This window comes from Lycorma delicatula, chromosome 2 (genome assembly GCF_047948215.1).
Source record: "Lycorma delicatula isolate Av1 chromosome 2, ASM4794821v1, whole genome shotgun sequence".
Classification (NCBI taxonomy): Eukaryota; Metazoa; Arthropoda; class Insecta; order Hemiptera; family Fulgoridae; genus Lycorma; species Lycorma delicatula.
Window position 1 is genome coordinate 3,632,805 of NC_134456.1, and position 274,696 is coordinate 3,907,500.

Genomic DNA, 274,696 nt, shown 5'->3' on the forward strand with positions numbered 1-274,696 from the left:
AAATTTGTTATAAAAAAAAAAAACACCAATTTATAAAAAAATGAATAATAAAAATTTATTATATACATCTTACCTGTAAGTTAATTATAGCTGTGAATTAAGCCAGGTAACAAACCATTTTTGAACTCCTAGTCATTTCAGACTGCTGCATCACTAACCATTTTTCATTTTCAGGAAAAGGTGATAATCACTGTGAGCAAAACCAGGGCTGTATGGAGGGAGGATGTTAAACAACTCCCACTTGAAGCAGTCGATTTAGCTTTCAGTGTATAATGCAGTATGCTGATGAACATTGTCATGAAGAAGAACTTAAGAACTTAACATGCTGTGTCGTTTGTTTTTTATGGCCCTTCTCAATTTCTGCATTGTTTTGCAGTAAGGTTCAGTGTTATTCAGAAATTAAGTTCCAATCCTCGGTATTGTGAGGAGTTTAAAAACGGTGTTAATACCTGGCTAATTCACAGATGGTAGTTTTATGATGAGGATATTCAAAAACTTGTTTCAAGATGTGACAAGTGCCTTGATTTGGATGGCAGTTACGTAAAAAAGTAGCTATAAGATGTGTATAATAAATTGCTTTATATCATTTGGTGTTTTTTTAATAACATATTGGAAGTTATTTTTTGACCAGCCCTCGTACTTCTGATTACTTTTAAGTAATTGTCATACTTAGACGCTAAGTGAGTTTTCTTGTTTAACCTTTTCAGTAGCGTACATTTGTGATCAATTGCGTCATCAAGGACAGAGAAACCATTGATAAGCAGATGCCGATTGAAATTTAAAAAAAGTAAATGTTATACTAAAAAGTAAAAGTAAAAGTAAATGTAATTTTTCTGCAAAAATCTCTAAAAGTTAATATATTTTTATAAAATCCCATTGCTTAAAAGGTTAAGTTTTGCATATTTACAGATTTATCTTCAACTTTGAGACACTTGTGCAGATGAGGGAGCATTGAAGGTTCTCATTTTATTTTGGCAGGTTATATTCTAAACTAATTAACATTGCATCGGTTGTTGTAACCTCTTCTACTCACTTTTTCCTTTATTTCCAGAAGAATCAGTTTCTTTTTATATTTATATCATTTTTTTTTTCTGCAATTTGAATTTATAAATGATATATTTTTGCTAGGTCCAGCTTTTGAAATAAAGAACTTAATGTAAATCGTTTGAAAGAATGTTTTTTTTTCCATATTTTTTTTTAAATTTAATTTATTTGTCAGTAACCTTGTACTATTTCATCTAATTTCTATGTAAATAATGATAAATGTAGGCTCAGTCAACAGGAAATATCTACAAGATTTGTTCTGTGTTCTCTCAAGGTTAGTAGAATATGCATGCACAGGAACCCGACTCGCAATGCAGTTGTAATCACTTTCATTTTCAATTACTGTATAGAGGATTTCAGTACCCCAAATTCAACAGTTGTGTTTGTTACTTTTCCCACACATATGAAAGGTTGCTTCATCACGTATCAAGATAATTGGATTGTTTTTGGCATGATGTATTACCTCTGCAGCAAACTGATATCGTAGGGGATTATAATTTGGTTTAACTGATGAAGGAGTTGTAACTTGTATGTCACAAATGAAGCCGCTTAAGAACAATGTCGTGAACAGCGGAAAGAAGAATTTGAAGTTCATAACTAGCCCGCCTAATTAACTTTCCAAGATTGGCAGTAAATGTATCGTGTATATGTTCCACCATCTAGTCACTAATGAAATTTTTAGATTATTTCCAGTTTGTGAAACCAAGCTCCAGTCTCTCTTAAAGTTGTATCCCACTGATGAATAGACTTAGATGTTGGAGGATTGATATCCCATTCAGTTCATACATGCTGTTGAATAAATGTAACCTACTAAACTCCACTAACCTCCTGTTTTGAAGTCCACATCTCCACTGACTACTGCTGACTATAACTGCATTGTGAGTTGGCATGCCTTCACATGCGTATTCTGCTGACCTTGGAGATATTTCCTGTCAATTGAGCCTACATTAATATATTACAATGACTGGTATTCTAAATATAGGCCATTACTTTTGGATGCCTTTAGCTCAGACACCCTGTATTATTAGAATCACAGTTGAAGGTTGATTTATTCTTAATGTCTTAATGTAAAAATCTGTTCATTTGCTTTTTTATTGAAACATTTTTGAACAGCAAATCAGATTTGTATGACATTTTCCATACTTGTCAAGGTGATGATGGGTTTAGCCACAAAAGTGTTGTTTTATCCTGACACATGCTGAATACAACACTAAACAGAGGATAAAAGCAAAGGAAAAACTTGTTAAAAGGTAGTTGAAGAGGTGTGAATGAATTTTTCAATATAAAAGTTTGGTAATTTTAAGTTGTATCATTTTAGATACAAAAACCTACAGATAAAAAATGAAGACAGCTGTGCTGATTATCAGCTGGTTGGAACAATACTGGCAAAGTTGAAAAACATTTACCAGCAATATTTATTGCATAATTAGAGTTCTTTAATACAGCTTACTTGTTTAATTTGGAAAATAAATAAAAATTCAGCGTAGTTTTAAATTATTTTCTTATAAATATTAGAAACTGATGAAATGTAATAATTTTCCGAGGGGAAATGTAACTTAGCAGGTATATTTCTTTTATCAGATTGTAAATGCCATCAACAGATAGTATTTTTATATGAATAAAAACCGACCCAACAGCATACACCAAAACTCCAATTAGCATCATCTAATTTTGATGATTTACTGGAACCGATTTAATGTGCTTTGACTAATTGCATTTCTTCCTTACTTCACACCCACCCTTCAGTTTCCTGAATGCTACTGCATAAGATGTTCAAGAGGATGTATTTATATACAGTCCTGCATAAAACACAGTTACTTTATTGACTTTCTGATAACAAAAGCAAAATTTACTTTTTTTATCTCCATTGTTAATACTCCTTTAATAATGAAAAAATAAATTAGTTGCTGATCAATGGAAAAAAAATTAGACATCTTTGCTGACTCGTCAAGTGCTTGGGAAGAAAACTGAATGGGTTGAAAAACATTCTGCAGCAGTAAAACTGCAAGATGAATTATATGAAATATTAAGTGATGAAACTTGATTTTTTTTGTGTTAAAAGTAGGATTACCTGTCATCTTGGTATTAACCATTTTTTGTTTTAATGCCAAAAGATGGGCTTTGTCACATTTCAATGTTTGTAAAGAAAGAAGTATCTGTTGAATTTTTTGAGGTACAGTCTTAAAATTTAATTATGCCATTTTTTTATTAAAATTTTAAATCCTGAAAATACATTTATTATATTGGGTGATTCAAAAAGGAGGACTTCACAACTTTAAAAGTATATAAAAATTTATTTAGATAACTTACAGATTCGGTTGAGCTCTCATTTCACAGCAAAATTCATCAAGTTTTGGCTCACGTAGTTCATTAGTACCGAATTCAGCCACCAGCGTTGTTAAAAATGGATACATTTACTGGAGCGGAATGTGGTCACTGTGTTTTGGTTTCACGAATTGCAGACAGCAACTGCAGTTTAGTGTAATTTTTGTAGAGAGTACAGTAGGGAGCGTCCTAGTAGGCATACAATTTACTCTTGGTACCATACCTTCATTGAAACAGTTTGATCTGTTAGAAACACAAAATCACCAGGACACCCCCACGCGTTTCTGAAGGTGTTGTGAAACAACTCGAGAAAGCTTTGCACGTTATCCAAAGAAATTAACTCAATGTGCGTCACAAGAGGCTGACATTTCACAAACAACTGTGTGGCATGTACTATGTAAAGATGCACTTGAAGCCTTATAAACTAACCGTGATTCAAGACATTACAAATAACGACAATGTTGTTGAGCTGCAGTTTTGTGTGAAATTATGGATAGAATTATTGCAGACAATGATACATTTTTAGACATTGTAATTTTTAGTGATTAGTCAATATTTCAAATCAGTGGCAAGGTTAACACCCGTAACTGCCAAGTACAGGGTAGAGAAAACCTTCATGAAACTTTGCAGGACATTCCTGATAGCCCTAAGGTCAATGTTTTTTGTGTCTTAAGCAAACAAAGACTACGCCCTGCTCTTCTTCCAGGAGACAAATGTAAATGGTATCGTTTATCTGGACATGCTTCAAAAGTTTTTATTTCCTCAGTTAGATGATGATGACCAAAGTGGTGGATGCCATTACATAGTAATGGCATCCACCACTTCAGTAGCGCCTAGAAGTTTGAGATTTTCTTGATACTGAGTTCCCAAGTTGGTGAACAGGTTGTGATCGCCACCTCACACCTCAGATTTGACCTCACTAGATTTTTTCTTGTGGAATTTCATTAAAGATGGGTTTATGTACCACTTGCTGGTCTTGTTTGAGCTAAGATTTTGAATTAAAACCGCAGCTGCAGAGGTAATGCTCAACTTGCTGGCTACACTCTGGAATGAAATTGACTTCAGTTAGGATGTATGTCACATTATAAATGGACCCTTATTGAACCAAAGTCAATGTTGGGTAACAAACTATGTATTTTGTATGAAATTAGACCTCAGCCGAATATAAATTATATCAATAAATTTTTATATATTTTTAAAGTTGTGAAGTCCTTTTTGAATCACACAGTATTATAATTACATACATTCATGATTAATTTATTCAGTCATTTCATTAACTACAAAAAAGAAATCCTTGGGTTTTTATATAGTTACTGAAAAAAATTATTAAATTGGATTATGTATCAATAAAAAAGTAAAACTATATGGTACAAAGTTTAAACTGCAGCAGATATTTTTAATAATATCTCCACTTCATCAATTAAGCTTCAATTGTAGCGATTACAAAGAAAAAAATGTGCAGATCAGTTACATAACAGCAAATTTATGTGGGGTACTGCTTTACACTTGCAGTACACATTTTATTCAAAATGGGATTATGGAAATTTTTGTAAAGGTGTTCCCAATGCCAAACTTTCAATACCTTTGGTTCCAAATGGCTAGACTTTTTTTAATTTTATAGCTCTATTAGGCTGAATATGTTTAAGTATACTTCATTAGCCAGGCACCAGGATCTGCTAACATTGGATTGAGGATAACTGCTCTTTTAAAGGGATGGAAGCCATAAATTGTCAACTTGAGAAGTTTTTCATCTGGAACCCTTCAACAGTCCCCAGTTTTACCTGGTTTTCTCAGTACCCAAAAGAGTTGAACTGAGTCTCCCTCCCACATTGTGAAAAGCCAAAAGAATCTTTAAAGGATTATCTGCTTAAATTAGTCAGGATGGATTAAAACAAGCTACTTTCTACAATAAAACCCAATTTGTTTACAGTTTTTTGCTAGTCCCAGCTACAAAAACCCTGCTGGGCTCCCCAAAAATCTGACCCACTGCTTTTCAGTTTTCCCACTCTGCTATTTTAATCACCACAATGTAAACTCTCATCAGCTACATTGTAATCCATACTCTGATGAGCATCCTGTTTTATGCCAGCACAGAAACTGAAAGCAAACATATTGCGATTTGTGTTTTTAGTTAAAATAAAGAACGCTACCAGTTCATCTCATTGTGACAGGTCTGTTATTGAAGAGAAGAGTCAATTGGAGAGTTGCCTGATGTATTCATGAGAAATAATACAAAATGAAAATTCAGTTGATTTTTACTTCGGTTTTATTGAAAATTTAGATCACAGTACTGAAACCTAGTTCAGGTTAGTATACATTGTTGTAAACATAGCAAAGGTGACAAAAATAATATCAATAAAGAGAAAAAAATCAAATACTGTTTAAAAAATAAAACAAAACTCATCACTGATTAAAAATAAATTTCATAGAAAATAATTTATAAATTACTTGTCAATAAATAAATAATTATGTAAATGTTGCAATGTAGCATGAGACCACATAGTTTTTAGTAGTTTAACAGTTAAATAATCAAAAGCTTACTATTGTAATTAATTAATTCATAAAAAAAATTACATTCGCATTCTCAAATCCTTGATCCTCTTAGTATGTTACCCTGAAACAAATTCACCAATTCCTTTGACCGAAAGAATTTAAATCATTGGTAGCTCTCATCCAATTACTAGTATACATAACAGTAGTGGAAGTTCATATTTCAAAGCTGGCGATCAGCGAACCGTATTTTGTTCACCAGGTATCATTTCTTCATCGAGAATATTTCTTTCGAAATTGGATCTTTACACCATATTATAATCATCCTACTTTAAACTTTTAAAAAATCCTGATGGTGATTCATTTTTATTAATACTATATGATTAAGAAGAAAATGAATAATCATAAAAACATATCATATATGATTTAAAAAACTAACTACGATAAATTAGTATTTTTTCAAGTTAATGTTGGCTGCCTTCTTTCACAATGTGTTCGGATGTTAAATTCCTGCCCATCATGGCTACTACGAGGAGTGTAGCTAAATATTTTGGGTTTAGGAACAGAAATTTTGTTTGTAGTAATTTATTTAGTAAAATTTCTTGTCAATTTTCGAGTAAATGTTCTGAATGTGGAAGAGCTTTCAGTACCGCCGTCTTACCAACTGGATTATTCGGTTTGGCACCCAGTCATAATTGTAAGTAAATCAGCTGTTCATTGTTAAGCATGATGCCGACAGTAGATTTATGGAAAATATTAACGTTAAGATGGATTTCTTCCTTATACTACGGTGTTATTCTTTTGTAATTATTTTAATTAATTTGTTATATGTTGCCAATCTATTGTGCCATTTATTTTTCGTGTGAAGGTTACTTATCTCAGGGTTTTGAACGGATTTCGGCACTTTTGCACTTACGTGGTATCACAGTTCGAAAAAGTTTTTCGTCTAAAAATGGTCGATTTTAGACCTCTTTTACAATTTGATTACGAAGATGTTATTCATTTGATTATTTTTATATTGGGTTATATTATTTAACAATAACCCAAAAGTTTGCTGCTTATAATTGTAGATATAAATTAACCAAACTTAACCTACGCTCGCTTACATCGACCAATTACATTAATGTTTTGATCATTTAAATGAATAAATAATTGCCATAATTATTGAATTTGTTATTTAAATATTCAAAACATTACTGTGTTAATTAGTCAAGGTTAGGAAGTGTAGGTTAAATGTTGTTAAATTATATTTATATAAAATCAATAAAATCAGATCATTTTTAGAGAAAAACAAAAATTTTTTCAAACTGCAGTACCACCTGAAGTGCATGTACAGGAGCCTGGATTGCACAACATTAACATGTACGTAATTTTTTTAAATTTTATTTATTTTAAAGCATTTGTTTATTGTAACTACCGCATGATCGATATTAAAAAGGTGGTTCAGGTATACAAAGCACTTCTTTTGATAAAGTATTCTGTTTTAATCTTGTGTTATACTTCCTATTACAATTCATTCAAAATTTAAGAAAGAATGTGCCACTGATATATTAATATAATTTTATAGCCAGTTGAATGTCAGATGTTGTAATCAATAATGTTTATGAACTTCCACAGTCCAGTGTTCTGCTGCTACTTACTACAGTAGTTTCATTCTTTTACAATCTGTAATATTTTATTGTAATTAGAAAAAATGAGAACATTTAGTGTTCTACATGTTAAAACTATTGTATTTATTTGCAATGTGATTTTCTGTTTTTATATGGTGTTGTAATTTTAGAAATAACTTTGAAAAACACTTCCAAGTTTTAGACAAATTATTTCCTTACAATCTACATTGATAGAATTATAGAAACAATTCAAGAAATCAATTATTTCTTAAAACAATTTTTTTAAGGAATAACTAACTGATAATGTGCAAGATGCCAAAAAAATTATGTTGCACTTATTTTTAAATTTATATTCCTATAACAAAAAAAAAAATTAATTCGTAATTTAATTAATTAAAAAAAAAAATTAAAGATAATTGTCTTTTTCCAGATATGTTAAAATTTTTAATATCTGTAAATGTTTATAATTAAAAATCACAAAAGCATAATATGTGATAACTTAAGCTGTAATTGACCTGTTTAATTTAGGTAGTTACATCACCATTTGTGTGTGTTTATATATAATATGTATGTAGGTAAAAACATTAGTATTTTTTTTTATTTATTAAAAACACAATTTTAAATGTCCTAACTTTTTTTCATATAAAGTAAATCATAAAAGCCAAAGGAGTTTTGTAAGCATTGAAGAAGAACAGTTTTTAATTAATTTTTTCTCAAGACAGTAATTTTTTATGTATTTGTAAATACCCATTTTACTTTCTTGTTTCTCCCACACCCTTTTCTCTATTCATTAGCACTCTCCATGAATGTTAAGTGCTTCAAGCTAAATTATGTGAAACAAAAATTCAGTGGATTTTAATTATTTTCGTTTTACTCCATAATTTGAATAATTAATTTTTTCTAATAATTTGTATCTATAAGTTATATAAAAGTAAATACACTTACAGTAATGTAGCTGAGATTTTAAAAAATAATTCTTCTAATTAAAAACATTTAAAACTTGTGGAAATAAATTGATGAACAGAATCATATTCTTTATTTTCATTGTGGAATGTAATTCTGCAGTGCAGATTGAATAAGCTTGTCACATTGTTTCAATGTATTAGCATAACAGTTATTTTATCAAAAGTAATTATACAAACAGAAAAATACCAAAAAATAATAAAATAATGTAAAAGTAAATAAATACAAAAGTAATAATATACATGTGCCTTTAATAATAATTAAAAAAAAACTAAGAAACAGTGCAGCATCTAGTTTATTTATAAACTGAATATTTTGTTTGCTGGGGACAAATGTCAGACTAAGTGCTATTCCTGATTTCTGAAGGGTAATAAGTTATGGGATGCAGCACTTGTAAATTATTTTAATCTTTAATCGTTTTATTAAATTATAAAGAACATTACATAAATTATTGCTGGTGTAACACAACATTCTGACTGATGGAACAGACCTTGAACAAAACGTTTTAAAAATTAACAGTTCACTTACTAATGTAAAATTGGTAGTCAGCTTAGTTTTTCTTTCATAAAAAATACCTGTTATCATGTATGATGCCTACTGTAATGAAGAGAAAGAGAAAACATCTTGATTTGTTGCATATCTTACATAGAGATTGCTTTCAATGAAGGAAGAAGAAAGTTTAGAGTGGTTTTAATCAGTAGAAGGAAATGAAGGAAAATACTCTCAGATTAAGAAAATGTAATGTTCATTTGAAATCTGTTAGACATAGTTTGTTCAAGCTTTTAATGTAAATCTTCTGCAACTTGATAAATAACTCCATCTAGAAATACATGCTCCCAGCCTATTGTCACAGTGATTTTGGAGGAGGGAAACTGCAGGGATGGCCTTTCCATATTTGTTGGGTGGAGTACTCGGGACCTAGACCCGGCTGCCTTTGTAGAGGAGTTTGACTTAAGTGAAGTCTGCGCCCCTGGCTTAGCGGAAGAAAAGGTCACCTGACTAGTGGCCTCATTAGAGATGGTCTGTGGTGGACTCCCTAGGAGACATATTAGAAAGGGGCGACCTCCTGTCTATTGGAGATTGCCAGCAAGAGATAGTTGTGTCTAGCGGCCAGAAAGAAAATGACTAGGGCTAGTTTCCCTGTCCTGAGGGATATATGTACAGCCCAATATAAGAATGTCAAGAAGGACCTTGCATCGCATTTGAGAGAGGAAACGGAAAGCATGGAATGAATTAATTACGGAGGTAATTAAGGTAAGGTACACTTGGATCTGCCTCTACCTATATTGGCGAAAAGGAGGATGAGACCCAGGATCCCTGCTATGCAGGACGCTCAAGAAGTACGGGGCATAATCAGTGGCCGTCTTCCGAATGGAAAGAGGTAATGACTGATGACAGGGACAATTCCACCCCCTTTTACCCAAGAGGAGTTATGGATGCAACGTTATGCATGTCTCCCTGAGGAAGGCGCTGGGCCCGAACTGATTGCCGAATTTGGTGATGAGGGTGGTGGTCCAGGCTGCTCTGGATGTATTTCTTGAGTATATAATGCTTGCCTCGCAGAGGGGGTATTCCCCCACAGGTGGAGATACCAGGGGCTGGTGTTAGTCCTCAAACCGGGAAGGGATCCAGCATTACCCTCCTTGTACTGGCTGCTGGCCATGATAGACACTTTAGTGAAAGTGTTGGAGTGTACGCTCCAACACAGAATATACAAGGTGGACAGACCCTCCACAAGTTGCAGAGAGAGCTGCAAGGAGGAGCCGAAGGGTGATGTACGTGTTCATCATCCTTGATGTGAGAAATGCATTCAATTGCAATAATGAGGTCGCTAGTGGAGTGCAGAATTCCACTGTACCTCCGACAGATCATCAAGTCATATCTAACTGGGCGTAGGCTTGTTTGCTGCCTGGAAGATGGAATAACAATTGAGCGTAATCTATACAGAGAAGTACCGCAGGGGTTGGTCCTTGGACTGATTCTCTGGGTGTTGTCTTATAATGGGGTCTTCCACATTCCTTTTCTACCAGGGGTGACCCTAGTGGGTTACGTGAATGACCTCGCTCAGGTGGTGGAGATTGACACAGTTTGCAAGGATACCATTAAGATATGCAATGCTCATCAAGCCTTCAAAGAGTGGATGGCGGGGATGGGCCTCACGCTTGCCACTGATAAAACAGAGAAGTTGGCATTCTCTTTTGCCAAGAGATGCCCGAAGCTGATACTCACCTTGATTTAGGACAACGTGAGGTATCACACAGGAGATGCTGTTTATGGAAACTCTGCGCTTATTGTACAGTTCTAAGGAGGTAGCCAAGGTCTTGGCTGGCCTTTTACCTATAGACTTGCTAATTGAGCAAAGGAAGAGACTCTGGGCATTGGGACCTCTGTCTTCTGCCTATAAAAGGAGAATTTCTGCTGATATTGAAGAGGAGTTGTTAGAAATCTGGCAAAGCAGGTGAGATGGTGGGGCAAAAGGGCAGTCGATGCACCACATTGTCAAAGATATTAAAAGCTGGTACCGAAGGACTCATGACTCACTGGGTTACTCTTTAATGTAGTTCCTGGCGAGCCATGGAGGCTATAGAGCTTACTTGTACATATTCTGTTTGGATCACTTGAACCTTTGTCCCATGTGTGCTGAGGAGGAAACCCTGTACATGATTTGAGAATAAATGCCAAGAGATGCTGGAAGCCTTGGGTGCAGAGGTTTCTTCTATTAATCATTGATAAATACAAGGGTTATTTTTTTTGAAGGTCCGATCGGTCGCGAAATATAAACCCGTGCAAAAAGTCGGATGGACCTTTTCGAATATGTGTTGCGCAGGGTCTCTAATATGGCCTTCAATCACGTTGCGTCACTTAGTTTAGTTCTGAACACGCAGCTAGCATGTAAACATGTCTACAACAATAGCATCTCCCGCCAAGTGTGAAGTGTGTGCAGTAATTAGATTTCTTCAGGCTGAGGGGTGTAATGCAGCTGAAATTCATCGACGAATAAGTAATGTGTACGGTGAAACTTCAGTGAGTGACAGCAAAGTGCGACAATGATGCAGGAATTTTAAAGCAGGACGTACAGATGTTCATGATGCAGGCGGTCAACCAAGTGGATGAGGCAATTTGAGAAAATCGTCGGTTTACAATTTCTGTATTGAGTGATTAGTTTCCTGAAATTTCAAGGTCAGCTCTCTACACCATTGTGAGTGAGAGACTTCAGTACCACAAACTGTGTGTGAGATGGGTTCTCAAGATGCTGTCCGACCATCACAAAACTATGAGAATAGACACCTCCCTAACATTTCTCCAGTGCTACCACAATGAAGGAGAAGATTTTTTGAACAAAATTGTCACAAGGGACGAGACATGGGTCCATTTTGAAACTGAAGAAACAAAAGAACAATCCAAACAGTGGATGCATTCTCATTCTCCCAGTAAACCAAAGGAGTTCAAGTGAACCTTCTCCAACAGAAAGTGTAAGGCTACTGTGTTCTGGGACCGGAATGGAGTTCTCTTGGGGTGGAATTCATGGAACGTGGCATGACCATCATTGCAGCCTCATACTGTGTGACTCTTCAACGTCTACGAAGGGCAATTCAGAATAAACTGAGAGGAATGTTGTCATCAGGCATTGTCTTTCTTCATGACAATGCTCAGCCGCACACTGCAGCTGTAACAAAGAACTCTTGCCGCATTTTCGTTGGGAAGTGTTTGATACCACCATACAGCCCAGACTTGGCTCCATCCGATTTTCACCTCTTTGCTCACATGAAATGCTAGCTTGGAGGACAACATTTTGGCACAGACATCGAGCTGCAGACCAGCGTAGAAACATGGCTGAAAACACAGGCGGCTCCGTTCTATGACGAGGGTATTGGAAAGTTGGTACCGTGCTACAACAAATGTCTAAATCGGAGTGGCAACTATATAGTAAAATTGCGTAACTACGTAAGTACTTGTTACAAATAAAAAATTTTTTATTTTCACTGGTTTTAATTTCATGACCGATCAGACCTTGAAAAAAAATAACCCTCGTAATATGAAATTATAAAATAAGCTTATTAGGGTTAATCAATGAGAATTTGTAAATGCAGCAGTCTGTATAGTTCATAATATCTGTGAAGTATTTTGATTGTTCCACATGCATTCTTGATGTTTGAATTATTTATTGTTATTACTGCAACTTAAATAATTCTAATTTTTTGCAAGGATTTATTATTTTAATAATGATTATGATTTATTTTTGTTTTACAGCTCTGTTCATTTTCTTGAGGCCTAGTAATATTAAAGTACAGTCTATAGGATTTAGAAAGTTCCACGCAAGTAGTGCTTTTTTTGCTAGGAAAGATTATTATGATATCTTAGGTGTGCCAAAGAATTGTTCTGCTAAAGACATAAAGAAAGCTTACTTTAATTTAGCGAAGAAATATCATCCGGACACAAATAGGAATGATCCAAATGCAGTGAAAAAGTTTCAAGAAGTTTCTGAAGCGTATGAGGTAATTGTAATAGTTTACTCGATCATAAAAAATTGTGTATTTTAAAATTATGTACCTATGGTGGGTGTGGTCTGTCGTGGCTGCTTTACTGTATATTTTGTTCATCATTGTTGGATATTTTACAAAGCTTTAATTTAACTTTTGTTATTGATTTTTTTTTCTATGGTTGTGTTGCATTATTCATTGTTTAGTATATTTCTTTCATTACTTATTTCCACTGCATGTATCTGTATATATTTATTTTTCTAAAATCAGTTCTTTTAAGAATTGATTTTAGAAAAATCAGTTGACTTCAAGCGCCTGTTATAACATGAACACTGAGTTGAATAGTTCAAACAAGTCTATTTCAACTATAGTAACAAGTATAAAAATATTGAAGACTAAAGAAGACAAGAAACCCCCCCTGGGAGCACTTATTTATTGAATATTTAGTATGGTATTGTTTTAACTGGATTTTCATGATTTTTGAAGGGTTTTGTATTAGTACAATACACAAGAAACGTTTTTATTTGACATAAACATCTAAAAAAACAGAGTTGTGCAAATTTGAGATTTTTATTATCAGGCCCATCAGAATTATCTGAAGCCAAAATTGGAATATGTAAAAAAAAATTAGTTTTTAAAAATTCATAAAATTTTAGGGGTAAGTATATCACCATTAATATTTATGGTAAAACTACTAACATATACCTGCATATGAAAAAATAATTCAAACAGTATATACTATCTCTGCTTGAAAAAAATTACCAAAATTGTCCCTAAATAGCATTATTAATTTTTTAAATTTATTGTTGTTAGAGTGTCAGTTGGATGTAGATTTAGAGTTGACTTTGTATATTTTTTAATCTATCTATTCCTGTGCAAGAATTGGAAAACCAAAATTATTTCTCAAGTTGTCTATTACTCTTTTAAGGACATACAATACACAACGAGTATAATTTTCCAAAGTCTGAATTTGGTGAAATTTAATTACAATTTTTTTTATCAAGAGTTACTTCATAATTATAAGTTACATATTTACATTATAACTCAGATGATTGGTAGTCAAAAGTATTAATAATTAAAAAATAATAACAAGATTGAAATTGGAGTTACATTATTCAGTACACTATTATATAAGTTAGAAAAACTTATTATAATGTGTATTATTCTATTTAAATTAAGAGGCTATGTTGAATAAATAACAATTAAAAAGTAATTTTCAAAATTGAAATTCTCATATAAACATTACTAAACTGTTTATGAAATAGTTATTTTTTTGAGTGAAATTTGTACCAGCATTGTAAATTTAAATTAGTCTTACAACTTTGATAATTATATATCAAGTTGTGGCATAATTCACGTTCCTTTGTGAGCATACTGTGTGCATGTACCATCACATTTCCTCACAGAGCTGAACTCTATTTGTGACACTTTTGTAGGTTGGTTTAGAAAGTGAATTTTTTACTTACAGTATAAGATTTTCCTAAATTTTTGTACAAAGGATACCGCCACTTTTTACTTTTATTAGGATTGTTCTTAAAAAACAACTCAAAAACATGACCAAACTTTATTACTTAACAGTTAAACCTGCATTTATTTACTAATTTTCTATATAGCTACTTTCAACTTAAACTCATTTTTCACAGCGTTTCATTAGCTTCTTCATTCCTTTCAGACATTCTGCTGCCAGTGACTTCGGTTTTTGCAGTATTCTGCAGTAATGCCTTCAGTTTTTTACCACTGTCAAAGCTTTGTGATTCTAGTCACTGTTTAAGGTGAAGAAAAAGAAAATAATCGCTTGAGCTAAGATAGGGCAAAGCCTTAGCCTTAAGCTTCTTTAACTGATGTTCTCTTTTTGAACTCCTTTGGTCTAGATGATGAATGCTGCCATATCATTGACTACTGCTTTGTCTCGCGATGTTCAGATAAATCCAGGTTTCATCTACAGTGACAATGGGGTCAAACAATTCATCACCTTAATTTTTATATCGCCACAAAAATTTTTATGATGCAGCAAGATGTTTTTGCTGATGTGTTTGTTAACATCTTCAGCACCTATCTGCCACACGATTTTTTATAGCTCAATTTTTCATTCAAAACTTCAGAAGAGATTGAAAACATCAGGAAACATCAACGATAATAGTGTCACAGTGAAGCACTGATTTGCTGGAGGTTTTTTCAATGTTTTCATTTAAATTGTTCATTTTCACAGATTTCAGCCACTATGTTCATCATCAATGTTCGCTTGCCCTTATTGACATAAACGGCACCACTGTCATGCTTTAGCATCACTTATAACATTTGGCCTGTAAATGTCATAAATGTCCCTTTTAATATCAGCAGAATTATTTTTTTGGCATCAAAAATCGTATTACTCCTTGAACTTCATACATGAATAGCATTCATTGTACATGGATGAATATAAACAATTATGAACAAAATGACTAAAATATTGTTGCTAACAGCCAAATTATTGATTGAAATAATTGAGCTGTAATAATGCATATATATTGTGTATATAGGCAGCAGATTGTAAACTGACCTTTCTTTAAAAACATACCTATATTATGCAAAGTCAAATGATTAGCTTTTCTCAAATAACTGTACTTTTTATAATAAATAAGCAGTCAACCTAAATTTTACCTTTGTATATCTTAAGCCAACTATGTCAACTATTACGAGAGTTATTTTATGGGAGTAGGAGGCCACATTAACATTATTATTATTATTGGCCACTTAACTACAAGTTGGTAACAAGTGGCTTAATGATGATATTGAGACATTTGCATGGTTTTTAAATAATTTATTCTGTACAGACATTTGCAGAGTTCACTTGTTAAATTAAGGAGTCATTGACCCCTTAATTTATAATGAAAATTGCGACAAAATAAGTCAAATTTCTATTAGTGCATTTTAAAATTTATTTTGTTAATTTTTAATGAGGTACGTGCCTTTGGAAATCACTCTCCCTCTTCACCCACACTTAATGATGAAATATGTAAAATACTACAATTTTATTCCATGTGTTGATGTTTCTTTGTAAGACTTATACTTTGTTTCGTGATTTTCCTTCTATGTTCTCTATAGGGTTCATGTCAGTGTAGCATCCAGTAATAGTCTGCCATCATAGTAGTAGTCCATTTTTCTTGATATATCTCCTTTCCGTTTTTTTCATGTCCTGATGAAATCGCTCACCTACCTCTTCTCTAACGGCGCCCAGATTTCCAGGAAAATAGTCCACGTGTGAATTTAGGTAGCAAATCTTCAAGCTATGAAACAGCCTAAATTTTTGTACTAATGCAGCATGTTCTCGACGATTGATTTGAAGTTCGGATCCTTATTGCCCATGGTTACTATGTCTTTAAAGGCTTCCAGGCTTCTTTTTCTGCAACTTCCCTTAGTTTCTCAAAATTACCATCTCTGAGAAGTTTTCTAATGTCAGGATTAGTAAAGAACACTCTCTTTTAGTTTGGCAGGTGTAAGACTGGAAATTTGTCACACTTAAAACATTTACCTTCTTTTGGTAAGGCTTTGACAAATTGGTTCATCAAGCCTAACTTGATGCAGAGGTGGAAGGAGAACTTTATTTGGATCTATGAGAGCTTTTCGGAGCACATTCTTGGTTCCAGGTTCTAATGAAGCTCTTTTTGGCCAATCTTTCATTATTCAATGATGTTCTCTGCCTCTTCTGACCCATTCACACATAAAGCCTAGGAAGCTATGTATTCTTTGCTCTAGGAGCATTGATGTTATTTTGAGATCGCAGCTCATAATCCACATACGATTGTCATATTTAATTTTTTTTAGAGTGAATTCCAAATTATTGTAATTATCTTTTAAATGAACAGAATGTTTGACGGCTATAGATGGATATGTTATTTCCATTGTTTGGGAAACTTTTATTGGACGAATCTACGAACAGTCTCCAATTGATACTTTCATATGGAATGTTAAATCAAGTCAAAAGTCCACATACATCAATGCAGAAGACTAATCCTCCTTTTTCTGAAAAATATGGAAAACATCCTTTTCTCTGTAGCTGAACCAGGAAAATGAGGTGCCAGCTGCTAGCAGGTTCTTCTCTTTAAGCCTTGAACCAAGCAATTCTGAATTTTCTTTGGTCAGTTGTAAGTCTCGAACCAAATTGTTTAGTTAAGACTGTGATTAAAGCTCTGGTGCACAGCTGTTTCCAGGTTCATACACCACGATATTATCTTCATTTAAACTAGTTGTGGAACCGTCTCAGGTAAATTTTCTGGTGGAATTGGCACCGGTTTGTCTGAACAATGCGGAACTGAGTGTAAAGTGGATGGGATGTTTGGATAATGATTTTTTTTTATTCATATTAAAACATGAACACCTGTGAACAAAAGTAACAATCATCGGTGTGATTTTGTGTGTCTTGCTTCACCATTGGAACTCCAAATCTGAATGCTTCTTGTTCATTCTTTGACCACTGTCCTAAGTCCAACAAATGTGTAGCAAATGTAGTGGGGTGCCCAAGTTTTGTCTTGTTCTATTTTCACTCCGAAATATATAAGGTACACTTGTTGTAAGTGGCGGCTTCTTATTGTTCATTCCGCCACATGTGCGTTAACTGCAATTATTACGTTCTACATTGTTGTAGCAGTCGGACCTTCATTCATGTTCTTTATATTCTAGTGGCACGTCGTTTGATACATAAGCAATGTAGATTCGTGTTTGTCTTGGTTTTTTTTTTATTTACTTATTATGGCAGATGATGAAATACCACGACCTTCACAACCAAAGAGCCAACAACTAAACGTAAAAAAGCAGTGTCTAAGTTTCAATCAAAACATTTTTTAAAAAAACAACAGTAGTGATGAAGATTTTGATGTGATAGTGACTCATACTATGGGTGGGGGGATGATATTGACTACGATTTTGAAACTGGAAAAGATGACTAAGAAATCACGACACTAATTATAGAACAAAATTCCAACGAAGATGGTTTTGAAAACTTAGTTTACGATTACAATGATGAACAGACTCCTGTTGCTAATAACCAAACGCCTACACATTTACTTTCTAATATTTTGTGGGCATCAGTACCACCAAATGTGTAGATAGGTCATAGTGTATCAAATGAAAATGTAAACAAGCTTTGACTACTCATAATTATATAATAAGCAGAAATAGAAATATGGTAATAGTAAAAAATAAGTTATATCGCTGACTGAGAACTACTAAACTATTGATGCCACATGTTGAACCACCAGTGCTGTATATACACTTTTCAATCATCGGCTCACAGATGCGTCATATGCATCATTTTGTTTTTTGTTTTAAACCAAGCGAATTTTTTTTTTTTACATAAATATACTTACTATGCATAAATAAATTAAATTATGATAAAAAACCTGTTTGAATTTTTTAATGATCTAATATTTAATGATTTAATATTCAAATAAGGACTGAAATTGTTAACTCACTACAAATGTAACAAAGAATCTGCAGAATTTTTGCAGCTTCTTGGAGTATTTTTGAAAATGAATGTTTGATTTATGGTCTGAAAATATATTTTCCACCAACAAAAACGCATTTGATCACGGAGGATGGAAAAACTATTTACGCATGCTAATTGTTGAAACAGCACTGTAGTAGTTGCACAGTGCATGAATGGCAGGGTGGGTTAGCTGCCAATAAACATGTTACATCTTGTTAAGTCTTGTCTCAAGCTATTGGCCAAGCTCTCCCATTGTCTTTTGTCATCTTCAACCCCCCCCCCCCCCACCCTCCTCTTGAGACCACTCAACTGTTTAGCTATAAGAATACATAGTATAAGCCAAAAAAGTGAATATATTCTATTAATTTATTATAAAAAAAAAGTTTTAAGTCTATTTTATAGTATCACACTTGTGCAATTTTTCAACTTTTTACTCATTTTAAAATTTGCAATTTGCGAAAAATCCTGATCCAAATTTTGTTGCAGGCTTGTGTTATGAGTACTATGTTCTATACAAGTATTAGGATCTGTTCAAAAATATGTATATTGGCAGATTTTCTGAGTCAGATCAAATTTTACTTTATTTTTTTTTTGTTTTCAAATAATAACTTATTAATTTTCTGAAAGCATTTTTTTTTGTGTCCAAGAAATATAAAATAATGGTTGAATTTTTTTTTTTACTTCATTGTGTAATGACAGTATTGCTATTTTTAATATCAATAATTTGTGGTAATTAAAAAAAAAAACTATTTGCTAGTTAAAAGTGATGGGGTTTAACCGGATGAAATAGAAAACTAAGCTAATTTTTCCCTTTTTGCTGACCTCTTAGTAGAAACATTCTGATAAATCAATTGATAGTGTGTAGTCCCAAACAAATTGGAGTATTTTTCATTGATTGTCTAGTTTTTGCAAAGGAGGAAATGTAGCAGTTGTTAAATGTAGTGCTCACCTGATAATATTACATGATGAGACAGTTTGAACTGAAATGAGTCGCCTTTATTTTCTCCTTAGTCATTTAAACTTTCCAACAGACTGGACATTCAGTTTCGGTTGTTCACAGGTCTAGAAAAAAAAAAAATGAATTTATGTCTGTATCAGATTCATGTTGGGCAAGTTCCTTGGAGTACCTGAATTAAATAACTTCAGTATTGAAGGTGGTTGAAAATTTCATTTGATGTAGTGTGTGTTTTGGATTTTTTTTTTTTATTAATAGGAAGCATGGTTTCATCTTCTTGGGTAAATTGTGAGCCAAAACATTAGAGTGGAGTTTTGAGAATTCTCACATTTATCATCAAAGTCCATTCCATTCTCAAAAATTTGGTGTTTGGTGCATATTTTACTATAGAGAGTGGTCAGGCTCACTTATTTCATTGATAGGTTAATTTTAGAATGTTATTCACCAATTATTACAAATTTCATAGCCCGGCTTGAAACTGAAAAGTGAAGCTGCTGGTTACAGTAAAGTTAATGGCAATTCATGCCAAACTGTTGATTGGAGTATGACGTGAATTCCTAAATAATTGTGTAATTTCTTATGAAATATGGTTTCTGTGATCCCTGGAGCTCAACCACTAGAATGGGTCATCTGAAAGGTACAGTTTTCAAGAATAGCCTACACACATTAAAAGGATTGAAAGAAAAATAAAAGACACAATCTCTAACATTGGTGCTAAAACTAAGGAAAGTTGCACTGAAAATGAAGAAACTAGTTAATGCATGCATCACTGCTCAAGGTGAGTATTTGAATACTTATTGTGACATGTAAGAGGGAAAAATTAAAAATAGTCTGCTAGTTTCCTGTATCATGTAAAAAATTATTCATCATTAAATAAATGTTTTTTTTTTTTAAATAAATGTTTCATCATTAAATAAATTGAGATCTGAATTTAAGAGAGCATTAAAAGATTTAAATAGCAGAAAGGCTCCTGGAATAGACGGAATACCTGTAGAATTACTGTGCAGTGCAGGTGAGGAAGCGATTCATAGATTATACAAACTGGTGTGTAATATTTATGAAAAAGGGGAATTTCCGTCAGACTTCAAAAAAAGTGTTATAGTCATGATACCAAAGAAAGCAGGGGCAGATAAATGTGAAGAATACAGAACAATTAGTTTAACTAGGCATGCATCAAAAATCTTAACTATAATTCTATACAGAAGAATTGAGAGGAGAATGGAAGAAGTGTTAGGAGAAGACCAATCTGGTTTCAGGAAAAGTATAGGGACAAGGGAAGCAATTTTAGGCCTCAGATTAATAGTAGAAGGAAGATTAAAGAAAAACAAACAGACATACTTGGCGTTTATAGACCTAGAAAAGGCATTCGATAACGTAGACTGGAATAAAATGTTCAGCATTTAAAAAAAATTAGGGTTCAAATACAGAGATAGAAGAACAATTGCTAACATGTAAAGGAACCAAACAGCAACAGTAACAATTTAAGAACATAAGAAAGAAACCGTAATAAGAAAGGGAGTCCGACAAGGATGTTCCCTATCTCCGTTACTTTTTAATCTTTACATAGAACTAGCAGTTAATGATGTTAAAGAACAATTTAGATTTGGATTAACACTACAAGGTGAAAAGATAAAGATGCTACGATTTGCTGATGATATAGTAATTCTAGCTGAGAGTAAAAAGGATTTAGAAGAAACAATGAACGGCATAGATGAAGTCCTACGCAAGAACTATCGCATGAAAATAAACAAGAACAAAACAAAAGTAATGAAATGTAGTAGAAATAACAAAGATGGACCGCTGAATGTGAAAATAGGAGGAGCAAAGATTATGGAGGTAGAAGAATTTTGTTATTTGGGAAGTAGAATTACTAAAGATGGACGAAGCAGGAGCGATATAAAATGCCGAATAGCACAAGCTAAACGAGCCTTCAGTAAGAAATATAATTTGTTTACATCAAAAATTAATTTAAATGTCAGGAAAAGATTTTTGAAAGTATATGTTTGGAGTGTCGCTTTATATGGAAGTGAAACTTGGACGATCGGAGTATCTGAGAAGAAAAGATTAGAAGCTTTTGAAATGCGGTGCTATAGGAGAATGTTAAAAATCAGATGGGTGGATAAAGTGACAAATGAAGAGGTATTGCGGCAAATGGATGAAGAAAGAAGCATTTGGAAAAATATAGTTAAAAGAAGAGACAGACTTATAGGCCACATACTAAGGCATCCTGGAATAGTCGCTTTAATATTGGAAGGACAGGTAGAAGGGAAAAATTGTGTAGGCAGGCCACGTTTGGAATATGTAAAACAAATTGTTAGGGATGTAGGATGTAGAGGGTATACTGAAATGAAACGACTAGCACTAGATAGGGAATCTTGGATAGCTGCATCAAACCAGTCAAATGACTGAAGACAAAAAAAAAATAAATGTGGATTTTATGATGTTATGAATACGCTGTATAAATTTAAAAAAAATTGTTATAACAGAAAATAAATTAGAATAGATGTCTGTCATTGTTCTCAATTAAGTCAAAACATTGATAAAAATATACAGAACAAAAATGAATAAGTTATACTAATGATTATTTATGGATGTGGCTCTTGTCACAGGTGTAAAATCATGACAATCCTATACATGGCAAGAGGAGGTTGTTGGGCAGTTATTACTGTCTGCAACAACAAAATGAAGAATTCGATATCAATGGTAGCTTAATTTTCCATGCTGATTACTCAGTTATTGCTATTCTAATCATAATGAATGTAACATATTATTCTCTTATTTCACAATAAAATGAGCAACAAATTTTCAACTCTCATTGAAAGCCACTTAGAACAGAGAAAAAGTGCTTTCAAAAAGTAACGAAGATAAATATTGAAATTTTGTCACACTGAAATAAAAAGATAGATTATGTTGCGTAAAAAAAAACTTTAGCAAATTCAGATTGATGTATTTTCAATACTAAGCAAATCAAATTAGTACCATGTGCTGAGATCTAAAAAAGTAATGGACATTTTTACTTTTTTCTTCTCGTCCAAGTTATACAGAATTAACATTTTCATTCTTTTAAAAATTTTACCTTTTTCTGATGTAAGGCTTGATATTCTACAAATGCTGTTGGACATTGTTCCAATTTCTGTTAGTTTTCTTCATATTCTTTTATACTTGTGAATGAAATATTAATGTAAGAAATGATCCATTTGAAAACAGGGTAATCTTATAGTGGCAGAACCATAACGTTCTAGATTCTTTATCTTGTTGCATTTTCTTGTTATTTTTGGGTCTTGTAAGCATTAATTACATTTTTAATGTTTAGGAGATCTTCTAGTTGTTTATGAATGTGTTGTTCATTTCTCACTGATTGTTGTCAGCCTCTCTTCACTCAAGATTTTTGAGCTGAAAATAAACAAAATGTGACTCTAATAAAGATATATATGGTGTTTATTTATTGTAGGTGTTGAGTGATGATGTCAAAAGGAAGGAGTATGATAGGTGGGGAGCAACATCAGAACAAATGGGTATGGGAGGTGGTGCTGGAGCTGGTCATCCAGGCGGTGCTGGTGGCATGGGTAGCCGATATGAACAGTGGAACTTTACTTCGACTATAGATCCTGAAGAATTGTTTAGAAAAATATTTGGCGAAGGAGGATTTAAAGCGAGTAACTTTAATGATGATTTTGCTGAATCAAAGTATGGTTTTGGACAAGCGCAAGAGGTATGTATTTTGTAATGATTTTGTAGTTAATTTTTATAGTTTATTATATGCATATATTATATTATGTGTAGTTTATTATAAACTACACATATAATATATATTATTTAATAATATAATGCATATATATTATATAATATAATATATATGCATATATTATATGTGTAGTTAATTATAAACTCGCTGGTCACCTTAAAAAAAATAACTCCAAAAATATGAACCCCCAAACCCTACCAATGAAGGATGAAAATCTGCACCATAAAGAATTACAAAGCGGTAGAAGATTAGATCTTTGTAGAGATCTGGAAACATACAGGAAGACCAGCAAAAATTGCCCTTTATCAACACCTCTTCAACATCCAGATCAAAGAATTACCTGGACGACTCCCCCTCATTCACGTACTACACAAATATGTGGACAGAACAGACCCTAATAACTACAGGGAAATCTCACTACTAGACACAACAAAAAATTATTTAAGACTCATGCTCAACAGAATCAGTCTACAACTTCCATTAGAGTCATGGTGATACCATATGTAGTCTTAAAGAAAGCACATGATTGCATCCACAGAGAATCCTTACTAAAAATTCTAAGACACTTCGGACTACATTCCGGATTAATAACTGATCCTGACAAACATTAGTCAAAAGTGAAATTCAGAGGCAACTCTCAGAACCATTTAAGATCAAAACAGGACTGTGTCAAGGTGATGGACTCTCACTGCTACTATTCAACTATGCTCTAGAAGTGGCAATGAGGGAATGGCTCTAAAAATGCTTCCCAAAAATAAAAATATTCCAAAAGATCAAAACAAACTGCCTTGGTTTGGCACTGCTAGCAAACAATATTGATGAAGCTAAAACACAAATATTAGAACTTCAAAACATTGCAAATAAAATTGGCCTCAAAATATTATTTGAAAAGACAGAAATTATGCCCCAAAAATCAACACAATTAAAAAATTTTAATACATCAGAGAAATAATAACAAACAACTTAAATGAAAAAACCTCAATCCAAACAAGAACAAACAAACTAGCTAAAGCACAAAAATTAATAACCTGGTACACTTACAGTAAAAACATCTGTTCACAAACACAAAAATAAAACGCTACAACCTAATTATAAAACTAGAAGTCACATATGCTGCAGAAACACTCTTGCTGAACAAACAGTCAAAGACCAACATACTTCAGAAAATTGAAAGAATAGGAAGAACCTGCATCAACAAAAAGTACCAGAAAGCTGGGCAATGGTGGATCATGCCCAATAAAGCCGCATTCAAAGAGTTAGAATCCATCAGTAATACAATGGATAAGAGGAGACTTGGATTCTTTGAATTCATCATGAGGATGCAAGATTTGAGACTAATGAAATGGGTGTTTCAGTACAATCTCAACTTGAAAAACAACAAGGTGGGATGCTGATGGATTAGAGAAAGAGGATCTGAAGGAAATAGGCCTTACACCAGTGACAAGACAAAATTAAACAACAAAAAAATAAGGTAAAAATACTCTCTTCACACTCGCAACAAAGAAACTCGTGAACATTTTCAACACCAGAAAGGGCATGAAGGTCGGAACAAAAAGTACTGGGAAGACTGCAATGCCCGACTTGGGACTGAAGGCTGAAGTCTTCAAACAGACTGATAATTTACTGACTACTGTGATCCTATGTGGTCATAAAAAATGAAAAATAAACTTGCTGGTGAGAACTTATTTCACTTGCTCTGACTCACTAGCCAAGGGTGCAGAGCACCCTGGTGGACCCCTGTTGTGTTCTTTATTCTCATGGTTGCACAAATAGTACTGATAAATAAAAGTTAAAGCCCGAAACCTCTCTTCTGACATTTCCCTCATTCTTGATGTAGAAGCTTTGATATGCTTCTGCTGTAGACAAATCTACAGCTTGAGTCTGGGCATATTGCTCTTCATCAACAGCTGACCGAGAATCATGTATCTCAGCTTTTTCAGAGGACTGAGGTACTTTCATTATTTTAGCAGACTGAATAATAAGAAAAGTTATTTCTCTTTCTTGAAGGCAATTTTTCTAACTTTTGACAATCCAATATCACTGTAAATAATTGGATACGAATCTATAAAGATATATATAAAGAATTATTTTCTATTAAAATCTGTCCATGAGTGATGTGTGCAGAGATATAACCCTAGTAATGATTTTATTATATCTATTGATTATTGCTTAATTAAAAGATATAATGTAATTATCAGTTTACCAGTTTAAATAATTTTTGTAAAAAAAATTATCATTTCCACTTGATGAAGAAGATTCAGTCTTGAATTCTCCGTGACAGTTACGATTTTTCAGATCGATTTAGATGACTCATAGGAAACTATCTCGCAGTGAATTTTTACACTTTCAAAAAAAGAGTTAAAAAATTATTAACCTATTGTTTTATTAATTTTCCCTATGAAAAAGATTTTTTTTTTTGTTAAAAATAAGTTCACTTTTTAAATTGATGAAAAGAGTAACAAGGTTCTGGTAATGAAAATGCATTTTATTTTGGGAAAATGGATGTTTCGAAAATACTTTCAGCTCAGTTTAAATGAAAACCAGAAAATTAACCTTTATTACAATCTTTTCCCCTCCTTATTACAAGTTAACAGAAAGTTTAGATACAGGCCTCATTTTGTAGAATCTGCTTTTGTTCCTAACTGCATTTCAGTCAATGTTTTTACATGATGTTATTAGGCATCAGATTATAGGTTTTCAGTAAAAATTTCACTGCTCTAGCCTTAATGCCTTTGGAAATAAAATTTTTTTCTCAAACGTCTAATTCTACAGCTTTGAAATATTTGCTGTAGCTTTTTTATGGCATAATGATCGTGAAATAATAATATACTACCTTGGGGAAAAAAATTTCTATGTATTTGGTCGCCCCAAAAACAAATTTTTTTTCCAAGAAATTCAGTGGGAAGCGCATTTTCTCTACTAACTCCTGATTGGCAACACTTAGATCTGTTCTGACCGCATAGCTATTTTCTCTGTGTCTTGTTTGTGACTGATTGGCTACGTACACATTCTCTCATGACCTTGTTATGTCAGACCATTCATTGTTTATAACCTCGCTAATATGTTTTACTGTTTTGTGAAAGTAAATTCTGTGGAAATGGGCAATCATCTGTGTCTCAAGGTACCAAGTGGATAATTATTGGTATGCAAAAGTGCAGTAGTAACTCATTCTGTCAATAGCATCTAAATTTAATATGTCTGAAATTTGTGTTGAGAACACAGCAAGACATTTTAAGGAAGCCGCCACCTTCATTGAAGCTCTGGAAAGTGGCAGACTGTGCCAAACCTTGCCTCATCAGGATTGAAAGCTTTTAATTTTGAGTTGCAAAAAGGAAAAAGTTTGTATTTTTTTAGGTCTGTCCCTGAAATTTCTGGCAACTATATATATGTATTGAAAATAGTAATATCATACATGTAGGAAAATTTTACTTGCGATGCAATGTTTAGCGTTTTACCTCTTGACAGAAAAACAGTTTGAACTTGGTCTTGCTTAATCAATTCTACCCGTCTGCGTAATTTCAGTTTCTCCAGATGATTGATTTTTCTTACAACACTAGTGTCTATCACATCAGACTTGAAATGAATGTTAATAAAACTGCCATGTTTCTAGTAAACTCAAGTATTATTATCTATATAGTAATCATACACTCCCTCTATAATTTTTTTAATTGCCATTATGTTGACCTTTGTTCCTATATTCCTGACAATATAAAGAACATCAAGAGTAATTCTGACTGAAAGTCTAAATTCATTAAAGACCAGGAGACAGATTCATTTATTTTTTTTTTTTGTGTTTTTTTTTCAATTAACTAGAATTTATGCATTATGTTTTCAAAAATATCTGATGTCAAAAATGAAAAATAAAAAAAGCATACATAGTGTGCAGTCTGCTTCATCTAGAAGCAGACCCTTGGAGAATTACATTAGCTGCAATCAAATGTTACGTGGAGTCCAAACATTGGTTGATCTATTTTCTTTTCATAGTTTTTAGTGAAATAACTTGTTAACCATTGTAAGGGTCTGAATATGCTGCCTCCAAAATATCAATTCTAAAAAAAAATCAAATATTTTTTATAAATAAATGATAAAAATTTATTTACCATTAGCTGTCATAGGAAACTTAAAAAAAATTTGCTTATTCTTCCATAGGGTACAATAAAAACTACATTGAACAGTCTTCATTTATTATGTTTAATTCAGTGTATTAGATTTCTTTTATATAACTTTATTAGGTATCCTTGGGAGAATAGATGGGTCTAATTGTGAAATTAAAACAATTTTATCATTATTTGATGTAAATTCAGGCTTGCTAACAAGTAAATGGTAAATTGATAGATGGTTCTTACAAACAATGTTAAAGCATAATTAGTTTTGACTATACACCATATATAGTAGTGCCTCATTAGTTGGTGGTTTTGTTTAAACTATAACTTTATTTTCAGATGCTGGTTTCCTATAATCATTGCTGTCAATGTTATTCTCAGATTTACTAAACTAACCTGGAATTATTGCTTTCACTTTCTAATTAGTTATTTTGGGTAACTTATTATTTTTATGGACATTTTATAAAATATATAAAGTACTAGTAAGCACATTTTATAAGCATATGAGGTATTCCAAATATTAACATTTGCTGTAATGAACAGGGTGGCTCAGCTTATTTATCCCTCCTAATAGCAGCAGACTGTAGAATGTGGACCTGCTGTCATTGTTGCTCCCCGTAACTGAACTATGTTGTGTGGTATATCTTTACAAAGATGGACTGTGTTCTAAAAAAAGTCTTTATAAAAGTCTTGTTCTTTTTAATTAGGTATTAATAATTAAAAAGTAATTCATTAGTTACAGAAGTTAATTGTGCATCATAATTTGCACTTTCTTAAATTAAAATTTTATTTAAATTGGCACGGTAATTAATGTTTTTTTCTTCCAATTCATCAATCAAAATTAACAAGAAAATTGATCATATCATTTGTATATTTTGATTGATGTCCAGCAACACTATCTGGAAATATCTTAGATCATGTTTATTGATATAAAAACCATTTCCAGTTTGATTTAGTTAAAAATAGTTATAAAACCTATAAATCTGACTTGGCGGCTCAACTAAGAACGGTTTGTATCATTTGATTTGTTCTGTTACCAGGTAATTAGTAAATTATTAATTATATATATATATATATATATGTAATTTGTTAAAATCTTTCAGATCATCATGAAGTTGAGCTTTACAGAAGCAGCTAGGGGGTGTAATAAGGAGATTTCTGTTAATATAATTGATACTTGCCCAAAGTGTAGAGGTAGTCGTGCAGAGTTAGGCACTAAAGCAGAAAGATGTCAATACTGTAATGGTACTGGTATGGAAACTGTACGTACAGGTATGTAACATTCATAATTTTTTGTTGTGTAATAGGTTTTATATTATCTAGATTCAGATTGTCTAGCTGTTTTAATTTCTCCATAATTGTTTTACAGCGTAAACTTAAACCACTAGTGTGAATCACAAAAGCAAACTTATTTACAGTGTCACAACATATAAGTCACTAGTGACTTAAAATGGAAACTAATTTTAATTGAATGATAATGGAATATTTTAATAAAAACATTAAAATGAAGTCTGAAAGAGAAACTGAAATCAGAAATCTGAAAGAGAAATTGGAAAGAGACTGAAGATGAAAGTACCTTTAAAAATTTTATTTTTACTTAGCCAAATGAAAGGTAGGATTTATCTAGTGGATTCATATATTCAGTTTTAAATATTGTAGCAATAAAATTATGATTATAAAAAAAAACCAAGTTTGTTAAATAATTTGTTTAAATGAAACATGTAATAGTAAATGTAGTCACAAACAATCTAAAAAGCTATACTGTAGAATTTATGAGCCTCAGGTTAGTTGCTTGGGATGGCATCAGAATATTTTTTTGTCAAAAATATGTATACTATTGAGCAACTGATTAAAATTTATCAAATAAGAGCACTGGTAGGTAATGAGATGCAAATGTGGGTCTAAAATGAATTAATAGCAATAAAAAAAAAATAATAGTATTGCAAATGTAAATTAATATTAATTCTATAAAATTTCGCTCATATCACTGATTACAAGGGATACAGATGATGATTAATGATTAGCCTCATTGAACAAAGAGGTAAATAAAGCTGTTTTAACATTTTTTTTAATGATTTACTTTTCTGTTTAATTTACTTTTTAAATGGTGTATGTTTATAAATTGTGATTTTTTAGAATAATGTTCATATGCTAATAGCAGACTTCTAGCTTTATCTCCTGATTATAAAGAATACCTTCCCTGTTTCAAGTAAAGAAGTAATTTTAATACTTATCACATGATCTATTTCCTGTAATCTTGATACTTCCTGCCATTATTATTACTATTGCCTGCCTTCAAGCATATGATCATGTATTTGCTTCTCAAAGATGAGAAGCAAAAGCATGATTGTATGCTTGAAGGCAGGCAGTATTAGTACTGATAGTATTAGTAGTCAGGCATTAGTAGTGGTAGTATACTACTATAGATCATGTGGTAAGTATTGAAATTACTTATCTACTTGAAACAGGGAAGGAATTCTTTACAATCAGGAGATAAAAACTGAAATTTTATTTGCTGCTATATTAGATGCCATAACTGAATGGTTGTGGACAACCTGACATAGACATTAATCATCTTTGAAAATTGCTTAGCCATTTTTCTAGTATTTCTCATGCTAGTAAATGAGGAGTGAAGTGGTTTTGCTATACCTTCTATACTCTTTTAATAACAAAATGCATTACGTACAGGCATTTTGAAATTAGTTATACAAAAGTAACCTTCAATAATGAAAAAAGTAAATGACTTTCAGAAATGTGGTGTTTGATTCAACACTGAATACAGTATATGTTCAAATTTCATTTATAAATGTTCAATAATGGTGTGTATTACCTTTTGTAACATGGCAGATGTCCCATCTGTAATCAATTTCCTTCCAAATCCTAAGCATGTTTTGATCTATGGTGGCAACTTCTTATGTTATCTGGTGCCGCAACTCGACATTTCCTGGAAGCAGAGGAAGTCCATCAGTGTTAAATCAGGTGATAGTGGTGGACAGGAACTTTACACATCCAGTCCAGTATAATTTTTCATATTCTTTTTCAATTTTTTTTTTACTTTCCACAATAGGGTTTCCAGCGGTGGGAGAACATGATGCCCATGTTTTTTCAAAAGTTCATCAAAGTGATATTTTTGTACTTTATTTTTATGTAACTTTATTAATTCATATAACTGTGTTCAGTATTTTTGAACTATATGGAATATAGGTTTTCTCCAGCCAGTAATATCTTTTCTTCTGGAGTTAGAATTTGGCGCTTTATCAATGCCTGAATTGTGATAAGGGGCGTTATCAACTACCACTGACATTTGTGAATATTTGGTATCAATTTTTCATGTGGTCATTTCATGAAATTATCAGTATTCATGTTTTTATGATAGTCGCCTCTTTTTGAACTGGCTTTCCAAGTTAATAATGCGTTTGGAATAAAACCAATTTCTCCTCCAGCATGAATTACTCTTAAACGGTCACCTTTATTAATCGGCACACAAAGTTCCTCAACAATACCATCAGACCATGACTTTGTCAAATAATGTAAAACGTACATTTCATCCAAATAAAGAATTGTACCATTGCTTTGTCTGTACTTAGCCTGCAAATATTGAATATTTGCCTGCAAATATTCAATTCTTTCCCACCTGATAGATTTTGAAAGTTTTCTGTTATTTTCAGTTTTATGCCGTTTGAAACCTAACTCTTTCAAAATAACAGCTAAAGTTGATTCATTGCCTTTAAAATCAATAGATGACTGAAGTTCTTACCTTATTTTTTTTAAAGTAGGTAATTCATTCTTCTTTGAATGAAATTCATTGATTGTTCTTTCAACTACACCTAAATCAAAACTGTCCAGTCCACTGACAGGTTTTGAACGTCATTTATACTTTTTTGGTATGCTGAAAGAACACGATTGGGATGTTGGTTGAAGAATTATGTCTTTTTTCTCTTCTGAATTTTTGAACCTATGTTCTTGATATCGCATAAGCAGTAGCAGTTCTTTCTTTGCATATTTGAATGCCAATTATATGTTTGTCGTTAGTTAATGTTACCTACTTTTAGAGCTTCTTTTTTCATAAAATCATAAATATTATTGATAATTTCATATGCATGAACTCCTAAGTTTTTTCTTAATTACGGATTTAAATTCTGCCATAGTAAATTGCAGTACACTAACACACTAACAAAAAATTTGCGAAAAATAATGAGTAATTAAAAAATAATATGTCCGCACAAAATCGCTATCCAAATACCTTTACTGAACACTATATAAACTGGAGTAAAGGTTCTTTATACACACCTCATGTATTACGAATGACAGTTCTAAATATAATCATGATGAAAGACATCATTTCTAATCGCATGTATAAATTTTTATAGGCCTGTACATAATACCAATCAGAGCATTGGTCATTGGTTAAGGAATTGTTATTGTTTACAAGATTGAGTGTTTAAGCATTTATATGTAATCAATTCAAGCGGAAAGAATTGAACGCAGAACATAAATGTATTGTTTGAGCCCCCGTATTGTGTGTAAATAAAAATAATAATTACGCGCAAAAATAATGTTTTGGAAAACAATAATATGAGGTGTCAGCACATGACGTCACAAGCTCGCAGATTCGCTGAGGCAACTATAACTGTGTTAGACAGGAATGAAACTTGAAGATATATACTGTATTCAGTGATGTATCAAAGAATTCTTTGAGTAGTTTACTTTTTCCATTATTAAAAATTACTTATAATTAATCTAGAAATACTCTGTATACTAATTAATATCAAAGGAAAAATTTAATAAACAACCACGTGGAAATTTAAATAAAATATTCAGTGAATGCCACACATTGCACACAGCAGTTCATTTTCTTCTCTTCTATTAAGAAGGGAAGATGAAGGAAAACAAGTACCATTTGGGCTGATGTCTGCTGGTAAAGAAACAGGATGAGTGGAGCGGTGCTGGAGAAAATCTATGAAAATAACAAATTTCTTATGAGGAATGTAGACTTTGGTTTAGAAGACTATGCTATAAAGGAAACAGAGCTACTTTGTGTCGAAGATTAGATGTAGTGGATTTGGACACCATCAAGGTTGGAATTATGAGTAAATGAAGAGAATAGTAGAAGAATGAAAGGTTGCTCGCTTTTGACAGAGCACCACATGATCTCTGTCTGTAGCTTCTTTAATATAAGTGATCATTAAATTTAAATCATTCCTCTTTGTTCTAAAAAAACTCATTGTACAATTTGTAGTGTTAAATAGCATTTTACACCAAATAACTAAGAAAAACATCTAACCCATCATTGAACATTTGTATTTTTATTATAGTATTATTGAATTGTGTTTTAATTAACAGGGCCATTTATGATGAGATCTACTTGCCGTTATTGTCAAGGTACACGCATGTTTATCAAGTACAAGTGTAGTGAATGTGAAGGAAAAGGAAGTACTGTTCAAAGAAAAAATGTTACAGTTCCAGTACCAGCTGGTGTGTTATTGTTATTAATTTCTTTCTTTAATAAGTTATTTTCATAATATGTATAAAAACAAAACAATTTTATTTTATATTTTAGACAGTTCTTAACTGTATTTATGTTTGCTGTGATCTTAAATCACTGAAAAACCGAGTTGATGGAGGAAAAAATTTAATTAGTAAAACATCTATAGTGTTAATTTCTAAGTTAATTTCTCGTACAATAATCTAATTGCCAACTAGTTGGCACTCCGTATGCTCGCTGCGACTGCCAACTAACAGTACCCCACTTCCTTATGGATTGTATCTGTTGTGCGGCATTCCTTATGGATTGTATCTGTTGTGCGGCATTACGTTGCAAGTTTAAAGTAGGGACCGACGTATGAAATATGTTTAGGAACTATGATGTTATCAATTGTCTTGTTGCGATTTATAAAGGCAAATCATTTGGTATATGCTGAATGGTAATTTTTATTCTTCTAAGTTCCTTTTTTAAAGTTGTATCCACTGTGATTTTTATTTGTTTTTCGTATGCTTTTAGCATACATTTAAGATTTTATTTCATTTTTAATGTCAATGTTTAACTTTTTCTGTCTACTATACTATTTTAACATGTTAATGATGTTAAAGAATAATTTAGATTCGGAGTAACAGTACAAGGTGAAAAGATGAAGATGCTACGATTTGCTGATGATATAGTAATTCTAGCCGAGAGTAAAAAGGATTTAGAAGAAACAATGAACGGCATGGATGAAGTCCTACGCAAGAACTATCGCATGAAAATAAACAAGAACAAAACAAAAGTAATGAAATGTAGTAGAAATAACAAAGATGGACCACTGAATGTGAAAATAGGAGGAGCAAAGATTATGGAGGTAGAAGAATTTTGTTATTTCTGAATAGCAGAATAGTAGAATTACTAAAGATGGACGAAGCAGGAGCGATATAAAATGCCGAATAGCACAAGCTAAACGAGCCTTCAGTAAGAAATATAATTTGTTTACATCAAAAATTAATTTAAATGTCAGGAAAAGATTTTTGAAAGTATATGTTTGGAGTGTCGCTTTATATGGAAGTGAAACTTGGACGATCGGAGTATCTGAGAAGAAAAGATTAGAAGCTTTTGAAATGCGGTGCTATAGGAGAATGTTAAAAATCAGATGGGTGGATAAAGTGACAAATGAAGAGGTATTGCGGCAAATGGATGAAGAAAGAAGCATTTGGAAAAATATAGTTAAAAGAAGAGACAGACTTATAGGCCACATACTAAGGCAACCTGGAATAGTCGCTTTAATATTGGAAGGACAGGTAGAAGGAAAAAATTGTGTAGGCAGGCCACGTTTGGAATATGTAAAACAAATTGTTAGGGATGTAGGATGTAGAGGGTATACGACTAGCACTAGATAGGGAATCTTGGATAGCTGCATCAAACCAGTCAAATGACTGACGACAAAAAAAAGATACTATTTTTAATATTTATACCTTTTTTTTTTTACTTTTCCTTTTTTTTCTGTCTATAAACACAAACAAGCATTTCTACTGTTTCTAATTAACATTTCTTTAAATGATAAAAACATATATATTTATTTACAGTTCTGATACAAGCTATCAAAAATTGACCTAGGATAAATAATTTATTTATAATTTACCAATATTGGGATCTTTTTATTTTAATTAAATAATTTAACCTTTAGAAAAAAATTGTGTGTGTTTGTGTTCATGTATACAAGTCAGGTATATATATATATATATATATATATGGAAAAAAAAGAATTACAAGAATAACTTGTAATTAGAAATAGTAAAACTGAACTCAATTGTTAGAGAAATATATAATATACTTAATTTTAAAAACTTTTGGAAATACATTATACCAGGTATAAATAACTCCATTATAATAATTTAGCAATTGTACAAAAGCATTCAGAAGTTGTTGATGCCTGTTAAGGTTGATGAAAGCATAAATACTACAGAGTAGACCAACATGGGCATAGCACACTGCAATCCAATTGCTGGTATGCAGGCTTATCAGCAAATATGTTAATGCTTTTGTTACGATTGTGGAATTATTTACTCATTTTCTATTATTTCAAGTAATCTTCTAAATCAAAATTGAAAGGATGTTTTAGTTAAATTAATGGAAGTGTTGCATATTTTTATTAGGTGTTGAAGATTCTCAAACAGTTAGGCTTGGTGTTGGAAATAATCAAGAGTTATTTATTACATTCCGAGTTGCTAAATCGGATTACTTCAGACGGGATGGTGCAGATATCCATACTGATGCAGATATATCATTGTCTCAAGCTATACTTGGTGGAACTATACGTGTACAAGGAATTTATGAAGATCAAACAATTCAGGTATGTACTTTTTTCTTAAATGTTATTCTCATTTTTTTAGTGTTAGGATAATTTTAAATACATGCTGTAAGACCACTCGGTTTGAATTCCATAATTTTTCTATTCCAGTAATTAATGAATGAGAGTTACTCCAAAAGTCATTTCTGGATTGTTGTTGAGAATGAGCAAATTGGTTTAGCAAACCCAATCGATGAATGCACAGTAATTTTTAATATAATTTGATGCTCTTCTATCTGTTCTGTTCAGTGCTGATAAAAAGCAGCTGCCTATAAAACATGGGACTGGTGCATTGTCACTCTCCTAAATGACTTTTGTTGGATATAGTTATCTTGCAAGGAAGGACTCTGTGTTCTAAAACTTAACTGTATTTTATTTATTATTCAATTAACAGTACTGTAAGATAGTGGTGTACAGATATGCACAAGAGGGTGGAATGGTGTTACTCATCATTAGTGATGAAAATTTTGAAATAGTTGAACAAATTGTACAAAATTAACAACATTTCTTGATTTCCAAACTTTGAAATGGATTTTCACAAATTTTGAGAGCAAAACTGTTGGATCGTGACAGACATTCTGGTTTTATAAGTTTTGTGCTAGGTGGGAACCAAAATACCTGACTGAAGATACAAAATTCATAGTAGCCATAACCTTAATATTTGAGTAGCACAGTAGAAACGTGGTATGTATCTCAACTGAATTTTGGTTGGAGATGAGACATTTATGTCAAGTTCATGATGATTGTACAGACCATGCAGTAGCTCTAAAGGTGGATGCACAATTCATTTAAGCCACAAAATTTATATAAGCCAGACAGAAACAAATATAAGTGGTGTAAACAATTTTGGAAATAGGAAGTGTTTTGAAAGGACACTCACCCGATAGACAGAACAATTGCTGAAAATACAGAAAGAATTTGTTGGACATTTGTAATGTTAGTCATAACTAAACAGTCCTAAAAGCAAGTTCATAATGTTTACAAATCGAAACTTTTATTCTTATAAACTTTAGCTACTCCATGAAATTAAACCTAACAAAGCCACAAAGAGTTTGGTTTGTAACGACTTCATTTCTGCTGATGAAAACTACTTACAGCGCATTTTATTTTCTGACGAAGCAAAATTTCCTGTTCATGTAGTTATGAGTCGCCATAATAGTCTATTATGAGGTTCAGAAGATCCACATGAATCTGTGGAATCATCCACAAGTGAATGTTTGGTGTAGTATCATGCATAATCATATTCTTTGGCCACTTTTTACCATGACCAGACTATTATATGTATAGTGTACTTGGACATGTTGGAGAACTTTGTGTTTTTGCAGGTTGAAAATATGGAGAGTCTAATTTGCCAACAGGATGGAACCCTTCCATATCATTCAGAAGTTGTGCACTCAACTATTTCCCAACTAGATAGGCAGAGAAGCTTCCATCATTTGGCCACTGCAAAGCCCAATTTGATACCAATGTTTCCTTTTTTTGGGGGGGGGCTATGTTAGAAACATCTATACCAAGAAAAACTCATCACTTTACCCCCTGTGCCAAAGAATATCAAGCATGATTGATTCCTTAATCATGTTTGCCAGAGTGTGGAATGAGGTGTATAACTGGTTTGACATTAACAGTGCTAATATTCAATTTTGTTGAAGAGGTAAAAACATTTTAGACTGTACTTTCATGTAATAAAATGCATTTGTAATTCTATATGTAAAAGTAAGTTTAATTTAAAACTGCAGAGTTTTTTCTGGCACCTTGTACATTATTTATATTATTATTATCTTTTATGGCTGCATTGGATCGCTTTAGTTAGTTCATTATCCAAGTCTCTTCGATGGGACTGTTTGGGCCTTGCGGTCCTCCCAGTACTTTTTCATACATTCCGATTGTTGTGCCCTTTCTAATGTTGAGAATGTCTTATGAGTATTTTTCTTGTGAGTATAAAACTTCTTGTTAATGCTTTTGTTCTTGATTTTCTTTTTTAATTTTTCTTATCTGCGGTGTCTTCTGGTGTAAGGCCAATTTGCTTCAGATCTTCTCTTATTTCTGTGATCCACTTGCATCCTGTCTTGGTATTTAGAGTTAAGATTGTACTGCACTAACTGTTTCAGAAGTCTTGAATCTTGCATCTCCTCTTACGCATGGTATCAGTGATGGGTTTTAACTCTGTGCATGACTTTTTTGGGCACAATCCACCACTGCCTGTCTTTCTGTTACTTTTTATTGATGCAGGTACTTCCAATTCTTTCCTGGAGTCTATCTGTCTTGATTGTTTGTTCAGGTAGAAGAGTGTTTCTGCTGTAGAAGTGGCTTCTAGTTTTTAACTGTGTTGTGTTTTATTTTTGTATTTATTGTTAGGCATTTTTTATTGTACTTGTACCAGGTTAATTTTTTAGCCTTTAGCTAGTTTGTTTTGTCTTATTTGGATTGAGATTTTTTTCGTTCAGGTTATTATTTCTCTAAGGTATTTAAATTGGGTTACTATTTTAATGTAATTACTGTTTATGTTTACTTCTTTTAAATGTGTTGGTATTTGGGGCATAATTTCTGTCTTTGCGAATGATATTTTTAAGTCAATTTTATTTGCAGTGTGTTAAAGTTCTAATATTTGTGATTTAGCTTTGTCAATGTAGTTTGCTAGTTGTGCTAAGTCATCTGAAATCAAGACAGATTTTTTTTATTCTTCGTTCTATTTTTACTTTAGGGGGCATTTTTTGAGCAATTACCATTTCTAGAGCGCAGTTGAATAATAGCGCTGAGAGCACATCACCTTGGCGCAGTTCTGTATTGTTCTCAAATGGCTCTAAGAGCTTTCATCTGAATTTTACCTTTGACTTAGTGTTTAGTAGGGTCAGTTTCATCATGCTTATAAATTTTGTATGTTGTCTGAGGTGTCATAGAATTTTTAATAAGGATTGTCTGTGAATGCAGTCAGAAGCTTTCTTGAAAGAAGTCTACAGTTGTTATCATCATGTCTGTTTTTTCCTGTTGTAATCCATTATTAGTTTCAGACTCATGATTTGGTCTGGACAGCTCTTCTAGGGTCTGAAACCTCCTTTGTGTTTTAGTTCTTGCTCAAGTTGTGAACCAATCCTGTTGAGGATGAATCTTGAAAGAATTATTTATGTTGTGTCCAGGTGTGAGATTCCCCTGTTATTGTTAGGTTCTGACCCCGAAGGGGAAGTCCTGTCATGTGACGATTCTGGTTGCCATGCCACCCTTTCGTACCTAACCCTGATGGGCTTTACCATAGGTCATCTTATTATAGACCCACAGACTGATTGATGTCTCTCGGTCATCATCTTGGTCTCCTGTCAGAATGCCACTGATGCAAATGCCATGAGTGATGTTTCCATCAGTGTAAACCCTAAAAACTAACATAACGAAAAACAAATAACCAAAACTACTCATACTAAATAGAGTAAGTGAACAAATTATAAATTTTGATATAATTACCCTACAACAAAGGAAATTAAATGAACTACATTAGCATTGTCCATTCTACCATAACTTGGACACAGACCTGAATCAGCTAGGACGAAATGAGCCAATTTATCCCTAAAAGCGCCATGGTCTGAAAGAAATCGTGTGCCATATTTATTAGGAGACACCCAAGAGGCACTCTGTAAACTCCTCACATCAGGGAAGAGACCTTGCGAATAATGCCCATTAGTTGTCTCATCCCATCTCTCCTGCAACAATTGAAATCCACTTTTCTCAGTCTCCCTAATTTTTGCAGAAGTCCCCATTCACTCAACCTTTTTGCGAAATAATGTTGTTGATGCTCAACGGCGAGAACATCAGTGGGCTTCACTCCAGCAAATTACTGTTAACAACAAGAGGCGTTGGGTCCTCAATAAAATATCTGTATAGGTTTTATATTTTAGCCTATCCGTCCATACAGGTGCGGCATATAACATAATTGCCTCACACACCTTTTTAAAGGATCCACATGGTCTTAAAATTTAGATACCAATCTGAATTCACCACACCTTAAATACCAAAGAAGACACTATTGGCCTTCTTCATGACGTATTGTAAATGCTCTTTGAATTGAGAATTTTTGTCAAACTGATACAAAGCAGAGAGCCACCACAGATTGTTAAATAAACCTGATATGTCCAGGAAAATCCCTGACTATTTCCCATAACTATTTCTCAATTCTCAAGATTTTTAGGATAGCATCCTCTGTCCCTTAACAGGATGAAAACCATACTTATCTTCATTAATAATCGTAGCAACATCAACCTCTTATTTATGCGCTAGTTTAGTATTTTCCCAAAGACCTTAGCAATAACTGGAAGCAATGCCAGAGGCCTATATGAGAAACTAACAGTAGGATCCTTGTCGCCATCTTTAAATAAAAACAACTACTATATCCTTCTTCCAACAAATTGGAAAATGACCAATAAAAAGGATTTTATTAAAAAACTCTAGTAAAAACACTAATACTGACATTTATCGAGGAATCAAGGAGCTCCACCGTTATTCCATCAATGCCAGCAGCTTTGCCTCTCTCTACCAAAGGTACATATTACCTCACGCACCTCAGCCTCAGTAACTTTTTAAGACAAAATATCCATGTGATGATAAGCAACATTTTTCCTTCTAGATATTGGAAGGATGCTTCTGATATTTGGGATTGTTGAAATAGTGGCTTGATGTCTTTTCTCCATTGTTACGTCACATTCACTGTGTTCTACCAATGATGTTTTTTATGGGATTTTATTGGGCTAATTCTTCGTCGATTTGTTTAAGGTTGTTGACTAGATCTTAAGAGTTAATCCATAATTATTTTTTTGGTTGCTGTTTGGTAATTTTCATTCTTGATTAGTTGGGTAGGGTCCATTTTTCTTTTAGTTAGTGGCTTAATTTTGTTGCTTTCATTGGGGAGTAAATTTAATTTTAATTTTGACTACATAGTGATCTGAGCCTGTCTATTCAGAGGAGGACATTTACCACATTGTTGATCTCCTTGTGGTGGTGTTTGTCCATGAAGACATAATGTAGTGGCCATTTTCCTTTAGTGTAGTCTGGTTGTTTCCAGGTTTTGTGTATTTTGAGGTTTCCTCTTGAAATATGTGGATTTCAAGATTAGGTTGTGGTTTCTTTTGGTGTCGAAGAGAGACTTTCTGTTTTTATTTGTTTTCTTTTGGACAGGCCATTTTCTGATAATGTAGCAGTATTTTCTCTCTCTGCATAGTTGAGCTGTTTCTTATTTCCTGCAGATTCATGAGAATTTTGTGTTGGTCTAATAGGCCAGTTATTATTTTTAGTTTACCAGTCTGCAAGAGTGAGTGTACATTGTGTGTGGAAATGTGGATTGCTTTGGTTTAATTTTGGATTTTGTATTTTTCTTGTTAGTTTGTGTAGTGTTGGGGCATTAGTACTTCTGATAGCATGGTGTAAGTGGCACCTCACCGTATTCAAATACTGCCTTCTCTGAATTCTAGTGTTGCTTGGTTCAGCTGGTTGAGTATTCCTTAAAAGACCTTTCATGATTGAATGTCAAGGGGTCACCTGTGTTGGGACTAGATCCTGAATTCAGATCGCTCAGGAAAGTGAGAGTCTAGAGTGATTAGATTGCTCTAGATGTGATGTAGTGAGATGTGATTTGATGGTAAATGAAGCTGTGAAGTTTGTTTAGATTCAGTTCACTGGACAAGTTTCTCCTATTTGTTGGATGTATTCAGGCGCACCTTGTGGAGGCTCAATCTGATTTTTGTTAAAAGTTATTTTGGAAAAAGTTACAAAATCTGATTCTAAACATTATGTCCACATTATATATATATATATACACACACACACACACACACATGCGTGCACGCACCCACAAACACGAGGCATATTCATAAAGTAAGGTACCCTGACTTATGTTTAAGTATTAGTTGGTCTGAACACAGTATCACACCTGCAGGACCATCTATTGGCTATTTATGAAGCTACTGCAGTTGTTTTGATTCAGTAGTCGTTTGCCTGCTGGTGAATGCAGATCGCAATGTCCACAATAATCGTTTCTCCCGCCAGTTGTGAAGCGATCACTGTGATTCAATTTTTGTGTGTAAAAGAAAATTCAGCTGCTGAAATTCATCAGGAGTTGTGCCTAGTGTATGGACCTACAGTAATGAGCAAAGGAAATGGTGTTGAGACTTAATTGTTGAACAAGTGAACTGAAAACTGCGATGTGATCACTGATTTGACAAGTGCTCTGGTTGATGAATATCTGCATGTTGGATGCACTTCTATCTGCACAATTTTCACAGAAAAGCTTGGATATTACAAATTTTCTTATAAAATTTGAGTTTTAAAATGTAGAACTTAAATTTGTGTTATGTTTATTATTAGTCTATCTCTATGGAGTATTTTTCATTTGAGAAGATATGGAGGAGGATGTCCTGTGTAGTGTAGGCCAAAATTTAGGGACTGATTCAGTACATCAAAATAAACAAAAAAATGTTTAAAACAATATTATTTCTTAGATATTGTGTAGGTACATGTACACAAATTTCATTAAAATATCTCAATCTGTTCTTAATCCTTCATGGACGGCAGTGCTTTATGGCTATAGGTGGAAGATATTTTCAAAAAAAAAAGTTCATGCAAAAACTATTTAAAGTAACTTAAAACATGCATTCATGCATAAACACAACATGACACTGTGCTTTTTGCAGAATTGTGCCACCAATCTGACTAAGGAACAATCTGATTGGAACCAATCTGAAAGAAAAAGCTTATGCGAAAATGGAACAAGTCTTACCGAGCGCATTAGATTTTCAAACTATAGGTGATGATTTTGGTTATGTTTTACATTCAGTTCTTTTCATGTAAAAGATACTGAAAAATAATAGTAATAGTATTGATGTTGATGGTAATACAAAAACAGCAATTTTGAAGAGTAGTGCACCTAGGTAAGGAGTAGTGTAATATGGTTTTATAATAATAATAATAATATAAATATTTTTGTTCATTTCCTTCTGAATTTTAGTCTCAAAAATTTTGTTTGAATTCAAATGAAGCAAATTGAAATTGAAGTTTTGGAAGGAACAGTTGGTAAACAAAAAAAATGAGCGAAAAACATGAAAAAAATAATGCACGTGTCTGGTTACATATGTACGGTCATTGAACTCATCTGATAATTGAAGTAAAATGGTTCCCAATCACGTTGTATCAGGAATTCCTGTCTCAAAATGATTGAAAGAACATCTCCTGCCATCTCTAGGAATTTATTTGTAACTACATGAAGGCAAATAGCTGGTCACATTCAGAGACTCATATATGGGTTTCCGTCCACGAAGGGTATATAGATATAATATTTTGTTTAAAAAAATCATAATGGCAAACAGAAAGGAAATGAAAAAAAGTTGTGTAGTAGCCCTTAATGAACATCTTTGTGTAATATCATCATGAATTAATTCCTTAATTTTGTCCAGCACCTCCTGACACTAAGTGTTCCCTGCTATGTTGTACTAATGTAAATACTGGATTGTTCCACACAAAAAGAGGTGCTTTAATCTGTTGCTTTACACTGTCTAACCCAGTCTTTCTAATGGCTGTGCATGAAAAGCAGATGAAGTATATGAGATAGCAGTCAGTGTTACTTCTCTGAGCGTAATGATGTTCACTATACAGATACTTGCAGTGGTGAACTGAACTCAAATATCACTTATAGAGCTGAGTATAACATGGATTTATTGGGTGGCATGCCATATGTCACCAAACATTTTTCTCTGTGAAGCCAATATTAAACCACTTCACTTGTCAGTTTTCTTAGTAACCCTGACAGGTTATTTGTTACTCATAAAGATGCCTACATCATTTTTAGCAGTGTCTTGTGACTCATGTTAAGTCTACTATTATCAGTAATATTTTGGCACTTAACATTTGTACAATTGTAGACTGCAATATGGCTTTCAATATTGAATACTTTGTATTAAAAATAGTAGTTGACTAAATATTGAGTAGAATATGAAAAGAATTAATAACACCTAACTATAGCTTTTTGAGAAATTCTTTCTTTGTTAGCGTAAGATTATTTGAAAATGCATAAAATTATAATGAAAACATATGAACTTAAAGATTTATATATTTTCTTTAACTTTACCATCGCATGTGGTTTAAACCTCAGGAATATGTAATCACAATAATCAACATTAACTATCCATTATTCTCAAAATCTTTCTATTTAGTAAATCACTGATAAATCATATTTATTTGAAAATTATTTTGTGTAATAATTTGTATATTGTATATTTATGTCTATCAGAAATGTTAATAATTTTATTAATTCTGCTATCAAAACTACATTGATTACAAAAGTAATATACACAAACGGTGTAGAAAATATGGTTATGATTATATTTCATTCATGTAGGTATCTTGATATGCAATGAAATTTTTAAAATAAAACATTAATTAATTAGATTATTTCGTCTTATCTTCATAAAGTTTTATTCTGTTTTTAAGAAAAATAATTATAGAATGTCTATTTTTCTTTGTTTTAACGTGATAATCTAAATTTTATGTTAACAGATTCCAAAAGGCACTTCTTCTCATACACGCATTAGATTGCGTGATAGAGGACTGAAGAAAGTAAATTCTTTGGATACTGGTGATCATTATGTACATTTAAAGATTAAAATACCTAAACAGTTAACAGAGAAACAGTTAGCACTAATACAAGCATATGCTGAATTAGAAGATGATACACCTGGAATAATACGTGGTATAACCTACAAGAAAGATGGTCAGCTATTACTTTTATTATAATTATTATATTTAAAAATATTTAATCCTTTTCTAACCTTTTGATGGCTGACATTGTTTTTATATATTTAATATTATATGAAATATAAACCACTAAAACACAGTAATTAGCTGTTAAACAGCTGAGTTCAGTGCTCTGGATATCTCAGACCTCCTCGCACAAATACCATCTCCATCATTAATAGTGGGAGACTTCAATGCCCACCATGTTTCTTCGGGCTCGACTTTCTGCTCCACTCGGGGAAATATAGTACACGATGTGAGACAGGACTTGGACCTTTGTTTGCTGAATGATGGGTCTCATACATTCATGTCTTTATCATCTTGTACTGTGTCTAATATCGATCTCTCCATGTGCTCACCGGCTTTACTCCCTTGTTTTGATTGGTCTGTTTGTGATGATTTTCATGGCAGCGACCATAAACCAATTATTCTTCATTTCGGTGTGGACCACAAGGTTCGGAGAAGGCCAAGGAGGTGGATTGTCAAAAAGGCGAATTGGGATGGATATTGTATGGCCTTCCAATCGCAGTGTGACGTCGGTGCGGACATCCTTGAGCAACTTTTACATCCTTGAGCAACCCTTTTACGTCCAAAATACTTGAAACAGCCAGCAGATATGTCCCACAAACATCGGGTAATCCTAAACATCCTTCCGTTCCGTGGTGGAATGATGATTGCAAGTGTGCTATTCGGAATCGACGGCGAGCACTACGCAAAGTTAATAATAGACCTACAACTGAACATCTAGATATGTACCGCAGGGCTAGTGCAGTGTGTCGTCGAGTCTTCTTGACCGCTAAGAGGAATTCATGGATGAAGTATGTTAACTCCATCTCACGTACTACTCCCACGTCTACTGTGAAAAATACATACGTCTTTTTGACTCCAAATACAAGGATTTTTCTCCATACGTCTATGGAGAAAAATCCATGCAGTTTTCAGGTCGCCAGGGCAATCTATTCTCGGTCTCGTCGATGAGGGGGAACTCCTTATGTCATCTTCGGCTGTAGCAAATACTTTAGCGAAATCTTTCCGTTCGGTGTGTCTCACCTCGTCATATAGTAACGACTTTCAGAGGTACAAAGCACGGATGGAAGTATTGGGGTTGAATATTGGTGTTTCGGATGGTGAATTGAACACTCCATTCTTACTTAAAGAATTATTGCACGCACTTAGGAACTCTCGTGACCCTTCCCCTGGACCGGACAATGTTCGCCGTTGTATGCTTTCGCACCTTCCTGACTCAGCACTACAACATCTTTTGAGTATTTACAATGGTTTATTCTCCGTACAGGTCTTTCCGCCCGACTGGTCAGAGGCATTTATTATACCAGTATTAAAGCCTGGCAAAGAGAAAACCGATCCCTTAAGCTACCGTCCTATTTCTTTAACAAGCGTGTTGTGTAACGTAATGAAGAGGATGGTGAATCGCAGGCTTGCGTGGTACTTAGAGAAACATGGCTTTCTTTCTTCGGAACAGTGTGGTTTCCGACATGGGAGATCTTCTACTGACCATTTGGTGTTGATGGAGACAGCCATACAAAACGCCTTCCTGAACCGCCAACACCTCGTTGCGATCTTTTACACCTCGTACGACACAGCCTGGCGATGTGGCATTCTTAACACCCTTAGGAGGTGGGTGATCACTGGCAACATGCTTGCTTTTATCCGGGGATTCTTGAATCACCGGACATTTCGTGTTCGTGTAGACGATTCACTTTCGGACAGTGTCGTCTCAGAAAATGGAGTACCGCAAGGTAGTGTATTAAGTGCCACCTCGCAAGGTAGTGTATTAAGTGCCACCTTGTTTTCTGTGGCTATAAACACAATTGCCAATTGTGTGCAGGCTCCTGTCTCTTGTTGTCTTTTCGTTGATGATTTTGTTATTTACGTTGCGAGCCGCTCTACACCCACTGCGGAGCGACTGATGCAGAACACTATATTTCGCCTTGAGGCTTGGTCAGGGACTACTGGTTTCACATTTTCACCCGACAAGACGAAATGTGTAGTCTTTTCTCGGCTACGGAACCCTTCTAATCCGTGGGTTTTTTTGAACAGGGAGCTTATTGCTGTCTCTTCTTACGTCAGGTTTCTGGGTTTGCTTTTTGATAGCCATCTTACTTGGGTCACACATAAGAGGGATTTGAGGACAAAGTGTTCCAAACTTTTGGATATGATGCGGGTCCTAAGTAACACCAACTGGGGGGCCGATCGGTCGTGTATGTTATGTTTTTACTACTCCCTTGTTCGTTCCTGTTTGGATTATGGTTGTGTCGCCTATTCTTCAGCTTGTCAAACCGTACTTAAGATGCTGGACGGTGTACATCATTCTTTTCTTCGGCTTGCCACGGGTGCGTTTAGATCGAGCCCTATCGCAAGCTTACTTATTGTTTACCAGCAGGTGTTCCAGTTTCTCCTCACCAAGTCGAACCCAGACGTGGTGGTATACACTGATGGGTCGAAGCATGACGGGTAATGTTGGTTGTGCTTTTGTTTTCAATGAACAGACTTATATGTTTGGCCTACCCGGTTTTACGAGTGTGTTCACCTCTGAACTACTCGCTGTGGATAGGGCTCTAAGTATCATTGGCCCTAAATTTAGGAACATTCTTATTTGCAGTGACTCGTACAGTGCTCTCCAGGCGTTGGAAAACCTTTATTCCGGACATCCTGTCGTCGTTGGCATTTATGATAAAATCGCTGAGTTAGAAAAATGAAGCAAGGGGGGGGTAGGTTTTTGCTGGATCCCTAGCCACGTTGGGATTCTTGGTAATGAGAAGGCAGATTCTGCTGCGAAAGATGCGTGTATCAGCTTCCTTTCACCACCTGAGTTACTACCTTTGATTTTATTAATCATATAAAACAATCACTGCGAGCAAGGTAGCAAAGTGGCTGGACGGCTGCCGTCGATAGTAAACTTCGACGGTTTAAAGACTGTGTTGCTGTGGGGCTCCTCTTGCAGGAACTCTTGTCGTGAGGAAGTGGTCTTCTGCCGGTTACGGTTGGGGCATACGAGGATCACACAGGAATATCTAATGTCAGGAGGAGACCCACCCCTGTGCACGCAATGCAACTGCCGCATGACTGTGCACCACATTCTCGTGGACTGCGTATGTTATGCGGCATTGCATCGTCAGTTTAATATATCCAGCAGCATTCGTGATGTCTTGGGCAATGATGGGAGGGTTTTGGAGCGAATGTTTCTCTTTTTGCATAGTACTGGGAAAGGATTTAATACTGCAAAGGATTTAATATACTTATATATATGTTTTTCTGTAAGGAGAGTTTTTTAATAATTTTAACCTTTATTTTCGATTTGATTTTTTAGTTTAATTTTACTATCCGTGGTGGGGATTTTTGCACAACCCATCAGAGTTAGGTGAGTTTTTATACTTTCTTTATTTTATTATTTTATCTTTATTGTTTTTATCAACTTTGTCTGTGATATTAGTTTTGGGTTTTATTTTGCCTTCTTGGCTTGTTTTAGTAAATTTTTATTATATGATCAATATTACATTTACACCTTGTATAGCTTATTATTTCAGAGTTATATTATCCTTTTAATAAATAACTACCGGGCGATGATAACCCCAAGCGTTTTTCGCCCACAAACAACCAAAAAAAAAAAAGCTGTTAAAATTACCATATTAATTTCCAAGAATCACTTTTTCTGGCATCCCGCATCTTCAGTTGGTATTGAATTCTATAATTATAATATAATTCTTCAAGAAAATTATTTTAATTTTATTTTAGGTTGTTCTTCGTTTTGAAATTTTTAAGTATTATGAATGAATTTGCAAATTTTGCTGTCCAGTACTAGAATGATGTAATCTTTAAAATTTAGTATTTTCCTTTGTTATTGCTAACTAGTAGATTGTAATTTTATTGTTTTTAATTATATCTTCATCTTCAAATGTGATATTTTTCAAGTATATCCATTTTTTTACCATTATTACATACTCCTAAAATCTAAAGAGAATTAAGGAATTAAGATGGATATATAAAAGTAAGTGCAACAAATGTAGTAATATTTATATTGATAAAACCAATAGATTGTCTAAAAAAAAAAGATGTATATTAAACTATTTGTTAGCTGACCATTTATTAGAATACAAACAGAGTATTACCGATTCTAATAATAATAATTTAAAAATTTTAGAAGAATGCAATGATGATAAATATCTCCCATCCATGCTTCAGTCCTTTTCACTGGTGGGTATTAATGCTTCTTATGAAGCACAGATCACTCACTAACTTTTTTATGTACTCATGTATGGATGACTTGGTAAATTAATCACTGTTGAATTTTGCACGGGATCTTTCTTTCAATCCTTTGATCAATCTGCCCTGTGTAATATTCTGTGATTATTTTAGCATCCTTTGTCAGCAGCATATTTGTATATGTGCACAAATATGCCGCTTTGGTTGGCTTTATCCCAACTGCATTATCGAATGCCGAATATGCCAATGCTATTCGGTTTCTTTTCTCCCATGTCCAGTTCGGTATATCTTAGGCTACACTGTATTAAAATAGAATTCAGTACAAACTGAAGATGTGGGATGCTGTGACAATTCGTGAAAATTAATATGGTAAGTGTAACTTATCTAATTACTGTGTTTTGGTGGTTTACATTTCATATACATTAAATGTTAACACAGTGGTCAATATGTTACTGAATTATTTAAATTAAAAAAGACATATATATATATATATATATATATATATATATATATATATATATATATGTGTGTGTGTGTGTGTGTGTGTGTGTATATATACACATACTATTAAGATTTTTTTAAATTTTAGTGGCCATTACCATCAGTTTGTATTATATACATCAGTTTTTAAACATGTTCTAGAAATAAAATTTTTATAAGTTATCATATGCACTTGCTTAGCCGAAGAATATATTTGTTGCAGGTAAGTCAATTCGTTCTAAATATAAATCCAGTAAAAGAACTTATAACAAATCCCGACAGCTGAAATTTGGGTTTTCATAATCATAGAAAGTAAATGGTGAAAAAATTCATTAGGAAGTGTTATAACCAGAAACACTTGAGAACCTTATGGAACGTAGTGATGAGAAGATGTTGACTGCTAACTCTCTGTTTAATGTTCATTAATTCTATTTATTACAGTTTCATAGTAATAAGTTAACATGATAGTGTTATGTAAAAATAAGTATTTCCTACCTGCTCGAAATAATTCTGTGCTTATTCAGTTGAGATTTTTATTTTTACTTTCATTTTATTTCATATACTGCCTTATCATTATAACTGATAAAATGGGAACATGACTTTAAACTGACCACTATACTTCTAAAAAAATTCTCTTCTCACCATAGTTTATGCTTATAATTACATTTATTATTGTTGTAAGGAAAGTAATAATTTAAAAAATTATATTTCTGTAGGATCTCAGCACCTAGGTATTAAAATTTTATTGTTGCGTGTCCGTGGCTCGATCAGGATATTGAGGGACAAACAATTTAAAATGTTTATGCAATTACCATTTATTAGTTAAAGAACATAAATAGAACAAGACAAATCAATTACAACAGTAATGGCAACAGCAAACAATAATAATAAACGGTGATTACAAAACAGAATTTTAAGTAATTATCAAGATTTATTTACAGGTAGATAAATATAATTCAATCAAAAACATTAGCATGATCATTAACACTTTTAACTATAGTACAATAAATAAGACAAGTATAAAGTTCTTTTACTGCAATATCTTTGCTGTTAAAGAAATTTATTACATTATCTCTTTCACTTACTAACAGTAACTCACTGAACCATTTCATGTTTTCATGTACCTTCCACACTGGAAGTACTTGTAACATCACCTTAATCATGTCGAACTTAATTCACACTAGAAATTCATTCCTTCAATCTCCTCACAGAATATTCTCGCTTCAAACTCACATAATCACTCCTCACTTAGAATTCCTGCAGGCTTCATCTCGCAGAACTGATTTCGCTTAGACTGATTGTCATCTGATCTTTCCCAGAGTATTTATACTCCTATCTTTACCTGCAGGACCAGACCCAACTTGAAGTGTGAGGGTGTTGTCTACCCTTACACTTTCCCATGAAATTCCAAACCTGGGTCAGGTAACTTCTCATTGAACAACATATGTTTAGGTGTGTCGTGGACAGTATTACAAAGGGCGTTTGTTAAACAAACCTTTTACCTTTACTAAAAAGGCTCATTCTAGCTTCTTATTGAATTCCTCCCATTATATTCTCTACTACTTATTAATTGGTAGGATTCCATTACTCAAGTCTGTTATACCGGTCTAGTTGCAATATAAAAGTCTTTATGTAATAAATGAATTGTCTTTAGTTGTAATTGTAATTTCTTAATATTAACTTTTTTAACGTGAACTGTTATTCTTTTGTTCAGATGCTAGGTAATAATAATAATAATAATAAAGTGGCTTTGATTACAGCAGTTGTAGTAATATGGATAATATTGCCTCTAATTAATAAAATACAAATTAATAAATAAAAGTAGAAGTAAGTTTAAGCCAGTGCAGTTCTTTAAAAGTAACTTCAACCTTTTTAATAAAATATAAAGAATGAAACTCATTCAGTAATCAATCAATTAACAGCAGGGTTGAATGTATCACTAGTTTTACGAAAGAGAAATTTTCATTTTCTACAAGTAACTGAAAATAAGCGGTTCTATAAAAAAAATAATTGAGTTTTTAAAGCTTTAAACCTCTATTAATTTGCTCTTTATTTTATTGTCATACAATAAAAATTGACTTGAGATACAATGTTTATCTTCATCTCAGTGAAGATAAACAGTATTTTTGGTAATACATCCTTTTCTGTTATCTCCTTCTGAAAAACCTGCTTTGATAATTCACTTGAAAAGAAGTCTCTTAAAATTTCTTATAATTTAGTTTATAGTATTTTTCTATTTAAGTAAGTTCATATTCCCATATTATGTGATAAAAATTAGCTACAGTAAGCCAATTCTGAATAAAATACCATGATCATGAAAACACTTTTAAAATAACTGCTTTTAAACAAAATAATTAATTAACATGCTGATTTGGCTGGCTGTTTATAAAATGACTTATGCTGAGTACTTACATTTCATATTACACATTTATAGTTGGTTTCTTTATTAAATATTCAGAAAAAAAAACACTTGACATGGCCATTCAGAGGGTATTGAGATTTCCCATAAATAAATGATATTTTATAGTTATTGAAAAAAAGTCATTCTGATGTAATGGTATTAAAAAATAACTAGTAATATTTAATAGTTTGAATTATGATGCCATAGATATGTATTCATCCCATAAATTTTGTAGCTGTACTTGTGTAAGTTTTAGTAGAGAAGTTTGTAAAATCACAGTGTAAAAAAAGTTAATATGTTTTTTAATTTGATATGAACGAATGTTTGGTAAAAAAAGGGTTTTAGAAAAATACCAATAAAAACTGTAAAGTTTTCTTTTAATTTGCTATATTTCTGATTTTTTTTAAAGATAATATGGTTAAAATTAAAAACTTTAATATTTTCTGTTAAATTTTAGGTTTTTATTTTTTTTTAATAAAATTGGTTGATTGATTCTGAGTTAATATGTAATGAGGACAAAACACATGAGACCATCATAAAGGTTAGAAAATACGTTGCAAAATTCTAAGTCAATTTAAAAATGCATTGTGTGCTGGATTTTATCTATACCCGCATTTCCTGCCCCCAAAGAAAACCAACACCTTTTGTGACATTCTAAATATGTGTTCATATTCAAAATTGAAGTGCTGTAGTCTGTTTGACTAGAGGGAAGCAATATTGACTAAATATTACTTTACACTTACTGTTTATGCAGATGTCATTTGTTCTTATGTCAGAACCAAAGATGAGCTTGAAAGAATCTGAATGGCATTGATTTATTGCTAAAGAGAAATTTAGTTAAAAATAAATAAGACTAAAGCAATGGTAATGAAACATGACAGCAAGGAAAATAATGATTTAATTATTAATATGGGAGAACACAATATACCAAACTGGAGGAATTTTGTTATTTGGCTAATAAAGAACAACGGATGGATTAAATTATGAATTAGTATATTTAAATAATTCTGCTAATATCAAATATAGATTTCAGAATATTTCGAATATATTTATGTGTTTTATGATAGTGAAACATGGACCATAGGAAAGACAGGAGGGAAAAGAATGGATATCTTTGAAGTTATATTGTTAAAGGAAGATGTTGAAAATTAGATGGCTTGATAAAATTTGAAATGGAAAATTTAAAATAAATAGGAGAAAAAATTTTTAATAGAATCCGTTGAAAAAGACAAACTAGGTTTGCAGGCTGTCTATTAAAAAAAAGACATACAGGTTTAGTTTGGTGAAGGAAGTGTAGAAGGTAAACAAATGAGACAGACAAAAATTGAATTTATAAAACGGATAATGAAATATTGAACAGATAATTAAGGTGTAATAAATAAATATGTAGTAGTTAAAAAATTGTTGTAGAAAAGAAGGAAGAAAGGATAGTATGAAACTAGTTAACCCAGGTGATCCTGATGGGGAATCTTGCTCTTTAAGATTTTGGGGGTTGGCATTCCCACAGCCCCAGTCTCTGCAGCTTCGTAGTGGGTCTCAAGTAATGTCCTTTGGGCATCAGGGTGAACCCAGTTATATGCAGTCCTAGCTCCAGAAAGAGACACTCTGCTGGAGTGGTCTGTTAAATCACCGGTACTCTTGGGAACAAAATTTCAGTCCCAAATAATAATTTTTTGGTGTTGTTGGTCCATTTGAAAAAAACAATGAACTGGGGAGTTTGAAAAAACTTCAACCAACATTGTCAGCCGAAGATGTGTCAGGAGACATGAAACAGAAATGAAAGAGGTAGTGCTAAATTTTCTAGTGTATGGTTTCTTAGAGTCAAATATAATAAAGAAGGTAAATCCTTCTCTAAGATTTCTCTATTCCTAATAAATAAATGTAGTGGAATGGCTTGCACCTTTCCTTAATCTATTAAAAAGCTTAGGACTGGCGCTCTGATGATTGAGGTAATTCATGATAAACAAGAGTCAGAAGCTCCTAGCCCTTAGGAATGTAAGGAATGGAAGGACAGGTAGTAGAGCCCCACAGTACACTAAATTCCAACAAGGGAATAAATGATCTTTTACTGTGATTTTGCTGGTATCAGAAGAGCTATCACAGCAGTCAGTCACTTCTGTGCAGAGGATAATAAGGAAGAGGAATGGTGTTGATGTACCAACATCACTTATTCTAACCTTTTCTACTCCAACTGTCCATGAGCGAATAAAAATTTACTACTTTTCTGTTCATGTGCAACCATATAAACCAAACCCAAGACGCTGCTTTCATTATCAGAGATTTGGTTACAACAAAATTGTTTGCACTGAGGTAGAAAAGTTTATTAATTGTAAAGGTCCACATTAGACAAGGCTTCAAGAATGCCTCTTTTATAAGGAAGAAAAGGCGACTATACTAAGTTATGTACTTAGCAGAAAGTGTCCTTTCCTGTGGCTCATAGGGAATACAGAAAATAACTCAACATGAGGAATTTTGTACTGCCCTGTGTTAGTTTTGTTTCTGCTCAAGCTGTTTCTAACAATATGGAAAAACAGAACGAATGCACATTGTGCAAAGAACTGATCATTGTTCCAGGCTTTGTCACACAAGGTGAGTTCCTCATTTCTTATATTGCAGCGTTGAGAACTGTCAAAAAGATGGATAGATTTAGTAGAAAGACTAACAGTTGTTTACAAAAAACCATTCCAGTCAGTACACCATCAAATAAAATTCCTGCTGCACTAACAACGCAGTAAACTATTAAGATCTGAATAAAGGGATCTACAGAAAAATCTTAGCCTGGTACAGTGTCTCTGGGCTCTCAGGCTTTCACGTCCCTATCATCATCTCAAGACCTCCTCGAGAATGTGGAGACCGATGAAGTGCATGATGAAGCAAAGCACTTATGTTGATAGCATTTCTTGAACAACTTCATCATCGGATGTTTGGAGCAAAGTTTGAGCCGTGTGTGGAACAAGACAGTCAGTGCAGTCGATTGGACTAAAAAGCAACGGCTTCCTCGTCACCGTGTCAATTGATGTTTGAACGCATTTGGAAACTTGCTTAGGTCAGATTCAGTTGTCATACTGTCCTGAGTTTAGGTGGTATAAGTTGCAGGTATGAAATACCCTGTTTGTAATTGGAGACTCGCAAAATAAATTAAACATACCTTTTTCTTTTGATGAATAAAGGTATGCTTTGAATACTTCCAATGACACTTCCCCAAAATGATAATATCAGGCTAAACATGTTATCACACCTTTCTGATTCAGTATTATGACATCTTTTGTATATCTATAATAGAATATTTTATTATCAGTTTTTCCAGATTCTTGGTCAGAAGCATTGGTGATTCCTTTTTTGAAACCTGATAAAAATAAATCAAGCCCCTCGTTACCGTCCTATCTCCTTGACCAATACCATGTGCAAGGTAATGGAACGAATGTTAAATCGTCGTCTAGTTTGGTACCTTGAGAAGAACATTCTAATTATCCCACTGAACAATGGAGTTTCTGCCAACGTAGATCGTCTATCAATGATGTAGTTTCTCTTGAATCTGTCATTCAAAATACCTTCCTACATTGTCAATGCCTTGTTGCTGTATTTTTTTATATGCAAAAGGTGTATGACATGCTTGGAGGAGAGGAATCCTAAATAAACTGATCAATGATCAATAGGATATATAAGGGAATCTTGTATTTGTCAGGATTTCCTCAGTTTTTGGTCCTTTTGAGTTCAAGTTGGAATGACAGTATCCAAACACTTTACACTAGAAAACAGAATGCTTAAAAGGAACATGTTGACTTTTAACTGTTTTTACATGGTGAACCAGTTGAAGCAAGCATGTGGGTTAATTTTTCAGTATTGTGGTTTGACCAACAACTAACGTAGATAACACATTTAAAGAAGTTGAAGGTAATAAAATGATTAAAAATGCTAGACATGCTGAGAGTTCTATCTAATACGCTTTGGGGAGCTGATTGAGTATGCATGTTGCACTTCTACCGAGCTCTGGTCCATTCCCACTTAGACTATGGCTGTGTGGCCGATTCGTCCACATGGGCTAGCACTCTAAAAATGCCCAATGATTCCATTCATTTATCTGTCTTGGCAGCAGGTGTGTTTCGCTCAAGCCCCATGGTAAGTCTAGTGGACAGTGGTTAGCTATCTATTCGGAATAGACAAAACCAAATAATATGCTACTATGTAGATTGCATAAAGTGCAACCAAATCATCCTACCTTTGATGCAATATTTTTCAACCAGCTAGTTAATTGATATGAGGAACAACCAAGATCTACTGCTTCACTAGCTGTTACAGCTCATCTGCTTTTCTTATCTGTAGATATACAGTTACCTCCTGTTACTTAGCGTACTCCCACTTGATGGCCTTCCCTCATGGATTATTGCTTTAGTTTCAGTCAATATCAAAAAAAGTAATACAAATCCAATTAAAGATAATTCTTTCTTGTAAGAACAAGAAAGATTTTTTACTATTGTAAATAACGTGAATCCTGATGCTATAGTTCATATAGATGGCTCTACACACAATAATTCTGTTTGTTGTGCTTTTGTGGTTGCCAATAGAACACACTGGCGATGCCTTCCCGGCATCGCCAGTGTTTTCATTGCATAGCTGTATGCAATTAACATAGCCTTAAATATATTTAGCCCAACATTCAGGCACATACTTGTCTGCTACAGATTTCATTAGTGCCTTGCAGGCGATTAGTGACATGTGTTCTAAATACCATGTTGTCTGTTATCTCTGAAATGATAACAACTATAACACAACTGTACGCTTCTGATGGATCCCTAGTCATATTGGAATTTCAGGCAACGAATGCATTGATCGTGCAGCAAAAGAGACCTGTTTTGAATAAAATAATGCCACCAATCTCATTGTTTTGAAAAATTTGTTTAATTTTTGTTTTATCTGTTTCCTGAAGAGGGTTCATGATGAGTAAGTAGCAAAGTGAATGGAATGCTACCATCAACAGTAAACTATCCAGTTTAGAACACTGTGTCACTCCTTATTGCAGGAGGAAGCTCCTTATGCAGGAATGATTGTCAACAGGTTATTATTTGCTGTTTATGAATAGGGTACACTAAAATTACTTATATGGGCACCTCTTGAATCAAACCAGTGCACCCATCTTGTGTTCGCTGCGACTGCCAAGATGTGTCCACCACATCTTTATGGACTGTGGCTAAATTAGAGGCTAATACCCAATTATCTTAGGCAACAACGTATTGATGTTGTCTAAGGTACTATGATTTTTTAAGGCTGAGCCTCGGGATTCAAACATTTGATTAAAACTATGTTTTTTTTTAATGTTCGTAATTTTATTGTTTTATGTTAATTTTTAATATTGCTTTTATTTTGGTGTTATTTCACACTTACCATATGCTTAGGCAGTTCACATCCTTTTAATTTTTAAGATAAATTAAAATTTTTAAATTTTAATCAATTACTGTAGTAACTTTGTGTCCAAGCACTGAACAACAATTCATTGTGCACTTAGGGAAAAAAAGGAAAATAAAAAACCAACAGATTGTTTAAAAATAAAAAAAATCTTTTTGTAGATTATAAATCTTTTGAATTACTGATATTTATATATAGAAAAATTTAGACTCAACCCAGTGGTAATTTTTTTTATAATGCATGTATTAAATGAATGTTTAGTCAAATTAAATATATCTGTAATATTTATACTTTTGATGAAGACACAGTCTGCTGAATTTTGATCAAAATTAGCTGGTAATATATATTGTGTAATTGTGCACTATAAAAAATGATGTTATTTACTATTTACTTGATAAATTTAATACACAGTATTGATCTAATTATTAAGGTAGTAAGCAGTATTGCTTTACATTTCTTATTTTAATTTAAATTTATTGAAAAAAGGTACTTATGTGAGGGTGCTTCATGAAGAAACAGAAATAATTTCAGGTTACGTTGTACTAGCGAAAATAAAGAAAAAAATCTAATATAGAATTATGTCCAGAAGTGCTTTGTTTTCAAGTCCTAACTGGCTAAAAGTTTGCCCTGATTTCCACTCAAACTGTAAGATGATTCTCTACTGAAATCCTTAGTATACAAAATATGGAACATTGTTTGTGGTTGTATATAGTTTTTTGCCTCAAAAATAAAAAAAGCTTTATTACTGTGTCTGTAACAGTTTCTGAGGAAATTATAATAAATGGGTCTAAAAACCAATATTTTGGTAAGGTATAAATTTATTTTGTTAAATAGCCAATGAACAAATATAATTTTAAAACAGAATATATAGAGAATTCAGTTATGAAATAATTGACATAAGTTAACTGAAAATAATTCTAAGTGAAATTTGTCATTTATTTAAAACAAAACACACCAAGTACAGTTTTGTGAATTCAAATTAATATGGACTGCAGGACCCTTGTATTAAACAAAACGTGGATTGTTGGAATCGTAAAATAAAATCATTAAGCTATCAATATATTGTAAAAGTGAGGTTTTATTAACATAGTAGTAAAATTTATTTTTAATAAGTTTTGAGATGTACTAAAGTATATAAAATTATTAAAGCACCTTTATTTTTTCTTTTCTTTTTTTAATAGTTTCTTTTGTGCAAGGTGGTTAAGAATTAAAATTAAGAACTAAAATTGGTTAAGAATTAAAATTTAACTTAAGGCTACTGCTCTACGTTCTGTGGTGTGTTTTCCAAAATATGAGGCCATTCAAATGGTTCATTTTTTGTTTTTCCTTCACCTCTTTCCTTCCTCCTCACTACTAGCATTTCTTGTTGCCTGGTTCCATCATGTGACCAATAATATCAAAAAATTATAGAAACATTAATCAAAAGAATGAAAATTAATATATATATATATTAATTTATTTTTTAAATTCTATTAATATATAAACCACAGTACAAAATATTGAAATAGACATATCTTACCTTTATTTGACACTGTCTGATGGTTTATCAAATTGAAATTTTGTTTGTATTTATATACGAGGCGCAGTTCAAAAGTAAGGGCCAATCGGTAGCAAAATGAGAACAGTTGAAAAAATTATTATTAATCATTTCAAATATTTAGATATTTATTTTTCTACGTAATCAAATTTAATCCCATATATGTTTGATATCGTGAAACAAGCTTTTTCAAACGCACTGCATAAAATTCCTCCTACTAAGATTGTACCCACTTTTGCACTGAAATTTTCAGCACTTCATTTTTGGATGCTGATTATAAAATGGTTAAGTGGACTGTACAATAAAATGACACAATTTGATTGTAACTAAAAATTATGACACCTTTATTGTATTAGATTGACAGTGATCGTAATTGAATACCAGTACACTAAAAGAAAAACTTGTGATAAAACATAACTGACCGATATCATGTCCACTTCATGAACCCAACTGAGTGAGCAACACCATATGACAAAAGAAAGTGGGAGAATTCCTCCCCACTACATAACACAGACATGCATCACATGCCTGCACATACAGAAAAATATCCAACATGCCCCTCCCACCTTGAAGGAACACCTTCAAAAAAAAAAATGAATTACATAAGTGTCAATAATACAGGAGACTGCATATACGTTTTAAATATATAAAATTAAAAAAAAAAACAAAGGAAGATATGACATAATACAAGAATATAATTATGTAACAATGAATGTATTATTTTGGTAATGGACATATTTTTGAAATTAATTTTTTAATGTTCTGGTCGAAGTTTTAAGTATCACCACATGCACTTTTCCATAGTTTCCAGGATGTATATTGATGACACAAGCCATTTTCCATTAGAGTGGAGGGACGGAGGTTGTCCTCTTTGATGATGACCAAATTGTCTTGCAGATCTGGAGTAGAGTTTTCCATGTTGATTGTTGCTGAAGATTGTTAGGTATTCATTGGACCAACGAGACCAGAAGTGCTGCATTTGTTGCTGAATTTTTTGCCGGTGATTAACCGGGAAAAGGAAAGGGTTGCAAATTTGGTTCTGGAAAACTGGTAAAGATATCATCTATTAGGAAATGTGCTGGTGTTAGAGGAAGAAGATCAGAAGGGTCGTCGATATTGGAATTAAGGATTAGGAATTTACACATGCCTCAATTTGAGTCAGTAGAGGTAAACTAACTATTGTCAGACTGTTAGTACTGATTACAGTTTTCATGTGACTCTTAAAAAGTTTGACTGATGATGATGAATGCACTGTCTAAAAGCTTTCTTAATGACAAAAAATTTTCTCTTATCATTTTTAGAGAGGTTGAATAGTGCAGTTAGATGTTTATTAATTAAGAACCTTTTATTGCCATATCTGGCCTGTAAAAGTTTTCAAACAACCCCATAATTTTTTATTGAACTTTCTAAAGATGATAAAATTTTAGCTTCTTCACCCTTTAAAGAACCATTGGAGGTAATGAAATTTATGAATTTCTGACATTTCTTTAGAATGAAAGAATGACACAAACATATCATGAAATGACACCCATTCATCATAATTTCTGCTGAATGTGGGTAGTTTTATGTGTGGAAGTTTAACTGACACAGATTGAGTTATTTTGGTTTGATTTCACTGCTAAGTGGGGTATCATATGATTAAAGATGGTCTTGTGCTGCTGACATTAATGAGAAAAAGTTTTTAACACATAAAAAGAGCCTTCCTTAAACTCATGACACCATTACCTTGCTTTTCCTTCATTCATTGCAGTAAGCCCATATGTTTCACACAATTTATGGTGAATTTCAACAGCATTATATTCTCTTGCATTTAAAAATCTACAAGGGCCATTCAATAATTAAACATACAAACATTTTAGTGTAGGAAATGCTTAAAGCAGGCAATTGAAACTTTTGTTAGTTGGCAGCCTTGCAAAGAGTGTTAGTCAGCTGTTTGATTAATATTTACATTAACAGAACCTTTAAAGTCTTAGTTATGATGGCCTGTCTGCTCGAAGAAAGTACTTTGAAGAACAGCCTTCTGTGATCCGATTTTTACTTTCGGAAAGTGTAAAACCGTCTGAAATATTCTCTCAGATGAACAAACAATACGGCAGCAGCTGCATGAACCGTGCGAGTTTTTATGGATGGGTGGAAAATTTTAAAAGTGGTGCAAAAGCGTGATTGATGAGCACTGCTGTGGTTGTCCAGTAACAGTGTCGACCTCGGCTTTAGATTCTTGCATTGATTCACGTATCCAAGACCGATAACTTACAGTTGAACAAATTGCTGAAAAATGTTGGTTAAGTGTTGGCACATCTTGATCCCCTAGGGGAAGATACCCTCCAACCACCCGCTCTGCACCTAGCCCTGATGGGTTTTACCAGATGGGTTTTCATCTTATAAACCTCGGCATGTAACATCTTAGGATGCCACCGATGCGAACATTCCCATTGGTTTAACAATTACTAAAAATAACAAAACACATCTCTAGTCTCAAGCAAGACTGAAAACTAATAGTCGTCAAAGGAACTGAATCACCTACCCACAGGTATTGGCCCAAGTCATTCCATTTTTCAAAACAAACTGAACTACCATAAAACTTGTGCGAGGTATGTTCCCAGAGAGCTTACCGTTCATCACAAAGCTGAGAGATGACACATTTTTGGACAGGATTTTAACCTGTGATGAATCTTGGATATATCATTTTGAGCCGGAGTCTAAGCATCAAAGCATCACCTGTCTGTAAGAAATTCCAAACATAACACGGCTGGTAAGGTCACATTAACCATATTTAGGAGTGCCTATGGTCTGATTTTCTGTGATTATTTGGAGGAGCAACGCGCTACCACAGCCTGTACTACTCAGCCATGATTGAAGAGGAAATGTCCAGGATGACAGAGGAAAGACGTGCTTCTTCTAGATAATGCTCTATCTCATATGACACAACTGATACTGAAAACTATTAGCAAAGTGGGTTGGAAGTTTCTACCTCATCCTCCTTATAGCCCTGACCTTGTCTTTTAGGATTTTTTTTGTTTGGTCTGATGAAAGAACCTTTGCGTGGTATCAGTTCAACAACAACGAAGAGATAAAGAAAAAATACAAAACTGGCTGCAAGATCAAGATAAGAATTCTTCATCGAAGGGATAAGACTCATAGAAGGATGGGACAAGTCCAGAGAAGTTGGTGGGGATTATGTGGAAAAGTAGACAAAAAAATTATATTTATGTAATAAATCATTTTTGCTATTTGCCTGCAAACCATTATTTTGTCATTTACAGATATTTGTCTGTTTAATTATTGAATGACCCTTGTAATGATTGATCCAACAGTTATATATCCAACAGACCATTTAAAGCTACTTTGTATGCGCAAACCAATCAGTGTTGTCAGTTGCTATTTATAACTCATTGGCCCTTACTTTTGAACGTAATATTTTCGTGATATACTTAATTTTATGTCATCTTTATTAATTTTTAATATCTAAATTTGTGTTGATATCAGAAATAGAATGTTTATTGTGTATATGATGGTCTACCGTATTAGATAAACATAATTTATTTTATTTTTTTCATTTCTATAATGTTCAAGAAATCTAGTTTTAAAGGATCTATTTGTTTTTCCTATATTCCATCACAGTCATTATACTTTAATTATAAATTTCCAATAATCATTTACTTAATTTTTTTTATAATATTTTAGGTTTGTACTCTGGTTTAAATTTATTTATTGTAAGTTTTAATAATGTTTGCGATGTTATTGGTGTCTAAATATTGCAGGATCTTGCAAAAGTACTTTCTTCATAAAATGAATGCAAGTTATATCTTATCTCAAAATTCTGTACTAGGTGGTTTTATATTAATAGAATTTAAAATATAATTTAACATAACAGAGAAATAATATGAATCTTAAATTAACTTTTATATCATTAGTTCTAGTGTGTGTGTGTGTTTTGGGGGGGGGGGTACTAAGTTGCAAAATTTAAAAACTGCACATGCAGTTTTAAAATTTTGCAACTTATTTAAAAACTAACTCTGATCTACAAATGAAGCTGCATTGGTAACATCTAATTTTATGATGGTTTACACTACAGTTTTTAATCTTATTTTCATCCTTAAATGTAGTAATTTTTTACTAATTATTTTTTATTATCAAATAATGGTTTAGCCATTTCAAAACACTGCTCTTCATCTGAAGATTATATCACTTTCATTGGTATCATTTTCCAATTTTGAGCTTAGTCATTTTAGTATTTTTGTTACACAAACTATTAGCAGAAAATGTAAATTAACCTTATTTCATGAGAAATTGATTTGTGCTGAGCAGTTAGTTTGCCTTATGCAGTTATAAGTTAACTGCTTGCTTCATGTACATAGCAAGCATTAATGTAAAAAAAAATTATATCAAATGTTGCTCATTCAATAGACTATAGTCTGTACAGTACATGCTAGACTGGGTATTTAAGCTGATAGTGTACATTTTAAAATATGACTCTCAGGAATTGCAAGATCCGGATATACAATATTGTATTATATCATCACCACGTTCGCTTGTATTAATGTTTTTGTTTGTTTTTGAAGTTTTGATATACCTCACAAGAAATCCTGGTGTAGGTCAGGTAACATTTAAGACCAGTTAATTGATCCACCATTTCTAATTAATTAATTCAGCTCTTTATTATTTATTTCTAACCTCTTAAAGATGTGTGGGTGTTCAATCATATTGAAAAATTATTTGGTATCTTGTAGGTAGACGAATATTTCAGAGAAAAAAATGGTTAAGTTATTTTGTAAGAAATTTATTTTCCATTTCTTTCTATAAGGGATTTATAAATATGAACACTTCAAATAATTTTTTTCGTCAGTAGTACTACACTGTGCATTAACATGAAACCTGGTTTCAAACTAAGTTCAGCTCTACCAGGTGGCTTTTCAGAACTCCATTGATGATTAGTTTGTGAATTTTTAACTTCATTTATTGAAGAAGCTGCCGATGGCTGAAATGCCATTGATATTCATCCTTCCAATTTTTCCTGACTTTCTGAAGGATTATCTGCACGTTGAACATCATTATTCTCAGAAAAACCAACTCATTCTAGTTTCATTTGCACTTCTGATGCTTTACGAAATGCATCATAGTCTAAGAAAGTGAGCAAATAGTATACAACTATAAATCAATTTTCTACTTTCTTTGGGAAACAGTGCAATATCTCTCTTACCTGTAGTAGAGGAAGATGAATGTTATTATATTTTATCTTTTCTAAAGTAATTTCCCACTATCTAATTTTTGTTTATTCACTATTTTATGGACATTATTCAAATTTTGGTTTCAATTAAATTATTTTATGATTTTCAAAAAAATGTTGCTCACAAGTGATTTTTGTATCATCTGAATTTGGAAAAATGTGCCATATATAAGTTAAATTACAATTATTTTCGTAAGAATAAATTTTGAAGTGGCCATAAATCATTGAACCCATTTGTCTACAAAATTTCAGATATTAGGCCAGTGTATACAAAGTTTTCTGGTATGGTAATTTGTTGTGTTGGCTATCAAGTTAATTCGATGCAAGGAATCATTGCATACCTATTAACTCCTTTTTTTTTAACTTTTAATCAGAAATTGATGATTTTATGAGGTAAGTTTTTTTTTTTTAAATACATTCCATTTTGATATATGTTTGCTGCAATGCAGCTGTTGCCTTTATATGCATTAGCACTGTAGTTATTCAACTACATCTATTGGCTTGCTACAGATGCCATAACTTGATTGTTGGTCTTTTTAGTTTCCTAAAATGCCTATGATTATAGACAATGCCACTGATTGTGAAATACATTTGTGATTTGTTTCTTAAATCAAAGAGGTATGAAAGCATCCAAAATTCATTGACAGATTAGTGAAGTATATGGGGATAATGCTGTGTTTGATGGAATGGGGAAAAATGGGTTAGGGCATTTAAAGAAGGCTGTACATACACAATATGGCACAGAGGGGGTGACAGTGCTTTGAATTTTCTCATAAAATACAAAAATGAAAACTATCTGTTTTTAAGCCAAATTGCTACTGGCAACGAGACATGGGTTCTAACATTACACAAGAATCAAAATTGAGTCCATGAAATGGAGACACTCAACATCTCCCTTTTTTTTTTCTCATCAGTCTTTTGACTGGTTTGATGCAGCTATCCAAGATTCCCTATCTAGTGCTAGTCGTTTCATTTCAGTATACCCTCTACATCCTACATCCCTAACAATTTGTTTTACATATTCCAAACATGGCCTGCCTACACAATTTTTTCCTTCTACCTGTCCTTCCAATATTAGGCGACTATTCCAGGATGCCTTAGTATGTGGCCTATAAGTCTGTCTCTTCTTTTAACTATATTTTTCCAAACGCTTCTTTCTTCATCTATTTGCCGCAATACCTCTTCATTTGTCACTTTATCCACCCGTCTGATTTTTAACATTCTCCTATAGCACCGCATTTCAAAAGCTTCTAATCTTTTCTTCTCAGATACTCCGATTGTCCAAGTTTCACTTCCATATAAAGCGACACTCCAAACATACACTTTCAAAAATCTTTTCCTGACATTTAAATTAACTTTTGATGTAAACAAATTATATTTCTTACTGAAGGCTCGTTTAGCTTGTGCTATTTGGCATTTTATATCGCTCCTGCTTCGTCCATCTTTAGTAATTCTACTTCCCAAATAACAAAATTCTTCTACCTCCATAATCTTTTCTCCTCCTATTTTCACATTCAGCGGTCCATCTTTGTTATTTCTACTACATTTCATTACTTTTGTTTTGTTCTTGTTTATTTTCACGCGATAGTTCTTGCATAGGACTTCATCTATGCCGTTCATTGTTTCTTCTAAATCCTTTTTACTCTCGGCTAGAATTACTATATCATCGGCAAATCGTAGCATCTTTATCTTTTCACCTTGTACTGTTGCTCCGAATTTAAATTGTTCTTTAACATCATTAACTGCTAGTTCCATGTAAAGATTAAAAAGTAACGGTGACAAAGAACGTCCTTGTCGGACTCCCTTTCTTATTACAGCTTCTTTCTTATGTTCTTCAATTGTTACTGTTGCTGTTTGGTTCCTGTACATGTTAGCAATTGTTCTTCTATCTCTGTATTTGAACCCTAATTTTTTTAAAATGCTGAACATTTTATTCCAGTGTAAGTTATCTATAAACACCAAGTATGTCGGTTTGTTTTTCTTTAATCTTCCTTCTACTATTAATCTGAGGCCTAAAATTGCTTCCCTTGTCCCTATACTTTTCCTGAAACCAAATCGGTCTTCTCCTAACACTTCTTCCACTCTCCTCTCAATTCTTCTGTATAGAATTCTAGTTTAAACTTCTTTAACTTAATTCTCTCAACATCTCCCAAGAAAGTGAAATTCAAGCAAACAATGTCAGCCCTGAAAATCATGTGCACTGTGTTTTGTGATAGACAAGGGCCATTGGTTGTTGATTTTTTGCCTTGGGATGAAGTGATAAATAATGAGTCATATTTTGAGACTGATTAAACTGAGTCATGCAATCCAAAACAGAAGGAACGAAATGGAAAGATGGCGGGAGATTTTATTAACTTGGCCATAAATCATTGAACCCATTTGTCTACAAAATTTCAGATATTAGGCCAGCGTATACAAAGTTTTCTGGTATGGTAATTTGTTGTGTTGGCTATCAAGTTAATTCGATGCAAGGAATCATTGCATACCTATTAACTCCTTTTTTTTAACTTTTAATCAGAAATTGATGATTTTATGATGTAAGTTTTTTTTTTTTAAGTACATACCATTTTGATATATGTTTGCTGCAATGCAGCTGTTGCCTTTACATGCATTAGCACTGTAGTTATTCAACTACATCTATTGGCTTGCTACAGATGCCATAACTTGATTGTTGGTCTTTTTAGTTTCCTAAAATGCCTATAATTATAGACAATGCCACTATTGTGAAATACATTTGTGATTTGTTTCTTAAATCAAAGAGGTATGAAAGCATCAAAAATTCATTGACAGATTAGTTAGTGAAGTATATGGGGATAATGCTGTGTTTGATGGAATGGGGAAAAATGGGTTAGGGCATTTAAAGAAGGCTGTACATACACAATATGGCACAGAGGGGGTGACAGTGCTTTGAATTTTCTCATAAAATACAAAAATGAAAACTAGGTGCATATAAGCTTTGTTCTCCCTGCGTGATTCCACTTCATTCCCTTGAAGTCCTTTCAGTGCTAGCATCTTCCGGCCTAACAGGAATATGCCTTTCGGGGCCCTAGTGTTTGGAGGAAGCAATCCGTTCCTCTCTCCAAAGGGAGTCACATGTACGGATCGGTACAAAATTGTAAGTTTTGGAAAGGATGTTGGGTGATTGGTGAGGTGAAGTTACAGGACTTTCTTCCCTCTGGCTGTCATGCTGCTACATCTCAGCTGAGCTCGGTCAGCCGAACTCCAGCCCGTGTCGGTGGGCCTCTTATCATTCTTTGTTCTTTTCTTCTTAAGCCTGCCTTTCCATAAACCAGCTGTAAATAAATTACAGACCATAAACCTTGTATTGTCCTGTGGCCCTGAAATGGGCATCATGGGCAGGCCACTTCTCTCTTCTGGCTGACGACTGCTGGGCTTTTCTACCTCATTCGTTGCTCTCATTTGTCTTCTTGAGGTGAAAAAAGAAGTTTGGATCTTAGAGTATTATTTACATCATGTTCACGAGTGTTGGGGAGTGGCAGTCGCCTTTTGTTAACACTTTCGTGAAATTAGAAGCTGAAATGAAGACTGTTCTTTGAAAAATCTTTAATTTTAAAATCATCCAGACATATGTTTATCCTGGAAGGGTTTGGGGGGGATTGCGAGGCTGCCATCAATGTTCTAATCACATGAAATAGACACAAATAGAAAAAGCACATCCTCAAGTTGGAGGAGGGATTTGTAATCCCCCCCTCTCGCACATAGCTTCAAATCAAATTGATTTCCCACCATACAGTACTAAGCCAGTGACTACCACTTGTTCCTGCATTTAAAGCAGCACCTTGGTGGTCTGTGCCTTGGTAACGGTGACAGCAACATCAAGAACAACAGCCATTCAGCGATGGTTAACTTTTCAGGCAGCAGATTTCTATGAAGCTGGATTGCAGAAGCTAATCACACTATATTATAAGTGCCTAAATCTAGGTCGGGATTATGTAGAATTGTAGGTTAAGATCCAGGCTTTCAGGTTAAATTGAAGGATAAATTCTTTCAATAAAATTTGCTTGTTTATTGTATCAAAGCGGTTCTTGTAAAAAAACATACTTCATTTCTATTACCTCAACAAATTAATAGTACATGCAAAAATGGAAAAATCTGATTAGTTCAAAATTATAGGTTAATTTATGTGTGGAAGATCATTCTGCCTACTGAAATTTTCATTGCTGTATGATTTAACCGACATAAATTTCTTCAAATGTCTACTATACCCTCACTTTTCATCAGAACTTTTTCTTATAAAAAAATTAGCTTGTTAAGGTTATGATAAAGAACATTTCAATGGAATATGTTGATTTTCAGGGGAAAAAATTATATCAGAGCCATGACCATTGTTTTATAATTTCCTTGCGTTTATAATTTTTTTTTTTTTGTAGAATTTATTTTACATTGATGTCTTCAGACAGCCATATTACAGAATGATTTGTTTTTTCTATTTTTAGTGTTAAAAGAATTCTAATTGGATCAAGATAGTTTGAAATACCATTTCATCTTATATTATTTTATCGAAATTTAATTTATAGGTAATTTTAAAAAAACATACTATAAACATGTAAAGACTTAGAGATTTATAAAAGACATAAATATATATATATATATAATAAATAAAATATACAACATATATGTATATATTATTATATTGTATGTTTATGTATTGTATTGTGTGTGTGTGTGTGTGTGTGTGTGTGTGTGTGTGTGTGTGTGCACGCGCACATACATATACTAATTAAGTATGTGTATGTGTATACACACACACATGCATGATAAAATATTGTTAAATTCTTGTATGACAATTGTTAAATTCTTGTATGACAATTGTTAAACACTGTATTGACACATTGTTGAAACCAATTTATACAAAACGTTTGTGCTTTTCTAAATAAAATTGATTTATACTTATTTAACGTATTTACCAGTGAAGACAAGCAGCAGCACATTTAAACATCATTGTACTTATACATATGACTGTATTGGCTTATCCAAGATACAACTTAAAACCCCTACATAATCTTCCCTAATAAGAGGGAAGGTTTATAGTTTTCCAGTATGTGAGCAGTGCCAAAGAGAGTGAAAAATTTGTCTCTACCAAACTTATAAAAAATACTGGAATTGACTTTTAGCTTTTATTTCTAGGTTTTCTGTGAAAAAAAATAGGTAGAAATTCCAGGAGATTTTTTTTACTTTAATTATTTTTAGATCTTTTTTTAAGATTTATATTTAGTTTTAATTAATTTTTTGTACTGCAAATTATTGTTTGGCAATTAAAATGTCCGTCTAATTAGTAGTAGATTTTCATTTTTTTTTTTTTGTAAAACTGTTCTTGAATGATTCTCTTTCTTTCTTTCTAATAAATATTAGTCCATCTGTAATGTAAATTTCAGATGACTAATTCCCAATTTCTATGAGTGCGATAAGATCCAGCTCGCTTATTAAATAAAATTTTTTAATCTGACATGTAATAGCTTTTCTTTGAAGATAGCTCTAATTTTGTTTACGGTTGATAAATTTTTCTATACAGCTGTATTTTGACAATATGTATCTAATTTATAAAATATATGACTATTTAATTCATCCTTGTAAATGTGGGTTTAATGGTGATAATATATTTTCTGATCGTTTCATTTTTGTAAGGAACTTGTTATTATGTAAAATTATTTTTCTGGTATATCTGTTTTGTTAGTAATGATTGGGTTACTGCTTTGCAGTGATGTAAAAAAAAAAATTAATTTAATAATAATATTACAGAAGTTTTGAGGTGTTACTGGAAATCTAATAATGATACAGAGCTAAGGTGGGATTTTTTCTTCTTTGTTCTAGGAAGTAAAATTCTAAATGAACAACCAATGGCAGGCTCGGAAGCTGACAATGAACAGGAAACAGGTTTTTTGACAAAGATAAAGAAAGCTATTTTCGGATGAATAGCTTCAATTTATTTCATTAAAAGAATTGTGAGTTTTTTTTAATTATAGATAATATGTTTATCTACATATTATGATGTAAGATACTGAAATAATTTTAAATTAAAATGAACAAAATTGTTTATTCAGAAATATTCTGACAACAGCCTGCTGTTGTTTGTTCATCTTTTCTTTGTGACCTCAGTTTATGTGTTGTAAATCTTGTTGTATAGAGTTTGGTCAAAAAATGTTATATACAGTTATGTCCTTCGTTATTAACCCTTTGGAAGCCATCGATTATAAACTGTTATCCTTTGTATAATTCTCTATTAACACTGTCAGTTGTATTTGAATATGGTAATCGCAGTAGACTGGTATCTATTTATCTCCCTCCATTTCTTCTAGTTTTGTCTTAAAATAATTAAAAAATTTAACTTCAATATAAAACAAAACTTTTCTAATATGTAAAATGTAAGAATAAATATAATAATAGAACTGGTAGAGTTTAGCGCATATGTCAACAATCTTCTTTTTCTTCACCTGATTGTCTCCTTTATTTGACTGAGAAAAGTTTTGAATGTTAATTGTTTTGCTCTCTCCAAGGAAAAAGAATTTGAAGGGTTCAGTATTCTGAAAAGTAATGAAGTTTCATCGGTTTAAATAATACTACATAGAACTCGGCTAAATTGTACTAGTTAATTTTTTATTTAAAGTCTGTTTTTCCATGAGAATCAGCAATGAACATTTTATAACTGTAAACTTTTAAAATTACAAACTAAACCAAATTTTTAATGAATACATTATTTTTAATATTTTACTTCAACATTTCAAAAACTTATAGTTTTAAATAAGATTGTATTAAATAATTACTGTTTTATTTATTATTAACTGTTTTTCTTGGAATTGTCAAGTGATTAGTATGTAACGCCTGTTTGAAACAGACTTCTTTGATTTCGTGCAGTAATTTTGTTGTGATTGTCTGTGTTATAGATTATAAGAATAGTTTAATCATTTTATACAAATTGTAACAATTTCCTTTGCATATTAGGAAATAGTTCTGTATTTAATGATTTTACAAACTTAATTTAGTGTAATTGTTTACCTACAGGATAAATATTGATATATTTGTGGAGTTTTATGTTTTTCTAAATTGTAGAAGCACAAGCTTCTAGTTTATGTGATGAATTTAATCATGTTAAAATTTTTCAAAATATTTAGCAAGATTGGTTTTTAATCAAATTATTTTATTGGTTTTAGATTAAAAAAAATAAAAATATGAGGATGATTAAACACTACATAATTTCTGATAACCTGAAAAATAAAACAATAAAATCACTGGTAATAAATCTTATTCGTTATGTTCTTCAGTACATCAAGAAGCATATGGCTGTCTTAAAAAAAAAGTATAATCTCGTTATGCCATCCATTCTGTTAAATGTTTGTAAAGCAGCAGTTGATGAACCTGGCTCATTTCTTAAATTAATTATGATACAATCGAGACTATTGATGATTACATTGTGTTTACAGCATTGATGTTATAAGTGACATTGCTGTTAGAAATTTGGATTGACCCTACCAAAACAAAAAAATAATAACTACAATATCTTTTAACCACAAAGGAATTTCACATATAGAATTTATGAAAACTGAAACTAGTTTAAAATGAGTAGATGAGAATATGTGTGTTTATGAAACATATTAAGTGCTGAAGAAATTTTGGAAACCAACCCAGAACCAATAACATGGGATAGTCATGAACGATGCGTTCAGTTTTACAACACATTATCTGCTCTGGATGCTGTGACTGTCAACTCTTTACTCTGGTGAATACTTGGAAGCCAGCATATAAGTGAAGTTAATTGGTGGTGTGAAAAGTACCTGAAAATGACAAAGATATGGAGAAATAAATGGTTCATGTAGGTAACTTGTGTGTATAGTTTACCGTGAAGTAGATCAATTCACTGATTAACCGTGCATTTGTTATATGCATTATAAAGAAAATTATTTTTTAACATGCTTCTGATATTTTTCATTCTATTTGTTTTCCAAAATAAAGATTTTTATTTTTAAATAACAGTTCATTTAAATTAAAATAAGTTTAAAATAAATAAACTTAACACATTAACATAAATTTGAACCATTAACTTTATTAATATTTAGAGTAGATAAATGAAATCTAAGTTAGTAGTGGTAGCCTCAAAGTTTTTGTGGTCCTTGAAGATCGGACTTTTGACAACCAAAATAACTTGCATATGAAAAGATTGAAAAAATGTTTGTTTACATGTTGATTTTTTTTTTAATACAAAAAACCTATTGTAAATAATTTCCCCTCCAATTTTTGTGCAATTTTTTATGCAAAAATAAATTACATTTTTCTTCTTAAGTGTTGTTGAATATTATACCTTTCAAAGGCCATCATCTCATTTAGTTTCCTATGTGTACCAGAAACATTAGCCGGTCAATTGGCTGTGGTACTTGTTATTTCATATTTTAATATTAATGTATGTATTTTATATGCAATTTTTATATTAAAAATGCAACATGTCAGTTTTGTTATGCATTTTTTCAGGCAGCAAGGTTTGTGTGGAGGAACCACAAGATTTACTAAACAGCGTAAGATCGGCACTGTGCACTGGCATTACTAACAGTGAAGTTATTGGGAAAAAAGTTGCAGACGATTTAGAAGAACAACCTTCTGATACTAAACGAGGACAAATGTCTTAAAATCATAATTTTATGATGTTTGCCTTTTTTGTCTTTACTTTTTGTTATCTTTTGTTGGCATCTTCCTCCTTGTAACCATATAGTAGAGATATCTTGTTAATATTTAAAATTAGGTATGCAAATCTGTATTCTGAAAATGTCTTGTAGTACAGTGTATATTTTTATTTATCCTTTTGTTTATTATTGTATTCAGCTAATAAAGTTATTTTTAAATTATCAAATGACTTGTTTAGTGAAATGGAAAAAAAGATTTATCTGAAAATATTGGATTATTAACTAATAAGTTTTTTAGTATCACTAGCATACTATCGCTAAGTATATAATTTCATTTAATATTATAAATGAAATGAATAGTTTAAGATGTTTTTATTACTCATGATTTTGGAAAAATTTGCCTATTATTGATGTAAAGTTATACTTTATATATTATTTTTTGTTGTAGATGATCTGTAAAATTTTACTGCTACATCGTAGCATTTAATGTTACTGTAAGATACGGTTATTTGTTTGGTTGCAGTTGATGTAATCTATTATAAGTAATTAAATATTGAATTTGTTACAGATAAGTCTCACATGTTTTGTTTATTCTTATCCTTTACTGCCATATGTATATCTTTTTTTAAATTACTCAGTCTGAAAGGAAATTCAAGTTGGGAAAATTGAGAAAGTTTTGATATCAAATATGCAGATTCTAATTGAGGAGCTTTTGTAGAAAACAATACCTTTTTTTATATTGGGTAGTTTTTTTTTTATTATTAATAGTCACAAAAATAAGGAATTTATTTTACAAGTCTTTGTAACGGTACAACTTTAAACTATTTTTTACTGAAATGTCCATTTTTACAGAAGTCCATTTTCTGCAGTGTAGGAAATCAAGAAAAACATTCAGATTACAATATTAAAAAAAAAAAATGATCATCATATCTATTATTAAAAGATCTCTAACCTGTCCTAAAGTTTATAATATACAAGAAAAAGAAGTAAAAAAACTTTAAAAAAAAATTACAGAAACTGTTAAAACCTAACAAAATGAAACACAGTAGTATTGTAAAAGAATCTTCAAAAGAAAGTTAGAAAATTTATTCTTAGAAATGAATACTTTATTTACATAAATCTTGATAAAAATCATGATTTTTTTCATCCGTGTAATCCAGCATTGATAGATATTTTCATTAATAATTTTATTTTATGTATTTAATGCCGGAAGTTTATCTTAACTGGCAATATGTCTATAACTTTTTTTTTTTTAATACAGATTGTATTGTCCAGTCTTCTAATTCATTGAATACCTTGTTAAACTTTTAGGAAGTTGCCCTTTAGAAACATGTATCCACAATATTTTGGTGATTTGAAATTTTAAATTTATATGAGAATCAGCAACAACTCCAAAAAAGTCTTCTTTTTTCTTTAAAAAGGTGAATTTATTTTAGTTGATCTCACAACTTCTTGTACTTCATTGGATATCACACTTAGTTTCCTTTTCTCTATGAGACCAAAGTCTCTATCACATGATAACTGATCAGACGTGAGAAAATTTATGTCGATGCTTTTAAAGTACCCTTTAGTTACTAAATAGATAACAGCCATCACTAGCATTCAATTCTTTATTTTGCCTGACACAGCTGTCACTCTGCCTCAAGCTTTTTCTTCACAGAAAATTGTGATTGAAAAAAGTATAAAAAAATATCATTGCCTTCACTACCAGAAATTCCCTCATTTCACATACACATATAAGTAATTCCCAGAGACGCCAACATAGATGCATAAGTTGTAGTAAGAAAGTTGGCGCATGTAAAACATGTTGCTGTCAGTCAATGTAGGGAAAAATAATACCTGCTGCAAGTCCGTTGAAATACAGCAAACATCACTTTGCAGTAACTGTGATTCATTCATACTTCTGTTCATCAGATCTAAGACTTTTGTAGCCTTTCTTTGATGTAAAGTTAGTCGAGATCTAAGGGTAAACTGTTCAGCAACTATTTACTCCCTTTATTTTTGTAGTGTATCTGTCACAGACTACATGCATCTGTTTTTGAGATTCCAAATGACAGCTTACAGTAGCGCTTCTTAAATGCATGTTGATCTTTAAATGCACAGTACATCCTATAATAATTTCAATCAGTACTAAGACACTGTTTTGTGCTTTTACTTTTTCCATAGTGGCTTTCCTGTCGAGGGAACCTATCAATATGCTCACAAACAAGTTTACAGTCTTCTTTAGTGAATTTAAGTATATGTTTGTGAGAGTTAAGATTTTTTCCTCTGTTATCATTGTATGAAGTATTCCCAATTTTCTTTTTATGATTAAGTGTTTGCAATTTACTCCTTTGTTGAGGCTGAAAATTTCTTTAAATGATTTTGTACAATGTCCAGAACCTGTAGGAACAGTATAAGTTATTGTCGATTGCCGCTTACTTTCGCTTGGATCATTGTATGTACCATGTCTCTGCTAGAAACTGGGGTATGATTTCAGTACGATTCATCAAATAAGTACCTTGGTGTTCATCTGATAATTTGTATAGTTCCAGAAATAGCATTTCCTTCACTTCCTTTGACAGTTCTTTACATTTGTATTTACACTTACAAGCGACCTGAAAATTAAAAAAAATTAACCTGTGATAATGTGGATTATTTTACATAAATATGTAAGTAAATGCAAAATTAAAGAATAAACTTTTTACATTTTATTTTTTAATTTAATTTAAGGTAACTGCAAAGATCAAACAATAAAATTAAATTATTTGCTAATAAGTAGCATATTAAGTAGTATGTAATAGTAAACAGGAATGTGTATAATACATTTTAGGTTAACAAAGAAATGTACTTACTTCAGCAGGAGGTGCTGCTTTTCTTGGTTTCTGTTTACTCTTTGCAGTTGAATAAGGCTTTCCCTGTAATTTACATTTTTATTAATAGATGATTTTTTTTTTCCATTCTATTTCAGTAACCAAAACAACTCACTTTAAGCTAACTAGTCAAAAGTACTCCACACAAAACCTCAATGGCTACTCGGCAGTTATACTATCTCCAGAAATTCAACTGGAGTTGTACACGCTGTTCTCTAGCACTTTCTGCTTAAAGTACAAGATATTTTGGCACACATTCAATTTTCTAATGAACTGCCATCATTACGTAGAATAATTTCAGTGAAAAAACAACAAATTTTTTTTGGCACATACTGTTTTTCACAATCCTCAATTTTTGCCATATAACTATCAGTTGTTGTATGGTTTTCCAGTTACCTCTTTTGGTTTGAAAACTACTTACTGTTGTATTGTAAAATACATTTGAGATGTTTTATCAATCCGACATTTGTTACTGACCTTAGCGCATCTGTATCAACATAAAATTTTGATTTTATAATTTTACTGCCATCGCTTTCATTAACAAACTCTATTTTCTGTTGCTGAATTTGTAAGCGCATCTTTAGAGTAATTTTTAGAATTATGCTTCACACAAACTATAATTGCCATGTTGAATTGCTAATTTTTTTTTACATTAGCTGCAATTAATCATGGAAAAATTACTGAAAACTTGGAGTAAAAATGTACCAGCAGAATGGTAGTAGAATACAGGAAGCATATCTCTTGTTGCGTTCTTGATTATATAAGTTCAGCTTCACTTTTTATATAATTTTATATAGGCTTTTCATAGATTAGTTCTTCATATTCCTTATGGTCTTATTCTTTCACTTATAAAGACAAAGCCGCCCCCCCCCCCCCCCATTATTCTTGTGATGAAAAAAAATACTGATTTCATGATTTATAATTTTTAATTTCTTATTGCAGTGAAATTTATTAATGAATTTAATCTTCACCAAATTAACGGTAACATAAACTGAGAGAGTAAATTCTACTATTACCTTTCACTTTAGTAACGTTTATAATGGAAGTGGCTTGGTATACAGTCAAGCATTTTATTTTAAGTTATTTCTCTGTAATCATATACCGGGTAGCAATCTCCTTTTAATTTCAAATAAACAGAGGTTTTTAGTTTTATCTGTACATTTATGTATTGCTACAAATACCTCATCGGCATAAACATGTTGATGTGCAACAAAAAATGTTTTTGCCATACCATGGATATCAGTTTACATGCCTTCTCTAATTCAAACAAAACTTTAAAATGTGATAGTTGTGGAAAACATTGGTAAATTTCCCCCTTGTTTTAAAATGAGTATGGTTGCTCTTTTAATACAGCAAACAATGAGGGCAACAAACCAATTATTATACCATTTTTATGATTATACTGAGAGTAGTAATGACTTTTTTTGTATATCAGCACTGTTGTGAATCTTAAAAGAAAATGATTTCTTTCATCGATGATACTTTAAGTAAAAGCTATTGTGAATTTGACAGTTACTACAACTGCGGTTATTTTTAAAATCCTTTATGATGAAATATGTTTTGGAAAAATAGCCACAGAAACTAGTAATTATTTTTTAATATTAAAAAAAACTGGTTTTATAGTAACTAAAGAATGATTGTTGAAAATTAAATTTCAACTTTTTTTTGATAGTACTATTAGAAATTAACTGCTGATAGCATAAAAATTATGTGGTCGGTATGATATTTTCTTTATAATTTTAATGTAAACAAAACTCTAACCGTGTTGAGATTCTCTGAAATTTGTACCGTTTTCCATTTGTACAATACTGGTTAATGATTAAAATATATGCATCATCACGAAAGGTAATAAATACATGATAGAATGGATTCCTAAAAAGTAATCATTACTTATAAATATTTTAAGTTGCAAGAAACATAATATTAATGATGTTACAAGTTACATAAGGATTATTTTTGTATTGATTCCTTTGATATAAATTAATTTTTATATAAAATCAGGGACTGACATAGAAGATGCTGTTTTTTTAAAATAGGAGTTTGTTTCCCAGGGAACATAAAAGATCTTTAAAAATGTTAGATTAGTCTCCTACATATTCTCATTCAATTTGATATATGTTTAGTAATCTCTAATACTCTGCTTCAAAGATGAATTATTCATCACACCGTTAAACAGATCCTTTTAGATTTATAACTGTGTGATGTTCAGAAGAACAGATTTAGAAATAGATTTATAAATGTGTGATTTATAACTGAGGATCAGTGAGAAGTATGTGTTAAGTAAAATTACAAGTAAACAACTAAACAAAATGAAATAATTAAAAACAATTAACAGTAATTTTTTATATGCTTATAATTTTTAAAAATTGTTTAGTCCAGACCCATTTTATGCTACACTGAGAAGATGTGTGGATTATTAGCATATGCAAAACATAAACCATGTTTTATTGAGTCATATTACCATTTTTTTCAAGCCAGAGAGCACCGCAGCTCGATTTTGAGTTTCTTAATAACATTGAACAGAATTATTAATAGGTCATAAGTACAAAAAGTCTAGATTAATTCAAATAATATATCAATCTAGCAAATTGATATGACATGAAAACCCAAGCCCTTTAAAAACCTTTGCTACTTCTAATTAATTTATGTTTTCCTTAGAAGAGAAGTTTTTAAAATATTAGTAAGAACTTAATATAATAAAATATAACCCAGCAGCTAAAATGTTAAAGGAGAACATATACATAATTTTTTCTTGCATAAAACTATTCTGTAATAAAAAAACAAATAAAAATTTACACATTCTTATTGATTTACGAAGAGAAATTATTTTATTTAAAAAAATTAAATTTTCAACAATTGACTCAAACAAAAGAATATTGAATAAATTAAAATAAACAAAATATGCAATTTTGACAGATTTTTATTTAGACAACTAAATTTTCAAAAAGTGTTTTTAATTAGTGTTCGTAATAGTTTGACATCAAACACACTTGTAAATTTTGTTCAGTAATTCTCCAAGTTAACACCAATTTTCATGCTCTATAAAATAATAAACAAATTTTTATACTGTTTATCATAAAATTAAAATATCTTAAAAGTTAATAATATATAATACATAAGGAAACACTGTATGGGCACCGAGTAACTCAACAGAGCAAGTGTGTGTGTATGCAATTGTTTTTATTAGTTTTCTTTCAACAAAGCTACCATAAGTTACACAAATGTTTTATATTAAAATTGAACTATGAAAAAATTTTCATTAACTATTAATTTCATTTTTCAACTATGAAAAAGTTCTGATCTTAGCATGAACACAATTGTAACAGTGTAGTATATAGGTGCATAAAAAGTAGGAGGAGGCAGCTTCCCTATTTCTTGTTTTTTAACTCGTTTATCAAGAATTCAGTTTGGAAATTTATAATATATTCTTGGGTGTAAATAATTGAGAGTGTGTGTTTAAGTATGGAGTATAACATGGCTTATTTAACAATGGCTTTAATTAGTTTTATTAAAATTGTGATAGTATTTGAACAGCACTTTGTTATATAAGTATAACAATAAAAGAGTCTACCAAAAAAAATCACCTGATTCAAAACCGTACACCTCTGCAGATTGTACAGTAGGAGGGATATTTACCAGAAGATAATATTTTTTACACATTCAGTCCTGATGACCCCACAGTGGCCTCATAGAGAGGGAATTGCTTCATGCACATGATCCCACCTATGCGTCAAGAGCTTTTTTTTATTATATAAGTCATTCTTTTATTCTCTACCACTCTTTTTCAGCAACCGGTAAGGGTTTTGTTATTGTGTATTAGCATGGAGAAAGGATTATTGAGTTTGGTTGTGTAGTTCGTTGTTTCTTTTTTGTTGTGTTATACTTGTACTTGTACAGTTTTGTTCATACAGATCATTTTTTACAACTTCTTGTAGATTTGTTTTACAGAAAATCATATTACTGTTTTTTTTAAAATTCTATTCATTGTATTTTTATTAATTTATTTTTAAAATGTATTTAGTAATTTTTATTTATTTTTTTTTTATTTTTTGAAAATAAAACTAAAGATTTACTTTTTTTAATACTGGAATTTTATTATAGTAAATTGTAATAAAGCCTTGTTTATTTATAAAATTACTCAATCAGATTTGTTATAATTTTATGAAAGTTTGACTGATTTTGATGTAAATTTGTTTGAGCCCTAATTCATAACTATAAAAATTTGGTAAATTCTGCAAAGTGTAGTACCATATAACTTCATCTTTACAAGCATTTTAAATGCAAGCTACTTGTGACAAAGTTTATTATTTAGTATAATTTTTATCAGTTAATTTTAATTTTAATTTTTGTGAATAGTAATTTCAAAAGAAGTGTGTTCAAATAGAAGTTATCTTCTCATAACTAATGTCACAAGCCTGTGATGATTCTGTTTTTTATTTTTTGATAATTGATTCTTATGTATTTTTTAGCATTTTTTCCATCACATAAGGATTTTTTGCAAATTAAAAATTTGTAAAAAGTTGAAAAATTGCGAAAATGTGATACAATAAAATAGATACAAAACATTTTTTTCATAATAAATAAATATAATATATTCACTTTTTTGGTTTATACTTTGCATTCTTGTAGCTAAACAGCTGGTGGTCTGAATCTGAAGAGATGGGCAGGGGGCTATTTTGTGGCAATGAAAATTGCCACAAAATAAGCCTAATTTCTATTGTAGTGCATTTTTTAATTAATTTCTATGAAGTACGTCATGCCTTTGGAAACCACCCACCCGTAATGGCAGGTCAATGTTTCTTTGGACGGCTTATCCTCTGGTTCGCGCTTTTACTTCTATGCTTCTATGCTGATAGAGTTCATCTTGGTGTAACGTCCAGCAATAGTCTGCCATCATAATAGTAGCCCATTTTCCTTGATACCTCCTTTCCATTTCTTTCATGTCCTGATGAAATCTCTCGCTCATCTCTTTGATAACGGCATCAAGATTTTCAGGAAAATAGTTCACATGTGAATTTAGGAAATGAACCTTAAAGCGCATGGAACAGCCTTAAATTTTGTACTTCTGCAGCGTAATGTGAACAATTGATTTGAAATTTGAATCTTCTTATTGTCCAGAAACTTGGTTACTACATCTTTAAAGACTTCCCAGGCTTCTTTTTCTGCAACTTCCATTTGTTTCTCAAAATTAAAATCCTTGAGAAGTTTTCTAATGTCAGGACCCTCTTTTAGTTTGGCAGTTAATAAGACTGAAAATTTGTCACAGATGTATTTAAAACATTTACCACCTTTTGGTAAGGCTTTGACAAATTGCTTCATCAAGCCTAATTTAATATGCAGAGGTGGAAGGAAAACTTTATTCAGGTATATGAGAGCTTTTTAGAGCATATGTTTGGTTCCAGGTTCTAATGAAGCTCTTTTGACCAATCTTTCCTTATCCAATGATTTTATCTGTCTCTGCTATACCATTCATACAAAAAACAAGAAAACTATGTATCCTTGCTGTCCTATGAGTGTAGATATTATTTTGAGATTGCCACACATATCCATGTATGATTTTTGTACTTAATCGAGAACGAATTCCAAATTATCATAACCATCTTTTAAAAGGACAGAATGTCCGACAGCTATTGATGGATATGTATTCCCACTGTGAAGAACAACTTTGAGGCTTCTTTTGGACGAATCTGTGAACAGTCTCCAATCAGTCCTTTCGTATGGAATGTTAAATCGAGTCAAAAGTCTACGTACATCAGTGCAAAAGACTAATTCTCCTTCTTTGGAAAAATATGGAAGAATACCCTTTTCTCCGTACCTGAAGCAGGAGAATGAGGTGCCAGCTGCTAGAAAGTTCTCTTTAAATCTCGAACCAAGCAATTCTGAATTTTCTTTGGTCAGATTTAAATGTCGAACCAAATTGTTTATTTCAAAATGTGACTAAAGCTCTGGTGTACAGCTATCTCTGGGTTCATACTCCTTGATGTAATCTTCATTTAAATCACTTGTGGAACTGTCTATTTCAGATAAATTTTCTGGTGAAATTGGTACTGGTACGTCTGGACTATGAGGAATCTAGTGTAAAGCAGATGGCATATTTGGATAGATGATTCTTTTTTTATTTTTCAAATTGAAACCGTGAACACTAATGGAACAAATGTAACAATCATTGGTGTGATTCCATTTCTGTCGCACCACTATTGGTACTCCAAATCTGAACTCTTCCTGCTCACTCTTTGACCTCCGTCTAAGGACTTCCACCATGTGTAGCAAACATAGTGGGGATGCCCAAGTTTTGTCTAGATCTCCTATTTTCACTCTGAAATACGTGAGCTACACTTGTCTAACAAAAATTGTTTTTTTGCCTTTCCACCATTAACTCACCACAAATGTAACAAAAAAAATGTGCAGAATTTTTGCATCCTCTTGAAGCAATTTTGAAAATGGAAAGTTTGCTTTATGGCCTGAAAATATATTTCCACCAACAAAAGTGCGTTTGATCACAGACTGAAAAAAACTCGATTTACGCACGCTGATGGTTGAAACAGCACTCGCTGATAGTAGCTGCACAGTCCATGAGTGGTGAGCAGCCTATAAACATGTTAAATTTTGTCACAGCCTGTCGGCCAAGCTCTCCCGCCACCTTATCACCTTTAACCCAAATCCCCCCACACCCTGTTCTTCAGACCATTCAACTGTTTAGCTGTAAGAATGCATAGTATAAGCCAAAAAAGTGAATATATTATATTAATTTACTATAAAAAAGAAGTTTTATGTCTATTTTATAGTATCACATTTTTTGTAAATTTTGATATTTGTGAAAAATCCTGACATTATGGAAAAAAGTGAAGGTTATTTTCGGATTCAGCACTAAAAAATACATAGGAATGAACTATCAAAAGTTAAAAAACATTCCACAACCCAAATTTTAATTTTGTAGGCTTGTAAGCTACATTCTAAAAGATGAAAATTAATTAAAATTTATGTTTTTTTTTTACTATTTTTATAATCTTTATTGCAAATCAAAAAACTATTATTTAGAAAAGAAAGAATTTCAATGTAAATATGTAGAATTTTTTTATTTTAGAAATTATTCCATAATTTCAGTAAATTATAACCTAAAAAGACTAACCTATGCAATATTGCTCTGTTAGAATATTAAACCATTGAATAATATCCAAGAACAAATAGAAAAATATTTGCCAAGAAGCAATGTAATGGGTGGGTTACACAACTGCAGGTGTCATTTGCATGCTGCTTGCTGATGACGCACAGTGAGGTCATTGCATGTTATCAAGGTTCTGATAATCTTGGACTAAAAAAAAAACTAGTTTATATACTAATATAATTTATTTTTTTTTTAAATCAGTGCAGCAGATAAGTAAAGAAAAAATTCAGCAGTGAATGTGTTAAGGAAACACAGTAACAAAGTATTCCTATCTTGAAATGCGGTAGGACTGATTTTTTTCCACAACTAAATGAAGACACTGATGAAATCATTTTTCAGCAAGATGGGGACCTTCCCTGTCAGCTTCTAAATGAAACAAAACATTCCCTTGATGTTGAATAGTGTGTATAAAAGCCCAAGATTTGGCATTACATTTTTAGCCTCCAAGGTACCCAGACATTACATCCTGTACTTTTTTTGTGGGGATGTGTGAAAAAAAGTGTTTGTGTTCTGTAATTACCTTCTGATTTGGATGAGCTGAAAACCAGGATCACAGCTGCAGTAACTTCTGTAACAGAAAACTGTCTGCAACGCATGTACAAGAATTCAGCTATTGTCTTGATGTCATATCAAGACAATATGCCGTATGTATTATCCATGCGGCAAATGGAGGGCATACAGAACACTTATAACTTGGTAAGTGAAATTTTAAATATTTTTGAGTAGTATGTAATTTGTCTTATAAATGTAACACATTTTTATTATGGAATATATATATATATATGTTTGAAATATATATAATTCTTTTTTTTTTATAAATAGTGTATTTTAATGAGGAAACAACCAGTAAAGATTATTGCTTTCCCCCAAAATAAAAATTGTTACTGTGCACATTAACTAACAGTTATTTAAATTTGAGAAACAAAAGAAAATAACTCCCATAAGTTAAAAAAAATCCAAGCAATGGGAGAGAGGAAGTAAAGAACATCATAAAGGGATTGTAGAGAGACTTCTACCAAATACCAAATAAGATGAGTGCAAAATAATGCTATAAGTTTATTATATCTTAATTTGAAGCTATATTCCTTAACTGACATCTTTGTCAGTGTTTGCAGTTACTTTTGTGATCATATTCCTCTGACAGCAGAAGAAATAGAAATAAATTGAACAAAGTTAAAAAGGCAAAGAAAATAACTAAACAGAATCTGGAAAAAAATAACAATTGGTTTCATTAAAACAACCATGATTCTATTCTCCAAACAACATATTGCGGTAAAGTACAGGGTGTCTGGGCTAAAGATATCCAAAAGCTTATATTAAGAAAACCAGTTAATATAATTTAATTTTTTTTAATAAACAATACACTCACCAAGTTTTAATGTAGGTTAGTCAAGTTCAGTGTGTGCACCTTTAGTAGCTCAGCATTCATCTAGATGATAATCTAACTTTTACCAGGTGTGTTTAGGAGCATCTGTGGTCCTAAAACAGCTTCAATAGTCCTCTTTTAAATTATCCAAATCTCTGATTTTCTTTGGCACACACAACTTTTATTAAATCCCCAAGTAAAAAAGTCCAAAGGAGTGATATCTGGATACTAAAATTGGCTCATAATTAAACAACAACATATCAAGATAATTAGGATTGTTCTCGCCATGGTGCATTACCTCTGCAACAAAGTAATATAATAGGTGACAATCATTTGTTTTTAATGTGATGAAGGATTTGTAACTTGTACGTTCACAAATGGAGCCGCTTATGAGCATTGGAACAAGGAATTTGCAGTTTATAAATAGTCCACCTAATTGACTTCCCAGAAGTGATAGTGAATGCATTGCACATGCAAACCACAGTTTTGTCACTAACTGAAACTTTTGGATGATTTCCAGTCTGTGAGACCAACTACCAGTTTCTTAAAATCATATCCCACTGTTGAATAGACTTGGATGTAGGAAGATTGATTTCCATTCAGTTTGTACATGCTGTTGAACAGGTGAAACTGATTGAAACTCTACTTACACACTGAACCTTCTGTTGTGGGGTCCACATCTCGACTGACTACAATTGCATTGTGAGTCGGCTTGCCTATGCATGTATATTCTGATGACCTTGATAGTATGTAGAACAAATCTTGGAGGTATTTTCTGTCGATTGAGCCTACGATTAAAGATTATGATGACTGGTTTTCTAAATATAGGCCATTACTTTTGGATACCTTTAGCCTGGACAGTTGTTTAAGATTCCAGCACAATTAGTTTAACTTCAGATTCAAAAAAGATTCTTCTGTGAATTCTGAACATGTTTGAGTAAAAAGTATAGGAAATTGTTACTGAAAACAATTTGGATTTAGTAAAGAAGGAATGCAATTAGCCTAGAATGAATTATTAGTTTGGTGAGAGGTAAAGGAATAAGTATATTCTGTATAACACAGATTCATCATTTGACCATGTTGAATGGAACATAAACTTATGAGAATTCTCCAAGAAGCCAAAGAGTAAATCGAGAAGGTAGGATAAGATTAGACTGAGGAATTGTACGTGAATTAGAAAACAGCTATGAACATATAGGATGCTCAAACCAAGTGGTTTGACCTAGAGGAGGAGTAAGGCAAGGTTACTGCCTACCAACAATTGTTGAAGATATGGTAAAAATTATCTAGATAGAAGCAGTGTTGGAAGTAGGAGAATACATTTTTTGTGGTTCACACATGACTCTTGATTCTTTAGGTAAAGCATTTGACATGATTTTTAGATAAAGCACTGGACATTCAACAGATGATTTCAAAATTAGCAGAACTTGACATAAAATGGGTATTAGGAAAACTAAAGTAACGAGGTAGGAGAAAATAAGCCAGCGAATGTCTGCACTAAAAAAAAGAATTGAACAAATAAAACAATATAGGTACTATGTTAACATAAGATTGCAAACATGGAAAAAAAATAAAAACAATAACAGCACGGTAAGGAAACATTTAAGAGGAAGAAACGTAAACTCCATCTTACTTTACATAGCAAGAGAGTGTTGTACTTCTGTATGGATGTGAATCATGTAGGATCTCAGTACCTAGGTATTAAAATTTTATTGTTGCGTGTTCGTGGCTCGATCAGGATATTGAGGGACAAATAATTTAAAATATTTATACAATTACCATTTATTAGTTAAAGAACATAAATAGAAGACAAATCAATTATAACAATAATGGCAACAGCAAACAATAATAATAAACGGTGATTACAAAACAGAATTTTAAGTAATTGTCAAGATTTATTTACAGGTAGATAAATATAATTCAGTCAAAAACATTAGCATGACCATTAACACTTTTAACTATAGTACAATAAATAAGACAAGTATAAAGTTCTTTTACTGCAAATATCTTTGCTGTTAAAGAAATTTATTACATTATCTCTTTCACTTACTAACAGTAACTCAGTGAACCATTTCATGTTTTCATGTACCTTCCACACTGGAAGTACTTGTAACATCACCTTAATCATGTCGAACTTAATTCACACTAGAAATTCATTCCTTCACTCTCCTCACAGAATATTCTCGCAGAACTGATTTCGCTTAGACTGATTGTCATCTGATCTTTCCCGGAGTATTTATACTACTATCTTTACCTGCAGGACCAGACCCAACTTGAAGTGTGAGGGTGTTGTCTACCCTTACACTTTCCCATGAAATTCCAAACCTGGGTCAGGTAACTTCTCATTGAACAACATATGTTTAGGTGTGTCGTGGACAGTATTACAAAGGTCGTTTGTTAAACAAACCTTTTACCTTTACTAAAAAGGCTCATTCTAGCTTCTTATTGAATTCCTCCCATTATATTCTCTACTACTTATTAATTGGTAGGATTCCATTACTCAAGTCTGTTATACCGGTCTAGTTGCAATATAAAAGTCTTTATGTAATAAATAAATTGTATTTAGTTGTAATTGTAATTTCTTAATATTAACTTTTTTAACGTGAACTGTTATTCTTTTGTTCAGATGCTAGGTAATAATAATAATAATAATAAAGTGGCTTTGATTACAGCAGTTGTAGTAATATGAATAATATTGCCTCTAATAAATAAAATAAAAATTAATAAATAAAAGTAGAAGTAAGTTTAAGCCAGTGCAGTTCTTTAAAAGTAACTTCAACCTTTTTAATAAAATATAAAGAATGAAACTCATTCAGTAATCAATCAATTAACAGCAGGGTTGAATGTATCACTAGTTTTACGAAAGAGAAATTTTCATTTTCTACAAGTAACTGAAAATAAGCAGTTCTATAAAATAAATAATCTGAGTTTTTAAAGCTTTAAACTTCTATTAATTTGCTCTTTATTTTATTGTCATACAATAAAAATTGACTTGAGATACAATGTTTATCTTCATCTCAGTGAAGATAAACAGTATTTTTGGTAATACATCCTTTTCTGTTATCCCCTTCTGAAAAACCTACTTTGATAATTCACTTGAAAAGAAGTCTCTTAAAATTTCTTATAATTTAGTTTATAGTATTTTTCTATTTAAGTAAGTTCATATTCCCATATTATGTGATAAAAATTTGCTACAGTAAGCCAATTCTGAATAAAATACCATGATCATGAAAACACTTTTAAAATAACTGCTTATAAACAAAATAATTAATTAACATGATGATTTTGCTGGCTGTTTATAAAATGACTTATGTTGAGTACTTACATTTCATATTACACATTTATAGTTGGTTTCTTTATTAGATATTCAGAAGAAAAAAAACGGGTTAATAATGTATTTAAATAAATTATGCAACACTTGTAAAAAATTACTGCACCATTTTAATAAATCTGCTTTAAAAATGTCATTTCGGGACTGCTTTATCATAAAAAACACTTGACATGGCCATTCAGAGGGTATTGAGATTTCCCATAAATAAATGATATTTTATAGTTATTGAAAAAAAGTCATTCTGATGTAATGGTATTAAAAAATAACTAGTAATATTTAATAGTTTGAATTATGATGCCATAGATATGTATTTATCCCATAAATTTCATCGCTGTAATTGTGTAAGTTTATAGTAGAGAAGTTTGTAAAATCACAGTGTACTTAAAAAATTTTGAAAAAAGTTAATATGTTTTTTAATTTGATATGAACGAATGTTTGGTAAAAAAAGGGTTTTAGAAAAATACCAATAAAAACTGTAAAGTTTTCTTTTAATTTGCTATATTTCTGATTTTTTTTAAAGATAATATGGTTAAAATTAAAAACTTTAATATTTTCTGTTAAATTTTAGGATTTTATTTTTTTTTAATAAAATTGGTTGATTGATTCTGAGTTAATATGTAATGAGGATAAAAAACATGAGACCATCATAAAGGTTAGAAAATACGTTGCAAAATTCTAAGTCAATTTAAAAATGCATTGTGTGCTGGATTTTATCTATACCCGCATTTCCTGCCCCCAAAGAAAACCAACACCTTTTGTGACATTCTAAATATGTGTTCATATTCAAAATTGAAGTGCTGTAGTCTGTTTGACTAGAGGGAAGCAATATTGACTAAATTTACTTTACACTCTTACTGTTTATGCAGATGTCATTTGTTCTTATGTCAGAACCAAAGATGAGTTTGAAAGAATCTGAATGGCATTGATTTATTGCTAAAGAGAAATTTAGTTAAAAATAAATAAGACTAAAACAATGGTAATGAAACATGACAGCAAGGAAAATAATGATTTATTTATTAATATGGGAGAAGACAATATACCAAATTGGAAGAATTTTGTTATTTGGCTAATAAAGAACAACGAATGGATTAAATTATGGATTAGTATATTTAAATAATTCTGCTAATATCAAATATAGATTTCAGAATATTTTGAAAATATTTATGTGTTTTATGATAGTGAAACATGGACCATAGGAAAGACAGGAGGGAAAAGAATGGATATCTTTGAAGTTATATTGTTAAAGGAAGATGTTGAAAATTAGATGGCTTGATAAAATTTGAAATGGAAAATTTAAGATAAATAGGAGAAAAAATTTTTAATAGAATCCGTTGAAAAAGACAAACTAGGTTTGCAGGCTGTCTATTAAAAAAAAGACATACAGGTTTAGTTTGGTGAAGGAAGTGTAGAAGGTAAACAAATGAGACAGACAAAAATTGAATTTATAAAACGGATAATGAAATATTGAACAGATAATTAAGGTGTAATAAATAAATATGTAGTAGTTAAAAAATTGTTGTAGAAAAGAAGGAAAGGATAGTATGAAACTAGTTAACCCAGGTGATCCTGATGGGGAATCTTGCTCTTTAAGATTTTGGGGGTTGGCATTCCCACAGCCCCAGTCTCTGCAGCTTCGTAGTGGGTCTCAAGTAATGTCCTTTGGGCATCAGGGTGAACCCAGTTATATGCAGTCCTAGCTCCAGAAAGAGACACTCTGCTGGAGTGGTCTGTTAAATCACCGGTACTCTTGGGAACAAAATTTCAGTCCCAAATAATAATTTTTTGGTGTTGTTGGTCCATTTGAAAAAAACAATGAACTGGGGAGTTTGAAAAAACTTCAACCAACATTGTCAGCCGAAGATGTGTCAGGAGACATGAAACAGAAATGAAAGAGGTAGTGCTAAATTTTCTAGTGTATGGTTTCTTAGAGTCAAATATAATAAAGAAGGTAAATCCTTCTCTAAGATTTCTCTATTCCTAATAAAAAAATGTAGTGGAATGGCTTGCACCTTTCCTTAATCTATTAAAAAGCTTAGGACTGGCGCTCTGATGATTGAGGTAATTCATGATAAACAAGAGTCAGAAGCTCCTAGCCCTTAGGAATGTAAGGAATGGAAGGACAGGTAGTAGAGCCCCACAGTACACTAAATTCCAACAAGGGAATAAATGATCTTTTACTGTGATTTTGCTGGTATCAGAAGAGCTATCACAGCAGTCAGTCACTTCTGTGCAGAGGATAATAAGGAAGGGGAATGGTGTTGATGTACCAACATCACTTATTCTAACCTTTTCTACTCCAACTGTCCATGAGCGAATAAAAATTTACTACTTTTCTGTTCATGTGCAACCATATAAACCAAACCCAAGACGCTGCTTTCATTATCAGAGATTTGGTTACAACAAAATTGTTTGCACTGAGGTAGAAAAGTTTATTAATTGTAAAGGTCCACATTAGGCAAGGCTTCAAGAATGCCTCTTTTATAAGGAAGAAAAGGCGACTATACTAAGTTATGTACTTAGCAGAAAGTGTCCTTTCCTGTGGCTCATAGGGAATACAGAAAATAACTCAACATGAGGAATTTTTTACTGCCCTGTGTTAGTTTTGTTTCTGCTCAAGCTGTTTCTAACAATATGGAAAAACAGAACGAATGCACATTGTGCAAAGAACTGATCATTGTTCCAGGCTTTGTCACACAAGGTGAGTTCCTCATTTCTTATATTGCAGCGTTGAGAACTGTCAAAAAGATGGATAGATTTAGTAGAAAGACTAACAGTTGTTTACAAAAAACCATTCCAGTCAGTACACCATCAAATAAAATTCCTGCTGCACTAACAACGCAGTAAACTATTAAGATCTGAATAAAGGGATCTACAGAAAAATCTTAGCCTGGTACAGTGTCTCTGGGCTCTCAGGCTTTCACGTCCCTATCATCATCTCAAGACCTCCTCGAGAATGTGGAGACCGATGAAGTGCATGATGAAGCAAAGCACTTATGTTGATAGCATTTCTTGAACAACTTCATCATCGGATGTTTGAAGCAAAGTTTGAGCCGTGTGTGGAACAGGACAGTCAGTGCAGTCGATTGGACTAAAAAGCAACGGCTTCCTCGTCACCGTGTCAATTGATGTTTGAACGCATTTGGAAACTTGCTTAGGTCAGATTCAGTTGTCATACTGTCCTGAGTTTAGGTGGTATAAGTTGCAGGTATGAAATACCCTGTTTGTAATTGGAGACTCGCAAAATAAATTAAACATACCTTTTTCTTTTGATGAATAAAGGTATGCTTTGAATACTTCCAATGACACTTCCCCAAAATGATAATATCAGGCTAAACATGTTATCACACCTTTCTGATTCAGTATTATGACATCTTTTGTATATCTATAATAGAATATTTTATTATCAGTTTTTCCAGATTCTTGGTCAGAAGCATTGGTGATTCCTTTTTTGAAACCTGATAAAAATAAATCAAGCCCCTCGTTACCGTCCTATCTCCTTGACCAATACCATGTGCAAGGTAATGGAACGAATGTTAAATCGTCGTCTAGTTTGGTACCTTGAGAAGAACATTCTAATTATCCCACTGAACAATGGAGTTTCCGCCAACGTAGATCGTCTATCAATGATGTAGTTTCTCTTGAATCTGTCATTCAAAATACCTTCCTACATTGTCAATGCCTTGTTGCTGTATTTTTTTATATGCAAAAGGTGTATGACATGCTTGGAGGAGAGGAATCCTAAATAAACTGATCAATGATCAATAGGATATATAAGGGAATCTTGTATTTGTCAGGATTTCCTCAGTTTTTGGTCCTTTTGAGTTCAAGTTGGAATGACAGTATCCAAACACTTTACACTAGAAAACAGAATGCTTAAAAGGAACATGTTGACTTTTAACTGTTTTTACATGGTGAACCAGTTGAAGCAAGCATGTGGGTTAATTTTTCAGTATTGTGGTTTGACCAACAACTAACGTAGATAACACATTTAAAGAAGTTGAAGGTAATAAAATGATTAAAAATGCTAGACATGCTGAGAGTTCTATCTAATACGCTTTGGGGAGCTGATTGAGTATGCATGTTGCACTTCTACCGAGCTCTGGTCCATTCCCACTTAGACTATGGCTGTGTGGCCGATTCGTCCACATGGGCTAGCACTCTAAAAATGCCCAATGATTCCATTCATTTATCTGTCTTGGCAGCAGGTGTGTTCCGCTCAAGCCCCATGGTAAGTCTAGTGGACAGTGGTTAGCTATCTATTCGGAATAGACAAAACCAAATAATATGCTACTATGTAGATTGCATAAAGTGCAACCAAATCATCCTACCTTTGATGCAATATTTTTCAACCAGCTAGTTAATTGATATGAGGAACAACCAAGATCTACTGCTTCACTAGCTGTTACAGCTCATCTGCTTTTCTTATCTGTAGATATACAGTTACCTCCTGTTACTTAGCGTACTCCCACTTGATGGCCTTCCCTCATGGATTATTGCTTTAGTTTCAGTCAATATCAAAAAAAGTAATACAAATCCAATTAAAGATAATTCTTTCTTGTAAGAACAAGAAAGATTTTTTACTATTGTAAATAACGTGAATCCTGATGCTATAGTTCATATAGATGGCTCTACACACAATAATTCTGTTTGTTGTGCTTTTGTGGTTGCCAATAGAACACACTGGCGATGCCGGGAAGGCATCGCCAGTGTTTTCATTGCATAGCTGTATGCAATTAACATAGCCTTAAATATATTTAGCCCAACATTCAGGCACATACTTGTCTGCTACAGATTTCATTAGTGCCTTGCAGGCGATTAGTGACATGTGTTCTAAATACCATGTTGTCTGTTATCTCTGAAATGATAACAACTATAACACAACTGTACGCTTCTGATGGATCCCTAGTCATATTGGAATTTCAGGCAACGAATGCATTGATCGTGCAGCAAAAGAGACCTGTTTTGAATAAAATAATGCCACCAATCTCATTGTTTTGAACAATTTGTTTAATTTTTGTTTTATCTGTTTCCTGAAGAGGGTTCATGATGAGTAAGTAGCAAAGTGAATGGAATGCTACCATCAACAGTAAACTATCCAGTTTAGAACACTGTGTCACTCCTTATTGCAGGAGGAAGCTCCTTATGCAGGAATGATTGTCAACAGGTTATTATTTGCTGTTTATGAATTAGGGCACACTAAAATTACTTATATGGGCACCTCTTGAATCAAACCAGTGCACCCATCTTGTGTTCGCTGCGACTGCCAAGATGTGTCCACCACATCTTTGTGGACTGTGGCTAAATTAGAGGCTAATACCCAATTATCTTAGGCAACAACGTATTGATGTTGTCTAAGGTACTATGATTTTTTAAGGCTGAGCCTCGGGATTCAAACATTTGATTAAAACTATGTTTTTTTTTAATGTTTGTAATTTTATTGTTTTATGTTAATTTTTAATATTGCTTTTATTTTGGTGTTATTTCACACTTACCATATGCTTAGGCAGTTCACATCCTTTTAATTTTTAAGATAAATTAAAATTTTTAAATTTTAATCAATTACTGTAGTAACTTTGTGTCCGAGCACTGAACAACAACTCATTGTGCACTTAGGGGAAAAAAAGGAAAATAAAAAACCAACAGATTGTTTAAAAATAAAAAAAATCTTTTTGTAGATTATAAATCTTTTGAATTACTGATATTTATATATAGAAAAATTTAGACTCAACCCAGTGGTAATTTTTTTTATAATGCATGTATTAAATGAATGTTTAGTCAAATTAAATATATCTGTAATATTTATACTTTTGATGAAGACACAGTCTGCTGAATTTTGATCAGAATTAGCTGGTAATATATATTGTGTAATTGTGCACTATAAAAAATGATGTTATTTACTATTTACTTGATAAATTTAATACACAGTATTGATCTAATTATTAAGGTAGTAAGCAGTATTGCTTTACATTTCTTATTTTAATTTAAATTTATTGAAAAAAGGTACTTATGTGAGGGTGCTTCATGAAGAAACAGAAATAATTTCAGGTTACGTTGTACTAGCGAAAATAAAGAAAAAAATCTAATATAGAATTATGTCCAGAAGTGCTTTGTTTTCAAGTCCTAACTGGCTAAAAGTTTGCCCTGATTTCCACTCAAACTGTAAGATGATTCTCTACTGAAATCCTTAGTATACAAAATATGGAACAGAGTTTGTGGTTGTATATAGTTTTTTGCCTCAAAAATAAAAAAAGTTTTAGAACTGTGTCTGTAACAGTTTCTGAGGAAATTATAATAAATGGGTCTAAAAACCAATATTTTGGTAAGGTATAAATTTATTTTGTTAAATAGCCAATGAACAAATATAATTTTAAAACAGAATATATAGAGAATTCAGTTATGAAATAATTGACATAAGTTAACTGAAAATAATTCTAAGTGAAATTTGTCATTTATTTAAAACGAAACACACCAAGTACAGTTTTGTGAATTCAAATTAATATGGACTGCAGGACCCTTGTATTAAACAAAACTTGGATTGTTGGAATCGTAAAATAAAATCATTAAGCTATCAATATATTGTAAAAGTGAGGTTTTATTAACATAGTAGTAAAATTTATTTTTAATAAGTTTTGAGATGTACTAAAGTATATAAAATTATTAAAGCACCTTTATTTTTTTCTTTTCTTTTTTTAATAGTTTCTTTTGTGCAAGGTGACTCCATCTTTTAAGAATTAAAATTTAACTTAAGGCTACTGCTCTACGTTCTGTGGTGTGTTTTCCAAAATATGAGGCCATTCAAATGGTTCATTTTTTGTTTTTCCTTCACCTCTTTTCTTCCTCCTCACTACTAGCATTTCTTGTTGCCTGGTTCCATCATGTGACCAATAATATAAAAAAATAATAGAAACATTAATCAAAAGAATGAAAATTAATATATATATAAATTTATTTTTTTAATTCTATTAGTATATAAACCACAGTACAAAATATTGAAATAGACATATCTTACCTTAATTTGACACTGTCTGATGGTTTATCAAATTGAAATTTTGTTTGTATTTATATACGAGGCGCAGTTCAAAAGTAAGGGCCAATCGGTAGCAAAATGAGAACAGTTGAAAAAATGATTATTAATCATTTCAAATATTTAGATATTTATTTTTCTACGTAATCATAATTTAATCCCATATATGTTTGATATCGTGAAACAAGCTTTTTCAAACGCACTGCATAAAATTCCTCCTACTAAGATTGTACCCACTTTTGCACTGAAATTTTCAGCACTTCATTTTTGGATGCTGATTATAAAATGGTTAAGTGGACTGTACAATAAAATGACACAATTTGATTGTAACTAAAAATTATGACACCTTTATTGTATTAGATTGACAGTGATCGTAATTGAATACCAGTACACTAAAAGAAAAACTTGTGATAAAACATAACTGACCGATATCATGTCCACTTCATGAACCCAACTGAGTGAGCAACACCATATGACAAAAGAAAGTGGGAGAATTCCTCCCCACTACATAACACAGACATGCATCACATGTCTGCACATACAGAAAAATATCCAACATGCCCCTCCCACCTTGAAGGAACACCTTCAAAAAAAAAAATGAATTACATAAGTGTCAATAATACAGGAGAGTGCATATACGTTTTAAATATATAAAATTAAAAAAAAAAAACAAAGGAAGATATGACATAATACAAGAATATAATTATGTAACAATGAATGTATTATTTTGGTAATGGACATATTTTTGAAATTAATTTTTTAATGTTCTGGTCGAAGTTTTAAGTATCACCACATGCACTTTTCCATAGTTTCCAGGATGTATATTGATGACACAAGCCATTTTCCATTAGAGTGGAGGGACGGAGGTTGTCCTCTTTGATGATGACCAAATTGTCTTGCAGATCTGGAGTAGAGTTTTCCATGTTGATTGTTGCTGAAGATTGTTAGGTATTCATTGGACCAACGAGACCAGAAGTGCTGCATTTGTTGCTGAATTTTTTGCCGGTGATTAACCGGGAAAAGGAAAGGGTTGCAAATTTGGTTCTGGAAAACTGGTAAAGATATCATCTATTAGGAAATGTGCTGGTGTTAGAGGAAGAAGATCAGAAGGGTCGTCGATATTGGAATTAAGGATTAGGAATTTACACATGCCTCAATTTGAGTCAGTAGAGGTAAACTAACTATTGTCAGACTGTTAGTACTGATTACAGTTTTCATGTGACTCTTAAAACGTTTGACTGATGATGATGAATGCAGTGTCTAAAAGCTTTCTTAATGACAAAAAATGTTCTCTTATCATTTTTAGAGAGGTTGAATAGTGCAGTTAGATGTTTATTAATTAAGAACCTTTTATTGCCATATCTGGCCTGTAAAAGTTTTCAAACAACCCCATAATTTTTTATTGAACTTTCTAAAGATGATAAAATTTTAGCTTCTTCACCCTTTAAAGAACCATTGGAGGTAATGAAATTTATGAATTTCTGACATATCTTTAGAATGAAAGAATGACATAAACATATCATGAAATGACACCCATTCATCATAATTTCTGCTGAATGTGGGTAGTTTTATGTGTGGAAGTTTAACTGACACAGATTGAGTTTTTTTGGTTTGATTTCACTGCTAAGTGGGGTATCATATGATTAAAGATGGTCTTGTGCTGCTGACATTAATGAGAAAAAGTTTTTAACACATAAAAAGAGCCTTCCTTAAACTCATGACGCCATTACCTTTCTTTTCCTTCATTCATTGCGGTAAGCCCATATGTTTCACACAATTTATGGTCAATTTCAACAGCATTATATTCTCTTGCATTTAAAAATCTGCAAGGGCCATTCAATAATTAAGCATACAAACATTTTTAGTGTAGGAAATGCTTAAAGCAGGCAATTGAAACTTTTGTTAGTTGGCAGCCTTGCAAAGAGTGTTAGTCAGCTCTTTGATTAATATTTACATTAACAGAACCTTTAAAGTCTTAGTTATGATGGCCTGTCTGCTCGAAGAAAGTTCTTTGAAGAACAGCCTTCTGTGATCCGATTTTTACTTTTGGAAAGTGTAAAACCGTCTGAAATATTCTCTCAGATGAACAAACAATACGGCAGCAGCTGCATGAACCGTGCGAGTTTTTATGGATGGGTGGAAAATTTTAAAAGTGGTCCAAAAGCGTGATTGATGAGCACTGCTGTGGTTGTCCAGTAACAGTGTCAACCTCGGCTTTAGATTCTTGCATTGATTCACGTATCCAAGACCGATAACTTACAGTTGAACAAATTGCTGAAAAATGTTGGTTAAGTGTTGGCACATCTTGATCCCCTAGGGGAAGATACCCTCCAACCACCCGCTCTGCACCTAGCCCTGATGGGTTTTACCAGATGGGTTTTCATCTTATAAACCTCGGCATGTAACATCTTAGGATGCCACCGATGCGAACATTCCCATTGGTTTAACAATTACTAAAAATAACAAAACACATCTCTAGTCTCAAGCAAGACTGAAAACTAATAGTCGTCAAAGGAACTGAATCACCTACCCACAGGTGTTGGCCCAACTCATTCCATTTTTCAAAACAAACTGAACTACCATAAAACTTGTGCGAGGTATGTTCCCAGAGAGCTTACCGTTCATCACAAAGCTGAGAGATGACATATTTTTGGACTGGATTTTAACCTGTGATGAATCTTGGATATATCATTTTGAGCCGGAGTCTAAGCATCAAAGCATCACCTGTCTGTAAGAAATTCCAAACACAACACGGCTGGTAAGGTCACATTAACCATATTTAGGAGTGCCTATGGTCTGATTTTCTGTGATTATTTGGAGGAGCAACGCGCTACCACAGCCTGTACTACTCAGCCATGATTGAAGAGGAAATGTCCAGGATGACAGAGGAAAGACGTGCTTCTTCTAGATAATGCTCTATCTCATATGACACAACTGATACTGAAAACTATTAGCAAAGTGGGTTGGAAGTTTCTACCTCATCCTCCTTATAGCCCTGACCTTGTCTTTTAGGATTTTTTTTGTTTGGTCTGATGAAAGAACCTTTGCGTGGTATCAGTTCAACAACAACGAAGAGATAAAGAAAAAATACAAAACTGGCTGCAAGATCAAGATAAGAATTCTTCATCGAAGGGATAAGACTCATAGAAGGATGGGACAAGTCCAGAGAAGTTGGTGGGGATTATGTGGAAAAGTAGACAAAAAAATTATATTTATGTAATAAATCATTTTTGCTATTTGCCTGCAAACCATTATTTTGTCATTTACAGATATTTGTCTGTTTAATTATTGAATGACCCTTGTAATGATTGATCCAACAGTTATATATCCAACAGACCATTTAAAGCTACTTTGTATGCGCAAACCAATCAGTGTTGTCAGTTGCTATTTATAACTCATTGGCCCTTACTTTTGAACGTAATATTTTCGTGATATACTTAATTTTATGTCATCTTTATTAATTTTTAATATCTAAATTTGTGTTGATATCAGAAATAGAATGTTTATTGTGTATATGATGGTCTACCGTATTAGATAAACATAATTTATTTTATTTTTTTCATTTCTATAATGTTCAAGAAATCTAGTTTTAAAGGATCTATTTGTTTTTCCTATATTCCATCACAGTCGTTATACTTTAATTATAAATTTCCAATAATCATTTACTTAATTTTTTTTATAATATTTTAGGTTTGTACTCTGGTTTAAATTTATTTATTGTAAGTTTTAATAATGTTTGCGATGTTATTGGTGTCTAAATATTGCAGGATCTTGCAAAAGTACTTTCTTCATAAAATGAATGCAAGTTATATCTTATCTCAAAATTCTGTACTAGGTGGTGTTATATTAATAGTATTTAAAATATAATTTAACATAACAGAGAAATAATATGAATCTTAAATTAACTTCAATAAATATATAAATATATATTATTTTTTATATCATTAGTTCTAGTGTGTGTGTTTGGGGGGGGGGAGTACGAAGTTGCAAAATTTAAAAACTGCACATGCAGTTTTAAAATTTTGCAACTTATTTAAAAACTAACTCTGATCTACAAATGAAGCTGCATTGGTAACATCTAATTTTATGATGGTTTACACTACAGTTTTTAATCTTATTTTCATCCTTAAATGTAGTAATTTTTTACTAATTATTTTTTATTATCAAATAATGGTTTAGCCATTTCAAAACCCTGCTCTTCATCTGAAGATTATATCACTTTCATTGGTATCATTTTCCAATTTTGAATTAATCTAACATTATTAGTTTTTTGTATTCCTGTTCAGTTTTTCCCTTTTTTACATTTTTAAATTTTCAATATTGTATTATGATATGCAGTCCAGTTCTTCATATCCATCTGTACAAGTTCCATGGGCTTCAGTTTCAAGTGGTAGAGAAGAAGTCTTCATAACCTGCTATTTGCACCATCATTTTAGAGTTTGGATATGGAGTATTTTGCATCTGGCTTTAACTTTTATAAAATAAACTTAAAGAACTTTAAAAATAATTAAAAATGTATATAAAATTTAAATACCTATATTAACTGTAATTATTCTAAGCTGCCAAAAAAAGAGAAAAAAACACCATTATTAATTATACTGAAATATATTTGCTAACACAAGCTTGAGAATTATTTATGTATGAGGTGATTAATAACCGCAGTGTAGCTTAACCAGAGAAAGGAATAAATTTATTGTTATAAAAATGTTAATTTTCATGTTACATAATAATAGTTTGAGCTTAGTCATTTTAGTATTTTTGTTACACAAACTATTAGCAGAAAATGTAAATTAACCTTATTTCATGAGAAATTGATTTGTGCTGAGCAGTTAGTTTGCCTTATGCAGTTATAAGTTAGCTGCTTGCTTCATGTACATAGCAAGCATTAATGTAAAAAAAAATTATATCAAATGTTGCTCATTCAATAGACTATAGTCTGTACAGTACATGCTAGACTGGGTATTTAAGCTGATAGTGTACATTTTAAAATATGACTCTCAGGAATTGCAAGATCCGGATATACAATATTGTATTATATCATCACCACGTTCGCTTGTATTAATGTTTTTGTTTGTTTTTGAAGTTTTGATATACCTCACAAGAAATCCTGGTGTAGGTCAGGTAACATTTAAGACCAGTTAATTGATCCACCATTTCTAATTAATTAATTCAGCTCTTTATTATTTATTTCTAACCTCTTAAAGATGTGTGGGTGTTCAATCATATTGAAAAATTATTTGGTATCTTGTAGGTAGACGAATATTTCAGAGAAAAAAATGGTTAAGTTATTTTGTAAGAAATTTATTTTCCATTTCTTTCTATAAGGGATTTATAAATATGAACACTTCAAATAATTTTTTTCGTCAGTAGTACTACACTGTGCATTAACATGAAACCTGGTTTCAAACTAAGTTCAGCTCTACCAGGTGGCTTTTCAGAACTCCATTGATGATTAGTTTGTGAATTTTTAACTTCATTTATTGAAGAAGCTGCCGATGGCTGAAATGCCATTGATATTCATCCTTCCAATTTTTCCTGACTTTCTGAAGGATTATCTGCACGTTGAACATCATTATTCTCAGAAAAACCAACTCATTCTAGTTTCATTTGCACTTCTGATGCTTTACGAAATGCATCATAGTCTAAGAAAGTGTGCAAATAGTATACAACTATAAATCAATTTTCTACTTTCTTTGGGAAACAGTGCAATATCTCTCTTACCTGTAGTAGAGGAAGATGAATGTTATTATATTTTATCTTTTCTAAAGTAAGTTTCCCACTATCTAATTTTTGTTTATTCACTATTTTATGGACATTATTCAAATTTTGGTTTCAAATAAATTATTTTATGATTTTCAAAAAAATGTTGCTCACAAGTGATTTTTGTATCATCTGAATTTGGAAAAATGTGCCATATATAAGTTAAATTACAATTATTTTCGTAAGAATAAATTTTGAAGTGGCCATAAATCATTGAACCCATTTGTCTACAAAATTTCAGATATTAGGCCAGTGTATACAAAGTTTTCTGGTATGGTAATTTGTTGTGTTGGCTATCAAGTTAATTCGATGCAAGGAATCATTGCATACCTATTAACTCCTTTTTTTTAACTTTTAATCAGAAATTGATGATTTTATGATGTAAGTTTTTTTTTTTTAAGTACATACCATTTTGATATATGTTTGCTGCAATGCAGCTGTTGCCTTTATATGCATTAGCACTGTAGTTATTCAACTACATCTATTGGCTTGCTACAGATGCCATAACTTGATTGTTGGTCTTTTTAGTTTCCTAAAATGCCTATGATTATAGACAATGCCACTGATTGTGAAATACATTTGTGATTTGTTTCTTAAATCAAAGAGGTATGAAAGCATCCAAAATTCATTGACAGATTAGTGAAGTATATGGGGATAATGCTGTGTTTGATGGAATGGGGAAAAATGGGTTAGGGCATTTAAAGAAGGCTGTACATACACAATATGGCACAGAGGGGGTGACAGTGCTTTGAATTTTCTCATAAAATACAAAAATGAAAACTATCTGTTTTTAAGCCAAATTGCTACTGGCGACGAGACATGGGTTCTAACATTACACAAGAATCAAAATTGAGTCCATGAAATGGAGACACTCAACATCTCCCTTTTTTTTTTCTAATCAGTCTTTTGACTGGTTTGATGCAGCTATCCAAGATTCCCTATCTAGTGCTAGTCGTTTCATTTCAGTGTACCCTCTACATCCTACATCCCTAACAATTTGTTTTACATATTCCAAACGTGGCCTGCCTACACAATTTTTTCCTTCTACCTGTCCTTCCAATATTAAGGCGACTATTCCAGGATGCCTTAGTATGTGGCCTATAAGTCTGTCTCTTCTTTTAACTATATTTTTCCAAACGCTTCTTTCTTCATCTATTTGCCGCAATACCTCTTCATTTGTCACTTTATCCACCCGTCTGATTTTTAACATTCTCCTATAGCACCGCATTTCAAAAGCTTCTAATCTTTTCTTCTCAGATACTCCGATCGTCCAAGTTTCACTTCCATATAAAGCGACACTCCAAACATACACTTTCAAAAATCTTTTCCTGACATTTAAATTAACTTTTGATGTAAACAAATTATATTTCTTACTGAAGGCTCGTTTAGCTTGTGCTATTTGGCATTTTATATCGCTCCTGCTTCGTCCATCTTTAGTAATTCTACTTCCCAAATAACAAAATTCTTCTACCTCCATAATCTTTTCTCCTCCTATTTTCACATTCAGCGGTCCATCTTTGTTATTTCTACTACATTTCATTACTTTTGTTTTGTTCTTGTTTATTTTCACGCGATAGTTCTTGCATAGGACTTCATCTATGCCGTTCATTGTTTCTTCTAAATCCTTTTTACTCTCGGCTAGAATTACTATATCATCGGCAAATCGTAGCATCTTTATCTTTTCACCTTGTACTGTTGCTCCGAATTTAAATTGTTCTTTAACATCATTAACTGCTAGTTCCATGTAAAGATTAAAAAGTAACGGTGACAAAGAACGTCCTTGTCGGACTCCCTTTCTTATTACAGCTTCTTTCTTATGTTCTTCAATTGTTACTGTTGCTGTTTGGTTCCTGTACATGTTAGCAATTGTTCTTCTATCTCTGTATTTGAACCCTAATTTTTTTAAAATGCTGAACATTTTATTCCAGTGTAAGTTATCTATAAACGCCAAGTATGTCGGTTTGTTTTTCTTTAATCTTCCTTCTACTATTAATCTGAGGCCTAAAATTGCTTCCCTTGTCCCTATACTTTTCCTGAAACCAAATCGGTCTTCTCCTAACACTTCTTCCACTCTCCTCTCAATTCTTCTGTATAGAATTCTAGTTTAAACTTCTTTAACTTAATTCTCTCAACATCTCCCAAGAAAGTGAAATTCAAGCAAACAATGTCAGCCCTGAAAATCATGTGCACTGTGTTTTGTGATAGACAAGGGCCATTGGTTGTTGATTTTTTGCCTTGGGATGAAGTGATAAATAATGAGTCATATTTTGAGACTGATTAAACTGAGTCATGCAATCCAAAACAGAAGGAACGAAATGGAAAGATGGCGGGAGATTTTATTAACTTGGCCATAAATCATTGAACCCATTTGTCTACAAAATTTCAGATATTAGGCCAGTGTATACAAAGTTTTCTGGTATGGTAATTTGTTGTGTTGGCTATCAAGTTAATTCGATGCAAGGAATCATTGCATACCTATTAACTCCTTTTTTTTAACTTTTAATCAGAAATTGATGATTTTATGATGTAAGTTTTTTTTTTTAAGTACATACCATTTTGATATATGTTTGCTGCAATGCAGCTGTTGCCTTTATATGCATTAGCACTGTAGTTATTCAACTACATCTATTGGCTTGCTACAGATGCCATAACTTGATTGTTGGTCTTTTTAGTTTCCTAAAATGCCTATGATTATAGACAATGCCACTGATTGTGAAATACATTTGTGATTTGTTTCTTAAATCAAAGAGGTATGAAAGCATCCAAAATTCATTGACAGATTAGTGAAGTATATGGGGATAATGCTGTGTTTGATGGAATGGGGAAAAATGGGTTAGGGCATTTAAAGAAGGCTGTACATACACAATATGGCACAGAGGGGGTGACAGTGCTTTGAATTTTCTCATAAAATACAAAAATGAAAACTATCTGTTTTTAAGCCAAATTGCTACTGGCGACGAGACATGGGTTCTAACATTACACAAGAATCAAAATTGAGTCCATGAAATGGAGACACTCAACATCTCCCTTTTTTTTTTCTAATCAGTCTTTTGACTGGTTTGATGCAGCTATCCAAGATTCCCTATCTAGTGCTAGTCGTTTCATTTCAGTGTACCCTCTACATCCTACATCCCTAACAATTTGTTTTACATATTCCAAACGTGGCCTGCCTACACAATTTTTTCCTTCTACCTGTCCTTCCAATATTAAGGCGACTATTCCAGGATGCCTTAGTATGTGGCCTATAAGTCTGTCTCTTCTTTTAACTATATTTTTCCAAACGCTTCTTTCTTCATCTATTTGCCGCAATACCTCTTCATTTGTCACTTTATCCACCCGTCTGATTTTTAACATTCTCCTATAGCACCGCATTTCAAAAGCTTCTAATCTTTTCTTCTCAGATACTCCGATCGTCCAAGTTTCACTTCCATATAAAGCGACACTCCAAACATACACTTTCAAAAATCTTTTCCTGACATTTAAATTAACTTTTGATGTAAACAAATTATATTTCTTACTGAAGGCTCGTTTAGCTTGTGCTATTTGGCATTTTATATCGCTCCTGCTTCGTCCATCTTTAGTAATTCTACTTCCCAAATAACAAAATTCTTCTACCTCCATAATCTTTTCTCCTCCTATTTTCACATTCAGCGGTCCATCTTTGTTATTTCTACTACATTTCATTACTTTTGTTTTGTTCTTGTTTATTTTCACGCGATAGTTCTTGCATAGGACTTCATCTATGCCGTTCATTGTTTCTTCTAAATCCTTTTTACTCTCGGCTAGAATTACTATATCATCGGCAAATCGTAGCATCTTTATCTTTTCACCTTGTACTGTTGCTCCGAATTTAAATTGTTCTTTAACATCATTAACTGCTAGTTCCATGTAAAGATTAAAAAGTAACGGTGACAAAGAACGTCCTTGTCGGACTCCCTTTCTTATTACAGCTTCTTTCTTATGTTCTTCAATTGTTACTGTTGCTGTTTGGTTCCTGTACATGTTAGCAATTGTTCTTCTATCTCTGTATTTGAACCCTAATTTTTTTAAAATGCTGAACATTTTATTCCAGTGTAAGTTATCTATAAACGCCAAGTATGTCGGTTTGTTTTTCTTTAATCTTCCTTCTACTATTAATCTGAGGCCTAAAATTGCTTCCCTTGTCCCTATACTTTTCCTGAAACCAAATCGGTCTTCTCCTAACACTTCTTCCACTCTCCTCTCAATTCTTCTGTATAGAATTCTAGTTTAAACTTCTTTAACTTAATTCTCTCAACATCTCCCAAGAAAGTGAAATTCAAGCAAACAATGTCAGCCCTGAAAATCATGTGCACTGTGTTTTGTGATAGACAAGGGCCATTGGTTGTTGATTTTTTGCCTTGGGATGAAGTGATAAATAATGAGTCATATTTTGAGACTGATTAAACTGAGTCATGCAATCCAAAACAGAAGGAACGAAATGGAAAGATGGCGGGAGATTTTATTAACTTGGCCATAAATCATTGAACCCATTTGTCTACAAAATTTCAGATATTAGGCCAGTGTATACAAAGTTTTCTGGTATGGTAATTTGTTGTGTTGGCTATCAAGTTAATTCGATGCAAGGAATCATTGCATACCTATTAACTCCTTTTTTTTAACTTTTAATCAGAAATTGATGATTTTATGATGTAAGTTTTTTTTTTTAAGTACATACCATTTTGATATATGTTTGCTGCAATGCAGCTGTTGCCTTTATATGCATTAGCACTGTAGTTATTCAACTACATCTATTGGCTTGCTACAGATGCCATAACTTGATTGTTGGTCTTTTTAGTTTCCTAAAATGCCTATGATTATAGACAATGCCACTGATTGTGAAATACATTTGTGATTTGTTTCTTAAATCAAAGAGGTATGAAAGCATCCAAAATTCATTGACAGATTAGTGAAGTATATGGGGATAATGCTGTGTTTGATGGAATGGGGAAAAATGGGTTAGGGCATTTAAAGAAGGCTGTACATACACAATATGGCACAGAGGGGGTGACAGTGCTTTGAATTTTCTCATAAAATACAAAAATGAAAACTATCTGTTTTTAAGCCAAATTGCTACTGGCGACGAGACATGGGTTCTAACATTACACAAGAATCAAAATTGAGTCCATGAAATGGAGACACTCAACATCTCCCTTTTTTTTTTCTAATCAGTCTTTTGACTGGTTTGATGCAGCTATCCAAGATTCCCTATCTAGTGCTAGTCGTTTCATTTCAGTGTACCCTCTACATCCTACATCCCTAACAATTTGTTTTACATATTCCAAACGTGGCCTGCCTACACAATTTTTTCCTTCTACCTGTCCTTCCAATATTAAGGCGACTATTCCAGGATGCCTTAGTATGTGGCCTATAAGTCTGTCTCTTCTTTTAACTATATTTTTCCAAACGCTTCTTTCTTCATCTATTTGCCGCAATACCTCTTCATTTGTCACTTTATCCACCCGTCTGATTTTTAACATTCTCCTATAGCACCGCATTTCAAAAGCTTCTAATCTTTTCTTCTCAGATACTCCGATCGTCCAAGTTTCACTTCCATATAAAGCGACACTCCAAACATACACTTTCAAAAATCTTTTCCTGACATTTAAATTAACTTTTGATGTAAACAAATTATATTTCTTACTGAAGGCTCGTTTAGCTTGTGCTATTTGGCATTTTATATCGCTCCTGCTTCGTCCATCTTTAGTAATTCTACTTCCCAAATAACAAAATTCTTCTACCTCCATAATCTTTTCTCCTCCTATTTTCACATTCAGCGGTCCATCTTTGTTATTTCTACTACATTTCATTACTTTTGTTTTGTTCTTGTTTATTTTCACGCGATAGTTCTTGCATAGGACTTCATCTATGCCGTTCATTGTTTCTTCTAAATCCTTTTTACTCTCGGCTAGAATTACTATATCATCGGCAAATCGTAGCATCTTTATCTTTTCACCTTGTACTGTTGCTCCGAATTTAAATTGTTCTTTAACATCATTAACTGCTAGTTCCATGTAAAGATTAAAAAGTAACGGTGACAAAGAACGTCCTTGTCGGACTCCCTTTCTTATTACAGCTTCTTTCTTATGTTCTTCAATTGTTACTGTTGCTGTTTGGTTCCTGTACATGTTAGCAATTGTTCTTCTATCTCTGTATTTGAACCCTAATTTTTTTAAAATGCTGAACATTTTATTCCAGTGTAAGTTATCTATAAACGCCAAGTATGTCGGTTTGTTTTTCTTTAATCTTCCTTCTACTATTAATCTGAGGCCTAAAATTGCTTCCCTTGTCCCTATACTTTTCCTGAAACCAAATCGGTCTTCTCCTAACACTTCTTCCACTCTCCTCTCAATTCTTCTGTATAGAATTCTAGTTTAAACTTCTTTAACTTAATTCTCTCAACATCTCCCAAGAAAGTGAAATTCAAGCAAACAATGTCAGCCCTGAAAATCATGTGCACTGTGTTTTGTGATAGACAAGGGCCATTGGTTGTTGATTTTTTGCCTTGGGATGAAGTGATAAATAATGAGTCATATTTTGAGACTGATTAAACTGAGTCATGCAATCCAAAACAGAAGGAACGAAATGGAAAGATGGCGGGAGATTTTATTAACTTGGCCATAAATCATTGAACCCATTTGTCTACAAAATTTCAGATATTAGGCCAGTGTATACAAAGTTTTCTGGTATGGTAATTTGTTGTGTTGGCTATCAAGTTAATTCGATGCAAGGAATCATTGCATACCTATTAACTCCTTTTTTTTAACTTTTAATCAGAAATTGATGATTTTATGATGTAAGTTTTTTTTTTTTAAGTACATACCATTTTGATATATGTTTGCTGCAATGCAGCTGTTGCCTTTACATGCATTAGCACTGTAGTTATTCAACTACATCTATTGGCTTGCTACAGATGCCATAACTTGATTGTTGGTCTTTTTAGTTTCCTAAAATGCCTATAATTATAGACAATGCCACTATTGTGAAATACATTTGTGATTTGTTTCTTAAATCAAAGAGGTATGAAAGCATCAAAAATTCATTGACAGATTAGTTAGTGAAGTATATGGGGATAATGCTGTGTTTGATGGAATGGGGAAAAATGGGTTAGGGCATTTAAAGAAGGCTGTACATACACAATATGGCACAGAGGGGGTGACAGTGCTTTGAATTTTCTCATAAAATACAAAAATGAAAACTAGGTGCATATAAGCTTTGTTCTCCCTGCGTGATTCCACTTCATTCCCTTGAAGTCCTTTCAGTGCTAGCATCTTCCGGCCTAACAGGAATATGCCTTTCGGGGCCCTAGTGTTTGGAGGAAGCAATCCGTTCCTCTCTCCAAAGGGAGGTCACATGTACGGATCGGTACAAAATTGTAAGTTTTGGAAAGGATGTTGGGTGATTGGTGAGGTGAAGTTACAGGACTTTCTTCCCTCTGGCTGTCATGCTGCTACATCTCAGCTGAGCTCGGTCAGCCGAACTCCAGCCCGTGTCGGTGGGCCTCTTATCATTCTTTGTTCTTTTCTTCTTAAGCCTGCCTTTCCATAAACCAGCTGTAAATAAATTACAGACCATAAACCTTGTATTGTCCTGTGGCCCTGAAATGGGCATCATGGGCAGGCCACTTCTCTCTTCTGGCTGACGACTGCTGGGCTTTTCTACCTCATTCGTTGCTCTCATTTGTCTTCTTGAGGTGAAAAAAGAAGTTTGGATCTTAGAGTATTATTTACATCATGTTCACGAGTGTTGGGGAGTGGCAGTCGCCTTTTGTTAACACTTTCGTGAAATTAGAAGCTGAAATGAAGACTGTTCTTTGAAAAATCTTTAATTTTAAAATCATCCAGACATATGTTTATCCTGGAAGGGTTTGGGGGGATTGCGAGGCTGCCATCAATGTTCTAATCACATGAAATAGACACAAATAGAAAAAGCACATCCTCAAGTTGGAGGAGGGATTTGTAATCCCCCCTCTCGCACATAGCTTCAAATCAAATTGATTTCCCACCATACAGTACTAAGCCAGTGACTACCACTTGTTCCTGCATTTAAAGCAGCACCTTGGTGGTCTGTGCCTTGGTAACGGTGACAGCAACATCAAGAACAACAGCCATTCAGCGATGGTTAACTTTTCAGGCAGCAGATTTCTATGAAGCTGGATTGCAGAAGCTAATCACACTATATTATAAGTGCCTAAATCTAGGTCGGGATTATGTAGAATTGTAGGTTAAGATCCAGGCTTTCAGGTTAAATTGAAGGATAAATTCTTTCAATAAAATTTGCTTGTTTATTGTATCAAAGCGGTTCTTGTAAAAAAACATACTTCATTTCTATTACCTCAACAAATTAATAGTACATGCAAAAATGGAAAAATCTGATTAGTTCAAAATTATAGGTTAATTTATGTGTGGAAGATCATTCTGCCTACTGAAATTTTCATTGCTGTATGATTTAACCGACATAAATTTCTTCAAATGTCTACTATACCCTCACTTTTCATCAGAACTTTTTCTTATAAAAAAATTAGCTTGTTAAGGTTATGATAAAGAACATTTCAATGGAATATGTTGATTTTCAGGGGAAAAAATTATATCAGAACCATGACCATTGTTTTATAATTTCCTTGCGTTTATAATTTTTTTTTTTGTAGAATTTATTTTACATTGATGTCTTCAGACAGCCATATTACAGAATGATTTGTTTTTTCTATTTTTAGTGTTAAAAGAATTCTAATTGGATCAAGATAGTTTGAAATACCATTTCATCTTATATTATTTTATCAAAATTTAATTTATAGGTAATTTTAAAAAAACATACTATAAACATGTAAAGACTTAGAGATTTATAAAAGACTGAAATATATATATATATATATAATAAATAAAATATACAACATATATGTATATATTATTATATTGTATGTTTATGTATTGTATTGTGTGTGTGTGTGTGTGTGTGTGTGTGTGTGTGTGTGTGTGTGTGTGTGTGTGTGTGTGTGTGTGTGTGTGTGTGTGTGTGTGTGTGTGTGTGTGTGTGTGTGTGTGCACGCGCACATACATATACTAATTAAGTATGTGTATGTGTATACACACACACATGCATGATAAAATATTGTTAAATTCTTGTATGACAATTGTTAAATTCTTGTATGACAATTGTTAAATTCTTGTATGACAATTGTTAAATTCTTGTATGACAATTGTTAAACACTGTATTGACACACTGTTGAAACCAATTTATACAAAACGTTTGTGCTTTTCTAAATAAAATTGATTTATACTTATTTAACGTATTTACCAGTGAAGACAAGCAGCAGCACATTTAAACATCATTGTACTTATACATATGACTGTATTGGCTTATCCAAGATACAACTTAAAACCCCTACATAATCTTCCCTAATAAGAGGGAAGGTTTATAGTTTTCCAGTATGTGAGCAGTGCCAAAGAGAGTGAAAAATTTGTCTCTACCAAACTTATAAAAAATACTGGAATTGACTTTTAGCTTTTATTTCTAGGTTTTCTGTGAAAAAAAAAATAAGTAGAAATTCCAGGAGATTTTTTTTTACTTTAATTATTTTTAGATCTTTTTATAAGATTTATATTTAGTTTTAATTAATTTTTTGTACTGCAAATTATTGTTTGGCAATTAAAATGTCCGTCTAATTAGTAGTAGATTTTCATTTTTTTTTTTTGTAAAACTGTTCTTGAATGATTCTCTTTCTTTCTTTCTAATAAATATTAGTCCATCTGTAATGTAAATTTCAGATGACTAATTCCCAATTTCTATGAGTGCGATAAGATCCAGCTCGCTTATTAAATAAAATTTTTTAATCTGACATGTAATAGCTTTTCTTTGAAGATAGCTCTAATTTTGTTTACGGTTGATAAATTTTTCCATACAGCTGTATTTTGGCAATATGTATCTAATTTATAAAATATATGACTATTTAATTCATCCTTGTAAATGTGGGTTTAATGGTGATAATATATTTTCTGATCGTTTCATTTTTGTAAGGAACTTGTTATTATGTAAAATTATTTTTCTGGTATATCTGTTTTGTTAGTAATGATTGGGTTACTGCTTTGCAGTGATGTAAAAAAAAAAATTAATTTAATAATAATATTACAGAAGTTTTGAGGTGTTACTGGAAATCTAATAATGATACAGAGCTAAGGTGGGATTTTTTCTTCTTTGTTCTAGGAAGTAAAATTCTAAATGAACAACCAATGGCAGGCTCGGAAGCTGACAATGAACAGGAAACAGGTTTTTTGACAAAGATAAAGAAAGCTATTTTCGGATGAATAGCTTCAATTTATTTCATTAAAAGAATTGTGAGTTTTTTTTAATTATAGATAATATGTTTATCTACATATTATGATGTAAGATACTGAAATAATTTTAAATTAAAATGAACAAAATTGTTTAATCAGAAATATTCTGACAACAGCCTGCTGTTGTTTGTTCATCTTTTCTTTGTGACCTCAGTTTATGTGTTGTAAATCTTGTTGTATAGAGTTTGGTCAAAAAATGTTATATACAGTTATGTCCTTCGTTATTAACCCTTTGGAAGCCATCGATTATAAACTGTTATCCTTTGTATAATTCTCTATTAACACTGTCAGTTGTATTTGAATATGGTAATCGCAGTAGACTGGTATCTATTTATCTCCCTCCATTTCTTCTAGTTTTGTCTTAAAATAATTAAAAAATTTAACTTCAATATAAAACAAAACTTTTCTAATATGTAAAATGTAAGAATAAATATAATAATAGAACTGGTAGAGTTTAGCGCATATGTCAACAATCTTCTTTTTCTTCACCTGATTGTCTCCTTTATTTGACTGAGAAAAGTTTTGAATGTTAATTGTTTTGCTCTCTCCAAGGAAAAAGAATTTGAAGGGTTCAGTATTCTGAAAAGTAATGAAGTTTCATCGGTTTAAATAATACTACATAGAACTCGGCTAAATTGTACTAGTTAATTTTTTATTTAAAGTCTGTTTTTCCATGAGAATCAGCAATGAACATTTTATAACTGTAAACTTTTAAAATTACAAACTAAACCAAATTTTTAATGAATACATTATTTTTAATATTTTACTTCAACATTTCAAAAACTTATAGTTTTAAATAAGATTGTATTAAATAATTACTGTTTTATTTATTATTAACTGTTTTTCTTGGAATTGTCAAGTGATTAGTATGTAACGCCTGTTTGAAACAGACTTCTTTGATTTCGTGCAGTAATTTTGTTGTGATTGTCTGTGTTATAGATTATAAGAATAGTTTAATCATTTTATACAAATTGTAACAATTTCCTTTGCATATTAGGAAATAGTTCTGTATTTAATGATTTTACAAACTTAATTTAGTGTAATTGTTTACCTACAGGATAAATATTGATATATTTGTGGAGTTTTATGTTTTTCTAAATTGTAGAAGCACAAGCTTCTAGTTTATGTGATGAATTTAATCATGTTAAAATTTTTCAAAATATTTAGCAAGATTGGTTTTTAATCAAATTATTTTATTGGTTTTAGATTAAAAAAAATAAAAATATGAGGATGATTAAACACTACATAATTTCTGATAACCTGAAAAATAAAACAATAAAATCACTGGTAATAAATCTTATTCGTTATGTTCTTCAGTACATCAAGAAGCATATGGCTGTCTTAAAAAAAAAGTATAATCTCGTTATGCCATCCATTCTGTTAAATGTTTGTAAAGCAGCAGTTGATGAACCTGGCTCATTTCTTAAATTAATTATGATACAATCGAGACTATTGATGATTACATTGTGTTTACAGCATTGATGTTATAAGTGACATTGCTGTTAGAAATTTGGATTGACCCTACCAAAACAAAAAAATAATAACTACAATATCTTTTAACCACAAAGGAATTTCACATATAGAATTTATGAAAACTGAAACTAGTTTAAAATGAGTAGATGAGAATATGTGTGTTTATGAAACATATTAAGTGCTGAAGAAATTTTGGAAACCAACCCAGAACCAATAACATGGGATATTCATGAACGATGCGTTCAGTTTTACAACACATTATCTGCTCTGGATGCTGTGACTGTCAACTCTTTACTCTGGTGAATACTTGGAAGCCAGCATATAAGTGAAGTTAATTGGTGGTGTGAAAAGTACCTGAAAATGACAAAGATATGGAGAAATAAATGGTTCATGTAGGTAACTTGTGTGTATAGTTTACCGTGAAGTAGATCAATTCACTGATTAACCGTGCATTTGTTATATGCATTATAAAGAAAATTATTTTTTAACATGCTTCTGATATTTTTCATTCTATTTGTTTTCCAAAATAAAGATTTTTATTTTTAAATAACAGTTCATTTAAATTAAAATAAGTTTAAAATAAATAAACTTAACACATTAACATAAATTTGAACCATTAAATTTATTAATATTTAGAGTAGATAAATGAAATCTAAGTTAGTAGTGGTAGCCTCAAAGTTTTTGTGGTCCTTGAAGTTCGGACTTTTGACAACCAAAATAACTTGCATATGAAAAGATTGAAAAAATGTTTGTTTACATGTTGATTTTTTTTTTAATACAAAAAAACCTATTGTAAATAATTTCCCCTCCAATTTTTGTGCAATTTTTTATGCAAAAATAAATTACATTTTTCTTCTTAAGTGTTGTTGAATATTATACCTTTCAAAGGCCATCATCTCATTTAGTTTCCTATGTGTACCAGAAACATTAGCCGGTCAATTGGCTGTGGTACTTGTTATTTCATATTTTAATATTAATGTATGTATTTTATATGCAATTTTTATATTAAAAATGCAACATGTCAGTTTTGTTATGCATTTTTTCAGGTAGCAAGGTTTGTGTGGAGGAACCACAAGATTTACTAAACAGCGTAAGATCGGCACTGTGCACTGGCATTACTAACAGTGAAGTTATTGGGAAAAAAGTTGCAGACGATTTAGAAGAACAACCTTCTGATACTAAACGAGGACAAATGTCTTAAAATCATAATTTTATGATGTTTGCCTTTTTTGTCTTTACTTTTTGTTATCTTTTGTTGGCATCTTCCTCCTTGTAACCATATAGTAGAGATATCTTGTTAATATTTAAAATTAGGTATGCAAATCTGTATTCTGAAAATGTCTTGTAGTACAGTGTATATTTTTATTTATCCTTTTGTTTATTATTGTATTCAGCTAATAAAGTTATTTTTAAATTATCAAATGACTTGTTTAGTGAAATGGAAAAAAAGATTTATCTGAAAATATTGGATTATTAACTAATAAGTTTTTTAGTATCACTAGCATACTATCGCTAAGTATATAATTTCATTTAATATTATAAATGAAATGAATAGTTTAAGATGTTTTTATTACTCATGATTTTGGAAAAATTTGCCTATTATTGATGTAAAGTTATACTTTATATATTATTTTTTGTTGTAGATGATCTGTAAAATTTTACTGCTACATCGTAGCATTTAATGTTACTGTAAGATACGGTTATTTGTTTGGTTGCAGTTGATGTAATCTATTATAAGTAATTAAATATTGAATTTGTTACAGATAAGTCTCACATGTTTTGTTTATTCTTATCCTTTACTGCCATATGTATATCTTTTTTTAAATTACTCAGTCTGAAAGGAAATTCAAGTTGGGAAAATTGAGAAAGTTTTGATATCAAATATGCAGATTCTAATTGAGGAGCTTTTGTAGAAAACAATACCTTTTTTTATATTGGGTAGTTTTTTTTTTATTATTAATAGTCACAAAAATAAGGAATTTATTTTACAAGTCTTTGTAACGGTACAACTTTAAACTATTTTTTACTGAAATGTCCATTTTTACAGAAGTCCATTTTCTGCAGTGTAGGAAATCAAGAAAAACATTCAGATTACAATATTAAAAAAAAAAAATGATCATCATATCTATTATTAAAAGATCTCTAACCTGTCCTAAAGTTTATAATATACAAGAAAAAGAAGTAAAAAAACTTTAAAAAAAAATTACAGAAACTGTTAAAACCTAACAAAATGAAACACAGTAGTATTGTAAAAGAATCTTCAAAAGAAAGTTAGAAAATTTATTCTTAGAAATGAATACTTTATTTACATAAATCTTGATAAAAATCATGATTTTTTTCATCCGTGTAATCCAGCATTGATAGATATTTTCATTAATAATTTTATTTTATGTATTTAATGCCGGAAGTTTATCTTAACTGGCAATATGTCTATAACTTTTTTTTTTTTAATACAGATTGTATTGTCCAGTCTTCTAATTCATTGAATACCTTGTTAAACTTTTAGGAAGTTGCCCTTTAGAAACATGTATCCACAATATTTTGGTGATTTGAAATTTTAAATTTATATGAGAATCAGCAACAACTCCAAAAAAGTCTTCTTTTTTTCTTTAAAAAGGTGAATTTATTTTAGTTGATCTCACAACTTCTTGTACTTCATTGGATATCACACTTAGTTTCCTTTTCTCTATGAGACCAAAGTCTCTATCACATGATAACTGATCAGACGTGAGAAAATTTATGTCGATGCTTTTAAAGTACCCTTTAGTTACTAAATAGATAACAGCCATCACTAGCATTCAATTCTTTATTTTGCCTGACACAGCTGTCACTCTGCCTCAAGCTTTTTCTTCACAGAAAATTGTGATTGAAAAAAGTATAAAAAAATATCATTGCCTTCACTACCAGAAATTCCCTCATTTCACATACACATATAAGTAATTCCCAGAGACGCCAACATAGATGCATAAGTTGTAGTAAGAAAGTTGGCGCATGTAAAACATGTTGCTGTCAGTCAATGTAGGGAAAAATAATACCTGCTGCAAGTCCGTTGAAATACAGCAAACATCACTTTGCAGTAACTGTGATTCATTCATACTTCTGTTCATCAGATCTAAGACTTTTGTAGCCTTTCTTTGATGTAAAGTTAGTCGAGATCTAAGGGTAAACTGTTCAGCAACTATTTACTCCCTTTATTTTTGTAGTGTATCTGTCACAGACTACATGCATCTGTTTTTGAGATTCCAAATGACAGCTTACAGTAGCGCTTCTTAAATGCATGTTGATCTTTAAATGCACAGTACATCCTATAATAATTTCAATCAGTACTAAGACACTGTTTTGTGCTTTTACTTTTTCCATAGTGGCTTTCCTGTCGAGGGAACCTATCAATATGCTCACAAACAAGTTTACAGTCTTCTTTAGTGAATTTAAGTATATGTTTGTGAGAGTTAAGATTTTTTCCTCTGTTATCATTGTATGAAGTATTCCCAATTTTCTTTTTATGATTAAGTGTTTGCAATTTACTCCTTTGTTGAGGCTGAAAATTTCTTTAAATGATTTTGTACAATGTCCAGAACCTGTAGGAACAGTATAAGTTATTGTCGATTGCCGCTTACTTTCGCTTGGATCATTGTATGTACCATGTCTCTGCTAGAAACTGGGGTATGATTTCAGTACGATTCATCAAATAAGTACCTTGGTGTTCATCTGATAATTTGTATAGTTCCAGAAATAGCATTTCCTTCACTTCCTTTGACAGTTCTTTACATTTGTATTTACACTTACAAGCGACCTGAAAATTAAAAAAAATTAACCTGTGATAATGTGGATTATTTTACATAAATATGTAAGTAAATGCAAAATTAAAGAATAAACTTTTTACATTTTATTTTTTAATTTAATTTAAGGTAACTGCAAAGATCAAACAATAAAATTAAATTATTTGCTAATAAGTAGCATATTAAGTAGTATGTAATAGTAAACAGGAATGTGTATAATACATTTTAGGTTAACAAAGAAATGTACTTACTTCAGCAGGAGGTGCTGCTTTTCTTGGTTTCTGTTTACTCTTTGCAGTTGAATAAGGCTTTCCCTGTAATTTACATTTTTATTAATAGATGATTTTTTTTCTTACAGTAATATTTTTTTTTTCCATTCTATTTCAGTAACCAAAACAACTCACTTTACGCTAACTAGTCAAAAGTACTCCACACTAAACCTCAATGGCTACTCGGCAGTTATACTATCTCCAGAAATTCAACTGGAGTTGTACACGCTGTTCTCTAGCACTTTCTGCTTAAAGTACAAGATATTTTGGCACACATTCAATTTTCTAATGAACTGCCATCATTACGTAGAATAATTTCAGTGAAAAAACAACAAATTTTTTTTGGCACATACTGTTTTTCACAATCCTCAATTTTTGCCATATAACTATCAGTTGTTGTATGGTTTTCCAGTTACCTCTTTTGGTTTGAAAACTACTTACTGTTGTATTGTAAAATACATTTGAGATGTTTTATCAATCCGACATTTGTTACTGACCTTAGCGCATCTGTATCAACATAAAATTTTGATTTTATAATTTTACTGCCATCGCTTTCATTAACAAACTCTATTTTCTGTTGCTGAATTTGTAAGCGCATCTTTAGAGTAATTTTTAGAATTATGCTTCACACAAACTATAATTGCCATGTTGAATTGCTAATTTTTTTTTACATTAGCTGCAATTAATCATGGAAAAATTACTGAAAACTTGGAGTAAAAATGTACCAGCAGAATGGTAGTAGAATACAGGAAGCATATCTCTTGTTGCGTTCTTGATTATATAAGTTCAGCTTCACTTTTTATATAATTTTATATAGGCTTTTCATAGATTAGTTCTTCATATTCCTTATGGTCTTATTCTTTCACTTATAAAGACAAAGCCGCCCCCCCCCCCCATTATTCTTGTGATGAAAAAAAATACTGATTTCATGATTTATAATTTTTAATTTCTTATTGCAGTGAAATTTATTAATGAATTTAATCTTCACCAAATTAACGGTAACATAAACTGAGAGAGTAAATTCTACTATTACCTTTCACTTTAGTAACGTTTATAATGGAAGTGGCTTGATATACAGTCAAGCATTTTATTTTAAGTTATTTCTCTGTAATCATATACCGGGTAGCAATCTCCTTTTAATTTCAAATAAACAGAGGTTTTTAGTTTTATCTGTACATTTATGTATTGCTACAAATACCTCATCGGCATAAACATGTTGATGTGCAACAAAAAATGTTTTTGCCATACCATGGATATCAGTTTACATGCCTTCTCTAATTCAAACAAAACTTTAAAATGTGATAGTTGTGGAAAACATTGGTAAATTTCCCCCTTGTTTTAAAATGAGTATGGAACAAACCAATTATTATACCATTTTTATGATTATACTGAGAGTAGTAATGACTTTTTTTGTATATCAGCATTGTTGTGAATCTTAAAAGAAAATGATTTCTTTCATCGATGATACTTTAAGTAAAAGCTATTGTGAATTTGACAGTTACTACAACTGCGGTTATTTTAAAAATCCTTTATGATGAAATATGTTTTGGAAAAATAGCCACAGAAACTAGTAATTATTTTTTAATATTAAAAAAAACTGGTTTTATAGTAACTAAAGAATGATTGTTGAAAATTAAATTTCAACTTTTTTTTGATAGTACTATTAGAAATTAACTGCTGATAGCATAAAAATTATGTGGTCGGTATGATATTTTCTTTATAATTTTAATGTAAACAAAACTCTAACCGTGTTGAGATTCTCTGAAATTTGTACCGTTTTCCATTTGTACAATACTGGTTAATGATTAAAATATATGCATCATCACGAAAGGTAATAAATACATGATAGAATGGATTCCTAAAAAGTAATCATTACTTATAAATATTTTAAGTTGCAAGAAACATAATATTAATGATGTTACAAGTTACATAAGGATTATTTTTGTATTGATTCCTTTGATATAAATTAATTTTTATATAAAATCAGGGACTGACATAGAAGATGCTGTTTTTTTAAAATAGGAGTTTGTTTCCCAGGGAACATAAAAGATCTTTAAAAATGTTAGATTAGTCTCCTACATATTCTCATTCAATTTGATATATGTTTAGTAATCTCTAATACTCTGCTTCAAAGATGAATTATTCATCACACCGTTAAACAGATCCTTTTAGATTTATAACTGTGTGATGTTCAGAAGAACAGATTTAGAAAGAGATTTATAAACGTGTGATTTATAACTGAGGATCAGTGAGAAGTATGTGTTAAGTAAAATTACAAGTAAACAACTAAACAAAATGAAATAATTAAAAACAATTAACAGTAATTTTTTATATGCTTATAATTTTTAAAAATTGTTTAGTCCAGACCCATTTTATGCTACACTGAGAAGATGTGTGGATTATTAGCATATGCAAAACATAAACCATGTTTTATTGAGTCATATTACCATTTTTTTCAAGCCAGAGAGCACCGCAGCTCGATTTTGAGTTTCTTAATAACATTGAACAGAATTATTAATAGGTCATAAGTACAAAAAGTCTAGATTAATTCAAATAATATATCAATCTAGCAAATTGATATGACATGAAAACCCAAGCCCTTTAAAAACCTTTGCTACTCCTAATTAATTTATGTTTTCCTTAGAAGAGAAGTTTTTAAAATATTAGTAAGAACTTAATATAATAAAATATAACCCAGCAGCTAAAATGTTAAAGGAGAACATATACATAATTTTTTCTTGCATAAAACTATTCTGTAATAAAAAAACAAATAAAAATTTACACATTCTTATTGATTTACGAAGAGAAATTATTTTATTTAAAAAAATTAAATTTTCAACAATTGACTCAAACAAAAGAATATTGAATAAATTAAAATAAACAAAATATGCAATTTTGACAGATTTTTATTTAGACAACTAAATTTTCAAAAAGTGTTTTTAATTAGTGTTCGTAATAGTTTGACATCAAACACACTTGTAAATTTTGTTCAGTAATTCTCCAAGTTAACACCAATTTTCATGCTCTATAAAATAATAAACAAATTTTTATACTGTTTATCATAAAATTAAAATATCTTAAAAGTTAATAATATATAATACATAAGGAAACACTGTATGGGCACCGAGTAACTCAGCAGAGCAAGTGTGTGTGTATGCAATTGTTTTTATTAGTTTTCTTTCAACAAAGCTACCATAAGTTACACAAATGTTTTATATTAAAATTGAACTATGAAAAAATTTTCATTAACTATTAATTTCATTTTTCAACTATGAAAAAGTTCTGATCTTAGCATGAACACAATTGTAACAGTGTAGTATATAGGTGCATAAAAAGTAGGAGGAAGCAGCTTCCCTATTTCTTGTTTTTTAACTCGTTTATCAAGAATTCAGTTTGGAAATTTATAATATATTCTTGGGTGTAAATAATTGAGAGTGTGTGTTTAAGTATGGAGTATAACATGGCTTATTTAACAATGGCTTTAATTAGTTTTATTAAAATTGTGATAGTATTTGAACAGCACTTTGTTATATAAGTATAACAATAAAAGAGTCTACCAAAAAAAATCACCTGATTCAAAACCGTACACCTCTGCAGATTGTACAGTAGGAGGGATATTTACCAGAAGATAATATTTTTTACACATTCAGTCCTGATGACCCCACAGTGGCCTCATAGAGAGGGAATTGCTTCAAGCACATGATCCCACCTATGCGTCAAGAGCTTTTTTTTATTATATAAGTCATTCTTTTATTCTCTACCACTCTTTTTCAGCAACCGGTAAGGGTTTTGTTATTGTGTATTAGCATGGAGAAAGGATTATTGAGTTTGGTTGTGTAGTTCGTTGTTTCTTTTTTGTTGTGTTATACTTGTACTTGTACAGTTTTGTTCATACAGATCATTTTTTACAACTTCTTGTAGATTTGTTTTACAGAAAATCATATTACTGTTTTTTTTTAAATTCTATTCATTGTATTTTTATTAATTTATTTTTAAAATGTATTTAGTAATTTTTTTTTTTATTTTTTAATTTTTTGAAAATAAAACTAAAGATTTACTTTTTTTAATACTGGAATTTTATCATAGTAAATTGTAATAAAGCCTTGTTTATTTATAAAATTACTCAATCAGATTTGTTATAATTTTATGAAAGTTTGACTGATTTTGATGTAAATTTGTTTGAGCCCTAATTCATAACTATAAAAATTTGGTAAATTCTGCAAAGTGTAGTACCATATAACTTCATCTTTACAAGCATTTTAAATGCAAGCTACTTGTGACAAAGTTTATTATTTAGTATAATGTTTATCAGTTAATTTTAATTTTAATTTTTGTGAATAGTAATTTCAAAAGAAGTGTGTTCAAATAGAAGTTATCTTCTCATAACTAATGTCACAAGCCTGTGATGATTCTGTTTTTTATTTTTTGATAATTGATTCTTATGTATTTTTTAGCATTTTTCCATCACATCAGGATTTTTTGCAAATTTAAAATTTGTAAAAAGTTGAAAAATTGAGAAAATGTGATACAATAAAATAGATACAAAACATTTTTTTCATAATAAATAAATATAATATATTCACTTTTTTGGTTTATACTTTGCATTCTTGTAGCTAAACAGCTGGTGGTCTGAAGAGGTGGGCAGGGGGCTATTTTGTGGCAATGAAAATTGCCACAAAATAAGCCTAATTTCTATTGTAGTGCATTTTTTAATTAATTTCTATGAAGTACATCATGCCTTTGGAAACCACCCACCCGTAATGGCAGGTCAATGTTTCTTTGGACGGCTTATCCTCTGGTTCGCGCTTTTACTTCTATGCTTCTATACTGATAGAGTTCATCTTGGTGTAACGTCCAGCAATAGTCTGCCATCATAATAGTAGCCCATTTTCCTTGATACCTCCTTTCCATTTCTTTCATGTCCTGATGAAATCTCTCGCTCATCTCTTTGATAACGGAATCAAGATTTTCAGGAAAATAGTTCACATGTGAATTTAGGAAATGAACCTTAAAGCTCATGGAACAGCCTTAAATTTTGTACTTCTGCAGCGTAATGTTAACAATTGATTTGAAGTTTGGATCTTCTTATTGTCCAGAAACTTGGTCTTTAAAGACTACGTCTTTAAAGACTTCCCAGGCTTCTTTTTCTGCAACTTCCATTTGTTTCTCAAAATTAAAATCCTTGAGAAGTTTTCTAATGTCAGGACCCTCTTTTAGTTTGGCAGTTAATAAGACTGAAAATTTGTCACAGATGTATTTAAAACATTTACCACCTTTTGGTAAGGCTTTGACAAATTGCTTCATCAAGCCTAATTTAATATGCAGAGGTGGAAGGAAAACTTTATTCAGGTATATGAGAGCTTTTTAGAGCATATGTTTGGTTCCAGGTTCTAATGAAGCTCTTTTGACCAATCTTTCCTTATCCAATGATTTTATCTGTCTCTGCTATACCATTCATACAAAAAACAAGAAAACTATGTATCCTTGCTGTCCTATGAGTGTAGATATTATTTTGAGATTGCCACACATATCCATGTATGATTTTTGTACTTAATCGAGAACGAATTCCAAATTATCATAACCATCTTTTAAAAGGACAGAATGTCCGACAGCTATTGATGGATATGTATTCCCACTGTGAAGAACAACTTTGAGGCTTCTTTTGGACGAATCTGTGAACAGTCTCCAATCAGTCCTTTCGTATGGAATGTTAAATCGAGTCAAAAGTCTACGTACATCAGTGCAAAAGACTAATTCTCCTTCTTTGGAAAAATATGGAAGAATACCCTTTTCTCCGTACCTGAAGCAGGAGAATGAGGTGCCAGCTGCTAGAAAGTTCTCTTTAAATCTCGAACCAAGCAATTCTGAATTTTCTTTGGTCAGATTTAAATGTCGAACCAAATTGTTTATTTCAAAATGTGACTAAAGCTCTGGTGTACAGCTATCTCTGGGTTCATACTCCTTGATGTAATCTTCATTTAAATCACTTGTGGAACTGTCTATTTCAGATAAATTTTCTGGTGAAATTGGTACTGGTACGTCTGGACTATGAGGAATCTAGTGTAAAGCAGATGGCATATTTGGATAGATGATTCTTTTTTTATTTTTCAAATTGAAACCGTGAACACTAATGGAACAAATGTAACAATCATTGGTGTGATTCCATTTCTGTCGCACCACTATTGGTACTCCAAATCTGAACTCTTCCTGCTCACTCTTTGACCTCCGTCTAAGGACTTCCACCATGTGTAGCAAACATAGTGGGGATGCCCAAGTTTTGTCTAGATCTCCTATTTTCACTCTGAAATACATGAGCTACACTTGTCTAACAAAAATTGTTTTTTTGCCTTTCCACCATTAACTCACCACAAATGTAACAAAAAAAATGTGCAGAATTTTTGCATCCTCTTGAAGCAATTTTGAAAATGGAAAGTTTGCTTTATGGCCTGAAAATATATTTCCACCAACAAAAGTGCGTTTGATCACAGACTGAAAAAAACTCGATTTACGCACGCTGATGGTTGAAACAGCACTCGCTGATAGTAGCTGCACAGTCCATGAGTGGTGAGCAGCCTATAAACATGTTAAATTTTGTCACAGCCTGTCGGCCAAGCTCTCCCGCCACCTTATCACCTTTAACCCAAATCCCCCCACACCCTGTTCTTCAGACCATTCAACTGTTTAGCTGTAAGAATGCATAGTATAAGCCAAAAAAGTGAATATATTATATTAATTTACTATAAAAAAGAAGTTTTATGTCTATTTTATAGTATCACATTTTTTGTAAATTTTGATATTTGTGAAAAATCCTGACATTATGGAAAAAAGTGAAGGTTATTTTCGGATTCAGCACTAAAAAATACATAGGAATGAACTATCAAAAGTTAAAAAACATTCCACAACCCAAATTTTAATTTTGTAGGCTTGTAAGCTACATTCTAAAAGATGAAAATTAATTAAAATTTATGTTTTTTTTTTACTATTTTTATAATCTTTATTGCAAATCAAAAAACTATTATTTAGAAAAGAAAGAATTTCAATGTAAATATGTAGAATTTTTTTATTTTAGAAATTATTCCATAATTTCAGTAAATTATAACCTAAAAAGACTAACCTATGCAATATTGCTCTGTTAGAATATTAAACCATTGAATAATATCCAAGAACAAATAGAAAAATATTTGCCAAGAAGCAATGTAATGGGTGGGTTACACAACTGCAGGTGTCATTTGCATGCTGCTTGCTGATGACGCACAGTGAGGTCATTGCATGTTATCAAGGTTCTGATAATCTTGGACTAAAAAAAAAACTAGTTTATATACTAATATAATTTATTTTTTTTTTAAATCAGTGCAGCAGATCAGTAAAGAAAAAATTCAGCAGTGAATGTGTTAAGGAAACACAGTAACAAAGTATTCCTATCTTGAAATGCGGTAGGACTGATTTTTTTCCACAACTAAATGAAGACACTGATGAAATCATTTTTCAGCAAGATGGGGACCTTCCCTGTCAGCTTCTAAATGAAACAAAACATTCCCTTGATGTTGAATAGTGTGTATAAAAGCCCAAGATTTGGCATTACATTTTTAGCCTCCAAGGTACCCAGACATTACATCCTGTACTTTTTTTGTGGGGATGTGTGAAAAAAAGTGTTTGTGTTCTGTAATTACCTTCTGATTTGGATGAGCTGAAAACCAGGATCACAGCTGCAGTAACTTCTGTAACAGAAAACTGTCTGCAACGCATGTACAAGAATTCAGCTATTGTCTTGATGTCATATCAAGACAATATGCCGTATGTATTATCCATGCGGCAAATGGAGGGCATACAGAACACTTATAACTTGGTAAGTGAAATTTTAAATATTTTTGAGTAGTATGTAATTTGTCTTATAAATGTAACACATTTTTATTATGGAATATATATATATATGTTTGAAATATATATAATTCTTTTTTTTTTATAAATAGTGTATTTTAATGAGGAAACAACCAGTAAAGATTATTGCTTTCCCCCAAAATAAAAATTTTTACTGTGCACATTAACCAACAGTTATTTAAATTTGAGAAACAAAAGAAAATAACTCCCATAAGTTAAAAAAAATCCAAGCAATGGGAGAGAGGAAGTAAAGAACATCATAAAGGGATTGTAGAGAGACTTCTACCAAATACCAAATAAGATGAGTGCAAAATAATGCTATAAGTTTATTATATCTTAATTTGAAGCTATATTCCTTAACTGACATCTTTGTCAGTGTTTGCAGTTACTTTTGTGATCATATTCCTCTGACAGCAGAAGAAATAGAAATAAATTGAACAAAGTTAAAAAGGCAAAGAAAATAACTAAACAGAATCTGGAAAAAAATAACAATTGGTTTCATTAAAACAACCATGATTCTATTCTCCAAACAACATATTGCGGTAAAGTACAGGGTGTCTGGGCTAAAGATATCCAAAAGCTTATATTAAGAAAACCAGTTAATATAATTTAATTTTTTTTAATAAACAATACACTCACCAAGTTTTAATGTAGGTTAGTCAAGTTCAGTGTGTGCACCTTTAGTAGCTCAGCATTCATCTAGATGATAATCTAACTTTTACCAGGTGTGTTTAGGAGCATCTGTGGTCCTAAAACAGCTTCAATAGTCCTCTTTTAAATTATCCAAATCTCTGATTTTCTTTGGCACACACAACTTTTATTAAATCCCCAAGTAAAAAAGTCCAAAGGAGTGATATCTGGATACTAAAATTGGCTCATAATTAAACAACAACATATCAAGATAATTAGGATTGTTCTCGCCATGGTGCATTACCTCTGCAACAAAGTAATATAATAGGTGACAATCATTTGTTTTTAATGTGATGAAGGATTTGTAACTTGTACGTTCACAAATGGAGCCGCTTATGAGCATTGGAACAAGGAATTTGCAGTTTATAAATAGTCCACCTAATTGACTTCCCAGAACTGATAGTGAATGCATTGCACATGCAAACCACAGTTTTGTCACTAACTGAAACTTTTGGATGATTTCCAGTCTGCGAGACCAACTACCAGTTTCTTAAAATCATATCCCACTGTTGAATAGACTTGGATGTAGGAAGATTGATTTCCATTCAGTTTGTACATGCTGTTGAACAGGTGAAACTGATTGAAACTCTACTTACACACTGAACCTTCTGTTGTGGGGTCCACATCTCGACTGACTACAATTGCATTGTGAGTCGGCTTGCCTATGCATGTATATTCTGATGACCTTGATAGTATGTAGAACAAATCTTGGAGGTATTTTCTGTCGATTGAGCCTACGATTAAAGATTATGATGACTGGTTTTCTAAATATAGGCCATTACTTTTGGATACCTTTAGCCTGGACAGTTGTTTAAGATTCCAGCACAATTAGTTTAACTTCAGATTCAAAAAAGATTCTTCTGTGAATTCTGAACATGTTTGAGTAAAAAGTATAGGAAATTGTTACTGAAAACAATTTGGATTTAGTAAAGAAGGAATGCAATTAGCCTAGAATGAATTATTAGTTTGGTGAGAGGTAAAGGAATAAGTATATTCTGTATAACACAGATACATCATTTGACCATGTTGAATGGAACATAAACTTATGAGAATTCTCCAAGAAGCCAAAGAGTAAATCGAGAAGGTAGGATAAGATTAGACTGAGGAATTATACGTGAATTAGAAAACAGCTATGAACATATAGGATGCTCAAACCAAGTGGTTTGACCTAGAGGAGGAGTAAGGCAAGGTTACTGCCTACCAACAATTGTTGAAGATATGGTAAAAATTATCTAGATAGAAGCAGTGTTGGAAGTAGGAGAATACATTTTTTGTGGTTCACACATGACTCTTGATTCTTTAGGTAAAGCATTTGACATGATTTTTAGATAAAGCACTGGACATTCAACAGATGATTTCAAAATTAGCAGAACTTGACATAAAATGGGTATTAGGAAAACTAAAGTAACGAGGTAGGAGAAAATAAGCCAGCGAATGTCTGCACTAAAAAAAAGAATTGAACAAATAAAACAATATAGGTACTATGTTAACATAAGATTGCAAACATGGAAAAAAAATAAAAACAATAACAGCACGGTAAGGAAACATTTAAGAGGAAGAAACGTAAACTCCATCTTACTTTACATAGCAAGAGAGTGTTGTACTTCTGTATGGATGTGAATCATGTAGGATCTCAGTACCTAGGTATTAAAATTTTATTGTTGCGTGTTCGTGGCTCGATCAGGATATTGAGGGACAAATAATTTAAAATATTTATACAATTACCATTTATTAGTTAAAGAACATAAATAGAAGACAAATCAATTATAACAATAATGGCAACAGCAAACAATAATAATAAACGGTGATTACAAAACAGAATTTTAAGTAATTGTCAAGATTTATTTACAGGTAGATAAATATAATTCAGTCAAAAACATTAGCATGACCATTAACACTTTTAACTATAGTACAATAAATAAGACAAGTATAAAGTTCTTTTACTGCAAATATCTTTGCTATTAAAGAAATTTATTACATTATCTCTTTCACTTACTAACAGTAACTCAGTGAACCATTTCATGTTTTCATGTACCTTCCACACTGGAAGTACTTGTAACATCACCTTAATCATGTCGAACTTAATTCACACTAGAAATTCATTCCTTCACTCTCCTCACAGAATATTCTCGCAGAACTGATTTCGCTTAGACTGATTGTCATCTGATCTTTCCCGGAGTATTTATACTACTATCTTTACCTGCAGGACCAGACCCAACTTGAAGTGTGAGGGTGTTGTCTACCCTCACACTTTCCCATGAAATTCCAAACCTGGGTCCGGTAACTTCTCATTGAACAACATCTGTTTAGGTGTATCGTGGACAGTATTATAAAGGGCGATTGTTAAACAAACCTTTTACCTTTACTAAAAAGGCTCATTTTAGCTTCTTTTTGAATTCCTCCCATTATATTCTCTACTACTTATTAATTGGTAGGATTCCATTACTCAAGTCTGTTATACCGGTCTTGTTGCAACATAAAAGTCTTTATGTAATAAATAAATTGTATTTAGTTGTAATTGTAATTTCTTAATATTAACTTTTTTAACGTGAACTGTTATTCTTTTGTTCAGATGCTAGGTAATAATAATAATAATAATAAAGTGGCTTTGATTACAGCAGTTGTAGTAATATGAATAATATTGCCTCTAATAAATAAAATAAAAGTAGAAGTAAGTTTAAGCCAGTGCAGTTCTTTAAAAGTAACTTCAACCTTTTTAATAAAATATAAAGAATGAAACTCATTCAGTAATCAATCAATTAACAGCAGGGTTGAATGTATCACTAGTTTTACGAAAGAGAAATTTTCATTTTCTACAAGTAACTGAAAATAAGCAGTTCTATAAAATAAATAATCTGAGTTTTTAAAGCTTTAAACTTCTATTAATTTGCTCTTTATTTTATTGTCATACAATAAAAATTGACTTGAGATACAATGTTTATCTTCATCTCAGTGAAGATAAACAGTGTTTTTGGTAATACATCCTTTTCTGTTATCCCCTTCTGAAAAACCTACTTTGATAATTCACTTGAAAAGAAGTCTCTTAAAATTTCTTATAATTTAGTTTATAGTATTTTTCTATTTAAGTAAGTTCATATTCCCATATTATGTGATAAAAATTAGCTACAGTAAGCCAATTCTAAATAAAATACCATGATCATGAAAACACTTTTAAAATAACTGCTTTTAAACAAAATAATTAATTAACATGATGATTTTGCTGGCTGTTTATAAAATGACTTATGTTGAGTACTTACATTTCATATTACACATTTATAGTTGGTTTCTTTATTAGATATTCAGAAGAAAAAAAACGGGTTAATAATGTATTTAAATAAATTATGCAACACTTGTAAAAACTTACTGCACCATTTTAATAAATCTGCTTTAAAAATGTCATTTCGGGACTGCTTTATCATAAAAAACACTTGACATGGCCATTCAGAGGGTATTGAGATTTCCCATAAATAAATGATATTTTATAGTTATTGAAAAAAAGTCATTCTGATGTAATGGTATTAAAAAATAACTAGTAATATTTAATAGTTTGAATTATGATGCCATAGATATGTATTTATCCCATAAATTTCATCGCTGTAATTGTGTAAGTTTATAGTAGAGAAGTTTGTAAAATCACAGTGTACTTAAAAAATTTTGAAAAAAGTTAATATTTTTTTAATTTGATATGAACGAATGTTTGGTAAAAAAAGGGTTTTAGAAAAATACCAATAAAAACTGTAGTTTTCTTTTAATTTGCTATATTTCTGATTTTTTTTAAAGATAATATGGTTAAAATTAAAAACTTTAATATTTTCTGTTAAATTTTAGGTTTTTATTTTTTTTTAATAAAATTGGTTGATTGATTCTGAGTTAATATGTAATGAGGACAAAACACATGAGACCATCATAAAGGTTAGAAAATACGTTGCAAAATTCTAAGTCAATTTAAAAATGCATTGTGTGCTGGATTTTATCTATACCCGCATTTCCTGCCCCCAAAGAAAACCAACACCTTTTGTGACATTCTAAATATGTGTTCATATTCAAAATTGAAGTGCTGTAGTCTGTTTGACTAGAGGGAAGCAATATTGACTAAATATTACTTTACACTTACTGTTTATGCAGATGTCATTTGTTCTTATGTCAGAACCAAAGATGAGCTTGAAAGAATCTGAATGGCATTGATTTATTGCTAAAGAGAAATTTAGTTAAAAATAAATAAGACTAAAGCAATGGTAATGAAACATGACAGCAAGGAAAATAATGATTTAATTATTAATATGGGAGAACACAATATACCAAACTGGAGGAATTTTGTTATTTGGCTAATAAAGAACAACGGATGGATTAAATTATGAATTAGTATATTTAAATAATTCTGCTAATATCAAATATAGATTTCAGAATATTTCGAATATATTTATGTGTTTTATGATAGTGAAACATGGACCATAGGAAAGACAGGAGGGAAAAGAATGGATATCTTTGAAGTTATATTGTTAAAGGAAGATGTTGAAAATTAGATGGCTTGATAAAATTTGAAATGGAAAATTTAAGATAAATAGGAGAAAAAATTTTTAATAGAATCCGTTGAAAAAGACAAACTAGGTTTGCAGGCTGTCTATTAAAAAAAAGACATACAGGTTTAGTTTGGTGAAGGAAGTGTAGAAGGTAAACAAATGAGACAGACAAAAATTGAATTTATAAAACGGATAATGAAATATTGAACAGATAATTAAGGTGTAATAAATAAATATGTAGTAGTTAAAAAATTGTTGTAGAAAAGAAGGAAGAAAGGATAGTATGAAACTAGTTAACCCAGGTGATCCTGATGGGGAATCTTGCTCTTTAAGATTTTGGGGGTTGGCATTCCCACAGCCCCAGTCTCTGCAGCTTCGTAGTGGGTCTCTAGTAATGTCCTTTGGGCATCAGGGTGAACCCAGTTATATGCAGTCCTAGCTCCAGAAAGAGACACTCTGCTGGAGTGGTCTGTTAAATCACCGGTACTCTTGGGAACAAAATTTCAGTCCCAAATAATAATTTTTTGGTGTTGTTGGTCCATTTGAAAAAAACAATGAACTGGGGAGTTTGAAAAAACTTCAACCAACATTGTCAGCCGAAGATGTGTCAGGAGACATGAAACAGAAATGAAAGAGGTAGTGCTAAATTTTCTAGTGTATGGTTTCTTAGAGTCAAATATAATAAAGAAGGTAAATCCTTCTCTAAGATTTCTCTATTCCTAATAAAAAAATGTAGTGGAATGGCTTGCACCTTTCCTTAATCTATTAAAAAGCTTAGGACTGGCGCTCTGATGATTGAGGTAATTCATGATAAACAAGAGTCAGAAGCTCCTAGCCCTTAGGAATGTAAGGAATGGAAGGACAGGTAGTAGAGCCCCACAGTACACTAAATTCCAACAAGGGAATAAATGATCTTTTACTGTGATTTTGCTGGTATCAGAAGAGCTATCACAGCAGTCAGTCACTTCTGTGCAGAGGATAATAAGGAAGGGGAATGGTGTTGATGTACCAACATCACTTATTCTAACCTTTTCTACTCCAACTGTCCATGAGCGAATAAAAATTTACTACTTTTCTGTTCATGTGCAACCATATAAACCAAACCCAAGACGCTGCTTTCATTATCAGAGATTTGGTTACAACAAAATTGTTTGCACTGAGGTAGAAAAGTTTATTAATTGTAAAGGTCCACATTAGGCAAGGCTTCAAGAATGCCTCTTTTATAAGGAAGAAAAGGCGACTATACTAAGTTATGTACTTAGCAGAAAGTGTCCTTTCCTGTGGCTCATAGGGAATACAGAAAATAACTCAACATGAGGAATTTTTTACTGCCCTGTGTTAGTTTTGTTTCTGCTCAAGCTGTTTCTAACAATATGGAAAAACAGAACGAATGCACATTGTGCAAAGAACTGATCATTGTTCCAGGCTTTGTCACACAAGGTGAGTTCCTCATTTCTTATATTGCAGCGTTGAGAACTGTCAAAAAGATGGATAGATTTAGTAGAAAGACTAACAGTTGTTTACAAAAAACCATTCCAGTCAGTACACCATCAAATAAAATTCCTGCTGCACTAACAACGCAGTAAACTATTAAGATCTGAATAAAGGGATCTACAGAAAAATCTTAGCCTGGTACAGTGTCTCTGGGCTCTCAGGCTTTCACGTCCCTATCATCATCTCAAGACCTCCTCGAGAATGTGGAGACCGATGAAGTGCATGATGAAGCAAAGCACTTATGTTGATAGCATTTCTTGAACAACTTCATCATCGTATGTTTGGAGCAAAGTTTGAGCCGTGTGTGGAACAGGACAGTCAGTGCAGTCGATTGGACTAAAAAGCAACGGCTTCCTCGTCACCGTGTCAATTGATGTTTGAACGCATTTGGAAACTTGCTTAGGTCAGATTCAGTTGTCATACTGTCCTGAGTTTAGGTGGTATAAGTTGCAGGTATGAAATACCCTGTTTGTAATTGGAGACTCGCAAAATAAATTAAACATACCTTTTTCTCTTGATGAATAAAGGTATGCTTTGAATACTTCCAATGACACTTCCCCAAAATGATAATATCAGGCTAAACATGTTATCACACCTTTCTGATTCAGTATTATGACATCTTTTGTATATCTATAATAGAATATTTTATTATCAGTTTTTCCAGATTCTTGGTCAGAAGCATTGGTGATTCCTTTTTTGAAACCTGATAAAAATAAATCAAGCTCCTCGTTACCGTCCTATCTCCTTGACCAATACCATGTGCAAGGTAATGGAACGAATGTTAAATCGTCGTCTAGTTTGGTACCTTGAGAAGAACATTCTAATTATCCCACTGAACAATGGAGTTTCCGCCAACGTAGATCGTCTATCAATGATGTAGTTTCTCTTGAATCTGTCATTCAAAATACCTTCCTACATTGTCAATGCCTTGTTGCTGTATTTTTTTATATGCAAAAGGTGTATGACATGCTTGGAGGAGAGGAATCCTAAATAAACTGATCAATGATCAATAGGATATATAAGGGAATCTTGTATTTGTCAGGATTTCCTCAGTTTTTGGTCCTTTTGAGTTCAAGTTGGAATGACAGTATCCAAACACTTTACACTAGAAAACAGAATGCTTAAAAGGAACATGTTGACTTTTAACTGTTTTTACATGGTGAACCAGTTGAAGCAAGCATGTGGGTTAATTTTTCAGTATTGTGGTTTGACCAACAACTAACGTAGATAACACATTTAAAGAAGTTGAAGGTAATAAAATGATTAAAAATGCTAGACATGCTGAGAGTTCTATCTAATACGCTTTGGGGAGCTGATTGAGTATGCATGTTGCACTTCTACCGAGCTCTGGTCCATTCCCACTTAGACTATGGCTGTGTGGCCGATTCGTCCACATGGGCTAGCACTCTAAAAATGCCCAATGATTCCATTCATTTATCTGTCTTGGCAGCAGGTGTGTTCCGCTCAAGCCCCATGGTAAGTCTAGTGGACAGTGGTTAGCTATCTATTCGGAATAGACAAAACCAAATAATATGCTACTATGTAGATTGCATAAAGTGCAACCAAATCATCCTACCTTTGATGCAATATTTTTCAACCAGCTAGTTAATTGATATGAGGAACAACCAAGATCTACTGCTTCACTAGCTGTTACAGCTCATCTGCTTTTCTTATCTGTAGATATACAGTTACCTCCTGTTACTTAGCGTACTCCCACTTGATGGCCTTCCCTCATGGATTATTGCTTTAGTTTCAGTCAATATCAAAAAAAGTAATACAAATCCAATTAAAGATAATTCTTTCTTGTAAGAACAAGAAAGATTTTTTACTATTGTAAATAACGTGAATCCTGATGCTATAGTTCATATAGATGGCTCTACACACAATAATTCTGTTTGTTGTGCTTTTGTGGTTGCCAATAGAACACACTGGCGATGCCTTCCCGGCATCGCCAGTGTTTTCATTGCATAGCTGTATGCAATTAACATAGCCTTAAATATATTTAGCCCAACATTCAGGCACATACTTGTCTGCTACAGATTTCATTAGTGCCTTGCAGGCGATTAGTGACATGTGTTCTAAATACCATGTTGTCTGTTATCTCTGAAATGATAACAACTATAACACAACTGTACGCTTCTGATGGATCCCTAGTCATATTGGAATTTCAGGCAACGAATGCATTGATCGTGCAGCAAAAGAGACCTGTTTTGAATAAAATAATGCCACCAATCTCATTGTTTTGAACAATTTGTTTAATTTTTGTTTTATCTGTTTCCTGAAGAGGGTTCATGATGAGTAAGTAGCAAAGTGAATGGAATGCTACCATCAACAGTAAACTATCCAGTTTAGAACACTGTGTCACTCCTTATTGCAGGAGGAAGCTCCTTATGCAGGAATGATTGTCAACAGGTTATTATTTGCTGTTTATGAATAGGGCACACTAAAATTACTTATATGGGCACCTCTTGAATCAAACCAGTGCACCCATCTTGTGTTCGCTGCGACTGCCAAGATGTGTCCACCACATCTTTGTGGACTGTGGCTAAATTAGAGGCTAATACCCAATTATCTTAGGCAACAACGTATTGATGTTGTCTAAGGTACTATGATTTTTTAAGGCTGAGCCTCGGGATTCAAACATTTGATTAAAACTATGTTTTTTTTTAATGTTTGTAATTTTATTGTTTTATGTTAATTTTTAATATTGCTTTTATTTTGGTGTTATTTCACACTTACCATATGCTTAGGCAGTTCACATCCTTTTAATTTTTAAGATAAATTAAAATTTTTAAATTTTAATCAATTACTGTAGTAACTTTGTGTCCGAGCACTGAACAACAACTCATTGTGCACTTAGGGGAAAAAAAGGAAAATAAAAAACCAACAGATTGTTTAAAAATAAAAAAAATCTTTTTGTAGATTATAAATCTTTTGAATTACTGATATTTATATATAGAAAAATTTAGACTCAACCCAGTGGTAATTTTTTTTATAATGCATGTATTAAATGAATGTTTAGTCAAATTAAATATATCTGTAATATTTATACTTTTGATGAAGACACAGTCTGCTGAATTTTGATCAGAATTAGCTGGTAATATATATTGTGTAATTGTGCACTATAAAAAATGATGTTATTTACTATTTACTTGATAAATTTAATACACAGTATTGATCTAATTATTAAGGTAGTAAGCAGTATTGCTTTACATTTCTTATTTTAATTTAAATTTATTGAAAAAAGGTACTTATGTGAGGGTGCTTCATGAAGAAACAGAAATAATTTCAGGTTACGTTGTACTAGCGAAAATAAAGAAAAAAATCTAATATAGAATTATGTCCAGAAGTGCTTTGTTTTCAAGTCCTAACTGGCTAAAAGTTTGCCCTGATTTCCACTCAAACTGTAAGATGATTCTCTACTGAAATCCTTAGTATACAAAATATGGAACAGAGTTTGTGGTTGTATATAGTTTTTTGCCTCAAAAATAAAAAAAAGTTTTAGAACTGTGTCTGTAACAGTTTCTGAGGAAATTATAATAAATGGGTCTAAAAACCAATATTTTGGTAAGGTATAAATTTATTTTGTTAAATAGCCAATGAACAAATATAATTTTAAAACAGAATATATAGAGAATTCAGTTATGAAATAATTGACATAAGTTAACTGAAAATAATTCTAAGTGAAATTTGTCATTTATTTAAAACGAAACACACCAAGTACAGTTTTGTGAATTCAAATTAATATGGACTGCAGGACCCTTGTATTAAACAAAACTTGGATTGTTGGAATCGTAAAATAAAATCATTAAGCTATCAATATATTGTAAAAGTGAGGTTTTATTAACATAGTAGTAAAATTTATTTTTAATAAGTTTTGAGATGTACTAAAGTATATAAAATTATTAAAGCACCTTTATTTTTTTCTTTTCTTTTTTTAATAGTTTCTTTTGTGCAAGGTGACTCCATCTTTTAAGAATTAAAATTTAACTTAAGGCTACTGCTCTACGTTCTGTGGTGTGTTTTCCAAAATATGAGGCCATTCAAATGGTTCATTTTTTGTTTTTCCTTCACCTCTTTTCTTCCTCCTCACTACTAGCATTTCTTGTTGCCTGGTTCCATCATGTGACCAATAATATAAAAAAATAATAGAAACATTAATCAAAAGAATGAAAATTAATATATATATAAATTTATTTTTTTAATTCTATTAGTATATAAACCACAGTACAAAATATTGAAATAGACATATCTTACCTTAATTTGACACTGTCTGATGGTTTATCAAATTGAAATTTTGTTTGTATTTATATACGAGGCGCAGTTCAAAAGTAAGGGCCAATCGGTAGCAAAATGAGAACAGTTGAAAAAATGATTATTAATCATTTCAAATATTTAGATATTTATTTTTCTACGTAATCATAATTTAATCCCATATATGTTTGATATCGTGAAACAAGCTTTTTCAAACGCACTGCATAAAATTCCTCCTACTAAGATTGTACCCACTTTTGCACTGAAATTTTCAGCACTTCATTTTTGGATGCTGATTATAAAATGGTTAAGTGGACTGTACAATAAAATGACACAATTTGATTGTAACTAAAAATTATGACACCTTTATTGTATTAGATTGACAGTGATCGTAATTGAATACCAGTACACTAAAAGAAAAACTTGTGATAAAACATAACTGACCGATATCATGTCCACTTCATGAACCCAACTGAGTGAGCAACACCATATGACAAAAGAAAGTGGGAGAATTCCTCCCCACTACATAACACAGACATGCATCACATGTCTGCACATACAGAAAAATATCCAACATGCCCCTCCCACCTTGAAGGAACACCTTCAAAAAAAAAAATGAATTACATAAGTGTCAATAATACAGGAGAGTGCATATACGTTTTAAATATATAAAATTAAAAAAAAAAAACAAAGGAAGATATGACATAATACAAGAATATAATTATGTAACAATGAATGTATTATTTTGGTAATGGACATATTTTTGAAATTAATTTTTTAATGTTCTGGTCGAAGTTTTAAGTATCACCACATGCACTTTTCCATAGTTTCCAGGATGTATATTGATGACACAAGCCATTTTCCATTAGAGTGGAGGGACGGAGGTTGTCCTCTTTGATGATGACCAAATTGTCTTGCAGATCTGGAGTAGAGTTTTCCATGTTGATTGTTGCTGAAGATTGTTAGGTATTCATTGGACCAACGAGACCAGAACTGCTGCATTTGTTGCTGAATTTTTTGCCGGTGATTAACCGGGAAAAGGAAAGGGTTGCAAATTTGGTTCTGGAAAACTGGTAAAGATATCATCTATTAGGAAATGTGCTGGTGTTAGAGGAAGAAGATCAGAAGGGTCGTCGATATTGGAATTAAGGATTAGGAATTTACACATGCCTCAATTTGAGTCAGTAGAGGTAAACTAACTATTGTCAGACTGTTAGTACTGATTACAGTTTTCATGTGACTCTTAAAACGTTTGACTGATGATGATGAATGCAGTGTCTAAAAGCTTTCTTAATGACAAAAAATTTTCTCTTATCATTTTTAGAGAGGTTGAATAGTGCAGTTAGATGTTTATTAATTAAGAACCTTTTATTGCCATATCTGGCCTGTAAAAGTTTTCAAACAACCCCATAATTTTTTATTGAACTTTCTAAAGATGATAAAATTTTAGCTTCTTCACCCTTTAAAGAACCATTGGAGGTAATGAAATTTATGAATTTCTGACATATCTTTAGAATGAAAGAATGACATAAACATATCATGAAATGACACCCATTCATCATAATTTCTGCTGAATGTGGGTAGTTTTATGTGTGGAAGTTTAACTGACACAGATTGAGTTTTTTTGGTTTGATTTCACTGCTAAGTGGGGTATCATATGATTAAAGATGGTCTTGTGCTGCTGACATTAATGAGAAAAAGTTTTTAACACATAAAAAGAGCCTTCCTTAAACTCATGACGCCATTACCTTTCTTTTCCTTCATTCATTGCGGTAAGCCCATATGTTTCACACAATTTATGGTCAATTTCAACAGCATTATATTCTCTTGCATTTAAAAATCTGCAAGGGCCATTCAATAATTAAGCATACAAACATTTTTAGTGTAGGAAATGCTTAAAGCAGGCAATTGAAACTTTTGTTAGTTGGCAGCCTTGCAAAGAGTGTTAGTCAGCTCTTTGATTAATATTTACATTAACAGAACCTTTAAAGTCTTAGTTATGATGGCCTGTCTGCTCGAAGAAAGTTCTTTGAAGAACAGCCTTCTGTGATCCGATTTTTACTTTTGGAAAGTGTAAAACCGTCTGAAATATTCTCTCAGATGAACAAACAATACGGCAGCAGCTGCATGAACCGTGCGAGTTTTTATGGATGGGTGGAAAATTTTAAAAGTGGTCCAAAAGCGTGATTGATGAGCACTGCTGTGGTTGTCCAGTAACAGTGTCAACCTCGGCTTTAGATTCTTGCATTGATTCACGTATCCAAGACCGATAACTTACAGTTGAACAAATTGCTGAAAAATGTTGGTTAAGTGTTGGCACATCTTGATCCCCTAGGGGAAGATACCCTCCAACCACCCGCTCTGCACCTAGCCCTGATGGGTTTTACCAGATGGGTTTTCATCTTATAAACCTCGGCATGTAACATCTTAGGATGCCACCGATGCGAACATTCCCATTGGTTTAACAATTACTAAAAATAACAAAACACATCTCTAGTCTCAAGCAAGACTGAAAACTAATAGTCGTCAAAGGAACTGAATCACCTACCCACAGGTGTTGGCCCAACTCATTCCATTTTTCAAAACAAACTGAACTACCATAAAACTTGTGCGAGGTATGTTCCCAGAGAGCTTACCGTTCATCACAAAGCTGAGAGATGACATATTTTTGGACTGGATTTTAACCTGTGATGAATCTTGGATATATCATTTTGAGCCGGAGTCTAAGCATCAAAGCATCACCTGTCTGTAAGAAATTCCAAACACAACACGGCTGGTAAGGTCACATTAACCATATTTAGGAGTGCCTATGGTCTGATTTTCTGTGATTATTTGGAGGAGCAACGCGCTACCACAGCCTGTACTACTCAGCCATGATTGAAGAGGAAATGTCCAGGATGACAGAGGAAAGACGTGCTTCTTCTAGATAATGCTCTATCTCATATGACACAACTGATACTGAAAACTATTAGCAAAGTGGGTTGGAAGTTTCTACCTCATCCTCCTTATAGCCCTGACCTTGTCTTTTAGGATTTTTTTTGTTTGGTCTGATGAAAGAACCTTTGCGTGGTATCAGTTCAACAACAACGAAGAGATAAAGAAAAAATACAAAACTGGCTGCAAGATCAAGATAAGAATTCTTCATCGAGGGGACTCATAGAAGGATGGGACAAGTCCAGAGAAGTTGGTGGGGATTATGTGGAAAAGTAGACAAAAAAATTATATTTATGTAATAAATCATTTTTGCTATTTGCCTGCAAACCATTATTTTGTCATTTACAGATATTTGTCTGTTTAATTATTGAATGACCCTTGTAATGATTGATCAAACTTCACAACCAGCAGGATTTGTTATCACATTCATTTTAATACATTGTCTCGCAAAGGCAAACAACAATGAACTGAGGCAATGTTGTGGTTATATATCCAACAGACCATTTAAAGCTACTTTGTATGCGCAAACCAATCAGTGTTGTCAGTTGCTATTTATAACTCATTGGCCCTTACTTTTGAACTGCACCTCTTACGTAATATTTTCGTGATATACTTAATTTTATGTCATCTTTATTAATTTTTAATATCTAAATTTGTGTTGATATCAGAAATAGAATGTTTATTGTTTATTAGATGGTCTACCGTATTAGATAAACATAATTTATTTTATTTTTTTCATTTCTATTATGTTCAAGAAATTAGTTTTAAAGGATCTATTTGTTTTTCCTATATTCCATCACAGTCATTATACTTTAATTATAAATTTCCAATAATCATTTACTTAATTTTTTTTATAATATTTTAGGTTTGTACTCTGGTTTAAATTTATTTATTGTAAGTTTTAATAATGTTTGCGATGTTATTGGTGTCTAAATATTGCAGGATCTTGCAAAAGTACTATCTTCATAAAATTAATGCAAGTTATATCTTATCTCAAAATTCTGTACTAGGTGGTTTTATATTAATAGAATTTAAAATATAATTTAACATAACAGAGAAATAATATGAATCTTAAATTAACTTCAATAAATATATAAATATATATTATTTTTTATATCATTAGTTCTAGTGTGTGTGTTTGGGGGGGGGGAGTACGAAGTTGCAAAATTTAAAAACTGCACATGCAGTTATAAAATTTTGCAACTTATTTAAAAACTAACTCTGATCTACAAATGAAGCTGCATTGGTAACATCTAATTTTATGATGGTTTACACTACAGTTTTTAATCTTATTTTCATCCTTAAATGTAGTAATTTTTTACTAATTATTTTTTATTATCAAATAATGGTTTAGCCATTTCAAAACACTGGTCTTCATCTGAAGATTATATCACTTTCATTGGTATCATTTTCCAATTTTGAATTAATCTAACATTATTAGTTTTTTGTATTCCTGTTCAGTTTTTCCCTTTTTTACATTTTTAAATTTTCAATATTGTATTATGATATGCAGTCCAGTTCTTCATATCCATCTGTACAAGTTCCATTGGCTTCAGATTCAAGTGGTAGAGAAGAAGTCTTCATAACCTGCTATTTGCACCATCATTTTAGAGTTTGGATATGGAGTATTTTGCATCTGGCTTTAACTTTTATAAAATAAACTTAAAGAACTTTAAAAATAATTAAAAATGTATATAAAATTTAAATACCTATATTAACTGTAATTATTCTAAGCTGCCAAAAAAAGAGAAAAAAACACCATTATTAATTATACTGAAATATATTTGCTAACACAAGCTTGAGAATTATTTATGTATGAGGTGATTAATAACCACAGTGTAGCTTAACCAGAGAAAGGAATAAATTTATTGTTATAAAAATGTTAATTTTCATGTTACATAATAATAGTTTGAGCTTAGTCATTTTAGTATTTTTGTTACACAAACTATTAGCAGAAAATGTAAATTAACCTTATTTCATGAGAAATTGATTTGTGCTGAGCAGTTAGTTTGCCTTATGCAGTTATAAGTTAACTGCTTGCTTCATGTACATAGCAAGCATTAATGTAAAAAAAAATTATATCAAATGTTGCTCATTCAATAGACTATAGTCTGTACAGTACATGCTAGACTGGGTATTTAAGCAGATATACAATATTGTATATAGCTGATATACAATATTGTATATAGCGGATATACAATATTGTATTACATCATCACCACGTTCGCTTGTATTAATGTTTTTGTTTGTTTTTGAAGTTTTGATATACCTCACAAGAAATCCTGGTGTAGGTCAGGTAACATTTAAGACCAGTTAATTGATCCACCATTTCTAATTAATTAATTCAGCTCTTTATTATTTATTTCTAACCTCTTAAAGATGTGTGGGTGTTCAATCATATTGAAAAATTATTTGGTATCTTGTAGGTAGACGAATATTTCAGAGAAAAAAATGGTTAAGTTATTTTGTAAGAAATTTATTTTCCATTTCTTTCTATAAGGGATTTATAAATATGAACACTTCAAATAATTTTTTTCGTCAGTAGTACTACACTGTGCATTAACATGAAACCTGGTTTCAAACTAAGTTCAGCTCTACCAGGTGGCTTTTCAGAACTCCATTGATGATTAGTTTGTGAATTTTTAACTTCATTTATTGAAGAAGCTGCCGATGGCTGAAATGCCATTGATATTCATCCTTCCAATTTTTCCTGACTTTCTGAAGGATTATCTGCACGTTGAACATCATTATTCTCAGAAAAACCAACTCATTCTAGTTTCATTTGCACTTCTGATGCTTTACGAAATGCATCATAGTCTAAGAAAGTGTGCAAATAGTATACAACTATAAATCAATTTTCTACTTTCTTTGGGAAACAGTGCAATATCTCTCTTACCTGTAGTAGAGGAAGATGAATGTTATTATATTTTATCTTGTCTAAAGTAAGTTTCCCACTATCTAATTTTTGTTTATTCACTATTTTATGGACATTATTCAAATTATGGTTTCAAATAAATTATTTTATGATTTTCAAAAAAATGTTGCTCACAAGTGATTTTTGTATCATCTGAATTTGGAAAAATGTGCCATATATAAGTTAAATTACAATTATTTTCGTAAGAATAAATTTTGAAGTGGCCATAAATCATTGAACCCATTTGTCTACAAAATTTCAGATATTAGGCCAGTGTATACAAAGTTTTCTGGTATGGTGATTTGTTGTGTTGGCTATCAAGTTAATTCGATGCAAGGAATCATTGCATACCTATTAACTCCTTTTTTTTAACTTTTAATCAGAAATTGATGATTTTATGAGGTAAGTTTTTTTTTTTTTTAAATACATACCATTTTGATATATGTTTGCTGCAATGCAGCTGTTGCCTTTATATGCATTAGCACTGTAGTTATTCAACTACATCTATTGGCTTGCTACAGATGCCATAACTTGATTGTTGGTCTTTTTAGTTTCCTAAAATGCCTATGATTATAGACAATGCCACTGATTGTGAAATACATTTGTGATTTGTTTCTTAAATCAAAGAGGTATGAAAGCATCCAAAATTCATTGACAGATTAGTGAAGTATATGGGGATAATGCTGTGTTTGATGGAATGGTGAAAAATGGGTTAGGGCATTTAAAGAAGGCTGTACATACACAATATGGCACAGAGGGGGTGACAGTGCTTTGAATTTTCTCATAAAATACAAAAATGAAAACTATCTGTTTTTAAGCCAAATTGCTACTGGCGACGAGACATGGGTTCTAACATTACACAAGAATCAAAATTGAGTCCATGAAATGGAGACACTCAACATCTCCCTTTTTTTTTTCTCATCAGTCTTTTGACTGGTTTGATGCAGCTATCCAAGATTCCCTATCTAGTGCTAGTCGTTTCATTTCAGTATACCCTCTACATCCTACATCCCTAACAATTTGTTTTACATATTCCAAACGTGGCCTGCCTACACAATTTTTTCCTTCTACCTGTCCTTCCAATATTAAGGCGACTATTCCAGGATGCCTTAGTATGTGGCCTATAAGTCTGTCTCTTCTTTTAACTATATTTTTCCAAACGCTTCTTTCTTCATCTATTTGCCGCAATACCTCTTCATTTGTCACTTTATCCACCCGTCTGATTTTTAACATTCTCCTATAGCACCGCATTTCAAAAGCTTCTAATCTTTTCTTCTCAGATACTCCGATTGTCCAAGTTTCACTTCCGTATAAAGCGACACTCCAAACATACACTTTCAAAAATCTGTTCCTGACATTTCAATTAACTTTTGATGTAAACAAATTATATTTCTTACTGAAGGCTCGTTTAGCTTGTGCTATTTGGCATTTTATATCGCTCCTGCTTCGTCCATCTTTAGTAATTCTACTTCCCAAATAACAAAATTCTTCTACCTCCATAATCTTTTCTCCTCCTATTTTCACATTCAGCGGTCCATCTTTGTTATTTCTACTACATTTCATTACTTTTGTTTTGTTCTTGTTTATTTTCACGCGATAGTTCTTGCGTAGGACTTCATCTATGCCGTTCATTGTTTCTTCTAAATCCTTTTTACTCTCGGCTAGAATTACTATATCATCGGCAAATCGTAGCATCTTTATCTTTTCACCTTGTACTGTTGCTCCGAATTTAAATTGTTCTTTAACATCATTAACTGCTAGTTCCATGTAAAGATTAAAAAGTAACGGTGACAAAGAACGTCCTTGTCGGACTCCCTTTCTTATTACAGCTTCTTTCTTATGTTCTTCAATTGTTACTGTTGCTGTTTGGTTCCTGTACATGTTAGCAATTGTTCTTCTATCTCTGTATTTGAACCCTAATTTTTTTAAAATGCTGAACATTTTATTCCAGTGTAAGTTATCTATAAACGCCAAGTATGTCGGTTTGTTTTTCTTTAATCTTCCTTCTACTATTAATCTGAGGCCTAAAATTGCTTCCCTTGTCCCTATACTTTTCCTGAAACCAAATCGGTCTTCTCCTAACACTTCTTCCACTCTCCTCTCAATTCTTCTGTATAGAATTCTAGTTTAAACTTCTTTAACTTAATTCTCTCAACATCTCCCAAGAAAGTGAAATTCAAGCAAACAATGTCAGCCCTGAAAATCATGTGCACTGTGTTTTGTGATAGACAAGGGCCATTGGTTGTTGATTTTTTGCCTTGGGATGAAGTGATAAATAATGAGTCATATTTTGAGACTGATTAAACTGAGTCATGCAATCCAAAACAGAAGGAACGAAATGGAAAGATGGCGGGAGATTTTATTAACTTGGCCATAAATCATTGAACCCATTTGTCTACAAAATTTCAGATATTAGGCCAGTGTATACAAAGTTTTCTGGTATGGTAATTTGTTGTGTTGGCTATCAAGTTAATTCGATGCAAGGAATCATTGCATACCTATTAACTCCTTTTTTTTAACTTTTAATCAGAAATTGATGATTTTATGATGTAAGTTTTTTTTTTTTTAAGTACATACCATTTTGATATATGTTTGCTGCAATGCAGCTGTTGCCTTTACATGCATTAGCACTGTAGTTATTCAACTACATCTATTGGCTTGCTACAGATGCCATAACTTGATTGTTGGTCTTTTTAGTTTCCTAAAATGCCTATAATTATAGACAATGCCACTGATTGTGAAATACATTTGTGATTTGTTTCTTAAATCAAAGAGGTATGAAAGCATCCAAAATTCATTGACAGATTAGTTAGTGAAGTATATGGGGATAATGCTGTGTTTGATGGAATGGGGAAAAATGGGTTAGGGCATTTAAAGAAGGCTTTACATACACAATATGGCACAGAGGGGGTGACAGTGCTTTGAATTTTCTCATAAAATACAAAAATGAAAACTAGGTGCATATAAGCTTTGTTCTCCCTGCGTGATTCCACTTCATTCCCTTGAAGTCCTTTCAGTGCTAGCACCTTCCGGCCTAACAGGAATATGCCTTTCGGGGCCCTAGTGTTTGGAGGAAGCAATCCGTTCCTCTCTCCAAAGGGAGTCACATGTACGGATCGGTACATAATTGTAAGTTTTGGAAAGGATGTTGGGTGATTGGTGAGGTGAAGTTACAGGACTTTCTTCCCTCTGGCTGTCATGCTGCTACATCTCAGCTGAGCTCGGTCAGCCGAACTCCAGCCCGTGTCGGTGGGCCTCTTATCATTCTTTGTTCTTTTCTTCTTAAGCCTGCCTTTCCATAAACCAGCTGTAAATAAATTACAGACCATAAACCTTGTATTGTCCTGTGGCCCTGAAATGGGCATCATGGGCAGGCCACTTCTCTCTTCTGGCTGACGACTGCTGGGCTTTTCTACCTCATTTGTCTTCTTGAGATGAAAAATGAAGTTTAGATCTTAGAGTATTATTTACATCATGTTCACGAGTGTTGGGGAGTGGCAGTCGCCTTTTGTTAACACTTTCGTGAAATTAGAAGCTGAAATGAAGACTGTTCTTTGAAAAATCTTTAATTTTAAAATCATCCAGACATATGTTTATCCTGGAAGGGTTTGGGGGGATTGCGAGGCTGCCATCAATGTTCTAATCACATGAAATAGACACAAATAGAAAAAGCACATCCTCAAGTTGGAGGAGGGATTTGTAATCCCCCCCTCTCGCACATAGCTTCAAATCAAATTGATTTCCCACCATACAGTACTAAGCCAGTGACTACCACTTGTTCCTGCATTTAAAGCAGCACCTTGGTGGTCTGTGCCTTGGTAACGGTGACAGCAACATCAAGAACAACAGCCATTCAGCGATGGTTAACTTTTCAGGCAGCAGATTTCTATGAAGCTGGATTGCAGAAGCTAATCACACTATATTATAAGTGCCTAAATCTAGGTCGGGATTATGTAGAATTGTAGGTTAAGATCCAGGCTTTCAGGTTAAATTGAAGGATAAATTCTTTCAATAAAATTTGCTTGTTTATTGTATCAAAGCGGTTCTTGTAAAAAAACATACTTCATTTCTATTACCTCAACAAATTAATAGTACATGCAAAAATGGAAAAATCTGATTAGTTCAAAATTATAGGTTAATTTATGTGTGGAAGATCATTCTGCCTACTGAAATTTTCATTGCTGTATGATTTAACCGACATAAATTTCTTCAAATGTCTACTATACCCTCACTTTTCATCAGAACTTTTTCTTATAAAAAAATTAGCTTGTTAAGGTTATGATAAATAACATTTCAATGGAATATGTTGATTTTCAGGGGAAAAAATTATATCAGAACCATGACCATTGTTTTATAATTTCCTTGCGTTTATAATTTTTTTTTTGTAGAATTTGTTTTACATTGATGTCTTCAGACAGTCATATTACAGAATGATTTGTTTTTTCCTATTTTTAGTGTTAAAAGAATTCTAATTGGATCAAGATAGTTTGAAATACCATTTCATCTTATATTATTTTATCAAAATTTAATTTATAGGTAATTTAAAAAAAAACATACTATAAACATGTAAAGACTTAGAGATTTATAAAAGACATAAATATATATATATATATATATATAATAAATAAAATATACAACATATATGTATATATTATTATATTGTATGTTTATGTATTGCATTGTGTGTGTGTGTGTGTGCGCACACGCACATACATATACTAATTAAGTATGTGTATACACACACATGCATGATAAAATATTGTTAAATTCTTGTATGACAATTGTTAAACACTGTATTGACACACTGTTGAAACCAATTTATACAAAACGTTTGTGCTTTTCTAAATAAAATTGATTTATACTTATTTAACGTATTTACCAGTGAAGACAAGCAGCAGCACATTTAAACATCATTGTACTTATACATATGACTGTATTGGCTTATCCAAGATACAACTTAAAACCCCTACATAATCTTCCCTAATAAGAGGGAAGGTTTATAGTTTTCCAGTATGTGAGCAGTGCCAAAGAGAGTGAAAAATTTGTCTCTACCAAACTTATAAAAAATACTGGAATTGACTTTTAGCTTTCATTTCTAGGTTTTCTGTGAAAAAAAAAATAGGTAGAAATTCCAGGAGATTTTTTTTTACTTTAATTATTTTTAGATCTTTTTATAAGATTTATATTTAGTTTTAATTAATTTTTTGTACTGCAAATTATTGTTTGGCAATTAAAATGTCCGTCTAATTAGTAGTAGATTTTCATTTTTTTTTTTTTGTAAAACTGTTCTTGAATGATTCTCTTTCTTTCTTTCTAATAAATATTAGTCCATCTGTAATGTAAATTTCAGATGACTAATTCCCAATTTCTATGAGTGCGATAAGATCCAGCTCGCTTATTAAATAAAATTTTTTAATCCGACATGTAATAGCTTTTCTTTGAAGATAGCTCTAATTTTGTTTACGGTTGATAAATTTTTCCATACAGCTGTATTTTGGCAATATGTATCTAATTTATAAAATATATGACTATTTAATTCATCCTTGTAAATGTGGGTTTAATGGTGATAATATATTTTCTGATCGTTTCATTTTTGTAAGGAACTTGTTATTATGTAAAATTATTTTTCTGGTATATCTGTTTTGTTAGTAATGATTGAGTTACTGCTTTGCAGTGATGTAAAAAAAAAAAATTAATTTAATAATAATATTACAGAAGTTTTGAGTTGTTACTGGAAATCTAATAATGATACAGAGCTAAGGTGGGATTTTTTCTTCTTTGTTCTAGGAAGTAAAATTCTAAATGAACAACCAATGGCAGGCTCGGAAGCTGACAATGAACAGGAAACAGGTTTTTTGACAAAGATAAAGAAAGCTATTTTCGGATGAATAGCTTCAATTTATTTCATTAAAAGAATTGTGAGTTTTTTTTAATTATAGATAATATGTTTATCTACATATTATGATGTAAGATACTGAAATAATTTTAAATTAAAATGAACAAAATTGTTTAATCAGAAATATTCTGACAACAGCCTGCTGTTGTTTGTTCATCTTTTCTTTGTGACCTCAGTTTATGTGTTGTAAATCTTGTTGTATAGAGTTTGGTCAAAAAATGTTATATACAGTTATGTCCTTCGTTATTAACCCTTTGGAAGCCATCGATTATAAACTGTTATCCTTTGTATAATTCTCTATTAACACTGTCAGTTGTATTTGAATATGGTAATCGCAGTAGACTGGTATCTATTTATCTCCCTCCATTTCTTCTAGTTTTGTCTTAAAATAATTAAAAAATTTAACTTCAATATAAAACAAAACTTTTCTAATATGTAAAATGTAAGAATAAATATAATAATAGAACTGGTAGAGTTTAGCACATATGTCAACAATCTTCTTTTTCTTCACCTGACTGAGAAAAGTTTTGAATGTTAATTGTTTTGCTCTCTCCAAGGAAAAAGAATTTGAAGGGTTCAGTATTCTGAAAAGTAATGAAGTTTCATCGGTTTACTACAATACTACATAGAACTCGGCTAAATTGTACTAGTTAATTTTTTATTTAAAGTCTGTTTTTCCATGAGAATCAGCAATGAACATTTTATAACTGTAAACTTTTAAAATTACAAACTAAACCAAATTTTTAATGAATACATTATTTTTAATATTTTACTTCAACATTTCAAAAACTTATAGTTTTAAATAAGATTGTATTAAATAATTACTGTTTTATTTATTATTAACTGTTTTTCTTGGAATTGTCAAGTGATTAGTATGTAACGCCTGTTTGAAACAGACTTCTTTGTATTCGTGCAGTAATTTTGTTGTGATTGTCTGTGTTATAGATTATAAGAATAGTTTAATCATTTTATACAAATTGTAACAATTTCCTTTGCATATTAGGAAATAGTTCTGTATTTAATGATTTTACAAACTTAATTTAGTGTAATTGTTTACCTACAGGATAAATATTGATATATTTGTGGAGTTTTATGTTTTTCTAAATTGTAGAAGCACAAGCTTCTAGTTTATGTGATGAATTTAATCATGTTAAAATTTTTCAAAATATTTAGCAAGATTGGTTTTTAATCAAATTATTTTATTGGTTTTAGATTAAAAAAAATAAAAATATGAGGATGATTAAACACTACATAATTTCTGATAACCTGAAAAATAAAACAATAAAATCACTGGTAATAAATCTTATTCGTTATGTTCTTCAGTACATCAAGAAGCATATGGCTGTCTTAAAAAAAAAGTATAATCTCGTTATGCCATCCATTCTGTTAAATGTTTGTAAAGCAGCAGTTGATGAACCTGGCTCATTTCTTAAATTAATTATGATACAATCGAGACTATTGATGATTACATTGTGTTTACAGCATTGATGTTATAAGTGACATTGCTGTTAGAAATTTGGATTGACCCTACCAAAACAAAAAAATAATAACTACAATATCTTTTAACCACAAAGGAATTTCACATATAGAATTTATGAAAACTGAAACTAGTTTAAAATGAGTAGATGAGAATATGTGTGTTTATGAAACATATTAAGTGCTGAAGAAATTTTGGAAACCAACCCAGAACCAATAACATGGGATATTCATGAACGATGCGTTCAGTTTTACAACACATTATCTGCTCTGGATGCTGTGACTGTCAACTCTTTACTCTGGTGAATACTTGGAAGCCAGCATATAAGTGAAGTTAATTGGTGGTGTGAAAAGTACCTGAAAATGACAAAGATATGGAGAAATAAATGGTTCATGTAGGTAACTTGTGTGTATAGTTTACCGTGAAGTAGATCAATTCACTGATTAACCGTGCATTTGTTATATGCATTATAAAGAAAATTATTTTTTAACATGCTTCTGATATTTTTCATTCTATTTGTTTTCCAAAATAAAGATTTTTATTTTTAAATAACAGTTCATTTAAATTAAAATAAGTTTAAAATAAATAAACTTAACACATTAACATAAATTTGAACCATTAACTTTATTAATATTTAGAGTAGATAAATGAAATCTAAGTTAGTAGTGGTAGCCTCAAAGTTTTTGTGGTCCTTGAAGTTCGGACTTTTGACAACCAAAATAACTTGCATATGAAAAGATTGAAAAAATGTTTGTTTACATGTTGATTTTTTTTTTAATACAAAAAACCTATTGTAAATAATTTCCCCTCCAATTTTTGTGCAATTTTTTATGCAAAAATAAATTACATTTTTCTTCTTAAGTGTTGTTGAATATTATACCTTTCAAAGGCCATCATCTCATTTAGTTTCCTATGTGTACCAGAAACATTAGCCGGTCAATTGGCTGTGGTACTTGTTATTTCATATTTTAATATTAATGTATGTATTTTATATGCAATTTTTATATTAAAAATGCAACATGTCAGTTTTGTTATGCATTTTTTCAGGCAGCAAGGTTTGTGTGGAGGAACCACAAGATTTACTAAACAGCGTAAGATCGGCACTGTGCACTGGCATTACTAACAGTGAAGTTATTGGGAAAAAAGTTGCAGACGATTTAGAAGAACAACCTTCTGATACTAAACGAGGACAAATGTCTTAAAATCATAATTTTATGATGTTTGCCTTTTTTGTCTTTACTTTTTGTTATCTTTTGTTGGCATCTTCCTCCTTGTAACCATATAGTAGAGATATCTTGTTAATATTTAAAATTAGGTATGCAAATCTGTATTCTGAAAATGTCTTGTAGTACAGTGTATATTTTTATTTATCCTTTTGTTTATTATTGTATTCAGCTAATAAAGTTATTTTTAAATTATCAAATGACTTGTTTAGTGAAATGGAAAAAAAGATTTATCTGAAAATATTGGATTATTAACTAATAAGTTTTTTAGTATCACTAGCATACTATCGCTAAGTATATAATTTCATTTAATATTATAAATGAAATGAATAGTTTAAGATGTTTTTATTACTCATGATTTTGGAAAAATTTGCCTATTATTGATGTAAAGTTATACTTTATATATTATTTTTTGTTGTAGATGATCTGTAAAATTTTACTGCTACATCGTAGCATTTAATGTTACTGTAAGATACGGTTATTTGTTTGGTTGCAGTTGATGTAATCTATTATAAGTAATTAAATATTGAATTTGTTACAGATAAGTCTCACATGTTTTGTTTATTCTTATCCTTTACTGTCATATGTATATCTTTTTTTAAATTACTCAGTCTGAAAGGAAATTCAAGTTGGGAAAATTGAGAAAGTTTTGATATCAAATATGCAGATTCTAATTGAGGAGCTTTTGTAGAAAACAATACCTTTTTTATATTGGGTAGTTTTTTTTTTATTATTAATAGTCACAAAAATAAGGAATTTATTTTACAAGTCTTTGTAACGGTACAACTTTAAACTATTTTTTACTGAAATGTCCATTTTTACAGAAGTCCATTTTCTGCAATGTAGGAAATCAAGAAAAACATTCAGATTACAATATTAAAAAAAAAAATGATCATCATATCTATTATTAAAAGATCTCTAACCTGTCCTAAAGTTTATAATATACAAGAAAAAGAAGTAAAAAAACTTTTAAAAAAAATTACAGAAACTGTTAAAACCTAACAAAATGAAACACAGTAGTATTGTAAAAGAATCTTCAAAAGAAAGTTAGAAAATTTATTCTTAGAAATGAATACTTTATTTACATAAATCTTGATAAAAATCATGATTTTTTCATCCGTGTAATCCAGCATTGATAGATATTTTCATTAATAATTTTATTTTATGTATTTAATGCCGGAAGTTTATCTTAACTGGCAATATGTCTATAACTTTTTTTTTTTTTAATACAGATTGTATTGTCCAGTCTTCTAATTCATTGAATACCTTGTTAAACTTTTAGGAAGTTGCCCTTTAGAAACATGTATCCACAATATTTTGGTGATTTGAAATTTTAAATTTATATGAGAATCAGCAACAACTCCAAAAAAGTCTTCTTTTTTTCTTTAAAAAGGTGAATTTATTTTAGTTGATCTCACAACTTCTTGTACTTCATTGGATATCACACTTAGTTTCCTTTTCTCTATGAGACCAGAGTCTCTATCACATGATAACTGATCAGACGTGAGAAAATTTATGTCGATGCTTTTAAAGTACCCTTTAGTTACTAAATAGATAACAGCCATCACTAGCATTCAATTCTTTATTTTGCCTGACACAGCTGTCACTCTGCCTCAAGCTTTTTCTTCACAGAAAATTGTGATTGAAAAAAGTATAAAAAAATATCATTGCCTTCACTACCAGAAATTCCCTCATGCCACATACACATAAGTAATTCCCAGAGACGCCAACATAGATACATAAGTTGTAGTAAGAAAGTTGGCGCATGTAAAACATGTTGCTGTCAGTCAATGTAGGGAAAAATAGTACCTGCTGCAAGTCCGTTGAAATACAGCAAACATCACTTTGCAGTAACTGTGATTCATTCATACTTCTGTTCATCAGATCTAAGACTTTTGTAGCCTTTCTTTGATGTAAAGTTAGTCGAGATCTAAGGGTAAACTGTTCAGCAACTATTTACTCCCTTTATTTTTGTAGTGTATCTGTCACAGACTACATGCATCTGTTTTTGAGATTCCAAATGACAGCTTACAGTAGCGCTTCTTAAATGCATGTTGATCTTTAAATGCACAGTACATCCTATAATAATTTCAATCAGTACTAAGACACTGTTTTGTGCTTTTACTTTTTTCATAGTGGCTTTCCTGTCGAGGGAACCTATCAATATGCTCATAAACAAGTTTACAGTCTTCTTTAGTGAATTTAAGTATATGTTTGTGAGAGTTAAGATTTTTTCCTCTGTTATCATTGTATGAAGTATTCCCAATTTTCTTTTTATGATTAAGTGTTTGCAATTTACTCCTTTGTTGAGGCTGAAAATTTCTTTAAATGATTTTGTACAATGTCCAGAACCTGTAGGAACAGTATAAGTTATTGTCGATTGCCGCTTACTTTCGCTTGGATCATTGTATGTACCATGTCTCTGCTAGAAACTGGGGTATGATTTCAGTACGATTCATCAAATAAGTACCTTGGTGTTCATCTGATAATTTGTATAGTTCCAGAAATAGCATTTCCTTCACTTCCTTTGACAGTTCTTTACATTTGTATTTACACTTACAAGCGACCTGAAAATTAAAAAAAATTAACCTGTGATAATGTGGATTATTTTACATAAATATGTAAGTAAATGCAAAATTAAAGAATAAACTTTTTACATTTTATTTTTTAATTTAATTTAAGGTAACTGCAAAGATCAAACAATAAAATTAAATTATTTGCTAATAAGTAGCATATTAAGTAGTATGTAATAGTAAACAGGAATGTGTATAATACATTTTAGGTTAACAAAGAAATGTACTTACTTCAGCAGGAGGTGCTGCTTTTCTTGGTTTCTGTTTACTCTTTGCAGTTGAATAAGGCTTTCCCTGTAATTTACATTTTTATTAATAGATGATTTTTTTTCTTACAGTAATATTTTTTTTTTCCATTCTATTTCAGTAACCAAAACAACTCACTTTACGCTAACTAGTCAAAAGTACTCCACACTAAACCTCAATGGCTACTCGGCAGTTATACTATCTCCAGAAATTCAACTGGAGTTGTACACGCTGTTCTCTAGCACTTTCTGCTTAAAGTACAAGATATTTTGGCACACATTCAATTTTCTAATGAACTGCCATCATTACGTAGAATAATTTCAGTGAAAAAACAACAAATTTTTTTTGGCACATACTGTTTTTCACAATCCTCAATTTTTGCCATATAACTATCAGTTGTTGTATGGTTTTCCAGTTACCTCTTTTGGTTTGAAAACTACTTACTGTTGTATTGTAAAATACATTTGAGATGTTTTATCAATCCGACATTTGTTACTGACCTTAGCGCATCTGTATCAACATAAAATTTTGATTTTATAATTTTACTGCCATCGCTTTCATTAACAAACTCTATTTTCTGTTGCTGAATTTGTAAGCGCATCTTTAGAGTAATTTTTAGAATTATGCTTCACACAAACTATAATTGCCATGTTGAATTGCTAATTTTTTTTTACATTAGCTGCAATTAATCATGGAAAAATTACTGAAAACTTGGAGTAAAAATGTACCAGCAGAATGGTAGTAGAATACAGGAAGCATATCTCTTGTTGCGTTCTTGATTATATAAGTTCAGCTTCACTTTTTATATAATTTTATATAGGCTTTTCATAGATTAGTTCTTCATATTCCTTATGGTCTTATTCTTTCACTTATAAAGACAAAGCCGCCCCCCCCCCCCCCATTATTCTTGTGATGAAAAAAAATACTGATTTCATGATTTATAATTTTTAATTTCTTATTGCAGTGAAATTTATTAATGAATTTAATCTTCACCAAATTAACGGTAACATAAACTGAGAGAGTAAATTCTACTATTACCTTTCACTTTAGTAACGTTTATAATGGAAGTGGCTTGGTATACAGTCAAGCATTTTATTTTAAGTTATTTCTCTGTAATCATATACCGGGTAGCAATCTCCTTTTAATTTCAAATAAACAGAGGTTTTTAGTTTTATCTGTACATTTATGTATTGCTACAAATACCTCATCGGCATAAACATGTTGATGTGCAACAAAAAATGTTTTTGCCATACCATGGATATCAGTTTACATGCCTTCTCTAATTCAAACAAAACTTTAAAATGTGATTGTTGTGGAAAACATTGGTAAATTTCCCCCTTGTTTTAAAATGAGTATGGTTGCTCTTTTAATACAGCAAACAATGAGGGCAACAAACCAATTATTATACCATTTTTATGATTATACTGAGAGTAGTAATGACTTTTTTTGTATATCAGCATTGTTGTGAATCTTAAAAGAAAATGATTTCTTTCATCGATGATACTTTAAGTAAAAGCTATTGTGAATTTGACAGTTACTACAACTGCGGTTATTTTAAAAATCCTTTATGATGAAATATGTTTTGGAAAAATAGCCACAGAAACTAGTAATTATTTTTTAATATTAAAAAAAACTGGTTTTATAGTAACTAAAGAATGATTGTTGAAAATTAAATTTCAACTTTTTTTTGATAGTACTATTAGAAATGAACTGCTGATAGCATAAAAATTATGTGGTCGGTATGATATTTTCTTTATAATTTTAATGTAAACAAAACTCTAACCGTGTTGAGATTCTCTGAAATTTGTACCGTTTTCCATTTGTACAATACTGGTTAATGATTAAAATATATGCATCATCACGAAAGGTAATAAATACATGATAGAATGGATTCCTAAAAAGTAATCATTACTTATAAATATTTTAAGTTGCAAGAAACATAATATTAATGATGTTACAAGTTACATAAGGATTATTTTTGTATTGATTCCTTTGATATAAATTAATTTTTACATAAAATCAGGGACTGACATAGAAGATGCTGTTTTTTTAAAATAGGAGTTTGTTTCCCAGGGAACATAAAAGATCTTTAAAAATGTTAGATTAGTCTCCTACATATTCTCATTCAATTTGATATATGTTTAGTAATCTCTAATACTCTGCTTCAAAGATGAATTATTCATCACACCGTTAAACAGATCCTTTTAGATTTATAACTGTGTGATGTTCAGAAGAACAGATTTAGAAAGAGATTTATAAACGTGTGATTTATAACTGAGGATCAGTGAGAAGTATGTGTTAAGTAAAATTACAAGTAAACAACTAAACAAAATGAAATAATTAAAAACAATTAACAGTAATTTTTTATATGCTTATAATTTTTAAAAATTGTTTAGTCCAGACCCATTTTATGCTACACTGAGAAGATGTGTGGATTATTAGCATATGCAAAACATAAACCATGTTTTATTGAGTCATATTACCATTTTTTTCAAGCCAGAGAGCACCGCAGCTCGATTTTGAGTTTCTTAATAACATTGAACAGAATTATTAATAGGTCATAAGTACAAAAAGTCTAGATTAATTCAAATAATATATCAATCTAGCAAATTGATATGACATGAAAACCCAAGCCCTTTAAAAACCTTTGCTACTCCTAATTAATTTATGTTTTCCTTAGAAGAGAAGTTTTTAAAATATTAGTAAGAACTTAATATAATAAAATATAACCCAGCAGCTAAAATGTTAAAGGAGAACATATACATAATTTTTTCTTGCATAAAACTATTCTGTAATAAAAAAACAAATAAAAATTTACACATTCTTATTGATTTACGAAGAGAAATTATTTTATTTAAAAAAATTAAATTTTCAACAATTGACTCAAACAAAAGAATATTGAATAAATTAAAATAAACAAAATATGCAATTTTGACAGATTTTTATTTAGACAACTAAATTTTCAAAAAGTGTTTTTAATTAGTGTTCGTAATAGTTTGACATCAAACACACTTGTAAATTTTGTTCAGTAATTCTCCAAGTTAACACCAATTTTCATGCTCTATAAAATAATAAACAAATTTTTATACTGTTTATCATAAAATTAAAATATCTTAAAAGTTAATAATATATAATACATAAGGAAACACTGTATGGGCACCGAGTAACTCAGCAGAGCAAGTGTGTGTGTATGCAATTGTTTTTATTAGTTTTCTTTCAACAAAGCTACCATAAGTTACACAAATGTTTTATATTAAAATTGAACTATGAAAAAATTTTCATTAACTATTAATTTCATTTTTCAACTATGAAAAAGTTCTGATCTTAGCATGAACACAATTGTAACAGTGTAGTATATAGGTGCATAAAAAGTAGGAGGAGGCAGCTTCCCTATTTCTTGTTTTTTAACTCGTTTATCAAGAATTCAGTTTGGAAATTTATAATATTCTTGGGTGTAAATAATTGAGAGTGTGTGTTTAAGTATGGAGTATAACATGGCTTATTTAACAATGGCTTTAATTAGTTTTATTAAAATTGTGATAGTATTTGAACAGCACTTTGTTATATAAGTATAACAATAAAAGAGTCTACCAAAAAAAATCACCTGATTCAAAACCGTACACCTCTGCAGATTGTACAGTAGGAGGGATATTTACCAGAAGATAATATTTTTTACACATTCAGTGCTGATGACCCCACAGTGGGCTCATAGAGAGGGAATTGCTTCATGCACATGATCCCACCTATGCGTCAAGAGCTTTTTTTTATTATATAAGTCATTCTTTTATTCTCTACCACTCTTTTTCAGCAACCGGTAAGGGTTTTGTTATTGTGTATTAGCATGGAGAAAGGATTATTGAGTTTGGTTGTGTAGTTTGTTGTTTCTTTTTTGTTGTGTTATACTTGTACAGTTTTGTTCATACAGATCATTTTTTACAACTTCTTGTAGATTTGTTTTACAGAAAATCATATTACTGTTTTTTTTTAAATTCTATTCATTGTATTTTTATTAATTTATTTTTAAAATGTATTTAGTAATTATTTTATTTTATTTTATTTTTTTTGAAAATAAAACTAATGATTTACTTTTTTTAATACTGGAATTTTATCATAGTAAATTGTAATAAAGCCTTGTTTATTTATAAAATTACTCAATCAGATTTGTTATCATTTTATGAAAGTTTGACTGATTTTGATGTAAATTTGTTTGAGCCCTAATTCATAACTATAAAAATTTGGTAAATTCTGCAAAGTGTAGTACCATATAACTTCATCTTTACAAGCATTTTAAATGCAAGCTACTTGTGACAAAGTTTATTATTTAGTATAATTTTTATCAGTTAATTTTAATTTTAATTTTTGTGAATAGTAATTTCAAAAGAAGTGTGTTCAAATAGAAGTTATCTTCTCATAACTAATGTCACAAGCCTGTGATGATTCTGTTTTTTATTTTTTGATAATTGATTCTTCTGTATTTTTTAGCATTTTTTCCATCACATCAGGATTTTTTGCAAATTTAAAATTTGTAAAAAGTTGAAAAATTGCGAAAATTTGATACAATAAAATAGAAACAAAACATTTTTTTCATAATAAATAAATATAATATATTCACTTTTTTGGTTTATACTTTGCATTCTTGTAGCTAAACAGCTGGTGGTCTGAAGAGGTGGGCAGGGGGCTCATTTACTGCTTAATTTCTAATGAAAATTGCCACAAAATAAGCCTAATTTCTTTTGTAGTTCATTTTTTAATTAATTTTTATGAAGTACGTCATGCCTTTGGAAACCACCCACCCGTAATGGCAGGTCAATGTTTCTTTGGACGGCTTATCATCTGGTTCGCGCTTTTACTTCTATGCTTCTATGCTGATAGAGTTCATCTTGGTGTAACGTCCAGCAATAGTCTGCCATCATAATAGTAGCCCATTTTCCTTGATACCTCCTTTCCATTTCTTTCATGTCCTGATGAAATCTCTCGCTCATCTCTTTGATAACGGAATCAAGATTTTCAGGAAAATAGTTCACATGTGAATTTAGGAAATGAACCTTAAAGCTCATGGAACAGCCTTAAATTTTGTACTTCTGCAGCGTAATGTTAACAATTGATTTGAAGTTTGGATCTTCTTATTGTCCAGAAACTTGGTCTTTAAAGACTACGTCTTTAAAGACTTCCCAGGCTTCTTTTTCTGCAACTTCCATTTGTTTCTCAAAATTAAAATCCTTGAGAAGTTTTCTAATGTCAGGACCCTCTTTTAGTTTGGCAGTTAATAAGACTGAAAATTTGTCACAGATGTATTTAAAACATTTACCACCTTTTGGTAAGGCTTTGACAAATTGCTTCATCAAGCCTAATTTAATATGCAGAGGTGGAAGGAAAATTTTATTCAGGTATATGAGAGGTTTTTAGAGCATATGTTTGGTTCCAGGTTCTAATGAAGCTCTTTTGACCAATCTTTCCTTATCCAATGATTTTATCTGTCTCTGCTATACCATTCATACAAAAAACAAGGAAACTATGTATCCTTGCTGTCCTATGAGTGTAGATATTATTTTGAGATTGCCACACATATCCACGTATGATTTTTGTACTTAATCGAGAACAAATTCCAAATTATCATAACCATCTTTTAAAAGGACAGAATGTCCGACAGTTATTGATGGATATGTATTCCCATTGTGAAAACAACTTTGAGGCTTCTTTTGGATGAATCTGTGAACAGTCTCCAATCAGTCCTTTCGTATGGAATGTTAAATCGAGTCAAAAGTCTATGTACATCAGTGCAAAAGACTAATTCTCCTTCTTTGGAAAAATATGGAAGAATACCCTTTTCTCCGTACCTGAACCAGGAGAATGAGGTGCCAGCTGCTAGAAAGTTCTCTTTAAATCTCGAACCAAGCAATTCTGAATTTTCTTTGGTCAGATTTAAATGTCGAACCAAATTGTTTATTTCAAAATCTGACTAAAGCTCTGGTGTACAGCTATCTCTGGGTTCATACTCCTTGATGTAATCTTCATTTAAATCACTTGTGGAACTGTCTATTTCAGATAAGTTTTCTGGTGAAATTGGTACTGGTACGTCTGGACTATGAGGAATCTAGTGTAAAGCAGATCGCATATTTGGATAGATGATTCTTTTTTTATTTTTCAAAATGAAACCGTGAACACTAATGGAACAAATGTAACAATCATTGGTGTGATTCCATTTCTGTCGCACCACCTTTGGTACTCCAAATCTGAACTCTTCCTGCTCACTCTTTGACCTCCGTCTAAGTCCTTCCACCATGTGTAGCAAACATAGTGGGGATGCCCAAGTTTTGTCTAGATCTCCTATTTTCACTCTGAAATACATGAGCTACACTTGTCTAACAAAAATTGTTTTTTTTGCCTTTCCACAATTAACTCACCACAAATGTAACAAAAAAAATGTGCAGAATTTTTGCATCCTCTTGAAGCAATTTTGAAAATGGAAAGTTTGCTTTATTGCCTGAAAATATATTTCCAGCAACAAAAGTGCGTTTGATCAAAGACTGAAAAAAACTCGATTTACGCACGCTGATGGTTGAAACAGCACTTGCTGATAGTAGTGCACAGTCCATGAGTGGTGAGCTGCCTATAAACATGTTAAATTTTGTCACAGCCTGTCGGCCAAGCTCTCCCACCACCTTATCATCTTTAACCCAAATCCCCCCACACCCTGTTCTTCAGACCATTCAACTGTTTAGCTATAAGAATGCATGGTATAAGCCAAAAAAGTGAATATATTATATTAATTTACTATAAAAAAGAAGTTTTATGTCTATTTTATAGTATCACATTTTTTGTAAATTTTGATATTTGTGAAAAATCCTGACATTATGGAAAAAAATGAAGGTTATTTTCGGATTCAGCACTAAAAAATACATAGGAATCAACTATCAAAAGTTAAAACACATTCCACAATCCAAATTTTAATTTTGTAGGCTTGTGTGGTAGGCCTATGTACATTCTAAAACATGAAAATTAATTAAAATTTATCTTTTTTTTTACTATTTTTATAATCTTTATTGCAAATCAAAAAAACTATTATTTAGAAAAGAAAGAATTTCAGTGTAAATATGTAGAATTTTTTTATTTTAGAAATTATTCCATAATTTCAGTAAATTATAACCTAAAAAGACTAACCTATGCAATATTACTCTGGCAATGTAATGGGTGGGTTACACAACTGCAGGTGTCATTTGCATGCTGCTCGCTGATGACGCACAGTGGGGTCATCGCATGTTATCAAGGTTCTGATAATCTTGGACTAAAAAAAAAAACTAGTTATATTTGCTAGTTTATATACTAATATAATTTATTTTTTTTTTAAATCAGTGCAGCAGATAAGTAAAGAAAAAATTCAGTAGTGAATGTGTTAAGGAAACACAGTAACAAAGTATTCCTATCTTGAAATGCGGTAGGACTGATTTTTTTCCACAACTAAATGAAGACACTGATGAAATCATTTTTCAGCAAGATGGGGACCTTCCCTGTCAGCTTCTAAATGAAACAAAACATTCCCTTGATGTTGAATAGTGTGTATAAAAGCCCAAGATTTGGCATTACATTTTTAGCCTCCAAGGTACCCAGACATTACATCCTGTACTTTTTTTGTGAGGATGTGTGAAAAAAAGTGTTTGTGTTCTGTAATTACCTTCTGATTTGGATGAGCTGAAAACCAGGATCACAGCTGCAGTAACTTCTGTAACAGAAAACTGTCTGCAACGCATGTACAAGAATTCAGCTATTGTCTTGACGTCATATCAAGACAGTATGCCGTATGTATTATCCCTGCGGCAAATAGAGGGCATACAGAACACTTATAACTTAGTAAGTGAAATTTTAAATATTTTTGAGTAGTATGTAATTTGTCATATAAATGTAACACATTTTTATTATGGAATATATATATATATGTTTGAAATATATATAATTCTTTTTTTTTTTATAAATAGTGTATTTTAATGAGCAAACAACCAGTAAAGATTATTGCTTTCCCCCAAAATAAAAATTGTTACTGTGCACATTAACTAACAGTTATTTAAATTTGAGAAACAAAAGAAAATAACTCCCATAAGTTAAAAAAAATCCAAGCAATGGGAGAGAGGAAGTAAAGAACATCATAAAGGGATTGTAGAGAGACTTCTACCAAATACATAATAAGATGAGTGCAAAATAATGCTATAAGTTTATTATATCTTAATTTGAAGCTATATTCCTTAACTGACATCTTTGTCAGTGTTTGCAGTTACTTTAGTGATCATATTCCTCTGACAGCAGAAGAAATAGAAATAAATTGAACAAAGTTAAAAAGGCAAAGAAAATAACTAAACGGAATCTGGAAAAAAATAACAATTGGTTTCATTAAAACAACCATGATTCCATTCTCCAAAAAAACATATTGCGGTAAAGTACAGGGTGTCTGGGCTAAAGGTATCCAAAAGTAATAGCTTATATTAAGAAAACCAGTTAATATAATTTATTTTTTTTTAATAAACAATGCACTCACCAAGTTTTAATGTAGGTTAGTCAAGTTCAATGTGTGCACCTTTAGTAGCTCAGCATTCATCTAGATGATAATCTAACTTTTACCAGGTGTGTTTAGGAGCATCTGTGGTCCTCAAACAGCTTCAACAGTCCTCTTTTAAATTATCCAAATCTCTGATTTTCTTTGGCACACACAACTTTTATTAAATCCCCAAGTAAAAAAGTCCAAAGGAGTGATATCTGGATACTAAAATTGGCTCATAATTAAACAACAACATATCAAGATAATTAGGATTGTTCTCGCCATGGTGCATTACCTCTGCAACAAAGTAATATAATAGGTGACAATCATTTGTTTTTAATGTGATGAAGGATTTGTAACTTGTACGTTCACAAATGGAGCCGCTTATGAGCATTGGAACAAGGAATTTGCAGTTTATAAATAGTCCACCTAATTGACTTCCCAGAAGTGATAGTGAATGCATTGCACATGCAAACCACAGTTTTGTCACTAACTGAAACTTTTGGATGATTTCCAGTCTGTGAGACCAACTACCAGTTTCTTAAAATCATATCCCACTGTTGAATAGACTTGGATGTAGGAAGATTGATTTCCATTCAGTTTGTACATGCTGTTGAACAGGTGAAACTGATTGAAACTCTACTTACACACTGAACCTTCTGTTGTGGGGTCCACATCTCGACTGACTACAATTGCATTGTGAGTCGGCTTGCCTATGCATGTATATTCTGATGACCTTGATAGTATGTAGAACAAATCTTGGAGGTATTTTCTGTCAATTGAGCCTACGATTAAAATTTATGATGACTGGTTTTCTAAATATAGGCCATTACTTTTGGATACCTTTAGCCTGGACAGTTGTTTAAGATTCCAGCACAATTAGTTTAACTTCAGATTCAAAAAAGATTCTTCTGTGTATTCTGAACATGTTTGAGTAAAAAGTATAGGAAATTGTTACTGAAAACAATTTGGATTTAGTAAAGAAGGAATGCAATTAGCCTAGAATGAATTATTAGTTTGGTGAGAGGTAAAGGAATAAGTATATTCTGTATAACACAGATTCATCATTTGACCATGTTGAATGGAACATAAACTTATGAGAATTCTCCAAGAAGCCAAAGCGTAAATCGAGAAGGTAGGATAAGATTAGACTGAGGAATTGTACGTGAATTAGAAAACAGCTATGAACATATAGGATGCTCAAACCAAGTGGTTTGACCTAGAGGAGGAGTAAGGCAAGGTTACTGCCTACCAACAATTGTTAAAGATATGGTAAAAATTATCTAGATAGAAGCAGTGTTGGAAGTAGGAGAATACATTTTTTGTGGTTCACACATGACTCTTGATTCTTTAGGTAAAGCATTTGACATGATTTTTAGATAAAGCACTGGACATTCAACAGATGATTTCAAAATTAGCAGAACTTGACATAAAATGGGTATTAGGAAAACTAAAGTAACGAGGTAGGAGAAAATAAGCCAGCGAATGTCTGCACTAAAAAAAAAGAATTGAACAAATAAAACAATATAGGTACTATGTTAACATAAGATTGCAAACATGGAAAAAATATAAAAACAATAACAGCACGGTAAGGAAACATTTAAGAGGAAGAAACGTAAACTCCATCTTACTTTACATAGCAAGAGAGTGTTGTACTTCTGTATGGATGTGAATCATGTAGGATCTCAGTACCTAGGTATTAAAATTTTATTGTTGCGTGTTCGTGGCTCGATCAGGATATTGAGGGACAAATAATTTAAAATATTTATACAATTACCATTTATTAGTTAAAGAACATAAATAGAAGACAAATCAATTATAACAATAATGGCAACAGCAAACAATAATAATAAACGGTGATTACAAAACAGAATTTTAAGTAATTGTCAAGATTTATTTACAGGTAGATAAATATAATTCAGTCAAAAACATTAGCATGACCATTAACACTTTTAACTATAGTACAATAAATAAGACAAGTATAAAGTTCTTTTACTGCAAATATCTTTGCTGTTAAAGAAATTTATTACATTATCTCTTTCACTTACTAACAGTAACTCAGTGAACCATTTCATGTTTTCATGTACCTTCCACACTGGAAGTACTTGTAACATCACCTTAATCATGTCGAACTTAATTCACACTAGAAATTCATTCCTTCACTCTCCTCACAGAATATTCTCGCAGAACTGATTTCGCTTAGACTGATTGTCATCTGATCTTTCCCGGAGTATTTATACTACTATCTTTACCTGCAGGACCAGACCCAACTTGAAGTGTGAGGGTGTTGTCTACCCTCACACTTTCCCATGAAATTCCAAACCTGGGTCCGGTAACTTCTCATTGAACAACATCTGTTTAGGTGTATCATGGACAGTATTACAAAGGGCGATTGTTAAACAAACCTTTTACCTTTACTAAAAAGGCACATTTTAGCTTCTTTTTGAATTCCTCCCATTATATTCTCTACTACTTATTAATTGGTAGGATTCCATTACTCAAGTCTGTTATACCGGTCTTGTTGCAACATAAAAGTCTTTATGTAATAAATAAAGACTTTTATGTATTACATAAAAGTCTTTATGTAATTGTATTTAGTTGTAATTGTAATTTCTTAATATTAACTTTTTTAACGTGAACTGTTATTCTTTTGTTCAGATGCTAGGTAATAATAATAATAATAATAAAGTGGCTTTGATTACAGCAGTTGTAGTAATATGAATAACATTGCCTCTAATAAATAAAATAAAAATTAATAAATAAAAGTAGAAGTAAGTTTAAGCCAGTGCAGTCCTTTAAAAGTAACTTCAACCTTTTTAATAAAATATAAAGAATGAAACTCATTCAGTAATCAATCAATTAACAGCAGGGTTGAATGTATCACTAGTTTTACGAAAGAGAAATTTTCATTTTCTACAAGTAACTGAAAATAAGCAGTTCTATAAAATAAATAATCTGAGTTTTTAAAGCTTTAAACCTCTATTAATTTGCTCTTTATTTTATTGTCATACAATAAAAATTGACTTGAGATACAATGTTTATCTTCATCTCAGTGAAGATAAACAGTGTTTTTGGTAATACATCCTTTTCTGTTATCCCCTTCTGAAAAACCTACTTTGATAATTCACTTGAAAAGAAGTCTCTTAAAATTTCTTATAATTTAGTTTATAGTATTTTTCTATTTAAGTAAGTTCATATTCCCATATTATGTGATAAACATTTGCTACAGTAAGCCAATTCTGAATAAAATACCATGATCATGAAAACACTTTTAAAATAACTGCTTATAAACAAAATAATTAATTAACATGATGATTTTGCTGGATGTTTATAAAATGACTTATGTTGAGTACTTACATTTCATATTACACATTTATAGTTGGTTTCTTTATTAGATATTCAGAAGAAAAAAAACGGGTTAATAATGTATTTAAATAAATTATGCAACACTTGTAAAAAATTACTGCACCATTTTAATAAATCTGTTTTAAAAATGTCATTTCGGGACTGCTTTATCATAAAAAACACTTGACATGGCCATTCAGAGGGTATTGAGATTTCCCATAAATAAATGATATTTTATAGTTATTGAAAAAAAGTCATTCTGATGTAATGGTATTAAAAAATAACTAGTAATATTTAATAGTTTGAATTATGATGCCATAGATATGTATTTATCCCATAAATTTCATCGCTGTAATTGTGTAAGTTTATAGTAGAGAAGTTTGTAAAATCACAGTGTACTTAAAAAATTTTGAAAAAAGTTAATATTTTTTTAATTTGATATGAACGAATGTTTGGTAAAAAAAGGGTTTTAGAAAAATACCAATAAAAACTGTAGTTTTCTTTTAATTTGCTATATTTCTGATTTTTTTTAAAGATAATATGGTTAAAATTAAAAACTTTAATATTTTCTGTTAAATTTTAGGATTTTATTTTTTTTTAATAAAATTGGTTGATTGATTCTGAGTTAATATGTAATGAGGATAAAAAACATGAGACCATCATAAAGGTTAGAAAATACGTTGCAAAATTCTAAGTCAATTTAAAAATGCATTGTGTGCTGGATTTTATCTATACCCGCATTTCCTGCCCCCAAAGAAAACCAACACCTTTTATGACATTCTAAATATGTGTTCATATTCAAAATTGAAGTGCTGTAGTCTGTTTGACTAGAGGGAAGCAATATTGACTAAATATTACTTTACACTTACTGTTTATGCAGATGTCATTTGTTCTTATGTCAGAACCAAAGATGAGCTTGAAAGAATCTGAATGGCATTGATTTATTGCTAAAGAGAAATTTAGTTAAAAATAAATAAGACTAAAGCAATGGTAATGAAACATGACAGCAAGGAAAATAATGATTTAATTATTAATATGGGAGAACACAATATACCAAACTGGAGGAATTTTGTTATTTGGCTAATAAAGAACAACGGATGGATTAAATTATGAATTAGTATATTTAAATAATTCTGCTAATATCAAATATAGATTTCAGAATATTTCGAATATATTTATGTGTTTTATGATAGTGAAACATGGACCATAGGAAAGACAGGAGGGAAAAGAATGGATATCTTTGAAGTTATATTGTTAAAGGAAGATATTGAAAATTAGATGGCTTGATAAAATTTGAAATGGAAAATTTAAGATAAATAGGAGAAAAAATTTTTAATAGAATCCGTTGAAAAAGACAAACTAGGTTTGCAGGCTGTCTATTAAAAAAAAGACATACAGGTTTAGTTTGGTGAAGGAAGTGTAGAAGGTAAACAAATGAGACAGACAAAAATTGAACTTATAAAACGGATAATGAAATATTGAACAGATAATTAAGGTGTAATAAATAAATATGTAGTAGTTAAAAAATTGTTGTAGAAAAGAAGGAAGAAAGGATAGTATGAAACTAGTTAACCCAGGTGATCCTGATGGGGAATCTTGCTCTTTAAGATTTTGGGGGTTGGCATTCCCACAGCCCCAGTCTCTGCAGCTTCGTAGTGGGTCTCTAGTAATGTCCTTTGGGCATCAGGGTGAACCCAGTTATATGCAGTCCTAGCTCCAGAAAGAGACACTCTGCTGGAGTGGTCTGTTAAATCACCGGTACTCTTGGGAACAAAATTTCAGTCCCAAATAATAATTTTTTGGTGTTGTTGGTCCATTTGAAAAAAACAATGAACTGGGGAGTTTGAAAAAACTTCAACCAACATTGTCAGCCGAAGATGTGTCAGGAGACATGAAACAGAAATGAAAGAGGTAGTGCTAAATTTTCTAGTGTATGGTTTCTTAGAGTCAAATATAATAAAGAAGGTAAATCCTTCTCTAAGATTTCTCTATTCCTAATAAAAAAATGTAGTGGAATGGCTTGCACCTTTCCTTAATCTATTAAAAAGCTTAGGACTGGCGCTCTGATGATTGAGGTAATTCATGATAAACAAGAGTCAGAAGCTCCTAGCCCTTAGGAATGTAAGGAATGGAAGGACAGGTAGTAGAGCCCCACAGTACACTAAATTCCAACAAGGGAATAAATGATCTTTTACTGTGATTTTGCTGGTATCAGAAGAGCTATCACAGCAGTCAGTCACTTCTGTGCAGAGGATAATAAGGAAGGGGAATGGTGTTGATGTACCAACATCACTTATTCTAACCTTTTCTACTCCAACTGTCCATGAGCGAATAAAAATTTACTACTTTTCTGTTCATGTGCAACCATATAAACCAAACCCAAGACGCTGCTTTCATTATCAGAGATTTGGTTACAACAAAATTGTTTGCACTGAGGTAGAAAAGTTTATTAATTGTAAAGGTCCACATTAGGCAAGGCTTCAAGAATGCCTCTTTTATAAGGAAGAAAAGGCGACTATACTAAGTTATGTACTTAGCAGAAAGTGTCCTTTCCTGTGGCTCATAGGGAATACAGAAAATAACTCAACATGAGGAATTTTTTACTGCCCTGTGTTAGTTTTGTTTCTGCTCAAGCTGTTTCTAACAATATGGAAAAACAGAACGAATGCACATTGTGCAAAGAACTGATCATTGTTCCAGGCTTTGTCACACAAGGTGAGTTCCTCATTTCTTATATTGCAGCGTTGAGAACTGTCAAAAAGATGGATAGATTTAGTAGAAAGACTAACAGTTGTTTACAAAAAACCATTCCAGTCAGTACACCATCAAATAAAATTCCTGCTGCACTAACAACGCAGTAAACTATTAAGATCTGAATAAAGGGATCTACAGAAAAATCTTAGCCTGGTACAGTGTCTCTGGGCTCTCAGGCTTTCACGTCCCTATCATCATCTCAAGACCTCCTCGAGAATGTGGAGACCGATGAAGTGCATGATGAAGCAAAGCACTTATGTTGATAGCATTTCTTGAACAACTTCATCATCGGATGTTTGAAGCAAAGTTTGAGCCGTGTGTGGAACAGGACAGTCAGTGCAGTCGATTGGACTAAAAAGCAACGGCTTCCTCGTCACCGTGTCAATTGATGTTTGAACGCATTTGGAAACTTGCTTAGGTCAGATTCAGTTGTCATACTGTCCTGAGTTTAGGTGGTATAAGTTGCAGGTATGAAATACCCTGTTTGTAATTGGAGACTCGCAAAATAAATTAAACATACCTTTTTCTTTTGATGAATAAAGGTATGCTTTGAATACTTCCAATGACACTTCCCCAAAATGATAATATCAGGCTAAACATGTTATCACACCTTTCTGATTCAGTATTATGACATCTTTTGTATATCTATAATAGAATATTTTATTATCAGTTTTTCCAGATTCTTGGTCAGAAGCATTGGTGATTCCTTTTTTGAAACCTGATAAAAATAAATCAAGCCCCTCGTTACCGTCCTATCTCCTTGACCAATACCATGTGCAAGGTAATGGAACGAATGTTAAATCGTCGTCTAGTTTGGTACCTTGAGAAGAACATTCTAATTATCCCACTGAACAATGGAGTTTCCGCCAACGTAGATCGTCTATCAATGATGTAGTTTCTCTTGAATCTGTCATTCAAAATACCTTCCTACATTGTCAATGCCTTGTTGCTGTATTTTTTTATATGCAAAAGGTGTATGACATGCTTGGAGGAGAGGAATCCTAAATAAACTGATCAATGATCAATAGGATATATAAGGGAATCTTGTATTTGTCAGGATTTCCTCAGTTTTTGGTCCTTTTGAGTTCAAGTTGGAATGACAGTATCCAAACACTTTACACTAGAAAACAGAATGCTTAAAAGGAACATGTTGACTTTTAACTGTTTTTACATGGTGAACCAGTTGAAGCAAGCATGTGGGTTAATTTTTCAGTATTGTGGTTTGACCAACAACTAACGTAGATAACACATTTAAAGAAGTTGAAGGTAATAAAATGATTAAAAATGCTAGACATGCTGAGAGTTCTATCTAATACGCTTTGGGGAGCTGATTGAGTATGCATGTTGCACTTCTACCGAGCTCTGGTCCATTCCCACTTAGACTATGGCTGTGTGGCCGATTCGTCCACATAGGCTAGTACTCTAAAAATGCCCAATGATTCCATTCATTTATCTGTCTTGGCAGCAGGTGTGTTTCGCTCAAGCCCCATGGTAAGTCTAGTGGACAGTGGTTAGCTATCTATTCGGAATAGACAAAACCAAATAATATGCTACTATGTAGATTGCATAAAGTGCAACCAAATCATCCTACCTTTGATGCAATATTTTTCAACCAGCTAGTTAATTGATATGAGGAACAACCAAGATCTACTGCTTCACTAGCTGTTACAGCTCATCTGCTTTTCTTATCTGTAGATATACAGTTACCTCCTGTTACTTAGCGTACCCCCACTTGATGGCCTTCCCTCATGGATTATTGCTTTAGTTTCAGTCAATATCAAAAAAAGTAATACAAATCCAATTATCCAAAGATAATTCTTTCTTGTAAGAACAAGAAAGATTTTTTACTATTGTAAATAACGTGAATCCTGATGCTATAGTTCATATAGATGGCTCTACACACAATAATTCTGTTTGTTGTGCTTTTGTGGTTGCCAATAGAACACACTGGCGATGCCGGGAAGGCATCGCCAGTGTTTTCATTGCATAGCTGTATGCAATTAACATAGCCTTAAATATATTTAGCCCAACATTCAGGCACATACTTGTCTGCTACAGATTTCATTAGTGCCTTGCAGGCGATTAGTGACATGTGTTCTAAATACCATGTTGTCTGTTATCTCTGAAATGATAACAACTATAACACAACTGTACGCTTCTGATGGATCCCTAGTCATATTGGAATTTCAGGCAACGAATGCATTGATCGTGCAGCAAAAGAGACCTGTTTTGAATAAAATAATGCCACCAATCTCATTGTTTTGAACAATTTGTTTAATTTTTGTTTTATCTGTTTCCTGAAGAGGGTTCATGATGAGTAAGTAGCAAAGTGAATGGAATGCTACCATCAACAGTAAACTATCCAGTTTAGAACACTGTGTCACTCCTTATTGCAGGAGGAAGCTCCTTATGCAGGAATGATTGTCAACAGGTTATTATTTGCTGTTTATGAATAGGGCACACTAAAATTACTTATATGGGCACCTCTTGAATCAAACCAGTGCACCCATCTTGTGTTCGCTGCGACTGCCAAGATGTGTCCACCACATCTTTGTGGACTGTGGCTAAATTAGAGGCTAATACCCAATTATCTTAGGCAACAACGTATTGATGTTGTCTAAGGTACTATGATTTTTTAAGGCTGAGCCTCGGGATTCAAACATTTGATTAAAACTATGTTTTTTTTTAATGTTTGTAATTTTATTGTTTTATGTTGATTTTTAATATTGCTTTTATTTTGGTGTTATTTCACACTTACCATATGCTTAGGCAGTTCACATCCTTTTAATTTTTAAGATAAATTAAAATTTTTAAATTTTAATCAATTACTGTAGTAACTTTGTGTCCGAGCACTGAACAACAACTCATTGTGCACTTAGGGAAAAAAAAGGAAAATAAAAAACCAACAGATTGTTTAAAAATAAAAAAAATCTTTTTGTAGATTATAAATCTTTTGAATTACTGATATTTATATATAGAAAAATTTAGACTCAACCCAGTGGTAATTTTTTTTATAATGCATGTATTAAATGAATGTTTAGTCAAATTAAATATATCTGTAATATTTATACTTTTGATGAAGACACAGTCTGCTGAATTTTGATCAAAATTAGCTGGTAATATATATTGTGTAATTGTGCACTATAAAAAATGATGTTATTTACTATTTACTTGATAAATTTAATACACAGTATTGATCTAATTATTAAGGTAGTAAGCAGTATTGCTTTACATTTCTTATTTTAATTTAAATTTATTGAAAAAAGGTACTTATGTGAGGGTGCTTCATGAAGAAACAGAAATAATTTCAGGTTACGTTGTACTAGCGAAAATAAAGAAAAAAATCTAATATAGAATTATGTCCAGAAGTGCTTTGTTTTCAAGTCCTAACTGGCTAAAAGTTTGCCCTGATTTCCACTCAAACTGTAAGATGATTCTCTACTGAAATCCTTAGTATACAAAATATGGAACATTGTTTGTGGTTGTATATAGTTTTTTGCCTCAAAAATAAAAAAAGCTTTAGAACTGTGTCTGTAACAGTTTCTGAGGAAATTATAATAAATGGGTCTAAAAACCAATATTTTGGTAAGGTATAAATTTATTTTGTTAAATAGCCAATGAACAAATATAATTTTAAAACAGAATATATAGAGAATTCAGTTATGAAATAATTGACATAAGTTAACTGAAAATAATTCTAAGTGAAATTTGTCATTTATTTAAAACAAAACACACCAAGTACAGTTTTGTGAATTCAAATTAATATGGACTGCAGGACCCTTGTATTAAACAAAACGTGGATTGTTGGAATCGTAAAATAAAATCATTAAGCTATCAATATATTGTAAAAGTGAGGTTTTATTAACATAGTAGTAAAATTTATTTTTAATAAGTTTTGAGATGTACTAAAGTATATAAAATTATTAAAGCACCTTTATTTTTTCTTTTCTTTTTTTAATAGTTTCTTTTGTGCAAGGTGGTTAAGAATTAAAATTGGTTAAGAATTAAAATTTAACTTAAGGCTACTGCTCTACGTTCTGTGGTGTGTTTTCCAAAATATGAGGCCATTCAAATGGTTCATTTTTTGTTTTTCCTTCACCTCTTTTCTTCCTCCTCACTACTAGCATTTCTTGTTGCCTGGTTCCATCATGTGACCAATAATATCAAAAAATTATAGAAACATTAATCAAAAAAATGAAAATTAATATATATATATATTAATTTATTTTTTAAATTCTATTAATATATAAACCACAGTACAAAATATTGAAATAGCCATATCTTACCAAAATTTGACACTGTCTGATGGTTTATCAAATTGAAATTTTGTTTGTATTTATATACGAGGCGCAGTTCAAAAGTAAGGGCCAATCGGTAGCAAAATGAGAACAGTTGAAAAAATGATTATTAATCATTTCAAATATTTAGATATTTATTTTTCTACGTAATCATAATTTAATCCCATATATGTTTGATATCGTGAAACAAGCTTTTTCAAACGCACTGCATAAAATTCCTCCTACTAAGATTGTACCCACTTTTGCACTGAAATTTTCAGCACTTCATTTTTGGATGCTGATTATAAAATGGTTAAGTGGACTGTACAATAAAATGACACAATTTGATTGTAACTAAAAATTATGACACCTTTATTGTATTAGATTGACAGTGATCGTAATTGAATACCAGTACACTAAAAGAAAAACTTGTGATAAAACATAACTGACCGATATCATGTCCACTTCATGAACCCAACTGAGTGAGCAACACCATATGACAAAAGAAAGTGGGAGAATTCCTCTCCACTACATAACACAGACATGCATCACATGCCTGCACATACAGAAAAATATCCAACATGCCCCTCCCACCTTGAAGGAACACCTTCAAAAAAAAAAATGAATTACATAAGTGTCAATAATACAGGAGACTGCATATACGTTTTAAATATATAAAATTAAAAAAAAAAACAAAGGAAGATATGACATAATACAAGAATATAATTATGTAACAATGAATGTATTATTTTGGTAATGGACATATTTTTGAAATTAATTTTTTAATGTTCTGGTCGAAGTTTTAAGTATCACCACATGCACTTTTCCATAGTTTCCAGGATGTATATTGATGACACAAGCCATTTTCCATTAGAGTGGAGGGACGGAGGTTGTCCTCTTTGATGATGACCAAATTGTCTTGCAGATCTGGAGTAGAGTTTTCCATGTTGATTGTTGCTGAAGATTGTTAGGTATTCATTGGACCAACGAGACCAGAAGTGCTGCATTTGTTGCTGAATTTTTTGCCCGTGATTAAGTATATTTACAGGAAAGGGTTGCAAATTTGGTTCTGGAAAACTGGTAAAGATATCATCTATTAGGAAATGTGCTGGTGTTAGAGGAAGAAGATCAGAAGGGTCGTCGATATTGGAATTAAGGATTAGGAATTTACACATGCCTCAATTTGAGTCAGTAGAGGTAAACTAACTATTGTCAGACTGTTAGTACTGATTACAGTTTTCATGTGACTCTTAAAAAGTTTGACTGATGATGATGAATGCACTGTCTAAAAGCTTTCTTAATGACAAAAAATTTTCTCTTATCATTTTTAGAGAGGTTGAATAGTGCAGTTAGATGTTTATTAATTAAGAACCTTTTATTGCCATATCTGGCCTGTAAAAGTTTTCAAACAACCCCATAATTTTTTATTGAACTTTCTAAAGATGATAAAATTTTAGCTTCTTCACCCTTTAAAGAACCATTGGAGGTAATGAAATTTATGAATTTCTGACATTTCTTTAGAATGAAAGAATGACACAAACATATCATGAAATGACACCCATTCATCATAATTTCTGCTGAATGTGGGTAGTTTTATGTGTGGAAGTTTAACTGACACAGATTGAGTTATTTTGGTTTGATTTCACTGCTAAGTGGGGTATCATATGATTAAAGATGGTCTTGTGCTGCTGACATTAATGAGAAAAAGTTTTTAACACATAAAAAGAGCCTTCCTTAAACTCATGACACCATTACCTTGCTTTTCCTTCATTCATTGCGGTAAGCCCATATGTTTCACACAATTTATGGTGAATTTCAACAGCATTATATTCTCTTGCATTTAAAAATCTACAAGGGCCATTCAATAATTAAACATACAAACATTTTAGTGTAGGAAATGCTTAAAGCAGGCAATTGAAACTTTTGTTAGTTGGCAGCCTTGCAAAGAGTGTTAGTCAGCTGTTTGATTAATATTTACATTAACAGAACCTTTAAAGTCTTAGTTATGATGGCCTGTCTGCTCGAAGAAAGTACTTTGAAGAACAGCCTTCTGTGATCCGATTTTTACTTTCGGAAAGTGTAAAACCGTCTGAAATATTCTCTCAGATGAACAAACAATACGGCAGCAGCTGCATGAACCGTGCGAGTTTTTATGGATGGGTGGAAAATTTTAAAAGTGGTGCAAAAGCGTGATTGATGAGCACTGCTGTGGTTGTCCAGTAACAGTGTCGACCTCGGCTTTAGATTCTTGCATTGATTCACGTATCCAAGACCGATAACTTACAGTTGAACAAATTGCTGAAAAATGTTGGTTAAGTGTTGGCACATCTTGATCCCCTAGGGGAAGATACCCTCCAACCACCTGCTCTGCACCTAGCCCTGATGGGTTTTACCAGATGGGTTTTCATCTTATAAACCTCGGCATGTAACATCTTAGGATGCCACCGATGCGAACATTCCCATTGGTTTAACAATTACTAAAAATAACAAAACACATCTCTAGTCTCAAGCAAGACTGAAAACTAATAGTCGTCAAAGGAACTGAATCACCTACCCACAGGTGTTGGCCCAACTCATTCCATTTTTCAAAACAAACTGAACTACCATAAAACTTGTGCGAGGTATGTTCCCAGAGAGCTTACCGTTCATCACAAAGCTGAGAGATGACATATTTTTGGACTGGATTTTAACCTGTGATGAATCTTGGATATATCATTTTGAGCCGGAGTCTAAGCATCAAAGCATCACCTGTCTGTAAGAAATTCCAAACACAACACGGCTGGTAAGGTCACATTAACCATATTTAGGAGTGCCTATGGTCTGATTTTCTGTGATTATTTGGAGGAGCAACGCGCTACCACAGCCTGTACTACTCAGCCATGATTGAAGAGGAAATGTCCAGGATGACAGAGGAAAGACGTGCTTCTTCTAGATAATGCTCTATCTCATATGACACAACTGATACTGAAAACTATTAGCAAAGTGGGTTGGAAGTTTCTACCTCATCCTCCTTATAGCCCTGACCTTGTCTTTTAGGATTTTTTTTGTTTGGTCTGATGAAAGAACCTTTGCGTGGTATCAGTTCAACAACAACGAAGAGATAAAGAAAAAATACAAAACTGGCTGCAAGATCAAGATAAGAATTCTTCATCGAGGGGACTCATAGAAGGATGGGACAAGTCCAGAGAAGTTGGTGGGGATTATGTGGAAAAGTAGACAAAAAAATTATATTTATGTAATAAATCATTTTTGCTATTTGCCTGCAAACCATTATTTTGTCATTTACAGATATTTGTCTGTTTAATTATTGAATGACCCTTGTAATGATTGATCAAACTTCACAACCAGCAGGATTTGTTATCACATTCATTTTAATACATTGTCTCGCAAAGGCAAACAACAATGAACTGAGGCAATGTTGTGGTTATATATCCAACAGACCATTTAAAGCTACTTTGTATGCGCAAACCAATCAGTGTTGTCAGTTGCTATTTATAACTCATTGGCCCTTACTTTTGAACTGCACCTCTTACGTAATATTTTCGTGATATACTTAATTTTATGTCATCTTTATTAATTTTTAATATCTAAATTTGTGTTGATATCAGAAATAGAATGTTTATTGTGTATATGATGGTCTACCGTATTAGATAAACATAATTTATTTTATTTTTTTCATTTCTATAATGTTCAAGAAATCTAGTTTTAAAGGATCTATTTGTTTTTCCTATATTCCATCACAGTCATTATACTTTAATTATAAATTTCCAATAATCATTTACTTAATTTTTTTTATAATATTTTAGGTTTGTACTCTGGTTTAAATTTATTTATTGTAAGTTTTAATAATGTTTGCGATGTTATTGGTGTCTAAATATTGCAGGATCTTGCAAAAGTACTTTCTTCATAAAATTAATGCAAGTTATATCTTATCTCAAAATTCTGTACTAGGTGGTTTTATATTAATAGAATTTAAAATATAATTTAACATAACAGAGAAATAATATGAATCTTAAATTAACTTCAATAAATATATAAATATATATTATTTTTTATATCATTAGTTCTAGTGTGTGTGTGTGTTTTGGGGGGGGGAGGGTACGAAGTTGCAAAATTTAAAAACTGCACATGCAGTTTTAAAATTTTGCAACTTATTTAAAAACTAACTCTGATCTACAAATGAAGCTGCATTGGTAACATCTAATTTTATGATGATTTACACTACAGTTTTTAATCTTATTTTCATCCTTAAATGTAGTAATTTTTTACTAATTATTTTTTATTATCAAATAATGGTTTAGCCATTTCAAAACACTGGTCTTCATCTGAAGATTATATCACTTTCATTGGTATCATTTTCCAATTTTGAATTAATCTAACATTATTAGTTTTTTGTATTCCTGTTCAGTTTTTCCCTTTTTTACATTTTTAAATTTTCAATATTGTATTATGATATGCAGTCCAGTTCTTCATATCCATCTGTACAAGTTCCATGGGCTTCAGATTCAAGTGGTAGAGAAGAAGTCTTCATAACCTGCTATTTGCACCATCATTTTAGAGTTTGGATATGGAGTATTTTGCATCTGGCTTTAACTTTTATAAAATAAACTTAAAGAACTTTAAAAATAATTAAAAATGTATATAAAATTTAAATACCTATATTAACTGTAATTATTCTAAGCTGCCAAAAAAAGAGAAAAAAACACCATTATTAATTATACTGAAATATATTTGCTAACACAAGCTTGAGAATTATTTATGTATGAGGTGATTAATAACCACAGTGTAGCTTAACCAGAGAAAGGAATAAATTTATTGTTATAAAAATGTTAATTTTCATGTTACATAATAATAGTTTGAGCTTAGTCATTTTAGTATTTTTGTTACACAAACTATTAGCAGAAAATGTAAATTAACCTTATTTCATGAGAAATTGATTTGTGCTGAGCAGTTAGTTTGCCTTATGCAGTTATAAGTTAACTGCTTGCTTCATGTACATAGCAAGCATTAATGTAAAAAAAAATTATATCAAATGTTGCTCATTCAATAGACTATAGTCTGTACAGTACATGCTAGACTGGGTATTTAAGCTGATAGTGTACATTTTAAAATATGACTCTCAGGAATTGCAAGATCCGGATATACAATATTGTATTACATCATCACCACGTTCGCTTGTATTAATGTTTTTGTTTGTTTTTGAAGTTTTGATATACCTCACAAGAAATCCTGGTGTAGGTCAGGTAACATTTAAGACCAGTTAATTGATCCACCATTTCTAATTAATTAATTCAGCTCTTTATTATTTATTTCTAACCTCTTAAAGATGTGTGGGTGTTCAATCATATTGAAAAATTATTTGGTATCTTGTAGGTAGACGAATATTTCAGAGAAAAAAATGGTTAAGTTATTTTGTAAGAAATTTATTTTCCATTTCTTTCTATAAGGGATTTATAAATATGAACACTTCAAATAATTTTTTTCGTCAGTAGTACTACACTGTGCATTAACATGAAACCTGGTTTCAAACTAAGTTCAGCTCTACCAGGTGGCTTTTCAGAACTCCATTGATGATTAGTTTGTGAATTTTTAACTTCATTTATTGAAGAAGCTGCCGATGGCTGAAATGCCATTGATATTCATCCTTCCAATTTTTCCTGACTTTCTGAAGGATTATCTGCACGTTGAACATCATTATTCTCAGAAAAACCAACTCATTCTAGTTTCATTTGCACTTCTGATGCTTTACGAAATGCATCATAGTCTAAGAAAGTGTGCAAATAGTATACAACTATAAATCAATTTTCTACTTTCTTTGGGAAACAGTGCAATATCTCTCTTACCTGTAGTAGAGGAAGATGAATGTTATTATATTTTATCTTTTCTAAAGTAAGTTTCCCACTATTTAATATTTGTTTATTCACTATTTTATGGACATTATTCAAATTTTGGTTTCAAATCTTTGTTATTTCTACTACATTTCATTACTTTTGTTTTGTTCTTGTTTATTTTCACGCGATAGTTCTTGCGTAGGACTTCATCTATGCCGTTCATTGTTTCTTCTAAATCCTTTTTACTCTCGGCTAGAATTACTATATCATCGGCAAATCGTAGCATCTTTATCTTTTCACCTTGTACTGTTGCTCCGAATTTAAATTGTTCTTTAACATCATTAACTGCTAGTTCCATGTAAAGATTAAAAAGTAACGGTGACAAAGAACGTCCTTGTCAGACTCCCTTTCTTATTACAGCTTCTTTCTTATGTTCTTCAATTGTTACTGTTGCTGTTTGGTTCCTGTACATGTTAGCAATTGTTCTTCTATCTCTGTATTTGAACCCTAATTTTTTTAAAATGCTGAACATTTTATTCCAGTGTAAGTTATCTATAAACGCCAAGTATGTCGGTTTGTTTTTCTTTAATCTTCCTTCTACTATTAATCTGAGGCCTAAAATTGCTTCCCTTGTCCCTATACTTTTCCTGAAACCAAATCGGTCTTCTCCTAACACTTCTTCCACTCTCCTCTCAATTCTTCTGTATAGAATTCTAGTTTAAACTTCTTTAACTTAATTCTCTCAACATCTCCCAAGAAAGTGAAATTCAAGCAAACAATGTCAGCCCTGAAAATCATGTGCACTGTGTTTTGTGATAGACAAGGGCCATTGGTTGTTGATTTTTTGCCTTGGGATGAAGTGATAAATAATGAGTCATATTTTGAGACTGATTAAACTGAGTCATGCAATCCAAAACAGAAGGAACGAAATGGAAAGATGGCGGGAGATTTTATTAACTTCCTGCAAATCGCAGAACATGGACAAATGTCCCTTGCTGATGTCATTCGTTTATCGGGTGGGTCATTATTTATTTAGTGGCAGTTATATAGATTGTTGTGTTTTTATTTACGGATGGAATTGTTGTTTGTGTTCTGGTCCTTTAGACCGGGGCTGATCACGGGAGACTAGGTGCATATAAGCTTTGTTCTCCCTGCGTGATTCCACTTCATTCCCTTGAAGTCCTTTCAGTGCTAGCACCTTCCGGCCTAACAGGAATATGCCTTTCGGGGCCCTAGTGTTTGGAGGAAGCAATCCGTTCCTCTCTCCAAAGGGAGTCACATGTACGGATCGGTACAAAATCGTAAGTTTTGGAAAGGATGTTGGGTGTTTGGTGAGGTGAAGTTACAGGACTTTCTTCCCTCTGGCTGTCATGCTGCTACATCTCAGCTGAGCTCGGTCAGCCGAACTCCAGCCCGTGTCGATGGGCCTCTTATCATTCTTTGTTCTTTTCTTCTTAAGCCTGCCTTTCCATAAACCAGCTGTAAATAAATTACAGACCATAAACCTTGTATTGTCCTGTGGCCCTGAAATGGGCATCATGGGCAGGCCACTTCTCTCTTCTGGCTGACGACTGCTGGGCTTTTCTACCTCATTTGTCTTCTTGAGATGAAAAATGAAGTTTAGATCTTAGAGTATTATTTACATCATGTTCACGAGTGTTGGGGAGTGGCAGTCGCCTTTTGTTAACACTTTCGTGAAATTAGAAGCTGAAATGAAGACTGTTCTTTGAAAAATCTTTAATTTTAAAATCATCCAGACATATGTTTATCCTGGAAGGGTTTGGGGGGATTGCGAGGCTGCCATCAATGTTCTAATCACATGAAATAGACACAAATAGAAAAAGCACATCCTCAAGTTGGAGGAGGGATTTGTAATCCCCCCCTCTCACACATAGCTTCAAATCAAATTGATTTCCCACCATACAGTACTAAGCCAGTGACTACCACTTGTTCCTGCATTTAAAGCAGCACCTTGGTGGTCTGTGCCTTGGTAACGGTGACAGCAACATCAAGAACAACAGCCATTCAGCGATGGTTAACTTTTCAGGCAGCAGATTTCTATGAAGCTGGATTGCAGAAGCTAATCACACTATATTATAAGTGCCTAAATGTAGGTCGGGATTATGTAGAATTGTAGGTTAAGATCCAGGCTTTCAGGTTAAATTGAAGGATAAATTCTTTCAATAAAATTTGCTTGTTTATTGTATCAAAGCGGTTCTTGTAAAAAAACATACTTCATTTCTATTACCTCAACAAATTAATAGTACATGCAAAAATGGAAAAATCTGATTAGTTCAAAATTATAGGTTAATTTATGTGTGGAAGATCATTCTGCCTACTGAAATTTTCATTGCTGTATGATTTAACCGACATAAATTTCTTCAAATGTCTACTATACCCTCACTTTTCATCAGAACTTTTTCTTATAAAAAAATTAGCTTGTTAAGGTTATGATAAATAACATTTCAATGGAATATGTTGATTTTCAGGGGAAAAAATTATATCAGAACCATGACCATTGTTTTATAATTTCCTTGCGTTTATAATTTTTTTTTTTGTAGAATTTGTTTTACATTGATGTCTTCAGACAGTCATATTACAGAATGATTTGTTTTTTCCTATTTTTAGTGTTAAAAGAATTCTAATTGGATCAAGATAGTTTGAAATACCATTTCATCTTATATTATTTTATCAAAATTTAATTTATAGGTAATTTAAAAAAAAACATACTATAAACATGTAAAGACTTAGAGATTTATAAAAGACATATATATATATATATATATATATATATATATATAAATAATTAAATAAAATATAAAACATATATGTATATATTATTATATTGTATGTTTATGTATTGTATTGTGTGTGTGTGTGTGTGTGTGTGTGTGTGTGTGTGTGTGTGTGTGTGTGTGTGTGTGTGTGTGTGTGTGTGTGTGTGTGGGTGTGCACGCACACATACATACACTAATTAAGTATGTGTGTGTAAAAAATATTGTTAAATATTTTTTACATGCATAATAAAATATTGTTAAATTCTTGTATGACAATTGTTAAACACTGTATTGACACACTGTTGAAACCGATTTATACAAAACGTTTGTGCTTTTCTAAATAAAATTGATTTATACTTATTTAACGTATTTACCAGTGAAGACAAGCAGCAGCACATTTAAACATCATTGTACTTATACATATGACTGTATTGGCTTATCCAAGATACAACTTAAAACCCCTACATAATCTTCCCTAATAAAGAGGGAAGGTTTATAGTTTTCCAGTATGTGAGCAGTGCCAAAGAGAGTGAAAAATTTGTCTCTACCAAACTTATAAAAAATACTGGAATTGACTTTTAGCATACTGGAATTGACTTTTAGCTTTTATTTCTAGGTTTTCTGTGAAAAAAAAATAGGTAGAAATTCCAGGAGATTTTTTTTACTTTAATTATTTTTAGATCTTTTTTTAAGATTTATATTTAGTTTTAATTAATTTTTTGTACTGCAAATTATTGTTTGGCAATTAAAATGTCCGTCTAATTAGTAGTAGATTTTCATTTTTTTTTTTTGTAAAACTGTTCTTGAATGATTCTCTTTCTTTCTTTCTAATAAATATTAGTCCATCTGTAATGTAAATTTCAGATGACTAATTCCCAATTTCTATGAGTGCGATAAGATCCAGCTCGCTTATTAAATAAAATTTTTTAATCCGACATGTAATAGCTTTTCTTTGAAGATAGCTCTAATTTTGTTTACGGTTGATAAATTTTTCCATACAGCTGTATTTTGGCAATATGTATCTAATTTATAAAATATATGACTATTTAATTCATCCTTGTAAATGTGGGTTTAATGGTGATAATATATTTTCTGATCGTTTCATTTTTGTAAGGAACTTGTTATTATGTAAAATTATTTTTCTGGTATATCTGTTTTGTTAGTAATGATTGAGTTACTGCTTTGCAGTGATGTAAAAAAAAAAAAATTAATTTAATAATAATATTACAGAAGTTTTGAGTTGTTACTGGAAATCTAATAATGATACAGAGCTAAGGTGGGATTTTTTCTTCTTTGTTCTAGGAAGTAAAATTCTAAATGAACAACCAATGGCAGGCTCGGAAGCTGACAATGAACAGGAAACAGGTTTTTTGACAAAGATAAAGAAATCTATTTTCGGATGAATAGCTTCAATTTATTTCATTAAAAGAATTGTGAGTTTTTTTTTAATTATAGATAATATGTTTATCTACATATTATGATGTAAGATACTGAAATAATTTTAAATTAAAATGAACAAAATTGTTTAATCAGAAATATTCTGACAACAGCCTGCTGTTGTTTGTTCATCTTTTCTTTGTGACCTCAGTTTATGTGTTGTAAATCTTGTTGTATAGAGTTTGGTCAAAAAATGTTATAATATATACAGTTATGTCCTTCGTTATTAACCCTTTGGAAGCCATCGATTATAAACTGTTATCCTTTGTATAATTCTCTATTAACACTGTCAGTTGTATTTGAATATGGTAATCGCAGTAGACTGGTATCTATTTATCTCCCTCCATTTCTTCTAGTTTTGTCTTAAAGTAATTAAAAAATTTAACTTCAATATAAAACAAAACTTTTCTAATATGTAAAATGTAAGAATAAATATAATAATAGAACTGGTAGAGTTTAGCACATATGTCAACAATCTTCTTTTTCTTCACCTGATTGTCTCCTTTATTTGACTGAGAAAAGTTTTGAATGTTAATTGTTTTGCTCTCTCCAAGGAAAAAGAATTTGAAGGGTTCAGTATTCTGAAAAGTAATGAAGTTTCATCGGTTTAAATAATACTACATAGAACTCGGCTAAATTGTACTAGTTAATTTTTTATTTAAAGTCTGTTTTTCCATGAGAATCAGCAATGAACATTTTATAACTGTAAACTTTTAAAATTACAAACTAAACCAAATTTTTAATGAATACATTATTTTTAATATTTTACTTCAACATTTCAAAAACTTATAGTTTTAAATAAGATTGTATTAAATAATTACTGTTTTATTTATTATTAACTGTTTTTCTTGGAATTGTCAAGTGATTAGTATGTAACGCCTGTTTGAAACAGACTTCTTTGATTTCGTGCAGTAATTTTGTTGTGATTGTCTGTGTTATAGATTATAAGAATAGTTTAATCATTTTATACAAATTGTAACAATTTCCTTTGCATATTAGGAAATAGTTCTGTATTTAATGATTTTACAAACTTAATTTAGTGTAATTGTTTATCTACAGGATAAATATTGATATATTTGTGGAGTTTTATGTTTTTCTAAATTATAACTTTAGCTTAACACTTTTTTTTCATTCTTTTATAAGTAATAATTATAGCTAGAGCTGAAATGTAGCCCTGCATTTTTAAAATTAGAATGTTCTCTTTTTTTACTGATAAAATGAAAGTTTTTCTTCATCATCCTCAGATTTTTAGTTATGACTTTTTAAATTATTGAGAAACTGCTTAAAATACAAAAATAATAGTAATAATATTAACAGTCAAAATTCCTACCTTTATTTTAAGATATTTACGTTTATCTAATTTCTTTTTCTTATTTTCCTTTTGTGTTCAGTGAAGTCTTCTATTTTTATCATCCAGCAGTGGTTACCCATACATTCATCCCATCCACCTCTTGATAACATTATTCCATCTGCAATATATCTTGTTCACTCAGAGTTCATTTATAAGCTTACGGTTTTCAGCTTTTTTGTTACCAAGAAAACCAGTAACAACATCTTTGAATGGCTTCCATGCTGCTAGTTCTTTAGGTAGGGTTCAGTTTGCTGTCAAATATATTTTCAAGAATTAATTTTCTTATCTGAGGCTCAATGAATATTTCCTCTTTTAATTTGGCTTCACTAACTGTGAAAAAATCTCAGCTAAATATTTATAGCCGTCTCCATCTTTATCTAATTCTTTTACAAAATTCTTCATCAGGCCTAGTTTTATGTATAGAAGTGGTAAAATAATATGGTCTGCTTCGACAATGGGACTATTGACAATATTTTCCTTTCTTGAGGTAACCTTTTTCTTTTTGGCCAGTCTTTAACTGCATAGTTTTTACCTGTAGCCTAACTATAACGCAAACACAAGATACACATATATTTTGTAAAGCCACTCTGGAGACAAAAAGAAGTTTTGAAATCAAGAGTTCTTAGGTTCAAATCCTTGTAAAGGCGGTTACTTTTATACAGATTTGAATACTAAATCATTGTTACCGATGTTCTTTGGTGGCTGGGTTTCAATTTCAGCAATGACGAATGGTTGACCTGAGACTACAATATTACACTTCATTTACAATCATACATATCATCCTCTGAAGTAATACCCTACAGTGGTTCTGAAGGCTAAACAGAAAAAGAAAGACTCAGATGAGGCCTTATCACTTTCAGGTCAGCAATGATTCACCATGAGTGTTCATCATACTTAATAGCTTTTAAACTTTTTGACATACTTTCATATGTTTCTTTCATTTCTACAGCATGTGCTACCTGTACAAAAGAAAACTTATTCAAGTTATGCAACAACACTGCCATTAAACTTCTTTTTAATGAATCTATAAATAAATACAAATCATGAATAACATTATCAATGGCCAGTTCAGACATTAGCCCCCCTAACATCATGGCAGTAACAAATTAAACCATCTCTTCTAAGGTATTTCATCAAATTTTCATTTTGATTTCTATAAACTGAAATTTTTTCACTTATCTCAGTTCCAAATTTTTTGTTCTGTGTAATGGTCTGTGGAAATGAACTTTTGGATAATTTCTGAGAAATCAATGGAATCAGATGATGCAAGTATCTGTTACCATAGCACTCTAAGTATGTTTGTGTAAAAGTACACCTGCATCCTTGTAGAAATCACTGCTAATACAGTTTAAATGTCAATTTTTTGTCTAAAACTATTCTTTAATTTCTATGCTGTTAAGTTTAAAGTTTATGGGAGTCATATTTGAGCTTTGTAAATAATCTTTTAAAACCAACAAAGTAGTTCATTCAATAAAAAGATTAAGAATTAGGTTGCTACATTTGTGAATGGGTTTAGTTTTTTTTTTAAATTTATAAACAAAGATTGCCTTGCAAATGTTATTCATCAGGTAGATTGTAGGATTTTGATTGCAATGTCCGTCTTATAAAGACTTATTCACGGCATTGAAAAGAAGGAATCCAGAATTGTTATGATTTTAATTCTGGCATAATTTGTTTCCTTTCCTTCAGAACAAAATGTATTCTGTGGTGTTATGTTGCAACTGGTACATGAAATGATTATGATAAGGAAAAAATTATTCATATGCTGCTTTATTCTTTCCAAGAGATTCAGTAGATATGCTCTCCCTATGGGCCTGGTCTTACAGCATCTGTTTGATCGTTGGAAGTTCACATACTTTTGTATCATTATTTAACAAAAGCATTTAACAAGATCCTTTTAATAATTTTAGGACAGATAATATTTGGAGAAATAAATGTTAAATGGAATACCATTAGTAAAATAATTCACAATACTATTAATTAATGCCCATTTTCACAATGTGCTTGTGCATTTTGGACTGTAGGTTACTTCTATGTAATATGTCAGCATTCCTACAATAACATGCAAGTCTTTTTACCTTTGTTAATGAATAAACTTGTCTGGAGCTATGTGTAGAGGTATATGTATCATTAGACATTTCAGTAAGTGGTTTTTCTATCTTGTCTTTGAGTTTTACAAATTTTCCATATGTGTAGGAATGTATGTAATTTTCCAAAAGAAATGTGAATTATAAACATTTTATTTTTTGTAATATTTGCTAAGCTATTTACTAAATTATGGTTCAAACTAATTTTATTTACAAACTTAAATTGCTGAAAAGTTTTAAATTGAATGATAAATAAAAGCTCTCATGTGATGGATTTTATTAATTATGTGTGATAATTGAATCCAAAAAAACGTGAAATTACATTTTATATATATATATATATTTTTTTTTCTACATATAAACCAAAAACAAAAGAACTTGTTCTATAAAAAATTATTTCCACTGCATTTACAGTACTTTCCATTATTTTTTTATTTTAAGTTCAATTTTCATATTTGTATATATTATTATTAATTTCTTTGTCTCTGTGCTGTTTAAAAATGAAAATATGCTTCTAGATGCTTGAACTTTTTCTGTTGGTGGAATGGTAATGTATGTGTCTTTTTTGGGAAAGATTCTTTGAATCCTGGTTAGGGTATTTTTCTCATCTACTCTTTCCTCCTATCTTTATATGAGAATATATAGATTGGAAAAAAGTAGTTGAAATAATCACTTAATAAAAAACATAATTTATTGATCACATGATGGCATTTACCATAGTGCTTACTATCACTTAACTCTCAAATGTTAATGATGATTCTTAATCTACGTTTTTATCTATATTTAATTACCTTATATACCAGCTATTTGACTTGAATGATTGTTATAATTGGTCTTGAAGTAGTTCTTATTTGAGGTTTATATGTATAAAATTTTGTATTATTATACTTATTTTTGTTTTTTTTTTTTTTGATTGGACCATCTAAGGATCACGTTACACAGCTTAGACTTCTTTCTCCTTTTCCAAAATTGTTTTATTCTTTCCCTGCGTTTTTCTCTTCTCATTTTACTTCAATTTCATTTCTAGTTTTCAGCTTCCTGGAAATTTAGACTCGTCTATTACTTTTTTAAATATTTCTATTTTCAGTAGATTATGTTATTATTATGTTTGAAATTTTTAACTAAAAATTGCATCAATCTTTACTACCTAATATAATGATCACACAAGTATTTAAAATAAACAAGATCTCAGAGTTGCAATTTGAGGTTTTTATATATATTAAAAATCTTATTGTATTAATATGAATGCTTTAAAACAAGATTGATATGTATGGGGAGATATCAACAGTGCATAGCCTTTCCCAAAACCTTGTAAGGAATTATAATCTTTTATGACCGCATAGGATCACTTTAATCTGTCCATAATACAAGTCTCTTTTATGGGGCTATTTGGGCCTTGTGGTCATCCCAATACTTTTTCATACATTACGCTTTTTGTGCCCTTTCTAGTGTTGAAAATTTTCATGTTGTTGTTAGTTCTTTCTTGTTAGTGTGAAGCTAATGTTTTTGTTCTTGATTTTCTTTCCTTCAGTTCCTCTCTTATTTCTCTGATCCATCTGCACCCTCTAAAGTCAAGATTATACTATACTAGCTGTTTCAGAAGTCTTGAATCTTGCATTATCATGATTGTCCAAAGAATCCTAGTCTCCTCTTACGTATGGTATCAGTAATGGATTTTAACTCTTTTTGAGTCATTTTTCTGCAGTTTATTAAGTTACTATCCAATAATTCTAAAAAAAGTAATATCTGTATTGATATTTTATTACTTATTCGGTTAAACCGTGTATCGTATTCTTGAATGTGATAAAGTGTAGAATTAGATTATTATCCTGCTTCCAGTTATTCTGATTCATTTTTTTTTTGTTTTATGGTAATGGTTTTATGTTTAATGGTTAAAGTTTTACAGAAAACTTTAACCATTTTTCTGTAAAACTTCTGTAAAAGTTTTCTGTAAAACTTTAACCATTACCTTGAAAAGGCCCAGAAAAAATTTTCTGGAGCAGCACCTCCACTAAGTATCATTTATATTAATGAAAACTAATTCACCAGGTTATAATATAGAATAAAACTGCACATAAATATTCTTTTGTTTGCTAAAGATTTGAAACAACTAAATGTAAAAACTTAGTTTAATTACTTAAAATGTATATATACACATATACATACATACATACACACACACACACACACACACACACACGCGCGCGCGCGCGCGCGCACACGCGCGCACACACACACACACGCGCGCGCGCGCGCACACGCACGCACGCACACACACACACACACACACACACACACACACACACACACACACACACACACACACACACACACACACACACACACACACACACACACACACACACACACACACACACACACAGATTGTCCCATGAAGAAACTGTGAAATTTCAGAATAGTTTTGCTGGTGAAAACAATCATACGTGTATAAACATAGGTGTGAAAACATCTGGGTTCGAATCCCGGTCAGGCATGCCATTTTTCATACACTACAAATTTCCATCAGGCTAATGACCGTAGCAGTAGATGCTAAAAAATAAAAATCAATTTGAGATATTACATTCAGTCATATAGTGGGTGGGATTGGATGGTCAAAATCAATTTTCTTTATATATCAGTTTCCTTTTATATACAGAATATCCTATGACAAAAAGGAAATGTTTTCAGGATGTGTTCTACAGTTAAAATAATGAAAAAAGTACAAATAAACATTGGTCTGGAATGCTTTATTTTCGAATTACGGCTAGCGAAAGATTTCACCTGAATTCAGCTCTTCTAATAAAAAGCAACCCTACTGTAATTTTTGGGACCCAAATTAAACAGTAAAGTTGGTAAACTACAGTTGTCTTTTAAGATATCCGACGTAAAACACAAAATTCGGTGTCAAAAAATAAGTTTTTTTTAGGTTTGTAGTAGAATAGATTTGTTAAATGACAAATAATTTGTTAAAATTAAACTAAACACAACCAATAAAAAGTAAATAAAAGCTTTTAAAATCGGTTTTTTGTTGAAACAGAACAAACAAAAAACAGAATGAAAATCGTACTATTCTTTCTGTATTTAATAAACATTATTCTTGATATAGTAAAACGTAAGAAAAATAAAATACATGAAATGAAATGATAAATGGTGAAAGAATAACAAAGAATAACAAATTAATTGTTCAAAATTCCCTCTTTCACAATGTACACAACACTCTGCCCGACGTAAAATATTTACGGTGGCTTTCCGTATCATCTCAGGATCTTTTCATATAAATTCAGTGTATTTCGTATTTTAATGAGTAACTCTTTTTTAGTATTAACTTTTTGTCTGTTTACTATCGTTTTCATATGGCCCCAAATGAAGTAATCTAACATTAAGTCAGGTGATCCTGGTAGCCAATCGATCGGTTCACCACGTCGAATCCGGTTCACAAAAATAGCATATTAGTGATTTCTAGCAGCTAAAGAAAAATGTGGCGTTGCAGTATCGTGCTGGAAAACAAATTCAATTTATTTTGTAAAGGTACATGCTCCAGAAGAGCCTGTAAATTATTTTTCAAGAAATGAACGTATGCATGTGCCTTAACGTTTTCATTGAAATTAAACGGTCCCAGAATTTTGTCATAAATACCACACCGAACATTAATATGAATCTATGTTGAAAAGTTCCATTGTACAATGTCGATTGTCTTCGTCGCATGAATAACCATTTTTAGAATTGATGATTCGGTTTCTCGTAAAAGTGGCTTCAGTTAATAAAATTAAATTTACCATATTCAGTGTTATCTAGAAGGCGATGAAACAAGTTTAATCGCCGGAATAATCTTTCGGTCGCAAATTTTGAACCTTCTGCAGGCGGAAAAAATAAAGATTTTCTTCCTGTAGGCTGCGCCACACTTTGTTTTTTGACAAACCAGTCCGACATGAAATTCGCCGTGTACTTGTGCCTGACCTACGCTGAATATGCTGAATCACATGATGTTCCTCATTAACACGATGATTTACTTTGTGTTCAACAGAAAACTATCTCTTTTTAAATGATCCTCTCGTTCGAAGAACATTTTTTCATATTTGGAATCCGCCTTCCAGGAAATTTCTCCTGATATTCACAACGAGCAGCTTCAGAATTTCCATTACAAAATCCATGAACAAAAATTACATCGGCATAGTAAATTGAAACAAAATTTTTACATTACGATATGATTAACAAATTTCCTTTTTCTGTACGATAATTTATGACAACAGATTCAAACGATGTACACAGTTTTCACTGTTGACCAGCTGTTAGCATTACCAACGTATACATTAAAATTTTTGTATATATATATATATATATATATATGTTTTTTTTTTTTGGTGGAGAAACCCCATTTACGAGTGCCGAAGCAATGTCGGACTCGCTAACAGGTTCCGCAAGCCGATTCAGAAAATGCGTATGTATTCTGTGCACTACCGACTAAACCTCTAGGTTGTGGTTAACCAAAAACAGAATTACGTTAAATGTATATAAATCCAAATACATAATCTTCCAGTTAAAGGGTGAGAAAAGTAGCAACTAGCATGTTAGATATTATAATCTCCCGCTCTAGAATAGCTAAGTGTAGTTGCGGTAGTATGAAATAAGTCGATAGTATGAAATATGTAGGGGTAACTATCGATTGTAATCTTTCATGGGGAAAAACATATTTTTAATCTAAAGATTGAAATGTTATGTGAGAAAGTGTTATCTTCGGGATTTTTGCCCGACTGGTGTTTTAAACATGCTTTACTTGACTTTGGTTGAATCTCGTTTAAAGATATGGAATTGAGTGTCGGGATGGTGCGTATTTTAATAAAATCCAACCTATAATGATAGGCCTGAAACATTTTATACATGTAATATGTAGAACACCTGCTAGGACATATTCATTCCTGTTTTTTTGTATCTTGAACTTGCTTCCTTTGAGAAATTTATACTTGGTTTTAGGTACTTAAACTTTTCTTTCTTAGGAGTGGAGACTTAAATATAGACTAATTGACCAAGATAGGCGAATCAATTTTGTACTTCTCAGACCCTGGAAGGAGTGCTTTTTTTTATTTTTCACTTGTATGACAACAGAGATTTTTTAATTTTTTGCCAAATTGTGTGAAAGATAGTCTAGGTATAAATTCGTTCAGAATTTCTCTTGAGTGCTGGGTCATTCAGTATGAAAACTTCTTTTTTTATTCAATAGTGACAAAATTGATAGGTTTTCCTAGGGAACCATAAAGCTTTGTGAACCAACTTTTGACTTCTAATGGCAAACTGAATGATTTTCCCGTCTTTAATATTTCTACAATTTATAGTAATTGTTAAATTTCTACTCGGCCACTTCTGCTCTCATTTATATATTTTTAATATTCTTCAATGTTTTAATCATTTCCTTAAACTGGAGTACTTAGTTTTCCAAACGATTATTAAATCACAAAACTTATTTCATCTAAAATCATTGCATCAGTTTTAAATTAGAAAATTATAGTTCTACAGAAGTATTTGTGTAATTCATAAGCTATGTCTAATTTGTAACTCTTGTATATTGTATCGTTTATATTAAAAAGTGTTTTCTTAGTTTAAAAAATAGATTATTTTTCTACGCTTATTTTTTCATTTAACTGTTACATTAACCAAATTTTATTAAATATGAAAAATTACTTATTTTTTTTTTATGAATTGTAATGTGATGCTATGATCTTTTTGAAATAATTAATTTGTATCCCTTGTGGAATATTAGGAATGTGCTTTTCATTATTTATGATCTCTTTTTTTTTATGTTGAAGTAAATTTTGATCCTAGAACTTGTTGATTCCATCACCACTTGGGGTGGTCTGTGTTTGGACTGATGTGAGGACTCTTTATTTGTTATTAAATATGTTCATAATTAGAAACCTACGGCTGAAGATTTTTTGAGGTTATACTTTCTCTCAACAATATTAATGCAGTAATATTATGTTTTGAAATACTTTATTGTGATAAGAAAACATATATATTTTTTTTTAATTTGTGAAAAAAGATAAAATGAATAATTTTGAAAAATAAAATATTAGTTTATTTTACAGAAGTGTAAATTTTTTCTTAGAAATTTAATGATGGTCATTAGTGACCATGATCAGGAGTACAAGACCGAACTTACATACGAACATCCGGAAAATTTCCATCCGGTTTTTGGGTTCCTTAGGTGTCAAACCGTTGAGATCCTGTGAAAACCCCATATACCCAAATTGTACAGATTACAGTACTTTCCCTTTTAAAACTGTAGCTCTGTTACAGTGCTAGACGGGAAAATAATATATATATTTTCTAGATGAAATATATCTAAACAACTTCTCAGTTATCCGAGAAAAATTGAGTAAAAATTTGGTTACGATTGATCGAGTAGTTTTTTTATGTTTATCCCAACCCAATAAGTACTTTTTTCTTTATATAATAGTGTGTGTGTGTGTGTGTATATATATATATATATATATATATATATATATATATATATATATGTATAATGTATCGATTAAATAAAATATTTATTTCTTTGTAAATAGAGTTAAAACCAGCTGAGAACCCCAACGGTTTTTTAAAAACAGGCTAAACTTTTTCCCCTTTATTAAAAATTGTTATTTTCCAAATCATATGTATGTATATACATTTCTATCGGAAGTTAAAAACAAAAATCCTTTTCGGTACGCCGGAAGGTGGAGGTAGATAAGTAAAGTAGTTTATCTCCAAGTAGGAGATAAAAAAGATTTCCACCTTAAAGTTAAAAAAAACTTCATATTTACTCAATATGATAATGGTTGCATGTGAAAAAAAATTTCACATGTTTAGCAAACTATAAGCCCAATCTTCTTACATTGCAGCAAAATTTTGGTCATCCCTTGCAGCAAGGGTTGATCATATCAAAAATTGTTACAGATAAAAGTTTTAGGTATTGTTTGGTGGACTAACAACCATTCTAAACAGATTCGATACTGTATCTATTAAGGAAGGTATGTTTTTCTTTGTCTTCAAAACCCCATTCTTTCCATCCCTTGGACCAATGGTTGGCGATATCAAAAAACTTTATTTAGATAGGTTTTAGACCTTTATCCAAAAACAATAGTAAGGACTTTAAACGAATTCGATATTTTAGCTAATAAGAAACTTAGAGATATTTTTTTTTTCGAAACTCCCCCCCATTTTAACCGCATGGTTTGATTTTTCCTTTTAACAAACTCAACCGAGATTTTGGTTCATTATATTTCATAAATTAATTTAAAATTATGGCAGTTATCGTGTACACAAGAAAGTGAAATATATACTCCTCGTGTATATATATAAATATACATGTAAAATTTTGAACTTATGTGGTATGGGGGATTTGAAATCCCGAAGTCAAATCATGGTATCTATTACAATAGGTCACTTTCTTATGAAATATACATAAAATTACTAAAGAACCGTCAATGGTAATCATATAAATAAATTTGTCGCATTAATGTAAATTTTGCAAACTAATTAGTTTATTTAAATAAAACACACACACACACACACTTCATAGTGTGTGTGTGTGTTAAACGATAATGTTTTTTTATAGCTTGTCAAAGTAGACTTTTATAATGTATATAACTTGGACGGCCAAAATTTAATTCATAAATGATTTTTTCTTTTTATCAAAATATTAATATTTTTCGAATAAAAAAATTAAATTTGTGGATAAAATACAATATGAAATTGTTCATTACTTGCAAATGAAAAGAGATAATCAAATGAAACATGTAAGGAAGATAAGGTACGAGTCAAGTATGTCCTATTTGTATATTTACGGTAAGGTATTTTATTCTATGTTCTCTGTTGGTTTCCCTTTCTGTATGGTAGAGGTACTAAGCAGTCACTAGAAGCGACGAAGTTGGATCTTACAACATAGACATTTGCACAGCTCCTAACACTAATAACTAACACACATATTTATATAAATGACTGACAAATAGCATTAGAAAAAGAAAAAAAATGGACACAATCTTAGTGTAATGCACGAAGATTACATGCATTAGAAAAATACCACTGCAATGTCTTAATTGATGCCAAAACTACACGTAATTTTTAATATAGGAGGCAGTAAAGAAGAATTAATCTCTTTCTACTGTTTCAGTTTCAAACCGACAAAACACTTCACGCATAACATATAACCAGACTTCTAGACAAAGATACTACAATATAATATTTAACTTAATTATTACCACGATCTGCTTGAACAAACTTTAATGGTTAATGGCTGCTCATGTACAAGATTTATTGTTGAAAAAATTGACTTGACAGCTGATTGTATTAATGAGCGAACACCTTTTATTGAGCGATCAATTTGAATTCAATAGACAAAATATTCTGTAAAACTGACTTAAAAATTATTATAATACTTTTATTAGCGTAAATTATAAATCTACCAAATTTTAGAAAAAATATAATTCAATTAAGGCTTACCTTTAAAATCATGAGTGAAGAGACTTCATGTTGTCTTCTTCATCGGTCAAATATGTTGTTATCATATCATTCTGCTAAACTTACCAAAATGCAGATGATATTCAGCCCTACAGACAACCCTATTTATTGATCTATCCACCACAGGAATTAACGCTATATAGAAATCATTATCTCAGAGAAAACAACCGTAATCTGTCATTCTTGCAACTTATGTTACAAGCGCTATAACCACGATAAAGACCGGGTTAGTGTATAACAACAAATTAACATAGGTCTTTCTGTATTGAAACCATATGTTATACACATTACCTCAATTCTGTAAGGGATATAATGAATCGTATATACAATTAAAATGAAGTAGGCTGAATTATAGATACTAAAGTATTATTCCTACAACAGTAAATTAAGTTGCGGATAAGTTTTAACAGGTGAAAATTGTAGTAAATATATTAACACAGAACACACATTTTATGATTAGAACTAAATTTTATTTAACTCCACTTAAAACAACTTATTAACACTCTCGTCTAATTATGACCTGTGGCCAGCAAAAAAGAGGGGTCTGCTTGTTTCAAGAATTCAAGTTATTAATTAAATTAATCTGTTTCACCTTTTCTCAAAATAATTAAAACTGATAATTCTGAAGCGGTTAATAAATTAACATTTTTTATTTATTTTTACTGTTTTTCTATCTTTGCTGAGCTAAAATATTTTTTTAATCGCAAATAAGAAACGTTAAAAATAAATTCATTATATAATTATGTGAACACATTTATATTGAGTTCGGCATCAACCTACACCAGAGATTGAAATGATTCACTTGATGGAATATCTTTTGTCTCTGTGATTGCTATTCTTGTACAGAGTTTCACTGTATTAACTGTGTTCCATATAATAAAAACAATGGTACCAGGAAGTAATTAATTAAATAATTATTAATTCATTCTCTTTAATAATTACAGCTATTACCAGATTGCTCGTAAATTACTTTCTTTTCTACACAGTTCTATATATTGCTGTATATTGTATTTGTATATAAACTGTAAATATTCAACATACTGCTGAATTATTTTATGATATTAACCCTACCACATATTTTGAATGGAAGAGACACTTTTATAGAAAATGAAGGATGAAGTTTAAACCAAGTTTTAATGAATCGGGAACGATAAAATGATAATTTATACGTGTGCAAAGTAAACGGACAAATATAGTTCCCAAAAACCCTTGCAGAAGGCCAACATTTTTAAATGCAACCGGCATCGCTAGTACTCCTGAACCAAGGCTTGATTTGACTACATGTAATAAAGCTTCGATATCTCTATAAAAATACAAAAATAACTTTCAATTAAATATGAAAGTTAATTAAAGAATTAGTACATACATTCATACTTCACAACCTGATGGTTCCAGTGCAAGTGGCATGTCTTATAAATTAGCATCTCGGACATAAAAGGTGTTAAGTATGAATTATTTAATAATTAAAACAAAGTTTGATATATTTTTATCGATCACCTGTGGTGATCTATAAAAATAATGATGTATGCTATTTCTATTTAGTTAGATAACTACATACTATTGAATTTGTGAGTTAATGTAGTAACAGTTCACATCAAAGATCGAGTTGTATCAAGTCCATGCAAGAGAACTTTATGGAGGCACACTTGGACAAATGGTTTTTATAGGTTTATTTTGTGCTTTATATGATAAATTAATAATACTGGTCCTAGTGGAGTTGTATCTCTTTATCCCTACTTTTGTCAATTTTACCAAATAAAAAAGTTTTTTCTTGTCTTTAAATTTCAGATAAAAAATTGTTATCACATGGCAAACTGAATTTGTTATGTTTATATAATTAAATGTCACAGAAATAAAATTAAAAAAAAAATTAACCAATTGCACTTGAAATATTGATATATGGACAGTTTTATTCAATTGATACAAAAATCAAGATATTTTACTTTTCTCTCTCTCTCCCGCCCTCTGATATCATAATGAAATTAACTGTTTCAGAGAATTAAAGAATTTTGAAAAGTAGTGAAAAATTCATTCATTTAGCTAATACCAGAAACAAAAGTAGGTTATATTGCATTGTTTTATTTTATTATTTTTTTATGTAATAAAACTTCATGGTATTACGCTTAAGATTTTATTTATACTTAGGATTATAAAAATTGAGCAGCAACGATCTTTATTATTTTTTTTTTTTTTTGTTGGAATTATTAAATTATAGATAAAATTTAATAAGATTGTAATATCAGGTTAAAATAAATACATTAGAAACCAATATTCTTAAGGTGATCTGACTTGTTCTACGTAAAATCTGTGATAATCAATTCATCTAATCATTTAAATTGCTCTTTAAAGGGCAATTTAAAGAAAATGACAACCAGATGAATGACAATCATCTTTTCATTCTCTTTAAATTACCAGTAGTTAATTCTACACTTAAAATAAAAAAAAAAATAATAATAAAAAGAATGCCCTGAGGTAGATCATCTCCATATCTGGAATATACCATCTGGGGCAATAACAGTTATACGTACAAAACATATAGCTGGCTAGCGGGACTCCAAATCTTTTCCTCGAAAATGTGATCGTTCTTTTTTAATAATCCTGATCTTACTTTCAACTTCAGATCGATACACAGATCGGATTTTGGAAACTGGTTTACATCATCTTTTGTGCTGGTGATATAGCGACCAGGGTTGAAGCTGTAGTAGACACCTACTACAGCTTGAATTGATCTCTGTTACACAACAGAGATCAATTCATTTCTCACTGCTCCCTGCGATGGCAAGCTTGTAATAAGGTGTCCATTTGTGTCGGTTCATTGTCGATGTTTTCCCGTATTACATTATCATTATAAAACAATTTTATTGTGCGATAATGATATATAAAACTTTAAATTTTTGTCGATTATTAATCTACAAAATCTAACATATTAGGAACATGTTTTCTGTCATTGACGATCTGAAACATTTTCTTATTTTTTTGGTAAGCTCTGCCTAAAACCTATTAATGACTATCTCAAAAACTAACTCCTCTACTACTTCGTACCGTGGACTACTCACAATTTCTTAGATCGATTACTACTATATTATTAATTAAAAGTTTTATTAAAAATTACTCAAGTTTGAAAAGTACATAAACTTTAGTCAAGATATATGGTAATGGCAGAGATATTTAATAAATAGGTTCTCATAGACTGAATGCGAGAAGCTGAATATAACTGTAATGTAAGGTGTTGGTATTTTTTAATGGCTGATATTTTTAATAATGTTAATGTAATTATTGTAGACTGGATTATTTGTAACGCTCAAGCTCTCATGGCAATTGTTCTTTAACATAGGACTGTTATGGAAATCCAGTAAAAAGGGTAGCTGTATCAAGCCCTAATTTCTTTGAATTAGATACAAATGCTTGATGTTCTGAACCAAGGATGTAAATTATCAGTAAAACAGATAAAGTCAAATATAATTACTTTTTTATTGTTTTAAAAGGTGCTGCAAAAATAATTTTGTTTATTAAACATTAATGCGATCAAATGTAGATTCCCTGCATTAAACAATATTAACAAATGCAAATATAAATTTAATAACTTATTCAATAAATATCTTATGTCATTACATGTTTTATTCGCTAAAAAACTAAGAGCAGCATTCTTTATTAAAAAAAGTACATCCAAAAATATTTTTTTAATGAAGATGTATTTTTATTTAAGTGAAACACATCTACAAAGTCAATTAAACTGGTAACACATGAACATTTAAAAAAAAAAAAATGTATATATAATAAAATTTAATACATATTATAAATTACATTACACTAACAGGCAGAAGAATGATGGGAAGAATAAACCTAATGCTAGGTGGACAGTTGCTACGAGAGACATGATAATGTACCTGGGGGGTACAGATCAACAAATCATGTAAATTTAGTCAACACATAGTAGACAGTTGTACAAGGACCTAAAAAATTTTGAAATCACTGAATGTGTTGATCACTACTCAGTCGGCTCCAAGGGCTTCCAAACGCCGATTAATCATGTCAATGATAATTTCAGTGTTATTGTATGCTGCCTCGGTTTGGAGTGGAGCAATGAGAGTCATCAGGAACTGGGCATGTTTACACAGTCCACAGGTGAACATTGTTGGGTGTGTTATACAACTATGTCATACAGTGCAGTGAGCATGTTGGCATCAGCTTTGCCAATTGACCTTCAAGTTAGAGTGCAAGAGCTTTGCTACGATGGTATGGCGAAGCGTGAGGACAAGGCTAATGTAATGGAGACATGGCATGAAAGATAGATGACTGGAAATGAAGCAGCCTGGACAAGGAGATTAATCACAGACTTAGACATATGGACGAAAAGGAAACATGGCGATATAGATTTTTATATGTCACAATTGCTCTCCGGCCAAGAAATGTTTCAACATTACTTCAATCGATTTGGCAGACGGGATACTCCGTGCTACATGTTTTGCAACAGAGAGGACACAGCGGAGCACACCATATTTATGTGTGCACAATGGCACCTTTGGCGGACCTAGACAGATTAAGACCTGAAAACCTGGTGTCCTTCATGCTGTCCTCAGAAGAGAACTGAAGGGCCCTTGACACGTATGCTATGAAGGTGTTACACGGCAAGGGCGCTGAAGGGAGATGCTGTAGACTTTGGTGTAGGGAAGGGTGGACAGCCCCATTTGAGTGCCAGTATGCTTAGGTGAGCCGGTTCCGATGAGCAGCAGTGGGCGCCAGGACTAGCGTAGGTCAGAGATAAAATCAAGACAGAGACCCGGCCGTCGTGCAGGGCCCGGGAACGACATAGTCGAACCTGGTTACCCCCTCACGGGGATTAGAGGCAGGCAAAATAAAGATCAAAGATCCGATCGGGGTGGCCAAACTGCCATGCTGGATTTAATGCTGGTGAGCGAGAAGGCTCCCTTAGAGTAAAGGGACACTTCCCTGGGTTGAGCTTTAATTATATTGTATTGCTGAGGGGAGTATGGTGGGGAAAAAAAGTTATGGTAATACAATACAAACTTCAATACTCTGAATTGTCAGTTATATTTCCTCACCTAACCTAACTAAAATCAATTAAATCTCAGTTAAACCAGCTATTTTTACTTTGTAGCAGAAAGCGAAAATCCACAAATAAAAATAGAGTGCACCGCCCTCCCTTTCGTTAACAATAGTACCTAGTATTGTAAATTATATACCTATGAAACTGATGGCAACAACTTTTAAATATTATTATTTTGAGCTTTAAAAATTAACATATTTCTGCTGAAATAAAAATCAAAATAAATTAAATTGAAACAATTACAAAGGATCTCCAATAAGTATGACTTGAAGAAATTTTTATAAACAGGATTTTCACTGAATTTTAAGGTTCGTTTTTCCTGACTTTACTGACCAATTCATTAAAATTTCCTGACTCTCATAATGATATGCTATTGCCGTTTACTCCACAAAGTACATAAATATTTTTGTTTGCAGTCTCTACCGTACCCATAGCTGCCCAACTCATACTTTTTATTCTATTAATAAATTCATTTTTTAATGATTTTTTCAATATACATTTAAAATTGGGCTAATTTTTGTGATAAATTGTTTCAGTAATTTACACTGTAAAGTACAAAACAAAAAATAACAAAATTATAATAAGTTTTTTGCTGATGAACATCATGGTAACTAAAAGTTACAGATAAGAAATAAAAGCTAACTAAAGCATTTTTAAACATTTTAAAATAACTGGCACACAAGGAATTGCTTAACTTTTTCACAAAAACTAGCCTACATTATTTTGTCAAGTAAAAAGAAAACTATATTTCATAACTTGGTTTGTTTAAAAACATTAAGATACATAGATTTCAATTTAATAAGGAAAATAATGATTAAAACTTAAAGGAAAACTAAAAGTAATACAGATAAGAAAACTAGAACAGAAAACAAACGTTACTAATATTTACTTGAAAATATTTTGTCATTATTAGTCCAGTGTATTTGCAGAATGCCATCAAAGTACATTACAGGAACATAATTGATGACAAGAGCATTTAATAGCTCCAAGCTGGAATTTTGACACTATACAACTATCAGGAAAAGTAATTTTAAAAGTTGCACCAATATCTTCACGTAAACTTAAGTATAACTTATTTTGTACAATATTGAGAACTCACATAATCTCCTCCTTAGAAACATAATCATTACAACAAAAAGAAGTAATTGTATTGTCATTTTGCAGGATTCAAATGTATCATTTGCTGCTGAAATGCTATTACTCTGATTAGAAGGGGTGAGGGGGAGAGTCCGGGCAAAGAATATACATATATATCACAACCACTGTTCTCACAACTGTAGATCAAAGTTTTAGTCTTCTGAGTTGAAGTACTGTCGGCAGATAAAAAGATTTTTCAATGGTTGCTATCTTAATCAAGAAAAGCAGCAAACTTCACAAAGTAAACTATGTGAAATCATTTCCTTTCGATCCATATTGCTCGGTGTAAAATTATTTTACACAAATAACAAAAAGTATGATAACAGCGTGAGAAGAGGTAGGAACCTCTTCTCGACTGACTGAATTCTGGGTGTAAGTTTATATCTAACCACTTGTCATTAAAGTCTTTTTATACACCATTTAAAAGTAATTATTAATTATCTAGAATACAACAAAAAAATCACGGTAGTTTGAAATAAATTCCAAGAACAGTTAACAACTTTAAATTTTTCAATGGCAAATTTTTTTAAAAATTTCACCAGTGAAAAAATTAACTGCAATTTGGAATATTCCTCACTTTATTATAAAAGAATAATTGAGTTAACGTAAATGAGAACAGGACATCTATATCAAATATATAAAGGGAAAGTATATCAAATATAATTTGGCATTACTTAAAAAATACTGATTTAATAACTAATATAATATTTGGTAACAAAAATGCAATTTTTAAAAGTTTTTTCTGATTTTTTCCCCTAAAATTTCCTAACTAAATTTGTATTTCCTGGCTTTTCTTGCCTATAGGAACCATGAGAAATCAGGATGTCCTTAGAATATTAATTTTCAATTATGAGTTAAGAAATAGAAAAATAAGATGGTTGTGGAAAGAAATGGACTGAAGAAAAGAAAGAAAACGAGTCAAAACATAAAACAAAAAAAAAATGCTGATACAAATTATCTTTAACACTTTCCGTAAACAAGAAAATAAAGCATTCTTTTATGTCATTACAATAATGACATATAAAAGAATAAGAAGTATAGGCACTGTATAAACACACACTTAAATAACTATTTGACCATTAAACATAGAAAAATGACATTTTTTTAAATGATACAACCTCAAAACTATCTATTTTTTTATATGAGGTCGCCACACTCAAATCCCAACGGTTGACACACTAAAAATATTAAATGAAAAGGATAAGATTACACATCATTTTTAAAACACATTGATCAAAAAACTTTTTTAAATACAAAAAGATAGTGATAAACCATATTTTATTTATTTAATGTGTTAAAAGATTCAAAACCACGATTCAAACTTAAAACCTGAATGTAGACACATATCTACCACTCCCACCATTTAGGTTGGACAAAGTGGGGAGCTTTAATTTAGTTTTATTCATTATAACTAATACAAGATAAACAATAAATTTTCATCTGATCACACTAAAATAAAAATCACAATTAGTTTTTACAAAAAAATGGTGTATGTTTTAAATAAAAATCAACCTATTTTCTGTGGAACACTATTTATTAAATTTAAAAAAATAAATAACATAGAAAGTAAACCTGTAAATTAATTGACAATACTAATATTTAACTGAACGTTAAAGTTTTCACAGACAGATTATAAAATCAAATTACATCATTCTGAAATCTTTTACACTTCAAAAACATTTTGATAAATTTTCTAATATCAATCATATTTGCGGAGTTAAAGTTAACTTATAGTAGAGATGCAGATAGAATTTCAGAGTGAATGACCTGGCATCAAGTCTATTGTTTAGGTTTGCAGCTCCTATCCGTTCTAAAATATTTTTCTACTGTAAACAGAATATGTTTGAGAATGTAATAAGAACTATTGTGATTTGAGACGTTTATTTTAAAATGTTATTTTTGTTTATTTTCAAGGTTATCAAACATTTTGAATCATGTTTGTTAATGTGAAAGAAAAAAGGAAAATTATTCACAACCGGGATATAACAATAAAATCAATTTTTAAAGTTGATATACAAAAGAAGCAGTCATTTTTTTACACATATATATATATATATATATATATATATTGGTAAAAGATTAAAAACTAATAAAGATTTTAAGGTCAACATTGATAACATATTTAAAACGTAATTTTAGTATTGTTTTTAATACTAAAAAATTCATAAAACTGGTCTAGACCACCTTTATGAATTTGTCAGTACCACAAATTATCTGATTGGCATGGTTCTGAGCTGAACAATCTGCATAACATCATCTGCATATAAACTAGAGTAATATATAAATCTACTTTTTTTTCTCTGTAAGTAGTTTTATAGCAAAGGCTGGCCTCTGTGGTGAGAGTTCTAGTGTCTAGGGGTTTAATCAGGATGTCCTGGGTGGTAAAAAATAAGAAAAATATAATGTTAAATTATAAAGATTAAATAAATTTTGTTGTACTTGTTTTATAAATTATGTACTCTTGAAAGAATGCTTTTCGTTTTTTCTCCTTAATCAAATTTCTTAACATAAGATTTTTAATGGTCATAATGGTTCATATTATTGAGATTTGTTTTTAAAGTACAACTCTCATTAAAGATGTTTGACAAACATTACAAACAATTTTTCTCCTTGATTGCAAATTAATATACCTTTAAATTAGAAAGATGATTAAAAACTTTTTGGAAGAAGTTACAAACAATTTTTCTCTTTTGCATGAGATCTACTAATATGTGTCCTTAAACTGTTTTTACGATTAAATGACTTTTGACAAAAGTTACAAATAAAACTTTCTTCCTTAGTATGAGTATTTAAATGTACTTTTAAAGAATATCTTTGACTATAAGTCTTCTGACAAACATGACAAATATAATTGTTTTCCTTGGTATGAATATTTAAATGTAATTTTAAAGCAGATCTTCGATTAAAAGTCTTCTGACAAACAGTACAAACATAATTTTTTTCTTTATCATGAGTATCCATATGTGTCCGAAAACTGTTTTTATTATGAAATGATTTTTGACAAAAGGTACAAACATAATTTTTCTCTTTTGTATGAATATTAATATGCGCGTCTAAAGTGTCTTTACGATTAAATGACTTTTGACAAAAGTTACAAATATAATTTTTTTCCTTGGTATGAGTATTTAAATGTGATCTTAAAGTAGATCTCCGATAAAAGGTTTTCTGGCAAAAAGTACAAACATAATTCTCTTTTGCATGAGTTCTACTAATATGTGTCCTTAAACTGTTTTTATGATTAAATGACTTTTGACAAAAATTACAAATATAATTTTTTTCCTTGGTATGAACATTTAAATGCAATTTTAAAGCAGAACTCCGATTAAAAGATTTCTGACAAAAGTTACAAATATAATTTTTCTCTTCATTATGCATAAGGTGGGTTTTTAAATCGTTATCATGAATAAGAGACTTTTCACAAAAATTACTATTTTTTTGTTTTTACAATGAAAGTTAATGTGTCTCTTTAAATAACATTTACATTGGAATCCTTCATCGCAATATTCACAAACCAAATTCTTTCCCTTCTGGAAAAATAACATGTTTTCACTACTTAAATTCTGCACTAAATTTTCTTCTGTCGTTATATCACCATATGCACACTTACATTCATTGGATACGTTGGTACTTCCCTTGATGTTTCCTTTATCGATAGTAACCTGTAAAATTAAAAATAACTAATAATTACAATCGCAAATGAAAGAGAAAAATCAAAAATCAATGTCCGATTATGACGGAATAAAAATGGCACCATCAGTCTGTTTTTTCATGGAGCCCACTGTTTGAAGGCAAACGTACCTCAACTGCTTGAAAACTTTGTTGTTCCTCAGATTCCTGCAGGATACAGTTTCCAACAAGATAGTGCTTCACACATTTTTATTGAGATGTTACCATGTTTTTGAACAAGGCTTCCCTGGATGTTGGATCAGATGAGAGGTCCAACTGCATATCCAACTAGATCTCCCACATATCATCAGTCTTTTGGACTTTTTTGTTTGGGATTTTATTACAAGTTGTAACAAAGAAAAGTTTGAGATTTGTACAATTTAAAACAAAAAATTGCTGTAGGCAATATATATATATATATATATAATTAAGTAAAGAATAATTAAAACATTATTTTTTGATTAACTATTATTCATTTATGAATTAGTTTTTAATTATTTATTAAGTTTATCTGGTAATAGATTGTTTAGCATGTTACTAGCAAAGATAAGGTACCTTATTATTGGTTTTTTTATGTTTAACTTTTGTTTTAATGCTGTGATTACTGGTATGTTTTATCAATAATGGAGAAACCTAAAACCCATATTTTTAACAAGAATGGATGACTTCAGACCTAATGCTTTGGGTCAGTAACACTGTATCTCAACATAACATAAAAAAAAACACATTTTTAATCATAATATAAATACCAGTGAACCAATTTTTATTTTATTTGTACAAAATTACTTGTCATGCAAAGGGGCTTCCAATGAGGTATCACAACCTACATTGTCTCATTTAAAAAAAATAAGTTTTCAACTCCTAAAAATTTTGAGAATACTTAAGAGCAAAATTTTGTGTTTGTAATTTGAAAAATAATTTTCAAAGTTTTAATCTACAGATTATGATTATTCCAAATGGTTTAAGAAGTAATATCAATAACTTTATAGTTAGTTTGTTGGACTGGATTTTAATAAAGTACAACCTAAATGGTTTTCACACCTACTGAGCGAATGGGAGGGTGGATTTTAATTTTCTTTTCACCAAAATTCATTATTTTTTTCGGTTTGTCGATTAATGTAATTAAATGTTACTATTGCCATTTAAGATTTTTGAATTGAAATAGGTATAGTGGAGAGGGCGAGTTCCACCCCTTTGAAAATAATTTTAAAAAGGTTCCCTCCGAGAATGGCAAACAGAAATATGATGGAACTGATAGCTATTGAATAATAATGTGGTAGCTTTTTACACAGACTTCTGTAAAACTAATTATACAAGCAAATTTCTACATAATGTACTTTTTGTACCATATTACTATATCTCTTTTTCTTTTATTGTACATACGTTCCAAATTTCTTCTTAATTTTACTAAAATACATTTACTTTTTAACTTTAATTTTTTTACTTAGTGTCTTACCCATTTAACATTAGAATGATATGTACAGTATATATGATAAACCTTTTTTAAATTATCCTTTTCAATCATCCAGATTTGGCCTAGCAAAGATTCATCTGGATAATTGGTGTTTCACTGTATGAAAAATCTAATATACCCTTACCACTTCATTATCAACTAAATTGGTCTCTTCAATTGCTAAAATATCTTTTTCGATGTCACCATTACTAATATCAAGTAGTACCTCTTCCAGTTGTAGTAAATCTTCTTGCTGTAACAAAAAGCAAAACATAAATGCTTTTATCACAATTACAAAGTTCCATAAGCTTCAAAAACAACATAAATCTACTTTAAAATTAAATAATGAAATTGAATTCAGTGTGTCATAAATGATGTCGGTGAAGCGGCAAGATAAATGAGATGTCTTGGGTTAGACAACTAAACACAAATTAGAATGCATAGAAGTAGTAAGGAAAGGAAAGAAGGTAATGCTTCCAAACGTTGTCAATGATTATATATTTATGGACAGAGTTGATAGGATGGATCAAATGCTGAGCGCATTCCCACTCGAAAGAAAAGACAATAATGGTTGATATAAAAGCAGTTCTGCCAACTTTTAAATATCACTATGTTCAATGCTTTGTTTTACAAAAGAAAAGCGGTGGCAAGTACAATTCTCTTCAATTCATACAGCAAATTACTAAAATTCATCAATTCTTATAAACAAAAAAAATATTGTTAAAGACTGAGATGAATTAAAATTTAAATTTATTATCTTAGAAAAAGAATAAAAATAATTAAACATAATAATACTATAACAAATGACTGCCCATACTCATCATTAAGATTCAACATTCTAGATTTAGTAATGTGAAGAAGATACAAGAATATGAAGATGATGTAAATAAATAATATTTATATTGTTGTACACCTTTATGCTTAGTATATTGTCGCATGTTTCGTGGCTCGATCAGAATATTGAGAGGTGGACAATTTAGAATGTTTATATAATTACAACTTACTGGTTTAAAATGTCATAATTATAACCAGACAAATTAATAATAATAAGTGACAATAATAAAACAAATAGTGAACACAATTATTAATATAGTAATTACAACCACAATAATAATCAGGATAATAGTAGTAAATGATAATAGTACGTGTCAATAACAAATCCAAATAAATAATGTAATCAACAAAGAATAACAATCAAAATATTACACATCAAATAGTCATAAGTGTCAATAGTAAATACAGATTATATACATAGGACAGATTTCAAAAAATCATTCAGAATTTATTCCAGGTAGAAAAAACAAAACTAGAATCAACTCATTAACAAAAGAAACTGCTAGTTTTAACCCTTTTTAAACACTTTGTCTTATATTAACAAACGATCTTATAAATTTCACTTGCAAATACCCTTGCTATCTACCTAAAGTTTATCGCATTATTTCTTCCACTTATACACTTATAGTTTTACTATAACTCACCGATAGTATTTCTTGTTTACTGGAATTACTCGTGGCATCATCTTAGTCTTATCGAACTGGATTCAAGACTCTCCTTGGTGGACTGACGTCTTGCACTCCCATCTCGCAGACACACCTGTGACTCTCATTCGCTGGACTGGTTTGCAAAACTCCACCGAACTCACACAACTCGCAGCCTCTCCTTGCTGAACTGCCCTTGTGGGACTGACGTCGTAACACCTTGCAGACTGGTTCTAATAGAACTCTCTTTTAGCCGGTCTTACTGAGCTATTTATACTTCTAGCCTCTTTACCTACCAGACTGGACCAAACTCATAGTGTGAAAACTTTTGTTCGTTCAAGGCTTTTGTTCCCATGAATTCCAAACCTGGCCTCTTCTCACCATAAAACAGGTGTTCACTGCATGTTAACAGGCAGTATAACAAAGGATAATTGTTAAACGACCATACTTTACAAAAAGTTTCTCCTTTTTGTCCCTTTCTGGATTCCTGCAATTGTACTTAACATTACTTTTATAATCGGTAGCAATCCTTTACTCAGCCTCACTATACCGGTCTTGTTACAATATGGTATAAATTGGAGTAAAAAAATACTTTTATATCTGTTATGTTGTTAACACTATTTTGTAACAACTTAAATAATACAAAAACATGTTAAATAATCTTAGTATTAATGTTATGACTATAATTATAAATTTACCCTTAAGTTTGCCTTCCTTAGTTTTGATTAGCTCTGTTATAGGATTTTGTACAGACTGACAATGCAGCATCCCATGAAAGTCAAATTTTCATATTAGGTTTTTAGGGTTCTGTTATTATGTTTGGTGATTATTTTTTTGTTATTTGAGGTTATTTGGCACAGCGGTAAGTATGTTGGTGATTAATTGAATCCAGACTAGGCAACTTAAAAAAAAGCAATACATTATTTGAAAAATTTAAACACTATTGAAATAAATCTTTGGTTCAATAAGAAATTTTTTATTGATCTTTATTTTACTGGGTTTTTCAACTGACTTTTCTGCAATTCATTTAACAAAAACACATATGACACTTAAGCAGGATGACTGAATATGATAAACTCGCTAAGAAAATTTTCAACATCATCAAGCCAAGTAAATTAAAGTCCATTTGGATGAAAGAAACACAAGACAACCTGGAACGACTGCAAATCTCAGAAGAAGAAATCAAGCACAGAAGAAAATTTATGGATGAAATTAGAAATAGGAAAATTGAACAAGAGCAAAAACGACAAACAATAGAAAGAAGATGAACTGAGGAGAGGAAGAAGAAACATATAGTGAACAGATGAAGAGGTTTTAAAAAGAGAAGGAAGTAGAGCCATGATGGTTAAGTTCACATGCTCTCCTAAAAGGTAATAATCAGAAATAATACTACATATGAGTTTAGAAATGGATCGGATGTAATCCAAAATTTACAAACTAGATAATAATAATAATAATAGTAATGAAAAGATAATACACTGGGACACCAATTTTCCAGATGATAACTGGACTGCTTAAAATCCAGACAAAGAACTTAAAAAAAAACTAGTACATTATTTTAAAAAATTAATTAGTATTCAAACAAATCCTTGCTTCAATACCACTTATTTTTATCAATATTTTTTATACTGGATTTTATACTGGAACTGCCTTTTTTGCTATTGTATACTTATATATACTTTTTTAGCAAAAATATATAACTGGCCTTTGTAGAACTAAATATAAAAGTAAATTTTTATACTTATTTTTTGTATCATATTACTATATATCTTTTTTCTTACGTTGAACATTGTATTTTCATTTTCAAATTTCTTCTTAAATATGTTTACTTTTTCCATTTAATTTTTTTTTGCTTATGTCTTACCCATTAAATATAAAATTATAAGTACAGTTTATAAGATAAAACTTTTTAAAATTATTCTTTTCAATTATCCACATTTGGCTTTGCCAGGTCTATCTGGATAATTGGTGTTCCACTGTACGCAAAATCTTACACTCTTACCGCTTTATTTTCAACTTTTAAATTTTCTGATTTAACTAAGTCAGTCTCTTCAATTGCTAAAGGATCTTTCTCAATATCACTGTTACTAACATCAAGCAGTTCCTCTTCCAGCTGCAGTAAATCTACTTGCTGTAACAAAAAGCAAAATATGAATGCTTGAAAGTAAATATGTTTATGACTTTGTATAATTTATGAAATAAAAATAAATCGCATCTTTAAATCGCTTAACACTTACATAAATAGTGCAGCCACAGTTACATTATTACTATTATTATTAGGTGACTTTAAGATGCCGGGTTTTGCTACGTGTTATCAAAAAATACTGCTACTCACCTTACATATTCTTTAAAAATTGTAATCTTTTACAATCAAATAATTGTTAAAACTCTTGAGGTAAATTCTCATGATTTTGTTTTTTCTAATCTTACTCACATTAATGTTAATATTGCTTATGCTGAAATTTTTTTATCAGGATAAATATCATTTACCTTAGAGATAACGTTATCTAAGATTTTGAATTCTAATTTTATACCTCATAAAATCTTACCAGAAATAAAAATATTAATTTTGTAACATTCACTAAATGAGAGTTTGATTGTAAATAATACTTATTCTTTTATATTAGTAACCTTGAAGTTTGTACATGGAACATGGAAACTGAATTTTATAGCATAAAAGAAATGCCATGCCTGAAAGGGATTAGATATTAACCACAGATAAACAAATTTTTTTAAGGAATTGCAGTTATGTATTAACAATATTGTTGATTATCATGTACCAAAAATATTTATAAAAAAACTTAATTTTCAAAGTGGTTATCACAGCTGATAACTTATTATCACAATTATTAATAATAAAAACTTCCAAAGATTCAAAAACAATATAGATCTACTTATAATTAAGAATTATTTAAGAACAAAGTATATGTAATACTGTTAGTCACAAAGATTTATTTTTTAATTATACTGTTTCGTTGAGAAATCTTTATCCAATGATTCAAAATACAAATTACCCACCCCTTTGCTTGAGGATAAAAATGAAAAAAATTAGGCCTCAACGCCAAAGAAAATTGAAAAATTATAGAAGTACTTCAAAAGATTATTAAACTACCTTGAACTCGAGGAAAGATTTCGATTCCAAAATCCAGCAACATGAAAAAAAAAACAACCACCCAGCTGGACAGGTGATCGCCTTCACGATGATAGTCTACTTCACTACTCTAGCAAGCACTATGTTGTTTGTGTCTAGTGGGCCTGTTACCACCACACAACTCGCATGCTAATTGGCCGATATGATGTTATATTAGGTGATTTACCTAGTTCTGTTGGTTTCAGCTATTTTCCATAGATCCAGAAAATATTCAAGTTTGAGAATAGATGTAAAGCAATAATAATTATAAATAGCTACACAAGTACTTTATGACAAGTGAAGTCACCATTGTATATAGTTTATGAATTAGATGGTATGCGAACAATGAAGATATTGGGGGATTTTAATAGTTTAATTATAAAAATATTAGCATCTAATTTTACAAAAGCAGCAAAATATGTTTGTTCTGCATGAAAACATAAAGTTTTCATTAAAAACAGCTGTTGGGTTGTGTATGAGATTTCCACTCATATTTTTTATTTATATATTTACATTTACATTTATATAATCATGCAAGCAATCTGTAATTTTTTTTAAACAACTTTCAAATTAAAATATTTTTGGAAGAACTTCAAATTAATTCACCTCAACAAAGCAGTACTTGTTGATAACACTTCCTATCTATATCAATACTGTTATACAAAGAGGAAGAGCACTTTTGTTTGTTAGGGATAAACAGAAAAACTACTCTATCAATCGCAACCAAATTTTTACCCGTGTTTCTCAGCATATTGAGGTTTTTTGATATCTTTCTGATGCAGAAAAAAATATATGTATGTAGTAGTGGAGATTTGCCAGTTGAAGCAAAAACTTTAATGAATTGAATAAATGAACTGTAACAGTCTGTATCACTGTTTGAGCTGATGATGCGTATCAGTCAATTGAATAATATTACAAGTACGAGTAATATTAAATAATTTAAAAGATTTCTGTTTAACATAAGGCTTCCTGTGGAGGCTGCGTATGAGGCTAGAGTGGTGAGATATACGTGCATCTCATGGGAAACTAGACCAATCATTAACATCAACGGGTAACAATCAGGATGCCCCTAGGGCGTTGTTTTGGGAGGTGCAAATGGTGCTCTTGTAACATCTCTGCAAACAATTGTCAAATTTTCAAAATTCGAACAGGGTATTTTTTAGTAGGTTAAAAGCTAACTTTTGCATGAATCAGGTACACTCTCCAGATCATAATAATTTGGAAATGTATATATATATATATATATATATATAGTCTGTTTGTAAACGCATCATGCAAGAACCAAATGACCAATTATTTTCGAATTTGCAGGATAAACTCGTGTTATCCCAGAGAAGGTTTTAATCCTTCAACCGAGTCCGTAGCTCCCAGGGTGGGTGAAGTTGTGGATTAAAGATATTCATTAAGGAAAATATAGATTAATCCTTTTACTTCATTACTATATTTCTGCTACTATTGCAAAGAAATGTTATGAATTTTTTGTCATCAAAGGTATGAGTACTTTAGTTACCACAGTTTTTATTATTCTTTATTTTGTAATTTAGTTTCTTTTTCAGGTTTCTGTAAAGCCAGAATAATATAATTATTATTTATCAGTATTATTCTCACAACCATGAGGATAACATACAATGCGAAGGACTAGAAGGTGGAGCCCTCTGAGTGGATGGCAACCTAAGCAAACTTTGCGGTGTCCAGGGTGCCAGTCCAGGTAAATTGGGAATGGCTAGCGAAGCGACATCTGCAGCCATGGGGTAGGCTAAGATTCACCTGGGTTTATCTGAGCCCTGAAGGGTCTAGATTCTGGTTAGACAGCTTGGTATTTTATACGAGACCTAACATGTGCTTAATCCCTATTTAGGCATTCAAGTTAGAGAGGATCATGGGTTTTTTATACAGAAATTAAAAAAACCTTTAAATGAACATTTTTGAACATACATTTTTTATAACGTTATAATGCTGTACAAATATAAAACCCTGTACACTACCGTATTTTTAAAATTGCACTAACAATAACTGAAGGTAAAAGTTCACAAAAAAAGTGAAGTCATTGATAACATTTTGCATCAGATGACTGTCAGTATGATTACTTTAGCATTTCTGCAACCTGTCTGCAGGGTAATAACTTCAAATATCTTTTGTAATAATATGAAAATGTGTTAGTTTTCCTAATGTAAATACAGAATTAAATTTTATTTTATTTTTATTTCATTAATAAAATTATATGTCATGACTGTTTAATCTGTATCGGGTAAGATTTAATTACTAACCTAATAAATATTCAAATATGACAAATGATTTCAATTAACAACCGATTACCCAGAGCTTATTAAAATGAGAACTCTATCAACAAGTTAAAATACACACATTTTAGACATCACTGAAGTTTAAAAACAACATTTTTGCCCTCACGCATTAACAATTTATCATTTACACACAACTTAATACATCCGTATTAATTAAATAGAAATAAATAAAATTAAAAACAATCTTTTTAAAACAGAACTCACAGAAATGAAAAAAATACATTAATTAACAAGGAAATACAGTAATAAAATTAACAGGAGACAAATCAATCATATTTGTTACAATATCCAATAATAATAAATACTTACATGATCTGGATAAAATTCTACCTCTTCTTCTGTCTTCACAGTGTGTAAATAATTTATTTCAAGTTCATCGGTTTTCATGTTAAGATTAAGCTGCGGTAAAACTTTCTCAGATTCCTTTAAAAAGAAGATAAAGAAAAACCCTTATAAACTGTGAAAACAAACTAATATTTAATAAATATAACCTGTCAGAGAAAGGTTACTGTTTTTATTCTGATAATTATTATTGCCTCTGAACTTGCTTTGGCTTTGAGCGAATGAAATACGGACTTACGGGTAATGTAAGAAAATACAGGCATAGTATTCCAAAACATAAATTGCAAAAGAAATTAAACAACAATGAAATTCATGCAGAGTGTGATAAGGTGGAAAAAATGTTGTTGAAGCGGCAAGATAAACGAGATGTTTTAGGTTTGACAACTAAACACAAATTGGATTGTGTAGAAGTAGTATGGAAAGAAAGAAGGCAATGGATCCAGATGTTATCAAAGGTTATTATATTATGAAGGTTATGACCTGTATATATATATATTAGTCTCTTAAATAACTGCAATTTGTTCAACTAGTGTGAACAATAAAGCTACCCCACCATGGCTCAATGACATGAGGATATGTATGACATGTAAAAAAATGTGTAGTCTTGTACACTCAAATCTTTGTTTCAACAAGAATTCTTTTTTCTATCTTTATTTTAAGGGTTTTTTTTTACTGCCTTTTTGGCAATTCATATAGAAAAAACTATATATAGATAAACTATATATGCTATAGTATACTATATATATATATAGGACTTTCCTTAAGTAATTACAAAAGCAAATTTCTACACATTGCATTTTTTGCACCACATTACTGTACCATATTAATTTTTTTTTACATTGTACATATGTTAAAAATTTATTTTTAATTTTACTATATATATATATATATATATATATATATATATTAAATTTTTTAAATTATCTTTTCCAGTTATCCAGATCTGGCCTTGCAAAGGTTCATCTAGATAATTGGTGTTCCAATGTATGCAAAATCTAACACCCTTACCACTTCATTTTCAACTTTTACAGTTTTTGATTTAACTGAGTTTGTCTCTTCAATTGCTAAAGGATCTTTTGGAATATCACCATTAATCGTATCAACCGGTTCCTGTTTCAGTTGTACTAAATCTACTTGCTGCAACACAGAACAAAAAATGAATGCTACAAAGTAAATGTTTATGATTTTTTGTATAATTCATAAAATAAAAATAAACTATACCTCTAATTCACTCCCCCCTCCACACACACATGCACATTAACTATGTAGCCACAGTCAAATTATTATTATTATTATTTGGTGACTTTAATGGCCCAGGCTTTGTATGAGAAAACCTAGAAAATGTTTGTTAGGCCAAATTTAATCATCCAAATTCAAACGTTAAAAATGCACTCACCTTACAGATTTTTTCTACATATTGTAATCTTTTACAATCAAATAATTTTTTCAACTGTTGCAGTAATTCTATCGATTCGGTTTTTATAATCTTATGTTAATATTGTTTTTATGGTGAAATTTCTGTGACAAATATAATTTACCTTTAAAGATAATGTTACCTACGATTTTAAATTCTAATCTTATATCTAATGAATACATACCAGATTATAAAAATATAAATTATGTAAGATTCAACATTTAATGAATGATAGTTTGACCCTAAATATCTATTTATTTTTTGTTGTCACATAAGCTTAAAGCTTGTGTGTTGAATATGGAAATGGAATTTTATAGCGTATGAAACATGTCGTGCCTCACCGGAATTTTATATTGATCATGATATAAAAATCTTTGCTGAAGAGTTGCAGCTACGTATTACAGTGGTCACTATGAAAGATGGCGCTTGTGTTTAAACTATTGCATCTTAGTTTAAAAAAAAAAAATCACACAATAAAAATGAAGGTATCAGAAACTCCAATTATTTTTGCACTAACTGGATTCAGCCGATTTTAGTTAGTCATTCGTTTGAAAATTAGGGGCGTGAAAGGTGAATTTCTTGCAGTTTTTTTTGAAAACATGAACTTTAAATTGCTATAAAATCCAAACCAATAATAAAAAGCTTCTATTTTTAAAATTAGATTAAACAATTGTTTCTCAATAATTGTAATTAAGATTTAGCCAAAAACTACTACTATTTAAGCATACAGGTTGTTTTCAGGTAAAATCATCACATTTCGGTTAACATTAGGTGTAAAAAAAATAAATTTCCATTAATATCAGGCATTAATTTTGTAGAATTTTTATTTGTTGAGTTGGATTAATAAACATTCCTGTTTTATGGTGAGGATCATAATAATAGATTTAAAATTGTGGAAATTGGAAATATGTGAAGGGCTGAAGAAGCATTCTCAGTAGGCAGTACAGTCTCAATATTGATTACAGTATATTAATATTATGTCATTGTATATTAGTAAAAATCAATTGCAATGCCAGTCTTCAGTCTGATGGGTTCATTAAGCCCTTAGCTATGATATCTAATAAATCATACGAATATTTTATTTTGATATGTTCAGTTCATGCTGGTTTCTTAGCAAGTTTATTTAACAGTATCGCCCTATGTCAAAGACAGTTTAGAATAGTAAGTTAAGCATTTTTTTATTGGGTAATAAGTTAAAGATTTTTTTGTAATTTCTCTGTAACTATCTTAAGTGTAATATGAATGAGATGGAGACACCTTTGTTTACTGGTCAACAAGGCTGTACAATTAAGAGTGGTTTGAAAAAAGCAATCTGCAATAAATAAACATTTTTTCAAAAGCTATAAGACTTTGAATTCCGTAGTGCAATTTACTTTGATAAAGTTCATGAACCCATCACCGAAACATGAACATTAGATGAAGGTCACTACAAAGGATATGTAGGAGTGCTATTGTAATGACAGTTGCATTCAGTTTGAAATGCCAAGGAAAATAGGACACGGAATGCAAATCTGTTACTGGAATATTTCAACAGTCGTGCATTGTGCACAATCTTATACCAGTACTACCCCTACCGTTCAGAATGAAATCCCTACCATTAAGAACTTCAAAGAGGAAGTACGGGAAAACTGGATGTAAATCTATCGTCTACGACCGTTCGCCGTATTGTGAAAAAAATTGGTTTTTGTTATTAAAAAAAAAAAACTGAAGATGGTCAACATTTCTTGATGGAAAAACCAGATATTGCATTAAAAAGAATTGAATTTTAAATATATTTCACAAATTAAAAGTGTCATGTGATGATCAAATATATTTGATGATCATATATTTTACATAGATAAGACATGGCTTAATGAAAATCATTTTCATAAATGCATATGGAAAGATTCAAAGAAAATTACACATTAAAACTAAAATGTTCATCAGAAAGGCAGTCTAATAGTATGTCATGCAGGTTCAGCTAAAACAGGATTCTTAAACAACGTAAGGTTTACAGCAGTAAATTGAAAGCCTGTTCTTCAGATTATCATTCAGAAATGAATAGGGACAGTTTTAAAAATTGGTTTACAAATGAATTTTTAAATTATTTACAAGGAAGTGTAATAAGAATGGAAACGCAACTTATCACCCGTTTGCGGTAAATAAAGTTACTACCAACAACTGGAGGAAAGCTGAAATCCAGTAGTGGTTTCCAGAAAAAATGGTTGCTTGCAACTGCTTTTACACTTTTTAAGTTTCATAGTTAAAATAAATGTATAATGTTAACTGATATGATTTTTTAATACCTTTATGTAATCTGTTGTTCTTTTTATACAGATGAGTCTTTGATAGAAATATTGCAAACAGTTGCAAAAATAAATGAAAATAACAACACCAACAGTATAATAATAATGCAAAAATTATACTTCATAATATTAACAAAGTATAAAGTATCTGATAAAACTGTGTGAAAGACAATATTAACCATGCCTGCATGTCGCTGGTCATAATAGCAACAAACAGGATACATGCTCAACTATTAGCTGCGACTGTACTTTTTGAATGATCTTTTCAAACCTTTCCAAACTCAATTAAAAGCTTAATATTAAATACTTTATTTTCAAAATATCGTCAACTTATTCAAATTGTTTCCACGATTACAATGATGTGTTTCCCCCCCAAAAAAATAATCATTGAAACTAAAGATAGGTTGTCTCGTAAGAAACACTGTATGCTTAAATAATACTAGTTTTGGGCTAAATCTTAATTAAAATTATTAAGAAACTTTCAAACATAGAAAATTTATATTTTTAAAGTTTAGGAATCTTTATCTGATGATTCCAAAGATTTTTTTAAATTTGCTAATAATAATGACAACAATAGATCTATCTACCTTGTATGCTTTTTGAAATGAGTATGCTAATAAGGGCACTGGTATTGTACGTTTTTGCTAAAAAAAATTTGGGAGTGAATACTAGCAATGATTTTTCCTCAACTAAAATTACATTTAACTGCTGCAGTTAAACATTAACTGAGAATGATGTTGAAAGGGGCCATTTGATCTAATAATTCTTTGACAGGCCCAGAATATATTCATCCTCTTTTAGTGAAGAAATGCTCTGCCTTTTTTATACAGTTTTTAACTAAGCTCTTCAATCATTCTTGAAATGCTCTTCTTTTCCTAAGACAAGGCATACATTTAGGTTCTACAATTTTCATAGTATTTATAAATGACATCAGTTTCATTACACATTACTCATATTTTTATTTTTTATTTTTTGCAGATATGAAATTGTTTAAGCCTATTATTATAAATCTAGCTGATATTCAATTACTTCGTTGACTTGAACTTTGTATAAAAATTAACTTATATATTATTTCTTCCAACTTAAAAAAAATTGATTTCATACTCAATTTAGAAGGTTTGCAAATGTTGATATAACTGTGTAACTGAATAATACAAAAGCTATCTTCTATTAAAGACTTAGGTGTAGGTTTTGATACAAAGTTATCCTTCAGTCAATACGAAGATTATACTGTAAGACACTAAAAATAGTAAATTTAATTAAGATTCTCTACAAATTTTAGAAATATCAACTCGGGAGAATTTTTTTGGTTATGCATTTTATATACTGTAGTACTAAATTATGGCTCTGTTGTCTAGTGACCTTTTGCCGACTTGCAATTAAAATTACTAGAAATACCACAGAGAATTTTTCTTAGATATGCAGCCTATAAAATCTGTGATTCTATGCACTTTACCGATCATTAACTTTATTAATATTTTTAATTTGTTAAAAATACCAAGAATTGAATCACCTATGACAAGGACAGATTAATATTTGCTAATAAAATTTTTAGTAGTTATTTTGACTATCCTAAATTATTTCAGTTTTGACTTACATATAATAATGACTAGACTGCTTAGGCATAATTTTCAATATTTTCTTGGTTCAATCAAATCTCATATATCATCTATTACTAGACTACCTTTACTGTGTAAAGTACACTTACAGTACAGTTAATACCTTATCAAGAGCTATTCTAACTTATGAATGATAATTTTGTTAAGTACTTATGTTTTTTTTTTTTTAATATGATATTGTATTCATGGGTTTCATGCCTGTCTATTTCAATTAAATAAATAAGTACATTAAAATTTACCACACTTACCAAATATCAATCACCCAGCCTTTGCTTTAGGGTAAAAAGAGAAAATTAGGCCATAACAACAAAGACAACTGCAAATTTCCGGCAAGTACTTTGAAAAATTACTAAACTACCAAGAACCTGAGGTAATATTTCAATTCCAAAATCTAGCAACATGAACTGAAAAACCCAAAATACATAATTAAATGAAAATAGACAAAATCACCCAGAAATTAAATTATAAGGAAGCAGATGATAACTTAACTGCAGCAGAATTACAGGAAGAATCATGAAAAAAACAAGAGAAAACTGAAGAACTTGCTAGAAGAGATATAGAAAACTGAACAAAATCTCACAAGACTGGAAAAATGCATTAATACATAAACTACACAAATAAGAAGATGAAACGTAAGTAAACAACAACAAATGAATTTCCTTCTTACCTGTGACAAATAAAATCCTTTGAAATGCACTTCGAAATATAATTGAATTAATATAGACTTAACAACTGGGAGAATATGAAGAAGGATTCAGAAAAGTAAGATCATGTGTAGAGCAAATCTTGAACCTTTAAACAATAAGGGAAAAATTACAAGCCATAAAACTAAGTAATTGTCTTCGTAGATTCAAAAAGGTATACAACTCAATCTACAGAACTTCCTTATTCAAAGTTCCTAGAAGAATTTGGTGTGGATCCCAACGCAATTAACATTACTGAACAGACTCTTCCAATCACAAAGTTAGAACTAAAATTGGGAAAATAAGATGAAAAAAGTTGGAACACACCACTAAATAAAATTGAGTCTGAAACTGAAAGGAATTGTAATAACTGCTTAGCCTTTGCTGAAAATATTACAATTTTCTTACAGAACCTTGAAAAGGCAGCAGAACAAGTAAACCAACTAAAATAATTTGCAAGGGAAATAAGGTTAAAAATTTCTTTGAAAAATGCAGAATTCATGACCAACCAAGATTCTTCCGAGTCCCTAAAAACGAAATATGGAAAATCAATCAAGTTAACAAATTTAAATATATGGGAGAAATAATCCAAATTATTGATTTGGATAAAAAAGCCAATCAAACAAGAAAGAGAAAAATAAAATTAGCCTACCAACAAAGGATATTTTCAACAAGAACATCTCGGTGCCAAAATCAGACACTAAAATACATTAATCAAACCGGAGGACCCTGTTTGCATCAGAAAAAAGAAGGCCAAATCTTTTTTCAGTCTCACAAAACAGATTTTCAACCACATTTAACGAAAAAAAGAATGGAAATATCAATACAGTTCAGTGGTTGTAAATGAAAATAAAAATATTTTTTCAATACAGAACAATGTTCAGAAAACCAGTAAAGATTTCACAGAAAGCTAGAAAAAAGAAGGGAAAAATAAAGAAAAGAATGAAGAACTGTTGGAAAACCAGGAAAGAAGATATGCAGAAGAGAAATAAAAAAGAAAAGAAAAGAGCTTACATGCTCATGCGATGTGTTAGTTTCAGTCACTGGTAACAGAAGCCATATCATTTGTACCGCATTATCCTGTTCAGTCACCAATTTAATATTTTTATTAAGAAGCACAGCTTCATTAGTAAAAGTATTATTTACAGGCACATTCATTATCTGTAAAGAAAAACAAAATTAAAATAAATAACCATAATAAAAATAGACCTTAATAAAAATACCTTTGACTCTTTTACACCTGTCATAAACAGCTCTCTTATAATTCCTTAATGATTTTTGTTTGTCTATGTTTTATGGTGGCTTAAGTGAGGTTATATTTGATGCTGATGCAAGCTTTCTCAATGAAAAACTTAAGAACACAAGAACAGACCAATGATATTAACAGATGATGCTATATACATGGCTCAAATTAATCTCTCTAAGAGGCCATGTGAAATGGCCCTTGGCTCACTGATTCTTTGATTTGTGGTAATGTATGTGATTTTTATTCTTTAAATATATTTTTTAACAATTATTTTCTGCCACTGCTAAGTTTTCTATTTGTTTTCATTTAGCTCCAGATTCAGTTTGTGTGTTTTGTTTTTTATTAAACTAAATTTCTGTTTAATTTTAATAAATGTTATTTCACATTCATTTCGTCAGAAGTAAATTCTCTACAAACTAGAAAGTTGTAATTGTTTATTGGTAAATTAACAAATTTATATTCAAAGCCTAAAAAAGATATTTTATTCCTAACCTAATTCTAGTATTTTCCAGCACAACGTTTTCGTGTTTTGATTTATTTTTAAATGATTTATAGTAATAATGCTGATTTTTGCACAGATTCTCATGAAAACTCTCAATACAGATCAGAATTTGACAAACCAGTTGTAAATGACAAGACAAAAAATTAGAGGTTTGTAGAGCGATTCAGAGGAAAGTTATGATAGAATTATGAATGTCTGATTCTGTCAGTAATTCGGCTGGCGTAAGTAGCAGCAGCGATATTCGAATTTCTTTTATTCCAGATCAAACTGAGAGTGTACACTGTTTGAACCTACAATGCTCCAATGTTTACAACAATGAATTATACAGTGATAACAATGAAGGAGATAATGAATCTAAAATCTAACTTAATCTAATAAATTTGATATACGTGATATTTTATTCCAATGCCTTTGCACTATTACTTAGTGATGATAAATAATAGCAAAGGTACAGATGCCAATCCCCAAGAAGTGTATTATGCACTTTTCATCGATCATGCATTTTCAATTTCTTAAGGTAATGAGACAAATCATTATGCATAACAAAAGATTGAATTTCAAAGGAGAACAAGAGCAATCGATAATTATAATAAAGCTCTAGATTGAAAAAATAGAATACACCTGATATAAATGAAACAGAAAGATTTGTGGAAAATTTTGTGGATGGGGTCTTGGTAAAATGCCGAGTATATAGTAAATCTGTTGTATTCTAACCGGGTTAGTAAGCTAACTTACTGAGATTCTAAGCCAACATTTTTGAGATTCTTCTGAGAATGTTCCATAATGGAAATGCACCATACAATGAAGAAACTGTACAAAGTTCAACAACTCATCGACTAGCTTCTCCCAAAGTTTCAAAATGCAATCAATCCTCCACGAAGAGATGTGAATCGATGAAAAATAATTCTTTTCAGGGGACAGCTTGTCTTTCATCAATACTCTCCCAAAAGAAAGACACCAGCACGGGGTGAAACTTCAAATTATGTCTTGTCTGTGGCTACACATGGAATCTCATGATATATGCTGGAAAAGAACCAATTTCCGGCAAAGGGGTTCCAGAAAAATATGTGTTGGAGCTTGCTGGACCATTACTTGAAGCTGGATTGTGAAAATTGGTATACAAGTGTATTGTTGGCTTCTCAGTTACATGATTTTTATACAAATCTTTTTGGTACATTAATGGCTAATCAAAAAGGAAAAAATCAACATAATTAACAGAAACCAAACTGAAAAAAGGTGAAGTAGTTACAGCCCAATATTCAGGTAAAAAAAAATATATATATATATATATATATTGAAATAGAAGAATAACGGAAATGTGTTGATGATTTGAACAAAACACAGAGACGAAATGGTAACAAAACAGAAGAGAGGGAAGGACATCATGAAACCCAAGGTGGTAACAGACTACAACTCTGCAAAAGAATTTATTGATTTATCTGACCAAATGAGCATATACCAGCCATCTACATTCAATAAAGTGGTATCAAAATCATTTTTGAAATACTGTTTGGAACTTCAATTGTCAATGGTTTTCATACAACCTTGTTATCAAACAACAAAAACTTCCAATGAAAATCCTAATATTTAGGGAAGAATTGATTTTACCTTTTTTTACAGACGTTTGACAATGATGCATAAACTGAAGTCAGTCAAGATGAATTTACAAAAGAGACTACAACAGTACATAGACTGATCAACATTGAAGGTAAGAAGTCAACAGCAAGACAGAGGTGCAGTGGTTGCTACAAAATGAGGAAGCTGACAGAAGACAGAGGAACCTCAGAAAAAACTACCAAAAGGGCAACGACAAAAAGTTATGTGTGTGATGCCTTCTTTTGTCTCGATTGCTTCAGCTGTTGACTGATTTTGTTTTCTTATAAAACTTTCAATAGAAACTTTGTTGTTCATGATTTTGAGTAAAAATGTTCTGTATTTAATTATTAGAACAAAATTGATAATGAAATAACAGAATGATGAACAGAATTGACAATGTTAAATGTAAATGATGTAATGTGTTTTCTGTAAATAGTTTTTTATAACACAGTATGATGTAAGTAATAACAGCAGTTAAGATATGTAAATAGGTACATATCTTAAAGAAACTCTTTAAGAGTTATAAATATAACTTTTTTTTATACAAGAATACTTTGTAAATAATATTGAAATTAATCATGTGGCCCTTCTAAGGCTTACACCGATCTCATGCCACAAACTGAAGAACATTGGGAGGCATCTGTGAGCCGCATGTGGCTCAAACCAGTATAAATGTGCATCTCTATTACACTTTTAATAAATATTACATTTAAATGACTTTTGAAAAAAGATAACGTCTCATTCCCCTGATGTCAGTTTTATGCATATGCCCGATGCTTAACAGAGCACAACTAATAACTTCTGCCGTCAATGAAAGTTACATCGAATTTTAATAATTAAAAATAAAACAGCAAAATTATGCGGAAGCAACTTAGATGCGGTATAACTAATGTTATAAACGATTTAATCATATAAATTAAGATAAAAACCTTGTAACAGAATACAATAAAATATTAGCAGACAGGTCAGTTTCAACCGATTACAATTTGTTAAAAAATGAGCGTGATTTTAGCATAAATGTATTTTTTAACATGTCCACACTAATAAAGGTTCAAAATCTTTTACCAAAAATGGGGTAAATACTAAATGATAATTAATCAGATTTAACAGAATTCAAAAAAATGAACAACACAAGCTTGCTTAGATATGAGTATCAATAAACATATTTATGGAACCTTTATTTATAATATTATTATCATGTTTGTGAAACAGATTCATTATATTGGTGTGTACATCTTTGTTTATTCATATCTTGGTTCGACATTATGACCTTACCTTACATTATTACCTTGCTTATCACCATGTCATAAATTTTAAATCATGTATACATAATTTTATAAAAATGTTTAATTTAATAAATAAATAATTAAACTTTAATTAAGGCCACGTGACCCTAAGTCTCTTAGCATTCATCAGGAAATGGTAGCACTCACTTTAGTGATAACATATTTATTCAATTCATCTTCATTTCTAACAACAAATTTTATGTTACACATTAAAAGTTAATAACCATGAAGAACTAATTATAAAGGGGTATTAATATTTATGTACAATGTTCATACGTTTTATAAACATCACTTTCAAATATTACTTTTAATTCTAATTTTTGTGAGATTCTATTTATTTTCCGAGGCTTTTTAATAGAATCGATAATTTGCGATATTATTTAGTAGACATGTATTAGTTAGTTATGATGTTTTTATTCTGTCTGTGTTTTTTGTTATTTTGTTGAGTGTTCAAATAGTTTTTTGTAACCAATCTCAGTTTATTTTAGTGAGTTTTACTGGACATAGTAAGTAGTGGGCAGTTTTTGGTTATTAACAAATTAGATATGGAGAATAGACCACGTGGGTTTTCTAATATACCATTGGAAAGATAAGTATTTCCAACACTTAAATTTAAATATAATTATCAACCGATTTGGTCTAGTTGGCAATCTGTGGAATATTTGTTGAAGTTGGAAAAAAACAAAATTAAAAACCTTATAAGGCATATTATTGTGCAGACATGTTTAAGCAAAGATAATTTTTTCAAGTTGTTAATGCAACCTTTGTAAGGCCTGAGACAGGAAGTGCTTATTATCAGAAGATACTTGTTAATGTAACATAGCAAATGTAGAGACCAAGAAAAGAATTATTCTTTTTCTAGACAGAAATTTTTTTAGGGAAGCTAGTTGCATCACTGCCCACGAAGTAAGGTTGAAACTAAAACAAAATCTGACATTCCACTAGCCAAATATGATGAACTTCAAATGCAATGACATTCTTAGGCAAAACAATACATCATAATGACATGTGCAGAGCTTTTACAAATATAGCCTTAAGAATTTTACCCCATCTATATCACATGGCATGACTTGCCAAAAGACATGGTCTAAAATTGCAGGAACGACTTTTAAACTATGAATTGAGGTTAAAATGAACGATACATCTTTAACTCAAGGTCGATTCTCAACCCAAGAAGTGTGCTTCAAGATCTAATTCTACAAAGGAAGTCATGCTAATGCTAATCACAATGGTACGAAATGTTTTTCTTGTGGAAAATTAGGCAATCTCTAAAAACTGTTAAGTGAGACCTATCTGTTGTAAGTGCAAGTTAAAGGATCATAAATCAAGTGAATGGCCATCTAATAGCACTGTGATACAGTTGTATCAGGCTTGGAAAAATTATAATGTAAGTGTTAACACTCTATGACAGTATCTTATACGCCACAACAATCTGCAGTAGCTGAAAGAGAAAACAGAATCATTTGTGATTCCCGCGCTTCCTTCCTCTTACCGGCCACAGGTTATGATACACGGAATGGCCACTGCTGTGTTGTGTACTGGAGCACATGCTCCAGCACCACAATAGTATAGGAGGGAGTGGGAACGTCTGCTCTCAATACTGTTGTGCTAGCGGTGGCTAGGAGAATTATGAGAGGCAGTCGGCGGGGTATTTGTGCTCTCATTACCCTAGACATGAGAAATGCATTTAACTGTATTTCTCACGTTGCCATAATGCAGGCACTGAAAAATTTATAGATGGACCAGTCAGTACATGCAAAGATAATTCTACAAAACAAAATGGGTTTAGTGACTGCAAATCTTAATCTTTCCAACTGAACTTGGTTGGGAACCTGGAACCTCTCCTCTAATATCCAACGGTGAACATGATAGGGAAATTGTTGGAAGCTTAAATTATTTAGCATCAGGCAAAACAACAGACTTAAGCTTTGCCTTCAATATTGCAACTGGAGCAAAGATTCAACCAATAAAGGCCCATTTTAATTTGGTAAAAAGAAATTTCAGATATTTCTAATCTATTCCTGAAAATGGCATTACATATAATAAAAAAAGCCAGTGGGCAAATTGAGATGTACAGTGATGCCAATTATGTTGGTGACAATCATTTGAAGGAAGACTGGCGAAACTCTCCTTAAATCCAATGGTAGATCAGTTGTGTGGAAAAGTAAATTGCAGAAATTTATATCATTCTCTTCTACGAAAGCTGCATATATTTGTACAATAGAGGCAACCAAATAGTTGGTTTGGCTTGACATCTAAAAGAAAGTTGTTACACTTAATGTCAATCCAAAGCAAACTCTCTTAATAGATAATCAGATTGCCATTAAACTTAAAAATAAAGCGATGTTCTACAATAAAGAAAACTAGATGCCATTATGTGAGAAAGATGGAGAAAGAAGGAAGCATTCAATCTGAAAAACAGGCAACCGATATATTTACGAAAGGACTCATCTGCTTAAAGGTATGAAAACAGTCATGCGTATGAAAATTCAATGTTAATTATCGATTTCTGAGAGCCTAAAGTTAAGGATCATTAATACTTTCGTACAATAATCGTGTTTTATTTGTTTCATAAATTACTTATAATTTTTGTTTTTGTGAAATGTTAATTTCTGAGACTTTTTGATAGAATCGACAGTTTTGCGAAATTATTATGCAGGTGTATGTAATTAATTGTGAAGATGGTTTTCACGGTTGGTTCAGGGACACAATAGTTCTTTGCAACCTACCTCAGTTTATTTTAGCGAGTTCTACTTGACAAACTAAAAACCATTGACGTTTGCTAGGAGTTATCATGAAACAGATCTGTTTTCCATTAATTGTAATATAATGGAAAGCTTAAACAGTCTATTACAAAACTGGTCAACTATCAACTGTTTTTTTTTTTTTTTATTTATTAGTATCGGGGAATAACGGATAAGAAAGTAAGTATTATAATTTCCAATAAATAGAAAGAAAATTACGGCACTTTTGCAGTTTGTTCCACCCCTTACGTTTCAGTCATTACTGTTAATATTTTGAGTATTTAAGTAGTAAATTCAGTAATTATTGCAATTATTTACTACTTAAATAATCAAAACTAATTACCTGATATAACAATTTTTTATTTTATAAATATAATTTAACGAAACTTAACATATGCTCGCTAACCTTCATTTACACCATGTCAGTAATGGCGTATACGTTAAAAACCATTAGGGTGGAACAAACTTCGTGTGCCAAAATAACTAATAATGATAATAATATGCCCACGATATATGAATTTTTGCTTAAAAAAACCATTTTACGACGCTCTCAAATGAGTTTTTATCACAAGTTAAAGCCCACACCACCAATCCATCAATACAAAAACTCAACTTAAATTTTATTAATTTATATAAGAATGGTATAAAATTACTTACTTAGTCAGATAAACAAAAATGAAAACCAATAAATAAGTAATACTGAAATTAGGATATAAATCTTTTCTTTACAACACTTTCACACTAACAGGTCAAGAATTATTGATAAATAATGCCAACACACGCAATTGTACACTTCAATACATACGATATCTCGTTATAATGTTGGAAAAAATATATAAATACATATGATTTGCACAACAGACTTAATTCGTAATTTTTCATTCACGTAACAGTTAAAAAAGTTTAAAATAAAAGTAAAAATTTACTGAAATTTTCAGAAAATTCTTAGAAGCGATTGAGATTTATTAATTTATAAAAAAAACAATAATAATAATAGGTCAGCATTTAATAATAATAATGTTCTTTTTGTTAAACATAAAAATAATGCAACACAAAAGCGTAATAGTTAAACATCAAAAAATCATTTTCATTAATAAATTAAACTAGTAATTATTTTTAATTTCTGTATAGATTTTTGTCCATGACGGTCGGAGATGATATCAATTTAAAAATACATAATTCTGTAACGACAAACCGAAGCAAAATTATATATAATTTTGTATAAAAATATACTTCAAATATTTTATAAGATATTAGCTGTCTTTTTTTAGTGTTGTTGCCACATGCCTAATTTAATATCGGCGGATGCCAACATCCCCGCCGGAGCAGCAGGTTTGGCCGGACCGCCGAGGTAGGCCCTGGACGTGGACGTTACCTTCCCGCTCCAGCTCCAGCGCGACGGGCTTCAATCACCCTGGCCGGCGGACTCAGCTGAAGGAGCCGGCCCAGCAACTTGTGTCTCGCGACAGGCAAGTGAGGATGCCTAACTTCAACGAAACAGGCCGATTGTAGTCACGCGCCACACACTACTCTTGGCGCGTTATTTGAACGCCCGAGGATGCATGAACATATCAAGCAATCGGATTTATTATTAAATAATATTAATATTAAGGGATAAAAATTAGGACAAAATTCTATTGTTTGTTTAATACAGCAAATGAAAAGTAATAAAAAAATAACCATAACCAGATTTAAACAATAAAAAAAAGAATGAAAAAAAATTGAAAATGAGTAAAAAAATGAACGAAACATTAAAAAAAATTTTTGAATTATTAAAAATATAACAAACTTATCTGTAGTTTGAAAAACAAATAATAGAATTCCATTTCCTCAATTGAAATGGACGTGTAAAAAAGTGGCCGATTAAACACAGCACCTGATTTTGAAGTCGAGAGTTCTAAGGTTCAATTCCTAGTAAAGGCAGTTACTTACTATGATTTGAACCTTAGAACTCTCGACAAAATCAGATGATTTGTGATGAAGAATTAAACTAGGCCAACCCGGTGGGCACTACTAGCTACCTCTCTCTCTTTTTCTGTTTAGCCTCTGGAACGTGGTTAACCAAATTTAACTGACGCAGATGGATGCCCACCACTCCAGCAGGCTGGCCACCATTCTATTCCTCAGCCACCTTACACACTCTGATGCTTCTCACTAACTTGAAAATCGCATTCAATTATGTTGTTTGTGTCTAGGGGGTCCATTACCGCCACATAGCTTGCCCTTGGATTCGGCTACGTGACGTACACGAAGATCACGTTTTCAACACCATTGAAGGTGCCACAATAAAACCACAAATCGTACTCGCTGCGCTACAGGTATGGCCTGAAGCAGCCATGACACGACAGGAATTGAGCAAGGAAATAGTCTTCTTTTTTCCTGTTTAGCCTCCGGTAATTACCATTCAGATAATACTTCAGAGGATGATATGTATGAGTGTAAATGAAGTATAGTCTTGTCGAGTCTCAGTTCACCCATTCCTGAGATGTGTGATTAATTGAAACCCAACCACCAAAGAACACCGGTATCCACGATCTAGTATTCAAATCTGTGTAAAAATAACTGACTTTACTAGGATTTGAATGCTGAAACTCTCAACTTCCAAATCAGCTGATTTGGGAAGATGTGTTCACTACTAGACCAACCTGATGGGTTAAGGAAACCGTCCTTCTTTTTCCTGTTTAGCCTCCGGTAACTACCGTTTAGATAATTCTTCAGAGGATGAATGAGGATGGTATGTATGAGTGTAAATGAAGCGTGTAGTCTTGTACATCATCAGTTCGACCATTCCTGAGATGTGTGGTTAATTGAAACCCAACCACCAAAGAACACCAGTATCCACGATCTAGTATTCAAATAAGGAAACAGTCTACCTCACAGCTGTTTCACACTGGTGTCAGATGACATTATTGGATGGTTTATTTTTTAAATCAGTTTAAACCTACTTAAGAATGTAGTTGAAATAAGCATCAGCTGATATAAAAAAATTTGTTCATTCGGGACAATGTACAGATGAGGTGAATGTATGTTTGCAAATGTCTTGAAGGAGAAAAGCTTAACAGCAAAGGTTAAAAAAATAATTCCTTCATACTTCTCTTAGAAGGATTTACTTCTTAAAAATCTTGAATTTTAAAAAAGGATATAAGTGTCAAATGCAGTTTGAAGATTAATTATCAGAACATTTGGATGATTGTTGAGTTTTGATTAATAAGGTGAGATTTCTTCTGGAATTGTAGGTATATGGAGTCATTTATATTATTATTTATAAAAAAAATGTAAATCTGTGAGTTGTGATAAACTTTGGATTAAAAAATAATATAATTGCATCAGATTCTGTTAATATTCTCAGTAACCGGCTGCCATATGACTTTGTAAATAATTAACTTGTTCAGAGATAATTTTGAGTTTCAATTTAGAATCCAGTACAACTGAAAAAATTTAGTAATCAGTTATTCTCGTTTTTCCAAATTTTCCTTTTGTCAAGGTGAATACCAAAGTATTTCTAGAATTTGATTGTGGTAGCTGAATGTCATCGAGTATAACAAATGGACATTTGTTCAGAGAATAAAACTAACATGCATACTTTTATTTTCATTAGACTATTTGCCACATTTTTCACCATGCTCAATGCTGTTTAACTATTCTTGAAGGTGCTGTAACATGATGTCTGGTGACGTGTGAATTACTTTTACACAGTACAAGCTGCTATTTTAGTGTTGGGAGAATTTGGTAAACTGGAAGTGTGTGAGGAATACACTTCATTGAGGAATGCCTGTATTTATGGAAAATAGTAGAGACACTTCAGTCTGGAATTTAACCTTGAAATATCATTTACTTAAAAAAGAAATGAAAATGTTAAATACTGAAAAGGTAGATGCTGATTAATTTCAAAAAGACCAGTGTACCACCGTTAATCTAAAGGCTTAGCAGATATCAAGAAAACCAGTAGAACAGCTGTTTTTTGTATAAAGCTAACTGAATATTAGCAATGACTATGAATCTTCGATGGTAATATGATCTGTTTGAAAGCCAATCTGGAATCAGATATTAGTTTGCTTTGTTCTAAAAAGGTTTTAATCATCTAAGTAGATTTCTTGAAAACTTTTTAAGTGCAGGTAACATGCTAATCGGCTGATATGATATTATGTCATTAGGTGGTTTGCCTGGTTTCAGCTATTTTCCATAGATCCAGAAAGTATTCAATTATGAGAAAGTGTATAATGTAATAATAATTATAACTAGCAAACTAAGAACTCTATGATGAGCGACATTGTAGATAGTTTATGAATTAAATGGTATGTGAAAGATGAAAATACAGGATTTTAATAGTTTAATGATAAGAAAATTAGTAATTAATTTTACAAAAGCAAAAACATCTATTTATATGTTAAAAACAGAATAAAATAATATCACGATGTTGGGTTGGGTTTGCGATTTTTCAGTTCTATTTTTTACTCTCCATGCCAATTATCTGTAAATTTTTTAAAACAACTTTTTTTGAATTAAAGTCTTTTTGAAATTAATTTAACGCATATTCTTGGAATTAAGCTTCACCTCAACAAAGCGATACTTGTTTTTGACACTTCCAATCTCTCTTAAGGGATTAAGTAGATATCCCTTTGGCAAGCGATATGTGCATAAAAAAAGTTTAAAGTTTTAAATTAATAAAACTTCTGAATATACACTTATAATAATTTTATTACACTATACAAATAAAACCACCCACCCTATAATACTGTTTAAACTGCATATTAATTTGGTGTAAAATATGTTTATATTTACAGTACAATAGTTCTCATGTGTATCTTTATACATAATATGAGACAGATGAATGGCAACTACTGTTTTTTTTTTTTTTAAAGAAAAATGAAGAAACTTTTTAGATAGATGATGTGCATTCAAAAGAGAATAATCTTGGCATATGCTGTTGTGGTCATCGTGTTAATCATCAACAAACAAGAAAAAAGTGTCACTCTAATGTAGTAAATTTTTGGGTTTAGCGTTTGTGGAGTGCTAAAAGTAGTTTTGAGAATGAAGGGCTGAAAATAACTCAAATCAGTTATGATAATCTTTGCAGAAATATGAAATAAAATTCCTCAAACTAATTTAATAACATTCTTTACAATCTTATTGGTTGATACAAATTTCAATGAAATTTATTTAAGAACAAATAGCAAAAAAATTATATACAGATCATTTGAAAAAGAAAAAATGTAAATGCTCATACAAATTCAAAACACTACTCCTGTCACTACTTTTTGATTTTAAAATCTTTATAAGTCAAAAACTAAAATAAAGTGATTTTTTAGTATAATTATAATCAGCATGGAGAAAACAACATGCAAAAATTAATGAATTTTGAATGCACATCATCTTTCTAAATAATTATCATCAAAATGAATCCATTTTTGCTTAAGTCCATCATCCATTTTTCTGAAAAAATAAAAAAATCAACCTCCCTTTTATTATTCTGATCTATTAGATTGTACAGATTATAAAAATATTAATAAAGCATCGATACAATATTTTACTAATTGGTGGAATTATTGGGGATAATTAATTTTCCAGCAAACCCATGTAACAAAGTTATTGCACATAATGTGCAATAACTTTGTTACATGGGTTACATAAAATTTAACAAAATGGGATTTTCACCACAATGTTTTGTGTTCTAGCCCAGTTTTTTCATAAACCACTACAGATAGAGTTCTGAAACCTGTTTTATTCAATTTGTCAGATCAAAAAACATAAGAAACAATCAAGCTTACCCCTTTTTTTTTGCATTCCTTGAATTTCATTATGGTTTTATTTTACTCTATGGCACATAATGTGCAATAACTTTGTTACATGGGTAATAAATAAGTAAAAAATGTTACACAAAACTTGTAGAGAATTTAATTCTGAACAAAATGATGTAAATAAACCATTAGCAAGCAAAACAAAGCTACAAAAAATTAATTTTATTAACATCAAAATATCCTAAATGTGGCTGAAAAAATACATTAATTTTCAAACAGAAAGAATAATACTTTTAACATCTGAAAACATCTAAAAATAAAATTATTTAACAAAAATAAGATCAACAGAAAAAAGTAAGATAAAACACCATTTTAATAACTTTATCCACAATTGTCAAAAAAAAATTTTAATGGTACAATAAATTTTTTATTTTTAATTTCATAAGCTGGTTTTAACAGCTGATAAACAATCATAATTTGTCTACAGAATGTGAGTAGTTTTGTACATTTTTAAAAGTTGTATTCAATTGTGCAGTGTGTGTGAAGGTGAGTGTTTTGTGTTCTGCGATCTCAAAATTTCATTTCAGTTTTCAAATGAGGAATATGCTAACAATTTTTATTTATGGTTATTGCAATGGTAACTCCTTGGCTGCAAAAATGCAATATCAAAAAAGATTTCCTAATATAAGGGTTCCAAATCAAAACCTTAATTTCAGCTTTCCATTGTTTATGCAGAACTGGTTCTTTACCTACACATTCTTATTCTGTTGAAAGACAAGAACAATGTCGTGTCGCTTACAAGGAGAACGTGATATAGCAAGTTCAATGTAGCCCGGGACTTAATACTAGACAAATTTCAAATTGCATTGGTTTGCCACATAGCACAGTATGGCGAATACTTAAAGAAAATCTCTTACCTGTACCACTATCAGGAGGTTCAAAATTTACTGCTTGGCGACTTTGCATTGCATCTAAAGTATTGTCATTGGCTTCAAGAAAACTGTCATTAAGTATGTTCTATTTTATTCCCTGATGAGGTAACATTTATAAGAGATGGAGTTAATAACTCTCAAAATAAACATCAATGGAATTTTGAAAATCCACGTGCTAGTAGATACAGTTTTCAACACAGGTTTTCTGTTAATGTTTGGTGTGGCATTGTTGATAAGCATATGATTGCACCATTTATTTTTGATGGTAGCCTTACAGGAAACTAGTATTTTCTTTTAGAAAATAACCTGCCCTAGTTTTAAGAAGACATTCCACTAATAACAAGGCAAGAAATTATTTTTCAACACTATGGGTTTGTTATACATTTTTGTGAAGTAGTTAGAAATTATTTGAACGTAACATTTAGGAGCATCTGGATCAGGCGAGAAGGACCAATTAATTGGTCCTAGATTACCTGATCTGACTCCAATGGCCTATTATACATGTGGACATACGAAATCGATAGTATATGCTGAAAAGATAACTACAAAAAGAATTGATGGCAAGAATTTTCAATGCATTTGAAATTCTACTAAATAATCCAGATTCGGTGAAAGAGCCACCAAAGGAATTTTAAAATGAGCAGAGTACTGTTAACAATGAAGGAGGACATTTTGAACAGTTGTTGAAATAGTAATTTCTTAATGTGCTTTTACAATTTTACTTTTGATGAATGATTTTATTTCTAGGTATTCTTGGATGTATACATCATTCTTGGTATTCTCGGATTACGTTGACTCTGATCACTTTTAATTGTTTCCTAGATAGTCATAAAAGAATGGAGGAAAACACTGAAACTCAATGTGGTAGAAACAATAAGTTTTTTTTTTTGTCTTCAGTCATTTGACTGGTTTGATGCAGCTCTCCAAGATTCCCTATCTAGTCGTTTCATTTCAGTATACCCTCTACATCCTACATCCGTAACAATTTGTTTTACATATTCCAAACGTGGCCTGCCTACACAATTTTTTCCTTCTACCTGTCCTTCCAACATTAAAGCGACTATTCCAGGATGCCTTAGTATGTGGCCTATAAGTCTGTCTCTTCTTTTAACTATATTTTTCCAAATGCTTCTTTCTTCATCTATTTGCCGCAATACCTCTTCATTTGTCACTTTATCCACCCGTCTGAATTTTAACATTCTCCTATAGCACCGCATTTCAAAAGCTTCTAATCTTTTCTTCTCAGATACTCCGATCGTCCATGTTTCACTTCCATATAAAGCGACACTCCAAACATACACTTTCAAAAATCTTTTCCTGGCATTTAAATTAATTTTTGATGTAAACAAATTATATTTCTTACTGAAGGCTCGTTTAGCTTGTGCTATTCAGCATTTTATATCGCTCCTGCTTCATCCATCTTTAGTAATTCTACTTCCCAAATAACAAAATTCTTCTACCTCCGTAATCTTTTCTCCTCCTATTTTTACATTCAGCGGTCCATCTTTGTTATTTCTTCTACATTTCATTACTTTTGTTTTGTTTATTTTCACGCGATAGTTCTTGCGTAGGACTTCATCTATGCCGTTCATTGTTTCTTCTAAATACTTTTAACTCTCTGCTAGAATTACTATATCATCAGCAAATCGTAGTATCTTTATCTTTTCACCTTGTACTGTTACTCCGAATCTAAATTGTTCTTTAACATCATTAACTGCTAGTTCATGTAAAGATTAAAAAGTAACGGAGATAGGGAACATCCTTGTCGGACTCCCTTTCTTATTACGGCTTCTTTCATATGTTCTTCAATTGTTACTGTTGCTGTTTGGTTCCTGTACATGTTAGCAATTGTTCTTCTATCTCTGTATTTGAACCCTAATTTTTTTAAAATGCTGAACATTTTATTCCAGTCTACGTTATCAAATGCCTTTTCTAGGTCTATAAACGCCAAGTATGTCGGTTTGTTTTTCTTTAATCTTCCTTCTACTATTAATCTGAGGCCTAAAATTGCTTCCCTTGTCCCTATACAATAAGTTTAGGTTACAAAAAGGATAATCCAGCAAAAATTCAAATAGAAGTGTTAAAAGTAATTGTGAAAAAACAGGATTATATATTTCCTGCGAAAAACAATTATAAATATTAAAAATAATCTATCATAAGAGAATTAAATGAATTATTCATCAGTCAAAAAAAAAAAAATCTTTAATATAAATCTCTTAATATACAACAAAAAATTTCTTTAAGAAATGTAACAATTTTATTTTAATTCTTAATTTTATTAGGGAAATTGTAACTTGTAGAGTAAAAAAAAAAAAACATTTTAAAATACATATTTAGACAGTATATACTTACAAAAATTTCTCTGTAAATTTTCAAGTATCAATTCAGAGAACGGCGAGTGACATGGCATCAAAGTCTCTGCACTCTATTATTTAGGTTTGCAGCTCCTTTTCAATTGTGAACAGAGCATATATTTGGGAATGTAATAGGACTAATATGATTTCAGACGTCTATTTCAAAATTTTGTTAATTTTTGTTTATTTTCAAATGTCTTTAAACTGTTTTTAGAATATGTCTTTTGATAAAAGTTACAAATATAACTTTTCTTCTTAGTATGAGTATTTAAATTATTTTTAAAGAAGAACTTTGATTAAAAGTCTTTTGACAAAAGTTGGAAACATAATTTTCTCTCTTTTGCACGAATATTAATATGTATCTTTGAACTCTTTTTATAATTAAATGATTTTAACAAAAGTTACAAATTAATTTTTTTTTCCTTGGTATGAGTATTTAAATGTAATTTTAAAGTATAACTTCGATTAAAAGTCTTCGGACAAAAGGTACAAATATAACTTTTCTTCTTAGTATGAATATTTAAATGTAATTTTAAAGTAGAACTCTGATTAAAAGATTTATGACAAAAGTTACAAATAAATTTTTTTTCCTTGGTATGAATATTTAAATGTAATTTTAAAGCATAACTTTGATTAAAAGTCTTCTGGCAAAAGGTACAAACATAATTTTTGTCTTTTGTGTGAATATTATTAATATGTGTCTTTAAACTCTTTTTAGAATAATATGTCTTTCCACAAAAGTTACAAATATAACTTTTCTTCTTAGTATGAATATTTATATGTGTTTTTAAAGAAGAACTTTGATTAAAACTCTTCTGACAAAAGTTACAAACATAATTTTTCTCTTTTGTATGAATATTTAAATGTGATTTTAAATGAGAACTTTGATTAAAAGTCTTCTGACAAAAGGTACAAACATAATTTTTCTGTTTTGTATGAATATTAAGATGTGTATATAAACTGTTTCTATGATTAAATGACTTTTGACAAAAGTTACAAACATACTTTTTCTCTTTTGTATGCATATTTAATGCGATTTTAAAGTAGAACTGTGATTAAAAGATCTTTGACAAAAGTTACATATATAATCTTTTTCCTTGGTATGAATATTTAAATGTAATTTTAAAGTAGGTACAGAGGAGTTTAGGTTGTCTGTTACTATTTCTCCGAGGTATTTAAATGGGTTACTATTTTGATTTTATTACCATTTATGTTTAATCCTTTTAATCGTGTTTGTATTTAGGGCAAAATATCTTGTCTTTTTTGAATGAAATTTTGAGGCCAATTTTATATGCAATGATTATTAGTTCTAATACCTGTAATTTAGTTGTTTCTTCAATGATGTTTGCTAGTAGTGCCAAGTTGTCGGTGAAACCAGGACAGTTTGTTTGTAAGGGTCATTTTTATCATGTTTTAAGTTTATAAGTAGTCCAATGTGTCTCAGAATTTTTAGTAGGGATTCTCTGTGGATGCAGTAATAAGCTTTCTTGAAATCTACAAGTGTTATGACCATATCTCTGTTTCTTCTCCTGTTGTAATTCATTATTAGCTTGAGACTCATGATCTGGTCTGGACAGCTCATCCAGGCTCTGAAACCTCCCTGGTATTCTCCTAGTTCTTTCTAGAGTTGAGGACCGATCCTGTTGAAGATGATTATTGAAAGAATTTTGTATGCTGCGTCTAGGAATGATTCCCCTGTAATTGTTAGTGTCTGTTTTGCCCCCTTTTCTGTGTATCAGATGGATGAGGACTGTCGTCCAGTGTTCTACTAGTTCTTCTTTGATCCAGATGTTGAAGGGAAACTCGCTTATCTTCCTGCATGTTTCCAGATCTCTACAAAAGTCTGATCTTCTCCAGCTGCTTTGTAATTCTTCATTTCACCCAGGGCTTGGTAAACTTCTTTTATTGTGGGAGGGTTGATGTTTTCTGCTGGTGTTATCATTGGGGTGTTGGTATTAAAGTGTAAGAATTATGTTTGTTCTTTACAACTTAGGAGTTTGTTGAAATATTTGGCTAGGATTTCCATGTTGTCTTTATTTTTATGAGTTTGGCTAGGTTTCATTTAGTAAATTCAAGTCTATGCCTGGATTGCAGGGTTGCTGACATGGTGGACCATGTCCTCCACGTCTGTTCCTGGTATGAGGCTGAACGTACCAAATTAGAGAGTAGTTAGAGAACTTGAAAGAGAGATTCAAGGATCCACTGTGTGTGTGTGTGTGTGTGTGTGTGTGTGTGTATGTGTGTGTGTGTGTGTGTGCATGCATGTGTGTATAAATGAATTATCTATCTATATATATATATATATATATATATATACACACATATATAGAAATGGGTTAATAAATGAAAAATGAACTGCATGTAATCCAAAATTTACATATAAGGTAATAATGAAAAATAATAATACAGTAGGGTGCTAATTTTCTAGATGTCCAACTAATTGGACTGCTCAAATCAAAACTAGGCAATTTAGAAAAACTAATACATTAATTCAAAAAATAAATCTTTGCTTTAATCAATTTATTGATCTTTATTTTACAGGGTTTTTCAATTGACTTTTTTGCAATTCATTTACCAAAAACACATATGACACTTCAGCAGGATGAGTGAAGATAGATTCAATAAGAAAGTTTTCAACATCGTCAAGGCAAGTAAATTAAAGTCCATTAGGATGAGAAAAACACAAGACAACCTGGAACAACTCAACATCTCAGGAGAAGAAATCAAGCACAAAAGACAATTTAGGGATGAAATTAGAAATAAGAAAATTGAACAAGAACAAAAATGGCAAACAATAGGAAGAAGATTGATATTGGAGAGGAAAAATTAACATAGTGAAGAGATAAAAAGGTTTTAGAAAGAGAAGAAGGGAGTAAAGCCATGACTGGCTCAAGGTCACGTGCTCTCCTAAAGGGGAATAATTGGAAATAACAATAATAATATGTATGAGTTAAAAAAAGTATAGGGACAAGCGAAGCAATTTTAGGCCTCAGATTAATAGTAGAAGGAAGATTAAAGAAAAACAAACCAACATACTTGGCGCTTATAGACCTAGAAAAGGCATTCGATAACGTTGACTGATAATCAGTCTTCCTGATAATCAGATTTCTTTTATTAATGGTAAACTGAGATTATCTTGGAGTGTTCACCGTTAGAGCCTCCAATGCTCCAATGTTTTCAACAGTGCACCTATACAATGATAACAATGAAGGAGATAATGACTCTAATGTAACTAAATCTAACTGCTTAGATACACATGATATTTTATCCCAATGTTTTTCCACTATTAGTTAATGATGAAAAATAACAGCAAAGGTACAGACGCCAACCTCCCAGAAGTGTATTATGCACTTTTCATCAATCATGCATTTTCAATTTCTTAAGGTAATGACAAATTTAATGACATAATGACAAATCATTATGGAAAACAAAAGATTGAATTTCGAAGGAGAAAAAGAGCAATCGATAATTATAAAAAAGCTCTAGATTGAAGAAACGGAATATACCTGATATAAATGAAATGGAAAGATTCTGTAGAATAATTTCGTGGATGGGTCTTGGTAAAATGCAGAGTATATAGCAAGTGTATTCTAACCAGGTTAGTAAGTTAACTTGTTGTACAATATTTGAGATTCTTCTGAAAATGTTCCATGCTTCAAATAATGGAAATGCACCAAATAATGAGACTGTACAAAGTTCAACAACTCATCGACTAGCTTCTCTCAAATTTTCAAGATGCAATGAATCCTCCAGGAAGAGATGTGAATCGATAAAAAATAATTCTTTTTAGGGAACAGTTTGTCTTTCATCGATACTCTCCCAGAAGAAAGACACCAGCACGTGGTGAAACTTCAAATTATGTCTTGTCTGTGGCTACACATGAAATCTCATGACATATGCTGGAAAAGAAGCAATTTCAGGCAAAGTGGTTCCAGGAAAATACGTGTTGGAGCTTGCTGGACCATTACTCGAAGCTGAATGAATACTATCATGAAAATTGGTATAGTGTATCACTGGCTTCTCAGTTACATGATTGTTATACAAATCTTGTTGGTACATAAATGGCTAATCAAAAAGGAAATACTAAATAATTAACAGAAACCGAACTGAAAAAAGGTGAAGTAGTTACAGCCCTATGTACAGGTAAAAAAAATATATTGAAATTGAAAATTAACAGGATGTGTTGATGTTTTCAACAAAACACAGACAAAATGGTAACAAAACAGAAAAGAGGGAAGGACCTTGTTATCAAACAACAACTTCCAATGAAAATCCTAATATTTAGGAAGAATTGCTTTTATATTTTTTACAGACGTTTGACAATAATGTGCAAACTTAAGTCAGTCAAGATGGATCTACAGAAGAGACTGCAACAGTAAATAGGCTGATTAACACTGAAGGTAAGAAGTCAACAGCAAGGCAGAGGTGCAGTGGCTGCCACAAAATAAAGCTAACAGAAGACAGAGAAACCTCAGAAAAACTATCAAAAGGGTGATGACAAAATGTACTTTGTGTGATGCCTTCTTTTGTCTCTATTACTTCAACTGTTGACTGGTTTTGTTATCTCATAAAACCTTCAATAGAAAGTTTGTTGATCATGATTTTGTGTAAAAATGTTCTGAATTGAATTATAACAAAATTGATAATTAAATAACAGAAATGATGAAGAGAATGATGTAATGTTATTGTTTTCTATATAATATTGTTTTTGTAACTTAGTTTTATGTAAGTAATATAATAATAATAATAGTACTAGGAGACAGAAATAGGTAGTTTCCTTAGAGTTATAAACATAACTTTCCTTTACAAGAAAATTTATAAAGAATACTTTGTAAACAATATTAAAATTAATCATGTGATCCCTCTAAGGCTCACATCAAGAAGCTGTGTAAGCTGCATGTGGCTCAAACAAGTTTTTGTATAAATAAGCATGTTATACTTTTAATTAATATTACATTTAAATATCACTAAAATAAGTTGTGATAAAAAGAACGTCTATATTAATCAGATTAAGCAGAATTCAAAAAAATTAACAATGCAAACTTGTTTAGATATAAAAATGTCAATAAGCACAAGTTTATGTAACTCTTATTTATTATATTATTGTCATGTTTGTGAAACAGATTCATAATATTGGTCTGTACATCTTTCTTTATTCATATCTTAGTTTGACATTAGGTTATACTTTGCTAACCATCATTGTCATACAATTCAAATTATGTACAAATAAAATGTTTAATTCAATAAATAAATTATTAAACTTTAACTAAAGCCAGATGACCATAAGTCTCCTAACACCCTTCAGGAAATACTAGCACATTCACTTTAGCAATAATAGATTTATTCAATTCATAATCATTCCTAACAACAAATTTTATATTGAATATTAAATGTTAATAAGCAAGAGGAAGAACTAATTATAAAGGGGTATTAATATTTATGTACAATGTTCATACGTTTTATAAACATCACTTTCAAATATTACTTTTAATTCTAATTTTTGTGAGATTCTATTTATTTTCCGAGGCTTTTTAATAGAATCGATAATTTGCGATATTATTTAGTAGACATGTATTAGTTAGTTATGATGTTTTTATTCTGTCTGTGTTTTTTGTTATTTTGTTGAGTGTTCAAATAGTTTTTTGCAACCAATCTCAGTTTATTTTAGTGAGTTTTACTGGACATAGTAAGTAGTGGTTTTCTAATATACAATTGGAAAGATAAGTATTTCCAACACTTAAATTTAAATATAATTATCAACCGATTTTGGTCTAGTTGGCAATCTGTGGAATATTTGTTGAAGTTGGAAAAAAACAAAATTAAAAACCTTATAAGGCATATTATTGTGCAGACATGTTTAAGCAAAGATAATTTTTTCAAGTTGTTAATGCAACCTTTGTAAGGCCTGAGACAGGAAGTGCTTATTATCAGAAGATACTTAATGTAACATAGCAAATGTAGAGACCAATAAAAGAATTATTCTTTTTCTAGACAGACATTTTTTTAGGGAAGCTAGTTGCATCACTGCCCACGAAGTAAGGTTGAAACTAAAACAAAATCTGACATTCCACTAGCCAAATATGATGAACTTCAAATGAGATGACACTCTTAGGCAAAACAATATATGAGGATGACATCTGCAGATCTTTTACAAATATTGCCTTAAGAATTTTACCCCATCTATATCACATGGCATGACTTGCCAACAGAACAGAAGACAAGGTCTAAATTGCAGTAACGACTTTTAAACTATGAATTGAGGTTAAAAGGACAAGAAAAATCTTTAACTCAAGGGCGTTTCTCAACCCAAGAAGTGTGCTTCTAGATCTAATTCTATAAAGGGGAGTCACACTACGGCCAATCTCTATGACAAGAAATGTTTTTCTTGTGGAAAATTAGGCCATCATCTAAAAACTGGTGAGTGGGACTTATTTCTTATAAATGCAAATTAAAGAGCCATAAATCAAATGAATGTCCATGTAATAACAAACATTCTGTTATAGTTAAAACAGGCTTGGAAAAATTAATGCTAGTGTTAACATTCTGACTATCTTATACTCCACAACAATCTGAAGTAGCTGACACAGAAAACAGAATCATTTGCGAGATGGCAAAATCCTGGTTGCATTCTGCACTCCACTTACCCAAATCGCTTAGGGGTGACGTTATGAAGCAGTCCTTTCTGCTTCATATACATTACATAGAACAGCAACAATGAAGGTGAAAGTAAAAACCTCTTTTGAGTTGTTTCTGAAAAGGTAAGTGAATATCAATTGTCACAGAATTTTTTGCTTGGATTCTGGACAATAAAAGATGAAAATTTGATTTAAAATCATTACAGTTTGGTTATGTAGACTGCGGTTATAGAGTTTATTTTCTAGACAAGTAAAAGGTTGTCTGCAGGGATCTTAAATTCAGACCAGAAACATTACAAGAATCAAAAATTCATAATTTTTCTTCCATACAGAGTAAAGACCTTACTGATATGTCTAAGAAGCTATGAGTTTGATTCCTTTAGAAAAATCAACAGGTAACAATGAGGACATATACTATTTAATTAACCAGGGACAAATAGACATTCCAGCTATCAAGAGGAGGAATATTTTTTTCTTCATCTATCACCTTCAAATTATCATGAGGCTATGCAGAGTGACAGAGCGTCTAAATGGAAGAAAGTGATAGATGAAAAAATAAGTTCTCTTCATCAGAATCAAATACGGCAGGCTAGAGAAGAAACCTCCAGATTGTGGAGTGGTGGATAACCAGTGGGTATGTGCTGTCGGGACTGATTCAGATGACATCATAAACTATAAAGCAAGACTAGTTGCTAAGGGCTATCATCAAACATCCAGGGATTGATTATTTTGACAATTTCAGCCCTGTTACCCACTTAAAGACAGTCAGGACAATTTTAGCTTACTCATGATGTGAACACTTTCCTTAATGGCAAACTAAACAAGAATGTGTTCATGCAATAACCTCAAGGAAATGAGATGGAAAACAAAATGAGTATGAATTACTAAAACATTTGTATGGCCTTAAACAAGTTTCTAAGTGTTTGTATAAATACCTAACACTTCTTATAGCAGTCTGGTCTAGAAGATGGCAAGACAGATCTCTGCTGTTTACAGTAAAGAAATTGTAGTGTTTTTTCATGTTGACGACAGTTCTTATTACAGGGCCTTCTTCAATGATCATGAGTATCTTCCTTTGAATCACAAAGTTAAATCCTTGATTTGAATTAAAAATAAATGAAGTGGAAAATTATCTTGGGATAAACATTGTAATGGACAAATTTATGGAGATGGTCCAATCAGTATATGCAAAGTTAATTCGACCAAAATATGGGTTTAGTGACTGTAAACCTTAATCTTTCCAACTGAACTTGATTGGTAACCTGGTAATTCTCCTCTAATCTCCAATGATGAAAATTACAGGGAAATGGAAGCTTAAATTATTTAGCTTCAGGCAAAACACCAGACTTAAGTTTTGCCTTGAATAATGCATCTGGAGCACAAATTCAACCATCATTTTAATTTGGTAAAAGAGATTTCAGACATTTGTAAATCTATTCCTGAAGATGGCATTAGTTATAGTAAAACAACTGTTAGACAAATTGAGGCATACAGTGATGCCAATTACCTTTGTGACAAAGTCACTCAAACATAAACTGTGAAACTCTACTTAAATACTGTGATAAATCAGTTGCGTGGAAAAGTAAATTGCAGAAATCTGTATCAATTACAACATTAAATTAATTATATCTTGTAAAAAGCCACTAAATATGTACAAAAAATTGAATACTTTTAAACATATATTCATAATCAATATGGTTTTGATTATTAATTAGTCATTATAAGAAACTCTACTTATCTTGTATTATGTTTATACACTTGGCTGAAACTATTACAGATGATTACTTTAGTATTAATACTAAATACTTTTAATACAAAACATTTTTTAGCGCATACTGTTTAAAAATTTATAAAAAATTAAATTTAAAAAATCGGTCACATAATGAGAGTAGTTCTTATTTTATGTCACATAATCGTGTACATGATTTCAATTTCTTTGAAAATATTGCTTTACCTTAATTGATTCATATACTTTTACATATACTTATAAAAATTTAGCTACCATGCCCTTCAGGAATAAATAAAAGAAACCTCTTCGTTACTGCAGAAGAAAGAATCTTGTCATTGGAAGAAGTGTTTAATTTCCTAATGAATTCAGATATTGAAGATAATCAAATGGGTGGTACGATCCAAGTAGAAGAGGTTGTAAAACACTTGCTCCAGGATTATTTAGATGTAGGACACGGTGTTTATGTGGATAATTTTTACAGTAATGCACCTCTTGACCGATGAATTGTTGGAAAGAAAAACTTATGTAACGGGGACCCTGAAAGCAAACCATAAAAAAAATCCAGTCCATATTAATAAAAGAATTTCAAGCGGAGAAATTGAGCAAGGTTATACCACAAAAGGTATTTGTGTATTTAAGTGGTTCGACAATGCCAGATGAATAACGCATATTTACTGTATAAAATATATAGGCCTAACAAGAAAATGACATTGTTAAAATTTCAGGACGTATTATTGAAAAATTAATCTATAGTAACCAACAGAAAATAAGATCAGAACCAGCAGTTTTAGAGGCATTGGCAAGACCCAAATTCGTATTCCACGGAAAATGGAAAAGAATGAATCTGTTAGAAAACCACAGAGGAAATGCTGAGTGTGCACTCAAAAAAAAAAAAAGTTAGAAGAGAATCCCAATATTATTGTTCATTGTGTCCTTCGCAACCAGCTCTTTGTTTTGAAATCGTCTTAACTTGGATGGCCTGGAGATGGAGTTCCAACCAAGCTCACGACCAATTTTATTAAGAAAAAATGACCTGTGAAGGCATATCGTAATGCATACACCAGGCTGCCGGAGGACACAGTCCTCTCCGGCAGTGTATCCACAGTGAATACAGTCACAGTAATAGATAGCGAGATTGCCAAGAGCAGAATATTAAAAGCTCTAACAATGAGGCACTCACAGGTGATGTGGTTATTGAATGCTTCACGGATCCAGGCAAGTAATGTTTTGACAGCTGCTATAGAGACTAAACTAGTCGGTGAGAAAATAGGAGAGCAGGTTCCAGTAAAGATACATTCCATATAGCCTACATAAATTCTGGCGACAGTTCCAACCTGGCCCAGGCATTAGTTGGCATCCTCAGTAAAATAAGGATTAACGGCAGAAACATAGAACCCGTACAGACAAGAGATTTAAGGCATGAAGTGTGCTACCTTCGTGCGTAAAATAAAATATTAGAATGTGACAGGAGGATGAGTGAGCAGAACTATTATGTGGCTGTACCAGGCAGCAAATCCCCCTCTGCTTGGCGAAGCGAGCAGCAAGATCAGCCTAATCATTAAATATAGACACTCATATTGAAGACAAAAACTTCATATGCTGACCTTCTGAGAACCATCAGGATGGGTGTTACAGTCCCTGACAAGGCTGAAATACTTTTCATTCAGAAATCTGGTGACAAAATGAGATTAGAGATAAAAATAATGCTGGAGCATTTAAACAGGTGGTTACTACCGCCCTTAAAGAAGTATCAGTGTGCAAGAGAACCATAACTGCTGCACTCAGCATCCAGGATCTTGAATGTAACATAAGAATGGAAGACATAGATGAAAAACTCATGGAAACTGCTGGTCCACATCTGCCTGAAAATGTGCGCTATACCATCAGAACTGGTTACAGTGACAATAAGGTTGCCACATGCTGGTTCCCTGCAACATTGTCTGCGTCAATCGTGCAGAAGGCTGCATATGAATTAGTTTGGTCTTCTGTCATGTCGATATAATGGAGCAGCCCCTGAGGTGCTTCAGATGTTTTGTGGCAGGCCATACGGCAAGAAGTAGCTGCTGAAACAAAAGGACTGGAGCATGTTGTAACTGTGGTGGTGAGGGCCACAGGGCAGCAGACTCTATGGAGACTTCCAAATGTCTGTCCTGTGGCATCAAAGGACAATGTACAGGATCTACTGCATGCCCTAGAGGAACTGGAAGGGAGACTGCTAATGAGGACTGGCCAGATTAAAGTACGGAAATGAGGATAATTCAAGTTAACTTGAATCATGCTGTATTGGCTCATGATCTACTGGCCAGATATGCCTTAGAGATGGGAGCAAATATCATACTCATCTCAGGGCCATATGTCACTCACCCACCACCAAAGTGGTATTGTCAGGAGACAGGGTGCCGCCATCTGGACATGTGCGCCTGCAGGAGAGCTTCATCAGGGCAAGTCGGGGTTATTTACCTCTACTTTTGTTATATATCACCGAATATCCCAACTGAGAGGTATGAGAGAAATTTGCCGCTATTGCAAGGGATCTTCCTGTAAATTGCCCTGCACTCCTTGCAGCTGATTTCAATGTGTGGTCCACAGATTGGGGCTCCACTAGGACTCACAGTCAAGGCAAGGTTATTAATGCAGACAGCTGTGGCGCTGGATCTTGTTTGTCTGAACAGACTCCTGCAGGGTTTGTCCCCGGCTACTGTGCGGACAAAAACGAGGTTACATTCCCTTGTTAGGTGACCTAACAAAGTCACCTAATTTATTGGGTATAGTTCATCTAGCTAAGTCACCTAACTTATTTGGTTGGCTTATTTGGATGTAGGTCTAAATTTCTACCTTACGTAAAATATAAATTTGATTGGTGTGAGTGTAGCAATGATTTAACTTATAACTCGTTCATTTTCTGAGGCATTCACAGTCACAAACGGTGTTGTCAAATTTGGACTAAGCGTGGGGTCTGTGCTTCCGGCAAAATCTGACTTGTACTTTACTGATGCAAACGTCTGCCGAGGCATTTACATTAGTGGCATCCTGAACGAGACCTGGCTGATGACTGTGAGATGTAATCAGTTAGAGGGTCTAAAGACAACCTCCAGTAAGGCCCCTCAAGGCTCGGAACAGAGGAGGTGGTGTGACAACTCGTAATGTTACAAGGTGGATGTCTTCCCCTATGGGGTTGGGATGCCCTTAAAGAGATATCGCGATTGCAGACAAGAGATTGGGATGGCAGACAGATATCGCGAATGTAAGGATCTAGTTACATGCATTCGCAAAGCTAAAAAGAGATCCTGGAAGAAGCTAATTACAGATGTAGAAATTGATCCTTAGGACAGGCCTTACAACATACTGGAAAGGATAGCCATAAAGCCCAGAGCCCATGTCATTCAGGATAGGATGTGCAGAAGGTTCGCAATATAAACAAGCTGTTTCCTCTCAGACAGGAGCTAGGGATTGATGATAGAAGTGATGTGGATATCATATGGATAGACACTAGGCTAAGATTTGGAATACAAGCCATAGAGTGGCTAAAAAATCTGAGAGGACTGCGAGACTGACTACTCGCCTCCTCCCAAACAGTGGCAGACCGACCCTGCATCATAGAAGGTTACTTATGGGAGTGACGTACACCACACTGCTTTATGGGACTGAGCTATGGGCTGGAGTAATTAGAGGGCTAAATCTGGAAAATTGGTGTTCCCTGTATGAAAAATCTAACATCCTTACCTCTTCATTTTCAACTTTTACATTTTCTGATTTAACTAAGTTTGTATCTTCAATTGCTAAAGGATCTTTTGGAATATCACTATTAATATCAAGCGGTTCCTCCTTCAGTCTCATTAAATCTTTCTGCTGTAACACAAAATAAAAAATTAATGCTACAAAGTAAGTATATTTATGATATTTTGTTCTGAATAATTATTATAATTAAAATTAAAAAAAAAAATAATTATTATAATTATGATTAATAATTCATCATTTTTATTATGAAGAGAAAACTATCTCTAATTCACTTACCAGATACATTAACAGTGCAGCCATAGTTCAATTATTATTATTATTATTATTATTATTATTAAGTGACTTTAATGTGCCAGGTTTCATCCAAATTTAGCTCTTCACCTTACAGATTCTTCAACAAAATCTAATCATTTACAATCAAATAAACTGATAAACTGCTGCGGTAATTCACTTCATTTAGTTTTTCCAATTTTACAGACAGCATTCATATTTCATATGATAATATTTTAGAGATAATCTAACCTAAAATTTTGAATTCTACTTATAAGTGATAAATACATATCAGATTATAAAAATATTAATTTTGTAAGATTCAACATTTACTAAATGAGAGTTTGATTCTAAACAATATTTATTTATTATTTTATTTTTTATATATCAACATATAAGTCTGAAGCTTGTGTGTGGAACATGGAAATTGATTTTGTAGTGTATGAAAAAATACCATGCTGACTGGGATTTATATTGATCATGATATAGAAATTTTTGCTGAGGAATTGCAACCATATATTAATACATATGTACCAAAAGTACTTATAAAAAAAATTAATTTTCTCTAGTGAAAATACTAATAAATAAACATAAGTAAACATAAAAGAATAAGTGATTTTCTAGTGAACTTATTACCAGAATTATTAATAAGCTTCAAAAACAATGTAGATCTACTTATTATGAATTATTTAAGAACAAATTGTACGTAATACTCTTAGTCGTAAAGATTTATTATTAAGTTATATTGTTAAACTTGAGGAATCTTTATATACTGATCCCAAAGATTTTTTAAAATTTGCTAATAAAAATGACAACAGTAGATCTTATCCATCTCTTATTAGTTTTGAAAATAAGTATGCTGATAAAGGTGCTTATATTGTAGAAGTTTTTGCTAAAAAATTTGGAAGTATCTACACTGATTTTTCCTAGACTGAAATTAGATTTAACAATAATGATCGCTTCACTTTTAACTAAGCTCTTCAATCGTTATTTAAATACTGATGTTTTTCCTAGTTGTGACATTCAGATATCAATAATGATTGTCCTATCAGCAAATGCAATTTTTTCGCTAAACTCTTGGATAAGTTAGTTTGTTAGAAAAAATTAGACCTTGAATACAGTAACTTATAGTTCTGAACAACATGGTTTTTTTGGAAAGTAAATTAGACAAATGAACTTAAGTGCATATTTGGAAGATATTGTTGATGTGCTAAATGACAGTTATTATCTTGATGCAATTTACAAAGATTTTCGTTGTGCGTTTGATGTAGTTAACATAAAATTACTTATTAGAAAACGTGCTGCGTGTGGATTTAATAAATTCTCTTGGATACATTAATTTCACTCAAACAGAATTCTCTGTGTTAAAAACGATAATTTTATCTCTAAGCCTATTTATGTTGGATCTGGAGTAAGACACGGCATGCATTTTGGTTCAACAATTTTCCTACTACTTATAAATGACAGTTTAATAAGTTATTTGCATTTTTTTTTATTTGCCAATGATATGAAATAGTTTATGTCCATTACAATTGTAGCTGATATTCAGTTACTTCAAAGAGTTGAGCTCTGTGCTTAGAGATAAAAGCAGGAGCTACTATTGGGAATAATAATTTTGATATCAGACGTGCCTGACTAGCATGGATTTGCCGAGCTGAACTATGCATTGAACAGAATGACAGCCACACTGAGGTACTGCTTTGAAGAAATATTTGCAAATTTATCAAGTAAGAAGAGTTTTGATGTTTAATAATTTTTAGAAAAAACCAAAAGGTATGTGGCTGGTATTTTTTGAAATATATTTTTTATTCTTTTTCTGTTATTGATATGTTTTCTTCTTTTTTATCATTTACATTATTTGCCCAAACACTGCTGAAAATTGTTCAGTTTAAAATCACATCCATTTTCCAATCCAGATTGTGCGTTCTGTTTCTAATTAAAGTTGAACTTTTCAGATTTGTGTTTAAATTTAAGACATATTTACAAAAATTTTCTCAGAAGTAAATTCTCTGCTAAGTTAACAAGAAATTTTTCTTTGTTTCTTGGTAAAGTTATTTTATTCCAAATTTAAAAAAAAAGTATATTTTCTAATAAAAATGTTTCTTTTTTACCACACTCTTATTAAAAACTAAGTGAAAGAGAGGTCAATTCAATTTCTTAGATCAAACACCATAAGGAAGCACCAAAAACGATTATACACTGAAGTTTTTGTATAGTTTAATTTCACAAAGGGAGTAGAAAGCAGAGCTAAATGTTTTGCGAGGCAAATCTCACAAGTAAACAGTTTTCTGACCTATGTTTTTATGAACATTTTTTCATACGTTTGGCAATAAAATCATCTCCCGAGAGACTGCCATGCAATTTGTATATTGAATGATAATTTATTTTTAAATGATTCTAGTGATAATGCTGATTTTGGCAACTATTGAAAATCCTGAATACAGATCAAAATTTGACAAACCAGCTGTAAATGACACAACAAAAAATCAAAAGGTTTATAGAGAGTGGGCCAAGCAAAGGTTATGGAACTATGAATTTGTCTGATTCTGTTAGTAATTCCGCTGATACAAGTAATAGCAACACTACTCCGATTTCTTGAATTCCTGATGAAACAGAGTATTTTGAAGTATGCACTATTGGTGCCTCCAACGGTCCAATGTTTTCAACAATGCACAACACAATGGTAACAGGGAAAGAAACAATAAATCTAATCTTCACTGCAGTTAATAATTTAGATATGGGGACCCTCTGGTGAAAACCAGTTATTTTTCCCAATGCCTTTCCACAGTTAGTTAATGATTAAATAACAGCAAAGGTACAGACACCAACCTCCAAGAAGCGTACAATGTTCGACAACTCATCGACTTGCTTCTCCCAAACATTCAATATGCAATGAATCCCCAACAAAAAATATGAATCAATTAAAAATAATTGCTTTCACAGTAGGGCTTGTTTTTTGTTACTGCAAACAAATGACATCAGTACGGGGTGAAACTTTTCAAATTATGCCTTATCTACTATGGCCACACATGGAATCTCATGATAAATGCTGGAAAAGAAGCAGTTTCAGGCAAAGGGGTTGCAGAAAATTATGTGTCTGAGCTTGCTGGACCATTACTTGATGCTGGATGAACATTTTATTGTGACAATTTGTACACAATTGTTCCCAGCTACTTGATTGTAGAAATAATCTCTGTTAGATTATTTCTAGACGAACAATAACAAATAACACACATACGGTGAGCAACTTACAAACCAAACTGAGCAAGTTTGAATTTGTTATTTGAGTGTTACCTTAAACACTGCTTCGATTAGCACCATTACTGGTTGTGTATATTACTACATGAATCTACTATTGTCAGTTTTAAACTGTTCATCCTTCAATTCAGCAAGTTTTGTTCCGTGAGTTGTGTTTTTCTAAAATGCCTTAGTGGATCAAGAAATGAGTTACTATAGTGAAAAATAATCTGTGTTCTGAATCCTTTCAGTTTTCTTTTTTCATGGGTGCACAAGGAAGTGTCGTTTTCATCAGCGAGAAAGGATAATCATATAGTATGTAAATAAATATCAAAAATTAAAAACTAAGAACCCAAAAAATGAAATAAAACCAGCAGTAGATCTCGACTGTTCCTCATATTGATTCATATGCGTTAGAGAACTCTACATCAAAAATTGGATGATTTTGTTGCACTTTAATAAGAGCTAAGTACAGATTATTTGGTTTTGTCTATTCTAATGGCATTTCGCCACTTTCAACAGGGCTTGAATGAAATGCACCTGTAGTAAGATGGATGAATGAATGATAAACTACATCTAGCTAGCATTCTAAGAATGGTGGACTAACTGAATGAATAAGCTACACAGTTATTCTCCATGTAAGAATGGACTAGAACTCAGTAAAAGTGCAACATGCATACTCAATCAGCTCCTCATCGATTATTAGATAAAACTCTCTCTGCATGTCTATCGTTTTTAAAATTTTACTTTCAGCTCCTTTAAAAATGTTACAGACATTAGTCATTGATCAAACAACATTATTAAAAATCTAACCACTGTATATAGTTCAACTGGTTCACCATGCAAAAACAATTGAGGGTCAGTATCTTCCCTCAAAATTAAAAGTAGATGTTATTTCATTTGCATATTCCCTGGAGAAAATGCAAATTCAGTCATTTTACACCACAATTCTAAATGGGTTGTTTTATTTTGGAGCAGTCTCTCGCTAGTAGTTACAAAGTTCTAGATGCTACGTAAATTGAAAAATCATCAACAAATAAAGAGTTAGTTAGTTTTAATATTTATAGCTACGGCAAATAAAGTAACACTTAGGACAATTCCCTGAAGCATTCAGTTTTCTAGTGTGAAATTTTCAGATATCATCTTTCCAACTCAAACTCAAAAGGGCCGACTACTCAAACGGCTGACAGGATGAAACCCCTGATAAATGCAAGATTTTCTAGAATACTGCATTCACACAGTGTATTTAGGATTCCTCTCCTCCAAGCCGTGACATACTTCTTTTGGACATCAAAAAATACAGCAACCAGGCATTGGCAAAGTAGAAAGGTGTTTTGAATAGCAGATTCCAAGGCAACTATATGATCGATATCATATAGCATTTCCAGTGGAAATATCATGGGAAATATTCAAGGCACACCTCCCGTAATGAGAAGAAAAAGCAACTTTTAATTCATTATGCAATTCTTCGCTAATAAAAGGCACACTTTTTAACTGCAACTTATAATTCATAAACTCAGGACAGTATGATGATAAGTGAAACTGACCTAAAAGAGTAACTAAGCACGTTCACCACACCAATTGGTAAGGTAACGAGGATGCCGTTGCTTTTCAGTCCAATTGACGGTGGTGACTGTCCTGACCCGCACATGGCCTGTACTTTTCTCCAAACAACAGATGATGCAATTGTCTGAGAAATGGTACTGACATAATTTAGCCATGATTTCTGTTTAGCACACTGAAACACTCGATTGCACACAGCTTTCACATTGCAGTAGGCGCAAAGCATTCTATCATAGGCCGATTGAAAGGACACAAAGCACTGCAACGATCCCTTAATGCACTTCTGCATTCTTCATTCTATCAATTTCTGTTTTTCAGAACAGCAGGTGCCTTGATTTTCCAGATGTTAGAGGGATATATTCACTTGCACTATCAAGTATCAGCGGTGAAAAATTGGAAATTTGGTAGATCACATCACCACTTTTGTTGTATTGGATAATTGAAGCTTTGTAGCTGATCCAGTCTGCTTTCCCAACCATCCTTCTGCATAGCTGACTGAGACAAACCCTTACTATCGATTGAGATAACAACTGGTCTATGATCGCTTACAAAATGTTTTTGGAAACACGCCAGTTAAGACAAGGAAGTAGGGATGCTGAACACGACAGATCGATGCACGAAAATGTACCTGATGAAGATGATACAAACATGTAAGATTCATCGTTCCATAAGCAGAAATCTAAGTTCTGCCTCAGTTGATCAACCACACTGCCTTGGGAAGAACATGATGAGCCCCATGAATGGTTAAAGATAAATTGTATCTTTAATTCACTTACCACACACATTAACAGTGCAGTCATAGTTCAATTATTATTATTATTATTATTATTATTATTAAGTGACTTTAATGTGCGAGGTTTGACCCATGTGCATAGAACATGGGAATCAAATTTTGTAGTGTATGAAAAAATGCCATGCTGACCAGGATTTAATATTGATCATGATATAGAAATTTTTGCAGAGGAAATGCAACTGAGTCAATCCTTTTGAAATGTCCTAGAAAAACATAAACTGGTTGCTTGAAAAATTCAAAAAAGAATGAAACTTACCAACTTGTTTCACTATTTTTTTATTTATGTTTTATTTAAGCACAGTACCTGTGGCAACCATTTTTGTTTCGGTGTGCACACACATTTCTGTAATTGTAAAGGTTTACGGAAAAAATCGTATCTAAAAAACTACTGGTCCTAGAAAGGTGAAACAAAAAGCGATTTATTCATATTTTCTCAAAGTAAAGGACTGGTTTAGTGACTTATTTACCTATCTCTTTTCTTTCTATGAGAAAATTACAAATAACATTGAACATGAAAAAATGTGTGAAATTTCACTTTTGGTAATTTTTTTCAAGTGGCAGGGATGGCATATACAGTTTGAATAATTTTTTTTATGTAGGTATATGTTAGTAGTTTTGCCATAAATAATATTAATGGTGATATTCTTACCCCTAAAATTTTATCTATTTCTGAAAACTAATTATTTTTTTAAATTAAAATTTTTGCTTCAAATAACTCTGATGGGGCTGGTGATAAAAATCTCAATTTTGCACAATTGTTGGACTGTTTTTGTAGATGTTTATGGCAAATAAAAAGTTTCTTGTGTTGAAGTTGATGTTTTCAGTATTTTTAAAATAGGTTTTTTTTAATTATTAATGATACATCTAATTTAATAACTTAACCAATACCAGTATCCAAATACAATTTTGATACAAAAACTTTAGCAAAACTTATCAAAACTGAAATTTCAATAAGTAGCCTAAATGATTTTTCAAGAATTCATTTTTATTTTTGTATTGGTTCATTTTTGTAAACACTATGGAATAAAAAATAAATTGTAGCAAAAATTAAATTGTACTTCAATGAAATAGCGTTTTTGTAACAATGAAAGTTTTATTTATTGTGGTACCGTATTTATTTTAAATTTGAATGCTGATGGCCTTTGATCCATACTGAATGTTTTCAGTTTTGATGGAGTTGATACACCCAAAATGCTACAAGCAGCATCAAATTGTTCAATATTGTGATGTGGAGCAATGTATTGCTCTTGGTTTTTGAATTCATATAGTTTTTTGTTCTGCCGAGAAAAAATAATTTTGAAATAGTTTACAGAAAGATAATTTCCAGGAACTAAAATTACATTTGGAAAAATGTGTTCTTTAAGAGCTTGCTCTAATGTTATTTGTATTAAGTTATTCTTAACTGTTTTTTTTATGAGTTCTCAAAGGGTCACAACAGAGCTGTCCATACAGGTGACTGAATTTTGAAATTTTAACTCTTTTTGAAGACATTTACAAACATTAGTGACAACATCTGAATTAACAAATAAAAAATAAGTTGTTTTCACATTAAATTTACAAATTTTAGTGAGTTCTTTTGGTTCCATACACTGTTTTACGACACTCTTCATTCACATAAATTCCTACAGAACATTGTTTTATGCGAAATTACTAGAAAATAATGTAAAAATTTAACTGATTTAAAATTTGCAAATATAATATTATTAAGTAAAACTTATTTTAAAAAACTCCTGAACACAAGATGAAATTTGTGACACTCTATAAAGATGTGAGCAGGTCCTTGACTAATATCAGACTGACCAGTCTGTAACTGCAAAGCTAAATGATGCAACAAGCATAAATGAGCATGTTGCAACAATATTAATTTTCCTGACAACTGGAAATAACTTCAAGCGCCTGTTATAACATGAACACTGCAGTTGAATGGCTCGAACAAGTCTAGTTCAACTATAGTAATTTGTATAAAAATATTGAAGTGCCAAGAAGACAAGAAACTCCCTTGGAGCACCTCTTTTTTGACTCAAAACAGTATTGCTTTTAACAGGTTTTTCATGATTTTTGAGAAGTTATAACTTCTTTATTAGTACAATACACAAGAAACTTTTCTAATTTGCCATAAACATCTACAAAAACACTAAGTTGTACAAATTTGACATTTTTATCATCAGCCTCATCAGAGTTATTTGAAGCCAAAATCTGAATTTTTAAATAAAAATTAGTTTTCAAAAATTCATAAAAATTTAGGGGTAAGTGTATCATCATTAATATGATTTACGGTAAAACTACTACATATACTTATACATAAAAAAATAATTCAAAAAACTGTGTAAGCCATCCCTGCCTCTCGAAAACAATTACCAAAAGTGAAATTTCACAGTTTTTCATGTTCAGCTTTATTTGAGGGTAATTTTCTCATAGAAAGAAGAGAGATAGGTAAAAAAATCACTAGAGCAACCTTTTACCTTGAGAAAATATGAATAAATTGCTTTTTGTTTTAACCTTCCAGGATCAATAGGTTTTTAGTTACAATGTTTGCCATACACCCTTGCAATCACAAGAATAGGTGGGCGCACCGTAACAAAAATGGCCGCCATAGATAAACTGCTTAAATAAAAAATTTAGAGAAATTAGTTTTAAGGTCCTGAGATACGTAGAAAACAAGTGGGTAAGTTTCATTCTTATTTGAATTGGTCAAGCAACCACCTTTGGGTCACTTTAAATGGATTGACCTGATTATATATTAACATTGTTGATACATATACAACAAAAGTAGTTATAAAAAAAATTAATTTTCTGAAGCATTTCTGTAGTGAACTTATTATCGCAAATATTAATAAGGAAAAGTTGTATAGGCTTCAAATACAACACATATCTACTTATTATTAAGAATTATTTAAAAACAAATTGAATGTAATACTCTGAGTCATAGAGATTTATTATTAAATTACATTGTTAAAGTTGAGAAATTTTTATATACTGTTCCCAAATATTTTTTTAAATTTGCTAATAAAATAGACAACAATACATCTCATCCATTTCATATTTGTTTTTAAAATGAATATGCTGAGGGCGATGGTATTGTAGACGTTTTGCTAAAAATGTGACACTGTCTATATTAACAATGATTTTTCCTAGACTGATATTACATTTAACTAATATGATTAATTAATTCAGTCAAATTACTTTAACTAAGAATGGTGCTGATGAGACCATTTGTCAATTTAATGATAATTCTTTGATGGACCCAGAAAATATTCATCCTCTTTTAGTTAAGAAATGCTCTGCTTTTTTGTACAGTTCTTAACTAAACTCGTCAATAGTTATTTGAATTCTGGTGTTTTTACTAGTCGTAACACTCAGATATCAATAATTATTGTCCTATCAGCAAATGCAATGTTTCTGCCGAACTCTTAGATAATTTAGTTTGTATGAAAATTAGAACATGCATACGGTAATTTATATTTCTGAACAACTTGGTTTTTTGAAAGTAAATTACACAAATTAACTTATGTGCACATATGGAAGATATCTAGAAGCAATTTTTAAATATTTTCATGGTGCATTTGATATACTCAATATAAAATTACTTATTAGAATGCTTGTTTTATGTGGATTTAATAATAAATTGTTGTCTTGAGTATATTTATTTTACAAACTGAATTCCCTGTGTTAAAATTGGTAATTTTACCTCTAAGCCTTTTACGTTACATGTGGAGTGTGACAAGGCATGCATCTGGGATCTCCAATTTTCACAATATTTATAAATGACATTAGTTTAATAATATACTATTCCCATTTTTTTTTTTTTTTTATTTGCAAATGATATGAAATTGTTTAAGCCAATAATATAGCCAACAAATATAATTTAAGCCAACAAATATAGTTGATATTCAATTACTTCAAATTGACTTGCATCTATGCAAAAGTGATGCGACAAATGTTATTTCTTGTAACTTAAAAAGAATGTTTTCATATTCAATTTGGAAAGTCTGCTAATGTTGACATAATTATTTACTGAATAATATTACAACACAAAAGATAGCTACTGTTAAAGACGTGCCCCTCCCACCACAAACGCCCGAGTACAACCCACTTCAAAAACATCCAGTTCCCATGAATGACCCTGAATTATTGATATCAAGTTATCCTAAGTAAATAGATTGGTTATACTTATCTAAATCATTCAAAATTTTAAACGTTATTCTTTACAAATTTTAGAAATATTAACTCTTCAGAACTTTACGGTTATGCTTTTTTTTATCCAGTACTAAATTATTGCTCTGTTTTCTGGTGACCTTTTACTGATTTGCAATTAAATTTATCAGACATACCTCATACAATCTTTCTTAAATGTGCTGCCTATAAAATCAGTGATTCTATACACTTTGCTCATCATAACTTAATAATTCATATTTCAAATTTGTTAAAAGTAGCAAGTATTGAATCACATCTGATGAGGATAGATTTAATATTTGCCAATAAATCAAGACCTATTCTATCTTATGAATGTTAATTTTGTTAACTATTAATCTTTTGTTATTGTTTTTTTTTTATATGATTTTGTATTAATGGATTTCATGCCTGTTTATTTGAATAAATAAAGAGGTAAATTGCTGTTAATCATCCAGCCATTTCTTTGGATAAAAATGGAAAGTTAGGTCTTAACAACAAAGACAATTGCAAAATTGTAGTAAGTACTTTGAAAGATTAGCCAGAAATTAAACAAGGTGAATGCTTGAGTGCAACAAAATTAGAGAAAGAATCATGAAAACAGCCAAGAAAAAGTGAAGAACTTCTTCTAAGAAAAGATATGAAAAACTGAAAAAAACTTCACAAGACTGAAAAATGCATTAATACATCCACTACACAAATAAAAAGATAAAACAGAATAAATAACAACAAAAGGATTTCCCTCTTACATCTGATAAACATCCAAGCACTTCCAAATAGATGAAATTAATTTTAAACGCTAACTGGGAGAATACCAAGAAGGATTCAGAAACAGAAGTGCAGAACAAATCTTGAACCTTAAAAAAATAAGGGAAAAATGACAAGGTATAAAAACTAAGTAATTGTCTTCATAGATTTCAAAAAGAGTTACAACTCAATCTACAGAATTTATTCTTCATTTAACAACCTTATTATTTGGTATAAATCCCGAAACAATTTTACATTATTAAACAGACTCTGACAAATATAAAATTAGAGGTGTCAGAAGAATTAGAAATTAAAACATTAATAAGACAAGGGAATGAATTAGCTTAAAAATATTTTATCTGTGTCCTAGCGAAAGCAATAAGAGAATGGGAAGATGAAACAAATTTGAACACACCACTAAATAAAACTGGGGAGGACCCGTTTGCATCAGATGCATCTTTAGTTTGAAATCAGATGAAATAAGTCAAATAAAAAAAAAAAGGCAAGTAAAAACTTGAGAAAAATGCTACAACTACTAAAAATACAAGAAATGGATGCAAATTAAGAAGTAATAAAGATATTTACAAACACAATGAAATTGAAAATGTCAGATTACATCAAAAAATGAAGAGCCAAATCTTTTTTTCAAGCTCAGAAAAAAGATCTTCAACTATATTTACAGCAAAAACAATGCAAATCAATAAATTTCGGTGTTTCTAAATGAAATGAAGATATCTGAAGGAGATCGTGCAATATAGAACAATCTTCAGAAAATCACTACAAGATTTCATAGATTTCAAAGAGAAGGAGAAACAAAAAACAACAACATTTGGTCAAAAGAGAGAAGCCAAAAACAAAGTAAAAGAATGAAAAATTGATGGAAAATCAGTAAAGAAAACACAGAAATATGAGGAATGAATGCAAAATATTGCTTCATAATCCTCAGACAGTCAAATAAACAAAAAATTAAAAACTTACATGATCAAATGATGTATTCGTTCCCGTCCTGTGATTTGGTAAAAAAATGCATATCATGTTTCCTACATTATCCGGTTCATTCTCTAATTTAATACTTTTACTAAGAGGCAGAGCTTCATTATTAAAAGAATTATTTACAGGCTCGTTCATTATCTGTAAAAAAAAAAAAAAACAAACTAAAATAAAAATAAATTATCTTAATAAAATAAAAAAAACTATATAAAAAGACTTCATGACACGTCTCTTGCAATTCCTTAATGATTATTCTTGGTTTAATATTTAATGGTGGCCTGAATGAGGTTATATTTGATATAACCTCATATGAAAAAATCTACTTAACTTTACAGAGAATCTACTTCTAAGAAAATTAATATAAATAACATCTTTTAAAATTACACACAAATTCTGGAACTTTAAAAAACATAATGCACAATCTGGATCAGAAATGTGATAAGATTTTAAATAGAACAATTCTCATCAATGTATGAACAATTTAATGTAAATGAAAACAAATAAAAAACATAACAAAACAAAGAAATGAATAAAAAAGCTGATAACATAGTTGTAGGACTTTCACATCATATGCCTTTTTTATGATATGCAACTTACATTACACACACTAACACACAACTGAATTTAAAATATTTATAATTTTATTTAAATACAATATTCTTTTGTTTATTTAATTTATTAACTCTAATTACAATTCACACACTTACTGCTTTACATCAGTGCTACACAACCACTCCTTGTGGTGACAGGGGGGTACTACAGATCCAGTATAACCACTTAGCCACTAATTTAGGGCATTTTTTGGGGTAGGGAGCAATTTCAAAAAAAAATTTTTAGCGAATATTTTTTTTAATAGTTAACATATTGCCCAAATTTGACCATTACAATACTTTCCCTCCTACAGCTGTAGCACTAAACGGGAAAGTAATACATTTTAAAAAACAAAAATTACATACTTTTTGTTTTTTTCTAAAAATTATCAAATATCAAAACTGTTCTTGATAAATCTACAAACATTTCTTCAAAGCAGTTGCTCAATGTGGTCGCCATTCTGTTCAATGTATATTTCAGCTCAGCAAATCAGTGCTAGCTGGGGATGTCTAATAGCATCATTATTATTCCTAATAGTAGTAGCTGCAGCTACTACCATACGATGTTTCAATTCTTGTATGCCAACATAAGCGAATAGACTAACGACTTCATCCAACCCCAAAGAAAAAGTCCGATGACATGGGATCAGAAGATCAAGATAACCAATTTTACTGGTCCGTTTTGACCAATCCATTGCTTACTAAATGTGTTATTTAAATGATTCATCACATCACGACAGTAGTGAGCAGGTGCGCTTTTTTTTTCCTTTTTGTGTTTAGCCACTGGAACCACAGTTACGATTACTTGAGAGGATGAATGAGGTTGATATGTGTGAATATAAATGAAGTGTAGTCTTGTACAGTCTCAGGTCGACCATTTCTGAGATGTGTGGTTAATTGAAGCCCAACCACCAAATAACACCCATATCGATGATTTAGTGCTCAAATTTGTAGAAAAGTGCCTTTACTATGATTTGAATCTTAGAACTCTCGACTTTAAAAACAGCTGATTTGTGAAAACGAGTTCACCACTAGACCAACTCGGTGCGTTAAAAGTTGTGCCATCATTGAAAAACCATATCTGCACTCTTATCTGCAAGTGAAATATCTTCCAAAAGTTACATTAGTATTGTCTTAAAAAAATGCAAGTACCAAACTCCTTTGAAGCTTAGTGATAAAAAAAGGGGCCTATGAAATTATCATCAAGACCACAGCACACATTAACCAAATAAACGTGCATAGGAAATTACTTGCAGCAGACTGATGGGAATTTTTTTTTGTCAAAGTGACAGTATTATGATAATTTACAATGACATTTCTTGTAAAACAGGATTCATCAGTAATTAGAATATTATTTAGGAAATTGGGATGATGTTCACAATTTCTAATCAACCGTTGACAAAATTTCATCCATTTTATCAAAATCAAGTGGTAATAACTCTTGTACACATGTTGCATTTTAAGGGTATAATTGGTGCTATTGCTTGATTGCTCATGTCACACGCTTGGATGTGAAACATGAAAGCGATGTTACAACCTTCTGGTGCTTGAGGTGGGAGATACTTCCACAACATTCAATACTGCTTCTTCAGCGTTAGCATTTTTTACAAAATAAAATTATTGTGGTTTAAGCAAAACTTGTTTCTCGAACCCATCTCTCCGAAAGGTTTTCTTAAAAACTAAGTGAGGTCCATTTTTATTCAATTTCTTAGATGAAACACCACAAGGAAGCACCAAATTTACCCCTCAATTTACACACAAGAATATTGAAACTGTTTAATTTCACAAAGGGAGCAGAATCCAGGGCTAAATGTTTTGCTTTTGCTAACTAACCATTTTCTGACTTATGTTTATATGAACTTTTTTTCTTATATTAGGCAATAGAATCATCTCTCCAGAGATTGCCGTGCAATTTGGAATCTCTTGTATATTGAATGATGTATTTTTAAATGGTTCTACTGATAATGCTGATTTTAGCACAGATTCTGATGAAAACCCTGAATACAAATCAGAATTTAACAAAGCAGTTCTAAATAACAGGACAAAAATCAGAGGTTTATAGAAAGCGATTGAGGAAAGTTAAGATGGAACTATGAATTTGTATGATTCTGCTAGTAATTCAGCTGATATAAGTAACGGCAACAATACTCCGATTTCTTGTATTTCTGATCTCAGTGTTATGAAGTGTGCATCACTGGAGCCTCCAACGCTCCAGGTATTCAACAAGGCTCTAGGACATGAAAACAATGGAGATACTGAATCTAACCTAACCGCATTAATAACTTAGATACAAGATGATATCTTATGGGGACCTTCCAGTGAAGACCAGTTTTTCCCTATTAGTTAATGATGAAATAATAGTGAAGGTACAGGCACCAACTCCCAAGAAAGCTATTTATGTACTGTTCATCAATGATGCCATTTTTAATTTATTAGTCGACGAGACAAATCATTATGCAGAATAAAAGATTCATCCAACCAGTACAAATAAAATGAAAATTTCTTTGGGATATTTTGTGGATTGGTCTTTATACAATGGTGAGTATAAAGCAAGTCTGTTGTATTCTAACCATGTTAGTAAAGAGATTTCAGATTCTTTTGAGAATGTTCCATGGTTCAAATAATGGAAATGCATCAGAAGGTGACACACTGTACAAAGTTCAACAACTCATCGACTTGCTTCCCATTAAGAAAGGTGTATCAATAGAAAATAATGCCTTTCAGAGTATGGCTTGTCTTTCATCAATACTGTTCAAACAAAAAAAAAAACAGCATGGGATGAAACATTCCAAATTAATTCCTTGTCTTTGGCTTCACAAGGAATCTCATTATATATGCTGGAAAAGAATAGAGCAGTTCCAGAAACATATTTGTTGGAGCTTTCTGGACCATTACTTGATGCTGGACGATCATTTTATTGTGACAGTTGATACAAAAGTGTATCGTTGGTTTCTCAGTTACTCGATTGTTATACACATCTTGTTAGTACCTTAAGGGTTAATGAAAATAGAAATCCAAAACAATTAACAGAAATCAAATTGAAAAAAGGTGATATAGTCTATACCCCAATGTTCAGGTACAAAAAAAGAAATATTGAAATGGAAATATAACAGGGATGTGTTAATGCTTTCAACAAAACACAGAGATGAAACGGTAACAAAATAGAAGAGACGGAAGGACAACATGAAACCCAAGGTAGTAACAGACAACAACGGTGCCAAAGCACCGATCTTCTATAAAAAATATGAGAAGATATAATGTTAAGAAGAATTAATTAACCTGTAGTACTTATTAAACATATTGAGATCAAAAGATAAGTAGAATTTTGGAGAATGTTCAAGTGACATAACTTGAGCTTATAATAACAAATAAAAATAAATTTTGAATTGTTTAGTAAAAGGGAAAAGTTAAAATTTGTTTTAAAATGATTTAACGAAATTACTTCCCTTGGAGAAAAATTTATTCATTAACTTCTTCCATTTTGTCTTCCTTTAAAAATCTGAATGTAGTTTTAATTCTCTAAATTCATTTGTTTTACTTTTAATTGAATCCATATTAGGTTTAAAGTTTGACTACCAGTCTCAGATTAATGAAACTGTTTCTTCCAAAATGCCATATACAGCTAATTTTATTTCATTCCTATTTACTACAGGAAGGAGCCAATAATTAGCTATACATGATGTGGAAGAAAAATTACGTTAATCTGAAACTCAATTATTAATAACTTTAGTAGTTTTGTCATTTTTTTGTAATAATGTTCAATAAATAAATCCATTATTCATTTCACAATAGCATTATTATAAATGTGGGTTTATAAGCATACATTTTTGAGGTTTACATTTAAATCATTTGTGTGAGGAAGAAAATCTCTCTTGAATAACAGGATATCTTAAATTTCGAATAAATTAGGACAAGGTAATATAATATCTAAATAAAATTGGGCTCAATTAAAATATCGATATTAGTTAATATAAGGTAGATTAAGATAAGAAGTTTCAACTCTATGTAATGGAAGGTTAGTTTATGTCTGGCAAAACAGCACAATACACCTTGAATGAAACGTTTTTTTATCGTGAATGCAATGAAGTACCACACCATAATCAGATTTGACTAATGCATTATTTATGCCTGAAATAGGCAAATGTTTATTGAATTGAAATCCCAATTTGCAAACAAACGTATATGCCTAAGTCTAACAAGACTACACAAATAAGAATGACCAAAAACATTGTCTACATTACATACAGCAGTATACAAAATTACATTTTTGTTTAATTGTAAACAATAGTCATTATTATTAAATTTATCATTACTTATCTTATCAGTATGAACGAGTGTGTAGTGTCGTTCACATAAATCACATAAGTTATTTGAGCAACACTGATTGTTACTATGACCTCTGTGAAAACATATGAGACAGTTATTTTTTAAAAAGTATCTTCATTCATCATTGGAAAAACTTATAGCATTTTTGTAACTGATGACTGAACTTTCAAAATAAACAATGCTTAAAGTTAGATCTAGAATAATAACATTATGTTGTTTATGAATCTTGTTAATGTTTGAAGTAGGATGTTTGCGATGAGACTTAAATGCATTGTTGTAATCTTGTCCTTTAACATTTCCAATACTGAACTGAGTTGTAATACTTTTTGAAAACCCCTTATTTGATAATCTTTTGTTCCACAATCTGGCAGTATTATATTCTAACCTTGTTAACTGGGAGTTTCAATGCCTCAAATGAGTTGACAAATGAAATGTCAATAGGATCTAATGATTATCTTTTAAAAAATATTTTTAAAATGCGATCTGTATTAAAATAATATGCAATCATACATTTGTTATCAAATTGTTTTATCAATAAATCTAATGCGATTTAATTTTCATTGTTTATTGGAAGATTTTTAATAATGGCTAAGGCTTCGTCTCTTAGTGCCATATGTAAATACTGTAATTTTTGAATGTGTTAAATCTTTTTGAGTGTTCTAATTCTTGCAATGAAAGCCTTAATTTATTTTATTTGTCTTAATTGTACTTTATCCACAATGATTACAATTAACTAATATGGCCAAAAAACAAAGTAAAACTAAATTACACTAATATTATGTAAATAAAGGTGTTAACATAAGTTACGAACCCAGTTTCAATGTAGTGAAAAAAACTACAATGTAATATTTTTGTTCATTCATAATTGAATGACATTGTAAAGAAAAGTGAAATTATAGTTAATAATTCTTAACAATACCTAAGCTCAGCTGGTTCATTAATAAAAAATAGAAAATGATAGGCCATGTTTACATCAAGCAAAAGTATGAAGAAAACATGTGAATCCAAACAAGGTGGTCACAGAGTAAACAATATCAGCGTTAATCGAGGCAACGTTTTAGAATTGCTGCACTTAATCACAAAGTACGATGCTGTACTTCGTGAACATCTTGTAAGATCTAAAATGGGTAGCAAAATTTCTATTGCTTATATGTCACCAGAAATTCAGCAATTTTGGGAGATAAAGTTCCCCAACATACCAGACAAGTAAAAAAGACCAAATATTATTTGATTACATTCGACAGCACTCAGACTTTTCTCACAAAGAAATACATAGCGATTGAAAATCAGGAAGTACACATAGCTGCGGTTAATAAATAATTTTATTTGAAATAATTAGTAATCCTTTGATTAGAAAACCAGTGTTCTACCATTCTGTTATCCCAAATTTTAAATATTAAACAACCTATATGTTAAGACAAACAAATTCTCTTCCAGTAGGATTTAACTTCCTACTTCCTCCGTCACGATTTTTTCAGACTAATCTAAATTTAGAATGTAAAATTTTTTTTGTTAATTTATAAAAAAATTTAAATTATTGAAAAATAATACTGGTTAGGATACAAAGCAGTTCATGAAAAAAGTACTTTAGTGAGAAATGTATAACTTTATCGAGGTGATTTGTATAGATTAAATGTTACATTGTGTAACAATAAACTTTACAGACCGATTGATTTATAAATCAATCAATTTATAAATTTGTTTTGTGTTTATTTTTGTCTTCCTATTAAAACAAAAAATCTTAAGTGAACATCACATGACTTCCTTGCACGCATATTAAATTACATACACTTTTTTTTTTTTAATCAATATATTGAAAAAAAATTAAAAAAAAAAAACAAAAGATGAAGTCGGATTTAAACCGATGTGCCTTCCCCTTGTAAGATTCAAATATTTCATTAATTAAAATTTTATTTGGCTATAACTCTGGAACCGATGAAAGTAAATACCACTTATGGCATATCATTGAAAAGCTCTAAATGAGAGCTTATTATTGCAGTTAAGAAAATACCCAAACTCCAGATTTTTTGTATTTTGGGCTTTTTTAGATACTTTTGGTCCAGTCAATTGCAATCAAAAAGGGTAGTGCGCAACTAGATCTTATAACAATCGTAAATCCAAAATTTCAACATCCTATGGCTAATTGTTTTGAGTTATGTATTTTACATACATATGTATGTAAAAACATACAATGTCACACCAAAACTAATCAAAATGGATCCAGGGATGGTCAAAATGGATATTTCCGTTAAAGTCTTAAAACCGAAATTTTTTATGATCACAATATTTCCTTTACTTTGTACAAGGAAGTAAAAATGAGATTTCCTTGCATTCCCATTTTAATAAAAGATATTGTATTTTAAATTACAATGATGAAGTTAAAAAATATACAAACATCCTACACGAATTAATTAACCAAAACTGGCTTGTATTGAAAACTGAAAAACAATAAGCTAAACAAAAAAAAGTATATTATAATACAAAAGAAGATTACGGTAAAAATTATAAAATTAAAATTCAACTAGGGTAACCTATATATATATATATATATATATATATTTCTACCACTAGATTGCAGTTTACATAGATTTGCATTTTGTAATAACAAAGCAAACTTCAAAACTATATCAATAAAAATGACATTAAAGTTACATATTAATGAAATGTGGGGCACCCCCTATTTCTACTTCATATTATTGAAAGCATTTAATATAATGAGTTCTTCTTTCTTTAAACTTGTACAATATATAATCCTTAGCTTAATGTCAATAGCTATCTCCCACCCACAGTTTATGAAAATGATCTTTTTTTCATACAAAAATCTTTGTATGGAACTGTGGCGCTTCACAGATCAAACACCATCTTCCTATGTGCGTACACACAAAGGAAGCTGCACACAAGACTGCGAGGGAGAGAGAGAGAGAGCACTGTTGCTCTCGCAGTGCTGACCCTGGCATCTGGTAGAAGGTAGTTTTTTTTTTTACTTCGCAAGTGTATGGAATATTCCTTGTTCGTTCCCTTTTCTAGTTTAGTCGGTAGAAGGAATATGAAAGCGGTTTAGTTGTTTTTTCAGTAGTTATCAGAAGATGGCGGAAAGCAAGGGCTCTTTGATTGCCAAATCTGTCCAAAAACAAGCTGGAAAGAGAAGATAATTAGTAAAAACAAATTATGTATTTGTTTCTGTATACATAGAAATTTAAATTAAGCACCGTTGCACTGTAGTGTTTTTAAGCGAATATTTTAATAAGTTATTATCAAATGATACTAAAAAATATTAGCGAAAAAAAATGAAAATAAAAAATATTGACATTTTATTATTTATTCGATTAAAGTGAATACGGTTTTTAAGCACAATGTGCTCAAAAACTGTGTACCATATTCTTGAATATGATACAAGTGTAGAAATAAATTATTACCCTGCTTCCAGCTATTCCATTTGATTAAATTTTTTTTCAGTTCTGTTATTTTACAGAAAAGTTTAATCCTACCTTGAAAAGGCCCAGAAAAACGTTTTCTGGAGCAGCACCCCCACTAATTTTAGCTACAAGCCGCCACTGATAATCGTGTGTGAATATATATATAATTATTAAATTAATAATATTTATTAATGTAAATGAGTAATTAAATAATTTTTATTTTTTAACAAAAATTTTTAACATTCATTAATTTGTTGTTACATTTTTTTATTATAAAAATATTTTAGTGTTTATCATTATTATTAAAAGTATTCATAAAAAAATACTCAAAATATAAAGAACCAAATTAATTAATTTATCTTTTAGTTATGACATTTTTTTAAATTTATTAAGATTGAACAAAAAGTGTATGAAAAGTTATCAATAAGCATAATTAAATATTAAAATATGAAAATTCTATTCTGTTCGATTCAAAACAATAAACATAAAATGACGTGATAAAGAATACTATTTTATTTATTTTTATTAAAAAATGTCCATTTTAATATTCAGTCTTCTTTCCTTTGCTCATCAGATAGTAAATTATTTATTATTTTAATTTTTGTGGCATTATTTTTTTTAAAAATGCATGGCCAATCGGCAAATCTTCCTAATAAATCTATCAATAATTTTATTTTCTTTTTAAATTTGGAATCCAACCTGTAGATTACAACAAAGGATATACGCTAAAACATTTCTTTCTTTAAATAGTTTATTACACTCGATTCATGTATTATTTTTCTAATTTCTTTGGTCGATCCTGCTTTCTTAGTTTAATATCAATCTGAGTGAATGAAAAGTCTTCATCGGTTGTGATTTAACCAGTTTATATAATCATATTTTGTATTTTTATAGTATTTTTATTGGCATTCATTTTCAAAAAAAAAGAAAAATCATCCTTGCGTGTCTCATAAAAATTTGTTTTCTTGTCTAGTACTTCTTCTTCTTACCTCTTTGTATCAGTTCTCTAAATGAACTTAGGTGATCTTGTTTCATGGCTGAATGGCAGAAATTAGAGCCATTAAGATACTGTGAACCTGAAGATTAGTTGTCACTTCCATACTTGTTTCCGGTTGTGATAATGAAGCTTCTTTTTGTTTTTATTCTGTTCCGTACATGTATTGCTGTAGATAATCAAGCTCTTTATTTATGGCAAGTTTTATACAACCGGATTCCTTCTTGCTTATTTTCTTTGCTTATTATTTTCTTGCTTCCTAACTACAATCTGTTCTATCTGTTATGTCCAAATTTCTTGAACTTGATTTCTGGCATGATCTCTCCTCTTGTACTTTGGACAAATTTATATAATTTCAAGCAAAACTTAAGACCAAATGGAAAAATATAAATATGTAGGTATTATTCAAATTAGAATGCAGAATTGACAGCTAAATAAAAAAGGAATATCATTGTTGCTGCATTACCCTTTTAAACTCTACAGCAATAATTGTGGTAATCTCTAGACATCAGTGACTTAATGAAAAACTAAAAGCTCTACAGCAGGAAGCAGCTCCATTATATATTGCTTCATCGATATTTTTCTTAAGAGAAAAAATGTTTAACATACGAAATAAAAAAATTGGAATATCAGATTTAACTGAATAATAAAAATAATTTAATAATAATAGAAAAAAATAAAATAAATAATAACAAATTGTTTATCATACAGGCAATTAATTAACTTTACATATAATACGCATAATCATCTTGATAACAATGTGAGTTGCTTGGAACTTTGTTTATAGTTTTTAAGAAATACAAATAAATTCTCAACAACTGAACAACTAAAATCTCTCTGTAGGAATATATTCAATACTCTCCAAGCATCTCGTAAATATGAGTTATAAATCCACCAAAATAGAAAATAGTGTTGATATTGTATACACACTGTAAGGAATTGTGTTCAGTAGAACACAAAATGACATATTAAATGAATAAGCACAATTAAATACAATACAGTATTTGATCAAATTCTAAGTATATCTGTTCCTAACATGAAAAGGCATAAATGTTTCATGCTTTGGTTATTAATTCCTTATTTATAATGATTTGTTTTGCCCCTGCTGCCCCATTTGCACAGAAAGTAACAAAATTTAATGCAGCTGAATTGCAAACCATTAAAAAGGCAATAAACTACAACATATAGTTCAATGGTAATTGTAATCTGCTACCTCTGTGTAAACGGCAGTTCACTAGTACTTGTACTGAATTTTTTCTAATCGGATTTTCATATTTTTCTTTTATGTTAGTTGCATTTGCTAATGGCACAGAAGAAAATTTTTTTCCGTTGTGCAAAAGGACAATCTTTAAACTAATTTTCAAAGAATCGATGAGCAATCTTCTTTCTTTAAAGTTATGTTCATTATGCAGTGAATCCATCACAGCACAAATATTGTTACAAAACACTAAATTATTTTTTTCAGAATATCAATCTTGAAACTCTTCCTGATAATAATGAAAGAAATATATTTCATATCAGTTTGGAGTAGTTTCCAGCCTTTCACAAATTCAAATCCTGAACAAGGTCATAATTCACTTTGAATTACCTAATAAGATTCATGGGAAGAGGATTCTGCTTCAAAAGTAGGACCTTCTTGCTCTTCTTGTCAGAATTCAATGGCTACCTCATATTCTGATTAATTTTCTAAAGTTAAATCCTCGCCACGAGGCACTCTCCTAATAGCAGATGGTGTACGTTTGGATATTAGCTATTCTTTTGTTTCTGTAATACAGAAATAATAGTTCAATGATCTTGTAGTTCATGCCACATATTGATATGGTAAAACTCATATGCTAATTATCCCTAGCCCAGACAGTGAGATGTTTCACACAGGTTGAACAGTAGATGTGATGGGATCAATTCTAACTTTGATCTCAAACCTTAATGCCGGAATTTACTTCAAAGCATTTTTTAATTAGTGCAGTCAAACTTAATAGTTGTTCTTCAAGCATCGAATCCCCACACTTGTAACAGAAGTTTGGCTCAATTACGCATTTCTTGGCAAATTTATTCTCTTAACCCAACAAACCTGACACAGTAACTGTATATCACAAAACAGAATGAAACCACTGTATGTGCATACACAGTGAATTTTTATACAATATTGGTGTGTTCATTGAATCACTCTGCTCAGTACTGACGTGTTAGAACCTACTGTACATGAATCAATCATACAATTGCAGATGTTGGCTACATAATATTATAATTGTATCCACTCTCAATTAGAAATCATTTTAAATATTCTTTTATGTACGTAAGTTATCCCTAAAAAAATACATCGAATTCCACTTAAAAATATGTAGAAATATATTATTTAAAAATACATAAAAAATGTACTTCAAAATATGTTATCACATGTAGATTATGGAAAAATCCTGACTGCATTTTTTTAATTCAGCATAAAAAGTTAAATCACAAAAACAATAAAACTTTCATTTAATGAAACTGTGTTTATTAGTGTAATTAGAAAATGATAAACTGAACGCAATATTTGATTTTTTTTATTCATCATTCTGGCAAACGTTAAACCATACAACATACTACTACATTACTGTCTAAGTTGTCAACATATTTATCCTATGATGCATATCTCACACCTTCTGTATGAAAAGATATCATTAACTATATGCACCGCTCTGGCACATTATTTAATTCTAATCCACATTTACTTAGGCATTCATGGGCTGCTTATAAATCTCTCTGATAGTATTTAGTGAGCAAATGTAAACTTTTATCTGAAAATTTACTTGCTAATTTTGTCAATAAGTTAGTTTGAGTTCTTTATATAATGAGTTTCTTAAACTGTTAAGTTACAGTTTAACTAATAGTTCTATTATAACGATTAACAATGTTCTTTTTAATTAAGTATTTTTGATAAATGGTCTTGTTTTCTTAGATCAATAAATAAATAGATACACAAGCTCTTTTAAGTCACTCCTATCCACTCTTTTAAATCATAAAACTGAATTATAACACTGTTATAGAACAGCTATGAATTAGATAGTGTTTTTTTCTTAATGCGAGTAAATAAATAAATTTTTGTTACTAAGAGTACATATATAATACTAACATTGTTCTTTTTATCTTTTGCTGCAGGTACGACAACGATTACTTACATAGGTTAAGAGTGAACAGCCTTAATGTGGCTTAACTAATTAGTTTTATAATAACAATTAAAGGGAGGACTACTTACTTTGTAACTGGTGCTTCTTTCCCAGTAGGATTAAGTTTTTTTTAGGTAATTATATATTTTTGTTTTGTTTTGTAAACAACTGCATGTTAGAGTAAATTTGCATGTTAGAATTAAGGAAAAATTGTGTTTCCCCAGTAGACCCCTCAGTAGGTTATAATTGTTTTTTAATTATGTTATATATGTTGTATTTTTTTTACAGTTTAGTGTATTTTAAGTTAGAATTAATTATGTTAAGTCGCGTTCGCGTTCCATACCCCATCCACAGTAGGACCAATTATGAAGTGAGATATCATTTTAAAAATGCTTTGTTATATTTATTTAAGATTAGATTAAGTGCATGCTGTTAAGCCATGTTAACCTGAAGGGAATTTTCCCTAAGTACTGTTTTATTTATTATGTATATATATATATTTCAAGTACATCAAACTGTATTTCTATTAATCGTCTTGATATTTTTACTAATTTTGTTTCAGAAAATTTAAGTTTGTTTCAGGAATAGATGATTGTAATATTTTAACTAATCGATGGTGAAAAAAATAGTCTGATAAAGAATAAAAAAGGAAAAATGGATTCCAAAAGAATTTAAATATTAATAACTTGTTAATTTGTATTAATTTATTTTACTATTTTTATACTAATTTTTCTCCAGCGTATTTCAAGTGTGTTTTAGGTACAGAAAATTGTGATATTTTAACTAACTAATGCTGGAACAACACACTAAAGTGATGCTTAGAAAATTGAACATGTGATGATGAATGTATAACAAAATATAAGATGAAAAGGCCAATTTGAAAAGAGTTCAAATAATGATCAGATTAAGAAGAAGACAGTCAACATCTAGATGGCATAAGTGAGTATAATTTTAAATTTAATTAGATTATAGGAAAACAATGTAAAACCTCATGATCTAATTTCTTTTATAAAATAATTGAAAAGTTTTTTTTTTGTAAAAGAAAGTTTTAATTTTTGACTCCATAAATGGTAAAACATTTCATGGAATGCTGCATTTGAGTTTAAATAGTTTTAAGATGTTGTTGCTGTTACCTTATTTTTAACAATAAAAGAACTTCTGCATTCACTACAGACACATTATATTAATCATGTAAGCATTATAAATCTTCACTTGCAGTTTTATTTTACATCACATTAAAGATAGGCACTCACTTTTTCTATTTAGCTTTCGGAACCACTTTGAGGTATTACTTTAGAGGATGAATGAGGATGACATGTATGAATGTAAATGAAGTATTGTAGTCTGGTACAGTCTCACATCAACCATTCCTAAGATGTATGGTTAATTGAGACCTAACCACCAAACACTGGTATCCACAATCTAGTATTCAAATCCATATAAAAGTTACTAGGATTTGAATCTTAGAATTCTCGACTTTGAAATCAGCTGATTTGCAATAACAAGTTAACCACTAGACCAGCTCGGTGGGCTATGATAAATTAAAGTAGTAAAATAACTGATTTTAAAATAAATGATTCATCCATCATCAATGAGATTTACAACCCAACCTATATTAAACGCGGAGTGAAGCTGAACAAACTGATCAATGTCAGCCACATATCTGTTGACTCGTACTCCCTGTTTGTTTATACATAACACTTGATTTTTCTCATAGGCATTGTGCAAAAAACACATACAAATTTTGTTCCTCCGTCTTTCCATTTTGAAACCACAATGTCCCCACATAGCAAAGTACATCCCACCCATTTTCATTTTTCTATCAACTTTTACAAGATTTTTAGGGAATAGTTTTCTAGTCTGTCTAATTGTAGCGCAGATAAATATATTTTTTGTAATAATTGTTTAATCATTTCAATATTTGAAAAGAAATTGTCAAAGAGGCAGTAACCCATCACCTCAAATATGTTTGCAATCAACTGTAATTTGGTAATAAATGTAATCCATTCAACCTAATGGATAAATTTAAAAAATAATACATAAAAATAATATTAATAATAATAATAATAATTAATAATAATTACATAATAATAATACATAATAATAATCAAAAATAATACTTTCAAAAAAAGAATACATTCACATTTAATTAAAAACAAAAAATTATATATAATTGAACATTACAAATTCAAACAAATCGGGACGTAGATAATTTCAATTCTTAATACATTCAAATTTTTGAAAGTACAGTATATTATTATGAAATAACATAATAGTTAATACTGGTTGTGCCAGAGGCTATAACCCACATCTTGAACCTCCTTTTTATCAGCTTCATTGGCATGTATTGTTACAAGAAGCTTCTCTCCTTAAACTTCATCATTCATTAAGAAATAAGTAGTATATTTTTGATTTCATATTTTACAAAATTACATTTTGAATTTTTGTATATTAAAATAAAATAAAATAGCTTTTTATTAACATAAACAGTTGCTAGTAACATTTCACTTACAATAAGAACAAAATAGAGGTACAATTTTTTGAAGGCCTATAAGCATCATGTAATGATTTAATTTATGGATATAATTTAATATGATAAATTTTTAAACCTGAATCAGATCAAATTAAAAAAGAATATTACAATATAGGTTCCACTTTATTAAGTTTCTACAAATTCTTTCAGTAATCGCAAAACGCAGAAGCACTGATTTTATTGACAGTCATAAAAGAAGTAACATAATCTAAGTTTTGTACAGATTCATGATTTAAGTTTTATAACATCTTCTCAACAAAAAACTCCATATATTTGCTTATATCACTTCAAACTAGAATATTCAAGGATTCTTTGGAACTAATTTACAACACTCAAATTGTTAGTACTTTCTGTAAATTGCATTTCAAACGCATGTAAGCAATACCTTATTTATAGGTTATCTGATGATGCTATATTTATTCATCCGTAATTAAAATAATGTCTTGAATCCTTAAAAAGTAATACACAATAATTAAAATATATTATTTTTCTTATCATCTAGTAACTTACTTTGTTAAAATAGAAGATATTGTAGACGTAAAATCAAAAATAAAACTGTCCCACAAAACGGACGTGATTCTCCCTCCAACAAACCGCTGGTGCTGTAGTCGCAAACCGCTTTTAAGTCAACAGCGATCTGTAACCATAGAAGCGGGAAAATTAAAATCTGGTATGTGACTGTACCAAAGGGCGTTTATACAATCTAAATTAACAATAATAATTAATTTATAAATAATTTTGTATACAATATGACCTCTAATGTCTGGTGGTACAAATAGGTACGAAGGACCTATAAAGGGTTGAACAAACATAATAAATATATTTAATCTTGTAACTCAATGATATTTTGGCTTAAGAGGAGGGACTTTATTGTGTTTTCTTTGCTATTTTTAATAGATTACCTAACATTTAAAAATATCCTTTTTAACAATTTATTTAAAATACAATTAACATTTTTTTAAAATTAAAAATACAATTATAAATTTAACAATATAACTAACTGTAGATTTCTAAACAATACTAATAAAAAAATTAAAAAACAACCCTGGGTTTTTTTATCTCAAAGATATATATAAAAATATGTAATCAAATAATTTTTGAATTGTAATTTATTTTGTATAAATATATATATATGTATGTTTAATTACATAATTTTTTTATTTTATAAAAATATGATTTTGTGATGGATTTTGTATGGGAATCAGTCGACTCATTCAACTATAGCCAACCAAGTAGATTTTTTGTGAAGGTAAATTTGTTATTTTTAATTTCATAAGCTGGTTTTAACAGCTGATAAACAATCATAATTTGTCTACAGAATGTGAGTAGTTTTGTACATTTTTAAAAGTTGTATACAATTGTGGAGTGTGTGTGAAGGTGAGTGTTTTGTGTTCTGCGATCTCAAAATTTCATTTCAGTTTTCAAATGAGGAATATGCTAACAATTTTTATTTATGGTTATTGCAATGGTAACTCCTTGGCTGCAAAAATGCAATATCAAAAAAGATTTCCTAATATAAGGGTTCCAAATCAAAACCTTAATTTCAGCTTTCCATTGTTTACGCAGAACTGGTTCTTTACCTACACATTCTTATTCTGTTGAAAGACAAGAACAATGTCGTGTCGCTTACAAGGAGAACGTGATATAGCAAGTTCAATGTAGCCCGGGACTTAATACTAGACAAATTTCAAATTGCATTGGTTTGCCACATAGCACAGTATGGCGAATACTTAAAGAAAATCTCTTACCTGTACCACTATCAGGAGGTTCAAAATTTACTGCTTGGCGACTTTGCATTGCATCTAAAGTATTGTCATTGGCTTCAAGAAAACTGTCATTAAGTATGTTCTATTTTATTCCCTGATGAGGTAACATTTATAAGAGATGGAGTTAATAACTCTCAAAATAAACATCAATGGAATTTTGAAAATCCACGTGCTAGTAGATACAGTTTTCAACACAGGTTTTCTGTTAATGTTTGGTGTGGCATTATTGATAAGCATATGATTGCACCATTTATTTTTGATGGTAGCCTTACAGGAAACTAGTATTTTCTTTTAGAAAATAACCTGCCCTAGTTTTAAGAAGACATTCCACTAATAACAAGGCAAGAAATTATTTTTCAACACTATGGGTTTGTTATACATTTTTGTGAAGTAGTTAGAAATTATTTGAACGTAACATTTAGGAGCATCTGGATCAGGCGAGAAGGACCAATTAATTGGTCCTAGATTACCTGATCTGACTCCAATGGCCTATTATACGTGTGGACATACGAAATCGATAGTATATGCTGAAAAGATAACTACAAAAAGAATTGATGGCAAGAATTTTCAATGCATTTGAAATTCTACGAAATAATCCAGATTCGGTGAAAGAGCCACCAAAGGAATTTTAAAATGAGCAGAGTACTGTTAACAATGAAGGAGGACATTTTGAACAGTTGTTGAAATAGTAATTTCTTAATGTGCTTTTACAATTTTACTTTTGATGAATGATTTTATTTCTAGGTATTCTTGGATGTATACATCATTCTTGGTATTCTCGGATTACGTTGACTCTGATCACTTTTAATTGTTTCCTAGATAGTCATAAAAGAATGGAGGAAAACACTGAAACTCAATGTGGTAGAAACAATAAGTTTTTTTTTTTGTCTTCAGTCATTTGACTGGTTTGATGCAGCTCTCCAAGATTCCCTATCTAGTCGTTTCATTTCAGTATACCCTCTACATCCTACATCCGTAACAATTTGTTTTACATATTCCAAACGTGGCCTGCCTACACAATTTTTTCCTTCTACCTGTCCTTCCAACATTAAAGCGACTATTCCAGGATGCCTTA

At 31.3% G+C, this 274,696-nt stretch overlaps 2 protein-coding genes and 1 long non-coding RNA gene across 13 annotated transcripts; 2 read left to right on the plus strand and 1 right to left on the minus strand.

Moving 5' to 3' along the window:
• The first annotated feature begins 6,336 nt into the window (after positions 1-6,336).
• LOC142320431 (dnaJ homolog l(2)tid, mitochondrial-like) lies at positions 6,337-112,746 on the plus strand. 7 transcript variants are annotated; one of them, XR_012755385.1, is made up of 10 exons: positions 6,337-6,556; positions 12,684-12,928; positions 22,784-23,044; positions 28,284-28,452; positions 32,524-32,655; positions 34,804-35,000; positions 43,524-43,737; positions 47,089-47,139; positions 67,487-67,567; positions 68,862-68,992. XR_012755385.1 is itself a non-coding variant. In XM_075358188.1 (9 exons), exons 1-8 carry the CDS (start codon positions 6,349-6,351, stop codon positions 47,091-47,093), a joined length of 1,431 nt encoding a protein of 476 aa, XP_075214303.1. In that variant the 5' UTR covers positions 6,337-6,348; the 3' UTR covers positions 47,094-47,139; positions 68,862-68,992. The 7 variants fall into 7 exon arrangements, 5 of the variants coding, with proteins under 5 accessions (XP_075214303.1, XP_075214299.1, XP_075214298.1 ...); XR_012755384.1 differs by lacking the exons at positions 47,089-47,139; positions 67,487-67,567; positions 68,862-68,992 and adding exons at positions 70,199-70,861; positions 71,515-71,651; XM_075358188.1 differs by lacking the exon at positions 67,487-67,567.
• Positions 112,747-122,421: 9,675 nt separating this feature from the next.
• On the plus strand, positions 122,422-148,852 carry LOC142320433 (uncharacterized). 2 transcript variants are annotated; one of them, XR_012755387.1, is made up of 3 exons: positions 122,422-122,873; positions 145,499-145,629; positions 148,132-148,852. It is a non-coding gene; the product is annotated as an uncharacterized LOC142320433 (long non-coding RNA). The 2 variants fall into 2 exon arrangements; XR_012755386.1 differs by lacking the exon at positions 122,422-122,873 and adding an exon at positions 144,226-144,247.
• A 50,667-nt stretch (positions 148,853-199,519) lies between these two features.
• Positions 199,520-272,453, minus strand: LOC142320434 (uncharacterized). Of its 4 annotated transcripts, XM_075358189.1 has the most exons (9): positions 272,366-272,453; positions 256,839-256,991; positions 245,066-245,191; positions 217,595-217,741; positions 211,588-211,716; positions 210,547-210,660; positions 206,807-206,935; positions 203,472-203,579; positions 199,528-201,866 (listed from the first exon to the last, which is right to left on the minus strand). In XM_075358189.1, exons 2-9 carry the CDS (start codon positions 256,986-256,988, stop codon positions 201,594-201,596), a joined length of 1,176 nt encoding a protein of 391 aa, XP_075214304.1. In that variant the 5' UTR covers positions 256,989-256,991; positions 272,366-272,453; the 3' UTR covers positions 199,528-201,593. The 4 variants fall into 4 exon arrangements, with proteins under 4 accessions (XP_075214305.1, XP_075214304.1, XP_075214306.1 ...); XM_075358190.1 differs by lacking the exon at positions 211,588-211,716 and having other exon boundaries at positions 199,520-201,866; XM_075358191.1 differs by lacking the exon at positions 217,595-217,741.
• Positions 272,454-274,696: the final 2,243 nt, after the last annotated feature.

Coding starts and splice junctions, on each gene's coding strand:
- LOC142320431 (XM_075358184.1), top strand. CDS start 6,349: ATGTGTTCGGATGTTAAATTCCTGCCCATCATGGCTACTACGAGGAGT. Junction 23,045..28,283: donor GTTTTGGACAAGCGCAAGAG/GTATGTATTTTG, acceptor AAAATCTTTCAG/ATCATCATGAAGTTGAGCTT. Junction 43,738..112,025: donor TATAACCTACAAGAAAGATG/GTCAGCTATTAC, acceptor GCATTTTTTCAG/GTAGCAAGGTTTGTGTGGAG.
- LOC142320434 (XM_075358189.1), bottom strand. CDS start 256,988: ATGAACGAGCCTGTAAATAATTCTTTTAATAATGAAGCTCTGCCTCTT. Junction 211,717..217,594: donor CTAACACATCGCATGAGCAT/GTAAGCTCTTTT, acceptor TCTGTGTTGCAG/CAAGTAGATTTAGTACAACT. Junction 210,661..211,587: donor TAAAAGTTGAAAATGAAGTG/GTAAGGGTGTTA, acceptor TTCTTTTTAAAG/GAATCTGAGAAAGTTTTACC.